The sequence below is a fragment of the Apus apus genome, chromosome 4, assembly GCF_020740795.1.
Source record: "Apus apus isolate bApuApu2 chromosome 4, bApuApu2.pri.cur, whole genome shotgun sequence".
In the NCBI taxonomy this organism is placed as follows: Eukaryota; Metazoa; Chordata; class Aves; order Apodiformes; family Apodidae; genus Apus; species Apus apus.
The window spans coordinates 90,541,152-90,748,582 of NC_067285.1; the positions used below are offsets into that span (position 1 = coordinate 90,541,152).

The 207,431-nt window shown below is 41.0% G+C and overlaps 2 protein-coding genes across 8 annotated transcripts in view; one reads left to right on the forward strand and one right to left on the reverse strand.

The window, feature by feature from the left end:
• The window catches only part of PHOX2B (paired like homeobox 2B), a 2,040-nt gene extending 1,902 nt beyond the window's left edge, over nucleotides 1-138 (forward strand). Inside the window, exon 3 of the mRNA XM_051617438.1 lies at nucleotides 1-138. This exon is cut by the window's left edge and continues 318 nt beyond it. Within this exon, the coding sequence (XP_051473398.1) occupies nucleotides 1-138 (138 nt within the window).
• Nucleotides 139-25,111: 24,973 nt separating this feature from the next.
• On the reverse strand, nucleotides 25,112-204,405 carry LIMCH1 (LIM and calponin homology domains 1). Of its 7 annotated transcripts, none has more exons than XM_051617424.1 (34): nucleotides 204,076-204,405; nucleotides 138,904-138,974; nucleotides 125,658-125,727; nucleotides 98,136-98,242; nucleotides 94,553-94,583; nucleotides 90,732-90,842; nucleotides 86,102-86,297; nucleotides 81,521-81,770; nucleotides 80,634-80,906; nucleotides 75,058-75,348; nucleotides 73,568-73,819; nucleotides 71,917-72,261; nucleotides 70,883-71,218; nucleotides 70,086-70,319; nucleotides 68,852-69,100; nucleotides 68,053-68,088; nucleotides 62,596-62,722; nucleotides 59,971-60,125; nucleotides 59,370-59,772; nucleotides 56,544-56,765; nucleotides 46,721-46,814; nucleotides 43,624-43,796; nucleotides 42,861-42,969; nucleotides 40,818-40,846; nucleotides 39,670-39,753; nucleotides 37,972-38,064; nucleotides 36,904-37,008; nucleotides 35,399-35,535; nucleotides 34,500-34,621; nucleotides 32,899-33,022; nucleotides 31,475-31,561; nucleotides 28,961-29,069; nucleotides 27,967-28,069; nucleotides 25,112-25,841 (listed from the first exon to the last, which is right to left on the reverse strand). In XM_051617424.1, the coding sequence occupies exons 1-34, from the start codon at nucleotides 204,169-204,171 to the stop codon at nucleotides 25,816-25,818; spliced, it is 5,250 nt and encodes a 1,749-aa protein (XP_051473384.1). In that variant the 5' UTR covers nucleotides 204,172-204,405; the 3' UTR covers nucleotides 25,112-25,815. The 7 variants fall into 7 exon arrangements, with proteins under 7 accessions (XP_051473384.1, XP_051473385.1, XP_051473383.1 ...); XM_051617425.1 differs by having other exon boundaries at nucleotides 31,484-31,561; nucleotides 73,568-73,822; XM_051617423.1 differs by having other exon boundaries at nucleotides 73,568-73,822.
• Nucleotides 204,406-207,431: the final 3,026 nt, after the last annotated feature.

Here is a 207,431-nt window from a genome sequence, read left to right on the forward strand (position 1 = left end):
GGGCAGGGCTGGGCGCCGGGGCCCGGGCCCATCACCTCCATCCCCGACTCGTTAGGCGGCCCCTTCGCTAGCGTCCTGTCCTCGCTGCAGCGGCCCGGCGGCACCAAAGGCAGCCTCGTCAAGAGCGGCATGTTCTGAGCGGCGGCGGCGGCGGCAGCGGCGGCCCCTCCCGCTCATTAGTACCCGCCGCCCGCCCATAGCAATGATCAGGGGCCCGGGCTGCGCCGGGCTCCGCGGGGCAGGGACCCCGCGCCCCCCGGGGGGCCGCGCCCGGCTCCCCTCGCCCCCGGCCCGGCGGTGGGGCCGGCTCCGCAGCGCCTCCGCGGGGGCGGGGACGGGGGCGCTGCGCGGGCGCGGAGGCGGTGGCGGGCCGCGGAGACTGTGCCCGCGGGCGGCCCGGCGGCGGGGTAGGGTGCCCCGCCAGCCCCTGGGGTTTTTTTTTTAAAGCTTCTTTTCACGGCCAGCCCGAGCGACAAAGTGTCTTCTCCATACCCCCGCTCCGCCAGCCCCCGCCGCCCCCCGGCCCCGCGCCCGTTTCTCACTCCGCCGTCCGGTGTCACTGTCCCTCGGTTGGGTCCTGGGTCTCTCCGTTGCCGCCGCCGCCGCCGAGCGAGGCCCTGGCCCTGGCCCGGCGGCCGCCGCCCCCGCACCGCGGATCCGGCCCCTGCAGGGCCCGCGCTCCTCCCGGTGGACGGCTTGTATTTATTATTAATTATTAATTATTATTAATTATTATCATTACACGGTTCACGCAGTTTTTAGGTATCTCCGTTAGGATTTTCTAATTTTATTTTTAAAGGCACAAACTATAGCTCTTAGTTGAATGTTGACAGGTATGCTTTCTCTTTTTCCGTGTCTTTCTACAACTGTGTTCTGTGACTCAACTGTATAGTGTTAATATCAGTACAGACTTGTCTAGTTGACCGTATAAATAATGTTTTCCCTTCTCGTAGTCTCTATGGCGTGTCTTTATGGAGAAATAAGGTTCTCACGGGTTCGGTTCCCTTTGCGTTTAGAGAGACCAGGTTCAGGCAATGATATATATTTTTGTTATCGGTTGCATGTCGTCTCATTTTTATATTTTTTTTCCTACCTGTTGGAATATGTTTGTGAGCATAATCGTCATAAATTATGTTCAGGGTTTTCAAATTTTATTTATATGTGGTTAAAATGAATGCTTCTATTTAAAGGGGGAAATATTTCTACATGTGCATATAGTTTTCCAAGAGTGTACCATTAATTGATTGTTGATAATAAAACCCAAAAGCAAATATAGCACCCTAGCTCTTCTGACTTCTTGTCAGGGCTTTGTTTGGAGGGGAAGGGAAGGGGCTTGTGATTTGGTTGTTTTTTTTTCTGACAAAGATTGAAGATCTTTGATCTTCATCATCGCAGAATCCGGACTGAATCATCAAAAGGAGATGGGCTTGGCAGCATTATTTTTAATCTGCGTTACCATCAGGAAGACCGTAACTGCGGAGCCCATCATTACTGCCTAATTGTGCCGTTATTAATTCTTTGCAAACAGGCTGTTGGGCGGGGGGGAAGATGCGTCAGATCTGACCTTTTGTCGCTACCTCGAAAATTGGAGATAGACGATATTAAGCGGTATCCAGTAAAAGAATAGAGGGAGAAAAAAAGAAAAAAAAAAGGCAAAAGAAAAAAACAAAAAACAACAACAAAAAAAAAAAAAAAAAAAAAAAACAAAACAAAAAAAACAAAAAACCGGGAGGGGGTGTGTGTGTGGGGGGGGGGGGGGGGGCGGGCATAAATCACAGGTCTGGTTTGCCAGCGGACAGAGCATCTGCAGGCCGGCTGAGAGCTTTCGCCAGCCGTTTCACCGACACAGGGAAGGTAACATTTGCTTCACCAGCCCGCAGCTTTTTGCAGAGGGATCTTCTCTTCACACCCTCTTCTTGTACCGCCGGGAGAGGGGTCGTCCGCGGGGCGTGCAGCGGCCGTGGCCTCTGTCCCACCAGGGCCAGCGGCCTCACACCTGGGGACCCGCTTTGCTTTTCCCGCCCGGCAGCAGGAGCCCCGACGGCTCCCGGGGGCAGTGGGCAGCGGGGCCGGCATTACCAGCCCCCTGCGGGGCACTGCCCGGCAGCAGGGACCCGGCCTCGCCAAGACCGGCTCCAGTTCTATCAAACCCCCCGGGCAGAGGCGGGCCCCCGGTGCTCCCCAGAAGAGGCGGGACGCCCCGGGGCTGCAGCCCACCCCGGTGCCACCTCCCCGGACTGCACCCGGGGCTCTTGCGGGACGGCGGGGAGATGAACTCTGTCTGACTCTGGCGGCGTCAGTGGAGAAAAAAAAAAAAAAAGGAAAAGAAAAAGACTGTTTCAGGGGTTTGGCTAAGAAGCAAGTATGGCAAAAGCATTCCTCTGATGGCCAGGGTGCCGGGTAAGGGGGTGCCTCTGCCGAGACTGCAATTAAAAGAGCCACGAAAAAATGGGACAGGTGCTGTTTCACTAATAAAAATACTCCAATAAGCAGTTTTTAGATGCCACAATAAACTATGCAGTTTGTTTTCTGGAGGAAAACCCCCCGTATGTATTATTTGAATATGTTTTCTTACAGTGTGGGCAGTTGTTGCCATTTTACTTTTTCTTCCAAAAGTAATTTAATGACCTAAGAATATTTTTGTTCAAAGTAAATCGACTGTCTCTAGGAATCAGCCAGCTGAGAACTGCACTACAGCTCTGCTAATAGTGATCTACATGGAAGAGTTTCCCACTAAATAAGCTGTACTGCTTATTCCATCTGCTTTACCATGGCTGAACTGATCCCAGTGCTCTCTGAGAAGGCAAGACTGTATTACCAGTAAACCAGCCAGCCAGCCCAGCGTGATTTAAAGGTACAACTCCTGGTCAGGCCTTGCTGTGTGAAGATGAGCAGCTTCCATTTTATGCCATGTAGTCATGATTTGAAAATGTTAAGAGATTACAATACACTACTTCTTTGGTTAGTTTTTTACCAACAGTTTTCTATTTTGTCTGTTAAAACTTTGGGTTTATTTCCAAAAGAAAGGCTTCAGCTTCCAAGCAATGGACCTAGCCAAATGCCTGCTAGTTCTTTTATCTCTCTTACTTTTACTACACTGTAAACTGATTTGTATTTTGATCTACCTTCTTTCTGATAAACTAAATAGGCTGTGTCCTTTATCTCTCCCACATTCTCTAAGACTCAAACTTTTAAAATCTTTTCCAGAGGTTCACTAATGGTTCACATAGAGCTGGGATCACCTCTCCATTTCTGATCACAATTTTTCTGCTTATGAATCCAAGCTCATCATTGGTCCTTTTTGTAAGCTTCTGTCCCTCTGATATAAACTTATTCCCTCTGATGCATAAATCCTTTCCCAAGCCACTGCTTTCCATGTTCTGCTCATTCCCACAGGGCTGGGAAGAGAGGCAGGCCTGAGGCACAGGGCACCCACCATTGGTAAGGACCAATGTGCCTGTGGCAGACTGGGTGGAATGGTTAATTCATCAATGTTTGTGATTGCTCAGTCAGGTGGGAACAGATGCTTTGAAAATACATGAAGTTTATTTTTTCTGCTGCTCTGCAAAGGCAGGAGTTTGAAAATGAATATTAATTAAATAAGTTATCTGCAATATAGCTGCTGACCTTTAAAAGTACAGAAGCTGGGAGGGTCATGGAGTACTCAGCAGGAGCCCAGGCAGGAAGAGGATGCCAGATGGCTGCTTACCAGTGAGAGCCAAATGGGCAAGCTGCTCTATAACATCAAGAAATGCTCTCAGGCTCACAAGGCAAAGAGATGTGGGCAGAAGGACCTAACAAGTCAAAAGATGCTCCAGTAAAGAAATGAGAGTAGGGTTTTTAATTTTTGTTGGTTTTACCCCTGCATGTTTTTCAAATAAAGAATAATTTGTTTTAGAATCCAACACAACTTCAGTATGAACAAATGTCATGTCTTGAAGAGTTCAAAGGTAAATTCACATTGTGTGTTTGAAGCAGCTCAAATCTTTAACTGTCTGCTCTTTTAAATGTCAAGGCTTGGAATTGAAGTCTAATGTTGAATTTGGCCCTGTGGTAGCTCTTGCACATACTCCCACTGTCTTCTCGCCAATGCATGAACAGCAAAAGTAATTTCTGATTGCAGTATGAATGTCTTGGATAGTGGATGTATGACAATACAAACACTAATTTTGCTACATGACTATGTGGCTAGCATACAGAAAAACCACAACTAGTAAAAACAATCCTTTTCACTGAGAAGTGTGTGTCTAAGTAGTTCAATCTTTATATATCTGCACCTACTTAATAAAGTTGTTAAACTACTATCAGTGGGAAAATCATAGAATCATGGATTCATAGAATGCTTAAGGTTGGAAGGGACCTTAATGATCATCAGATTCCAACCTCCCTGCTAGGAGCAGGGACACCTCACACTAGACCAGGCTGCACAAAGCCTCATCCAACCTGGCCTTAAACACTTCCAGGGAGGGGCTTCCACAACCTCCCTGGGAAACCTATTCCAATTCCTTACCACCCTCACGGTGAAGCATTTCTTCCTGATGTCTAACCTAAATCTCCCCTTTTTCAGTTTAAAACCATTACCCCATATCCTGCCACTACCCTCTCTGATGAAAAGTCCCTCCCCAACTTTCCTATAGACCCGTTTCAAGTACTGGAAGGCCACTATAATGTCTCCCCAGGGCCTTCACTTCTCCAGGCTGAACAGCCCCAACTGTCTCAGCCTGTCTTCATAGCAGAGGTGCTCCACCCCTTGGATCATCTTTGTGGCCCTTCTCTGGACCCTCTCCAACAGCTGCATGGCCTTCCTGGGCTGAGGGCTCTAGAGCTGTACACAGGGTGATCCATTAGTATTTTTTTTTAAGTTCACTTTTCCTCTCACCTTTTTATTTGCCACTGTTGAAAATGCCAATAGATGCACCTAGCAGGAGTCCCCTTAACAACCCTGAATCTAAGTCAGGGCCAGCGGCTTATTGTTGTGGTCTGAAGTTTGAGATCTTTCTGAAGGCAAAATCTGGGGTCTCTTCACATGGAAAGCATCCCCACTGCACAAGGGAGGAAGGGACATGAAGCTCACCGTTAGTTCTTAGACAGCAACTAAACTGGTACCTGCCTGTAACACTTGATGCGCTTTTAGTATGAATCATTAAGAGTCAAACATTAAACTACAGACTGCCCTCATCATCTGTAAAGCAGAGTGGTGCTATGAAGGCTGTATTACAATGGGAGATGAAGCTTTCTGAATCTGTCACCAGTTTCATGTGGTCCTTTACAAATGTTATGAAATAAACTACTGGCTTAATCCAGCGTGCTACAAAAATATGGCTCCGTCTTAGAAAAACAGCTTTGCACCTTCTAGTTCACCCAAGAAGTCATCAAGAAGGCCAACGAATGAGGAGAGGAGACCCATCTTTCTCAATTTGTGGGGAACTAATTCAGAAGCTTTAGTAGTGAAAATGAAGTAAATGCTGCCATTTCCTAGGTGGGAAGTTTCCTTTGGAGGGGGGAAATCACCTTTTGGGCTGATCCTTGCCATTATTATTGTTTTAAAAGGAAATTAAAATATTTGTACTTGAAAAAGAGTATTAGTTCATGCTATTGTTGCAGACTGCAGACCTGCTTCTTCCCTCTCCTTTCTGAAAGATAAGCTCTAAGGGAATGCTGATAACATCTCTTGCTGTTTCAAACTGCTCAGAAGAATAATGTGTAAGGTCTTCAACAGTATTAGATAACAGTTCAAAGTGGTCTTGGGAATAGCAAGTGAGAGAAGTTCTGCCTTTCAAGAAGCCTGAAATCTAACATCAGCATTAAGGCCTCTACCAATAGGTTTAACATACATATGGAGGTCTTCTGAAGCACGAACTTCAATACTGTTTCACAGGTAGAAGCTTATAGAAAATTAATCGATATATTCATTTCCACTAAGGAGAAAATCCATCCAGAGAACAAAGCACAAACTTCAAGAGTGGCTGTGGTTATTTGGTTAATTAAGAGAAATGACTGGAGATTGTGAAACCAGTGGCCAAGAGAACTGGTTTTCTTGTATGGATGTGGGATTTGGGAAAGCTTGGGTTGCTTATTTCAGAGGAATGGGGCATCCCAAGGCTCCCAGATGGAGCTGTTAAAACTCATCATCTTAAAAAGCCAATCCACTTCTTGAAACCATGTCCTAAGAGTGTCCACAGCAGACCTGTCCCAGGATATAGCCACAAACATCCATGCTCTCAGAGCTGCTAAAAACCCACCTATGCTTGGAAGAGCAAAGGGACACAGCTCACCTGTTCCGAGTCAGGCCAGGAACCAGGGTGTCCATGTAGCTCCAGCAGCTGCTAATGCTTTCCCAGCCCACTCCCTTCCTTCCAGAGTTAAGGGAGCTGAGCCACTGAGAGCCAGTGGCAACACCTAGCGGTGTTCTGGTGCTCATTTCCAAGCAGAGCCAGGAATAACCTCTGCCCAGCACTGCCTTCAGCTGCATTTTTGTGGGTAGCCATGAACATGCTGGATTGGGCTCAGCACTGGCCTGCTTTCCTGCTTTCCAACTGCGATGCTCTGTGCAGCTTTTTACCTTTATGGTCTCCTCAGGCTTGTAGGACTCTCCTCCAGAGAACCAAGGCAAACAGAAGACAATTAATCTTCAGCAAGTCCTTTGTTGCTTTGCTGCAGCTTTACAGACAGTTTGGGGGGAGGTTTGAGGCGGGTGGGTGGGGAAGGGGAGAGACAGCAGAGTGGCTACAAAGTGAAAGCCTCAGTTCTCACTGAAGTTTATCATCACGGTGTCAGCAGAGTTCAACATGATGTACAGCTACACAGATATATTCCGCAGGCTGTCACAAGCTGCAGGTAATTCTTAATTATTTATTTTTTTTTACCTGCAGAGTCTGACATCATAGTTCAAAATAATCTTCTCAAAGCAGTGCCGTCAGGACAACTTGAAAGCTCCTGGCCTTCACAGTAATGGATTTCATAATATCAAACTGTTTCTAGAAACAGCTACCAAAACACTCTTGCTGTATTATCTTTAAAAAGGTTGCTGAGAGGGAAATAAGCAAGCCAGGAATTTCCATAGGCAAATACCACAAACAAAATGCCACCACATCTAGAATGCAAAAATCCAAGGAAGCTCTTCTCAATTTAATTCCAAAGTCACACGCTTTCTTCACAGAGTGTCTCTTCATTTCTAATAACAAAGTCTTCTTACATCTGGAAGAAAAGGAGTGGTACTTAAAACCATATCTGCTGCTACTACATATGCTTGCAATGCATGATGCAACAGCCTATTTTAGAATGGTGATGCTTTAAACACAAAGATCTAATTAGCACTAGAAATATCTCTATGGAGACAAAAAGTTAGATAAACATGGTGTGGGTGGTTTTGTCCTGCTGCAGAAAAGGAGGATGCACTAGATGGACATTTAAGCCCTTCAGTCCCACCATATTCAATTCCCACTGGTAACGTAGCACTCCTGAAATATTTCTGGGCTGATCCACTGACTAGCAAATCTGTCTGCATTCACAGAAAGGTGGCAAGAATTGAGAGCATTCATCATTCAAGGTATTTATATTAACACGGGCGTGTGTTGCACTGTATATGATTATGTATAAATGAATACTGAAATGCTGATAGGACTGGAGAAGTTACATGACACACTTTTGAGTTTTACCCATTTAATCTCACCTTTCGGTGGCTGCATCACTCAAGTTCTATCCTAATGTTGGCTAGGGGGAAAACACCAAACAAACTAGGAGAACATGTAAGAGTGTGATCATATGATTCCTGCCTTAGCAAGTTTAGAACTTCCAATGTAGGTAATCAAACTGAGACTCATCACCACAACATTTTGTTGAGGTCAAGATTTTAACTGAATTCTGCATAAAAACAAGCTCTTAAGTAAGAATATTCAGCCAGTACAGTTTATGTTAATAAAAGATTTGGAAAGATTTCTGATATAAACCTACCCATTTCAGGGGGTAAGCCAATCTCTATTTATTGAAGATGAGACCTGTAACAAATATTTTCCCCTGAATAACTTATTTTGTGTTCTTCTAAATCACCTGCCTTCAATCAGTTCCAGACGTGTTCACAAACTGTATGTCACAAGTTTTAGGCTTTATATCACTCACTAAGTTTCTATATTCTTGTAGCAAATGAAAGCCTGGCCACTCCAATTTGCTCAATGTACATTTCTCCATTGTTGTCTTTGGTGTGTAACAGTCCTGGTTGTATTCAGAGGGTCAAGAATGAAGTCAAATATATCTGCAAAACTGTTTTTGTTTTTTTTTATATATATATTATTGCTGATTACTTTAATTGAGCCATACTTTCACTGGTGCATACCATACATACATTTAAATGTCAATGTGAGAATTAACTATATTTCATTCTTTTCTTTCAAGGAGCATTATTTGTTATTGTTGTTGAGATTTTGGGATCTATACATAAACATATGACCAGATTTGTCTTTAAAATTGTCCAGAATAATTTGTACAAAACCTGATAAGCATGAAATACTTTTAAAGTATTTTACTTTTAAATAATTAAAAAACATATTTAAAAGTTTTTTTTAAATGAAAATATTTAATAACTTTAAAAAATAGACATATTAAAACCCCTGCAATTTCTAAACCCAGTTACATGTGAGTTCTGAACAAAAAAGGGTTTCTCTAAACAATGAAAAATATTAATGGTACAAGAGAAGATTCAATTATATAACTGCGTATTGTAATTCTCAATGATTTATAAAAGGCAAAATTCAGATATGCTACACAATAAATTATCATTAAGACGAGACTACAGTTCGGTCTAATAGAATCCCATTATTTAGAAGTGGAAAAAGAAGCCCTATTAGATTATCAAGTTAATTCCCTGCCAGTGCTGAGGTCACTGCTCTTTCACTCTCAGGCTTGTCTACATAAAAATTGTTGGTACAGTTAAGAATCGTCTTGAGCAGAGCTACAGAAAGACAAGAGGAGCTCTGTGTTGACCTTGCCTCTCCCATACAGGAATGGAAACAGCTGTAGTGGCTAAATCACCACAATATATAATTTTAAAGAAGAAGAAAAATCTGTTCGAATCTGGGAGTAAATACCCCCAAATGGCAACACACTTCAGTATTGTCCGGATATAAGGATTGAAGACCAACTGAACCAAAGTCATGGGCTCAAAAAGCAACCCTGTGTATTTCTTTGGCATTTCCCTGAACAGTTTGGATTGTGTGGTCTCTTTTTCCTCCCAGTGATAAATTAGCCATGAGGGATTTTCTGAGAAGGATATCAAAGGGTCACACAGACCTTGGGCTCCCTCAGCGTAGCAGTTTCAGGCAGAGAAAAGTGTGGCTTTTAGGTGGGAGCATCCTGTTACCTGTGTGGGAGCCATCTTTTCCCACCTAATCCTGATATATCTCCCAAATTTTTCTGCACAGAGGCAGAAGCTGAGACATGTGCCCTTCGAAGCACACTGAACTTTGCTCAGGGACAGGTGCACTAGAAATGTGATTTATTCCCCTCCATAATAACTAATTCTTCTCTCACAGCATCCATAATTTCCATCCACCCAGAAATGGTCATGAGGCTTCAGGGGATGCACATCCTAGAGACAGACCATGCACCAAACCCACTTTTATATGTCACTTGTTTCCTCGCTGAGCCTATGAATTGTCCCCAGGCAATTTTTCCGCTGGAAAGCCACTCAGTGCTCTTTGTTGTGTGCACCTGGACCCTCCCTATCCAACCTGCCACCAAACTGCTGCACAGTTTAAAGTGCTGCCATGACAGGTCTCAAAATGCCCAGGTGTCCCCACCAATGCTGACAACCCTGCGATACTGACAGAGTCACCACCTTGTACTTCAAGGGGCTGTGAAAGAAAAACCTGCTTTTAGTTTAGGAGCTTCTATTTGTCTATTTTAGCATCTTTAAACTGGGATTTGTGAATTTAACAGACTCAGTATTAAGCACACTGATGGCTGTTGAACAAAGATACTAAAATGATTATCTGCAAGAGAGCCAAGAAATAAGTTTTCTGAGTTACTATGTCAGGAGGCACAAATCACTTACTCTCTTGTGTCACTGAGTTAAACAAACAATAGCTATAAAAAAGTATCAGCTACTGCTAATCTGTGCAGCTTCGTGAGGATGCAGTATTTAAAATTTATTGTTCTAAAGAAATATCTTTAAAAAATTCCTTTTTTGCTTGCCACAGTGTAATTTATATTTATGCATTTTTTGGTAACAGGAGTCCTGGGCTGGAGGGTTGTCTCACCAGCATAAAATTCAAACAAATGAGATGTCACTGATGGAAAACTGATGGAAAAGAAGATTTGAACAATTGTACAAAACAGATAGGCCATTAGCTTCTGTGAGCTAATGATACGCTCTGCACAATTATTCAGGCTACAACCAAAATTAAAGCTGGTCCTGAGATATTCTGTTGTAGCACAAAACATTAACAACAGGGAAAATAAAATCTTTGGTGGCCTCCATGCAAGGGAGGACTAGGAGGAGACTGGTGTCAGTCACAGGTTAGAGCTGAAATACATTTGAAACACAGGGCTACGAGAAAGAATTGGCATTTTGTTGCTATTTTATTTACTAGGCTACTATTTGGTAGCATAATCACAGCTGGATAAAGACCTGAACATGCTTTTCCCCACTCTGTCACCTGTGGGAAGGCCATTATTCAGTTATGCTGAATGTGTTGTACTGTGCTATTATTCCCATGTTTCAATTACTCAGCTCTCTCAGCCTGTCGCTTTTCTTAGCTGATAAACACCATCTCTGTAACCTCCTCTTGATGAAGACACTGGCTGAATTTGCACATTGGGGTTTTTTTTGGTGTTTGTTTGGGTTTTTTTTTCAGTGGAGAACCACAACTTTTTCATAAATTAAGTGCAACCCCCAATCCACATGGACAGTTTGTTCGATCCATCTGAAGAGCTCCTTGCAAGGTATGAAAGTGCTGCCAAAAGGAAACCATTAAGGCTGTTTATTGCTATCATGAGTCACTTTAAAATTACACACACAATAGCTTTTTAAATATTCCCATTTGGAAAGAATAAGCATATGTGCAAAGGCATTCCTAGCTGCAGGCTCACTTCTCTTCAAGCAATGCCATCCACCATCTTGGAAGAAGATGCCCTCCTTTTTGTCTAGCCCAATATTTTCAAGAATCAACCCAGATTCTACTGTTAGACAACTCTACATACAGGTAATAGAGCTGGTTCCTGGCTTTGCCCAAGTTGGTCAGAATTTTGCTTTCCAATATTCTATGTTCGGCCCAAAATTTCATTCTAAATTGTCTTCCCAATGGCTTTGGGAAGCATCTTCTTCACCTATAGTACTATGCAAATACTTCTGTGGCGGCCAGCCTTAAGAAAAACATTTACTTTTATGGCATTTTTTCAGTGTTTCACAAGAATGAATATTTAACTTACCAATGGTAGCTGTTAACATGCAAAAAGCTGGATAAATAAACATAATTCAGGCTAGAGATATTCTGTAGTCCAGTGTACTCCTGAGGGAATTTCTGTTTCTGTGAAATGACTGGAGGGAGTGTGTGGAAAAATAAATGCTAAATGTGTAGAATTAATTGAATGATCCCTGCTCCAAAATAGACCTTTTAAGTGTATTTTTAAGTGCTTCAGTGAAAATATACGATACGTTCAGTTTTATTCCATTTGAAATAATTCAGCTAGTAAGTCTTTTTCAGAAAGCAAATTATTGTTGTTGCCTCACAGCTCCAACTTATTATACAAAGTAATAACCTTGGCAAAAATGTCTATTACTTCAACTCTTGAAAAAGGACTCGGTTCACGTGTCTAATGCCCTGTGTAAGAGAATTAGCAGAAACTCATCTCAATGTGGTTTTAAAAGAGGAAACTAAGCAGACAGCCTTGTTAATTTAGCATATAGACTTGGAATAAAGTACAACATCCATCATCTCTCAAAATTAAATTAAAAATTGGTCTTGCGTCCAAGGAGAAGGAGCCAATTTTCTGCTGGAAGCGGAGTCTTGGAAGACCACTAAACCCCTTAATGGTTCTTTCATTGTCGGAGCCAATATGAAAGCAAAACCAGTTTGGGGGTTCAAACGACCCCTCACATTAAATGCTAGAACATGTTTAATCTTCAGGTCGGGCCCATTGCAGTTGATGCAATGATTTCTGTCACCACAGACACACGAGGGATTCCAGCTGTGCTTGCCTCCTGGTCCTTAAAATCCTACTGTGTGCTGCTGTGTGCTGCAGCAATGCTGAGCAGGCTTTTGCATTCAGGGTGAAATACCCTTCCTTAATGTATGTCGTGTATAGTTCTTATTCTCCCACAGTAGGTGTCTGTGTGTGATAAAAAGATGCTTGCAAACACACACAGAGATTTAATATCTGGGGAAAGGGAAGCCTGAAAATATGTTAACAAGATTTTCAGCATTAAACACAATTTTGTTTCAGAATTCAGCTGTTAAACATCTTAATTTGTTTTGCTTTTTACTCCAGTAACATAATGCTAATATACTCTGACAGCTTGTGACTCCATGCCGAGGAGGTTTCACAAACCAATCTCTTTACTCAAAATTTGATTTACAAAGTGCCTCAGTCCTTTAGCTGGGTGGAAGCAGCCACCATCACAACACTTGTCAGGACTTGAAGCAAGAGCACAATGTGGGCAGTTTTCCTTGTTTGTTTACTTTCTTTCAGTGGAGGATTCACTGAGATGAAAGAATCCTTTTAACCATTTAATGTCCTCACCTGTCAACAAGCTCAGTCCAGAAAATATTGTTATGGAACATCTGCCACACTCGAAAGGAAGCAGTGGATTTATTTTTGTAACTTACATGAAACTCTTGGTGCAGAATACAGGTAGCATCTATGTAGTTTATTTTTACAATATTTGTTTTGGATGAGCTGGTGTAACACTTAATGCAGAAAGCTTTTAGACATGACGTTCTGATTCTGACCCAACCTAGCTTTGGGCTTCTTCTCACTAGCAGTGAGGCCAGGCTGCTTTCTGGTCACTCAAGATCACTGCTGAGCCAGCAGGACCGTTTGTTTCAGCTACAGGCCAGCCCCAACATTGCATGTGCCATAATTTTCTTGGGGAATCAGGTTTTTGTCATGTGAGGTGTACATGAGGTGGCACTTAATATCACAGTCCAGAAGAATGGGTACAAAATGTAATAGATGACCTCAGACATCTGCTCTCAGAGGTAGCCCGCTAGGCTGCTCCCTGCTCTTGGCAGGGGAAGGTATCTGTCTGCATGCATGTGGCTTGTCTTGAATGAGCATACTTTGGCACATACCAGCATCCCAATAGGCATATTGCTTAGCATAACTACCTCCAAAGGATAAGAACCAGGCAGACCATTCATTTAAATAACTGTACAATTAACTGGAGAAGATGATTTGGCATCAAAGCTTAGTGAAAAATCTTTTCCTCACCTCTTCTCCCAGGAAATAGAATTTTAGATTTTTTAAAAACTTTATACTAAGAGAAAATGTCTGTTATTCTCCAGGGAGAGGATGAAACTGCTGCTGTGGGAACAGCACTGCAGGTGCTTCCAGCTCTTACTTTCCATTGGTGAGACATAGGAAGCCAAGCTAACATCATCTAGCTAGTAAGACCAGTCTGTAGAGAAGATCAGGGAAATAAACCATGCATACCTGCCTCACTGCAGCAGGAAACTCAGGGAACATTTTGCTGCCAGTTTTAAAATCTCCTTTCTTTCAGAAAGGGAATGGCTTTTGCCATGTTTTCCACTCAAGAGGGAGTTTAACCAGAAGGATTCAGCTTGCCTCACTTAGCTCCAAGCTTAGGAAATGATCTGCTAATGCAACAGGTCTGTATGCTGAATAACTGCGGTCTGCACGGAGATGCTGGGACTGGCTCCAGCCCAGCCGGCCGCTCCCGGCAGTCTGCCTGGGGCAGTGCAAGGCGTGCGGCTGCTGCCCCAGCCGCCTTGCTAGACAAGCTGACTCCGCTCCTGATGGCCTTTCTTGCTCTGGTGGCTTTTACTGCAGAACCCAGATAGCCAGGTCCTTTGCAACCCTGCAGTCACTATCCTATAGTTACTGTAACTATTAAATGCATGGGGGTTTGTTTAGGTTTTGTTTCTGTTTTGCTTGTTTTGTTTAGTTGTGTTTTGTTTTGTTGATTTTGTTCGGTTCTCTTCATCATCTATACTGAGCATCTAGCGTTTTTATTGCCAGGTTGTAGCCAAAATGAAATTCACAAACAAAGACATTCTTTCTCTGGACAAATTAATTTCTGTGTCCCATTGATCAATTTGGAAATAGATAAATAATATTTCTTTTCTGCCTCACTGAAGTTTTTAAATCTTATTCAACTAACAACTGCAAAGTGCTCTGCTGTTTTCAGGTGATGGTGGGCTCTGTAAGGACTAGTGATTAAGTGTGAAGTCCAAGAAGTACCCCACTGACTCCTATCCCCCTTTTCTGCTTGTGCTACTTGAAATACAGTTGAAAAAATGCCATTAGTTGAAAACCTGAAAAACCAAGTCCAGTTTCCTATGCTTTTGCACAAGAGCAGTGGCTCTGGGTACCTGACTTGAGGCCTACTAAAGATGTCTGATTATCTGGGAGTTGCAATCAAGTGTACTAAAAAATCCAGCAGTTTCCAAGTCCCTGTTGTTGGATACCAAGGTATTGTGGCATTCAAAATTAATTCAAATTCTTGTCCAAATTATTTTATATTACTGCAATACAAAGGAAGTAACTGGCATTTGTATTCAAGCTGCAGCCCAGCACTGTCAAAAGACAGCCATCTTGCCTTAAAACTGTAAACAAATAAAATGATATTGTAGAATTTATTTCCTTTCCATGATGAAAAGTACTACGGCAGCCTGTGGAGAAATCTGCCGCCTTACATTCACCTCACTAGCCACAAGGATTTAATAAGGACTCACAGTGCAGCTTGCACGCAGCTTTCCCACACCTGGGCTTATTATTACCTCCCTCTGCAAGAGCTCTCACTGCAGGCAGCGGCTGCCTTGTTTGCACACAGACTCCTAAAACTTATTGGGAAGCAACAATGTTTATTTACAGCCCTTTTTTCTCACCGCAAATGGACAGGGATCAGCTGGAAAAGGATACATTGATCAACTGAGAAAAATTTCTGGTGAAAAAGCAGAGTCCCTGGCATCTGAGGGGAAAAATGAAACCGTCTGCAGGACAGCAGGCTACAGCAGCAAGTGGGGTCCCGGAGCCAGGCTGGGCCACATGGTGCAGGCAGCAGGACCTGGCAGTGCAGAGAGGGTGCTAGCAAAAAATGGCTCCTGGCGAGCTGGGATATACCATGGGAACACAGCTGGATGTTAGTCTTCCTGTACAGGACGAAATAAAATGGCTATGTCCTAGGTCACGAACAAGAGGGGAGAAATGTTGTAGCTCTACCATTCAAGAGCTTGCTCCTTGCTGAAGTAGTATTTCCATCATAGGCACGCAGGTTCTGGATGCAATTTATCACAACTCCTTTGCATCTGATAATCTATTAGTGTTCTTTATTTCACCTTGCCTATAGCTGGCAGGAGCTAGAGTTGATTACTTTTTGTTATTTGTTGTTTTACATCAAAGCTTACTCAGTACCCTGAACACTTTAATCTCCTGGACTAGCAGTGTGAGGGTTGTTGTCAGCTGAAGGGTGTGAAAATAGCCACATGCTGCTTCAGGTGTAGAGGATGCTTGAAAAGCCTTGAAGCAGCGAAGAGAAATGTATTCATGTGTTTCATTGTATTCATGCTAGCCCTGAGCAATCAGTTCTAGTTGGAGATGTCCCTGCTTATTGTAGGGGGGTTGAACTAGATACCTTTAGAGGTCCCGTCCAACCCAAGACATTCTATGATTCTATGACTGAGAGAAAAACAAACAAAAAAACTTAAAATTGACTGTTTACTAAGCATAGGATGTAACAATACTACTACTAATCAACAATTTTAGGAAAAATAGAAGAATAAAGCTACCAGCAGAGGTTTGCAAGAAATAAAGACCTCTGTTCCTATAAAGAGATTTGAAAAATGCAGCTGCTTTTCTGCAAGGTGAATAGAGCAGATTCTGCAGCAAAACCTTCCCATGCTTTTTGACATCGCTGAGGGCAAAAGCACATTAGTCACTACCTTTAAAATAGATAATGGCTTTTCAACTGCTGTGTGTCCATGTGTATCCGTAACAAATGCTCTGAGAGATAACAGCTTTGGCTGAGGCAAATGGATGAGAGTTGGGACCGGCTGATCTGTCTCTGCCACTACCCCCCAGCTCTGCCATCAGCACACGTATGCATGCTGAACACACAGGCTGCATCCCAAGATAAATGTTTGAAAGTGGTTTTGTGAGGCTGCAAATTAATTTTGAAATTCAGCATTGGTCCATTGGGACAGACTTGTAATTATATCAGTTAGCAGCACACTTTCTCATAGTTGCCTTTTCAGTATCATCCTACTTTTTCCGAACTAAGAACAAGATACAAAATACATTTAGGGCTACTGGTGAGGTATGTGTCAACTGGCTTCTTTATGTATGTCCTTTTATCCCTGTATTTTAAACTCAGCCGAAGACCTGTGAATACTTAAAACTAGAGGGCTGAATGCATGTCACAGCCCTTTATCTAACAGTGCTCTCTTCACATTTAAACTATCTAAAGCCTAACTGGGACATGGCCAGGTGAAGAGGGGTTGCAGGAGTCATGTGTGGCTTCAGCACTAGGTTCTCCTCCAGCATCCCCCATAAGTAGTACCTCCCTTTCTCCAGGGGACAGGTACACCATGAGCATTGCCCTCTATCCAGAGTGGTTCCAGTATGAAGCCATGGAAGAGCACCAACAGTTACATCAAATACGAACAAATCTAAATATTTTTAAAAACAAGCCTCCAAGACGTCAGTTCATTAAACAGTTCAGAGAGCTCAGTTTCACCCTCAGGTTGGTGATGATCTGAGTGTTATAATCATATGACAGTCATGAAAAGCTTTAAATTCAGACTTGAATAGCAGCACAAAGTCCAACACAGAAAGCCCATGCTGAAATCTAGTCTACTTCAACACACTAGTACTTGTTAATAGACCAAATAGATGCTAAATCACTCACCAGAATGAATTCATATCACCAGAAGGGATCTCCATTGCAAGCTCCTGAGTCCTGGTCTCTGGAACAGCAGTTCTGGCACCACCATAATCACAGAAGTTATTTCAGAAGCAGCTCATTTGTTTGGTACATCCTATACTTTGTCTGAGCTGGAAAGGATTTGATGACTCAGAGATCTTACTGTAACCTTTTTATCCCCATTGGCACCTAAAAGGGGTCTTCAAGAATATGTATTCCATAAAGATTCATATCACAGAACAGAGTAATAGAATCACTAAGGTTGGAAAGGACCTTAAAGATCATCTAGTCCCAACCCCCCTGCCTTGAGGAGGGAACCCTACTGCTAGACCAGGTTGCACAAAACCTTGAACAACCTGGCCTTAAAAACCTTCAGGAATGGGGCATCAAAAATCTCCCTGGTCAGACAACCTCCCTGGGCAAAGTCAAAATATATAAATATCAATATAGATATTCTAAGTCACTGAGGATGCTTCAAGACAGCAATTGCAAGTGTCGTGCCACACTAGGGAATGGCATCCCATCCTCCGGTGCCAGGTACAGGCACATGATTCTGTTCTGTTGTGAAAGTCTTCTCTCAAGACATACTTTAGTATCTTACTTCTCATCTAGGATTGAATACAGGAAATCTTCTCTTTTGCAGAAAAGACTGATTTTCATAGTTGTGCTGTTGAACCTATACAGAAATTGCATTACTGGCTAGCATCTGTTACACTGGTGATTTTGTTTCCGCGAATACAGACTTAACGATCATCCTGTTACCCAGTAATGTTTATTTGTGAATGCCCTGTAAACACTGTTTGGTTATTTTTATGATTACCTTTTTTTTTTTTCCCCCAAGCTCTTTAAACTGCTGACAGTGTAATGGAACCAGTTCTTGCAGGAGGTATACGCAAGTAACTACATTTAGAATCATGTCAATTCTCTAGGAGAGTCTCTGAGTCCAAGTACAGTGTGGTGAGCTGCAGGGTTTCCCACAAGGTGTCACATGCTTGAGGTGTCATGTTGCCAGAGATTCTCTTTGCCCTTCCACAAAAAGTGTGTCAAGTGCCTGGTGCATTGTATGGCAAATACATTTTAGTGAGCTCCTAAAAACCAGAGGCCAGACAAATGAGCACTTTGAAGCACTATGCCATATGTTGCAGAATAAACATGATTTGTTATCTGATATTCGTGCTCACCTTTTTGGAAGAAAAGGCTTGACCCAACCATCTGAGACATTTTCTGTCCCACAGATCCTAATGCTCTGCTCTGACACTTAACACAGGAAACTACCAGGTAGTTTCCAGAGATGTAGATGACACATTTCTGTTACTGTGCTTGACACTGGAGTAGTTTGTTGTCTACAATCAGAGGTGATAGACAAACTAAATTCAAAAAATCTTGTTTTCTTCTCTCTATTTGATAAATTACGTAATTTTTAGGAAAAAAACACATTTCTGTTAATTTTGGTTTAGTTTCTAGACCCATGTATCTGGCTTCTGCATGTTACAGGCACCACGTCTCTTAGAAAAATATGACTCTGAATTATGATGTGGCATTAGCTAGGAGAATTTGCAGTTTATCACATGCAGTGAAGCAGATGGACTCTATGGATGAGTTAACAATAATTCATAAGATTGTCTTAAAAAACGGATATTTTTCCTAAATGACTTAAAAACCCAGGGGCTTTGGGGAAGACAGCTCCAATAGCAACATCTGCAGAGCATAGGGTATTCAGGAAGGTCTACAGAGAAGCAGCTAGAGACTTGCCCTCCGCCGTGTTTAACTCATGCTACATTTTATAATAAAAATGAACAAGAAAACAGAAATTCCCCATACTCTGCCCCAATTACCCGTCCCACATCATGCTGTGAGAAGAGTCACAGCCCACCCTGTACTTTTCTGTCTCTGTTTTGGGCTCTTACTGCTTGCAAAACTTGAGTGGCTTCCAGTTTAGTCATTTCCCCTTATCAGCAAATTCAGATGAAATTACATTCCTACCGGAGGCTTTTAGAAGTATATAGGAGTCCTATTTGCCTTTACAGGAGATGGATTTTTCTGGCTTTTTTTTTTTTTTCCATGTCAAGTAGTGGTCATCTTCTCAATTCCAGTGTCCACAGCCCTTCTCATTTTCACTTCAGGTATGACTCTGAAGATGAGCATTTTGTCTTGTCCTCCAGTTACCTGAACTTTGTTCAAGAGAGCAGAGACAAGGGGGGAGAAAAGCAGGGTGACACCCTTCTCCACAAAACCTTTTGAGTAAGTATTTAACCAGCTTCCCTTTATCAAGAAGGGGATCCATCTGAGACCAAATCTTTGCTAAATTGGGCAGCATGAATTGTACCAAAAGCTAATTTTCTAAACAAAGTGCTAGCTTCCTGCTTTTAACCACCCCCCAGAAGAGTTGTCTGGATAAGGATCAATATTCATGAGACGAGCAAGCTACTGCTGTTTATTCCTTGTGCCTAGAGCTCCAAGAGCAGCCACCAGGGCCTGGCTTGCTGCTGCTGTTCTCTGCACAGAAACACTTCAGCACTAAAGAGAGAAAACAAAGGGTGTTGGTGGAACCCGGGAGCAAGGGTGTGGAGGAGGGAGCGGACTCCTTGTCCCACCTGTCTGAGATGGGGGACGGGATGGAGGAATTGCACTCAGAGGGTGTTGGGAGGAGACAGAGAGCTTTCCTGGGGGGTGGACCTGGCTCACATCCACCTTTGCATGGGGCATTTTCTGCCCCGATATCTGAGCCTTAGCTGGCACAACCCTTTCCCCTCTCGCATCACCTCCTGCTTCTTACAGATGCCCCAGTTTCATCCTGCTGCTTGGCAAGCCAGCGTCCTCTCCTGGGGCACAATGAGGCCATGTTCACCTGGTGATCTCCCTTGTGGCCCTCCTGGCAGCCTTTGCTGCCTGGAGAGGAAGGTGCAGGTGAAGTGAACAGGTGACACAACTGCCCTTTCATAAGGTTTGCAGAATTATTTTGGCAGTAAATTGGAGCTGGGAGACTGCACCCCCATCGTGATAACAAACTCTCGGCAGGTCAGAGCTGCCAGGTCACATTCACCAGAAAAAAATAATAATAAAAAAAAACATACCAGGAGTTCCACCATTGTACTTGGATCATAAGGGTCTCAAACACCAAACCTGTTCTTGTCTGGGTGCCCAGCAACCTTGGTGCAGACCTGCTGAAATAGCTGCCTGACCGTCTCCAAATGCAGCCTCAGAGCAACCTCCAGCGGCAGCGGGCTGTTCTGCAGCCGTGGCAGCGATGCTCGCCTCTGGGAACCCCACTGTAGCTTTTCCACCACAGAGCACTGCTGGCTCTCTGTCCAGAGCCGTGCACGCAGAAATAATGTAAGATCACTACCATTTCCATTAAGGCGCCAGGATAAAAATCTGCTTTCAAAAAATTAAATTGTCAGTGATTCCCTGTGACTCATCTAACAGCCGAGATGCACTTCTGGCACAAAACCAAACCCCTCATCCATTGAAGACCCAATTAAAATGAAAAAAAAAAAAAAAGGGACGCTTGTTAGTTTAAAATTTTGTGTGAACTTTCTGCTGGTGAAGCCTCATACTCATGGAGATTCCAGAATCAGTGATACTGCAGCACATGCATAACTAAGCACAAACTCAAGGATCTTTGCTACGTAGAACTGGAATGAACCAAGTACGTATTTAGCTTTGCAACATATAAAGTGCTTTATTGAGTCCAAGTCTGAACCACAGTTCACTGACACCAATGAAAGATCTTCTGAGGACTTTGGGTTCGACTCAAAGAAAGCCATCTCTGTTCATCTTTGACCATGACAGCCACACATGCTCTTGGAGACACAGCTTGAAGCAGCAATCCACAGTATATTGCCCCTTCTCAAGTATGTCTTTTTTATTGTCTCATCTTTTTTACTAAGTTTTATGGAACACAGCTCAGGTGAGCCAACCCCAATCAAGCAGAAACTTTTACTGAAGGGATGTGCACACTCTGCAATCCAGTTTCACTGACACATCACATGCAATGGAAGTTAGTCATAGTAAGTAAAATCAAAGCCACAAAAGGTAATCAACATTTTATTTATAAACATACATTTACTATAAAAGCTGTTGTATTTTAGACAACTTCTCCTAATTTCCAGAGCATTTTAGAATAAATAAAGGAAAGCTTAGCATAATTGGTATTCAACATCAGCCCCAGCTAGGACATCAATCCTTGTCCTTAAATGGACATGCAGATAAGGATGGTCCTCTTCTGGTTCACCAACCTCTAGGACATTCACTGAAAACTACAGATGTACTGCACCAATAACACTACACAGCAAAAGTATGGAAAAAATACACCATGAAAAATGGGGTTGTAAAATACAGATGGGTTATGATACCTGTTCAGGTTCTCTGAAGTAGTAAGAGGCTAAATAAATTCTGAAACATCTAAAACCCATTGCATACATTGTACTTGCTTAGCAATAATAAATTGGATTTTTGCAACAAATACATTTACATTGTAGATCAATTCTAGTAAAGTGTTACTTTTTTTTTTTTTTTAATGTGCTTTAAGTTCCTGATAAGAAATGTATCATATTTATGTGTTTAAACTGAAAATAAAAATAAAAATAAAAAAATCTTAGCTGGAATGAATGTGCTATGTAGGCCTCCAAAGGAAACAAAAAATCAAACATAAACAAGTGGCAAGTACAATTTAGATAACTGTTGAAAATAATTCTGTGCAGGTGAACAGATGTTCATGAGGGGGGAAAAATCCTTGTCTGAAAACACTGCTTCATTTTGCTTGACATACAATCAACTTAGCTAAAACATGCATATAGGAAACTAATTGGTAGACAGTGGCATTAATTTCTAAGCAGCTTCAGAGATGCAGCGGCGTTTCTGCAGTGCAATGCTTGCCCCACCCCACCCCTTGCCCATGCACTTTAGTCCCAGCCATGTTCCTAAGCCCTTTGGGCACTTACCCCTACATGAATGAGAAGCAGATCTACCCGCTGTGACAACCAACCCTTCTATACACGGGGGACCGATTTGCACATCTAAACTATCACATGGGTGAAGCAGTGCTAGTGACTCATACCAAATAGATTAACAGGCATGCAAGGTCTTGTTTAAAAATGAGGCCTGGATATCATATATTCACATATCCCTAATGCAGCACAGGAAATGACACAGATGTACAAAATCGGTTACAAAATCTCTTTCTTGAATTTCCATGTTACACATTATTTGTGGGTAAATATTATGATGACCACATGCAAAGGGTAAACATCCTGGCTACCAAAACCCTTTAATGGTAAATCATGCAGATGATTAATCAAAATATTGGATGTCACTGATTCATTTCCAAAACATTTTTCTGATATTTAATTTGTTTATTAAAAAAAAAATAAAAATCCCCAGCTGAAGTCCATGAAGGACTTCAGCTTTTTGGATTTATTGCATCCAGAAGTCATCACTGACTGTGTGCAACAGCTTCGCATTTCTAAGGCACAATTTTAAGGAAGTAACATGTAACTTTCCAGCAGATAGTTACATCATCCTCCAATGACAACAGCATACATGGTTTTTCAATGACATGCAGTTTTGCATGGGTATGCAACTCACATGCAAGGAACTGTCTAGCATTTAAATAAATAGTTGCTAGCTCTAGAACAACTCAAAATTATTGCTTCCCTAATAACAACTTCATTTCCATTTACAAACACATCAAGAGACAACAGATGTGCACATACATAAAATACAACTCTATTACTTCAGTTTTATCATGGTTTTAAGGCAGAATAAGTAGATTTTTTTCCTCCATTTTAAGTTGCATTGTGAACTGCTAGATGGGCTGTTTCCAGTAACTGTTTACCAAAAAGTGCTGGGACATTCTACAATTGCAAACATCCTCTAAACCTTGTCTGTGTGTTGTAGATAAAGTGACACAGCTCTGCGGTTTGAATGAGCTGCTGCATCACTTGATTAAGGAACACATGCTTACTCAAAAAGCACAAAGGAAAACTGGCCCAAACACAGGCCAGTTAAAAGTGTTTCTGCCTGCTCCTGCCAGGGTCCTCCCTGTCTGCTTTCCACACTCCCAGGTTTTGCTGACTCTACCAGAGTGGTGTATGGAGGATTGGGTTAGGGATCAGTTGAGTAATCTGGACATCCATAAATCGATGGGTCCGGATGAAATGCATCCAAGGGTGCTGAGGGAGCTGGCGGAGGTCATTGCTAGTCCACTCTCCATCATCTTTGGTAAGTCATGGGTAACAGGAGAGGTGCCTGAGGACTGGAGGATAGCAAATGTCACTCCAGTCTACAAGAAGGGCAAGAAGGAGGACCCGGGTAACTACAGACCGGTCAGCCTCACCTCCATCCCTGGAAAGGTAATGGAACAACTTGTCCTTGGCACTATCTCTAGACATATCAAGGAGATGGGGGTCATCAAGAGCATTCAACATGGTTTTACCAAGGGTAAGTCATGTTTGACTAACCTCATAGCCTTCTATGAGGAAATTACTAGGTGGATAGATGATGGTAGAGTGGTAGATTTGGTCTATCTCGATTTCAGTAAAGCATTTGACACCGTCTCCCACAGCATCCTTGTAGATAAGTTGATCAAGTATGGGTTTGATGATCAGGCAGTGAGGTGGATCAAGAACTGGTTGAAAGGAAGAAGTCAGAGAGTTGTACTCAATGGGGCAGAATCTAGTTGGAGGCCTGTGACTAGTGGAGTCCCTCAGGGGTCAGTACTGGGACGGGTGTTGTTCAACATCTTCATCAACGACCTGGGTGAGGGTACAGAATGTACCCTCAGCAAGTTTGCTGATGACACCAAGCTGGGAGGAGTGGCTGACACACCAGAAGGCTGTGCTACCATTCAGAGAGACCTAGACAGGCTGGAGACTTGGGCGGGGAAAAACCTGATGAAGTTCAACAAGGGCAAGTGTAGAGTTTTGCATTTGGGGAAGAAAAATGCCATGTATCAGTACAGGTTGGGGGCTGACCTGCTGGAGAGCAGTGTAGGTGAAAGGGGCCTGGGGGTCCTGGTGGACAGGAGGATGATCATCAGCCAGCAGTGTGCCCCTGTGGCTAAGAAGGCCAACGGCATCCTGGGGTGCATTAGAAAGGGGGTGGTTAGTAGGTCAAGAGAGGTTCTCCTCCCCCTCTATTCTGCATTGGTGAGGCCTCATCTGGAATATTGTGTCCAGTTCTGGGCCCCTCAGTTCAAGAAGGACAGGGAACTGCTGGAAAGAGTCCAGCGCAGAGCCACAAAGATGATTAAGGGAGTAGAACATCTCCCTTATGAGGAAAGGCTGAGAGAGCTGGGTCTCTTTAGTTTGGAGAAAAGGAGACTGAGGGGTGACCTCATCAATGTTTACAAATACGTAAAGGGTGAGTGTCAAGAAGATGGAGTTAAGCTTTTTTCAGTGATGACCAGTGATAGGACAAGGAGTAATGGATACAAATTGGAGCACAGGAGGTTTAAGGTGAATATCAGAAAAAATTTTTTTACTGTGAGAGTGACAGAGCACTGGAACAGGCTGCCCAGAGAGGCTGTGGAGTCTTCTTCACTGGAGACATTCAAAACCCGTCTGGATGCCTTCCTGTGTGATGTACTCTAGGTGACCCTGCTCTGGCAGGGGGGTTGGACTAGATGATCTTTCGAGGTCCCTTCCAACCCCTAGGATTCTATGATTCTATGATTCTATGAACACAGGCTCAAGGCTGTCTATTCTGAGCTCTGAATGGCCCCCAAACCACACAGGTTTCTATGCATGAGTTTTCAACCAACTGTAATGTTTGCAAGTGAATGAGTGGATCCCAAACCAGCTCAGATGATCCACGGGCAAGTTGCACACACAAGAGCAAAGCTTCACCATAGCATCAAACCACAGCTCTGAGACTCACCACCCAACTGTGCCCACCCCCTCAGCCACCTCTCCCCCACAACACCTTTCATCAAGTGTAATAACACCATGGGCTGTTCCACTTAGTAAGAAGGATTGCTCCTAATGGGAATCTTGCCATTGTTAATGGTATACAGTCTTCAGGTTTAATGAAGAATTTTTTTATTTGAGAGAACATTAAGCTATAATAATGAACATTACTTGAGGTACACAAACAAAAAAATTCTATCACTAAAGGTGCAATAATTTATTTGTATAACTCCTACCCTCCACTGAAGGTAATATAAACACAAAATGCTTCAGAATTACAGGATGTATTATCAAACTAGTCTCTGTATAAAAAAAGTTATAGCATCAGTTATAACAGAGAAGTCGTGCTGGGATGTTTAGTTTTTCAAATGCACGGATTAGATAATATCTTAGAATTACTTCTCAGCTCAGGTTGGCATATTCTAGAAAGGTTCTGTAAACTTAAACTTTTAAATTCCTAGAAATATTAAAACAGAACAGCTTTATTGCATGTTTATTTTCTTATTACTTTCAAATGAATAAAGTAACAGACTGGAAATTGTAAGCATACCTGAAAGGTGGGATTTTTTTTTATAGTACTTAGGCTTTGCCTTTCCAAATATGGTCATACATATTTTGCAAATCTCTTAAGAATGGGAAAAAGCAACATATTGCATTTTAAAGGAGCAAGTGCAGCATTTTTATGAGTTTTTCAAAATGAGATGAGGGCCATGATGTCCATGGATTGAAGCTCTTACAAGTGATTGTCTGGAGGCAGCCGATACATATGAGAAGTGAGTTCCATCTTGAAAGTTATTAGGACTGAAAGTCATGTCACAATGTAGTTGGCTGTCCAGCAGCTGGGTAAAACAAAACCAAACCAAGTCATTAATTGACAATTTTAACAAGTATGCCTAGGCTTTTCTTTATGTGACCTCTACAATTCCAAAAACTGCATCGGGAAATATATATGTATACTTTTATATCTATCAATCTATATGCTGCTCTTTCTTACTGCAAAGCTGTGGTACTAACTGCAATGAAGGATCTGAGATAACTCCAATGGAACTGTATTTTCCATGTGACAGGGACAAATGCATTCTGCATGCACTTTTCTTTCATCTTGCTCACAAAGTACTTGTGGGTATATTTACTTTCAGGCTCCGCAGTGTCAAAATAGTAATGCAAAGAACCAATGAGTCACCTTTAGCTGTGCTTGTTTTTTGTTACGTGGTCATACTCGGTCCTCGTATTATTTGGCCATACAGGCAATCTCATTAATTTATTTCTCGCCTTTGTCTTCAGCACTCAGAGACCTGTACCTTCTCTCTGTGTGTGACACTGAATACCAAATTCCCTTCCTTGCGAGGTTTTGTTGTAGAGAAATAACTCAACAGTAAAACCCCATTCACTTTTATTTGAAAAAATGAAATATTTTGGACCCTGACTCACTACATAATCTTTAGTGGTTTTCTCTCTTAAGGTTTTTGACAATTCATTTTGAAACATTTTCAAATAAGCTTCTGGCAGTCGAAGTATTTAATCAAGATGTCCTTAAGCATCTCAAAACAATACTGATTAATTCTGTGTTGGTAAGAGACCATGAGTTGTGCTTGAGCATGAAACACTGTGCACAGCCCTGTCTGCACTGCATTTTCTAGCACTGTTTCTGTAGAAATGATGATGGAGCAGGTGATTTCTACAGCATATAAAGTGATAAATAATTTATTTGAGCCTTCATGTATCCTTAAGGGACCTCAATTTTTAGTAAAGCAAAATGGATTAAGAAGGAAAATATTACTTTTATCACCTTCCTCTCCTTCTTTTGTGTAATGATGGATGTGCAAATGTGCACCTTAAGGGTCAGGACCTCATCCATATGAGGAAGGTTTATAGTATCGAGCCTGAAGAGGAAAAGCTATTTCTAAATGTGTCAGGTTAAATAAATACTAAGAAGTTGCTAACATTTCTTAGAATTTAAAAAAAATATCACCAAACAAATTATTATACAATAGCACCCTCTAGCTCTGCTGGTGGGGACATATCTCTCTCCTGGAAAAAAAGAATCTGTCCTGCTAGCAAAAGGTAGAGCTTTCCTACTCCTGGATTTCTATAGACACTGCTTTTGAGTGAGACAAGGGAAACAGTACGTGAAAAGAGCTCTGTATCTCCACTTGTCAGTGAGGACTGCAGGCAGTGATTATACTGACCATTAATATCTATCAGGAAGGTAACGATTACTGTCGTGGGTTTCCTCTGTGTCTTTCTCTCTTCCACTAACTAGAAAGGCAGCATGAGCACTGCCCACCTCATACCACTGGTGACATCAGGGTGAAGCTGAAATGCTCTAGCAATTTGGTATTGGTTATAGAAATCCAGGACTAGGAAGGGCATTCCAGTTACCTGCTCTGAGGCAGAAAACTGCAAGTTTTTTCTGACATGCAATTGTTTGACTCACTCTTCAAAACTTGCAGAAAGTAGCACTTTAACACATCTGGGAATACCATCAAAAGGATTCACTATGAGCTACAGAATGTTCCTAATATTTTCCTTGACCATTTTGTCTGCAAATGGAGGCCTGGAGACATGAAAAACGAGAACTTCTTCAAACAAAGCCCAAAGTTCTAGACCTAGTAGAACTATCTACCTCATGTCATGTCGCAGATCCAAGCCTTCAGGACATCCAATATGTGTACACTGTGTAGGAGTTTGTATTTATGCACATAAACAACCTCTAAGTCTAACAGTGCTAAGCAGAGATCCTCTGGTCAAGGTTTATTTGGGTTGGAAATCTATTTTGATATAAGAGGATGACTAAAATAGCACGGGAAGGCTCCCGTTTCTGTGGCAAAGCTATGCCTGGGTGGCAAAACCATTTGGGCACAAGGGAGAACACATTCCTCCCAGGAGGAGAAACTTGTCAGTAAAAACATGGCAACAGTATTGTTAGAATTCACTGGGTTTTGGACAGGATTTGGTACTTACTCCTGGATCGGATATAACAATCGTTGCAGTTAAGAAGACCATTTCTAATCCTGACATCTGTCCCACTTGCTGCATCTCCCAGCTGTCCCTTGCAAATGCCACACTGTCAATTGAAGAACAGAGAAAGCAAGAGAGATCATCCCCTACTATCTGTCACAACTCTCCTCCAACTTTTTGTCAATAGCTCTTGAAACAATGAGAAAAAAATAACCCCCAGAACTCAGACAATACTCTTAGGCAACACTGCAAATCGATGAAAGGTTTATTTTAGAGCCAACAGTATTTAGGACTGGATTTCAGCAGTCTCCACTTACACAGAAGTGAATTCTAGTGATTTTAAGAGACATTTGATTTTGATGTTGCATTCTAGCGCCAGATGTCTTGATCCTGGACAAAACTTAGAGAGGCCAGAGGTTTAGTTTGGGTAAACATGTAAAACCAAAAAAGGCTTCATGAATGTTTAAACTAAACTTAGCCAGAGATAACGAAAGGGGACATTTTTTGAGTTCTCTGGAAAACACTGTCTTCAGACACTCAAGAACAGTCATGAAGTATGTCTGTTGAGAGCTCTGGTAAAAGGCAAAAGACATTGTCCATTCCATGGTTAAAGCTATCCAACCATGGGTCAGATCAAAGACGGCTTCAGGACTGACTAGCTTTTTGAAAAACATCACAAAGTAACACATTTTACATTTAAAACCAATGTGTACAACTGGGAATTTTATTACACTTCCCTCTGTAAGTGAGGAAGCTAAGTGTGCTTGCTAAATCACAGGTTTTAGTCAATTAACATGCCTGACAACAAAATAACACATTAGCTGCATTACTTCCTCTTCTCTATAAACAAACAAACGAACACAAAAACAAACATACACAGCAAACGTGTGAATACCTTGGACTTCTCATTTTCAATTTCCCACCTACAGCCCCCCCCATACTCTCTCCTCACATTGTGTATGACTTGAGATTTTTCTTAATAAAGCAAGAGACATACCCTGAAGCACTGAATATGGAAATAAAGACCAAGCGTTTCAATAATCATGGCAGCTCCTTTTCCAAGAGGAAGCCCACAGGTAGAACAAAGCTTCTTTCCACTGACAGACCTAGGAGACAAACACATCTTTAAGAAAACAGAACAGTAACTGATGCAAAAACATACCCAAATGTTTACACAGGTTTATGGAGAGGAACAGGATGGGAGGAAGGAGCTCTGCGGGGTGTCACATAAATACACATTGACCCTTCAATGCAGAGTCAATTGAACCAATCAAACCTGATCAGCCTGCATATCTGCCTTGCAGACAAGCAAGCAGAGGACTTAAAATGCCTGAATACACAGCAGCTCAGACTCATTTCCATGCTGGTCTGCTGTGCTATATCAAGGGTAACGCAAGCCTCTTAGCAGAGACCCAGATGACAGGGAACGATGCCTCTGGATTACCATGAGCCAAGTGCCACAGTAACCAAAGCATATATTCACACAAATTACCTGAGTCAGACCCTCAGCCTGGCAATTTCTTAATTTGTCTGCAAATGGATTTGCTTACTGCAAGTCAGAAGGCAGGGATGCTGCTCTTATACCCAGATAAGCTGGCAAAGTCAATAGTAGCAGCATAACTGCAGTAGCACAGACCAGGCATCAGGTACTTGCTAACTAATTTTAGTCTGTGCTGCTGCAGCTACATGCTTGTTAGTATTAGAACTAGCTAAGAGTAAAGCTGAAATCAGATCTCCATCTGCAACACAAAAATAATTCAGCTCTCTCTTTAAGCTTTGGTCCTGTCTAGACCCATCTAGTAAATCGGCTGTTTGGTGACAGCTGGGTGAGGAATCAGAGTCCCAGGAATTACTGGTACCCTTTTTTGTAATAGTTTTAATGGCAGTGCAGGTGCACACTTCTGTGTGTTTCATGGTCTTTGCCTTCTCATGTGTCTGCCTGCCCAATGTTTGTCTAGTGAGATGAACCTCAGACCAAAAGGTTGCCCTTGACATGTGTAACCCATGCTTTTTCAGCCAGGGCTGAAATTAGGAGAGAAAGGTTGGGATACTTAATGACTTTTGAAAAGATGGTTTGATGATATGTACACAGATAAGCAAGTTTACGATATCCTGCTTCATGGTTTTGGTGCAACATCATAATAAGCCACCAACAGAGACAGATCTGGACTGCATAATTATGAAAAAATGATAAACAAAAAACCTCAACGAACCAGAGACAGAAGCAGCACAAAGACTCATCACAACCAGAGAACTGTCCTTGTATCTATCTAATCTCTGTTACTCCTGAACTTACCATTCTTCATCCCACCATGTACACTGACAGCAGAGGCACAACACTGTATTGTTGCTTCATTCTCAATTTTCCTTTTAAAATAATTTCCCTGGTTTCTTCTCCTCCTTGACAACCTTAAGCCTTCTGCTACATCCCTCTCCATTATTCCTGAGTCCACCTTTGGTTTCACTTCTCCACTATCAGAGTTATTGCAAGGACAAGTTAAGGTGTTGAATCAAATAATAAAGTGCTTTGTGAACTTTTTAAGAGATGTTTTCTAATATCTTAGTGGAACAATGAATTTCATCCCTTCAATTGTTTCCAAAACTAAGATTTATTTCAGGAAAAGATCTGGGAAAAGGGTCTCAGATCAGGATATAGCTGCTAAAGAATACGAAGTAGCTATCAGGACGAGTTACATATAGCAAGAAATAATCTGCAATCCTACCAAAACTGAAGTTACAGTGAGAAAAAACAGAATAAGTGGTTCACATGAAAAATTCCTAACAGTTTCATGTCAATGCAAATACCATAGGAAGGAGAGCTTTGCTACCCAATATGAAGAAAGATTATTTAAATAGAACAAAAACTTCCTGTGTTTTCTGTGTTGTAATACTTTACCCGATTTAAAAAGCCAACTGATTTTAATTATCAGTGATTCTATCAGGTTACAGTTTGCTTTTATTTAGAATTAGTACACATCTCACTGAAAGCAGCAGAGCACATTGCTTGAGATAATCAAATTTCTAGGAGACTAGAATCAGTATAAGAAAGAAAAAGCAAAATGTTTCAAGTTTGGAAGTAAAGAAAGGGTTTTTTTTAAGTCAGCAAGTGTTGAAACGTTAGGCAGTGACAACATTTAGAGCACCCTTTGCTCCTGAGCATGAGGCTATGCACAGTGAAGACAACATCCTTTGGCTTAAGTGCTATGCACTCATGCTTTACTGCTCACTTTCACTGGGGTTTATATTGTCCCATCTCAATTTCATTGAAATTTCCATGATCAAGCAGAGTCCTACAGCTGCCTTCTGAACTGTGTTATTTGAAAGCATAACAATACTGCTGAAGTAGGCAAGAAACATGGGAGAGGGACCTAAGTGTCTATTCTGTGGGTGGTTATGAATTGCAACATTTAGAAGAATTAATAGTGCATCCACATAATACTAGTGAGATTTACACTGGAGCAGTTCACCAACGACTACAAGATGTATTTGGTCTGCAAAATTCCTTATTGACCTTTTGTACCTGTTGGGTGACTGACTCAGAGCAGCAGGAGAACACGGAGATGATGGCCCAGAACGGAAGTTCTCATGATAGCCTGCCCTAAAATGCAGGAGAGAAAATGCATTACTACAGCTGAAGAACAATTAAAACCAGAGGTTTTGTATGGAGAAATTTCAGCTGATGGATTTCAGGATATATATTTGCTGTCCACTGCTATTTTGATACAATGAAAACTAGCACATATTTTTTTGGTTCTGAGTCTTGGTATGTTTGCTATTGCTCCATCAGGTAACTCAAAAGGTAATAATCCATGTGCAGACTCCTACCCACCTATCAACCCCCATGATGGTAACTCTCACGATGAAGGATGGTCAAGACAACGGCAGACCACCTTGTACTGTCTGCTTCCCAAAGGACTTACACAGAACTACACTGGTAGAGCAGATGTGGGGTTGTTGATGGAGTTTGTGCCCTCTACTGAGTAAAAAGGAAGCTACCATCACTGAAAAGTGGTTTATTTTTATTTGTGTCCAAATTCTGCAAGAATTTGGTGAGAAAAAGCATAGATATTTTTGTTATGAGAAATCATAGGTTTAATTCAACCTCTCACTGCTTACTAGCTCTTTGAGGATTATAGCTTTAAAAAGATGATTCCTAGAGATTAGTATTTTCTTTCTGCTAGAAATTTGGTGAGGGTTTTTTTCTTCTTTGATGCTTTGTCTTCTGTTTTTGAGTGAGCATTACTAAAATGTAACACCATTTTTTTCAGTAAACATAGGATATGTTTACCTAATAATTGCAAAAAGTGTATTTCTGTAATGGAAAAAGAACATCTTTTTTCATTAGCATATATACGAACACAGTGTCCTGCCAGATACGTGTTACCTCTTGTATCCAGTCAAAACTAACGCAGACTGAGGTTTGATTACCTATTCCTCATATCAAATGGCACGTGTGTGTGTGTGCTCGAGAAAACAGATATTTAATCCACAAATCAACACTCTCAGCAGCAACCAACATGTTTAGAAGCTAGGGAATGAAGTCTTGAATACCAACTTCAAAGAAGCAGACTCCTCCTGACATTATCACCCTGACTTTTAGCCACTTACTAGCTATAAGCGTTTGTCTTAGGGACTTAAATTAAGCACATGAACAGTTAATCAGAGGAGTGTTTAAAGACCTAAGGAGAAAGAAGACAGAGAGTGGCAAGCAAGGGCTGTCCTCCTTCACGAAACTAGTTACTGGGGTGTCCATAACAAGAAAAAGGGGATAAGTATTAGCAGTGTCAGTGGGAAAGCCAGGAATCAAAGGTGCCTGCACACTGCTCAGCTACTCATGAACCTTAACCGACAAAGAATGCTGAGTAGGAATATAAGGGAAGACAGAGTAAGCAGGACTTCTCAGCCTCTGTAATAATCTTTATTTTATGTTCTCACCTCCTCATTTCTCCTGTGGAGCCTGGTTGTTGTCCCACACTCTGGCCCAGGAATGGTCTCTGTCGAATGTCCTCCGTGCGCTGTGGTGACTGCTTTGTCAACAACTGCTGATTCCAGGAAACATCTACAATGGGAGGTGAGTAAACCTCAATACTTGTGATAAAAGGCTTTTGTAGGTACTTACAGACCAGCACAGCTTGTGGGTGCACCATAAAAGAAAAACAAGATGTAGTGTTGCTTAAAAAGAAGTTAACAGAAACCCCCCACAAAGTCAGAGACAGGTTCTGCTATACCAGAAGACCTTTGTGGGACAACATCCCCTTGCATTATCTTCACGTACACATGAGCTACCCTGCTGCTGAATCTCAGTTTCTGAAGGGGGAAAGGGAGAAATCAAACAGTTGTTCATGACTAGCGCTTCAGAAAATGAAGTATTTCTGTCTTTAAGAAGGAAGCACCAGAGAGACAGAAACTTCCAGAGGTGCCTGGAGATCCAAACTTCTCAATATCAAGAGTTAAGAGGAAGACGCTGTAGTCACTGGTCTCCATAAGCCTACTGATAAACAGATTTCTTCCTTTGTAATTTCCTTCTATGTTTCAGATGGTTACACAAGGCTCAGTGACAGTAACAGCCTTCCAGCAATATGCAATGATCTGTGATGGACATTTTGTTTAATCACTACTACAAATCCACAAGGATAGACTGCTGGGCAATGTTTTCTTTACTTGAGAAATCTTTATCAAAGTACTAAGAATACAATAAAACTGTGGACTGGGAAAGCAAACCTGCTAAGCTTCACAAACTGAATTTGCATTTGGAGCAAGTAGTAACACTGAAACTTTTTCTATATATAGACTTTTCATTTTTTAGAATAATCAGTTTTGATGCTAGACTGAAACCAAAATTCTAAAACTCCATTTCAAAATCTTTAATCCTACCTATTTACTCTCCACTGTTTACTTGCATTAGGCAATGATGCTAAATCAGTGAATTTGCTCTTTTTTTAGGGTGACTCTATTGTCAGTAACGCTTTGGGAAAATCCTTTCATTCAAAAAACATCAATATTTATGGGAGCTTAAAAAAAAAATCTATTAGTTTTAAATGTCATCAGACATTTCTAATTACAAAATTGAGACAGGTGTCACTTTAGACTTGGCTTGAAATGGTTAGACATCACAGGCAGTGATTTTTACTGGACTGAAATGGACATAAAGAATCTAATCCGCTATCAAAACACAAAAGAAGCACTGGAAATATGATCTCTCTATCAAGATAAATCCTCTTTGTATGTAAGATCATGTAAAAGATGGAAGGTAACGTGTTTAATTACTACTGTGAACATGCAGCCCTGTAAACAAGATTACTACCTGCAACTGAAATGTTCATCTCTGAGGAAAACAAGAAGACTGAAATTCCAAACGTAACATCTGCAGCTTTGCTAACACGAAATTCCTTTTGAATCTGTGACATTCAAATTTTGAAGATATATATGTAATGTTAATTTCCAAAATTATTTTAAGTTAGATTCCAAGCCACTGTATATACCTGTGAGGTTTCTATTTGGAAAAGAATACACATGTATGAAGAGTCTTGACTTACCCTGAGTCAATGGCAGACTCAGCCTGGCGGGAGAGCTGCGCCCCTTCACTGGCACCTGGTGCTCCTCTTCACCTCCTTTCAGGATGCCAGTCTCTGAGTGTCCTGAGAGCACTTTATTTCCACTGCCAATAAAAATAAGTCATATTGTATAAATGATGCAAAAAAAATGCTACCTAGAACATAGTGGCAAAACCAGACTTTTGAATATCAGTCTACTTTTTGCAACAGATTTTTGTTACTGTGTCAGCAACGATAAAAAAAAAAAATGAGGATAAACTGTCATGAATTAATACATCTCCAAACATGCCAAGTCTTCCTACTTCCATCACACACTGCCACTTAGAAGCACTAAAGATAATTCTGGATTTGTGGAAAAAGGCTTATTTGCCAGAGAAATATCTTTCTCAGTGTTCTCTATCCAGTGCTCAGCACCATCAGATGCTTCTCATCTTTGTGAAAGCTGTTAGTAGCAGCTGAGCAATGACCAGGACTTTGAACACTGTCTGGCAAGACTGGGAACGGCACTTCCAAGAGAGCCAGACAGTCTACATAGACTCTGAGTGAAAATATCTACTGCTCCTTTATTTCTCCAAACAGCCTGTGAAACTTGTACAGAAGACAGAGTGCAGTGACCCACAGAGATGTCAGAGCTACCAAAGCCCTTGTCTGGTTAATGTGAAAGCCTTTCAGCAGAGTCAGCAAGCCTTCTGATATGCAAAACTAGCAGTGCACATTGTCATACACTTGTAAGCCTGTGGCTGTATTGGCATATATTATACCTAACACCAGGCCACCAGATCTGATGCTTCAGTAATAATCATGGGCAGATGTGACATTCTAGAGCTCTACAGAACCACCAAGCTCCACAGGGCTAAGAAACGATTAGGCTGGATCCATACCTTCTATTTTCTTGCCAGAGATCATTTTCCTTGTTTTTTGGAGGTGGTATATGGTCTTGCTCCCAGAACAGCTTTTTCTGCTTTGTAACTTCTTTTTGTTTTCCTTCCTCTGGAGAGCTGTTTGAATCAGTTGCATTCTAGAAGACAGCAGGGGGGGAAATAAGGAGCTTGTTCCTTGAATTCAGCATCAGCACACACATGAGAAAAGCACAGGCTGCCCCAAGATATACTGTGTTGACACATCTTGTCATCATAACGAACATCTCACATTATACAGTGCAATAATTTCATCCTGGTAAGGCTAACCCTGGATTTAACAAAGACTTCAGCTAAACAAACAACTAATTGTAATAAATTGAGTGCAAAACAAGAAAGTGCAGGAATGACCAATTATGAGATGGTGTTTAGGATGAGAAAATAAAACTTGCCACTACATACTTTTGGCAGAAATCCTGAAGTGACTTTGAGAGTCTAGACAGTCTCTCATTGGACTTGGGAGGACTTTGTAAGGGACCTCAGCTTCTTCTCTGCCAGGAGGTAGAGCACTGCTCACATGCTCTGGGCATTCTCAAATGGCAAGGTCAGTACTACTTCCAAAATGGTACTGAAGCAGGTCATACCTGACTGGTAGAGATCCTTCACTTCTGGGTGAAGACACTGCTCTGCATGTGGCACAAGCAACTCCAACCAGGAAGTTACTGCTACACAGCCATGTGGAAAAAGGGTCATGGCTGATGCCCCTGCACTTGGATGAGTGATAAGAGGGGGCAGGAGAGGTGAGAGGAGAATCAGATCATAAATTACTCCTAATCCTAGAGTTGAGTGGAAAAAGGTAGATGTCTTCTTTGGTGGGGGTGCCTTAGGCAGGAGGAAATTAAGTAGGAGTCTCACATTTATTCTACTGATCTCACTTGGGTTGTGAGTAACTGCTAATAACAGGTCTCTGATCTCCAGCAAACACTTATTTAATTAGATGCTAGATGCTTTGAATTAAACATTTTGTGCCACATAAGCCAAAAGAGAGTAGGGAGTGAATATTCCTCTCGTTGTTTTGCTGCTTTCTAGGAGGGATGGTGGAAGAGAAAAAGAGGAAAAGTGGGGAGGCAGGATGCAGCCTTATCTCAGATATGCTTACAGTACTGTCTTACTCTTCAGATTTTAGATGCAGGGAAATCACATCAGATTTTGTTGGCTTTGAGAAAGTAGTTAAAAAAAAACAACAGAAACAAGTGACTATTTTTTCACAGCATCAGTTAAAGAAGAGAAGCAGCTGCAAAGTAAGGAAGTATCAACTCTGCTCTATCCCAGAACTGCATGGCAGCAGTTTGCTTGGGCATATGGTGCTTTAGTTGTGAAAATATACAAGCTACCGCAGTGTGAAGTATCACCAGCTATGGAATGGGTCTCTGTCTCTGTTTCCAGACTTTTTAGCCTTAGTGAAGAATGAAAGTTTGTGTTGAAGAGAGCTTAGTCTTTATTGCCTTACTCATCCATGAGAAACTCACCACTGCCTTGTTTCCTTCAGTGGTACAGGAAGATGAGGAGAGGAGTTCAGCAGAGTTTGAAGAAACAATGAATGGAACAACAGTATCCTCAATTATCTTACGTTCCTAAAAAAACCCCAGAGGATCAGGAGAGAACAGGGTTTAAAAATACTGAATGTTTCCTATGAGCTTAAAAAGCAGAATCATAAAGTTTGGCTACAGGCTCACATTTAAATGGCTAGATAACCTGTGTACCAAGAACCATGGTAACACCTCAGTTTTTTATTTGCTTTAAGGTTTTGCACTCCCTTTCCCTTCATCATTACCATATTTGAGATGGGGTATCAAAAACTAGAAAGAATATTCTGTTTGGAATGGTACCATTGCTTCTTACACCACCAGTCTATTAAATTTCAAATAAAAATATAGTACACAAGAAACTTCTTCTGAAAGTTGAAAAAAAAATGTTTCTCATTCAGATCACAAGCATGGCCCTCAAGCACAGATGGTAAGACATCAATCAGCATGATGTACAACTAGGCAAACTGAAAACATGAATATTTTCCAATTTCCTGCAATAATGACCCACATGACAAATTAAAAACACTATATTCTGTATTGTTAATATTCTACGGCTTTGAACACTACCTGAGGTTTGTTTTGTTTTGTTTTTTTAACAAGGCTGGTTTACAAAACATCTACATGATCAAGCCCAAGGCAGACACAATTTAATCTGGAGTTCCACCAAGTCCAGACACCAAGCATATGCCAAAACACACCAGGCTCTGCCTCCGGAGGGAAGTCTGAGCGTGCCCAGACACAATCACACTGACTCACCCTGACCTGAACTGCAATTAGACACCTCCACCTACGTGGTGGTTCCAAGGATACCTGTCTAAATATTTAAATATTTTTCCTCAGTGCCTGTGGTAGTGTTTAAGAGAAACAATTCTGAGAATTCTGCCTTGAGAAGGCTTTTCATTAACGAATCTAGGTATGGGTTTGTTTTTTTTTTTGGTTAAGTAAGTGGGTGCTTTTAAATACAAAAAAAGTAAGTCAATAAACAGCCTCCTCCTTTGAGCCTTATACCTCCTCGTAGTATCTACGCTCCTCCTCTTCAACTTCTCTTTGGGCCTTTTCCCATTCCTCTTTCAGCTTGTCTTGCTCCTTCTGATACTTCTCCTATAAGAGGATACAAACACAGCTAAATTCAGAGCATTCTGTATTAGGAGTAAGTTCTTTGGTATCTCCACAGTGAAAATGAACCCACTATGATTGGTTTAATCAAAAACAGGCTGAAATAGGAAGATAGAAAATCAAAACATTGATGGGTGTAAAAAAAGGCTTTTCTCTCTCTCCCCACTTGTTTCTAGCACTCACATTTAACATCTTCAAACCTCGAGGAACTTCTAACGTACTAGAAGCTGTTTAATTTGTTCTAAGTTTTAAAACCTCTGCTCAGAAATGGTATTTATACTCAACAATTTCAGTAATTCCTTGCTCATTATACAGTATTAGGAGTTCCAAAAAGCTATCAGACACCTCAAAATTCTTAGGCATGGATTTTACATTAAAAAAATTCAGTAAAGGACGATGTAAACAAGCAGGTTTTGCAGATTCTGGTACTAATTTAAGAGAGGACAGTATAATTTAATGAACAGTGAATACCTCTGCAAGTTTAAAAGATAAAATAATGTGTAAAGGTTTGAAGAGGGTAAGCTTATAATTAGCTAAGAAGCTTATTTCCTTCTTGATGGAATTATTCCTTGAGAACTGTTTTCACACAGTTTTCCATGAAAAATTACCTCTAACAGATCTTTAAAACTGTTTGATGAACTGGTTTGAATATGGAGAAGAACTGTAACTTCCATATATCCATTTTACATCAGTTCCAACTTCCATTCAAATTAGAAACTACATAAAGCTAATCCAGAAAAGATTCATTCACTATTGAGAGAATACTCATATGCCAGAAATATTATTGTAAGAATTTTACACCATTTTAAGAGGAGTCAACCACAATGGCTAAAAAGAAATAATCCCAAAAAAGCAGTAGAGAGACACACAAGCCATTTGTAAAAGATTAAAAAACTCCATTTTATTCTCCATCCTTTGACAGTTGTTTGCTCTTCTGTTACATGGAGGAAAGACAGGATTTGTTTGGGACCAACCTAATCACAGTTTCAAAAGACACTACTGACCAATGGGGAAATTCAAGTTCTCAGGGCCACTGCACTTCTCCCAGATAGGACACAAACTCAGACCTTTTACAGCTTATTCTACCACTAGGCAAAACCGGTGGTCGTTTTGAAGAGGTTTCTCCCTCTCACAAAAAAAATGCCACACCCTTTGTGCCTGAATTTAGCTTGATGTGTTGCAAGAACCTGTGAACAAAAGCAAAATTCTACAACAATCTATTAAGAACTTAATTTTAAAGAAGAGTTGCAGAGGCATCAGAGTCTTGAGAAAGAGGCTCTAAATGATAGAGTCTTGCAGTCTATGTGCAACATACTTTAAATATCGCTGAGGAACAACATTTGGTTTAACTCTGAACTGGCATGCAGAACTAAGTCCTTTTGGTCTTTCATGGAGTGGGGAAGGGAAACATAAGAGTGCCCAACCCACAGAGAACATGTGTTATATTCATTTTATCACTTATTTGTCACAAAATTCGTTCAAACACCCACAAAGGATGTGGAAAACATGACACAAAACACTCAACTTTTGTCCAAAGGGACAATTCAACAGCCGAACCACATGGTGGAAGACATGTAGTTTCTCCCCTACCTGAAGCAAGCGTTCTTGCTCATGTTGCCACCTTTCCTGACGCTTTCGCTCTTCTTCTGGATCCCAGGACCAGAAATTGAAACGCTTGCAGGAATGAAAACCAAGCCATTAGACTTTGACACTGCACCTCACAAGGTTACCAGTGAAAGCTGTGCTTTGCCTGGCCTAGCCCTGGTGATGATGTTAAAATTGAAGATTGAGAGCTAAATAATGGTTCTCTCAGTTAGCAGACAATATCTTTAGCCTCACTGACACTTGGGATTGCCCACAGGTATCCAAATGAGAAAAGAATAATTTGGTTTGCAAAGAAAGGCTTGGGAAACTTCAGCTGGAGAGGAAAAAAAAGGAAAAAGATCTGAAAGAAAGCTCTAAGCAGCACTCAAAAGAGATACCTGTAAGTACTCAGATTTAAAGAAAACATCTATTTTGCTTCTCTATAATCTTCAGTGCAGCATACAAAGCAATTTCTGATTGTAAAAAAGATTCTCTCATTTCATAAGGCTGCCAGCACAACTGCCAATAGCCTTGTTTTAAATTTTTATCCATAATGAAATGAAATCTCAGGCTTCATTAAGGAGCCCATTACATGATACATGTACACATTTAAAAACCTTATAATCAAGAGCAACTTTAGACACTTGATGTCATATTCCTCTCCACTATGAGTTGTACTTGAATCTGATAGGAGGAGATTATGTCTATTTTTATGTGACAAACAGAATATGAAATACAGTGCAATTAAGAGTAGCATTTGTGGTGGTGTGGTGGTGGTTTTTTGTGTGTTTTTTTATTTGTTTCTTTTTTTTTTTTTTTTAAATTGAGGAGACAGTAGAATTGTGGTCTCCTCTGTTTTCTATGCATTTAAAATAGCATGGATAATTTAGACCTACATATTGTTTCAAGATTGTGAACTTCATTGGCTCCAGTAACCAAGTACTATATAGCTTCCTTTCCCTCAGCATAAAAGAAGGATGCATGAAGTCCAGATTCAGACCATGTCTTGATTTAGGTTGTATTTTTTTCTCTCTCATTTCCTGAGAAAAAAAATTCTCATTCTGATTTGGGGATGTTACAAGACAGTTTGCATTAAAAATTGACTTTTGCTAAACACATATCTCTAAACCAAGCAATGAAAAATAGGTACTCACATTTGATTTGTCACCACTATCAGAATCCGCTGTTAAAGAAAAAAAAAACAACAAAAGAACAGATAAAGAAAAAATTAAATTTAACACAGCAAAATGTGCATAACCTGCAATTACAGCTATACTGTAACTGTATAAAAGCTTCATGTTAGTTTTCTATGTGGTCCCACAACCAAATGCAAAGATGAATTGCAGGCAAGTAAACCAGAAAAACAGATTACACCCATCACCAACAAAACTACTTTTAATCTGGGTATAGAGGAGCACAATATTAACTACCATCAGGTTCTACTCTACCACTAGCTAATGCTATCTACATCTGGCCACAGACACTAGCAGTGCTTAGATACTGAGCGTTTCCTTCTTTGATCTACTTTTCCCTTCGCAATTCAGTGCAAGGAAGGAAAAAGCACAGCAAAGCTAGAAGGGTGGGACTACACTATTCAAGAGGCACAGTTGCGAAGAGTACCATTGCCATTTTCTACCCGAATGTCTTTGAAAATTAGGATGATTTCAAGAAAGGTATTTCGAGGCAAGTAATTTAATTTGGGTGCCTGAAGTCAGAGCTTCACAACAACGTGCAACCCAACAGCTCTTTGTCAACTGTGCAGCAGGAATAGACACTTTCTACGAAAGCGAGAGGTAGAACGAGTCCCCGTCATCATCAGCTTTCACCCCTGCCCCACGTCCGAAGACACCTGTGGCTGGAGGCAGCGGAAGGGCTGAAGCTGCTCTGAGGCCGCGATTACCTGGCTGCGAGAAAAACTGTGAGCGCCGCCAGCTGTTGCGCACCCTAAGGGGGACGGCGGCGCCGCGGGGCGGCTCTGCAGGCACCGGCACCGGGACTAGACAAGAAACACAGCGCGGTCAAGAGCCGACGACGGACCCTCCGACCCGAGCTGAGGAGGGGTTTTGACGACAGCGGGGTCGGGCCCGTTGCAGCTGGCTTACAGCGGAGCAGCAGATCCCGCGGAGTGCCCGTATTCGCATGGCACGTCCGTAAGATGGCACCTCAGCTCCCCCGAGAGCTCGACAGCGCCAGCCACGGGCAGCCAGCCCGGCAAGCCTGTGTGTGGTGCTCACGTCCACCCCACTGCAGGTACGGGTTTAAAGGGCCGTCTGATCCGTTCAGCGCTGTATGTGCTGTGACCACTAGAGAGCAGCCACGTGTTTCAGCATCTCTCAAAAAATAGGCGAGAGACCTACAGCTGGTTCCTTGATGTTTGGATTCACCCGTGCCGAACAGAAAACGTCATTGTTCTCAAAGCCTGTTTGGAACGCACCCCCTCACTTGCAACAAGTGAGACTTCTGTTCCTTTTCAAACAATACTGTTTTCCACGGCTACCTTCAGTAGCTTCAATCTTGAGAGCAAAAGGATAATCAATATGTTACCTACACATAAACTAACAACCTAGTACATTCTAAGGGGGAAGAAATCTTTGGGCTATTTTTCTCCCTCTCCTTCTTTCATAATACTTAAACATATCTATCTCTAAAATCAATATAAAACCAAACTACTAAACATTATCAATCTCAAGCAAAACTTCGTCATAAAGGCAAAAAGAAAAAGTTTTGCTTTGCAAGAGCCTCTGATGGGCATGTCCCTCAGTTTGACCTGCACAGAGCCGTTTACCTATGAAAAGGAGCTACACATGAGCAGCTAAGTGCAGAACTGAACTCATTAAGCTTTTATTGCAAGGTAAAATCAATTGTTATGCCATTTTCACCTGTGAGCAGCAGTACTAAGAAAATATAATACTTATTGACATAATACAGCTTTTACTGTACGGCAGGTACATGAAAGATAAGGCTCTTCCTGCCCCCCCTCCCTTGTGTCACAATTGTGCTGCTGTGTTTAAGGGGAACAGCCAGAAAAGCCCTTAGCACCAGAGAAGCCACACTACCAGTATCAGTCAGATGCAACTGGAAAATAACCATTTTAGCTCCAAAACCCTACAGGTCATTGATTAGGCACCTCTCCCTGAACACCACACCCACACATCCAGTTACTGTCCAGCTGAGTTGTTCAAACACTCTCTGCTCACCTTGTAGACCAGAATTCTGCAGAGTAACTTGGCTGGTCTCAGGTAGTTTCTTTAAAAATGGCAATACAACACTCCCCTCTTGTTCCAGGGCTTTTGGTTTTATCATCACCTGTTTAGACATTTGGGAGCAGAAAAACACATTAAAAGATCAGCAGGTACAATCAAAGGTTAACTTAAACCCTTTCTACTTGTTTTCTGAATCAAATTCAAAGATGATGCTTCTGTCTCCAGAATCACTGCATGGCCTTGGAATACTGAAGTCCTGGAAATAGCCAGTAGCTGTTTGTTCTTGATATTCACACTGTCTAAAGCTGATCCTAACCCAGGACCTACATCTAACTTACCTGACAGAGCAGTATGGTCATGGCCATTTGTTAGCTCTGCCACCACCTGCACTTGTTCAGCACTTCAAGAGGACTAAGAGGGTAAGCTCCACTGTTTACACCTTCTGAATACTCTGCCCTCCAAACATGTGGTGGGACTGGGGTCTGCAGGTTAAGTTTCAATTTCTGCTCCAGGCAGTTTACAGATTCAAATCCTACAAGCAGGCACTGGGAAGTTGCTCTGGAGAGGGAACTCTGTGATAACCATGGGATCTGGCTCAGTAAACATCCTCCAGGGTCATTCCCTGGCAGATTGTTCTGAATGAACTCCTGAAGAGACATTATACAGAGAAAAATACCAATTTGCACAATGAGTATTTCCATGTGAGATCTTTCTTCTTTGTTCATTTTCCACTCCTACTCTTTCTTGCTATGCATACCTCTGGAGTAGCAGGGAGCTCTACTTCTTTCTGCTGCTCCATTTCAGGTTTCTTCACATCTTTCTCACTTGAAACAGCTTCCTCTGAAGGGACAGGACTGGGAAGAAATTCTAATTGCTTCACAACAGGGCTGGCACAAGCTGCAGTTGACTTGAACTGCTTTTGATCTGAACCTAATCCACACATATAAGAGAGAATGTTGCAAGGTTAAGACATTTTTTCAATTAAAATGTAGACCTACTTCTCACAATCCAATTTCTTACTGGATACACTGTGAGTGCAAATACTGGATGTTTTTAAAAATAATCTTCTTTCTTCAGCACAGGCAAAACTTATACCTCAGAGAAGACAAGGCTTTAACAGTAAAATTCACCTGACAAAATGTAGTTGTTTACATAGAGACACAGTCAGCAAGGCAGTTTTAGAGGAAGAATCATGCAAACTTCTTCTGACACTCCTCTTCAGCAGAGATTAACTATAACCTACCATGTGCCTACTGAGGTACTTAAGTTGTGTGATTAACCCTATCCTATGATGCTACCCAGACAAGTAGCTATACCACAATGAACATGGTCTCGCTCTCAGCACTGGAGGATATTCCAGCTTGCCTGTCTCCACTAAACAATGTCAGTCAAACATCAGAGAGCAAACAATTGTGCTAACAGGAAGCTTTGGGCTGGGATAACCTAGTTGTCACAGAATCACAGAATCTCAGGGGTTGGAAGGGACCTCAAAATATCATCTAGTCCAAGGCCCTGCCAGAGCAGGATCAGCTAGAGCACATCACACAGGAACTTGTTGAGGCAGGTTTTAAATGTCTCCAGTGAAGGAGACTCCACAGCCTCTCTGAGCAGCCTGTTCCAGTGCTCTGTCACTCTCACAGTAAAGAAGTTTTCTGATGTTTACGTTTGCACACATTGCCCCTTGTCCTATCACTAGTCATCACTGTAAAAAGCCTGGCTCTGTCCTCCTGACACTCGCCCTTAACACATTTGTAAATATTGATGAAGTTGCCCCTCAGTCTCCTCTTCTTCAAGCTAAAGAGACCCAGCTCCCTCAGCCTTTCCTCATAAGGGAGATGTTCCACTCCATCATCTTTGTGGCTCTGTGCTGGAATCTTTCCAGCAGTTCCCTGTCCTTCTTGGACTGTGCAGCCCAGAACTGGACACAATATTCCAGATGCGGCCTCACCAAGGCAGAAGAGAGGGGGAGGAGAACCTCCCTTAACCTACTAACCACACCCTAATACACCCCAGGATGCCATTGGCCTTCTTGGCTACAAGGGCACATTGCTGGCTCATGGTCATCCTCCTGTCATTCAGCTCTTAAAAAAACCAAGTCGATGCTGGTCTACAGGAGTGCACAGGCCTACAGCTGATGTCTGTGACAGCTCAGCTCCTGTTGCCTGGCACCACTGTTGGAAGCAGAGCAGTTTCCAGCATCCCAGGCAGTGCACAAGCACCCAGACATCTCCCTATCCTCCTAAAGCAGAATCTCAGCTTCAGATCCTGTCCCCTCACCAACAATGGCAGCAGTGGCAGCTTCCAAATGTACCTCGTTGAAATGCTAGGAGAAAGAGCTAAGGAAGAGATGTACCCCAAGGCTCCACTAAGATCCTGCACACAGGACAAGAGCTACTCCTGCTGCCAGGCAGATACACACCACTTTGGAGCCTTTCCCACACTATTAGTGGCACAGGGGCCACTGCATGGAAGTATCTGGCTTGTACCTGAACAGCAGAGGAGACTGCTTATTCTACAACAAGGTCACACAGTTTGGACCACATCTACCTCTCCAAAGCCAACATAATGAAAACCTATGTTCCTTTACCATTTCAATTTTTGCAATCTTATCTCAGTTTTCCTTGCCAGGCAATATTAAACTTCACTATAAATATTTAAAGTTTAGCATTTCTCACATGTATGGAGCCTGACACAAGGCGGCTTTATGATTTGTAGACAAGTATCACCAGCTCATCACCACTGACTCCTGAGAGAATTTTGTTGGTTCACCACAAGATTGCAGCTTCTACGTTACCTGCCAGACGCAATTCAGAATTAACTTCTGTGCTTTGGCAACTATGAGCCAAAGTAACTGAGGCAGCTAATGAGCCCTCCTAATAGCCCATGTGCTTCACAGTCTTGCACCATTTCACGACGAGGCTGGAAACGCTTCTAATATTGGGGGACTGGTATCCCATTAATGTTTGAGGGCAAAGCTCAATTGATTAAGTCACATTTATCCTCAACAAATGGGAGCATTATGCTTAGGTACCTATTACAGCCAGATATTACATTTAAATACTTACTTCAAATAGTGCATTTTGCTTACCGATACCGAGCTGAACTTTGACAGACCCACTTTAATAAATGAACAGCAAAAAAAGACCATGAACTTATTATGATAGCAGGCAGTAGATAAAACATCTGTCTAAAGGTAATGTTCCAGAAACACCATTTTAAAGAAAACAGCTTCAAATTTTACCAGCAAATTCCTTTTCCCAGATTAGGAATCATGCATCAGGCCATTAAAGAAGGAAATCAGGAGTGTGCACAAAACTGTCCCTTTAAAGCCCCTATGAGAACTGAAGTGGCCCTTCTTATTCTCCTTCCCAGTTCTTAATGTTTTTCTTGGGTGGGGAAAAAGGTGTTTAGCAGAAGCTCTACTGACTGGTATTTTTTCCCCCGATTGCTCTCCAGTTACAGCACAGTGTAGCACCAGCTTTTCACACGACAGCTGGCATCCCAAGCACTGTGCAGTCAGGTGTGCCATTTCAACCACAGAATGACAGAACAGCCCAGCTGGAGGGACCTCGAAAGATCACCTGGTCCCAGCTTTTATGCAAAGGGGAGATTGACTCACACCCTGTTCAGTCACACCTTGAAAAGCTCCAGCCATGGAGACTCTACCATGTCCCTCAGGAGGTTGTTGCAGGTCATGACCGTTCTTACTGTAGAAAATTTTTCATGTTGAGATTACCGACATCCTCTGCATTTTCCAATAAACCCTCTTGGTGCCACTGCAGATGCACTGCTCAGATCCCTGCTGCAGGTGGGCCAGGGCAGGGGTGAGGGCAGCAGCAGCAGCAGGAACCCACCTGGGTCCGGGCAGGCCGGGCTGGCAGGTCCTGCGCTTCCCGGGCTGGTCTCAACCTGCTGGCTGGGGGCGGCGGCTGCTTCCAGCAGGGAGGCCTGCAGGGGGTGATACAGCAGAAACACAGTCAGTGCAGTGGAAATAAAAGTTATGTGTTAATTCCTCTAGGCAGTACTTGCTGCTGCTTTGAAATATGTTTGAATCAGGCTAGTTTAGAGCTCAGCAGGGAACTGGGGAGTATGTTTTGGAGCGGAATGTGCCACTCGGGTCTTGAATCTCTGGGCTTTAATCTCCTTTTCAAACCATTCATCAGCAACCATCATGCATTTCGTTTGGAATAGCTCCTAGAGGCTTTTAATATAGTAGGATATCTTGGATTGTGTTAGCTGGAGATAAGCACACATTGCACCCCGAGTTTCTTACTCTAGCATAACACAAAAATGCATGCATTAGTGAACACATAGTATGTACTAGGGCTTGAAAAGTGGCAAAGTAATTAAATACTTCCTTTATTTCACGGTTGTCTAAACAATCTGTTATCTGAAGGGAAAAGCCAGAGTCAGTATTAAAGGTAATGAAATACTTTAAACACTATTAAGAGAGAACTGAAAAAATATGATTAGCCCATATCCAGCCATAACCCAAATCCCTTTGAAAAGCCTGACGCATGGCAAGGCTGTTGCAGAGCTAAAACCACACAATCAAAAAAAGGGTAGCACTTCAGCTGATCTGTTTAGCAGCTTCCACTTTACATCTGCTTTCCCAGTAGGCAAACCAACCGGCCGCTGCACAGTGCTCCTAATGCATGAAAGATCTAGAAACTGGCACTCTCAAGAGAGGAAAAAAAAAACCCCAAACTGCCTACTTGTAGAAATAAAAAGTAACGTATTTCAGGAGTAGTCTATTATAGACTTGCTTTCCTGTCCTCCTCCCACCCCTCCATCTTACTAACAGATGCAAGGGAGGAAATCTGATGAAATTTCCTCTGTTCTAGGGGCAGGATTCAGACCTCCTTCTGCACGGATCCTGTTTCCCATCTCTGCAGACCCACATGAGCCTACAGCCCCTCATCTGTCTGTGTCCCATGCAGAGCAGGCCTGGGGTCTCACAGCTCGGTCACTGGAATCATCAGTTGGCAGTGCTGAAAGGACATCAACACCTGTGGACACACTTCGGCTCCAGAAACCTTTTGGAAGTGCTTGGGAATCCCTGCCCCTCTTCTCCTTTCTGGAGGAACACTTGCTCTGGAGAGGGGTAGGAAATGTGTCTTGGAAGATGCCCTGCAAGGAAATGGTGGGGATCAGCATGGGGCTGTGACCAGGGCCAGTGACCCGAGCAAGCCCAGCAGGCAGTGCCTGGAACAACAGAAGGAGCCCGTGGCTGCCAAGAGCTGTGCTGCCACCTCGCAGCAGGACAGGCGCCAGACCACGGCCGTGAGCCTCTGGAAGTGGCAGCACGTCTCCTCCAGCACCTGCTGGGGCTGGCTGCTCCTTGTCCTCCCTCCTGCCTGGCATTCCCACTGCACCCTCACATCACCTGCCTGAACCCTCTGCCCCAGGCAAGGCAGAATCATTTAAGTTGGAAACAACCTTTAAGATCATTGAGTCCCACCATAAACCTAACACTGCCAAGTCCACCAACCATGTCACTAAGTGCCACATCTACCAAATACCCCTAGGGATTGTGGTTCCACCACGTCCCTGGGCAGCCTGTTTCAATGCTTGACAACTCTTTCAGTGGATATTTTTTTCCTAGTATCCAAACTAAACCTCCTCTGGCACAACTTGAGACCATTTCCTCTCATTCTGTTGCTTGTTTCTTGGAAAAACAGACTGACACCCACTTCATTACAACCTCCTTTAAGGTAGTTGTAGAGAGTGATAACATCTCCCCTCAGCCTCCTTTTTTTCAGACTAAATAACCCCAGTTCCCTCAGCTAGTCCTCATAAGGCTTGTGTTCCAGAAGCTTCACCAGCTTCATTGCTGTTCTTTGGACATGTTCCCCTCCTGCCTAAATGCAGTTCTCAAACTGGATGAGGCAGGGTGTGAAATACTCCAAAAGGACAGCGTGAAAAGTATGAAGACCTCCTCTCTGACATGTCTACCTGTGAGCACACCCAGTTGGAGAGCAAACAAGGCATGGGCCTCCCCCTCCATGTATCACATGGTTCAGGGAGGGACAGTCACTGGAGATGAAGCAGGGGCTAAAAAACAGACTCCACAGAAATGCTCCAGAAACTGCAAGTCTTGTGCCCCAGCAGATCTGCCCCTTGCCATTCTGTTGCTGTTTTCTCCCGTACAATCCATCTCTCCCTTCTCCAGGCCATCTTGATGGCAGCCTGTTTCAGTGAGAGCTTTCTCACTGAAAGCCCCAGCAGAAGAACACTGCAAGAAAAGAAAATGTCTCCTTCCATCTCAGTTCTGGCTCCTGACCTGACAGTAGCCAGAAGAGAAGCTACTGGAAATCCCTCCCAACCCTGTACTTTTCTCCATGAGGACAGCCAACCAAATTAACAGGCTGCCCAGACAGTTTGTACCATCTCCGTACATAGAGACTCCCAAGATTCAAATGATCAAGACCTTAGCAACCTATTCTGATCTCATGCCTGATCCTGCTTTGAGCAGAAGACTCAGCTAGAGACCCAGAGCATGAATTATTTTGTCTGTCTATAATCTACAAATCTCCATTAAACCTAAACAAATGTCTACTATCAATAGGTCAGGGTTTGCTGTAAACAAGGTAGTTTTTATCTGGAAAAGCAAGAGGCACCTATCCTACAATCCTACTCACTGCTTCAAAGCATAAGTCCTTCCAAAGAAATTGTTGCAAATTTCAATTATTAATTATTATTATTATTCATAAGGCAATGGAACTCTCCACTCCCGAAAAGCAACTGTCCAAACTGAAAAATAAAAAATAAATAAACTGCAGGTTTAATTTCAACCTCAGAGGCTTTAAAGCTATAAAGTGTGGTAAATTAGGGCCAATACAAGAAGTTTTAACCAGCATTATTTACATTCAGGAAAGTCAAGTGCCAATGGCAGCTGGAGCTGGGGAAACAGCAGAGCCATACTGGCCTCTCAGAGGGTTTAGACAGCTCAGTGAATGCACTTTAATCACCTCTGGGTCTAGAGTTACCTCAGGAACCTAAACGTAATGTGGTGTCGTGTATCCTGCAGCTATCCTGCAGAAGTGCAGTAGCTACCTCTACCCATAACCTATATTCAGGGGGATGAACCAGGTACAGATGTTATTTATAGACAGTCTTTCAAAAAGAAAGAAAGAACTATTATTTGCTGCAGGAAAATTTAATTTTGCAATGGTATGCTGCAGAATTTCTGTTCTTGTTCATGAGACTTGACTCTTCCTCCAACCTCTGCTAAGCAATTAAATGCTAGTGACATAAAGCTAAAAATATAAAATTGATTAGTGAGTAATTTATAATAAAATTAAGTCAACTTCACTGGGGAACTCTCTCATTCCCAGTATGTCTAATTCTATTTATAATTCTATTTATAATTCTATTTATAATTCTATTTATAATACCAAGTAATGTAATATTACCTAGCATTTTATCCACAGGTATATGATACATTTAAGAAAATTATTGTACTGATACAGCTAATAAAATGTCTTTTCTACCACAGACTATCGTAATTCAAATCTCATAAATATTTTTTGATCAAATGATGATGTTATCACTGAATATGAAGAAGGCATACAAGCAATTCATTGTACCCAAGAGGATCATATTTTGTCATGGACACTGAAAAACTGAGCAACTTGGGCAAGTGACGTTTCTGAGGTGTTTCAGAGAAGCTCTCAAACTTTGGGATGAAGGACCCATGCAACCTCTCAGCAGCACCTGGCTGCAGCCACACACATTCCTGTGGGCCAGAGAGCCAGTCCATATGCTGGCTCTCTTGCAGGTGCCTACAAGGGAAGGCCAACAACACCTGATCATCACCACAGGCAAGGAAACCTTCAAGGGAAGTAGGAAAAGCCTTGCTGCATAAGAGCTTGCTGCCCCCAGATCCAAGCTGGTGCAAAGACTGAAACTGAAGAATGTTGTCTGCTTGGGTTGGTGCTTTTATTGCCTCATGCATTTTACCTACCCAGGAGCTAAAGTGAGCTTCCCCATTTAGAATTTAGAAGCCTTGGTCCATGACGGAAAGTTAAATACTGTGACTGCATTTGCAGTTATGAGCACATCAGTAATAACAAAGCAACATATTAGTTCTGCTAACCAAGGTATCCATTTAGCAGAAACACAAGCACATCTGACTATATAATGTTATCAAACACTTATTAGGCATGAAAATAAATTAGTTCAGCTTGTGGCAGGCAGGGTTTTAATCCCATAAACTAGGATATCTATCCAGGTATTTCTTAATTATGACTATACAAGTCAGAAAGAGCCATATTGCCTGTTGCTGTGGCAGAACCTCACACCCTTATAAAACCCTAAAAATACAGTAACTAGGAACATCTAGAACACCAAGCATCAGAACTACTACAAGAATTCAAACTCCAAAGGAAGTTACAGTAGAACTTTATTAACCCTTATTGTAAATGAAATAAAAACATAGGCCAGTTAACACTACTTTTACACAAAATATTGTTACTGTATTTTCTATGAAAACATGACAAAAGAAGCTGTCTGTAATCCATGAGAATGCAGAGATATCAGGAAGAATCAGGATATAAAAACATTTTCATTTTGATAAAATTATTCAGGAATGAAACTGGTTGCAGTATCAATAGCAACATATAGAAATTGCCTGACACATCTTTCAAACTCCTGTGATTTAAATTGTACACATAATTATTGACTTTGGAATTTTCATATAATGATTTCCTCATCAAAGCCAGTGTTTTCTGTTGTTGTGAGTGGTAATGGTGGCTTGATCTTGGGCTGCCACAGCCAAGTTCCTTGCATGCTATGCCAATATAGTACTGCAGCCAGAACACTGCTCTGACACGTTAAGTCATCTGCCTCATCTGGCAGCTACACTTGGGCCAGCTATTACGGCCAAAGGCCAGGGTGGATCAGTAATTGAGAGAGAAGTCTTCAAAGTGTTGCAAGAAATAGTGTTAAGTATTCTTGCTAGTAATTTTTCTAGTTACTACTGCTCAATTGGGATGTAAAATAAGCTCCTATCACTCCTACACTGAAAAGCACATGACAGTCTGGAGAGAGGAGACATGGACTCTAGATTCATAACCACATCCTGAGCAGAGTTCCATTCTAGCTGCTTTGAAGCTTTGCTGCTCTCACTTCCCAACCTAAACCTTTTCTCTTTTCAGGTAGTCCAGCCCTCATGCATCTTCCTATGTGTGGTTCAAGGTAAAGCTGTCAATCTGTAACAGATGTGCTTAGTCTACGAGTGTTTCTTGTAACAAATCAAAGAAAAAAGACTTGTCCTACCAGATATGTACAAATCAAGGTTTCAACCCTGCTCTCCTGTACCTTGGCCAACAATCCTCAACCACAAGAAAGCTTATACTTTAATCTCAGTTCAATCAGTGGATTTTTAAAGATGAAGGAAAGTGTTACTTAGATATTAAAAAAAAAGTTTATTTTGTGCCAAGCATGCAGTGAGTAGAAATGGACAAGTTTAAGCTAGCTAGCAAAAATTAAAGAAAGCCAAAATCTCCCCCACCATCACCTCTCTGCCCTGATCTTTTTAAAGTTGCTGTCTATATATATACTTTTTGGTTGATCAGAGCAAAGTTATAATTAAAGCTATAACAAGCAAATAACTTCTAAATGCTCACACGAAGATTGGTTATAAGAAAATGATGTTACTCACTAACAAATTAATCCCCCTACACTGAAATCTGCACAAATGTTATTTTAAAACAAAACATCTACTTTGCCAACTTCTGATTCAAAGAGCTAGAGGATACAACTTATCAGCATGTAATGTGCCTAGTTGTGGAAAAAAAACACAACCTCATGGCTGACTGGTAGGACAGGGTGAGGAGATGGTTTTCACATTATTGCTGGCATTGCCACTGATTGATCTGTCATTCTATGGGCCTTTGTCCCAGTTCTTCCAGCTGCAGTAAGAGAGGTGTGCTTTACCTACTGCCTCTTTTAGCAGGAAATCACACCACAAACACTGGTGTTATACTTTCATCCTGCTTATAGGCCAAATTTATCCTTCCCAGCCTTAAATCAAAGGCAAAATTTGATAAGCTACTTTGAGTAAAGGTTAAGTGTCTTGTAAAATACCCAGACCAAAATCTAAGTACTCTCCACCTATACACTGCAAATACAAGTATGATTTCTTGAAAATAATTTTTGCACATTCTTCCCACCTGCTACAGCTTTTTGCAATTAATTTCATAGTAGATTTAGGCAGCAGTTACATATGTTTCTGTATCAGTCTCGGATTGCCAATCATTATTCGATTCACATACAGATGGGGCTCTTCTCTGTCAAAAAGACAGCCAACACTGAGGTTGCACCAATATGAAATGATCCCTGTGCTTCTCTAGGTCCCCAAAAGCCTCAATCATATCAGTGTTTCAAGTGGTGCAGCTTGACTAAACCATTTTCCAAACTCCAGGCCAAAAGAGCCACTGAAGTGCAGCTGCACAGCATCTTCATGTATTGCAGACAACGCCTGAAGCCAGCCGGACAGATTTAGAGCAGGGCTACGAAGCTTCAAAGGGAAGCCTGCCAGGCAGAGAGAAGACAGGACTAGTCCATTTGACAACTGAACTGAAACAGGAGGGGAGCAGCCCTAAGAGGGATGGAGGAGGAGGAAAGGGCACGCAAAGAACAGGAAGAGAATCAGAAGGGGAGTACAGGAGGGCAAAAGTTAACATATATATTAAAAGGAATATATACCTGACAAAAGAGACTCAGTGCAGAAAATGAACGAATAAAGTACAAACCCAAGACAAATCTCAGAGCAACTAGAGGAAAAAAAAACCCAAACCCTAGAAACAGCATCTTTTAACAGGCAGAGGAATTAGTATCTGTGAATCTTATTCAAAGCCCAGGAAGAACACAGCTATCACAAACTATATCAATAAAGGAAAGTATACAAATAAAGGCAGTGAAAGTACATTTAGCAAAGGCTTTGAAAACATGCTCAATTTGTCAAAGTTTTCTTAAGGTAAAAGAAATGTTGTAGTTTCTTCCACTCCAGACAGCTCTGCTTCTTCATCTCAGCTGCTTTTCTATCTTCTCCTCCTCCTCTCCTAAAAATTCAGTAGAGTAAAGCATCAGACAAAAACTATAGCCCAGATTTCTCCTTGTGAGAGGCGATATAGTGGCAGCTTCAGAAGGCTTTCTTAATTCCAAGAACCTGTAGCTTAGAAGCCCCTTCCCACTGGGACAAAAAGCAAACCCTGCCTTCCCCTCTGGAGGGCTCAGAGTGACAGCTAGGCTACTCAGCATCCTACCAAGCAAGAGGCCAGGATTTATGAGGAGTGGGACAAGACCAGGAGGCTATTCTCTTTCCTAATTCTGGTTCCCAACCTTCCTAGCAGGGGGTTATACCTTCAAAGAGGACTTCAGTGTTTCAGACTCTGCAGATGAGGCCTGACATAATTGTGTTAGTTGTCCAGAAAATGAAGTAAAATAGGTACATGGAGAAGGCTGAGTAAAGTGAGACCAGCATAGCTGCTTGATTCTTGCATTTAATGCCCCAGACTGATTGCATCCATGTTGAACTGCCTATAGCAGTGCTGGTCTGTGCCCCAACACACATAGTGAAGAAGGCAACATTGGTACCGTGCCCCATCCCTGTAACCTGACATCTAAGCCCTTTCCATCCATGAACCAGGGCACTCCCATATGCTTAATAGCTAAATTACTGCCCATGCCTTAGTCTAACTGTGGGGACTTGGAAGTTAAATGCAGCAGATGGGTAAAAAGAAGCAAACATCTGGAAGGAGCAGAACCTGTTAACTTATCTTGGGCTGGAAAATTCCCTTCCTGCCACAGACAGGTCTCCTTCTCCTTCCCCCCTCCCCTCTTGCCAAACACCCACCCCCGATCATACTTATTGCATTCCACTTGTTTCTCCACATAAGATCCCCGCAAATCAGTCTCCTCTCCTTGCTCTGCCCTTGACTTGCTTGACAAACAAACCTTTGCTTGAAGCTGAAGCATCAGGAGTTATTATAATTATTTTCATTACCCAGCCACATTATTGATGAAAATGTGAAACCAGTGATATAAAATCCTTAGTTAGAGAAACTCTGTCAATAGCACTCATTGCTGCACACTCGTTTTCTCTAGAAGACTTCATAATTAAGTACACTCAAGCTTACTAACCAGGAGGTGTTCTGCAAATGTCAGTCACAAGGAATCTGAGAATTCAAATGCTTTTCCCTCCTTTGCCAATATCACCATGAGGGCTAAGACACTAGATGCAGAAACCAGAAAGAGACTCTGCTCAGCTGGCCACATCATCCTCAAAGCTGTAGAAAGTGCAGGATGAGAGGGCATCAAAAAGGTAAAAACATCCCTAAGCCCTAACAGTGGCTTATGTTGCTGAATTTCCTCTCAGCTCTTCTACAGCTATACTGGTTTGGAAAGCCTAAAAAAGGAGACAGTAAAACTCATTCAGTTGTTTTTCTGATCACCATTTTGCTTCTAATCTACAGCAAGCTGAGGCTCTTCTCTATCCTCTAAACATTCTCCCTACCAGCTCTCCCATACCAGATGCAATGCTTACTTCACTTCTCCCTTACAGTCAATTCATTCTGACAGGAGCAGCCTCTGCTTTGCCATCCCTGCCTGCTTTCCTGCAAATAATTCACTTTTGACTCTATACCTGTTCCCTCTGACAGGATCAAATGCATGCTCATGGCACATGCAAACTTTCATGCTTGCTGCAAGTTCCATGGCTTGGTTGTCCATGGCTAGAGACTGGCATGAAACAGGGAAGTAAGATAAGACACAAGCCCTTTGGCATGAATGAACCATGATCGCTCCCCAAGATGGATCCCGGCCCAGTCCCTGTTCTCCATCTGGCCAATGCTTGGATGAAGCCTGATATGAAAGCAAAAAATGATCATAGTCCAACTCTCATCACATCTCTGATTCTCTTTGTTGTTACACAGAAGAGAACAGTGAAAATTGTCTCTCCCGCCACTTGCTTACAACCCTTTTACATGCTTTATTTGCAGTCCAGTCCTTACTTCTTGTTTTCTTTTTACTCTCTACTTTTATTACAGTTTTGTAGCATCTGGATTCCTGCTGTGATATGCTCTAGTTTTATTCTTGCCTTTTTCTCTGGGGAAGGGGAGGAGAAAAAGATGAAAAGGTAAAATTAATTTGTTTCTTTGATAAGGCAGTTAAGAAGCACATTGGCCCCTCCGAGCATTTCAATAGCTTATCCCTTTTCTGCTATTTCTGAGAGAGGAATGAAAGCTGAATGCTCAAAACATCCTCTTCTTTGAAAATTCAAAACTGAGACTAATTATAATGGCTCACATAGTCCAATTATGCTGCTGATCTAATCAGCTAACATCAGGAGAGCTGTTGAATAAATCTGCACAATAGCTGGGATGCAGAGTAGATGTCTCCCTGGCCCAGCACATTAAAAACATGACATCTAAAAAAACCCAACATGGCTGCAGAAAGTTTTTTCAGTCTTCCCCTCCTATTTCTCTACCCACATCCCAAAGGAAGAAGACTTCAATTTACAAAGGATCTTGCGGGATTTTTTCCTGGTCCGGGCACACCCTCTTGAAATAAAGGAAACATAAGCACTCGGGTTTCATTAGTTAGTGATTAAATACGTTATGAGACAGAAAATTGGCAGAGAAAGTAAGGCTGGTTTGTTTGTGTTGGTCTTACTGTTGGCTCTTTGTGCACACTCTGAGTGGCAGGACTCTGTAAACTGAGCTCAACACCTGGGGGGTCCTTCTTCAACTCTACTGGGGGCCTGTCCCCTCTGGCTACTCCATCAGATTTCAGAGATCTGCTTGGCGAAGGAGTAAATATTACTGTTGTACACTCCTTATCCTTCTCTTCCACACCGTTGAAATTCTCTCCATTCATGCTGACTTTTCCATCCACCTGCAGAATACAGTTAAAGAAATTGCTGAGGCAATTAGCATTTGAGGCAATTAGCATTCAAAGGAATTTAGACAGTTAGGCCTTCAACATCATATTATGATTGTTAACACAGTCTGTGCCGTTAGTAAAGGAAAGAGCCAAGCACACATTTCACCCAATTGGCCAAGACAAAGGAAAACCCTATTCCAGGGGTGTAATAAACAAAATACAGAGAGAAGGTAATGCGGATTCCCTGGTTTTCCACATTTTGCTCTCCCAGTAACATACAGACATCCTTTTTGTGCATGACAGATCAATGGATTTTAAAAGAACAACAAAGCCTTATGTTAAACTTAGATCAGAACTGCTGGGTTTGCCTCATGCAAGAGGTGAGCAGGTTCTCCAGGACTAATTACAGTGATGAACTGCTATGTAACTTGACAACCTCACCGCTTTCTGGGGTGCTAGGCATCCTTGGCCCTCACAGACACACAAGGAGGTGAAGGCAGCTTAGCACCTCATGCAGTCAGCTCCCAGGCAGAGGAAAAACAGCTTGGCTCGGCAAGCGGTTCCCTTCCTGACTGCTCTTCAGATGAAAAGGTTCTCTCCTTTTCCTCACTGCTACCATCACAGTACCAGAGTTTATTTCCAAACACAAGTGTGAGCAGACACTGAGCCCCAAGTCTTCTGGGGCTGTGAGCTGGATTATCTATTAGAGAGGCAGGTCATGAAAGATTTCAAAAATAAAAAAGCCAGGAAAACACTGGCAGGTCACACCATCCATTTTAGTGTCTCTGTTTAGACTAAGACATTTCTCTATTTATATTAGAGAGGAAAACCAAATGTTTGAATGATCAGGACAGATGCCCTGGCTGCAAAATTAAACAAACATACTCCTTTCCTTCTGATCTGGAGCAAGTCAACGTGTTGTCACCAGAGCTGAGCATCATTGACAGAATGGTGTTTCAGGAGAAAATAATGCGACAGATACACGTGCTGGAGAATGACTCCTACTGAGACAAGTCACATTCTTCTACATCAAGCGAACAAGACCTAGACAGACTTTTAGTGGTGGTTTGCGGGGGGAAGGGGGGGGGGCGGGGGGGAGGGCAGGGAGAAACACCCGTGGGTTAGTTTCTACCCACATACGTGAGCTACATATGCATAAACGTGAAGGTGATCTTGGTCCTCTGAGGAAAAAATTACCATGAATCAGAAAAAAACCCAAAAGATCCACAATTCAAATATGTCTAAAATATAAACACTAGGGGAATACCAACTGAGGTGTAGGATAAACAGAATTACCAGTTTCACATTTCAACTAGGAAACATGGTGGGGAGGTTTCCTCAAGAGCTGGGACAGACTTTAGGAAATTATAGACATCATTTTTCACCATCTGTACAAACCTGACTTATTTTTAAAAAGTAATCAACCTGAATATACCAAGTAGTAATGCTCTGGGACACCAGCAGGGCTGCAAGGACCCCTGCATGCCACTACCACAGTAGCAGAGAGCAATGGCAGACCAGGGGTCCAGAATTCAACAGGCTGGGGCACTTATGCCTGTAGGCCTCACACCACCAACAGAGGCTACAGAGAGACTTGGGAAAGCTCCACTTTTGGTACAGGCTCAATTAAAAATTGATTTATTAAAACTTGACTTATTCTGACCTGTTCTCTCTTAACACATTGCAGTTCTTTGCTTTCTTCATAATTGGTTCAGTATCTTACTTCCATTCTTCACACCTAACTGGTCCAAAAATATATTTCTCAGGTTTAATCCCCCAGTTCCAGTCTTTTCTCCTATCACCTTCCCTCACAAATCTCTTGACTGGCTCCTTATTCCAGGCAGTCCTGCTTTAACTCAAGCTCTCTTACTTCTTTTATTACCACAATCTTTGTGCAGTTCTTGCAGTGCATCACAGTCACTCCCCGACTCTCTCCACCAATCCCGTTATACCTCTGCCCCAGTACCAATCTGTTTCTCTAAACCTGCATGAACAGCCTGTATCTCCTCTCCACACCAATGAAGCAGCTTTCCCCAGTCATTCCTGATGAGAGACATGTTTAGGACAGACAGGATCTTTGGTCAAGGTGGCTCTTGACTCTGAAGGAGGAGGAACACATGCACACTGCAGTGTTTCACAGGCTTATGACTTGGCTCAATAGGACAGACTTGTTTGAGTATGGCAAAAATCAAAACCCTGACACAAAAGCCAGTTCAGGTCTTGCTCCAAAAGTCAGGGCCTCAATGCCTCCTGCCTCCTCCCATTTGTTTAAAATCAGAAAACCATGACTACATACTCTTTCTTAATCTCTTTCTCAGAAAACAACTTGTTCTTTCTTAGAGGCCCCCATTTCCTTGTCTTTCTCCCCAGAAATTCAGCCTGATGAACAAGCAACCGGCACAAATATTCCAGTCTGAACAGGTCAGCTTTCTGAGAAGGTTAGTAACCCATAAGAGACCACCAGACAGGGCAGCACAGAGCATGAAGCTGAGCTTTGTAACATCAGAATGCTGCAACCATTTTCTACTTGATTGAATGAAAAATTCATATGTTCAGATGTTTTTGTCAGGACCTCTTTGTCTCCTGATTGACTTTGGGGTGTGCAATGTATCCTACCTTAAAGTTCTTTAAAACTTCCTGTGTACTTTTAGGTTGTGAGTAAGGCTTGGGTGTCAGCATAGGCACAGCCTTGGAGACAACACTTTTGTTGGGAGATGTGCGGCCCGTTGAACTGCTGGGCTCTAGTTCAGTGGTGGGAACAATGGTTGCTTCAATGGTGGCAGTGAATTTTGGAGCAGGTAGCGACTGTTGCCTTAAATATCTCAGGGGATTTGGGTCTTTCAGTGGTGAATTTGGCTCCACCGAATGGCTTCTTTCGAGAATTTTTGGCATCTGCAGACGCTCAAGGACAGCTTCACTGATAGTGAACCTTTCGATGTATTGCTGGAGGATGCTCTCAGCCTCCTCCTGTGACTTTGCATTCTTGTATGCCTCATGAAGCTCCCGCTCTCTTCTCTCTCTGCAAGGGAGACAACGTAAGAGAGACCATCGCATTAAAATTAAAGCTGGAAATCACTTCTATTGCCTCTGCTCCATCAACATCCTTCCCTCTTGCTCTTGCCAGACCCACAAGTATGGCTGCTACCACAGTTATCTATCACCTATGGAGCACCCAGCATTTTCAGACATGCCACTGCCCTTGAGTAAAACAACATACTTCTCTTCCACAATTTCTCGGTAGGTTTTGATGCTTTTTCTGCGCTCATTCGTTCCATCTCCAGCCAATAACCTTTCCATTTTCTTTCTCTCAGCTTCTTTCTTTATCAAATCCTGTGAAGCGCTCCTTCGACGACTCTTCCATCGAGCCAGGTCCTGTGAGGGAAGAAAGGCATGCAAATGCAGAGTTGCAAATAACTAAAAACTGGCCACAGAAACAGATGAACTCATCCAGACACTTTGCAATGCTTGTTCCTGGCTGTGGACCTGGCTCCCATCACCTGCAGGCAGCAATGTTTATTTTAAAGAGAAAAGGGGATTATACCATAAAATGAAGATGTTGCTTGACTGATTTTTCTCCTAACAGCAGGTTCCAGCAAGGATTTCATAGCTCCACTGGTGTATTTTCTTTTTGGCTTTGTAGTGTTGCAGAAGCATACTAGATATCAACACCAGGAAATTTGGTCTAAAAGGACCAGTCAGGGCACTCATTTTCACTCAAGCCAACATTAGTGACAAAACCTGATTCTCCAGGAAGATAAAGTACAAAAAGTATGCTTTTTTTTTTTTATTCAGAAAAATCCAGAGTGGCATCCAAACTTAAATTCTTCCTCATGAGCACCCTCCAGTATTTTGGATCCAGATCTGAGAAACAAAGACTAAGGACTAAAGTGGCTCACACCTGGCTGCTGTAAGACATGACAGAGCACAAAGCCTACAGTATGTATCCAGCTATACATATTTGTTCTTGTTCTTTTTGTAACCTGTCTGCCCAAAATTGTCCAGAAGATTCACTAATTGTGGTTCTTTACTTTTCTGGCAAAACTAGCCTGATGCTAAACCAGTGACTCACAGCAGATACCTGTTATGGACACCTGTGTCTTACATCTTGCTTGGGCTGGGAATTCGCAAGTCCTGGAGCATACAGAGGCAAGATCTTTTTCTCAGTAGAAGTATTACAGTAAAGAAATTTCCTAAGTTGAAACATTTCTTTGCAGTGAACTACTAAAGGAACACAATTTTACATGTAAAAAAAAACCTCTGCAAAACTTCTGCAAAGAAAAATAACTTCCTAGGAAACTGTAGGGGCACATTTATCAGTAACTTTACAACAGCAGGAGATTAGTATGCAGATAATATTTCATGCACTCTAAAAAATTCTGCTTTTAATAAAAAACAGAGATGCTGTATACATACACAATTATGAGGTTATTTCATTAATTACATGGTTTTCCAAATATGGTAATTGCATTTTTATTGGTAAACAGCAGAAGGTACTCCAAGCATAACTTGTTTTATCAAAACCAGGAACAAACCTTGTCACTTTTAATTGAGCTTAAACCCACAAATTATTGACGTTACACTCAAAGGAATGCTCATTAAAGCATTTCTTCACATGACCTACATATATCAGTCTATAATCCCCTTCTTGAAATATAGGCCTTTCATTTTCCTCAGTTACTAATTATTCTCAAAGTGCCAAATGAGTTTCTTTATTCAGCTACTCCCACTATTGCCTATTGTTTGGAAATTAGTTTTTCATTAGCAAATTTCATAACACAAGGCTTCCTCCTCTTTTTGTAATTAAAAACCAGACATGTTTATCTTTTCCAGCTCTGATGCTTTAGAATAACAACAATAAAGAGAAGCCATGAAACTGTTAATTGTTGGCAAATTTACAGCATGAGCGTATAAAAAAATATCAGACCATGAACGTGGTGTCTTCTCCAGAAAGCACTTTGAATGTCAAGGACATTCCAGTAAGGGCATTTTCAGTCCCCCTTCAGAACTTTTAGTTCAGTGTAAAAGGTGCAGAGGGCCTGGAAAACTTATGCACTTCAGCTCAAAGGATTTTCCATTCAGCAGTATAGAGTTCTCAAACCTCTTGAATATCTTTGTACTTGTTCTTACTTCTGCTAGCAAATTATGGCTTCCCACACATACAGACCTCCAAGCTGAAATCCTTCATTCTTTACTATGGATTTATTTCTTAGTTATATATACTATTCTTTTTTTGGACTTTTCATTTAATTTTCTACCAAATACCTCTCTGAAATGTTTCCTAGCAGCTGTCCTTATAGTGAGAAGTTACTGTACTAGCTGCTTGAAGAGATGGGGTATTCAGGGTTTTTTTTAATTTAAAAAATATGCCCCAAATTCCTCATTTAAAATCTGTCTTCAGGCATGCACAGGACTGATACTAAAACTCCTAATACTAACTTATCTGCAAATCACGCTTTTCTGTCCTTGCCAATTTGCTGAAAACAATGTCAAATGCCAGGGCGGCCTAAAAACACATTGAGGAAAGAGGGCTTTGAAAGGCTTTGTAACCCTAGCAGGGTGTAGCTAACTTGAAGGGTAATTTGTTTGCTTGGACCAGATGGAAAATGCTAGCATTTTCTGTATCTGTGCAAATTTGTTAAAGCCAAGTCCAACCTATCTGTTCGCTACCCTGCTTAGAACTGTATTTTATCACTTTGGGCATTTACTAAAAGTTAGAGAAATCAGCAGTTAGAAGCTGTCCTGCTTCCATTTTTACCTAATAACTGTAGCTTTAGCAGGTTGCACTTTTTTGCCTAGCTAGTTGGCCTCAATGCCAGCACTGCAGATGATGTGGCATACTCACATCTTGCCATCTGGTCTCATCCTCTTTCAGCTGGTTGTGCACGTTCTGCAGTTTCTCATGGCGAGCTTTGCTGTGAGGCTGAGTCACAGCTTCTTCTTCACATCTCATGTCAAACATGCTCATACTCCTAAACACAAGGGGAATAAGAAGTGGTGCAGCTTTATTTAGAGGCTTGTATTCCTTCAGCTTGTTAGTTAGAGCCACATGAGGGTGCTACAGCAGAATCAGATATCTGCACCGTTACAAAGCTCCCAAAAGCAGCAGTCTCCTAGAAGGACCAGTTAGCATCCATACAACTCCCATATAGTTCTCCAGGTATTATACTCCTCAACTTTATCTTGTTTTTGTTAGGTGACAACAAGTTTGTCTCTCACTAAGAAGCACAACTAACATTAAGTCTCCTTCAATAGCTCTTATTAAAATAATTCTCTTCAGAGCTGAGTTCAGAATATTTTACTTTCTCAAAATTTGTTTCCAGTGAGTTTTCAAGATCCCTCCAATTAACACCACAGATAGCAGTTTGCATTTCAGTGTAAAACAAGGGAGGCTTGAGAGGTATATTAAGTGCAGCACAGCTGGCTAAATGCTATTCCTCCAAAACCAGGAGAGCCGGCCCAGAGAAGTACATGCAGCACAAACAATACGGTACTTCCTCCTCTCCCTGCCCTGCCTCAAAGAAACTCAATGCTATCAGCACCAGCTTATTAATACAGATAAACTAACAAGGAAAAGCTGACATTCAGAGCGAAACAGTTTCTATTCTCTAACAGTTTCACATTCTATTTTTGTCCCTGACCTCTGGAGAATTTAAGGGGAAAAAGGTCATGGTTTGATGTTATACATTCATTCATATTATGAAAGAACTTTACATGAAAATGAAGTACTTACTGCTCCTCCCCTACTACCTATTATTAGTAAAGAATGACCTCAGTTGTGCCATTAAAAGCAAACAAACAAAAAAAAAAAACCACAACAAAAAGCCATGCAGTTCCACATGAAGTAATTTCACAGCAATCTTCAAAAGATAATCTGTAGCTTTAGGTGAGCCAACAAGCCAACTAGCAGGAGAAGCACCCAATGAAGATAAAATTGTAGGCAACTGTGTCCACAGTAATCAAAGTGAATAGACGGGGAAAGCTGTGCATGTATGTATTTAGCCAACATTTGTATTCAGGCGAGCAAAGACAGGAACAAACCAATCTCAAGGGAAAACTAAAAGGTCTGGACAGTGGATAGAAAAGGCCATGCACAGATTCCATCCTATTAGTAGGTATTTACTCAGAAATGAAAGACACAATACACATCCTATTGCCTTTAAGCATGAACAGTGAGGTTAGCATATTATTATGCTTCAACCCTTAAACAGAATGCTGAGGGACACATTCATTTGGATTTCTCTGTGAGTAGTTTAAGGGTTGCATTGCTCAGGATTGGACTGGAGCACTCCCAAATAGCAGAACCTAAAGAGATAGCAAGTTTTGTTGTTTTTAAGACTAAAGGTATATCAGCTACTAAGGAACATTTAAATATCAGCCATATATTTGCAGATTAGTGAGGCAGGTTGGGAGATGCACTTGTAATTAAGCCACATTTACAGGGTTTATTCCAGTTTATGAGCTTTTGAAACTCAGACTAAGAAAAGTCTTTAGTACTTGCCACCTTGTGCCCACTGGGTCAAACTGGTAGGGCAGCTCCCTTCTTATATTCTTTTCTCACACCAGATAATTTTTCATTCACACACACTAGAAGAAAAGACTTGAAATGGTAGTAACTGGCTCTAGCAGAGTGCATGAGTACTCACCCTCTGCCATTTGGCATGGGAAAATAAAAATACTTTCTACCAAGAGTCCCCTGATGTCCTGATGAAAGGCTAGTATTTATACTCCTGGCACTCAGGTCTCTAGGGGTGCACAGAGACAGCAAAACCAAAGGTTTTATGGCTATTAACAATGCAATAAAAAAAGGGAACTTTGGAAAAGGCTTCAACCTAGGCCAGGAATCAAACTATACACTACAAACCCACATGCACCTTCTACTCCAGTTGTCATCTGCTGCTGCTGGGCATTCGCTGCCACGGATAAGCAACCAGACAGGTTCAAACATTAACTCTGCAGCAACATGTTATTGCATAAATGTATCTTCCCAAAAGAGCAATGTGAAAGAGTCTCATCCCAAAGCACTGTGCTCTGCTCAGACCAACATGTACAAACTGTTAAGGAAAACCACCTACTATCTTGAATACATGGACAAGGCCAAGTGAAAGACCTACATTGACTTCTCCGCTGGACAAGTTCATCCTTAGAAAAGAATGAGGCCAAAACGCTGAGCTTCTGCCAAAAGACACTTTCACTATTAGTGAATAATTTTGTCCTATTTCTTTCTTATATAAACTACAGATGGCTACAGCCCATCCCTAACACCTGCATGAACATCAGTAGATTTACTACTTCTTTCAACCATGCACTGGACCAGCAGTCACACAGCATGCAAGTACTCAGGGGGAGATGAACCTGCATCAAATTAATGTTCATAAATTTTCTGCCTTTAGCAAAGCTCTGGGGGTTGTATCCAAATTCTGTCTGGAAGCAAAAAGCCTTTCCACTGACCAGTGTACCAGACCTGCTGTTCTACCAAAGATGTAGGAAACTGCACCATGTAAACCACCAGTGTATTTTGGAGGACTAGAGCTTTGGGATTTACTTTATTCTCACAAATTACAATTGTTCTTGTCGGTGATATCATGCGGAAAATATTTTTTTATAACAGGTCTAAACAAGTGATGGATTAAAAAAGTTCTCAAGGACTTGAGCATTCACGCTATTTAATATGAAGGGCAAATTAAGGTTAAAACCTTTTTGTTAATAGAGTATGTTAAAAATCCAAGGCATTTATTACATGGCTGCATTACCATTTTACAGACATACTAAGTCTTAAGAAACCTCAAGAAAACATAAAAAGTGACAAGTTGGCCAAAGAATCAGACTCTGGTAAACAAATAATCATAGAATGGTTAAGGCTGAAAGGGACCTTAATGATCATCAGGTTCCAACCTCCCTGTCATCAGGATGGACACCTCACACTAGACCAGGCTGGACAAGCCTCATCCAACCTGGCCTTAAACACCTCCAGGGAGGGGGCATCAACAACCTCCCTAAGCAACCTATTCCAGTGCCTTACTAGCCTCATGGTGAAGAATTTCTCCCTAAGGTCTAACCTAAATCTATCCTCTTTCAGTTTAAACCATTACCATTTGTCCTATCACTACAACCTCTGGTAAACAGTCCATCTTTCCTGAAGGCCTCCTTCAGGTACAGAAAAGCTGCTATAAGGTCTCCCCAGAGCCTTCTCTTTTCCAAGCTGAACAGCCCCAACTCTCAGCCTGTCTTCATAGCAGAGGTGCTCCAGCCTTTTGATCATCTCCGTGGCCCTTCTCTAGACCCCTTCTCCAACAGGTCCACATCTTTGCTGTACTGAGGGCTCCAGAGCATTAATCAGTGTTCCAGGTAGGGTCTCACAAGAGCAGAGGGGCAGAATCACCTCCCTCATGCTTCTGGCTATGCCTCTTTTGATGCTACCCAGTACACAATTGACTTTCCAGGCTGAGAATCACCAGCAGCTCACATTGAGCTTCTTATCTACTGCCACCCCAGGTTCTTCTTCAAAATTCTCAGCTTACTGTAATTCCCTTGTCAGGCTTAAAGTATAAAGCCTAAGTCTAAACTCACACTGGACTGTCACACTACCACCAGACTTCACACTAAGTATTGCTTCTTCTGAACCTTGAGACTGACCAGGGCTGATGGCAACACCTCGCATTCACTAACCAGCAAAAGTGAACTTTGTCAGTCTAAGAAGGGAGTTTCTAGTTTTGCCACTGTAATAAACAACAGCTAGTCTACATCTGAATTCAAGTCACAGTGTTTTAAAAGGAGACTTGACAAATGTTTTGGAAGCATTTTAAATGTCAGTTCAAGTTATTTTCCTACTTGAGTCATATTTTATTAGATTCTTCATAAGTACTTCATCTGCAGAAGAAAAAACACAGTCTTACGTTTATAAGAACTTTAAAGACAGTTTAGGGAAATAGTTGCTTTGTAAACCATAGCACATCTGGGAAGGATGTCAAAGAGGCTTGGAAATTTATTGTTTTGCCTTTAAAAACAAAATTAGAATAAATGTAGAATAAACAACAGGGTTTATTCATCTTTGCTATACTCAGGTTAAACAACCAAATGCCATGCTTCTCTGATGGCATCTCCATGTACCTCCTCTCATGTTTGCATTTAATACAGACATGCAAAAATGTGGGGAAAAAAATGAGCAAGTCAATCACATAGGTAGGCTTTCTGAAACAGCAGGGAAGTCTCCATTGTTAAGTATAACACTTGTGTTGTTATGCTCTTTTTATCGCATCTCTTAATTTGATTGAAAAGACTGAAAAGATTTCTGCTGCTTGAAAATTATCACATTCACTCTGTGGTCAGAGGACACGGGCTTTGCAAAGCATAAAGGTATTACAGATCCTGTGAAGAATATTCAGTCCATTATTCTAGCTTTTATCTTTAGAGGAACGGGTGAAAAATCAGTTAAGACTCTTTAAATATATTTGTTATTAAAAAACCCTCTATGCTATTTCTTTTTTGTTATTTAATCTGGGAGACAGAGGTCATGTGCACTTCTGTGAACAGAAGAAGGATATTAAGGACATTATTATGTGGGTAGTTTCCAGCTACTTCTTTGCTTCTAAATGCCTCAGCTTTGTCAGAATAGCTAATACTTTCACAGAGATTACTAAATGGCATTGCATACTATTCTGAACTACAGTTTACATGCATGCACACACAATTAAAATATGTTTGAGTGCAAGAAGCGTCAGTCCTACTCCTGTGAAAAGTAAAGCACTAAGGTGAAGGGCTTAAAAAAAGCGAAAGTACCTTATTAAATTAAACCAAATGTAGAAGAGATTCAAGAGAAAATTTTTTAAAGGTAATAAAGGAAAAACTGAAGGTATATTTTCCTGGTAGTTATTCACAATGTATTTTATTTTACTTTGGGGTTTCTTTTTTTCTTCCTGTATAGGTCATACTTCATTTTTTAACTCAACACCCAGCCCAGATTCAACCCAACTCTCTTTACCAGTAGCTGATTAGAGGCAATGAAACTCATAAGAAAAAAACAAAAAAGAAGAAAAAAAAAGGAGGAAACAATATTTTAAGCAGCAGCCAAACATTAGTGTTATGCTCAGTTTTTACAGGCTTTTATATAAAAACTCTTTTTAGCTGCAATGTAAGCCATATCGCATTCCATTTTTCAGTGTTTTTCTGAAAAATTTATTTGCTGGAATACTGCAAAATAATAATAATAAGGCATCAACTGCATTTTAAATTAGTAGGAAGATGGGAAAGCATGCAGTGTAAGTTGTTTAAAATAGAATCTTGTGAACACAAGACAACTTACTCTGCGTCATCAGACACAGCAGTTCTGGGGCCGTATCTACAAGACCAAATATAAAATTAGAGTGTTGATAAAAACATTTAGTACTAATTGTAACTGTCACGTGCCCATCCAACCTGTACTAGTAAAGCCGACCAAAAAAGAATCATTCTGCTCACGGATTATGCATTTAGCAAACAAGACTTACCTAATCATCCGTAGGTTGAACTACATAACACCACCCAACCCCCCCGACCTCAAACTAGTGTCCCCATTATAAAAATCTGCTGAACTATACCTAGCATGGGTATCGAGAATAGTTATTGAAAATAGACAATATATTAACATTTACATTAAGTACCACACATGCAACAAATGGAGACAAATCTTAAGTTACATTCCATAGCAGTGCTCAGAACCATCATTACTGAAGCAGGGAAGAGACAAAAGACAGGCATAAAGTGAGCCACCAGATTTCTTTTTTTTTTTACATCAAGTACAAAAGTCAACAGTGCAACATTTTCTGATCGTGGAGAAGCAAGATACACATCTCTGAGGATGACCAGAGTCCAGCTGAACCTCTGCTACTCAAAATATTTTTTTGGTAATTCACATATATACTGTAATAATACATTTCTTTTAATTATTTGTAGAAAAGAGAGCAATGCATTACACAGCTACTCTCCTTCTTTCTAAAAATTGTATGATTGACATACAGTATTTTAGAATAGACTGAAAACACCCCAGGCAAAGCAAAATCTGAATTCTGAAGTGTGCACATAGGGGTGTACAAGCCACGTGATTCACACCATACAGAGCTCACGTTTGCAGATGCTCATCCTTGGATGCCAATGTTTCCATTTTGTTCTCCTCAGGAACCTCCTGAAGCTTGGATGTTTGATCAAAGTGGACTTCATTACGGCTACCTTCACCCACTTGGGCAGTACAAATAGACTCATCTTGTCCTGCAGGAGGGAGACTGCATTTTTCCTGCCCTTGCTGCTGTTCTTGAGGCAGTTGTGTTACAGGTTTTCCAGAGCTATTATTGCACACTTGTGGACTTTTTTCAGGCCTGAGTGAGCCAAAGGCAGCAGTGCAAAGAGACGCATTAAGCAACATTTGGAAAATCATATATACATAATGAAAAGCATAAATATAAGTTAACAGAAAAAAACCCACAAACCCAAATAGCTGATAGTTGACAGGCTAAGTGAGGCAGGTGCATAAACAATAATTTTAATAGAGAGCTTGTACTTCTATTCCTTTATGTCAGAAACACAAACAGTCCTGGGCACCATCAAAGACTAAACTATTAAGTGCATATTTTAACAAAAATATGCAACATAAGATCTTCTCAACACCAAACCACTGTTTAATCTTACAGTAGATGACTGAGGTTTTTCTTCTGAGTTGCACACTAATTTTTCATCTAGGTATGCAGAGGTGCATGCTTATCCTTTCCTTCTCATGTAATTTGAAGAGGTTGATGAGTAAGAACCCTTCCACTCTTCCTCGCATGTAGCTGAACCAGCCAACACACAAACCATGTTCAAAGACTTAAACCGCCAACTTCCCCACATAGCCTTACTCATCTGAAGAAAGGTGCTTAGCAAGACACTGAACCTTATCAGGAAGGATCTTGGGATCTCTGGATTTCCTGTTTGGAAGTCACTGGTACCAGTTAAGCCACAGACAAGCATCTACTCTACCATATCCAGCGCCTCTATTTCCAGCTGGAATTATTTGGCATTATTAGCACATATTTAACCAGGAACCTCTGCAAATATAACACAATCTTGCTACACAAATCTACTTCCACATGCTGTTAGAATTTTGCATCTGGTAGAGAGCTCTGCTCCAAGTCTTTACAGGGTTCCACTGAAAGGGCCAGAAACCCTGCATTTGCCTTCTTTTGAGCAGAAAGGGTCAGCACAGAATTAGAGGACAACTACAGAAGAAACTGCTGCTGGGCCAACAGCTGCTCCTACAGATCAGGACATCTTGTCAAACAGCCCACAGGGCCAGCTACATGGGAAAGAGAATCACAGGTTTCTTACCTCGTAGTTTTCTTCTCAAGTTCTCTAGCTGTGCCCTGTTTACTCTGTTGCTTTGAAAATGGCATGGGAAGAAACTGCTTAACACTGGGCCCAGGCTGTTTTAGGAAAGCTCCAGTCCTTCTGGCCAACATGTCATCTCTTTGTGGGTCTGGAAATTTCACTTTGTTTTCTGTTCCACCACTCTGCTGCTGAGGGGTTTCAAGCTGTTCTTGGCTTTCTTCTCGTGTGACAGTACTGCTCAGAGAGACAAGTAACATTGTTCCATGATAATGCTCACTTGTACAGCCCAAGGCAAGCAGCTTCTCAGGCAAGGTGGGGTACTGTTACTCAAAACACAGTTGCAGAGTGATGGACAACTAGGCATCTTTAGCTACAGGGCAGGGAGTGAGAGCAAGAGGGAACTATGTTGAACACCACATGTAGGTGTTACGTTAGAAGTTGGGGATTGCATAAAAATCTATATGAGGAATTGTTCACTTGGAAGATGGCAAGTAAGCCTGAACAAAGCACCAACGATTGCAAAAGAAATCCCCCCAAAAGATAAAAGACTGTTTTAATGCTGAATAGCAATTAACAACTTAAGTACTTCAATATTATGAAAGAAAACAGACTGGTTTATGTTCATAGGATACATTCTTGTAAGTAATTTCATAAAACAGAACACATGCCATGATGAATGAGTAAAACATATCTTTAAAGGCCGTGTGAAGAATGGAACAACATTGCTGACTGATCCAAGCTAACACCACACACAAACCAGGCATGAGGCTCAGAGGGATCTGCTTCTGTTCTCTGACCTTTCTGCTTCCCATGGAGTCTTCAAGTCCCTCTCACAAGCCAATACTGCCTCCCCTTGCCACTGCTGCAGCCGATGAGCTGCTGACAGGGGAGGACAATATTTGGTAACAGGGCTAGTGGTATGTCTCTGAAAAGTTCCCATCCTTCTAACCAGCATATCATCTCTCTCAATGTCTGGTAAATGCCTTTCACATTCTTCTTCTGTGCTTTCTTGCTGTTTGTTCAAATTGGATGGGGTTTGTTTCTCAGAGATAATGCCAAGATCTGGGACAGGTGATGGCATCCTCCTGCAAGAGTCATCTGCACCTGACTTGGCTACCTCACTAGTGATGAAACTGAGAGGAGAGGTGAGATAAACAAAACATGTTAAGGTCAAATGAAAGGTAAGAAGAGGAGTCCTTCAACTCAGTTTGCAAATGCTTTACAAACACACAAACTTAACTGAAAGAGCTGTTTGCTAAAAGCATTCATTAATAAGTCTTACTTCAGCCACAGACCAAAGTACTAAAGAAAATTCAAATAAATGTAAGATTTGTTAATGTTAATTTCCCAGAGCTGCAGTTCTCTTCTAGATACAAGCTAGAAACACAGGGTATCAATACACCTTCGTTTCAACATTGTATCTTCAAAAGGAAAGTAAATCCAATAGGTTTGAAGAAAGCATTTCTTGAACATCAGTAAGGCCAGCAAGCTGAGTAATGAATTTCTAACGTGCTGCAAGCAGGCAGAGCAAAGCTGCTGGGATTCAAGAAGCAGAAAAAGCTTGAATGACAGCTCAGACTCTTGAGATTCCAGTGATTTCACTGTCCATCAGAAATTCTGAGGCAAGCTCTCAAAGACCTTTGCACAGCATTGTTTCGCATAACCCTAAACACATTAAGATACTGTGAAGGCACCAGATGACTTCTGAACAAGGCTGTGCATGTAAACAGCTCTTAGGTCTATGCTGCAGTTCACCCCCATGCAGATCAGCACCCTGCAAGAACAGATCTCATTCCCAGCTTGGCAGCGCTTCCTAAGCCACACCAAATACCTGGACTCATTCTGTGGCTTAGATACTCCATCTCTGTGTTCAGCACACCCAAGGCTGCCAACAGTGGTTGAAGGAGAGCTTTCAACACCAGAGAGACTCTCTACACCATCCTTCTTGCTTTCCTCTTCAGTATCACTCTTGGATGAAGCTCTGCCAACAACGAGCTTGTCCCATTTCTGTTGATCAATCTCAGTTACAGGCCCAAAATGCACAAACTTCTGTTTGGGGCTACCGGCCTTTTTGTTTGCTCTGGTCTTGCAGATAGCAAAATCATCATGGTCTGCTGCTTTCACTGTGATTTCAGCTAGTGGCAGAGTGTCACTGGGACATTTGAAATCTTCTTCACTAGTATGAATGAGGAATAAAAGAATTGCCCCCAGATAAGACCCCAGAATAAAGCAAATTAAATGCTCCTAAGGTTTTGTAGGGGTTTTATTTTAAAATTCAAGGACACAGGTACAAAGAACTGGGGTATACTGAGACCAAAATGACAGTTAAAATTTGAAGATATCACAGACCTCTTGGGGAAGCTCTTGCAGCACATCCATGGAAGCCCTTCCTTAGGGGAAGGAACATAGCACACAGCCCATTCCAGACTCAGCTCTTCACGCTGTAAAGTCATAGTTCCCTTATTTGCTCATGTAGACCTGAGCCATGTGTTACATGGGACTGCAGAAGCACCACAGAGACCCACCTTGTCATGGGGGGATTCCAGTGGCACCAGAGCATCAGGAAGGGCAATTTACTTATCCTAATCCAAAGGGACTGAGTATTTTAATAAATCACCTCAAAAGTAATACAGAGAATACTAATATATTTGAGAAAAGAGAATGACTGAGTTTCGATGGTTTGTATTAGAGCTAAAATTACACACAGTAACCACACTGTTAGAAGAATACCTGAACAGATAGCCACCTTTAACTGGAAAATGGCCTGTGCCTAAACAGGAAGGCAAAGAGTTGTTATCCTTTCCTCCTGGAGTCACAAATCACCTTCATATGTTATAGCCCACCTCCACAGGGAAATAGCTTAGAATAACTGCTTTATACCAGCTCTCTTTGTGGAGTCTTGGTTTACAATAAGGGCATGTCTACACCATATAACCAGCCTCCTGCAACTCCTGCTGCAGTGACAAACAGTGCTGGTGTATTTACTCAGCACTGGAGTACATTGCCATACAGATATATTAGCTCAGGTCTCAAAAGCAGTAGTCAAATTGATGCAAATAGAAGCTGATCCTCAGTTAATACCTCCACAGTATAACATCCTAGGTCCTGAAGATAGCTTGGCCAGCAGCAGCACAGTGCTACTGAGTTAGCGGTGCCACAGGGACCTTTGCACTATCCAAAGCAGTTTCAAAGCAGGTTGATCCATGAGACAAGAGGGACGTTTCTAGTATGACATTAAGAGTGCCCACCAGGGGAGTGACCATGAAACTACTATAGTAGTTCTAAATGGACACACTTTCATTTAATGTTGGATAGATAGCATTCCTGTACAGATTTTGGACTCCTGTAAATATATAAGTAGGTGAGGACTGGTTGTCATCAAGTCATTCTTCAAGCTTAAAAACACAAGCACGCACAGCTGATCAAGATATGCCAAACATGCTTCCTAGGGTGCCAATCTTGCCCACAGACAGAAACCGTACCTGGGCTCCCCTGAGGGTTTCAGTCTTTTCCAGGTCTGCAGATCTGCTTTTGTTACAGAAGCATTCACAAAAAGCACATCTTCTTGTAGCTGAGGAAGGGTACTTTGAGATTTCTGTTTAGCCAAATCGTCTCTCTCAGTAACAGGCACTTTCACCTGCTGTTCCTCCTCTGACTCAGTCTTCTCAGTCTGCAGAAGTGGGTTCTCTTTTCTTGTCACTATTTGCTTTGCTGATGCCATTTGCACCCTTCTTCTTCTAATTTAAAGCACATTCAGGTTCAGCAAGAGAAGATATTTTGAGGTAGCAATGATAAGTCAGTGTCAATAGAACAGGTTCACAGCAAAAAAAGATAAAACTGAATTTACAAGCAGATTAACTTTAGGAAGTAGACATGGAATAATTTGAAGTTGAAACCTCTCATCTATGCTACCCTGCTCATGCACTACTGAGACCACTTCATCACATGACTTCTACTCCTAGCTCAAGGAAGGAAAATATTTAAGTTAGTACTGTATTCAGCATGTCTGCAATAAGCTTTCTCATAAATAGTTACAAACGCTTCATTTTCGTATTATTAGCAAAGTGAATTCATGTTTTGCTTGCAAACTTACTACATGATTTCTTTGATCTTAGAGTCATGTCAATAGCATTAGAATAGTAAAGTTTGGTTATGTGCTCTTCAGATGCCCTGCCAAACTAGTAATTAGAAAATGTTTACATAATCAAATCACCAGCAGCTGAAAGGCACATTTTGCATTACTGAAAAGAGCTACTAGATATTAAGAGAAGTTTTTCAATGTATCAGTTTGTACAGTTAAGGTCCACTGCAAAGTGTATATAGTGGTTTTATCTAGGATTACTTCTCCTTGCACAAATAAAACAAATATACTTGTTTCCTGAAGAAAATGTGTGCCTAGCAGATGTGTATTCAGCAACTTCTTAAAGGTCTGTATCAATGAATTGAAGACAGGGGAGATATTCTAGGCTGAAACCTTGTAAATCATGCTCCATTTCCAAAACCAATGCTATGTAAGAAATATTAGGACTATGAGCAACACAATTCCGTGCAGTATAGCATGTATATATGTTCAATGCATTAATTAAAGACTAAATCTGTGTTTTCAGCAGAGCATTAAAAGAATGGCATTAGATTAAAAAAAAAGGCATCAAAAACGTGCACTGAAAATGCTCAGCAGAGGAGTTGAGGTGCACCTCAACTGCTCATGCTCATGAGATGTCTCATGAGCTTAGATAATCAAAGTGTCTAGTTCTTTGTTATTTACACTCAGTCAATTTAAGCTCCTGGTCTTAATACTCTAACAAAAAATCACAGTAAGTAACATACATCTCTTTTTTTGTTCACTTTATGATAAAGCAGTTGTATTTACCCAGTAATTTTTTTGTAGCCAAAACCAGCTTTAGTCCTATACAGCAGTAAGTCATGTGAAATAAAGCATTATAATAGAAGGAAAAAGACCATAAATGCACACCTTGCATGTTCCTGCTTTTCCATTTGCAATGGCTTTTTAATGTCTTCCAGTTTACCTTTATCTTTACTTGTATAGGGCCCAATTAAAAAGGAGTTAAACGGAACTACGTGTTTGGGTTGATTCATCCTGGCTCTTCGAGTGGCAAAGTCATCCTTTTCTAAATCAGGAACTCTGCTGGCTGCTTCATCTTCTGAACCAGAATCCTTCCCTTGGTAATGTGTCATGAAGGGGTTGTCTCTGCGAAGGATGATGTCTGGTGTGCTTCCGTTGTCTTCACATGCTTGCCTTTTACTGACACAGAGCAAAATTAAAGAAAGCTCTTGATGCACCCAGGGAGGAGAAGGGAGTGGCAGCAACTCATCTTCAGGCCATAAAAAAAGCACAGCTAATCAAATATGCTCCTGGCTGTTGTTAGATTGGGCAAAGCTTTGTTATAAATAAAACTTGTGATGTACAGATAACAAATCCACAAAGACTTCATACAGAAAATCAGTAGTGTTGGAACTTTACTTATTTTAGCTATAGCTTGAAGAACCAGTAAGAACTACTTTAACATACTAGATGCACTGAAAGTAGTACTGTAAATGGTAGTATTAAACTCCTTGAACAGTTCAGAGATTTGATGCAAATACCTGATCTTTAGCCAACACTGCTGAATCCTGAAATACTAGATACCCAGCAAATTTTCTTCATAATGGCTCTGGTTTTTTTAATAATGGCTATTTCAGAGTAATCACTGAGGGTGCTTGCTCTAATATTCTTAACTGCTTTTCTTCTCACACACATCTATGCTTGAGTCTTTCCCTAGCTAACTTTCCTTTTCCCCCAGAATAAGCCCTCTATGCCAATGCTGACATAGAGTAGCTACAACAACAGCCTCAGTATGTCAACGATATTGGCGTGCTGGAACACATTGCCATCTGCCCTAGTGAGAAACAAGACTGACACCAACACAGACTTGTTGTTACTGAAGATTACAATAAAGACCCTTGACAGCTGGGACCCAGCTTATTTTAACTTCTAACAGCCAGTACTCTTAAGCAAACTGAAAAGACAGATGGCAAGAGCTATGTGATTCTCCCATTTCAAAATCAAATTGTATTTAATGACAACTTAGAAAGCTGTATATCAAGTAGTAGACTACTCCATGGAGTACTTTTGTAGGCTACAAATATCTTCTATTTTCTCCTTCATACAGCACACCTTGGTACACAAAGAAAAAAAGAGGGCATCACAAAGGATTAAACAGAGTGACATTAAGAAAGCAAATCTAAACAGCTCAGGGGTTGCTTCGAGTTTCTCTTCTATTTAACAAAACAGCACTGCTATATTTAGCTGCTTTTCTAAAACATTTTAAAGCCCTGCAAGACCACTATACAAGCCACTTATTTTATGGCCCCAGTTGCCCTTTCAAAGTATTGCTCAACAAAGTGGCTGGAGAAAGTTACAGGGAAGCCATGAACCGTCCTTGAGAGGTCAGCCTGGCTCAGGCCTCAGAGGACAGAGGAGCAATATGGAACTGCCTGCCTTCACCTTCTGATGCTGCAACACAGAGGACTCCATGCCAGTGATGTGGAGAGCACACACCCAAATTAGCCAAAGGCAACTTTTCCTTACAACTCTCTGAAGGATCAAGATTTCATTTAAGGAAATAGACATCACTGGCAGACTGTGCTCCAAATGCAGCTGCTGTCCCTCTCACACTCTCCCTCTTCCCTTTCCCTTCAGAAACAGCTGGAACAGAGAGCTCTGAGCTGCTCTATGCTTTGCAGTGCTCCACATTTCTAACCCTCTATCAGAAAGTACTGTCCAATCCCTTAGCTTCCACTCACAACAATTTTTGCTCTTTCTTCCCTAAAATCACATGTTAAGAAGTTTACTAAGGATGCTGATTCCTATACATACCAAAATCAATAGGTCTACAAGGTCATCTTCAGGTTCAAATGTTGCTGCTGAACAGGGATATTACACCACTCAATTCTAAATCACAGGTTGTCAATACACTATTGTAATTTGCTCAGATGCTTTTTAAACCTGCAATATAGCAAGTTCAAGATGACCACCAGGGAGAGTCTGATTTTCCATTTATGGTTTCCTAAGACATCTTTTGTTCCTCCAGTACAAGAATATGAAAACTTAAGTGAAAATACACTGATCTAAAGTAGATAGATGGTGCCTAACATTATAGGCACAAAGGAAAACAGTAATCTAAAAGTCATATACACTAATCTGTTCATCCAAACATGCCAGGGTATGTACAATTAACTTCATTTTTTATCTGACTTCACAACTGGTACCATTACTATTTATATAAATCTAATAATTTGGAAATAATTTTCAGAACCAAGGACATAAAGGGCAAGTATAAAATAAAATAATACTCCACTAAAACTCATTTAAATTTATTTTATAAATTAAAATGAGTAAGATGAGTATTTGAAAAGCTACGTATAATGAAGTAATTATTCAGTAAGAACTGCTGGATTTTTCAGTCTCATGTGCACCAGTGCTACTGAAGCCTGAGAGCATCAAATGTAGCATTTCTAAGAAGGGTGTTTTTGGCAGCCAAGAAATATAGTTATAATATTCAAAAGAGCAACTATGACTCATTGTAATGAATAACTGAAGACTTACAACTTTTAGTATATAACTAGAATTTAACAATCAGTTTCTAGGTTAAGAATATTTTCCACTCACTTATATTTTGTTTTTAATGGAATCAGAGATTAGGTGAGACATTTTTAGGTCTTCTGAATCAGTTTGTGAAGATCTCAAGAGTGCCTTTTAAGGCCAGTTTACCACAGACATAGTAAGGTTGTAGATTTGAAGCTTGCAATGGAGCTGAATTCCCTGCAGAAGGGGAACGTGCAAATGGCTTTTGCGCATCCAGCCCCAGCCCTTGCAGAAGTAACGCCCAGGTCTGTGCTGGTACAGTAGATGCTTCCAAGTGTCAGACTGCAGGTGTCTGCACCCTGAAACAGGTCTCGTACAGACCTGTGGATCCTTATATTGCATTTCAGAACAATGAGAGGGTTTTGCATGCTTATACACTGTCAAGAGAAGAGTCCATGTCCCTTTTGCAGTGAACATGCCAAAAACATTTGCTCACACTTCTCTTTTACATCCTCCTCTGTCACCTACTACAACAGTCATAATTCTCCTCTTTTTAAGGACTATCCAGAAACCTGATCCTTACCTTTCAGATGCAACAATGTAATTAAGAGACAGATGCAGACAATAAGCAAGCAAGGATAATCACATATCAATAAACCAACATGCTATAAAGAGACAATATACTCCTTTGGGAAGGGGGAATGCTTTTCGGCATGCATTTGTATAGCATCTAGTTCTACAGAGACCTTTCCTAGAACATGCTACAGCAATTAGATTCCAAGCAAAAAAACATTTGCATACAAGTTCAAATCCTTCCTATGGCAGACCCAGAAAGGTCCCCTGCTGAGTTTCAGCCTTAGGAACAATTAGATGCCTTGTAGAACTCCCAAGTCACAGTGGGTGTCCTCGAGGTCAATATGTTGAGAGGAAACAACCTGTAAACAACTCAGAGGAACTGTAAGACAACTAACAATCTCAGGTTGTTAAGAGAGAAGCTGACATCACATAAAAAAGAGGGAATAAGAAGGGTGAAAGAAAAAAAAATATCAGAACAAAAAAGAGGGACTGAGAATTGCTCAGCACCGTTAGTGCAAGGCAATTCAAATTTGATGTCAAGAAGAAGAGAGAGAAAATGGAGAGGTTCAAAGAACTGGGAATGATAATAGGACATTAAGAAAGACGTTTAAATGCTCTCCTGTATCCTAAAGAGTTACAACTGAATTATTCCTTTTACACATACACATCATTTTCCTTACAGATCTCTGACCCCAGTGCCTTTTCTGCTGTGTCTTCCTACAGTCTCTGACTTCACTATGGTAAAGCTCAGGCTACAAAGCTCTGCTCTTTGACACTGCACTGGGGCAGAAAACAAGCAGCTCCTTCTCCCTCCAGCTGTCAAATTTCACAAGTTGCTTCCACTGAAAGCAAGGAAGGAAAACAGCTTGTTATTTCTCCTCCCTTCTCTTTTAGTCTTGTGAGGATAGCAGATTGCCCAAGGAAAAAGATGGCATTATTTCATGCCAAAGAACCACACATTTGATCACTTGTGCTGCTTTTGTGGAAATCAAACCAGTAAATCAAGCATAGGGCTGGAAAAGGGACTCTCACTGTGGTGAGCGTCCTCCAAATACAAATGGAAACAGTGCTATTTATTGTGCACAGCACTGCCAACCACAAGCTGTTACTTCATTTTACTACATAACTACCATTAATACTACAACCTTGGACTCCAAACTGGATTATGGTAGTGTCCTACCAGTTTATGGATTCCTGATTGATTAGCACACTAATTGAGCCTGAAGGACTAATCTATGACAATAATTCCTCTTCATTAGTACCTGGCTTTGTTAAAGTAGTACCCACAACCACATATCAACACTGGTTCATTAGAGCTTGGCAAAACTGAAACAAACCTGAGAAGACATGTGACAGCATATATACTGTTTTATCTGGATGTGGCACATCTGTATATGGCTGCAGACAAGCTTCACTGCAGCTGTAAAAAAGCTGTACCATGTAAGAGCTGCACTTTTTTCTACTACATTCAAAGCCCAGACTGTAGATCAGCATCTGCTAAACTACTTGCTGTCAGGATTTCATCCCACAGTACTAAATAAAATGTTTTGGATGGGAGGACATTTGGGACACTTACCGTATAGCCAAACCATTTTGTTCACTTATAAGAGCCTAGTATTCTGACAAGCTGGTTAAAACCTCACTTTGCGGGTCATGCCCATGAGAAAGAGAGATTTATTCATGCAGCTCTGATATCAGATCATGGAAAGGTGTGGGCAGTGAGCCCAGCCATCATTCAGCTCTCGAATTAAAGAACGGGAAACAACCAAATTGAACAACACCCAAAAAATAAATAACACAGGTAATAAGTTAATAACTACTGATAGTCCATGCCAAAGTCAGTCAAATTATGACTGCTGAACTCTGCCTCTGTGCTTTAACTGGTACATGTGTTAACAAGCACTGTACTTTTACAGTTCCTGCCATTAAAAATAAATGCTTCTTTTATTAACACAGCTAAAAATATTAACCACCTATAAAGCCTTTTTCAGTAAACTAAGCCATCCCATCAGTAGCAAGTACATTTCTGAAACTTTTGCCTGAATAAGGCATTTTAAATATATATTTATATGTGTTTTATTAAATGCAAGAAAGCATTAGGTGGAAGGTGACAAGTAGTCTGTGTAGTAGTTTTCTTGGAGTCTGTTTACATTATGCTGTAAGACAATACAATTTCCCAACATAAATGCAGTTAGCATCATACAACTCTGCAATCCACAGCTGCCACATCACAAGCCTTTTCAGACCAAGACCCTCACTAGCAAATGTGAGTGCTTAGCAGACTGGATTTTTGTTAGAAGTGAAACCACAGTGGATTGAGGGAACCCACACTTCAGCCAATCCTAAAAATGTGAAGCGTGCACCATTTCCCACACGGTTGGGCTAACCTGCCATAGCGCTGGGCTGCTGACATGACCTTAATGCCAGCTTGCTCGAGTCTTCTCAGCTTTCTGATCTCTTCTGCATCTTTCCCCTCCAGTGCTGATGTTTCTTTTGCACTACTTGAAGGAGACTGGTCTATGGAGTTTCCTTTGTTTTGATTCAAACCTACTTGATTTTTAAGGGAGCTTGCCTCAGGAGCCATGAAGCCCACTTTCTCCTTTTCACATAGTCCTGATGTTTCATTCTGTTCTTCTTCTATGGTTTCAGGGTGGGGTTTGCTATTGAATTATACAAGGTAGTTTAATGTATGCTGTGCCTGAAACATACACACTTATTTATGATAAGCACATTTTGTTGATATCAAGACGCCAAAGAATATTTTGATGAATGATCCAGGAAGATAATTATGCCCTTTAATGGAAGTTCGTTCTTAGGCCAAATCAAAAGTGAAATACCAGTTGACAAAACAAGCATCCAGAAAAACAAAGCCACAGCTATATAAACTGTACTGACACAAATAAAAAACAACACAGCAAAAATATAACCTATTTTGATTGAATACAACAAATATTACTTCTTAAGTATCATTTGTCAGTGAGTAACTGTCTTGAGAACTGAGACCAATCATTCAGAACATTTTTGTCCAACCTTGCATCTCTGGTACTTTTATTAACCAACACCTTGTCAAACACAAGCTACACACTGCATTGTATGGCAAATAATGACATCAAGACAATAATTTCCCACTGATTGTTTTTCTACCACAAATAATTTATCAGTGCCATCTCAGCAAGATGAAGGCGCTTCATACATCTCATAAAAAGAAGGAAAGCTAGGTAAGTGTTAAAGCATCACCACTGAGGAAGGGAGAAGTTAGACAGGCTGGTCCTACCTGAAAGGTCTGTCTCCTAGTGGTGAAGTTGCCATGCTCCAGCTCTTTCGGTACTCTTCTCGTTCAGCTTTCTTTTTTCGCAGTGGAGCGGGTACATAGAACGTCTGATTACTCTTGTTGGGGAGGTACTGGTTAAAAGGCACAGCTGATTTAGGTTCACCATGTGAGGTCCGCCTCGCCAACATATCATCTTTTTTCACATCTGGCATCTTTCTGTGTGGCAGGTCAGTTTCTGAGTCACTTCCTCTCCCTAGTAAGGAAGCAGCAAAAAAGGGAAAAAAAAAACCCTCTTTTTTTTTTTCTTCACATTCATCTCTCTTTTTTTTTTTTTTAACATTATAAATCAGGGAAGACACCACCAAAAAATTACATCTAGCATGTGATCACCAAAAAACGAGGCTACTTTTACCTGTATTTATATTTTAAAATCACTCACTGAAGGTTGCAGCCATATTATCTTCACAGTAAACATTTTTTCCCATCAACTTTTATTTTCTACCCTCGAAAAACGCATCTTCAGCCACATGTCACCTCAAAAAACTGAGAATCAGATTAAGCCAGACTTGTCAATCAGATGGGACAGCTACAGAAGCTTACCCGACCAATGACTGATGGTTGTATTATAGGTACGTTTGACCTGATTCACCCTCTTGGACCTTGACTTACATGCGCACAGCACAAGCTCACGCAAAAAAGGGCTGCATGCTGTACACTTATAGAATGACAGGAATCTGTGGATGTTTCTACGCACACATATTATCAGCAATTTGAAAGTACACACCAACAACTTCGATAATCTGAGAATAAACATCAGCTGCTACAAACCAAAAGACTCAGATGGTGTCTCTCCAGTCTCATTGGTTGCCTGGCCAACCAGTCTAGCACCCTGCAAAGTAGACAGAAAAACCTGATCCTCAGATGGGAAGGTACAAGGAGACAGGAAAGGGATCTCAGGATTTAGAAGTTAGATCAATACAGCAATGACTGAAGAATACTTGCTGGCAAAGAAAATCAGTAAGATGAGATAGAAAAACCAATAGTTACAAAGAATAAGATGGGAGATCAACAGGGCTGGATGACTTGTTCAAATGAACTAACCTTCCTGATATTTACACCCCTTTTTAAAACAAAGAAACTTAGGCATTACTTCTCCAACTTGAAAACAAAACTCCCAAATGGTAGGACAAATACCTTAAAAATCATTTGCAGTGGAACTGCCCTCATAGCCATTTTGGAAGCCACTTCATAGACCTTCACTAGATGCCCTGCATCACCATGAGCCCTTTTAAGTAGTTCACAAAGAAGCTATGTAAATAGTCCTCTCCCAGCAGTGCAACATCACCACAGGCCCTGGTTTGATGAGCGCATTGTCATTTTTCCCACCAGCATTCAAATCTTATCCCAGCTTTGGAGTGTTGAACATCTCTGGCCCTTGGCCCCTTTGCAACACTTCCATATGCAATAGCTGTTCCCTTCTTTGAGGGAAAGCCACCCAGGTTGTGTCCTCTTGCTAATTCACCATGCTAGTAAATTACTAACTAATTCACTGAGCTACCTAATGAACAACTGAAAACAATGAAGTAATAAAAATCACAAGTAGCTTGTGTATTATTCAAAGTGGGGGAAGGAAAGGAGGTCTAAATATGCTAGGAATGTTATTTGCAAAGAGCTTTTGCTGCAGATTGAGTTATTCAGTGTTTGCTTGGAGACAGATGAAGAAGTGAAAGGGAACAGTAAGAAAAGACAAGACACAATGGAAACGAGCTAGTTAGACAAAAATCACAATGCACTTTTTGCCAGTAACCTTTTGCTTGGACAATTTTGGTTAAGAGCATATGATAATGAGCACCATGATTGGTAACCTGAGTCTGTGTCTAAACAAAAAGTGGAGACAACCACAGAAACATGGGCATCTGATGACAGCTGAGGTTAGAAGGGAGGTATTATCACTAGACTGAGCAAGGCCAAAAAAATTAAAAGATCCTTTATTGCTATTTGTTTTTATGTTTGCTCTTGACTTTTTTCTGGTGCTCATTTTTGCATCACATGAACTGGAAAACAGAAATGTTGGAATAGATAACCACAGTAACAGAGGAATTAGAACAGATTCCTCTCCCTCATTACTGATGTGCCTACCAGCATCCCCAAGTGGAGTACTTCAAAGACAAACAGCTTCTTTAATTATACATCTTTTACTCATGAAATTGTTTTCAGCTCAAAGTTGCAGAAAAAGCACTTGAAGCTGAAGCACTGAATGGAAGATGCAGCCATGCTCTACGTTTATAACCCTGTGTTCTGCATTTCTAAATAGAAGCAGCAGCAGCCAGTTTCCACAATCCTTAACAAGTAGTTACATGCCACAGACATGCACAGATCCTTGATACAAGTATCCATGCTCAACTGCCGGCCAAGGAGAGGATTTTGTTCATTCCTGAGTACATTAGCAGCTCTATAAGCAGGTCAGTCTGCAATTCTACTGTTCTACTACTCGTTTTGTTTGCTTTTTGCCAGACAGGGTCTGCATAGGACACCAAAGCGGTTCAAAACAGTGGGGCTAATCACAGATGACATTTGTGAAGACAGTATTATTTGCTACTTCCACCTAAACTAATCATCACCTTAGGATCACTTAAACACTCCTTTTTTTTTTTTCCTAGGAGTGGAATGAATCACAGTTTCATTTCTCTATCATATTATTCAGTTTATAAAGCTCCTATCTGAACGGAGAGAGAAGTAATGCAAGCAGAATGTTTTTTGTCTCCATTCAGCTTCGCATATACATTTTTTCTGTCAAGAACTACATGCAGCTCAGTGAAGCACTAGCCTGCTGAGACCACAGGAAAGGGTCGGCAAAAAAGAGGTCAGCCAAGCTACACCTCACCTGCAATCCTTGGAGGAGACAGCTGTGAAGTTATGGCAGGAGCAAGCAGGGAAAATAGGACATATTACAGGCCAGCTGGAGAAGCCATATATGTGCACACGGCATCTGCATGCACCCTGGTCTGGATACTGTTAAACATTAATTTTTAAGAACGAGCTTTGTATGCTTGCACCTTATTTTGTGTTTGTTATGGACTCAAGAATGTGACAGGATAGTATGTCTCAGCCATGGAAAACAAACAACCACAAAACCTTACTAAAAACTGCTAATACAGCAGAAGTTGATGGGGAGCAGCTACAGAACATAAAACTACTGGCTGCCCACCAGCTCCAGTAGGCAGGGACACTGGACACTCTTTGAGCATCCAGGATGGAGCAATACTTCCTGATTAAGACAGGTGAGGTGTTCCTATTTGCCAACATCACACTTTTTTCTCATTTGGGAAGGCAGAAAGTGTTTTGTAATGTGGAGACTGTGCTCTGTTCAAGTGTCTGAAGGGGCATGAGGCTTTCAGGCAATCAGCCCCAGTGGCTGATTCTGGATGGTCAACCAGCAACAGCACCAGTATTAGAGCCAAACAGCAGAGCAGATCTTTTAGCTCTGCTTTACCCACAGCACTTTCATAATTCAGCAGTGACACCAGCTCTCCCTGCCAGCTTTTCAGTTTTAAGGAGTTCCTCATCACCTCAGGGAAATCTCTCTTGTGTCTGGTTATGATTAGCACCAGTCTCTTTCACACTGCCAAAAGCAGTACAAATATCTGGTTCCTACCAGAAAGTCTTTCTGCCTTTCTTTCTCTTTCATTTTTTTCTTTTTTTTTTTTTTCTTTTTCTTTTTTAATAAATAAATAAAATTACTAAGGAGAAGTGATTCATGTGTGGAACATAACTTAATCTGATGAAGTTCGATTCATCCATTCATTGGGAACGTAACTGCACAGAAGGAACCTCCATCAAGCATCCTAGAACTAGAATCCTGCTCATGACAGGTAACCTAAGTGCCTGCTCCACACCTACCCCTAGCAAAACCTTTCTCATCCAGTATGCTGTGTTTACAAGCCTCTGGAAGCCTCTGGGAATCAGATAAGGAAGGCAGAGGAGCAGCACCACTTCTGAAAGCCTAGAGATGTATGTCTTCACTCAAAGGTGTACAAAGATGGCTACAGCTGCGATGCTGGGAACTACGACTTTACCCAATTTTCTATATGACATTTTGTAAAATGTTGTACAACAGATTTCAAAACTTTGTCAAGTAGCAGACATTTCCAATATACTTCTATGTTGTTTATCTGCCCAGGGTTTACTTAGGCAATCATTTTGCCCACTTCAGTATTTCCCTGTGCTTTCATTTCTTGCTCTAGCCTATTTATAACTTAAAATCAGCCTGCATAACATCCTCTTACACTGTAGCCCAGAAAAGCACTCTTCCCATCATAAAATCACAGTGCAATGATGTAACTCATTTTCCAACACTACGTGATCCTAACTGAGACAGACTTCAAGTAAGTAGTTGGCAAAGCCATCCAAACCTCAGGGAGCACAAATCAGCATTCATAGAGAAGTTTTCCCACCGGACTAGTGTCACAGGACAACTAGCAGGATTCAGAGGCTGTGTCCAGCTTCCAAATGGCTCATTGGCTCCAGAAATATTACTCACATGTCATAACATTATGCATGTGTCACACTGTGACCAGCACTTACCATCGCTGCTCCCTCTGAGCACTACATCTGGAGACGGTGTCTGCTGCGAGCGGGAGCCAAAGGAGTCCAGACTGTCAAAGGAATCATCTCTGCCGTGGCGAGGCGGGGAGAGGGAATCGCTGCGTTCCGAGTCCCAGCAGTCGATGTAGCCGCTGTCACGAATGCTGCGCTTTGGGCTTTCAATATCCTCTGTTTCCTACATGAAGTACAGCAGGTACCGCTTCATCAAGAAGCTGCTGACATACCCGTGAGATCCACTACTCGTCAGATAAACAATCTTCCCAAATACTAAAAATCTCCTCCCCAAAAAAGGGTTTCCTTGTTTTCTATCCCTTCAAAACAAAAATGCAAGCTTGCAATAAGCCCCAATTTTATGCTGACTAAGAGGAATCCCCATTCATTAGAGTTAGTATGATGAACTGAGAAAAAGCTGCAATAGGCAAGTTAATAAACCTATCAAAACTGAAAGTAACCTGACACTTGACTTGTTGTCTATAATCCATAGCACAGGCAAAAGCACTACAATTTTAACATCATGCCTGCATCAGGCTTAAGTCTGCTACTTTCCAAAAGAGCTCTCCCTCCCCTTGCCCGTCTATTGTATCTGGCTGGGACGCCACCAGACAGCATTTGTTGTTGCTGCTTCAGCTCGGCAAAATAATGAAGCAGTGTGCTCCAGTCTCCCTCTACCTTGAAGAGAAATTCCTGTTATGAAAGAGGGATGTCTTTCTGAAGCAATCAGCAATGAAAAATATGCAAAATGCTTTTCCTGATGCCTCAGAAGAATTCAGTTGTGCTCTTTACTCTTTGCCAGCTCCTGGCTCTGGGGGATATGAAAGCACTTGTAGCTGACCCACATGTTCAGAGCAGGGAGAACAATGGTTGTCTTTGACAGCCCTGTGATTATAAATTCTTTCCAGTGCAAGCAGCACATACTAAAACACTGAAACTCCAGCAGAGGAAAAGGTCAATAGAAGCCATCCTCACCCTTGCATTATAATAAATCCCTTGATTTAGAGAGCATCTTAACATTAATTACAATCACACAGGCTGAAGAAAACCCCAAAAATAACTACTTTTATGCAAAGATAAATCTGTTTTTTGATCCCCTGACAGTAAGTAAAGTCAGAGATGTGGGTGCCATTATCAGACTGACATTTTGTGACCCAAGGAGGTTGGAATGCAGTTCCCCACCCCCCACCCCCCCCCCCAGCATTTGAATATTAATTCCTAATTAAGAAGCAACCCCTGCCTACCACTAGCTGGAGCACAATGGCTATGTTCAGCCCAGCTCCCGCTGTCCTTGACTGCTACATTTTTATCCATTACTATTACCAGCAATGAGAAGATCACTCAAGAACATCACAGCACGCTATGGCAGGCCACCTCCACAAGACAGCAGGTTTGCTGTAAAGTGACAGAGGGAGGAGAGTCCTGCAGTAACACACCAAAGCCTCTGTGCTGGGAAAGAGGCTCAAAGCAAGACGGAGAGATCAGACCCAAAGTCCTGCAGACTTTTCAGGAAGAAAGCTTAATTAGTACCACTCACTATTATGCTGCCAAAATACCACATTAAGGACAGTGGCAAAGGTCCCCTAAGGCCAAGTTAAACTGTGGTAATGTCAGTAAGTAACCTCACTGCAAATTGAAGTGAAAGCATTTTCTAAAACCAAATACAACTGATCTAACAAAGTAGTAATTGGATCCTATGTAATTTCCTTCCCAGTCCTGCTCTGTGAACTAAAATACCAACAGAAACACTAGACAAGAAAGATCTGTCTCCCTGAAATCTGCACGAGTTACACACAGCCAAGAACAAATCTAAAAATCCTATTAAAAATATTTTTAAAAATTTGAATTCCCTAAATGCCCTCATCTTTTCATACCAGTCAGCTATTCTCAATCCTCAGGCACACTTCCCTTTTCCTAAATTATTGTATTTGAATGACACAGAACTGCTCAGCAACTTAAGCTCAGGCAAAGAGCCCCATCCTGCATTCACTATCTCCCAGAGTCTGAAAACAGTCCAATTGTGAACTAATGAGCTCTGCAGACTCTACTTTCAAAGGCTTGTTGATGTTAATTTTGCATGCTGCTCACCAGGAATTAGGAGGAAGGGACCAGGATGGGATTCTAGACTTCTGTAAACATGTTCTTTACAGCCTTCCCCTTGGCAAAGCTAGTCTATCAGCCCAACTCGTCTCACAGACGGGTACTTGTCCTGCTCTGAGCAAACGTCATCTCCCAAATGTTATCAATGGGAAAAAGCAACTGGTTATCTGCAGGGCTGATAACACCATAACAAGACACACAACGGCACATTAGTCTTTCAAACTACTTAATTAAAAACAGTGTGTCACTGAGTGGCAGTAAAAGTGTGATTGCTAAATAAAGGATGCATTTCTCCAGGAAGTTCCACCCTCTAGATGTGATCAAAAAGCCATGGATGTTTTGTCACTGGGGATTTTCAGTTTAAAAGAAGAACACATATCCAAATAGTTAATCAAATTAAAACCAGAGGAGCACAAATAAAATTAGAAATGAATAGCCCTTTTAGTACGAGAACTAGAAAAAGATGAGTCCAAGACAGCTTACATCCAAGCTGTCTTTAGATTTGCTTATTAAAAAAGGAGGGCAGAAAGGATTTGTAACAGAAAAACAAAACCAGACTGCATTTATGGTCGATTTAATGATTAAATTCTGTGGAAAAAAATGCCAGTAGAGAATGTGATAAAGGGTCCTTTCATCACTTGAGTTCAGCTATAAAGAACATCAGACTGTTGCACAGCATGATTAACATGTCCTGTTTTACAACCAAATCCTCTTCAAATTCAGTAACAGACAAGCCCACAGCTGCCAATGGGAAATACTGCAGGGGTACACGAGTAGGGGGGTGACCCTAAAATAAGTCACTAGCAGTACCACCTAAACAAGACTTTTCAGGACAGCAAAATGCTCTGTTTTTATGTCAAAGGAATATTTAGCTTTCAGCTTTTATTAGATCTTTGCTCCCAGCTCTAACATCTGCAACATATGAAGCCCCAGCCTCTTGCTTTTGGGGACTTGCAAGCACTCTATGCTGCCCAGCCAGGTGCTCCATGATCATCAGCTCTCCAGAGAATGCTTCCTTTCAGCCCTAGCCTACTTCAGCCTACTTCACCCCACAAAAGGGCTCAAGGGCTCCAAAATTCTCTGATGACTACTTCTGTGAGTAAACATGACCTGGGAAAGAGAGGAGCCTTTTGCTCATTAAATAATACACCATGATATCATGCAGCACTAATGTTATAACAACCTGCACTTCGGCTGGGTTTCTGCATTAGCTCCTTTGCCCATCTTTGCTTCATCCTTCAGAGTCTTTGATGTGGGGACTGGTCTTTCCCTGCTGCTTCTCTTTTGAAACAACTCAAGTATTACTTCATTTCCTTATTGCTTATGTCTCAGTCGTATCTCTCATGAGTGGCAAAGTCCAGAGCAATTAATGCAGGTTATTTAAAATGAAGACCACAATAAAACTCTACAGAGGAGGAGGACAACCTGTTTGTTCACAGGAGCTGGGCTCACAAACAGGAATTTTCCAGTCTAATTAAGGCCCTCTGGTCACACTAGAGTATACAAACTGCTATCAGCCAGCCAAGTATTTCTTCCTCTCCAGTGACAATCTGCTACTGGCCCTCTGAGATCCCAGAATGAAGAGCCGCAGCTGGTGCAGATGCAGTAGCACAGAGCTCAAGGAGAGCAGACAGCAAAAATTCTCCCATGGTCCCCATACCCTACTGCCTGTGGTGACTTGGCCATTACATGCAATGGGGAGAGAGTAGCAGGCACGAAGCTCTCTGTGGGGTGGAGAACTTCTGCTTAGCCTTTCACAAGCCTGATGCTAGCCACTGGGTGCTGCCATCTTCTTACACGCCTGCTACCTTCCCCTTCCATCCCTGGTAAACACATGTTTGGATGTCAATGCTAACCATTACTAAGACTGAGTGTGTCATGTCAAGGCTCAGGGCATGCTGCAGCACTCAAACAGAAGACCCTAAACCAACCCTACAGCTAGCACAACCTTTCCTTTCCAACAGAGCTCAGCTCATCATAAACCACCAAGTATGATTCAGCCAAAATTTAGAACTAAGTAAAACACAGATTCATCACAACTATGCCCTTGGTGAAACATAATCTCCTCATCCTACCCTTCAGCTTTATTTAGATACTTTGGTTTGGTGTTTTATGTTGCAACTTTGAAATAAAAGAGCTGCCCATGAGACTAGATGTTATAAAGAAGAAAAGTCTCTGCACTGCGAGTCCCACCCCTGTACTTTTGAACGTCAGCTCTTCTAGCTGAAACTTTGTGTCAAAAATGAAAAAAAATCAACCCAAAACCTATGGAAATCAAGATGACAGAACCATGTGACAGTTCTAAAGCCCTGTTTGATGTAGCTAATATCACCACAAAGCTAGCTGTCAAATTTGTGTTCATGGCTTGGTAAAGACAAACATTTTTGAAGGAGGTAGGGTTTACTAAGTAATTTGTAATCCAACCCCCCATTTCTCTCATCTTTAGCAACAAACAGGTTATTTATGGGAGTCATAATTCAAACGAAAATTCCATTCCAAAAACATAACAAAAAGATACCTTTCTCATTTGTGCCAGCAAACCTTCAAATTCCTTCAGGTTCAGGGTTGATCCACTGTATGATGTGCAGCTGTTTGCTGCTTTCCCTAGCCAATAAATGGTAACTAATACCTGTAGAAGTGAATAAGAATTAATAGAAGTCATCTATACAGTCACTTAGTAAAATTTACTTCCCTTCAGCATCTCTCAATTATTCTAAACTGCACAGCAGCACACATTTTTGTCATAAGTCAGAATTTAAAGGGAAGTTTCTGTCAGTGGTTAAACATAAATACATTGGGCAACTATGAAAATTTAGAATAGTCACTTAACACATTATCTTCCTGGTAGTTTTATAAAAAAAAGAAACTGCCATGTCTGCCTGGAAAATAAAACAGCAAAAATAAATCCGAATAGAGAAACTAGGCAAGGTATTTGAAACTGTCTAGAAGCCCCACTTATAAAATCTTGTTTGTAAATCTAATGGGAAAAAAAAAAATCCCTCAAGAGTACTAATACTAGTTGTCATCGATTAAAATGGTTAAGACTAATGGAAAAAATAAAATATCTGAAATGTGTGCTTGTCTATCTCAAGGATACTGTAATTAACCAGATTATATGGGAACACATACATTCTTCTTCTGCTAGCTTGAGAAAAGCTTAGCCCAAGATTAATCTAAAGCCGTGAGCATCTGGTTGTTTCTATCAGACTAAAATGGAAAGAGTTAGTGGTTTCATTCAAGTTCTGACTTGATGTCTCTCCATAACTCAAAAGTCATTTCAAAGATAGCATGGAAAAAAAAAACAATAATTGCTCTTGCAAATGTTTATATACCCTCTCACTTCTTTATGTAGCAAAGAAAAAGAATTTTACACTGCTGGTGCTGGCACGTGTTTTAGGAAAGGAGAAATGCTCCAGAAATGCTGATATTTGTATCATGCAGGGCAAGAAAACCATCCTTTTTTGCACCACATATGACTCCACTTAAAGCAATGTCTATAATGGTACCTGTGCAGAACCAATTGGGACTGGAAAAGGAACATCAGAGGCAATTCAGTTCAGTTTTCTGCACTGGTTAAAAACACCAAACTCTCACCTCAGACCTTTGAGCTTTTTCTCATTTAGTGCTCATTATTTCTGCATATTCTGTGACATTGCAAAGTATGTCACTGCAGAACAAACACGAAATCTTTTGATGTGGAAAACATATGCAACCAGTAATAACTAATACATGCTATTAACTGTCTCAAAAATGTTAGGTAAACTGAACTATAGTATTTTATGTTTTGATGGGACGAGGCCATATAGTTCATACTATAGAGTGAAGAAAATGGGACTAGGAGAAATCCCAAGGAGGGGCTGTGAACAGGCATCTTTGTCAGACTCTTCCCTAAACATGCACCCACATTCCTTCAGTGCTTGCCCCTCAGTCACATATGGCAGACTTCCAATTAGCCTTTTCTCATCAACTTTCTCTATCATCCCTACTTTTCATTCAAGTGTGATGTCCAAAATCACACACAGCACTCCACCTGAGTTCCTGTCAGAAGAGGATACAGCATGTGTCCCCGGGATTCTCTGTTTAAAAACAACTGGGATGCATAATGTAAAATATATTATATTTTAGATATAAAGTATAGTCTATATTTCCCTTCAGTTTATAAATAGTATGCACGTCATAAAATAATTTTTTAAAAAATAAAGTTCCAAAATGTTCCTTGTTTTAAAAATTACATCCAAATTGATACTACTGTGCTGAGGGAAAGGGGATGGTTTCATCAATAATGCCATTTTTTCTTGAAGCAACCTTTATCTGAACTGTTTTCCTTCAACCAGCACTACTCAACAAATTTATGTAAAAAATTCTTACAGTACATGTTCTTGAGTTAAGTGAAAACACTTGCAAATACAGTATTCCTAGCAACTAGGAAACTGTCCAATTTATTTTGCCATTCAGTTCCCTATTAAGGTTGTGCTATTTTTATTTCTTTCTGCAGCATTTGATCACTTTCTCTCTTCTTCCTTTCTTCATTCACTTCCCTGCCCCCCCCCAATAATGTCACATTTGCAAGCAATTTTGGCCGCCAGCTGAGGTTGCAGGATCATGCAGCTGGAAAGCACAGATTGCCTACAAGCACATAGTGGAGGATAATTTTGAAACTTTACCTTTAAAACAATTCATTTGTACAAGGATATTTAGCCAGTGGCCACAAGGGTGTTAAAATGACAAAGCTGAACTCCTCCGTCACAACTTTGTGTGCCGGATGCAACAGACATTACTGTGATGACGATGGGAAAGACAGAATTAAATAATTTAGGGGAAGGGGTTGTATGGGGTTTGGGCATTTTATTTATTTTTCTTTACCTGCAGTCACGATTACTGGCTTGCAAAACTATTAGGAAAAAAATCTTGGTGTTTCCTTGCAGGTTACAGGGACACGAGCCAAATATCAAATTTACAGTGATTTACAGCTGACTAAGGACAGACAGCTTGCTAGGCATTAGGATAATAACTAACTCTGAGACCAGCGAAGTTTAGCCATTTTCTTTACTACTTAACAATTACAGGATCCATTATCACTGATATTGGTTTAAATCAACAAGAAATTAAAGTTAAATGGAATTACCTTTTCTGGGAAAACACGTGTTTACTTAGCAGGAGAACAAGAAAGCTAGCAAATCAGACAGCAAAGGCTTGCATCCAGATCTAATGATCCTTTTGATTAATTTTAAATCATAGAATCATAGAACTATTCAGGTTGGAAAAGACCCTTGAAATCACCGAGTCCAACCATCATCCCTACTCTACAAAGTTCTCCCCTAAATCATATCCACCAACACCAAATCCAAACAACCCTTAAACACATCCAGGGATGGTGACTCAACCACCTCCCTGGGCAGCCTATTCCAGGGTCTAAACACTCTTTCTGTGAATTTTTTTTTCCTAATGTCCAGTCTAAACCTCCCCTGTTGCAGCTTGAAGCCATTGCCTCTTGTTCTGTCACTAATTACCTGTGAAAAGAGACCAGCAGCAATCTCTCTACAATGACCTTTCAGGTAGTTGTAGAGACTGATGAGATCTCCCCTCAGCCTCCTCTTCCTCAAACTAAACATTCCCTGCTCCTTCAAGTGTTCTTCATAAGATTGATTCTCTAGGCCCTTCACCAGCTTCATTGCTCTCCTCTGTATTAGCTCCAGCACCTCGATATCTCTCTTGAATTGAGATGCCCAAAACTGGACTCAGTACTCCAGGTGTGGCCTCACCAGTGCTGAGTACAGGGGGACAATCACCTCTCTACTTCTGCTGGTCACACTATTTCTAATACAAGCCAGGATGCCATTGGCTTTCTTGGCCACCCGGGCACACTGCTGGCTTATGTTCAGCTGCTTGTCAATCAGAACTCCCAGGTCCTTTTCTGCCAGACACTTTCCAGCCACACTTCCCCAAGAAGCCTGTAGTGTTGCACAGGGTTGGTAAAAATACTTGTTACAAATTTACTTTATCCCTATATATTCGTGAAAGGCTACAAAAGCATAGCTTCACCAGCAAGTCAGACCATTCCCAGTAAAAACCACGATGGACAGCACAGAGATCACATTATTCATCCCTTAATTAAGCAGAGACAAACACATTCTCCATTGTATTTCTATCGTAAGGCTTCTTTGCCACAGCACCTCTACCAAAGTTTGCAGTAGAACCTGGTTAGGTCTGTGTTCAAAAGAACTTTTCAGTGATAATCATCTGTGCTAAGTTTAATGACATAATTCTTGCTCAGGCCAAATATAGGATTAACAAAGGAAAAAAAATAACCAACAACCAAACTCTGAGTCATGTACTTACATTTTTGAGCTTCCTACTATAGTCAATGTTCCTGGTTGCACACACAAACACAAAAAAGAGGAAAAAAAATAAATCAGAAAGTAGACACACTTTCAAGAGCTTGTATTCAGCAGATCACGTTTTTCCTAACAACTGCCTGGAAAATGTTTCTGCTGGCTGGGAACGCATGAAAGGAAAAAGATGTAGTTCACACACTCATTTATTCATAACGTGGCAGTATTTTGTCACCATTATTTCAATAATTAGATTAGAATTCTGGAAGTACAAAAGGAAAATGTGTTTATAATGGTCTCACAGTAAAGTAGGACAGTGCCAAAAATATTTCCTTTAAACAGTGTTGCTGATTTCTAAAAAAAAAAAAAAAAAAAAAAAAAAAAAAAAAGACCAAAGTCCTCATGGCTAAAATGTGTTCTCTGCTAATCCAACAGCCAGACTCTGTTCTGTGATAAATCGTACAACCCATATGGATTCTGAAGCAACTGAACATTCATAGGATACTGAGGAAATCATCACCAAACATTAAGGAAATGGAGCAGGTGCTTCTGTGGAAACAAGCATCACAAAGAACTAAGTAGATGGGTGAAGCAACAAAGATCTTGCTACTTGCAACAGAACCTACTGTGGAAAATAAAAATATATTTTTAATATATACTAGAGCACTCAGACAGAACATTGGCAGCCTTCTCAATTTAGTTTTTCACCAACATTCAAAGCGTTGAAGATTTCTGTGAGAAACAACAAAGCACAAAGTTTGCATAAACACACACAACATTCCAAAATTCAGCAAAGAAATCATTAGAGTGGTGGAAACATGTATCACATTTAGGTGCTGAAAAATAAGTAAGAGCACTTCAGATTTAGTACAGATTGTCTCCTGATTATTTATAATGGAATTGCCTTCTACTATGACAGTAATTCCACTCCAGTATTAAAGGTTGCCTGATAAAAACAAAAACAAATGTACCTGAAGCTGTGAGAACAATAAAAGCCCAAATACAGGCAATACTAAGCCAAAGTATTTTTTATAACATCTTTTTAAATGAAAATTTTACCCCACCATTATGCACATACTAAGAAAAATAAAACATTTCTATTTCTTTCTTAATAAAACAGCAGTGGAAAGAAGTCTTCTTTAACAAATCAAGAAGAAATTCTTTACAGCAGTAGCTCATAACCTTTATAAGCTGAATGTTCAAAAAAAAAAAAAATAGACTTAATGATTACTTCAGTTAACACCTATATGAAAAAATAATGGTTGAAAGTGTCATTATCTTAATTATTTGCAATAACATCATATTAATTCCTTACCAAACTTTTACCATGTTTAAAGAAAAAACCCAAATATCTTCAAAGAGGGGAAAAATAAATCACCTTCATGCTTTGGGAACTAGCTAGCAGACAACAGTCTTGAACATATTTCTCTACAAAAGTCATGGACTTGGCTTGTACAGCTCAACTTAGTTACTCAGCATGAACTTGGACAGTGCTAGGAAAACATTTGGCTCATTTCCACAGCTGCTTTCTCTGAAGAGTTGATGGGAGGAAAAAAATCATGCCAGTGAGACATTTCATATCTATCTGGCATCATAGTCAGCAGAGAGCCAAGCCAGCACCATGGAGTTTGACTCATGATCTAACTTGCTTACGTGCTGGACAGCTCTCCTTGGAGCTTCATGCCTAGTCCCAGTCTCCCCCACATGCCTCTTCCCAGGTACTCCACCATCTTCAACTCCGAAAGATCACATTTCTTATCAGAAACATAGAATCACAGACTGGTTTGGGTTGGAAGGGACCTTAAAGGTCATCTAGTTTCAACCCCCCTGCCATGGGCAGGGACACCTCTCACTAGACCAGGTTGCTCAAAGCTCCATCCACCCTGCTCTTGAACACCGCCAGGGACGGGGTAGCCTGTTCTAGTGCCTCACCACTCGCACAGTAAAGAATTTCAGAGACCCTTTCTCTATAGTTTAATATGGAGATTAGGGTTTGGTATGCAGATTATGGATTGTTTTGCAGCTTTCATCAGTCACTCATTGTCATGATTTTACAAGACATTGTGAAAAACCTCTTCATTGCAATACTACCAGATTTAGAAGAATTATAGCTTCCTCTCACTGGTATGTACAGACAAGAAGAACCTTGTATTAGAGCCTGAAACTTGGAAAGGAGCAAAAAGTGGGAGAATATTCCTTAAAACAAGGAAATAAGCCAATTCAATTTTTAGAACCTTTAAATTTTCCCAGACAGTGCTTGAACACCATGAAAACTTGACCAGCCTCCATTGCCAGAAGGGAAAAAAAAATAGTAAGAGAATGCCACTGAAATTTAGTAAATTGTTTCCATATACTTTTGTAAAATGGATATGCCTGACCAGGATTTCATCAGTGATCTTTTTGGACAAATCTTTTTAGCCAAAAGAAACAGGGCCATCCAATCAACTCAGCAGTATTTGGTTGTTTCTAGGGCAATAATGTTTTAATATTACATGATAGAAATTTCAGGAAAACTTCTAAATAACATGAATTACAAACATTGTTAATTTTATGAAATTATGGGGGACTCTCACTTTTGGGAGGTGGGGATCTTGATGGTTGTTAATTTAAATGAGAGAAAAATACAGTTTGACTGCTTCTCTTCCTCTAAGTCCACAATGACAAAGTCTTCCCTGAAAGGCACAACAGTTCCTATTTAAGGAATCTATCTCAATCTATGACTACATGGATTTTGATTCAAGCCTGCTACGTGTGACCTTAGGCAAGTCTGAAAATCTTTCTGTGTCAGGTTCACATCTATATTTTAAATCACTTTGTGTGGTGAAATCCTGAGAATACAAGCACTGGAGTTGAATCACTCTTTGTAGTGAGGGATGTGCATATACCATGGCTAAGAAGTTGTTGATTAAAAGGAGGGTTTAAAAAAAAAAAAAAAAAAAAAATCACTTGACCCCCCCCCCAAAAAAATGGATTCAATATTAGGAAGCAGTTTCTCTTAATGCATATGTGGTAATTTGTGTGGTAGCGGGTATGTCGCTGTGGTGAAAAAAGTATCTAAACTGTGGCATTTCCAGTGCACACCATTCACAAAGACATCCCCAGCCCAAATATTGTGTCTCAACCTATAGGCCTTGTTAGAAAATAAACAGATTGTGCTCATGAGTGCACCTTGTAGATTCTATACATGTCCTATAAGGCATCTTCAAAACAGTTTAATCTGAAATAACAAAGCTTAGAGGTTTTTTTTTCCCCAGCCTACATAATTCATTAGTTGCACAGACAAAAAAGAATGCCATCAATTTAGATTCAGGAAAGCCCGTAAGTCCCACAGAATCTCATCGCTTAACTAAAACAGTATTTTTAATAAGCTGTGTTTGATCTCTCTTTGAAAAATAACAACACTTAGAGAAAGCCTATCGATCAGAACAATGTATTCTTCCCAGCTCTAAAGATTTCCCAAATCTCAGCTTCCTGTTTGATTTATACAAATGACAAATCTATAGCCTTTTTGCTCATCCTTAAATATTTACAATTGCGTCACATGCACCTGAGGTTGTAACATGCTAATCCCAAACTGCTCTTGTACTTACTTGATGGTTACTCTGTTTGATGTGTCCTGCAGATCACCGGGATCAAAAAGCTGAGATTCTTTAAGTCCCAGCTCTTTGCAGCCTCTTAAGAATAAGATGATATTATCCTGAAATGAGGCAAAAAAAGAAAACAGTTTTAACTCTTCTTCATTGAAAAAAGTAATCCTACTGAACCAACCTCTCCCTGACTTAGTAACAGCTCACAAACAGTTGTATCATTAGTTAAACGAAGAATGAAAGATATTTCCTGTCATGAAATTTAAGAAGTCAGAATATGTTTTGTTTGAAAAGCAGACAAGTATGAAGCAAAACTTTTTATTATTATTATTATTAAAATATGTAACTGCAACAAGCTTATTTGACTTTTCTCTTTCCAAACCCAGATGTTGGCAACCTATTTAACTGAAAAAGCCCTGCTAATTTCCCCACCTACTGCTCTAAGCTGCCAAAACAGCTTCAGTGTGTTACAGGGCAGAAAAGAACAGGCTGGATTTCTGAAAGGAACAGGAAGGGTAGATATGAAACAGCCCACCACCACTTAAGCAAGCAGTTTGTTCAGAAAACATTTTGCATGTCAATACAAACAAACCAGTTACTTCTAGTTAATGCAACCAGTCTCTTGGCTCTCTGACCTCAACCAGACAGAAGCCACTGCAAATGAGGTAAGTAACTTCTCCTCAAAAAAAAAAAATGCTTGAAGCTATAATTTATGTGACCACTGTCTGTAACAAGAAGCACCACCAATTTTGTAACACTTTTAATGAAAGATTAATACTTTTCAGAGTGTAAAGAATAAAAAAATCAGTAACTAAGAGACATTAAGTACAAACTGATATAAACCTCTTTCAAACCAAACATGAGGGATGACATGGGTTTGCATCAAGGGGACTAAATCTGTATGTGTGCATATACGTTGAATATATGTTTTATACTTACTTACACATATACATCATCCCCCTTTTACAGGACCAACGAATTTTTGTTAAGCAGATAAATCTTGAATGTTAGAGGAGAACAACTCTTTATATATATGTTGCTGTATCAGCAACTGCAATGGTAGATGTGTAGACAAGTATACAACATACAGGTTGATATTCTGAGGCCTCTCATCTCAAACCTCAAACCAGAGGTACACTGCCATGTGAAGAGTTAGAGAGGAGCAGATCCACAGCGTGGGGCAGAGACATCCATTTGTGTAAAATCTGGGAAGTAGAGGAGCCTGGCGAGTGTTCAGCTCTTGCCCACCCTGTGTGACAGAGCAGGATTTTCATGAGCAGGTCCCTCCCCACATCTGCTCCAGGGCTTTTGTCTGGGTGGCACAGCCACAGCTCGATGAGAGCAGCTCTGTTTGTTCTGTCGGGGCACAGCGAGCAGCATGCTAATCACTGCAGCTCTCTGCATGCCAACGCTCTCACACACAAAGCTCACTGTCACCAACCACACTGCAAAAAAATACGGACTTGGAAATTTAGAGGAGTCCAAGTCTTCCTTTCTTCCCTGGCTGAAATTTAACAGCTCTGGAGGGGAGCCAGGGGGAGAGGAACAGCAGTCGAGAGAGCAGAGAGCCCATAACCCAGAGAGACAGCATCATTCATGACATGAAAAGATGCTTGTAAAATTCCCCATCTGGCTTACTGTTTGCATTATAAGTTTTCCAACTGCAATGTGAGTAACTCTTGTGTTAGCCTTTGATGGAGGACACTTCTGGTCACTTCCAAATGGTGGGTGGAGTCATGTGTAAATGTAATAAAAATGCAAAGGCATTTAAAAAAAGTTCCTAACAATATTCCCTAACAAAAATACACAGGACACAGTAACCTAATATGCTTAGAAAACAATCAAATAGGGGGAACTCCATGGATAACTAATCGCACCCATCTTTATGCCAAAAGTTCACAACCAAGTTACGATAAACAGTACCAAAAATGCAAGCCATTTGGCAGCCACGTAGTTTGGAAACTCACTTTTTCTGTTGAACAAATTCCCACTTCTCAAAAAAACCCCAGAGCAAGTGTCACAACCCTATGCCTGTTTTCCTACATGCTTTTATTTTGATAGTTATAATAATACTAATGTTTGGTAACTGTCACTAACACCATCATCCAAACAATTTCTCAGAAAGTGGGTATCTTATAAAGGCATAAACAACCATGCATGTCAGCAAGACACAATCAGTCAGCACTGAAAGTTTTTGCTTCTGTTAACAATCTCATACTTTCATTTCCCAATTGTCTTAAAAATGGCAATTTTTTTAAAAGGAATTAAAAAAAAAGCCAACAACATTGTTTAAAAGTGACAGATACTCAGGCAAACCTGCCCAGGCTGCATATACCCAAGCCAAAATGTATCTCATACTACTGCAAAACCAAACTTTTCCTTGTTTGTTTCAACACAGTTTGTGAAGATACTGGAGAACAACACACCTAAAGTCACTAAAAGGAGAAAGGAGTCTTACCATGAAGACCCAGCTCCAAAGAAAGCTTTCTCTCTGTATTATTGCACCTTGCATTGGCCAACTCCTGATTTCTTCAGTTGCCAGAAAATTTTGCTTACATTTTTTGAGAGAAATTATAGTTCTATATCCGTTAGCTGTAACTATACAACTTTTCTAGTCATCTGTTCTAAAGTGCACTTCTCTGTTGGTGTTGAAGAAACTAAAAGAGAAAAAAGCCAAACAAACCCAAAAAGGTTTACAAGCAGATACCTATACAAAATATCCTTACCTTAATTAAGGGACTGAGAACACACACCTAATGTGCACGTCCAGCTCCTTACAACTTGGCAGAGATAAACAGGTCACACAAATGGGTCAGGCTGCGATGGCAAGGATTGCAGCAGGGCCAGCTGCCCTGCCTCCTTTTACAGTGGTCTTAGAAGAGACACTACCATAATTCAGTCTCTCTGGCAGCCCCTACAAGGCACTAACACACAATTTCTTCAATACATTAAATAGAGATGATACTAGTAGCCTTTCTCTGAGCAGCTACTTGCTGAAGTCGCAGAATTGGAACAGACAGAGAATGGGTCACTTGGTCAGCACATCATGTTCTACAGCTCCAAGGACTTGCAACTGGCTCTTGCTGGCTCCTCTTGGTTTCAGTCCACACCACTATTCAATCAAAAATTTTCTTCTGGTTTGTGCCCTTGTACACCCAGAGAAAGGGCGATCTTACAGATTAGTCTAAACTTCTTTTGCAAATTTTATCTATTTTTGTCTATGAAATTTTGTATCTATAGATCTGTAATCTATAGATAACTACAAATTTCTATGTTCTCTCTATAAAATGACATGAACTCTAAACAGGCAGCTTACAGAAGACAAATGCTTCAGTGTGGTGACAGAGGACACGAGCACAGAATACACTGATAGGTTAAATCCCAACCCTTTCTGCTTGCCTAAGCAAAGTCCTGACAGTTACTATTAGGTCAGCACTATAAGCGATGTCATTTACTTCTAAGTATTAGAAATGCAAAAGTTATAAATATTTTGCCATGCTGAACTTTAGAACAGAAAAATTAACCAACACAAAACATTACAAACTCTCAGGCAAAGCCAGCCACAAACTGGCAAGAAGGGCCAGGGAGGAACAGGGGAGGAACAGAAAAGGATGGCCAGGAATATGGGGCACTGGATTCCCAAGTTCTGAGTCAGAGGGTTACATGGAAGTAAGGTGCTGTAAAGCTGCTCCTGCTCTTATAACTGCATTTCAACACCGTTACCTTTTAATCCCTTCTGGTGTGTAATCTGTATGACTCACCTCTATAAAGTCACTTTGCCAGGAGAACCACCTGCAGGTAATGCAGAGGGAATCGGAAGCAGAGAGGCTTACACCTCTGTGAAGGGGTGGGAAGAGAGGGATGAAGAACGAATACCCTGGTCATTTGTAATCTTTTTACTTTTTTCTTTTCTCTCTTTTCAAGAGACTGAAAACCCGTGTGCTATAAATAAGAAAAACTGTTCACTGTATAGCATTAGGTAATTTTCCTCACACATGAAGTGGAGCACAAGATCCTGAACTCTGTTTAAAAAAAAAAAAAGCCCAGAAATTGGCAGTTGTGCAGGACAGACACCCTGGAAAGCCACCACACATTCACACAGTAGCACTGCCAACACACAAGATAGTTCAAGCTAGAGAGAATCAAATATTCATAGCAGGCAAATTCTCTCCATAGGATCTGCTGATCAGATGCAAAGGCAAACAGCTTGAATTTGGCCCACTTCCATTCCTTTCATCTGCTACAATAGTATACAAAATATTCTCACTGTAACCACGCTGCAGATCAGACCTGCAGCCTATTGCTGTGGAACCATCATTTGTCAGATGTGCTAGTACATGGCCTGGACGAGATATACAGATAAACTCAGGGAAAACAAAAGCAAGCCAAGCTGTATGTCTGCACAGATCACTGAATAAAATGCCCAGTGCATGCCAGTTCTGCAAGTTGGAGATATTATTAGTTGCCAGTAGCACCATGCTGTTTTGCAGGACAGCTGCAGACAAACAGGCGGCCTTTTTCATTTCTGGAATGCTGAATTTTTTCCCTGATCCAGAATAAATTGGAAGATTTCTAAAAATTTTTCAAATTGGATTTCTGAGCAATTTCCAATACAGATTCTTAAAAGATTTTTGTTTACTCTCAACATTTCTTCTCCAGTCCTTCATTTTTCCATTTTATATAAATAATTAGGGGTGATAATTTAGTTCTATAAAAGCAATGGATCTCAACTGATTCACCAGCAGACGGAAAGAAAACACTGGAATATTCAGTTCAAGTTCACTAGGAAAGAACTTGCATGAGAGAGGCTTGGAACTTTTCTTATTTTTTTATATACAAGATACACACAGCTAAGTAACTATGTTGTACTATTTATCCAATGTGCTTTGCTGTGTACGTTTTACTCTATACAGGTTTATACTGTTTATACACCCCAAATGGATTAATGACACAAAATAGCCTCACCTAATGAAAATTAAACGCTATGTGGGGAAAAACAATGAGAACAACCCCGGGAGCAGGGAGGGAAAGGAGGACTTACCAGCCCGTCAGTCTGACCCGATCCTCGCCTCCCAAAGTGCAATAAACCTACAGAGGGAGCGGCAGGAATGAAGCGGGCAGCCAGCAGCCACAGAGCTGTGGCTGGCAGGGGCTGCAGCCCCCAAACCCCACTCCCAGCAGCACCCCGAACCCCTGAGACACGCCGGGGCTGATGTGCGGGCAGCACCCCGAACCCCTGAGACATGCCAGGGCTGATGTGCAGGCAGCACCCCGAACCCCTGAGACATGCCAGGGCTGATGTGCAGGCAGCACCCCGAACCCGAGACACGCCAGGGCTGCTGTGCGGGAAGCACCCCGAACCCCTGAGACACGCCGGGGCTGCTGTGCGGGCAGCACCCCGAACCCCCGCTGCCGTGTGGCAGGCAAAGGAGGAAAAGTATCATGTGAGCCCTGAAGGCAAAAAATAAATCCAGGGAATAAATACAGGAATTATTAGATTAAAAAGGCAGGAATAACACATGCTGGCAGGAGATGACACTGTACCACTTGTCCTGAGCACCAGTGGGCCAGAAAGCCTGACAGCCTGTAAGAGTTCAGCAGAGATGATGGTAAAGATCGTCTTTGCAAAGAAAGCCAAGCCTTTTTCTCCTTCTTCTTGAGCAATCAGCAGGAAAAGGATGTGTCTCCCCAAACAACGGTCCCACTCCCTTACCAAAAAGGCAGAAAACACGTTAAAAACTCTGAGAAGAAAATGGGTCTGTTGGGACCATACTGCATCTACACAAAACTAAACAGAAAGCCCCAACATGGCTCTAAGCAATCTTCAGATAGTACCTAAGACTGTGAGATGATGTTCAGTACCATCCCAAAGATCTAGCTGGACATGCGAAATTCCTACAAAGGTGCTTAGATCCTTGCTGCTTCCAACCAGCTTTACTAGGTCAATAAATTCCAAGTACCTAGAGAAAGAAGACAGTGCACAACTTTGATACCACTACTTTACTTTGGTAGTATAAAACTTACCCTCCTTTGATAGTGTGACGGGAAAGCTGGGCAAAAGAAAGAACACACTCCATTTATCCTTTCAAAGAACTGCTCTTACCATTTTTGGTTTTCAGCAAAAATTTTTGCTAATAGTTCCAACCATTCGCCTCATATAAAACACGAGCACATTCAATCTACATTAATAAATGTAGAAAAATGAAAATAAGCAACAAAGAAAATACCTCAAAGTCACACCAGGAGAATTGACAAAGGGGGCTCTAAAAAACAAGCCCAAAATAAATGTGTTAAGCAAATAAAATTGTGAGTACGCTTGTCCTCCAAATATCAAAAAAGCACAATGTTTAAAATTAAAAGCTTGCAATTCTTTGAGAAAATCAGAAGTGCAGCAGCAGTCCTCAAGAAATTGTTTTTGACATTTTCCTAATTCTGTCCTTCACCATCAGATTATTTACTTTTTAAGATATTTGCCCTGTAACAAATTTCAACCGCGTTTCAACTACATCAGCTTCTTATGCAACGTAATGTATTACTATCGTATGTATGATGGTTATAACTAAAATCCCCCAACAGGAAAGGCCATACTGTGTATAATGAAACACAAATGCAAGGAGCTCAGAATATAAAATGGCACTGCAGGTCCTGGGAAGGTAATGAAAATTTCATGTCCTGTACAGAATGAATCATGTAGCTTAATTCTCAATTTTTAAAAAAGATGAGCCTAAAATACCTGCAGCATGGTGTGATGTAGAAGGAGGGAAGAGACACTGTGGACAGGAGACAGATAATAGGAAAAGAGAAAATAATGGGAGGGGACCACAGGAAAGAATATGAGCAATTGCTGTCTTCAACTCCACAAGCAAAAGCAAACCACAGGGGGGTGGGAGGAGTGCACACAGTATTAGCACAAGGCTGACCCTATGACTTCACTAGTTAAGTAGGTCCTGATATTTCTCCTTGCTGCATCAGGTCATTATCCCTGAAGGTACAAATAAAACATTTAAACAAATGGAGGCTCAGTCAACATCTTTGTCTTGTGGGAGAGAGCAATCAGATAATGTGCAATCTCTTAGATTGGTCAAACCCAAGATACACCCCGAGTAAGATGGCTTTGTTTACAGTAATGAAGACAGAATAGGCAGGCAGTGAAAAAAAGCTCAGAGCATTTCCAGGCTATTCACTGGCTCCGATGCTGATGCCAAATGTCAGCCAGATGTCAGATTTCACCCAGTCTTGGTGAGGGAGTGCCTATCTCCATGGACCTTCCATGCATGGTCCTGGAGCTGTCACACTACACATATCAGGCCTGTCCAAGCCACCACATGGTGGAATAGCCCTTAGTTCCTTGGGTTTCTCTTGCCCCATTCCAGGCTGCTGATTCTAGTGGAAGGTGTCCCTGCCCGTGGCAGGCGGGCTGGAACTACATGATCTTTAACATCCCTTCCAACCCAAACCATTCTGTGATTCTATGGTAACAGCTATGCTATGGCCAAGGAAAAGGAGAACATCTCTATCACCTCTCTGCACCTTTTAGTACCAGATGATAGTACCTGGCTTGCGGTGATTTGGTCCTCAGTTTCATGACTTCTTCTATTACCCATTTTTCACATTTTTTTATGAATAAAGCTCACCAAAAGCAAGGTTAAAAACAAGCCAATGTACAGTGAAGTGCAGCTAAGCACTCTTAGAAGCTGCTGGGAATTAACCATGCAAATTCAGTCAGATGGGTGAAAACAGAAGGACAGGAGAGACACCACCAAAAAAGCAAAGTATGGTTCCTTCTGCTGTGATGAAAAGCACTGTTATTTAACCTCACTCTGCCTTGTCAGTTGGGCTACGAAATGGGTCAATACAAAACTTACTATGGAGCAGGCTGGGAAAAGATCTACCACAAAAAAAAAACAACAAACCAAAACAAAACCAAACCAACCAAACAAAAAATCAACAAGAAGGAAAGAAACATCAAAACAGCAATGTTCTCAGTGCAAGCAGAGCTCAGCATCTGTGACATCTATCCCTTCTTACCATCCTCCTGGCAATAGTTGTTCTGTCTATCTGAAGGAGGGAAAAAAACGTAATGAAGACAAATTTGACCTTTATTTGCACTCACAGTAAGAGTGCTGGGAGTATGGCTAACCTAAACACAGATTGCAAGGAACCGTGAAACCACAGCTAGTGCCATGCTTTCCTCAGGACATCACCCTCTTGGAGAACCTGGACACTCTCCATTCTCAGCACATCTATGTGGCTGCTGCCCCCACAACTGAGCTCTGCAACAAAATATCGAAACAGACAAGAAATTAACAACTAAGGAGAACATGCCGTTTTCTAAGTTTGGTTTCTTTGTGTGTGATTATCAGGACATGACATAAAGCGTTAAGGAAAGTACACAGTCTGACTACAGATTTTGGAGATCTCTAAGGCAGCCATCTCAAACTAACTGCTTCATGTAAACAAAAACATAGACTTTAAATCTAGACCTATTAATCTTAAGAACTACTACACCATATATTGTGAAAACAAAACCAGTTTGTAAGTTACAGGGGCCCAAGCAATGGGACTATCAAAGAAACTAACTAACTTGAAGATTAAATATATGAGAGTACAGGAATTACCTCCTGAGTGATACAACCAAAAAGCACACCCGTGGAGTAATCCAAAGGAACACCGAAAACAGCTTAAGATCCAACACAAACAAACATCTTACACACTAGGTACAGCCATCATCCACAACCAAACATTGCTGAACAAAGCTTTGCCCTTCCTGACTTCTGTAGAGGCAATTGTGTGTTAAGCCATGGCACAACAGATGCTTCTCAAAACCTATTTACGTATGTGTTCCTGCTGAGATATTGGACTATGGTGGTAATGAAGATTACCTATGTAAAGCAAATCTATGTGCTAAAATTTGTTACATGTTTTACTTAGTTATATTAGCAGGTCTAACAAAAAGACACTACCTTTTTTTCACATCCCCTACTTTCCTTTATCTGCCTACAGATTCCAAGCTTCGTGGGATCCCTTTGATCACATCTGATATCTTGGGGCACTGTTACTCAATGCTCACTTTCTATATTTTGACTTGACTCTTGTGAAAATAACTTCTTTTCCAGGAAGAGCAGTGTTGACTATTCCAGGGAACCAGCTGCAGTAAGCCATCAGATGTCACAGGACCTTTGGGGTGGACTGGGGCCAGTAGAGAAGGAAAATTAGGAAAATCCTGTGCATCATGAGCCTCTCCACCTGAAAAAGTGTGTCTGAGGGTCATTAGTTACCTGACCAGCATTATCTATTAGAAACCCATATAGGTAACTGAAAGTGTAATCAGCACACCTAAAAGTACATTCAGAGATAAACATCTGAAAAAATACTCTGTGATCTCTCTGATCAGGAACTTGATTTCATTCAAGGTGTACAAATCCAGAAAATACAGGAGTTTTATGAAAACATGTGTATGGTGAACCTCATTTGAAAAGTCTTGCTGCATGCAGCTCTATTGAACTACCTGAGTACAAAACTTGGAAAATCCAAGACCAGAAAACAGCTGAAATTTTGTATAACATATTTTCAAGGTTTAAAACTGTAAAGGCACAAAAGGAACTGGTACCTAAAATTAAAATCAATTTGACATGAAACCTCTGAAAGTGAATGTATGAGAACTGCCTGGCAGACTCATTACACTTCTTCTAATTGCCCCTTTCTTTTACGTTACACATTCTCTTTTGCCTGGTATATTAAGCAAAGCTACCTTCCATTTAAAGCCAACAAATAGTAACAGTTGGCCAATACTCAGACTTCTCTCAGCAAAGATCTGCTACACAATCTGCTACACAAGGATCAGGATACTACACAGCTGGAGCTCCTAGAGGGCCTCTGCATCCCAAAGTCCAAGTACAACTGCTGCAGGTGGGCCTTAAAAGATGCAAGAAAGCTGCCTGTAGAGGCCGGGGGCCTGGCAGTAGCTGTGAAAATCAGACCAAATTTCTGCTCCCCAAGGCAAACAGCAAAATAGAGAAACCGCCAAGGAGGACTCATTCCTGCTCAGTTCGTGACCTCTACAAAAAAAGCAACAAATTCAATTTCTCCTTTCAAATTAAACATCTACTCTTTATTGCCAATGAATATGTTTTAATAATATGTGGTGCTCAAGGTTTGATAAACATCAGAAATCTTTCTACTGCTGCTACATGATACCTGACATACATTTTTTTCCCTTGCTCATAGCTTTGCATTTTCATGCCAGCATCACATAAAACATACTGGACTTCTTTAATGTACAGGTTGGGGTTTCCTTGCACATACTTCTAAAAGAAGCTGTTCAAGTCCAAAAAACACTGAATGAAGTTCCAGCACATTCCATTTGGAAAACCTATATTATTGTTTTCACTTCCAGTAAAAAAAAAAAAAAAAAAAGAAAACTTTCACATTTAGAGATCTAGAATGATTTCCACGGGGAAAAGGAAGGGGAAAGAAAGCAGTAATTTTCAATTTGCTGGACGTGCACTTTACAGACAACCAAAATAAACGTGCAAAAAGAATCATAAAGAAATCCATGCCCATTCTTGAATTTAACCATGTATAGTGTAACTGCCTTAATTACACACTCAATCCATGTATCTGTTGTTTCTTACTGAGGTTCAAAAACATACATCTGGTGTTTAGGCAGCATGGCTATAACTGTCAGTCATTTTGTATATCTCCAGTTTGGGATTTTTTTAATGATAATTATTCAAGGCAAGATGAACTACCCCGTAGTTTGGCAGTGAATTCTTTTCCATCCCTTTTCAAACATCAGTAAAGTATACCCCAGATATAATTCAAGAACTGGTAGAATTATTAATGAAGCAGTGGTAGGAGAAAACTAAGATGGGTTATGCAAAATCACAGAATCACAGAATCTCAGGGGTTGGAAGGGACCTCGAAAGATCATCTAGTCCAACCTCCCTGCCACAGCAGGATCACCTAGAGCACATCACACAGGAATGTGTCCATGCAGGTTTTGAATGTCTCCAGTGAAGGAGACTCCACAACCTCTCTGGGCAGCCTGTTCCAGTGCTCTGTCAGTCTCATAGTAAGAAGTTTTTCTGATGTTTACATGGAACGTCCCATGTTCCAGTTTGCACAAATTGCCCCTTGTCCTATCATTGGACTTCAAGGAAAAAAGCTTGGCTCCATCCTCCAGACACTCACCCTTTAAATATTTATAAACATTGATGAGGTCACCCCTCAGTCTCCTCTTCTCCAAGCTAAAGAGACCCAGCTCCCTCAGCCTCTCCTCATAAGGGAGATGTTCCACTCCATCATCTTTGTGGCTCTGTGCTGGAATCTTTCCAGCAGTTCCCTGTCTTTCTTGAACTGAGGGGCCCAGAACTGGACACAATATTCCAGATGGGGCCTCACCAAGGCAGAATACAGGGGGAGGAGAACCTCTCTTGACCTACTAACCACACCCTTTCTAATGCACCCCAGGATGCCATTGGCCTTCTTGGCTACAAGGGCACATTGCTGGCCCATGGTCATCCTCCTGTCCACCAGGACCCCCAGGTCCCTTTCTCCTACACTGCTCTCCAGCAGGTCAGCCCCCAACTTGTACTGGTACACGGGGTTGTTCTTCCTCAGATGCAAGACTCTACACTTGCCCATGTTGAATTTGATCAAGTTTCTCCCCACCCAACTCTCCAGCCTGTCTAGGTCTTGCTGAACAGCAGCACAGCCTTCTGGTGTGTCAGCCACTTCTCCCAGTTTAATGTCATCAGCAAACTTGCTGATCCCTCATCCAGATCATTGATGAAAACTCTGAACAGCACCAGTTCCAGTACCGACTCCTGAGGGACTCCTCTAGTCACAGACCTCCAACTAGATTCTGTCCCATTGACCACAACTGTCTGACTTCTTCCTTTCAACCAGTTCACAATCCATCTCACTACCTCATCAAGACCACACTTCCTCAGTTTATCTACAAGGATGCTGTGGGAGACAGTGTCAAATGCTTTACTAAAACCAAGATAAACCACATCTACTGCCCTACCATCATCTATCCACCTAGTTACTTCCTCATAGAAGGCTATAAGGTTGGTCAAACATGACTTCCCCCTGTTAAAACCATGTTGACTGCTCTTAATGACCCCCTCATCCTTGATATGCCTAGAGATAGCCAGCTTAAATCACTACTGTTGATTAAGTCTATACATGTCATGCAAATATGCCTTTGAAGGACTATTTGGAAAGTACAAATAATGTATTGTACCTGGATACTGTAATAATTTACAGTTGTGAAGACTAAGCTTCTGGGGAATATAAAATAGTACCATAATATGCTGTATTTAAGAAGTAAAATTTCCTCAATTTTATGGACATCAGATCAATTATTAAAATAAGGGAAAAAAAGGAACTCTTCCTTAATACAGGGTGTTCCCATCATAAGGCTTTCTCCCAGCTCTTCACAGTGTCTTGATTCTAGTTCCTCTGAGCACATATGAGGCATACTTCTATTATATCTCCTCTCCCTAGGAATGAATAAAGCAACAAGGATAGGAAGGTGAATCCATGCCTCACATCAAGTCTTAGGAACTGGAACTAAGGGGTGGAGAGGACAGAAATAGCTTGTCACGTTTGTTGGTGGAGAGGAAAGAAAGAGGAAACAAATCAGCTATCACTGATAATTTATTCCTCAAATTTTATTTTATACCCTACCTTGTGTCCTAATCAGACTTGCAATCACCTTTTGATTGTAGAGAAGAGCCAAACCATGTTTATAATTCAGCTCGCCTGGGTATAATCAGTGACTTCTGCTCAGAACAGTCACAAATAAAACTAGCAGAGATGTTCATGCCCCCTCGAACAACAAGCTTCCAACTTCTCACCTGCTACTTCTGAAAAACTTTGCAGCCACATTATATAGATCAAGGTAAAACTCAGCTGATGAGAGTGTAGAAAGGAAAAGGGTAAATTTAAAGCAAATAGGATTCTTTTCCTTTCCTCAACAGAGGGACTCAGAGTTCAGTTGGTTGATCAGAGAGAGGTGTATCTAGACAGCAGAACCAGTAGAGTCCAGCAAGAATATTAGGCCAGGCTTCACAGGCCATGCAAGCAGCTGTACTAGCTCCAGAGCCAACAAGAAGCCGCCAGCATTTTAGCTGATTTAAAGCACTGCAGAGCCCCAGTTCCCAGCCAGCTCACATGTCTTCAAGCCACTCCTGCAGACGCAGATTTCTGGAGAATGCAAATGTTACACATGGCTACCCAAAAATTCAGCTCAAGGCCAGCAGACTATACTGGCTTTGGCAACCACCTCTACACTGCCCTTCATAGCGAGTGGGGAATATTCACCAGACACAGTTCTGCCTTGCCTGAATGCATGGACACAGCTGAGGCTCAGCACAGTGCTGAATGAAGCTCATCAGCCGTTAAATCTGGATACCCTACTCAGAGCCACCTTGGGTTTACAATGTCACATCCTGCGGGTACAGAGCCACACAACCACCTCAGGTGATGAGGGAGCCCAATAACCCAGGAGGTAGCAGACCCTGGGCACACATGCTCCTTGCACTTGCCTGTGTACACACCAGCCACCCCAGAGCTGCACAGGGCTTTGGCATGCCCTGGGCTCTGGGGATGTTAGGGGTTGTAGGGCAGACAGCTGGACTTGATGATCTTGAAGGTCTTTTCCAACCTTGATGATACTGTGATGACCACAGAGAGCCTGGAGAGTCCTCTAGCACATGAGCAGCACCGAATTTCTGGGGCTTTTTGGCTAACTGGAAATTCCTAAGTGCGCTCTGCTGCAGCACTAAGCTGAGATCACACCTTTGAGCCACTTGGCCCCCAACAAGCAGAAGTGAGATACAGAGAAGGGCTGGAGTTGAGCTCTTGCAAGAGCTGTCCTACAGCTGTGCTCAGCCAGGGTGAGAGATGCTGATGCCAAACCCAAGCAAGCTGTTGAATGAGTTGTCCACACCCACAACACAAAGGTTATCCAGGGTTTTCCATTCTCTGGCACACCCCAGACCCCACCTTCCATTATCCTAAATAAAGGAGTTGACTGTTTTTCCTCTTATTTACTTCCCATTTGCTTCCTAACCTCAGTCTGGCAGTTTTATTCCTCCAACTTGTAAAGTTATAAAGGACAAAGTTACTTGCAGTATATAAAAAACATTTGTACGTTGCTATACAAAGAGAATAAATCATCCTGGAAGGTGCAACGGAGAATACTGACCACTACCTTCTAAGCTCTTGGTCTGCAATCTGCTTATGTAATTGTATGCAAGCTTAAGTGCTAGATTTCTAGTATTGCTTGTCACATTTCAGCAAAAAAAACCAAACAAACAACCCAAAACTAACAACAACAACAACAAAACAACAAGGTGAACTACTCTCAGGAAGATAAACTGCAAGAATATTTGATGCAAGTACCAAGAGAACTCACAGTTCTTAAAAAAATATATATGAAAGTCTGGAATCCAAGGAGTTTCAGTTCTCTAAGATCATATTTTAGAAAGTAAATTTTAATCAGGATTGGGTGGCTCAAGAGATTGGGTAATAGTATTTAAAAAAGTAAGTGATTAATCTCTGATCAACCAGAGGATAAGGACTAAAGAGCATTTAAGGTCTCAAACACGCCTGGGAACTAGCCAACTTAGTATAATACTGTGGGCGCTGACTCTAGGCAGATTTTGGATTCTGGATTTTCTCACGCACAGTCCTCATGCTTATGAGCAGCCTCCTCTGAATTTCATTAGAACTACTCCATTATCCTCCCCAAAATTCTGCATTACAGTTACAAATACAAAGAGCCAACAGCAGTTAGATCCCAGGTTTGCTGATAACACTGTGCTGACAAACAACTTGTTTCTCTGTTTCTTTCCTAACTGCACCTCTATGTTGTTTCTTAATGACAAACTTCTGAAGGCAGGGGACTTCAGATGCCTTACAGCACCTAGCATAAAAGGGATGAGGGGATTCATAGCAGTAAGCTTGATACCCATTTTGCAGGAAAACAGATTTGGATCACTGCTGATTGCATCCTTCAAAGATCTGAAATGCTCAGAAATTGAGCCCAGGCATATCTGTAGATAAAGCTCCTAAAATCCCTTCAAAGTAGTCATATGGTGTTTCAGTTGTTTTAGATGGAATGTAAGAACAAGTAACAACTGGTGTGATATTGCTGAAGATAAAGTATCCCACATTATATTATAATTCTGCTAATATCTTCCTTACTCAAATTTTTGTTTGAATGCAACACTTCTCTGGCAGGATGAATTTATCTTGCTTCTTTTCCCTGGCTAAAATTCTAGCCCACTGACATACCAAATTCCATCCAGTCACTCTCCAGTACTGTAACAACGAAATACAGACGTGCACACTAAGAAAGAAGATTAAGCTATCTGGGCTCTGTTTCTCAAAACAAAACAAAAAAAAAAAAAAGGAGAAAAAACCAAAACCCAGCCTCCTATAACAACCTTTCTGTCATGTTTTATTTTTACATAAGTCTGTTACTAAACACTTACTTTAGTAATGGACTTTAGTCTGTTTAGTGCATGACAATTAGTTATTTAGGTTTTTTTCAGTGATGTCTAGTGATAGGACAAGGGGCAATGGGTGCAAACTGGAACACAGGAAGTTCCATGTAAACATCAGAAAAAACTTCTTACTGTGAGAGTGACAGAGCATTGGAACAGTCTGCCCAGAGAGGTTGTGGAGTCTCCTTTGCTGGAGACATTCAAAACCCACCTGGACGAGTTCCTGTGTGATGTGCTCTGCGTGATCCTGCTCTGGCAGGGGGGTTGGACTAGATGATCTTTCGAGGTCCCTTCCAACCCCTGAGATTCTGTGATTTACATCTCTTTGCCTCTTTATAGGCTGTTACAAAAGCTCAGACAGTACTCTCTAGGGGCTGTTCCATCCAATTTACAAGTTTGCAACTATTTTTGCCAATGACTGATGCAATTCCTCCATTTGTTTTATTATATATCAGAATATACAGTTTCCAAGACATACTATAAAGCCTGTAGGAGTTGTTTTGTTTTGGTCTGGTGTTTTTTTTTATTTGGTTGGAGGGGTTTTTTTGTTTGTTGTTTGTTTTTGTTTTTTCTTTGAGTTGCTTTACTTTCTTTGGAACACAGCACAGCAAAACAAGCATGTCTGTGTCAGATGTGAGTGGCATTCTCAGGACATTTCCAGTTATGCTTTCCATAGAGTTGTTATGGTTTAAGAAGCAACTACTGTCTGACCTCTTTAGGAGTAACAGGAGAAACTCAGTGAAAGAAAACATCCGAGAATTGTACAAAAAGGAAAGTATTTTTTCCTACTTCTGCATGTGTCAAGTAAAAACTGTACAAAATATTTTTCTAGATCAAAAGTCGAGAGATTTTATTAGCTTGTGCTACTGACCTGTGCAGACAGTTTTCTGGCCCAATTTTCACTACTTGTTTACACTATCACCTCATTTATCCAGAAGTTCTTGTTATCCCTACAAGGGTCAAATTCCTGACATATATTAATTACACTAAAAATTGCCCTGGATTACTTGAAATCTCAAAATAATGGAACTTATTCACCATCCTCCCTTTTAAATAACAGAGGACATACTGTAGAGTGGTGTTAATACTTTGCAGCTGATCCTTGTAACTCCAGAAATTAATAAATAAATGTCACACTTATCTAGCAGGCCTCTTGGCTTTGGCCTTAAAACCAGGCTCAGGAGGTGCTAGCATTTCTAGTATGGTCCTAGTCACTGCTGCAGGATGTGGGGCAGGAGAATACAGGAGGTATGAAGGACAGGAAGGTTAAAACCAAAACCCACCAATCAGCATCCCTGGTCCATGCACTGCTGGCCAAGGAAACAGAGTCACTTCACAGTTCAGCCCTCCCTAGTTGACAAAATGACCTTGGATCCCTGCATCCCCTGTGTAGTCAGCCAAGGAGTCACTGCTGCCTGCACAGCTAAATGTATATCCCGTTGTGACTTGACCTTTTCCAGTTGCAGCTACTGAGCTTCATCTCCTTGTGCCCATCACTGGGCAGTCAGGCCTGCAGCTTCTCCCTGAAGGTGCTCACCAAGCAGCTTCACAGGAACCTCTGTCATTGCATTACTGGACCTTGAACGCAAAGATGAGGATGTAAATACTGGCAACTCACGCATTCAGGCACCCACTCTAAGATCCCTAATGCTGTTGCTAGGCAGGAGTGGTAAAGTTAGGATTGGTTTTGGAAAAAGCAGTAAGGCTCCTTCCAACCAAACTAGAAATGGTATTCAAAGGACAACAGCTTTCATTAAGAGAAGGTATTAGAAACATCCAGGAATGCTTGGAAACACTCATAGGATTGGTTGGCTGTGTAGCCAAGCTACAGAGCACCCATCCAACCCAACAGTTATAAAAGGCAAGAAGCTAGCAAAGCACCAGCAGCCTGGGCTATCAGTTTTAGGCCTGAAGTTCATTGCCACATGACACGTGCAAGGGTGGATTCATACCTGGCACTCAGTCCAGCGTGCCTCCCAGCACACTGATATGGCTTTGCAACACACCAAGTCAAGTAACATCTCTCTAGCTGTTGCAGTGAAAGGAGACCATCTAATACCAACATTACAACTAAAAGGGAAAAGAAAGGGGAAGGGGGGGAAAGTATGTTTACCATCAGCCTTATGGGAAAACACAAGCTTAACTCTAAATTGTGCACAAGAACTAGTACAATTCCAAGAGAAAAGCTAAGGTGATGAAGGAGCATACAGAATGGACTGAAAAAAAAAAAAAAGGAGAGTTGGACTCAGTATGCACTTGGATGTGTCCACACATTTAGCAAGTTCAATACTCTCCCCTAACTGAAAAGCCTGAAAAGAAACTCCCTTTCACAAACAGCATGGTAATAAATCACCATGCACTATTGCCCCAAACAGACACAGACGTTTGCCATCTAAGTAACAGTGCTTCCCGCATGAAGATGAGGAGGCAGAAGCAAACAAAGATGTGGCAATAGTGAGGACTTCAACAGAAGGATGTGACTTCAAATAGTTGGGGATTAACTCTGTACTGCAATGTTAGTTTTCTAGACCGTTAGCTATATTGCTCGTTCAAAACTGAATGTGTAATTCTCCTACTAAACTGTAGGAGAGATTTTCACATAGTATCACAAGGTTATTCAGCTTTTAAGAGGTTAATAGTTAATGGTTTTGATGTCCCTTAGTCAGATAGTTCAGCCTACCACTGTACTTTTGCACAGGCAATTAACTAAGCTGCTTCCTCTGCAGCATTAATTTTAACAGGTTTACAATAGTATCATTAGACCTCTGGACATTTAAGAGGAAGCACATTACAATTGGAAAGCACTGTGCCAAGAAGGAAGCGAGTGGCTTTAATCCAGGAGCACTGAGGAATGCAGAAAGCAAGGAGACTTCAGTGTCAGGTATTTCAACCTCTGTGAACTCTTGACCACAGCACCAGACTGCAGAATTTTACTGGGCTCCTAAGCCAAAGAAATCACTGCACACAGATCTTTAGGGCACTAGTTTTCCACTCATCTATCTGCCTTTTTGCTTGTTTGCTTTAAGCCAGGGAAACAACTGCAATGTGGTCCTTGGAGTGAGACATGTTCCATCATCTGCATGCAGCACAGAGGCTCCAGCTAGTGACATGCACAACATCTGACAGAAATCCACTTAGAGTGCCCGGGAAAGTTTTAAGCATAGAAACAGTACGAACAGTTGCTAGCAGACATAAACTGCAACAGACTTCATCGACTTGGTCTGCAGCCAGGAAGGGGATTAGAGACAGCATTCTTCTGTCACCATCTTCAGCCTAAGGGCTGGGGTCATTACAAACTGTTGCTAGCTCACACTTGCGCCCTTTTCACAAGATGAGGAGGTAATACAAAGCTAGAGCATCCCTGGCCCATTCTGAAGTGGCAGATCTGTCAGTCTGGCCACACTGTGGAAACTTTTGTTCCTGCTTACTTCCTGGGGAAGTCACATTAAGAGCTCTTTGAAAGGTACCCTCCCCTTTCACATCTCCAATGCTACTGTTACCTGGTTATAAAGACTCTCCAGGCTGTATCACACGGATTTTACAGGCAGCAGCACCTGCCTCTCTGATGCTGTAAGAATGCAGGGTACAAGCAAATGCAGCAAATATTCTTAGTCCAGTCCACCCCATTTATGCTTATGCTAGCTCTCGCTGTGTCAAAGAAATACTGGCAGCTAGCTGTTCCCTGCAGCAGAGGCTACATGTCAATGAAAAAGACAGTTGAGGATCAGAGATGGTATTTATAGTGCAGACCTACAGACTCCAACCTGTGAGATGCTTTCCAGAATTAGGGAGTGAGAGTACTACTAAGTATAGTTAAACACAGACAACCTTTAAACCGGGGATTTTGGGATGTGACTTTCTCAGGTCCCTGTGTCCTTTGATTTTGGACAATAACTTCAGGATTGCATCTAAGTTTAAACTCCCTAGCTGCAGTTTCAGAACTACTTCAAACTGATCAAATGACACCTCCCCCCCCGCCGCCGCAGCTTCCTTCCCTCTTGCCCACACTCTGTTCATGCAGTTACATGCTGTGAGATGAAGAAGGGTATTTTTCAGCCAGATCAGTTGCTCACTCCAGCTAATAACCATACGAGAGTGCTAGAGCTGGCATGGGAGAAGGTGCAGGAAAGTCAAATTTAGAGCAGCTGAAAGCAACCATAGCCTCACCTGATACTTCTTTTGGCCTCAAGACATGGATATTCACAGTTCTGCTTATCTTACGTGTGCTGGCCTAAACATACACGGTACACCAGCTCAGTGCTTCTTTTTATATTCTCATTGGCAAACTGATTAATTTTGCAACAGAAGTTACCCAAAGACTGCAGGTGCCTGGATACAACTCCAACAGTGCTGAATTCATCACCATGTACGGGTGACACATTTGCACACGGGGGCATCCAGTACCTCCACTGAAAACTCCTGATGATTGAACATGCCTCCAGCACATGTGGTATTTGCCAATCTATTAAGAGAAGTCATAAGCTTCAACAGTGGGATATGACCCAAGAGTTTTAAGACATTCTGCTCAGGAGGATTTTGTTTCTAAGACAACAGCTTGAAGAGGGTACTGGATTCTTCATTTAGTGCAGCCCTAAGCGACACAGCGTAAACTATGATTTTTTTTCTGATACTTACAGATACTTACAGATAGCTCTTCAAAAGCTTGCTATTTACGAAATACTCCACCAGAGTCAGTAAACCAATGTTATGCAAGTCAGGGCTGAACTTGCAGAATGACACTTTAGGATCTGAAAGCAAATCCGAAAATTAATCCAATGGGCAACCTGCATTTTCCGTGGGTACAAAATGAGGTCCTCCTGAAATCCAGCTGCCCTCCCTCAACTCAAAGAAAGACTCTGTCATTTATAGTAAAGGTTAATGCCATGGTAAGGGCAATTTCACATTTTAGCTGCCTAGTATTAGGGCTCCATCAGCAGCAATGTGTTTCTTTTTTGCCATTTTCGAATGCTATCCCTAGAAACCTTCAATTTATTGAACCTCCTATGTAAAAAAACAAAGTTAAATTATCATTACACTAAGGCTTTGTTTATATAGTTTTATAAATAATATCTTTGTGAAGTCACTTGACAGCTCCAAAAGAGGTAGACTCTTTGCTTTTAATCAAGCACTTTTTTCTAAAGCATGGTAGTTGGCTTTCCCTTCTCAAGGCTGAGCAATAAAGCTGTCTCTGTGTAAAACAAAACAACAACAAAAATATCTAAAAGGAGATTCTCTACAGTGACCATGCTCTCTTGCTTTTAACATCTTTATCTTTGAATTTGCATAGTATTATTCAATGTGAGTAAAGCTAATTTTAAATATATTGATTAAAGCTGTGTTTGGAGACTCAAGTTGGGAGAGCAGTCTAAAAACAGACTGTGAATGACACAGGAATGCCTGTGATATTTTTGCAAGTGTTATTTATTATTTGTATTAACATACTGTCTAGGAGTCCTGGCCGTGGAGCAGGACTCATGGAGTGAGGTGTTAGACAAAAACAGACTAGCAGATGATCCTTGCCACAAAGAGCTTACACATAGTATTAACATTTGGCCAAACCAAGTTGTGACATTCTGAGCAGCAGAGCTCAGCACGCTCAGTTATATGAAACTGCTGCACCTTTGAATCCCAACGAGTCTACTTTGGGAACAGGCCTCAACAACATGACAAAGTTTGCATCTGTCCACAGCAGCTATGGGTCACAGCTGTCCTTCATGTGTGTCCTACAGATATTTACCATCTTGGCTGACACCTTCCTGACCCAACAATGAAACTGTTCAGGCTGCTCTGGGTGCTAAATGAAAGACTTCAGCTTATAACAAAGGACAAATTCCTGGACACTGGCAAAAAGTGACAGTATCCTTAGCATGACAAGTAGTGATCCCAGCCAACAAACAGCCAAACAAGCAGCCAAAGGGACTTCAAGGCCAGCAGCAATGAGGTTGGTCTGCAGAACCCCTGGCTGAGTGCTGGCTGGGGCCAATGCTGCAGGACACACAGAAACCTGGTGTCACTCCATTGTAAACACAACATTCCAGCTGGTAGCTGAGAACAGAAGGGACTGCTCAGGTATGGTAAGGACAGCTCAGGAGTTGGAGTGGGATGATGAACATGAAGACTACTAAGAGCTGGCTGAACTCACCTCTCTGATGGTGCACTTTATAACTAAACACAACTCAGATCATGAAAAGCAAATAAACAAGTGGGGTAATTTACCTCCCCTGAGGTTTTTTATGGTTCATATATTTTGTTAATTTCCTATTATTTCAGCCTCTCTTACATCAGGTTAAAGTTAAACTTGGAAGCCTGAGCAACACAGGCTGAACCCAACTGCAGCAGTGGAATACATCTCCAGCATGTATACTACTGGCAGATTGATTACTAGTTTCCAGCATCAAAAGTAGCAGAGTTTTGGAGCCAAACCTGACACCACAACAAGCACATTCATTTCACCCAATAAAATACTAAATGAGATGCCAATATTGTGTTTTGCCTTTGACTCACTAGTTCTTCTCTAAATTGGAGGAGAGCAATGCTTTCTGGACACCACTTGCATGGTTAACTGGAAGCGATAAAAACCTTCAATCCAGCCTAAAAAACAAACAACAAACCACTAAACCAGCTGAATTTCAATTTAAAGTTTTATTTTTTATTGGTTTGCATCTCATTTTTTCCCCCATCAAAGCAGATTCCTCTATGCTTCTTGCCAAATTTGAACTGATGGCTGTTTTCCTCTTCTGCAATGAATTAACTAAAGCATCACTCGAGATTGTTCCACACATACTCTGTTTACAAGCAACCCAATTAAGAAACACCTGCTAGCTTACTTTTGTATTCTTCATGAAACAGAAATATTTGTGAGTACTGCATACAGCTAAATCCATTAAACAGGAAATTTATAAGGCAGCTCTGCCTGGCTCAGATGAGACCAAAACAAAACACGCAGAACAATCTAAATGAAAAATGAATTTGAAAGCAGAGTCTAGAAAGCTTGGGGGGTGAAACAAACAAACAAACAACAAACACAAGCATACAAGGACACAATGATACAAACTCTTTTTTTTAGGTTACTCCTGTTTTATAGTGAAGGGATTCAATACATATTAAAGTATGTGATGAGCCAAAGCACACAGTGCTGCTCCAAACCACTGGCCAGACCCTAAGCCTTGTCTTAGTCAAATATTCAGGTATCAGAACTGAAGGCTGGCACAGGAGGTGCAGACAAGCCAGTTACCATTCAGCAAGGTAGATCCACAGAAACCATGACAGAATGTTTTGCACAGCACTTTGCTATGATGATCACACTTTGCTTTCCATAAACATTCACAAAATAGCTTTTGCAATGCAAGTACCAAGAGCTTACAGTTAAGACAGTTGGGAAATTTTGCTTCTGTTTACTTGACATGTACCACAACTTACACCGCAAGACTTTTTTTCAGGATACAACTGTGCTGGCAAATGCATTTGTCTAGCAGCAAGTAGCAGTACAAAATAAGGCAACAAAAATTACAACGTATTATGAATCTAGTAACACTGAAGTATGAGAGGAAAGAGTGATAAAAATAATGCACATCAGTTAAAATTCCATGTATTTTTCTATGTTATTTAACTAATTTTATTTCTATGAAACACACTACACTATACCTGGGTCTTGTAATTTTATTTTCAGGTTCATATCTGCATAAAGAAAAAAGATTTCATTTGCTGAACTTAATTAGAAACACAAACTCTTGAAAGCTAATATAATGCTGAAATTTCTATGGAACATCATATGACCAAAAACAAATACTGAAATTAATGCAACAGTAGAGCGTGAGAATCATAGAATCATAGAGCAAATTACCAGCACTAGCAGACAGGTAGCTATTCTTAATAAGGTTCATAGTAAGTTCCCAGAGAACACTTTGCCAAGAGAAACTTCCTAGGAAAAAAAAAAAATCACAAAAAAAACTTCAAACCTTGGTTTCAAAGGAACAAGCCTTTTTAAACAATATGTTACAATTCTTTTCATCTTGGTGCAGTAACCACGCAACCAGGTGACTTTTGCAGAGCTGCTTTTTCTATTGCTAAATCATACAAATGTCACAAAATTGAGGACTGTACACAAGCTGAAAACTGGATGCCACAGGAAACATTTTTATTCAGTAGTGCCAAAACACAAGCTCAAGTTCAGCCATGCAACTTTGTCTTCACTACTTCCTACTATTATATGTGAGACACTCTCACACAGTCTCCGAAATAAGTGTCTGAGCTCCCGTGGGGAGCAACCACAGGAACTGAAGTAATGCTATAAACTCTCCTAAACCCTGTCAAACAAAAGATAAGGCAGAAACATTTTCTTTTCTCAGAGTGACATTAGTCAGGGACAGGAAGCAAAAACCAGATTTAATTTTTTTTTAAGGGAAAAAGATAGTCAACATACAGTGCTTGGCATTATAGAACAAAGCTTATCTACCATGATGCTGGAAATTCTTACATTCTGTTGAAGAAAGCATAGTTGTACAAAACTGAAATTAGTAGAAACCTTAAAAATCAGTTGTGCCCAGTATGAATTTTATACAAAATTAAAGAAACCAACAGCAACTCACTGAAAAAAATGGCTGGTTTTGTAAAAATCACTTATGCATTAATTATATTAATTGCACCATAATAATACATCTTTGTAAAACTTCTGCATCTTCAGATGGTCTTTTAATTATTAACTCAGCCAAAACACTTTTCCAGCCTTTCATAATTAAATACATTAAATTCTTATTCTGGAAAGCTGACAGTCTTAAAAGAAAAATGTTCGGTATCAGTTTCTCACATGAGAAAACTTCTCTGGCAACACGGCACTTCCAGCAAAGCCACTTATTCCTACCTGGGCCTATTATGCTCTTTTGATGTTTTGTGAATTTGCTTTATGGCAGGAGCATTAGTTTGCTGGATTAATGAATACTGAAGAGGAATGAGAAAGCATTTCATCAAATTTTATACTCGCTGTAAGTCTGAATACCAAACTGTTGGTCCTACGCTTTATTTCATTAAAGCAATGTATCATTTCTGCTGTGATAACAGAAGCAATCGGCACTTCTGGAGATCAAAGCAAATTAAAAACAAGCCTGCCAAGCTGAACATATGTAATTCTATATGTAATACTGCATACAACGCACATCTTGACTTAGACTTGCAACCAGACAAAGATCATCTTTGTGTATTAGATAGCCTGTGCTTAGTGCAGTGGTGTGCAGATCCTTGAGTCCTCACTTTAGCACTACAACACTATAACCAATAAACTTTGCTTACATGATTGGTGTTTTGGTATACAAAAGATCTGCAAATAAGCCATTCCCTCTTAAACCACACTGGTAAGAATTTCAGAGTAATTGCAGTTCCATCTAGCTGTAAACACCGGAAAAAGTTTGAAGAATTCAGTCTATCATATATTATACATAATACTTCACAGCAGTGTTATGAGAAATCACTCCAACATGAAATACAGGCAAAAACTTTTACACCTGATGATACTCCCAGATGAATATCTCAGCATTTCTCTAATACAGACTTCAAGTTTACTCTTAACTTTCCTTCAATAAAGCATACATCATTTGTCCTTACAATAACAAAGGAGATAACAGAGTATCACCTGGAGAATTAGACTCAAGTAGACATTTTGTAGAGCTACAGAATATATGACTGTTTGTGCCTCTGGAGGTTAAAGACAAAACAAAAGGCACTTTGAGTACTTCGCAATTACTCATAAGTTTTAGCTCCAACTCTAAAAAAACCCAAACATACCTATTGCTTCTACTAGCAAACAAAATATTTGTTCTATCAGCTATTGGGAATAAATACATTAATTACGTTAGAATGATTAAGCTGCACTTTTTAGGCAGAAGCACGGAGTTCAAAAGCACAAATCTCACACCAGGCAGGAAAGGTACTGAAGTATTTCACAATATTTCTCTGTGGACTGGAGGAAATCACACTCATTTGGGTGAAATAACTGAAAAGGACTAACTATATACTAAGTCAAGCCATCCAAAGCTAAGATAATAAAGAAATATTTGCAATAAATAAAGAAATGTCCCTCATGCAGTCAACTAACTAGGAGGCCTATTTCTGGACTACAGCTTCAATATTTATTATTTTTTTTCATACACAGACATGGTACAGGTAAGAGAAAATTAAAAGATACACCTTGCATTCAAACATACTTCTGATGTCTGTACTTTAAAATAACATACCATAAAATTGCATAACAAACTTGAACACTTGATCATTTAAATACACATACAGTCCTTAAAACAGCCACTTACTACTGTAAGTAAAAATGGCAACAAAAGTCATCAGGTATGGAATTAGACACCTTTGAAAGAAAGTGGGCATCTGGATGGCCTGCTTTGTTTGGAGCAATTTATTCACTGAACAGTAGATAAAAACAACTGGTAATGTTCAAGAACCCAGAAGCACCAGTGAGCTTTTTTAATAGCCTAATTATTTGTTAGGAAAAATATTTAGAAAGTAATTACTAAAGGTCTGTAGAGGACACAGGTACAGAGGTAAAAAAAAGTCACTTTCCATGACAAAAAGGGTCTGCTGTATCACTAATTGCCTAGAAACTGATTTTTAGTAATGCTTTGGAGACATCTTGCAAGAGAGATTTATCACAAGGAATGAGAAAAATACACACAGTGTGACTTTTTCTGTGTCCCTCCTAATACAACCACCTTGCCTTTGGGATTTTACATATGGATAAGAAAGAAACCAATGTAATTCAATATCATCCTCTTAAAACAGTCATAACAAAAATTAAGTCTTTCCTGAAAGAGAGCCAAGGAAAAGAAAACTGCACTACTGGTATCTTTTGCAGCTGTTTATATCACATATTCCTTTCAAATAGGACTGTGTAGGAATAAAACTAGATGTGTTTTAGGAGCAAAAGAAAGGGACACAAGCAAATTTTAGAGAAAGGGTAGTGGGGGATCACAAATTAAATCCTAAAACTAGGCAGTATTAATGCAGAAATATGTCTGTAGATCTACAGATTGAAGGACACAGCCTCAAAGGCTATGTAATTACATTATAGAACCAAATTAAAACTGAATGTAACGTGGTTTCTAATCATAGAATGGTTTGGATTGGAAGGGACCTTAAAGATCATTTAGTTCCAATGGTCCTGCATGGGCAGGGACACCTCCCGCTACACCGAAAGCAACATTAACCTCAGCTATCAGCAAGTAATACATTCTGAATATTGTACAACTAAACTACGATGTGAGAACAGAAAGGAACCACGTATGTATCAGTAGTCTACATCAAGGATGGCCACCCTCCACATGCTGAGGGGTCCTTTCATTCCCAGCCACATCTCAAGGCAAAATCAATATAGTCGTATTTGTGTGCGGCCTAATCCTGTTAGACACAACGCCCATTCTACCCCCACCTTCTTCCCTAAACAGCAAGCACAGGACTGTGCCACCCCCTGAGGTGACCTCCTGAGCGCCCAGCATTCCTGAGAGCCCATGAGCTGTCAGCACGTCCTCCGTGGTCTTCCAGCTTTCACTCTGCCTTTAAAATCAACATGAAACAGTTCCCTAGATAGTCCCACAATGAATGTTATCTGCAGACTGTGGTATTTTGGGGAAGAGAAAATGAGACAAAATATACAAGTACATTTTTCTTTCTTTCCAAAAAGCTATCTTTTTGTGGCAACAACTTCCAACACGTATGTTCCAGTCTTTCAAAAGCTAGCACCAAAACTGGAAGATGACATATAACCAAGAAGATATTATTCCTCTAAAAATATACTTTGCTTCTTGAATATTGCTCACTTCCAAAATAAAAAGATTGGAAGGTCTTAAGGTGACTACACTGAGAGTTCAGATTTCAGAGGAAACGTCCGAGTTTAGTAGGTTAGAAGAGCTCAAATTACAAAAATAATTGCTATCTAAATCACACAGCCATAAAATCAAAGTGCAAAAAGCAGCACCAGAACATTTTGTTCTCCATTTGACATACTCACCAAACCTGCAATGGGGGTCGGTAGTCTATTGATCTTTTTTACCAATCCCGGCTTTATTGCATTCAGCAACCTGTTACAAGAAAGGAGTATTTATGAGTGGCAAGGCACAAAATCCAAATTAGCAAACACTTGTCCCCAGCACATAAGGATTTCAATATGGCTGGAAAGGAAGATACTCCCTTTTCTCCTCTCTTAAAAACCAATATGTGTACCCAAAGATCCATCACTGAAATGAAGAAAAATATCCAGAGCATAGTACCACCACAATATTTCTTTTATACCCTAAATCCATCTAGATCACGTAATTCTTCACACGTTGTGGGTGAATTTCGTCACATCAGTTTGCCTCCATTGCCTAGAGGCAGGTCATGCCTAGGAGGGCCTGAGAGAAGAAACCTAGAAGGCATGTGGGTACTGCCAAAGCTTGGCAAGAACAGTCCAGCAGTTCCTGCATTGCAGGAAAAGGAAAAAGGATGTACACTTCTTGGGTGGTCCATCTATTTTTCTGCATCTGTACTTGAAATTAAATGCCATCCTTGCACATGTTGTAGAGAATGGGTCCCTATAAAACAGAAATGTGAGAAGACAAGAACAGAGTCCAAAAAAACCACCTCATCATGAAATCATCATTAGGCCAGTGATGCCACAGTTGAATACTGCTCAGTGTCCAGATTAGCAAACCCCCTAAAAAAGCTCCCTCCCCACCACCCATGAACACACCGAGATGTGCTGACATGGCTCTTTGTTAGAACACTGAAAAAAATATAAAAATAACCAACCATCAAAAAGTGGCAAATTTAATTATAAAATTCTGTTGCAACAGTTTCTTTACCACCCTTCCCCCAAGAGAAACCTTATGCCTTTTATCCAAAGGAATAAAATTCAACCAGTTCTATCCATCAGGAAGAAAATAATCAGGTCAAGACACTCACTTCAAATTCAAGATTTTTAAAGAGAAACAATGGTATCTGTGATAATATGAAACTTGTTAAAAATTAGAATACCCACTGTGGAAGAGAGGAATCTCACTTTGTGCTGACACGTGCTCCATTCAAGAAATGACTCTTCCAGCAGCCAACAGTGGCTGTGAAAACATTAATATTTAAGATCTGAGAGGTCTGTCTAAGAAGTTAATCCTAACTAAAATAACATTCCCTTCAACTAAAAACTAAGAGTTGGTGAGTTGTTTCCAACTGTCCACTTCTGAGCTAAGATAATTCTGGATGTGCCACTCCTCCAAGAGGCATCTCTCCATATTGTCACTGTTTGTTCTTTCTTAGGACTGTGGCAGTTAGCAAACTCATTATGGAGTCCATCTCTATCAGGGGTGGATACCTGCCCCTGTTAACATTGAAATGATTGTTTTTCTCACTTTTTTGCTCTTTTTTCTCTGAAACAATATATAGGCTGGGTCTCTGCAACCACTTGGGGAGAACAGAGGAGTAGGCGGGGAGAAGTTATTCTAAATGTTCTCTATGATCACAATTTAATGAAGCTTCTTCAACCTATCCTAAATGGTATTTGCATTATTATACACTTGGAGTCCCCACATCTCCAACACCACCATAATCAGGAGTGGCAACAAACCCAATGAAACGACATTTTTGGAAGTTGGGGGTATTTTCTTCATCTTCCTTCAGTTAAAAACTCAGTAACCCAAACTCATACAAAGTGCTGTGCTATTCCTGCCTTCTGCTTAAGTTAGAATCTAACACCCCCCAGATGCACAGAATAGCAAGAAAAGAATCACACATCTCACCTCCTATAATAATATTTTTTTTTCACAGATCACAACAAGCATTATTTCTTTTTCCCCAAGACGGGACAAGCCTTTCAGACCCGCAGAGCAACAACCCTGTAAACGACTATTTTCCATTTAGCTGCCGCAACAGGCAATGTCAGATTTGTTTTTTCGTTAGAGCACTTATTTCCAAATACTCTAGCCCTGTTGTGATTGCCATCTTCAATCTTCCTATTCTCTCTCAGGAAAAAAAAAAAATAAAGAAAAAAAGGATATTATCTACAGCATCCAATTTTCTTTATTACTCCAACATTAGGCACCACAACGAATATTGCAGGTGCAGATCAAAAGCCACAGACAGTAATAGAAAGTAAAATAAGGAGGTCTTAATGAAAACAACAAATGCCAAAGCTCATTCTAAATAAATCTTTAAAATGGCTTGTACAGGCTTCCCTGTGAAATATGGGAGAAGGATAAAACAAGAGGAAGGAACGGAGCAGGGAATAAACAACATTTAGAAGACAGTTTGGAGTCTGAAGAGGGAGGAAGTGGGATGGGGCATGATGAAAAAGCCTGAGGAAGAAAGGTCTCTATTATTAAAATGTTTACCTCCTGTTGGAAACATCTCTGAGCAGTCTGGCACCAAAACCCCCAGGACTTGCTCACTGCAGATCGTGCCAAAGGGAGATTTCTTCCAGAGCAGACTGGCTGCTTCTAAATTATTGCCTCATTAAAGCAACAGTCCACATGCCAAAATATGGAGTAGCTTAAGATTTCTTGGCCACCAACCTGGCTGAAAAGCCATACGGTTTATGTAGAGTGTCTCAGCAGTCACCTTCAGTCACACAGTTAGTATCTCTTCCTGCTTCTTGAAAAAAGCCACTGAATACACCTCTACACACAAACTGAATTTTCAGTGCCTCATATAGAACTTGATATGTAAAGATGTCTTGATATGTAAAGATTTATCAGCTCCAGAAGGTTCTGTTGCAAAACAGGGCAAACAAAATCCCTGACCATTCTGCACTGGGGACCTGGCCAAGGACCCCTGTCATAGTCCAGGGGAAGCAACCTGCAGGGGAAAAAGCACTTTGTAACCCACACCTTCCCCTGGCAGCCCCCTGTGACTGCAGCCCCACGCTTTCTTGCCCTGTCAACCCTAACCCAAAGACTTTGCTACCCCGGGCCTCCTGTCCCCAGCCATGTCTCAGGTTAAAGAGTTTTCAGGAGACAAACTTGCAGCACACACATCCCTCTGGCAGCCCCAGCCAAACCCCTTCACACCTGCAGCTTTAGCTTCTACCTCCTAACCCTAATTCTAACCTTTTTGAGGTGAAGACTGTCAGACATGACCAAGGTCACAGAAGAGAAAATGAGCAGCCTAAACCTTCCTCTGGCCCTGCTACACTGGCCCCATTTCCAGCCCCAGTACAGATACACCTCTAGGCTTTGTCTCCCAGCCCTAGCCCTCACCATAATAGTGCATGTTGACCTGTTCAAAAAGATTTGCTGTCATTGCTGTCCCATAGTTTTAAAAAACCCCCAAAACTCACCAGAAACACTGGCAACCAGTACACGGCAGAGTACTGTCCTGACTACTGCACTGCAGACATCAGAAAAGACAGGCACCAGGCATCCATCAACACGACTGTAACCAGAAGCAGCTATTTATTTCTGCACTTAGCTGCATAGCAAGCCCAGATACTGGCACTGTAGGCATCTCTGGACAGGGGAACAATTCCAGCACCTGTTGTCCTGCCTCACGGTTATATCTGAAAATTTTCTGTGACATAACATACTCTTAACTCCCCACAAAAGGACAAAACAACTTCATGTTATTCTGCAATCACAAGATAATAATAAAATAATAAAAATTAATAATCATGGATACTGCTGAATGCATCATTCTAGTATGTTAAATTGAATAAAAATTTTTAATGGAATTTGTACTGCAGCAAAACCTGAGAAAGGTATGGAGAATATAGTGGCAGGACAAGTGCTACAGGAGCAATGTAGAACACTTCGGCTTCTACATCAACTGAAATGCATGCACACTGTTCAGCACTTTACTTTCACAACAATTACTTCTATCACAACAGTTAAGCATATCACCTTTCTACCACGTCACACAAGGCAAGAAATTAATGTAAGCCTTGCTACAACTTACATTTAAGGCCTTATCCCCAGAGCATGTTATACATGTTACTTCCATCACCCATTCTTCCAGCAGGAAGGCACTTACTCAAAAAATGTACCTAATTGATAGCACATTAACATTCTCTGTCTCAGACATCTGATCTCCCTGGCCAGTTTAACAATACTGATCTGTCTAAAGAAGGCACTAAGGTCCCTACTGGCAAGTTCAGACAAAGGTTTGAAGCCTAATAGATCCAGAGTTATACTGAGACTAGGAATGATCACTCCTTGGAGTACCTCTCAGCTCCTGCTGACCCTGTCTGACACTAACTCTTTCCTTCAAGGAAGCAGTCCTTTTTCTGGTGCAGTAAGAATCATTGGGTCTCAGGTATATTCATCCTCACAAGGGCATCGAGGGTAGCCACACTGCTCGCTCCTAACGTCAATCTGAGACTCGAATCGTGCCCCAAACTACCACTAATGGCAAGCCCAGGTTTTCCAAATTCAGCTCAGGTTTTTGTACAGCTGTGTACCTCAAACACAGAAATTCCTTAAGTGGATATGCATCTTAAAAAGAACAAAGCTAAAACCTTTACACCACTGTGTACCACATTCTGCTATGCCAAGGTGGGTTAACTGCTATACAAATGGTCAGTGAGTAGAAGTGTCAAAACTGGAATAGAAGTGTTGTTTTTATTGGGGCTTATTTGTTTGAAATTTTTGTGGGGTTTTTTTGTGTGTGGTTGTTTTTATTTTGTTTTTAAGGCATTGATACTATAAAAACTCCTGCATCTAGGAAAACAGAGGACAATGGAACAAGGCCCACTAAGCAGTTCTGGGAGACAAAAGAATAGGATGATTTAAAATCTTTTACTACTTTCTCCTTTGTTCACCTTTTTCCTTCCCCTCCAGTGAGATACTGTTAAATTAAGGACTGACACCACATGGTGAGGCAATAGTGGTTGAAACAAACCATAAAACAATTTTCTTCAGTACTGTTTTCAAAAGGAGATTGCAGGTACATTCCCCAAGCTTGACCTTTTTTGGTAGCTGGAGTTTGGTGACCAGCATTCATTTCTGAGATGACTGGCTAAACAAGTTTAGGGAGGACTCCTTAAAACTTGAGCTTTCAGTCAATTTGTTTCTCATGGAAATAATTCTGGAGTATTAACAGCTACTTATGCAAGAATTTAAATGATGTGGGAAAGAAAAAAGAAAGAACAGAAATATAAAGGCTATAATACTTCTCCTATTGAGGTTTTCTGATACCTGGTATGACCAGTGTTTCTCTGACATGACTAGAAGGAAAATACGATAATGAAATCTCAGGAACTTTAACAGTAAATAGAACAAAGCCATGACAAACAAAAAAAAAAACAGAGACAAAATAGGTTCTAAAATAATTAAAGCAAAATACAACAAAGGCCAAAATACCCAAACAATCCCACCAAATGCCCAATAACCTGAAACAGGATAAAAAAAATCAAACCTCTTCAGACTCCATCCAGAAAATCTGAGTCTCTATACACGTATCTGATATACTCTCCAGACCCTTCAGGCTCTCATCTGGGTTTTCTGCCCACCATCCCTGGCATTTATGCTCTTGTCCTGGGTGAGGACAATCCCCTGTTCTTCACTTCTCAAAGTCCCCCTTCCACTCTCAGTCCAACACCCACACTCATAGCCTCCCTTTCCCCTGTGCCAGGTGCTGGCTTGGCCTCCTCCGTAGCTAGCTGGCAGATGAAGCACCGTAAGATAGCGTATAGAAGCTAAAACCTTAGTGCTGCCTTACCTTACAGAAATGACAGTGAATGATGCAAGTGGAAAGCTGGTCCATCCCCACTCTTATAGGGGGAAGCTAAGTAATTTCCTTCCTCTAACAGAAGCCAGCTCTGATAAGTATGGGAAGAATCAATTGCTTGATTTGGTACTGTCCCCAAGGCTTGGCATTCCAGGAGATAAGGTATCTCCACAGCAGGACAGACAAGCTTAAATCAGTACTAGCCACTGCGTGACTAACTTATTAGACCTTCCTGGGGCTGTTTATCACATGTTAAGAATTTTAAAGACTTCTGCCAGGAAGAGAAGGCGTTTCAGGCAATGGCTGATAAAAGATCTAATGAAAGGCACCTAGGCAACTGCCCATTAAATTCTTGCAAGAAAGCATCAGTTAAGAAAATATTCAGAGGATGGCTGCCAAAATCCAGCCTCCAAAAAGATCTTGTTTCTAAGAGAAAACAGAAGAGAAGCACTTTCAGAGGATAAGCTTCAGAAATAGAAAAATGGAAAGGTTGAAGTGATGTGTATTAACAGATCAATCCAGACTGGAGGGACAGGTATCCAACAGAGCTCTTTGCTCACCTATTAGATCATATTTCTAAAAAGAAAAGCTGAGTAATGACCTGATCTTGAAGTAAAAGGGCACTTCATCCTGAAGAGTTCAGGAAATTCTATCCACAGTAAAACTTCATGGAGAGATTTCTCTTTTTTAAGCTGAGTTTTACAGATTTACATTCTGACAAGCAGCCTTTCAGCATTTGACAATTATTAGCCTAGACAGGTTCAATATTCACATATTTTAAACTCATACTCTACCGGCAGTTCCAAAATGCCCCCAAATAGTTGAAACAGAGAGAAAAATCCACTATTAGTCTTAAAGAGTAACAAGTCACACTGAAACAGAAGACCATGAAAAGTAAAAATGTTTTGTTGCAAAGGAAGTGGTAAAGGAGTTTCAAAATACAAAGATGCTCTGGAGGTCACAAAAATATTTTTGGGAAAACATTCTTGAGTGATTGCTAATGATACCCCTGACATTATTTATTTAGGATCAGATGAATAAGGTGTTTTTCTAACAAGCAGAACAGAACTGACTTTGTTCCATAAAGGGCTCACAGTCTCCTCTGATAAGTGAAAGGTGAATCAAGAACCACGCAAATGTGTAGGATTGAAAAAACAAGTATGCCAAACACAGGAGAGCATGGGTCTTGCTTTGCCAAAGACTAAAAATATGAACAAGATAGAGGCCACGCAAAACACCTCAAAAAAAGGCAACAGGGAAGACTGCATAAAAGTCTTCACAAGCTATTTATACAGAACCTACCACCACAAAGACTGTCATGAAGAGTGTCCCATGTACCCAGAGATTTACAATTCAAAGTTTTACACTGAGCAGTAATGGACACAGATAATTGCCCAAAGTACATATCCAATATAATTTCTCAAACATACACTCTTGGAAAGCTGAAACCTCTCACAGGATTACCTTGCTTTGCACTTGAGCAACACTCCATTTGAATGGGTTAGTGTTCCACAGTCTCTTGTCCTGTCAATTACTAAGCTCTACTGAAAAAACTCTACTATTTGGCCTGCTGAGATGCATTTTATTTTTTTAACATAAATACAAAGACAGGCCATTCTGGGTGTACTCATGCATGTCCCTCTCTGGCTATTCTCTTTTCATGCACATAGCTGAGCATTGCAGTTTATACTACCTTTGACCCCTCACCTGAACTGGGCTAATAAATAGCTCTTCACTGTAACAGAGCAATAAAACTTGAAGATTCAAAACTGTAGATTTATATAAAAAGGGTTCAAATGTCCTCACATGAACCTAAATCTTAACACTTAATGAGCCTTGGGGCCCATCTCTCTAAATTGGAGATATGCCAAATCCCCAACGCCAGTAATGTTTTGGCTTTACAACACAGAGCCTGAAAACCACAGGAGAACACCAACCCCTTCTCACCTCAAGGCATGGGTCACAGTCAAAACTTCAAGCATGCCTATGAAACTCAAATGCTTTTTTAGTTTCCAGGAATAGGAAATTCAAGCAAAAGTGTAATTAAGCGTAAGGGCTGGGCATCCACTAGCTTTTCCAGTGAGGTATCTGGCAAGACAAAAGTCTCTGCACTGTACACTACACAGCCAAGTGCTGAACTGATGCCTGGTCTATACCACCAACAGACAAGTAGAATAACATACCTGCAAAATTATAAAATCTACAAAGATGACTGTTTTCCTCTACCAGGTCTCCACAAGTGGCATGGCAATTCTACGTAAGTGACATTAACTTGCAAGAATGCCAAACTTTTTAAACAGCCAAACAACTGAAACTCCATACATATATAGTGAAGGCTGTTCTCCATATGTCGGAGTACCACTGACTTAGAAGACAAAGTTTCACTATTCCATAGCATTGGACTTACCCTGATCTGGCACATTTCCAGAACAGGATTCAAGTCAGCCCGAAGCTTGGTCAGATGTACTATAGCCATGATGCAAGCCCAAAGAAACATTGCCCTCTGAGAAAAAGCAATTCATTCATCACCAGTGGCATGAAGAACACAATCTAAGGAGTTTTCTTATTTATAGAAGAAAATTAGTCTTAGGGCAGAATAAGTTATAATTTCCATTAAGTAATTCTTGATTGCAATCACTTCCAGCTCGCTCAGATTTACAGCCACACTTCACTTTTTCTTTAAATATTATAAAAATAATCTATGTGTATGACTAACTTGTCATCTTTATTCAAAAGTAAAACATAAAAACTTTGTTGTACTTTTTAAGGGCATTTATTCCTAATATACGCAGCTGGAGGGAAGTGCCTTTCCTAGATCTTGTCTTACACAAGAAAAAGTGTAAAACTTTTCTTTAATTTGCTGTACATACCAAATTTTACCAAGATTACTTAAAAGAAATAAAATACCTTTACATCTACTCTTTCAAAAAAGTTACATGGTCAAAGAATCTTGGTTTTAAAGAGCAAGCATATTTTCTGCACATCTTACTAAGCTATGTAACAGCATGTGCTAATACACAAAATAAGTGTCTCTAAGAAACAAGGAAAATTTTGAGAAAATGCTCATAACTTAGTATCCAGAGTTGTATATGCAAGTAATGTCCAGCTTCAACCACATATGGTTATTCCTCTCTGACTTGTATATGTTTATGCCACGACTCCTCAAGCTACACAGTTAAATATTTATTAAAACTTTTCATCATGAGAAAAATCAAAATATTTATTGTGCCTGCATTTACTGCTATAAATTGATATATATGTATAGGTAAAAACCAGACAGGCACTTAAACTGTTCTACATATAGAACCCAAGGTATTACACACATTCATGATGCTGCTGGACACCACTGCAAATCCAAGTAATTTCTGCTGGTATCTAAATCTGAATTCAGTTTGAGTTCACTATTTAAAGTCCTCTGCCCAGAATCCATGTCCCAATTGTTGTTGTTACCCTTCTTTAGAGTCTGGTCCTATTTCTGATGTCAGAATCTAATACCACTAATACAAACTTTCAGGGTGGCTGGACTCCTAGTACTGGTTGATTCCAGAGAAACACAGAGATAAAAACATCCCAATTGCATGTCAGAAAAGATTACAGATATGTCAGATATATATCACTCTTGGATATTGATGTAAAAGCAAGTAACTTGGATTTTCAAAGTCTCACATTCCCACAAAGACCTCTCTAACTACTGAATGTGCAGTGTGAAAGAAGGAACTGTGCAGCAACAGAGCTGGGCAAAGGGAGGTAGACAGGAAGGAGAATGAAAAGGAACTACTCACCTTAAAAACACACTAGAATATTAGAGCAGTAAGAACTGTGCAAAGTTGCAGGAAGACGCAGCATTTTTGTTTTTGTGTAGTGATTTTTAAACTTATTAATAGCAATTTTTACATGGCTAGAAATATAGTTTCCTTATCTTCTGTTTCAGATAAACAACAGAAGCACCCAAGTCAGTGGGCCAGGCAAATGGAGACAGCACATACTCTTTCTTTTGCAATCAACCTTCATTCAAATGCCTGTATTAATAGAATAGGAAGACCTGAGCATTGCAACAACCAGATCTAGTTTATTCCTGATTAATCCCCTAGCTTCTTATGATATCTAGGTCAAACCTAGATGTTAAAGCTATCAAACAAGAAATTTTAAAAAATCAAGCAAACAAAAACCAACCAACTCCCAAACATGTGCTGGAGTGATAATTGAGGATTTCTAGTGGTATTTCCTGCTGCTGGTGTGTATTCCTGCCTCTTACAGCTTTCCACTATGCTCCCAGGAGGGCACATTTGCCCACACATGCAGAAGTATAATCAGGAAACTCCTCAGTTTTGCATATGAGAATTCAATACACAAAGCAAGAACTGAGCAGGAATTGCCTCCACCCAGCTATGATGTCCCTTGCTGAAATGACCAACTGCACTGATGTCAGATAGCTATGCTAAAAAGCCATGAACTCATTTCAGACAAACAGAAGTCACAGTCACTGGCTTCTCAGCACAGCTGGGTGAACAATTAGAGCCAGCACTGTCAGGGCAACAGCACAAATAGGCTTTCAAATATCCAGAAAGAAGGACAGACTTGTGTTGCTCTCATCTGTCAGCTTGCTGCTTTATGGCATCCTGCATTGTTTAAATACGCTCCCCAGCTCCCGAGTTGAATGTGGCAAGCTACAGAAGTGTAATGAGGCCAGATCAAGATGCCAGCCAGAGCACAGAGACTACCAGAGAGGCAGGCACCGGGCTTGTGGGTGCCTATGGCTTCCACACGAGTGCAGGGCTGCTGCCCTAGTCAGGCTAGGGGTCTATAAGATGTCCCAAGAGTCCAAGTTTTTGGTATCACACGGTTGTATTAGTTTTCATTTACTAAAATGTGAATAGCTGCTAGATGTGATGGAATAATTTATAACTGGTATGGCGATGTCTGCCTGAGTTCGCAGGATGGGACAAACTGGAGGAAGGCCTGACACTACTGTGCCTAAAGCTCCAACGATCCTGCTCTAGACACAGACATTTGCCATGTGCCATTTTGCACATGGCTTGTCTGACTGAGGAATGGACTCTGGCATGGTGGCTACCACCATCCCCTCCCTTCTGCAAAACACCTGCAAAGTCAGAGGGTAGCTTGAGACATGTTTGGGAGATTTGGGGCATACTGTCTGAGTCCCCATTTGTGACATCAGCTGTTGGGATCCCTCAGGACCCAAGTTTGCTATCAGTCCTTATCGCAAAATGCAACAGGCAAAGAAAACAGTGAGACAGCCACGTAGAAGTAAGCAACACTCTATACTTATGTGGACATCACCCACACAAGTGTTTGGCTACAAGTTGCCAAGCAATGACACTAGCAGAGAGTACTGTCCTGTGGAGCTAAACTGAGGTAAGGTTAGCTTCTCCCTAAAATTTCAACAAATCAGGTAAACCAGATCATAGGCAATGAATTCTTCCATCTTCAGAAACCTAAGACAGCTATAATATCTTTCTTGCCTTCAGTAGCTTATCAGAGACTTAGAGATCAGGCTGTCATCTCCTTGTTGAGGTCAGCTGTGATGAAAGCACAATAGACTGAAAAAAGTTTGAGAACAAGCTTAAATACCACCAGATTTTGTTCATGAGGCACTGAGGTAGGTCTCTGATAAACCAGAAAACTCCTGTCTATAAAGACAACATTCCCTGCGGCAGCTTTACTAGCACTAGAGATAATTAACTATCAGTACTTCACTTGCCAAAGCATTTGTTTTCTAAAGATACATTAGGAGCTCTCAGTGTCCACCCCAAATTTCTGTTGAGTTTTCTATTTTACAGTGGCATCAGAACCAGCAAGAAGCAAGCTTTTGTTGTTGTACTCAAAATTTGTTCACCATCAGAAAGCCGAACTTGAAGGCCAGATTGGTAGCTCTTTGATTAACGCTCTGTAGCCTATGGGGTTTTATCCACTAATCACAGCTACCAGGAATAGGATGTAATATGAGCATCATGGTTTCTCCAATTTGAAATTGAGAGGGATCCCTTCGGAGTGGCTTGCACTGATCCACAGGTGTTAAACAAGTATAAGCAATTTGCCCAGCATCTCAGAGTAATTTAGTACTATCACCATGTGTAGTCTCTTGACTGGCTGATTACTGGAGCTCACAGCCTCTTAAGAAATACATATTTATGTGTTTCATTAGCAAAACATTATTTAAGCTTTCCATCTTAAAGATTTACAGCAATTAAATCAGACTACCCCTGCTTACTTCCAGACAACGATCTAATTTCAAACTATACCTCCCTTTACTTTTCATGCAACACAATTCAACTTTAGCATTTAAGAGTACTGTGAAGTGATTCAGCACACGGCACTTCCCTTCAACACACAGAAGAGAGATCTTGTGCAAGAGGCAACCCTTAAATACAAAGGGTTACTGCAGGCTCCTTCTGAGTTACACAACTGTTGATCAACAATAACATCCACTTCCCTCCTCCCAAAGCCACTCCCCAGCAAAGACATGCAACTACAATCGAACCAGATCATATAACTTCTTTTGTATTTTTCCCCTTTAACAGCTAAAGTCGAAGTTGTTTGATTAATGACACCAGTGAGATATAAAAAAGTGTTTACAAGTAGGTTTCAATACTATTGTAAGCTATCTAGAGTGAGTTAAAGGACTTTCTCTATCGCTGAGAACAGTTTCCAAGTTCCAGTACCTTTCATAGCATAAAACTTATCCAATAGTTGCAATGGTCCAGGTAAACATCTCAGATCCCATTTATAAATTTCAATATGCATTCAGTTTTGCACAAGCTTCATCCTTCTGGTGTGCAAAGACAGCTTTTACTGACTTCAGTGACAAGCCTGCATGCCCAGGGAATGAAATTGGTCCATACAGGTGATTCAGGTCAGTGGATTTTCCCAAATTCCTGATAATCTGCATGGGAATTTTAAAGAACTATTGGCTTTAGGGCACAATTCCAAATTCCTCTTAAAAGTCACCAGCTTGCATCTAAGCCCACAAGGTTTTTTTGGAAGACTCTGCCTTAAAACTAGCTATTAAAACCACAGAGAAAAATGTGCAAAATTTAACTTGCAACTCTTGTCCAAAAATTACAGAACACATCATTCAAATACACCTTTAGGTAAAATTTAGAGGATGCCTAACCTTTCCAGTAACTATAAAAGCAGCTGAATGTTGACGGTATTCAGATGGCTAACTCCTGACAGTGCTTGGACCTGGAGCTGGTCCAAAACACCTCACTGTAGCACAGACAGGCAGGTGTGGAACACCATTTGCCAATCTGTGGTTAACATCTTTAAATAAAAGGAAACCAAAAACCAAACAATTTTTACATAACTCAACTAAGGAGCTGGGGTGGAGTGAGGGAAACACTTTGCAAAGGCTGTTTTATTTAAGCCACATTTCAATCCTCACCATAACAATAGCTTTGGCACTGAAATGAAGCTGCAGTGAAGTTATCAGTACGCACAACGTCAAAATTCACAAAAGGAAATCAACAATTGGACATACTAGCTGAAGTTAATTTCAGCTTTAGTCAAGATTGTATCCAAGGCACAAAACGATAAGTGCTACTTACTCACACAGAAGAATGCCGTTTTCTAATCCAGAACGAAAATCTTTCTCACCGAAACTTCTGCCTGTCACTTGCTGCAAAAGTAGAGGGAAACAGAAGAGTGACATCTATTAGAAGGTGTACTTTACAAGAGCAATTCACAACATTCAGTTAAAACACTTCCTGCATAGGAAACATCTGAGTTTTACAGGCCTTGCTGAAGGACTGAGTCCTGTCCATCAACCAGCTTTCCCCTTCCCATTAATTGAGCTATGTCACACATGGAACAAAGTATTTGCTCTGGTATGTGCAATTACAGAAGTTTAAAAAATAAACCCAAAAAAACCCAAAACAAACAAAAAAACACCACAAAAAACCCCCTACAATACAAAACCAACAATGTAATCTTAAAAATATTTTTAAAATTTATTCTATGGTGTTCTGAATTTTAAAACTAGTGTATTTAGACAAACTATATATTTTTCTTGCTTTTTTTCCACCATGTTGAAAATCTTGAACCTTTGCTCTTTAACCTATCACCTTCATAGAATAAGCAAAGGCATTTGGAAGAGCTCATGTGAGTTAACAGCCCTACAGACACATGCCACAATATTCCCAGACATATTAAATGATATTTCACATCATGAAGTCAATCGTGAGCATGAATACAAACTCAATGGAAGCTAAGGTTCAGGCACTTCCTCATGCAGCCTGTCAAGGGTGCTTGGACCAGGAGGTATGTTCCACATTACAAGCTCTTAAGCCAGTCTGTCCTGCTTAGGGATGGACCATCTAGGAATCCCAATTTTGCCAGAGGATGCTGGTTGCTTCAAGCATAACTAAACGCCCATTTATGACTTCACTAGCATGTTGACAATGTTGACAAGGCTTGCCATTCATCCTCAAATTATTTGCAACAGACTATGTGTTCAGTTAAAGAATACTTTTTATTACTATCAACAAACATAAAAACAGTTGCTGTGTTTAGAGAGTTTGGAACAGAAACAAAACAAAGGAAAAAAAAAAAGCCTGCTTAAGCTTTTAATTGTCCTCCATGAGGTTTTCTCTTCACCCAGCCAAAACATCTACCGGATGCTTCCACAGTTCTCATGGCTCACACCCAATCTTTCAGCAAGACCCTTGCTCTGAGTGTCGCTTCCACCACAGAGAACAGTGACTTGAGGACACATCTGTCCTTACGTCCCCATTTTCTCCTTGCTGTTCCATTCAGATACAAGACCCTTCCCCTCCCAGTTTCCTGTCACAAAGTAATTTATAAAAACTGACAAGTTTGGCATTTTCCCATGGGATTAGCGAATGCACCAGCTTCACAAATGCTGGTTATAGCTACACACACTCTTAGAGAACACTTTTTTTTTTTAATTGAATTGTAAATGCAAAGTCTAAAACCTAATCCCCTACTTAATTATAAATATATTGTTTTCTCCAATGTGAAGGAACTTCTTCCAGGAAACTGGTATGACAGTCTGCAAAATTTAACCCCCTGTATCCTGAAAAATGTATCATAAAGACATCAGTTGACAATCATGTTTTATGTAGATGAAGTAGAACAAGGCACTGTGTTGCACTCACACCTCAGAAGAAACCAGATGCAATTTGCAAGTAGTAAATTACCTGTAATCATTTAAATTATCTCTAGTTATAATAAATCATGTCTAATCTTGAACTCCTGGGACAGAGGGAAATTCTAAGACCACTAGCATTTGGGAAGAATGATGGAGCACATAAAAATGGACTTGTATTTCTCCCATAGAATAAAGTACAGTACAGGAAGGAGTAGGAAGAGCTATTTCACAGCAGCCTGATTCACAGTGTTTTTTCCATCTATGGGGGGAAGATAATGATAGTAATCTTATTTGACTCCTCAACATCAAATGTTCCATCTATGAAGGTCAATTTTTTTATATATTTGTTGAACACCCTTATTCAGCAGGGAGCAGTACTGAAACTGCGAACAAAATTCAGGTAAGAATCTACCTGCCAAAAGCTGTCACCTGAGTACTGCTGTCATTACTGCTGATGTAGAAAGGCTTCATATATAATTTTTGTCTGCACGAATAAAATCATGAAATGCCAATGCACATGCAGAACTGGAACAACAATTCATCCAGCGAGAGGTACAACGAAAACGGAGAGCAGGTGAGGAAAGACAGGAAGGGCCTGGAACTGTGCATTTCTGTTTGAAAAGGAACTGGAAGTAAATGAGGCATGGAAAGGTTTATGCCTATTCTAGATGATCCAGCATGCAAAGGGGAAACATTAATCAGCTACACATCTCCTGATTTAGCTGATTAAAATGTAACAACAGTTCAACAGAGAAAGGCTAGAAGTTAAAAATAGGAGTGAAAATGACAATATAAATTACAAAGATAACCCAAAAATGGACTAAAGCATCAAGAAGCTGGGTCCACCTTTTCCAGAGGAAATTAGAGCACTGTTTCTTAGCAGATGCACACACATACACACATCCTGGTGTCTGCAGGAGGCCACTTAGGGCCATACCCTCAGGAAGAGCTACAGCAGGCCCACAGGCCAGCCTCCTACATGGCTCCAAGATAACCTCTGCTCAGCACACTGACAGCAGGAGGAGTGAGGATTTCAAGTGACTTCAAGCAAAAGATTTGGCACTCTGCTATTAGCAAACTGAGTCCTGCGTAGCTAAGACCATATTGAAGTTTGCCCAAACCCATTTAAAAAGGAAAGCACACAGGTTAACCATGGTATCACAAAATAGTTGTACGTGTCCCAGGACTGAGTTTATGGTGTTAACCTATGCACTGGTCTGTTCCTAGCAGCTTACCTCCCTCCATCTCTGGAAAAAAGCTTTCTGTTTGACTGCTGGACAAATCCTCCAGGTCAAAGGTACAGACCAGCACACCTGGGCAGTACAGAAGGGACCAGGATACATGGAAGCCTTTCTTGTTCACTTCTGCAATGCCAATACACTGTAATTTTCTGCAGTGCATGGATACAAAAGTTAGAATGAAGCACCTTAAAGGCAAAACACATGCTGTTATCTTGCCAACGATTACTGGAAAAAAAAAAAAAAAGCCTGCCACTTCTTTAATAAGCTCTATAAAGCTAAGAGGAAAAGAGCTGCCCTTTCCATATCATACTGTAACTTAAGCATATGAGGAGGAGTTGTTTTTACTTATAATTTCTTTTCTGTAAATAGCTGCAAGCATCTTCAACCAGGGCAATTATTTGACTGCTGGACACGTTTCTTGGTTTCACCAACACTTATCAACCCAGAAAACAAACTTAAAATGGGTAACAGAAGTTTTTCTAAAAGGAATACCAGAAGACTAAACTACAACACACTGACTCTTATCATAAGCTTATGGTAAAAGCTTTGATATGTATTTACACACAGTAACACTTCTTATATACAGCATTGTTGCTGATTAACTTCTTTGTTCTTTGCAGTTACACATGCCACTAAATTTATGTCATCAAGGATGACTGTCATCCAGCCACTAAACAGTGCCATATTACACAGCTCTATTTTCACTAAGCTTCAGTTCACATTGTTTTCCTTGCATTTTGTATTGCTGCTGGTGCTTCTTAAGATGAAGTTTGAAAAGCCTCTGGTGTCAAAGCAGCTTAAGGGCATGAAAAAGAAAAGGTGACAAATCCCTGAGCAGATGCTGGCCTCAGGTGAAATTTATCTTGCCAACAAGATGCAAGTAGTTGAATGAACACTTAAGTCATCAAATAGTTAGCTTCATTTTCTATGTGCGCATCTGAAAATGCCATGTAAAGCAGTGAAAAAAAGATACAGTCACAGCAGGGAGAGGTCTTTGTTACTCATGACACATTTTGGAGAGTTTATGAAGCATGACATCCAGGAAAGAAAGTTTGGTAGACTGTTCATGTCTTTGTACATGGGTACACATTGCATTTCAATTTGTGCAGCCACTATTTTCCCCTATATAATTTTTACTCAAATTAGAAAAAACCCACTCTGGCACTTAAGAAGAAAACACACTGCTTTTTATTTCAGGGACATGTGACAGTAAGGCCTAAACTGTAATAATCACAGGTATGTAAACAGAAAGCATTTGCAGTATGGCACACAAACCACCAAAAGCAGCATGACAACTTTTACGGCATCAGGATTTGGTACCTCTAGAGTAATGAACTCCTGCTTCCCCATTTCTGACATGTCATTTGAGCTAATTACATTAATACACAAGTTGAATTCTTTTCTTCACACAGCATAGACAAAAGATTTCTCAACGAAACAATACCGACAAATTTAAAGCCAGCTTTGCATCTGTAGATGAGAACTGTACCACATTGCTATGGCACCACAATGAGACTTGGAGACCCTTCACCAGCTCCTGCTTATGCCATGTGCTGCATGGGCAATGCTTTGCAAAAAGTGGACAGAACACATCCATCTCATTTACTCCACAGCAGAGGGATTTAAACTCCTGAAATGACAGCAAAATAAGCCAGTTCTAATCAGCTTCATTACAAATACTAGGAAACTTGTTTAGCACAGTCAAACTTGAAGACTGCATGAATGGAGCTTCCCAAGAGAAACAAACATGGGTCACTGGTGTACCTGGCTTCCAGGAAAGCTGAATGATGACAAGGCACTGCACAAAACTCTCCAAGGGATTATAGTATTGAGGTAATTTACTACTAAAAATCAATAAAAGGGTGAAGAATTTAAGTACCTTTAGTGTGTATTTTTACTCTCAAGGACAAAACCTGCATGACCAGGATGACTAACATAGCCAGCAATGAACCACACTATTTGGTGATATGAAACTTGAAAATTTAAAGAATCTATGGGAGGAACTGGGGACATTTCACATGTGGGTAGCAAGATTAATCTGCAAAGAAAGTACTTAACATTATTTATTTTTAGTTCTTCCACTTTCTGATCCTTTCAGTTTAACTGCAGTTTGCAAAGTTAACCAGCCATGGTCAAGTCCCTCTTGTTCTGTTCCTCTGGCTATTCATCCTTTTCCTACTCTTTGAAGAGCCAGGAAGTTGACTTGCCTTTTTTACACTTCATAGGAACTCAATTTTTTCTAGCAACAACAGAATAAAATAGGGGACAGCATATTTTCCTCCATTTGCTTTAAATTTCCATCTGCCACACTGTCAGTTTGGTTAGCCGATAGTCTTGTGCCAACACATAGCACGGGAGAACCATAACCCCTGACACAAACATACTCCCAGCACTTTTTGTGGACTCAACTTCAAGTCCTCACCAAGCAAATTATTTTTTTTGCTACCAGATGCCAGTGGGTGCCTTTTATTTTCCAAGAAGGGAGACAACAGCAAATTCTTTCCAATTCTTTACATAGTTTAGTGAGGAAATGATCCTATGAACAGACACATGCATTTATATTTAACATGTAGACTAAAAGAACAGGTTCAGTCAGTATTCCATTTAGGAAACGTGACAAAAGAAACACAGAAAGAAGAGTACAATAAATGCGCCGGACACAAACTCCCACACCAGGCCTCAGCCATCCCCGTTCTTCCTATTAAATAAGAATTTACCAAGATGCAGACAACAGAGCTCCACTGACACTCGAAACCACAAGCCAACTATGAACTGTCACAGAGCAGCACTGCTCTGTTGACTCAGGCCTTGAGTTTACCAGGTCTTTGACAACACCCCCTCCATGCTTTCGTACACACCAACAGAGAGAAGAGACCAACCTCTGCGTGCTTGTACCACAATTCTGTCTGCTGAAAGGCCTAGGCATGATGGGAGAAGACAACTGGAAACAAAAAAGGGATATTGCTGCTGATAAAGCACAGGCATCAGTAAATTCCTCCTTCTCCCAGTAACACACCACCACCATCAGCAGCAATTACCTATCTAAGGCTTCAAAGATAAGTCTGGGAAGGTTTTGTCCTTACTAATCCTGCTCGTCACTAGAGCTTTGCACACTGAAATTCTGCATTGCTGACAGTATTCTTACACATGAAGGCTTGGCATACATTGTTTGGATTTATGATCAGGCAGAGCCACGCACATCTTTGCCAGGACATCTGGTAGTATAGTCCCGCTTGGCTGGCAAGCTGCTAAGGAGTGTTAAAATTTCATTACAGAGCAAAATCAGTCTCCTTTTTCATCTCATCTCTTCTCCCTAATGCTGTTTGTACACATTCCCAGGTGCAATGTCAAAATTTGCAGCCTTCCCTTTGGGGTGTGGGGAAACAATAAGGGTGTCATTCAAGGTTGAACATTTTGTGGACAAAGAGGAAAGAGCAGCAAGAGAGAACTTAGAAGACTTCTGTCAGACTTCTCCTGGCTGCAGTGTGAGCCCTGAAAGCTTCACCTAGCAGCAGCTCATTTGTTACATCTCATTTGTATTTGACAGTCAGTAAATCGGTATTGCATCATCATTTTATGGGTAACCAACCTCTTATATGTACTTCAAGTACAATTATGAAAATTAAATACCAGATAACAAACATAACAGAACACCCTAAGATACCTGGTTTTAATCAATGGTTCAATTTAGGGTTCTTTTTAAAGCTAAAATAGCAACAAAGAAAAAAGTAACATCTCAATGAGAAAAACTTATTTCCTACACTGTGGGAGCTATCATCTTTGTTAGTTTTAATGTGAATTAAAGAAGGGGGAGTTTGTCCAGGTTTAACTCCTATGCTCCTGCCATAGATTTACCAGTCAAGCGTTCATCTTCTTTCTTGACTGGTGACAAAGAGGAATGAAGCATCATTTCCAGAAAGTAACTTGTATTTGATGGAAGCTACATTTTACCAGAATGATACTTTATTTAGCTGCATACTCTTTTCCATAAAAACTAGATCCCCTGCAGGTGGTCAGAAGAGCCAAGCTCAGAATTAGCATGTACAGTGTGAAGCCAACAAGTACAACATACCAGAAGGCAAGAGCACAGAATGCACCTCCTCAGTCCAAGGCCCTTGGACTCCCCATCCTGCCATCTGGAGAGCCTGGCCTCACTCCTCTACGCTGTCTGGAGAAAGCTCCTTGTTCGACTTCCCCTTTTATTACAGCACAACTTAGTTCAGGGTGAACAGAAGCAGATGACTAACAAGGACTAGCTATCATGAACACCTTTTTCCAAGGTCTTATTTTCTTACCTAGCCAGGCTAAAGAAGCAGTCTACATATTGAAAAGAGAAAGGCCAATTAAAGTTACATGAATTTTCCAACCTCTTTAGTGTGACCCCCTGGGGCTTGCTATGGGCAGACAAGCCACCTGCCCTGCCTTCTATTGTCTCTCTTTATTTGCATGCAGAAAATGTGTTTATATAGGGAACTACTCTCAAAAGCAGCAACTGTTGATTTAGCCCTTATTATTTCCTTAAGGTGCTGCTTCTTGAAGCTGGAATCAGACCTGAAGGAGAGTAAGATAACTCAGTCTTTGGCTACTGAACTCTGAGTAGCTGTCAGACCAATAAATGTCAGCCTCGCATTTTATCACCAAGCCAAAGTTTTTTTTAGCAAAGGCCAGGATAATTTTTTTCCTTTGCCTCAGGTTGATTACACTAGCAACTATCCAGCAAAACAGGAAATTGGCTTTCTGGCTATCTATAAAAGACCAAAGAATTAGAATAGATACTGTTTCATTCTTTAACTACTTTTTCTAATTTCAGTTTCCCCCCGTCTTGAAAAACCGTTCCTCCAAAATACATGCAATATTGCATCATCTAGATGTTGAAACTGAAGCATCTGCTAATAAAACCCTCTATTTTCTCTCCTCCAGCTTTAGAAGGTTTAGACAGTCCTGAATCAGAAGTGTTTAAAGCTCTGTCAAATCATTACAGCTGCAGAGGCAAAGCACAGGCAGCAGACTCCTCATTGAGCCCAACATCTTGTCTCACTCTCACAGCAATGAGGAGATCAACAGCTCTGTTGGAGATGATGGGATCACTGCAGTATCTAGATTTGTTAATCCCCACTTCACACTGCTCTAACCTATTTTACATTATTGCTGCATTTGTGTTTTACAAGACCACTGCACTGCTACTTCTTGGACAAGTTTTGACACCAGTGAGTTGCGTTCTGCCAGGAATGTGCATATTGGCAGGCAACTTTAAAACTGCACACATTTAAAGCTGGACAGAGACAGGAATACAAGCATACAAGAAGTGCAAGTTAGAGGGGCCCAACACTAGAAGCACTTCAGCTTGTCGTTAACTGCTGTCAACAGAGACACTACCAAAGCTCAGTAATTACTGAGCTTTGCAATGAAAAATGTCTGCTAGGAGACACTAGCTTCCCTTTTTGAAGAAATTAGGTGTTCACTTGAGCAAACCAGTCAAAGATGACACCTAATGTCTTTAGGTCTGAGTGGAGCTTCTGAAATGCCGATGATAAGCATCATTTGGCACCAGTCTACCTTGAAGCTTTTACATTTAATGTCATCAAGTCATATTAAGACAAGTCCACATGTAAAGTGTCCCATTTACAGCCTGCACAATTTAAATATATATACACACACACATAAAAAAGCATAGCTCAGCAAGGCATTTTAAGACCTGGTTCCCCATACAATAAGGCTGAAAGCCCAAAGCAGACAAAGGAGGAAACTTTCTGTGAGGAATTAAGTCACTTCATACAGACACATCTACTGTCAACATTACTGCAAAACTCTACTCCTTTCAAATAAAAGGGAAAGGAGGAAAAAACCTAACACTACTGAGAGGAATATCCGAGCTCCTTGGATTTTCTCTCTGAACTCCGGATCGTCAGTTGGCACACTGTCCAGCAGGAACAGAGCTGCATGCCACAGCTTTTCAGTCACTGGCAAACAAACCACAGAACTGTCAGCTTCTAAACAGGAAAAAATGTGCATTTCACAAACCATGGAATGAAGAAAAATTACCCACTTTCCTGCAAAAAGCAGGCTAGCCTTAATTCAGTCTTATACTTCGGAGGCCTTCATTAGTAACTTTTTGGAAGTAGATCTATGTTCCTGTCTCTAGAGAGACAGAGCTAAGGAAAAGCATTCACAGTCTGAATGCTTTTCCAGCTACGCCAGTTTTTAAACACCATTTGGCCACCAAGGAGGGGTGGAGCTATATCCATAGTGCTGCCAGGGAGCAGCAAAGCCATCTGGTCCATAAGGGCAGGCAAGCCAGGAGGTGACGGATGGTCCCACCAGAGGCTGTGTCCTCACCAGTGAGACACAGTCTCAGAGGCATGAACTGACAGGTAAAACCAGGCATTGGAAACAAGGTCCACCCATGGTATCAGACATGGCAAAGTGATGAACTGGATTTGGGGTCTTTTCAGGGAGTTCAGTCAGGAGCAAATGGATACGGGACCAGAGACAGGCCTAGAAACAAAGCTAAAACATGGGTCCAAAGTTCACTCGGGAGCCCGGACCAAAGACAAGGAAGGGACACGACCTAAAATGTGTGTGCAAGGGGATGTGTATCCAGCAGACAAAGTATCTACAGCATTATGCTGCAAGCCAACAGCAACGGTTTCAGAAAACCAGCTCTGAAGCCATGGGAAACATGAACAATGAGGAAGAAACAGAACAAGCAAACAGAAGACTCTCACTGCAAATGCCACCTCTGCTGCCAAATATTCCAGACACTAACTGAAACGCTAATACCCCTGAAATCCACGACAATTACTGGTTCTTAATGACATTCTGATTCACTTTGCCCATCTTACGGCAATAGAAAAATTCCTTTTCCCCTCACATCTTGCATGAGAACTGGAAAGAATAACACATCCACAAAGAGAATGCTGCCATAAGGGAAGAAATAAAAACAGAAAAGAAATAGGAAGGTATATTGAAACAGAACACTATTTATCTCCAAATTACGATGACATTACAAGCAGAACAGAAAGTCTACTGCAGCCTCTACTGGAGTAAAAGGATTTTCTGTTCTCTCCCACTCTGCTCCATGCCTCCCATGTCCCAGATCCTAAAAGGAGAGGTAACAGCCATGAAAAAGGAAATAGTGGCTGACATTAATGCTTCAGATAAGAGAAACACCTAAGAATAGCTAGAATCATATGATGTTTGGGAGCAAGTGGACATGATATAGTGGTAGATTTGACCGCCTTTAAACAGAAAATAAAGTAGCTCTGTATGATTCAAAGCACTGTCTACTTTTGAAAAGGCACTTCCAAGAAGAGATGTCAGCTTAAACAAAACTACGAAAAAGAACATCTTACACTTTTTTCAGTCTTCTGCACTATTTACTTCTCTCCCCTCCGCCTCCCAAAATCACATTTTTCCAACTCCAGAATGTTTGGGCCTATTTTTCTGCAGATTGCTCCCACAGGAGCTAGTGATCTTCATCCTACTTAGCTGGAATAGGGCAGTTACACATAGGTACGGACAGAGTTTTCTGCTAAATGGAATTCATAAATCAGTATTGTTGTCCCCTGGAACGATAAACACGCCACCTACAGATCCAGAGCATCAAATCAAGACCTATTTACAAGGTCGCCCCTGAGACTGAAAGCAGCAGCATTACATAGGGTGGGTTGGTGCTATTTTCTCCCCTGCTGCGGCAGATACAGGGAGTCTTTGTTTGGAGGACATTGAGAACAGAGTGAAAAAGGGAGGAGGATTGATGATGCTTACAACAATAACAAACACTGCTCTTTTCTGTTGCTAGAACACCTGCTGCCTCCATCAGTTCAGGCTCATCCATTATGCAGCACACCAGCAGAGACAGCTCCAGAAGCACCAGCTCTGAGGCCATGACAGACCTGACCAAGGAGCAAGGCACAGAACCAGCAACTTCTCATTATCAAATCAGTGAGCTGCACTAGCACTCATTCTCTTCCCAAATACTGGGAACAACTAGATTAAGCATCTGGTTCAAATATAGACAAAAGAATAAAAGAAATTTGCCTTCAATAAAATTTCTCCGTCTAGCCTTGTAGTAAATAAATTCCTAAAGAAGTAAACCCAACAACTATTTTAATTGTTGTTACTTTTATTTTTACTGTTAGTGGAAACCATGTAAGGTCTAAAATGGATTGAAAGGAATGTAATTATTTCAGTGTAATGCTTTAATAGTGGAAAAGGAGCCTATTAAAACATGCTTAACATTTCCAATCTAAACAACAAGAACTGCAAGTTTCAAAACATTTGCTACATTTCTACAATTCCAAGAAACTTTTTTAGCTGACTGCTTTCCCTTGCAGAAATCAGACCTGTCTCATGAAGATTTTAATGTTTCACTCACACTACCAATCTTGAGTACCTCATTCATGCCAACAGGGCAACTCATATGTTACTTTCAACATGAAGCATCAACAGGACTCAACACTGAAAAATATATTTAAATATTATCAGCATTGCAATTTTCAGCATTAGTTGTTTAATCCACAACATTCAGCTGTCAAAATGAGAGGGAAAAGCATAATTCACTGAAGTTCTTTATCAACACATTGGTTTTCCATGTACTTCCTGACGTGCATGTACACTGAGCAACCTTTTACAAATCTTAAAGATTCCAGAGATACTGAAACTATCAATTAATTAATCACAACAACTATATAAAAAAGGGAGTAAAGTTTCTTTAGATTACTTTCCTAAATAAGTTGGCTTCAAATTTCACATTATTCAAATAGTAGACTAAAGGCAAATAAATATAATTAATAACTTCCTCCATTACTATTAAAAGCCACATTGGTAACGACAGTGTTATGTGGCACTCATCAATAATTTTGTACTTCCAACTGTGGAAAAGCACTACTGTCTTACAAACAGGAAAATTAACCATAACTGTCAGAACAGGAATAGCTGCCTAATCTACAAGCAAAATCACAGGTAACATGAAAAATACCCACAAAAGCCACAACAAACTCTGCCCTCCACCCCCCAAACCCTACAACATATTTAAATAATACAAATATTCTGTGTATCAACCAACATTTCTTTGACAACACCCCACAGCATTCTTTTGAGCAGGCATTCACTTATAAAAAATGTCTTTCTCTCCCCTTGTTTTTTAAAGTGAAAAGGTATATTCATGACAGCAGGAGCCTTATTGCCGAGCTCACATGCTCACACAGTTTTTCAGTCCTGACTGTCTGTAACTGCACTAAAGCCACATTAAAACCTAAGATAATAACCCCTGAGATTATTTTAAAAGTGAAAGCTCAGGAAGAACCCAAAGCTTCTTTTTCCCTGGCTGAAATTAGAAGTGTCTCTTGCAATCAGCTGACTCTAATAGGGACACATTCTAAACCTCTCATGCTAAATATTGCCCAGCTTAGACTGGAAGACGCAGTCACCTACAGCAAGCTACCAGCAACAGCTGTTTGATAACAACCTGTCGTCTGGAATTAAGGGCAAGTGTTTAAAATTTCCCATTAGAGGGGAAAAAGAAGTAGAAAAATAAAAAAAAGCAAACAAAACAAGGTTTATTTGCTACAAAAGCACCAGTTGACACCTCACTTGAACTTGGACAGTTTAATGTTAACCGTCAATCCATCTTCTGAATATGCTTCCTAATTTTCAGCTCCACGACTCAGGGCAACCTATTCAGCAGAATATGAAAATATTTATACCGAGTTGGAGAGGCTGCTGGAAAACCAGTGTTATTTTGCCAAGATTGATCTGCTGATACATTGGCAATCACCACCTGATTTAGCTATGCCAGTTAACTTTCCGTATAGCAAAGTTTTCTTTTGGTCTCACTCCTGCCATTGCTGGGTTTGTACATGATGTGAGGCACCAGGTATCTGAGTATGAGCTGGCTCTTTCTAGCCAAAGAGGAATACCAGGACACTCTCCTACCATCTGTTTTTACCATACACTGGAGAAGTTGCCCAAATAACTTTAAGTCCAGCACTTTTGTAGCATTTTGCATATTTTGCACTCTGACTCCACACTTTAAAGAACTGCTAGAAATTTTCTCCCAACTAGTTTGAAGTGATATTTTTTGCTTACAGTCAGCACTCAACCTTTCAAAATACCATTAATTTTCACCCCTTAGCAATAAAATATCTTTTCCCTCAATCACACAACACTAGCAGGTACAAATGTTTAGCAAGAAAAACACTTATGTGGGAACACTGGAATTTAATAACAGAATGTTAAAAGAGAGAAGTTAATCTTTCGGCTGCCTCAACACATGGTGAAGGGTTGAGGCAAGGGGGCAGGAGGAAGACAAGGGCAAGCAGTGCTAGACTTGGTTGCTTAGGATTGCATCCCATAAATTTCGTGCTTATCACTTTCAGATGAAGTCTGAATTAATTTTCTCTGCTTTCCCAAAGTTTAACTTGGATAAAAATAAAAAAAGACATGTGAAGATAAAAATAAAGTTACAGGCAGAAAGCACTTTGTCCATTAGAAGCTACATGTAAGACCTTTTGATGCAGGTTAACTCCTACAGAAAAGCACAGCTTCTGTCTCCAAAAATGAAAAGCCCCATGTTTGTCCAAACTCTAGGAACACAAGGAGAGGTCTCACAACACTCGTTCTACTTAGTTTTTTTATTTGTGAGCTGACACCACATAATGCAAAGGCATTTGCTTTAATACAAAATTATCAAGTTAAAGATACTGTGTCTCAGGAGCTAATTGTGTCTTCTCAATGCCTGTCTGAAGAACCATTATATAATGGAACAAAATTGGATGTCTACTCATACGAAAAAAACAGATTCAACATCAGAAAAAATAATACTATTTTTGTATGTTTTGCATCCAAGCCACAAGCCAGCAAGCACTAGAGTATTCTCCAAGACTAATAAAACTTAAAGTTACTTTGCGGTCTTCGGTTACTGGGTTAAAACCAAATACATTGCTTCAGAACTTTGTTTTTACATAGCAGGGTTTACAGTTTAAACCAGACAGCAAATGCAAATGAACATTTAGACAACTGAAGCTGGCCTTTGAATACTGTTTAACACCCCTCCACCTAGGTCTGAACTGCCTCTGGAGCTGCTTCACAAAACCACATCCTCTCCTTGATTCAGTCGTGCCACTTTCTTCCCTCCCTTCCCTCCAGCTCAGCTCCGAATAATAGGACTGATTTTAGCCACTTGTTAGAGGAACTGAAGCAGTATTCTGTAGGGACCAGCTTCCAATTACATGACCTTGTATTTTCACATTTTAGTGGCATTCTTTTTGGCTTCAGATAGCAAGATGTCTAAAAAAATATATTAAAAAGTTACATCAAACTAGCAGATTAAATAACAAATATGCTGTCCCTTGCTACATCATCAACAAATAGCAATGTCTTTTGCATCTCCTAAGCAGAAGCAGGCCACTACATTTAGATGCCCAAATCAGTCATTGTTTCTTCTATAACAATTTGCTAGATAACCCTTGCAAAGTTGAGCAAGCTGAGCAGGGGTGCTTACTAAGGTGAAAGGCAAGTTCTTTTTAAAGACTTGTCCAGGGAAAGTTAGTGACACATATGATCACATGGCACCTGTAACTCTTGTGACTTATTAAATAAACCACGTGGATAATGAGGACAAAACCCAACAAATAGAAACAACAAAAGTCCAAGCTGATGCTTTTAGATGAGCTGTCACAATATTGTGTGGAAAGATAAAAATAAAAATGAAAACACTAAGTCTATTTCAGTCTATTCCTAATGCCAGCTCATCATCTCCTTATCTTCACTGACATTGCTGTGACACTCTTCAGATCCCTCTGGTTTGCTATTGCCATCCATGTACCATCTATCTTCTCATTTTTGATTGTCTCACTCTTTCTATTATGGTCACAGTAGCACGTTTCCTCTGGTTTATCCAGTTTTCTATGATAAGAATAGAAAATAAGTATTCCCACTCAGGAGTGGAAACTAATGTCTAGTTAAATATCCCTTGAGCTTCCAGTTTGGTTTCTCATTCATTTTCAGTTAGACATGTGGTATTTGATCCCAAGGTAATGACAACCATCCTGACTTCTATTAAGATTAGAGAAAACTAAGCCATTCATTTCTCAACAGGGAACTGTGTCTTAACCAGTTCAGCTATTTACAGTCCATTTCTGCACAAGAATTAAAGAAGGTGCTACCATCTGCAGCTAGTAACTCCCATGCAGGGCAAGAAGGTTGAGATTTGCTGCTTCTTTCAAGTGCCCTAAAGCAAACAAACCCCTTTGTTCCTTCCCCTTGTAGTAACAGGAGTGACCAGATGGGAAAAATCAAACAAAGGCTTTCCTGATTACATCCATTTTATTATAAACAGCTGGTTTTCTCCAAGTCATTGCTAGATCTTACACAACTTTTTGATGGTTGTATGCACGGAAATAATTTTTTCACCTATCATTTTTATCTTTATCTACAAAAAAGGCTTTTAGATCTTCATGTTGTTGATTTGCATTCATTCAATAGCTAAATACAACCAACAATTTAATAGACAAGATGATCACTCCGGCTAACACATTTTACAGGTTTTATCAGTTTGCAAATTCACAGAGCAGCCTCCAAGTGATCAACACTTACATGTCTCACAACCAACACAATCTGCAGTCCTCAGAAGATATTTAATAAACAAAACAAGGTGTGTGCTGACTGCAGTATTAGCATAAACAAATACCACTAAGATAATTTTCCCCATACTTTAAAAGTCAGAACTATTTCCAAATTCTCAGGAATATAGCCCAACCTGCATCTCTACTTGTTCACCTTAATGCTGGGAGATCAGCACCTAAAAAAGGACTCTGAAACAGCACCTTTCCAAAGAAAAACATAACAATTTAACACAGTTGCTGAACAAGACACTAATAAGGCTGTTTGTAATTAGCATGGAAAAAAGAAACATCAGCAATAAAGCTGCCAGCTCTAGGGCTGACTACAGCCCCAGAGAGTAGGAGGGAGCTGAGAAATATTGGCAGAGACTCCCAATGTAAAGGCTGAGAGTGTGAGAGGAGAGGAAGTGGAAAGTGAAAGGACAACAGTTCCCCAGCCCCTTCCAAGACTAGGGTCTGCAAAGCATCTGTAGGCATCAGTGAAGCCATGAGATTACACTGCTAAGAAACTGTTTGCAGCTGTGGCCATATCTGCTGCATGTGTGTGACTGAATGGGTCCTGCTGCACCAGGGCCTGCAGCTGACTCCAGTCAGAAACTTCAGGCTCACCAGAACCAGAGGCTGCCACACCAAAGCTGTGTTAAATAATAGTATTCCAAAAACCCAGTACTATTTTTATATTCATTAAATCTTTAAAAATCAAGTAGTAAATAAAAAAGAACCTCAAGAACTTAACTGGTTTTGAACATTGAGCATAACCTGTACCAAAGACTTTCAATGGAAGCTGCAAAATTTAAAAAAAAAATAATCAATTTTCAAAATGATTGGAAACATTTCAGCTGCTCTTCTTTTTAGTATTTCACATGTAACTATTTGTGGTTTAGCTAGGAATTTTTTAATATTCATTTGACTCAATGAACAGATGCCAAAACTTCATCTCAAAATTCTGTTTAAGACTTTAATTTATTTTTGAAAGGGAGCTAAATAGGCTTTAAATATCTAACTGTTCTTCAGGAAGAAGCCCAGAAACAAAGCCCAGCCAAAGGTCAGACTTGTTGAACACATGTATCTACAAAATTCATATTAATACAGTACTTCCTGCTATTAAAACATTTTATCCATTTCCCACTGGGCTCAAAATTCAGCCTTTTTGCTATTGGGATAGAGGGCAAAGATGAACTCTCTTCTAAAACTAAAATTTTAGAAGCATTCAGTTGAGCAACTTCTGCATTACAGAGCCACACCAAATAGATGCATGCTTTGCAGAGGTTATACCCTGCCTCCCCTCCCCTATGACTGAGGCATGAGATAAAAGCAGCTATCTGATCCAAAAGTCAGGAAACAGGGAATTCCCCGTTATTACTCTAAGCACAAACCAGATGCCTGCACCTGCATCCCAGCAGCTCTCTTGGCCAACACTGGACCAGCATACCTCCACCCCAAGCCCTGCCAGAGACCTCCTGGGGCCCCTGTCACGCCACCTCCCACTATCAGCTGCGGCTGATGCTCTCCTTCCAAATGCCACTGCCAGATGCTGGAAAAAACTTCACAGCCACTCCCAGGCTGACTGTGAGGGTCATCAACGAAACCTAGAGAAATCTGGAACTCAACAGGAGGAGAAGGACAAACATTATTGCCAAAGCAAGTTCTGGAGTTACGATGCCTAAGACACAGGTATCTGTCTCAGTTTGCAGTTCAGTCACAAGCTGGTTGGCTTAGACAAAAATCTCGTAATAGAAAATGCATCATACAAACCCAGCCACTTCACCAGGATTTTCAGTCTCTCTTTGCATAGGGCCCTTGGGTTTTTTAATTTTATCTTTGAGGTTACCTATTGGATCAGTATATTGTTTTGCAAAACCCCATCAGCTTTTAAAATGTCATTATTTTTCTGGATCAGTCTCACATAATACAATTACTCTGCACAAATCAGGCCACCCACTTGCAGGTATATGCATTCATATAATAGAGATGAAGGCACTCTTTACAATAATAAAACTGTTCACAACTGTCGGATTAAGTAAGACAAAGAAAGGAATGCAATAATCTTGGACTAATAGTTCTGTAAAAACAGAAGCTAAAGCTCCTCAAATGTGTTCTTCATTAAAAATAAGTAATTTCTGAAAATTGAGTATTAATCTGTAAGTACCGTACAACTAGAGAAAAAAACAGTAACCTTTCTCCACAGTTAAGAGCTAAAATTTCTTTCCCTATATAGAATACAATGATCATTTTGTAGTAAGAAAATCATCTGCAATTCAAAACAAACTGCTCTCAGTTTCTGAGGCTCCCACTAGTCATGCAGCTTAAAAAAAAAGTCATGTAAACAGCATGAAGTAAGTTTCATGTACCAATTTACACCTGCCATCTCCATCACTCTCTCTGGAGATGAGCTTTTTCCAACTTCTCAAATCAGAGATGCCAACAATCAGCTTCATATTCTCATGTTTTTCTTCCTCCCCCTTCTCAGATCAGTTCTCACATTCTGCAGTAGCACTTTTCAGTCCCTCACAAAGCTGTATAGAATTCAATTCACTAGATACTTCAGCCAAGTCAGAGTTCACGTCAGCATTTTGCTCATCCTAGTGCATTTGAAGACAAAATATTCTGGTTAACCTGTCACTCAAAATGCCTTAAGTTTGAACCAAGGGATGTCATGGCATTCTGCACATTACCTTTTGAAGTAAATGCCCTCCTCAAGAGCAAGCAAGAACATAAATATAAACATTTCCTATTCCACTAATACTGCTTTGTCTTGCAGTATCCCCAGGTGGCCACTTGCTTCATTAGAACTCTGCTGGAAAAAAACCACCTGATGTTTGAGAAGGCCCGTAGAGGCCAAATCATCTCTGTCTCAAAGCTGAATAAAGAATTTCAGACTCAAAATATTTAGGGAGAAATTCTTCACTGTGAGGGTGGTTGAGACACTGGAACAGGTTTCCCAGGGAAGTTGTAGATTCCCCCTCTCTGGAAGTGTTCAAGGCCAGACTAGATGGGGCTTTGAGCAACCTCATCTAGTGGGAGGTATCTCTGCCAATGGCAGAAGGGTGGGAAGCAGATGATCTTTAAGATCCCCTCCAACCCAAACTACTCTATGACTTTATGATTAAGTCAAATTCAACAAAAAACCCAAATATTTTTATAATACCCATTAACAGGAAAACCCCTCCACAGCAGCAGTTATTTTTCTCTCAGTAAATCCAAAGGAAAATGTCTTTATTTTTAAAATTATTATCTTTAGTTATGCAAATTTTTCTGTAATTCCACTCTAAGCTCCATTACTCTCAGGGAACTAGCTCTGACATATATTGTCGCTTTGCTTTATCAATCTAAAAGCCCACATAAGCAGGTATACTGATGCAGAATAGCCTGAAGTTGGTTTTTACACTGTCTTTGAAGGAGATCACAGGGAGGATACATAAGAAGCACAGACCATTAAAAACCATGATTCCCTGCATGTCCAGCCAAATGGAAGCCAATAAACAGCCTCCTTCTGAAACACTAGATATGGGGTTATTACTGACTCTAAGAATTGGCTTCTATTCCTTCTGAAAATCTCCCTCTGAACTTACTGACCTTCTTTTACAAGAAGCTGAATATAGTCTACCAGCTTAATTGTAAAAGATACATCATAAAAGTAAAAAAAAAAAAAAAAAAAAAAAGAGTTGAGTTGCTCTTCTTTTATCTCCTGCAATTCTTATTTCTCCCTCCGTTCCTCCAATGACCAATGAACTCTACAAAAAGCTCTGGTGGCTACTTTAGCACTATATTCAAGGCCATAACCTGCAAGTTACTAATGCAATTATCAATTACCTTTGGGGGACATGAAGTGTTTACCATGTGTATTTGAATGACTCACTATTTTTCCCAAGGAAAGAATAGTAGTATATCAGGAATTGACTCATGCAATACAAATGAGAATGAAAGTGTATCTGCTTAACAGTCAAATGCATCAGAGACTCATGTTTTTCATATGACAACCTTGGTCCAAAATCGTTTATACAAAAAACAAACAAGCCTTTGCACTTCTCCCTCTTACTTAACCTTCAGAAAATTCTACCAATGCATCCTGTTTATTCTATCTCAGACAAAAGCCAACCAAACCTAAAGACAAATATCTACACTTTTATTTTATAAAATCTCATTATTTTGTTCATCCTGAAGAGAGAACTAATTCTGCCACCTTAAAGACAGAGTAATTCTTACCCACCACAGAAAACGTAGGGTATGCCAAGCCAAAAAGAAATATCATTGCACCCTCTTCTCAAATTATCAAACAATTTGTATGTCACCAGCATCCTTTTGTTCTGTTACCTGAGGGACAGTACAAAAGATTTCTTAATCCCAAATTGTCCTGTAAAGTCTGAGTCTGGCAGGCACACCCTGTCTTCTACAAAGTGTTTTATTTAGAAGGCAGCATTGCAAAATGTACTCTGGCACAATCAACCTGCTTTTCATGCTACAGAGGAACACTAAAAGGATTAGGGGATTTTACCAGGATGCCGAGATGTTTACCTTGGAATCATCACCAGCAGTATAAAAGGACTAAAGCTATGCCGGGGGGGGGGGGGGGGGGGGGGAGGGGTGCTTCCATCCTCCTGAGCCTCCTTTATTAATGAAATTAATCATAATTAACAGGACATTACTAGTGAATGCAAGGCAAATAGTAGGGTCATTATGTTAAAAATCTATGATCCTCCACACCAAGTAGTCAGTCATTATTAAATGGGTATCCAGCTCTTCCCTTCGCCACACAGACAGTGGGCGGAAGGGAACACGTTGCTCTTTTCTTCTGCATTAGAGGCTGTTCTGCTGGAGGAATGCTAAAGAAACACTCATCAGGAAGACAGTCACATCCTTCTCTCAGACAAAGTCAATTTTCTACACCTGCCCTAGCTTGCAAAACAGAACACTAACACATCTCCAGCAAGGATGCCTTCTACAACTTTTAAGTCTCTCTAAAATGGTAGAATTTATTCTGAGTAAGCAAGCTCGATTTTCTATTACACATTTACACTAGAATTCTGTTGATGCATATAAAGGACAAGGTATATTTCTTGTAAAAGATTTGTCATTTGGCATGTAGCACCAACTGGTTTGTTTGTTTTGGGGTTTTTTCACTTTTCTCCAATTAGTGGAGTTATTTTCCATCCAATTAAAAGAACAGGGTATGTTTAGTCTATGGACTATTCTAGCACACCAAACAAAAGTCTTTTGTGATCAGTGAGAAAATCCACAGAGAATGCATACAGCATAATAATTTTGCATTATGTGTGAAATTCCAGATTATTAACCCCTCAAGAAGCAAGTCTTCCACACAGCTCCCCTGGACATAGATTCAGACACAGGTCTTTCTTTTACACACAAAGACCAAATTGGCTCATCACCTAAAGAAGCTGCCTGCCCACCAGGGAAACAAAAGGAAGAAAGTTCTCTGTTGCCTACAACACAGACGAGCATCAGGCTCTTACCTGACACAGTTGCAAGGCAATGAATACAGGGGTTTTTACAATTTACATTGGTTAAAAGTAAACATAAAGCCAAAGATAACTCCACCCCTCAACGATTCAAAAAACTAGTTCACTGGCTGTTGAAGACTCAGGAAATGAAGGGGTTGTGATGCTGCTATCCACAAGCAAAATAAACTGTGAAGCAAACCTCCGTGAAATATAGTTTCACAAGAAGAGAAAATTACACTCTGATTTGGAATGGTATGTAATCAATTTTACATATACATGAAGTCTTTAATAGCAGTCTATTTTCATTTATATTTCAGAGATGACCTACTTCTGGTTTCCCACTACAACCTATGTTAATGCTCCAGTGAGCCTGGGGCTGAGACATCACCTCTTCCTACATGGAATATATTGCACAGTAATAACCTATGCATACACTCATGAGTTCTGTTTTGCACTCAATTATTTTTTTCATTCTTTATCAAATGATTCCAAAGGCAGGGTTAGCTTTCAAACTTCTAACTCATTCAGCCTCTTGCTGTTGCAACTGCTGAGCTATATGATACAAGAATGGGGTGCATTTGGAACCAGGAGTGTTCTTTTAAGTCAAAGGACAACACAGGCACAGGAATAAGCAGGTCTAGATGTAGTTGTGACTGATACATGTTGATAATTAGAGTGTTGCTAGCCATAGAAAGAATCAAGGGCTATTCCAGCTGAATTTCATAGGTGCACCTCTTCACTGTTATGTATAACTTTTTAATGTGAAGCTTGACCATCTTATGATTTTATGGAATTATATGCCTCAGTTGCCTGTAATACTTCCACCATCCTCTCTAGTCCTGAATTCGGAGATCTCTTTTTCCAAGATTATCCCAGTGCTGACAGCAGCCAAGATTTTGGCCACATCCACATATACCAAGTTTCCTCTCGCAACTACTATAGACCTGTGACCTTGTGCAGCACACTCTGCACCTATTTCAGCTGAATTAAGTGGGGTTTTTCATATCTTCCTAATCTTTCTGGTACAAACGTGTGCAAACTCTGAACTGCAATATGCGGATTTTTATAGGTGGTATTTCAAGGTTGAAATACTTGTGCTGGAATTAGGTTCTCCATAAGTGAATGAAGATACACTTGTGCTAGAATTGGGTTGTAAAGCACAGTCAACCCCATTGCAGTGGAAGGCCTAGCAGGTTAGATAAGCTAAGAATAGGACCAACAGGACAGGCAAGTAGTTATTTTTCTTCTCCTGTCTGTGAACTCACATAACTGCCCAGGGGCACCGAAAAATAATTTAAAAGACTAATATGAAAAGTCAAAACAATGAATTAACAAAGCTGCTTTTTTCAGCACCATGTTTTGATATTATGCATTAAGCTTGGAGTGGTGCCATGCACCAAATAAAGAAGATCAGTACTGAACAGGTGCCTCAGCTCTGTGCATCTTATATATTGGAGGAAACAAAGACTGCTGGAGAAAGAGAGCCTATGATCATGTCAGTAAAGATCACAACTTATGACGCATCATATAATTAAGACCAGGAAAGCAGCCTAAATACTAACACTCACTTTTGAGTACTTACTTTCAAATTCATTCTACATCATTCAATACTTTAACGCAATCCATGTACAAATACATAATGTAAATTTAAAGCCCTCTGAGGAATGTAATAGCTATGACATCTTATTAGAATGTCCACAAGTAAACATTGTTAGATCTTGTTTGAACTATGGCAGAACTTGCACACAGAAATCTGAAGTATTCAGTAAGCCCTAATAACTGCAAGAAATTTGATAAGCCGTAAAAACTTCAAGCTAAATTAGGAAAATTATTAATTCTTTGTACTGCCTTTGAGTGCAGCTCCTAGACACATAGCCACCCAAATTATTTCAGTATGAAGTACTCCTAATTCTAAGAAAAAGCTCCAAAGACAAGCAGACATTTCCAATGGTTGCTCTGAAATGCCAAGTGGACAGCCCTTGCCTAGATGTTACAGAGAGTTTGGATATTTAGACAAGTAAATATGAACTATCAGAAAAGTCATCAATGCTGTATTTGTTTTGCTTCATGAAGGAAAAAAGTGTTATTTGTAAGAGGATGTGAAAACACAGACTACATTGCCAGATCTTAGATACTTCAGTTTTATAAGACATGTTCAGAAAAACTCTGCTCCAGGCAACTCTAAGGAGTTCATCTCAAGCTTTAGGTAAAAGGACCAGAAATTATGCGCAGAGTGAACCTCAACACAGCTTTACTAGTCAGAAAAAAGAAAGCTGTGCTTTGGGCAGGTGGGAGTATAAAGTACAGCTGAGGAAGTATATATCTTCAATGTATTTTATGGCCCATTTTGTAAAAAATAAACCAATTTGTGGATCACTTAGCATATGAAATCACTCTTCTGCTTTACAGAATCAGATTACAGTAGGCATCACATTCCCTCTGCTTTCAAATGCTTTCGTCCTTATTTACAGGAGGGACACAGAGTGGACTATCAGAGCCTGCAGAATTTTTTTACATGAAGATGATTAGACAGACCAAAAGATCCTGACCAAAAAGGCTAATGCAGTTGGACAGTCCAAAGCCTGTGTTGCAAAGCTCCACAACCCAGGTCACACAAGGATTCTTGGCCTCATCTCTGGAGCTCAACACTGGAGCTGACAGACTGAATGCCCTGCTCTGGTGTTTGAAGACTGCTGAGAAGAGCTTGCCCCTCTCACAAGTTCGCTCTTGTGCACCCATCATCATCCAACATGTGCAGCAACTGGATAAACAGAGATTTGCACCTAACATAAAGATTCCTTTTGATTTGTAATGAAAACCATTACTGGCCATCACAGCTCACCTGTCATGGAACCAATAATACTTTTAAATGTCAGGCATCAAAGGAGTCTAAGCACAGAATCCAGCCTGAGCTCTGGCATTTATGCCTCTTAAGACACATATTGAACACAGAAATACTTCCCACTTTTCCACATGCAAGACTTCTCATACCTGTGTTGCAGGCCTGTCTAAAATGTGATCTAAAAATAGTATTAGCCCTAAACAGAGAGGTGGTTTGTTTTGGTTTGTTGTTTGTTTGTGGGTTGTCTTTTTTTTCACAAGGAAGCAATAAGACTCCTTAAAATGAAAGTGTTCTCTTCCTGTTTCCTTTGTCTGGGGTTCTATTAAATGCCTCACTGGCAATTATGGGCACTTGACATCTTCATCAGCCCACTTTCAGTTCCTCCTAAAGGCCACTTGTGGACAGAAACCAGAGAAACTATGTTCTGGTCTTTATGGTCCTCCTTATCGTCCTCTTCTCCCTCACAAAACAGATGTCCGTAACAGATCCAAGATGTGCAAAGTAGCTATGAAACTATACAAGCCCAGGTAATGATAAAAATACTCAGAGCATAAAGCCAACAACTAAGCAAGTCAGGATGCAATTCCCCTTAGCTCTCTGTATAGCACAGCACAAACTACTAGATGCACTAGTTCATCAACCACTGCATTAAACAAACAAACAAAAATCACCTAAAACCCAAACCAACCAAACAAAACCAACAGAAAACAACAAAAACTAATCACACCAGACAACCAAACTGAACTCAGCAAAACGCACTAGGTCCTCTCACTGTGTGTAAGGGCTAACATGCAGTGCAAGGACACTACTAAGCAAAGGGCTGCAGACACTTGCATGAAGAACAGTGGAGCAGAAAGCAAAATCCAAAGCAGTAGCATGGCTCATGTAGACAAAGTTGGATGACTGCCAACAGCAGTAAAGAAAGAACAAGAAGCGTGGGATCTCAGAAGAAACAGTGTAAGCATACTTGGATGTGGCTAGCTGGATGATTCATCAGCCTTGAAGTCCACAAGCTTCCTGACAGAAAGCTACATAACCAGGATTTTCTTAGGCAGATGCCTACAGAAAGATACAAAGTGTGAAAGGACTAGCCTTGAACACAATAGAGAACATGGGTAGTAAATGGCTACCAGCTGGACTTAACTACTGATTGCTGGTCCTTGCCTCCAGCCTGTATTCCACCTATCTGGAAGACTTCCCATTTAGTCAATTGCTTTCCAGTTTGTCTTGAAGAACACTATGATAGACAATGTAAACAAAACAAAAAAACCACACACAAAAAAAACCCCCAAACAAACAAAACAAACAAACCCAAAAACAATAACAACAACAACAATCAAGAGAAAGGACATCTGTTGCTAGTGAACTGGCTATCTCACCACAGAAGTCAATCAAGTTGGTCAGCCATAATTTGTCCTTAGAAAATTCAAGCTATTCCCAATCACCTTTTTCTTCTTATACCTGCAAACACCTTCCAGGAAGATCTATTTCTGTCATAATCGTCCCAGGGACTAAGATGAGGCTGACCCACCAGGGTATCTATTTGTCTTTTGTGAAGACAAGCCTGGTGTTTGCCCAATTTTCAGCCATGGTGGAACTCTCCCATTTGGCATGACCTTTCAGAGACAGAAAGAAGCACTGCAGTAACACCAGCCATTTCTCTCAGGACCCTGGATGCACCTCATCACATTCCCTGGACTTGTGCATTTAACAAGTCCCTTTCTCTTCTCCCACCCTGGACAGGGGGACACCTGGACACCTCTAAACACTCTCCTCTCATGATACACAGAAGAACTGGTTGTTTGGGATACAGAGGGGTCCAACACAGGGCACTTGCCAGGCACAGCTAGGTGTGACTTCCAGAAAGGTCCTTTAGCAGCCATCTAAATTCTTTGGAGGCTGAAGAGCTTAAGTTAAGTGCATCAGGAATATGCACTGATGTCAGTCTAGCTTTTCAGTATTCTTAAAATAATGGAAAAGGAAGAAATGAAAGAGGCAGTCATGGAATTTGACAACATACTCTTTGTTTATCATTTTGAGGATCTTGATCTCTGGCATACATGGCATTTTCAGAAGGATGTGGACTGTCACAAAAGGAAACAGAGTCCAGATGTCCAATACTCAAATAACAGAGCCTGTTTACAGTTGTTGGGGAGCCAGAGTGACAGAAGTCTGGTATATTTATGGTCTGTTTGAGTATTAAAATATTATTTGTCTGATGAGAAATCTGAATGACTGTTTTGATTTAGACAACAGAAAGAAGGTCTCTGAAAAATTGGAGACCACTAATGAACTGCACTAGGTGTAGACTACTGCTTTTTTCTTTAAGGTCAAAGCATGGATCAGGAAAAGGTAAAATACGGAGGTCCTCTTCCATGGTAATATTTTTAATCAGGAATCCTCTCCTCAGGCTTTCCAAGTGGCAGTTTTGAAGTTGCCTGGTAGGCCTCTGCTTGGATATTCTCACTGCTGTGGGTCACACAGGCATGGTTCAAGGAGCCTACAGCAGGCTGCAGCATTTTAGATCGCTAGCATATTTTTGGTTCAGTTTTGGCCTTTGTGAACACCACTTTCCAGATTCTTAGGCTCCTGATCCCTGCAAAGCCATCTTATTCATATCTCGCAGCAGAGTGTCAGAAGACATACATGCTACAGTATTTTCCCTTCATGTCTGCTCTTCTGCTAGTCTACAGTACAGACCATTCAGCTAGGGAGAGACATTTGCCTATTTTATTTTCCAGCAGTGACTTTCCCAAGTACATGCTGGCAGCCCAAGCCAAACTTAAGAGTTTACTCTCTAAGCAAGAGAGCTGCACTAGTCAAAATAAAGGTGAGACATTAAACTTCATACCCTACTCATGAAACACAGTGTGAAAACACTGAATCCTCCAGCTTGAAGAAGCAGCCCCAACACACACACATGCACACTTCTAAGAGGACTTCTGGAGCAGCTATGCACAGTAACAGTCTTTAGTAGTAAGCAATGTTTCACTACTTCCTCAGCTACTTTCCTGCTGCTGAAAGTCACTCCACCCTTAAGATCCAGCTGGAAGTTCAAAGCAGACTACACAGATAGCAGTGAAAAACACTGAGAATTTCAAGAATGCATAATCTTTTCTGACACCTGGCAAAATAGTTGTTAGTGCTAAGACCTACAAATCCTGGCCAAAGAGGCTTAAAAATAAATAAATAAGGAACTTAGTCATCTGATGGGCATTTGTAAAATTGCTCTGGGAATAATAAGGTTGTGCCTCTTTTCTATCCCACAATGCATACTACAGCATTGTTAAGGGTTGTATCAGGCCCACAGAATGACTACAGTTTGAGTGCAGTTCAGGAATAGAAGTGTAACAGGGAAAAAACAACACTGAGAATAGAAGAAAGGATTGGAAAGCTACTCATCAGTAAGATGTCCAATAATTCAGCTAGATTCCAGTAGAGTACTGCATCTATTTAACTATTCTGCAGAGCTAGCAACATTTTTAATACAGACACTTTTCACACCCTTCAGCCTGTTATAATTGTTCTACACACCCTTACTCTTTCCTGACTTATAAAGTAAGTTTGCAACTTACACTCCCCCTTCCAATACTGCACATCTATGAATATCTGGTCATTTCAGTAATAGATTATAAGTGATAAAGCTCTGTACATCTATGAAGATTCATCTATATTAATGAGGACATGATTATATTCAAAAGGTATGTAACACCCTGCACACACGTTTTTCCTCAATAGCATCTCTGCATAAGGAGGGATGGAAAGACATGGGCTTACTTTTCCCCAATGATAGTTCTTCATCCCTTATTTCACACAACTACCTCTAGCACACAGGATTAGCAAACCGTTTGCAAAACTTTTCAGACCCATTTACCAGCACAAATTGTCAGAACAAACACTCATAAAAGTGTTGTACCTTTGGACCAAAGTGAGAGTTTCACAACCCAGAGAAAGAGAACCAGTTCTACTTAAGCTACATGATATTGAAAACTCTTTCCACCACTGTTTAAACCTACTAGGACTTGAGACAAAATTAAAAAAAAAAAAAAAAAATCACCTTGCAGTTTCCCTTCCTAGGTGAAAGGATTGCTCCCTCCATCAGAGTAGAATTTTCTGAGAGTATCTTTCCAAATTAGTTATGTCTATAACATTTTCCTGGCTTATGTGAGCTTTCTGATGTCATTACATAGCCAGCTGCTTGTTTATTTTCATTTAGTTAAAACCAATAAAAAAGGAAGAGCCTTGGGTTGGTTACATTACCAAAATGCACACATGGCACAAGAGAAGGCTCCATGTGCATGCATTAAGATTGCAAGAAAATTAAAATAATTAATAGTGAAGAAAATAACACTCAGAAATGACAAATCTAAATCTGTCTCAGAAGAAAACATGTTAATAATATCCTAGTCACTAAGCCATCAATTTAAGGAACAAAAATAAGACATGAAAGCTCAAATACAATACATCACTGAATATAGTATCTTAGAACCACTGGTGCTCTATTTACTGTATTATGTACAACATCTAAAGAAAATATTGTTAAAATATTTTGATGGGTAGCTATAAATGCAAACAGCAAATCTCTCTTGTAGCCACAATGGCTTCTATAAAATGGCAGAAACAACCTATGCCAAAATCTGCCCAACTTCAAGTGAGCTAAGCTCAAATCAAAGGAAAGTAAAATAGAAAATACTAATTCAGATTCAATAGAACAACAGTAAAATATCTACTTTACAGTAAAACACAGTTCCTTAATTTTGCCCCCTGGGAAAATATAAGGTGCTTAAAAAGCAAAACAAAACAACCCAAACAAAACCAACCCAAAACCTAAACCAAGAGTGCTGTCAATGAGGCCTTTGCTCCCGTATCTTCTGTGCTCCCACTATGGCCAAGGCACAAACCTTTCCCAACAGCATACATGCAACCTGATGGATCCCAAAAATCTAATCTCTTAACAATTTTTTTTCCAGGAAAGACTTTGACATCTTAGTGATATTTGCCTTTTCTTTATGAGCTTTCCCAATGAAACAAAACCCACAACTCCAGAGAACACCTGCTCTTCTTGCTCCATGCAGTAGATCCAACACTACAATCAGTCTCACTGGCCCAGCAACCCAAGCTGCACCCAGATGAGAAGATGGCTGGTCCTTGCATTTCTTCCACTTCATTGCAAGTAAAATACACTCAAGAATCGGCAAATGTGCATTGTAGATAAAAAAAAGCTCAAGAGAAGGGTTCTAACAAACTTCCAAGATCCCCAGTGCCCCAAAAATGGGATATCCTACTTAATTCAAAAATAAGTACACAGCACGACTGGTATGTCAACCTTAAAATTGTATTTAGGAATAACAAACCATGCCTTTCAAAAAACATCTGAGACCAAAACACAGGATTCAAGTGTGGAGAAAGTTTTATCCTTATCACAATGCAAAAGTACTGAAGAAGTTTCTGAGAAAACAGGTTTCCATCAGCTGTATTTTAACCTTTACAAAAATAATTTGGGTAACAAAATGAAAATGTTCCCATTTGATCAAGACTTCCAGGTACCCATATAACCCATACAGTCTGAGTACATGCTAACTCAAAGTTCAGAGACTTGAAGACATGCTGCACACCAAGACATATGCAAACTGAGACTTTCATAAAGTTTTTCATTGTTTATACAGTTGGTAACCATTTACTGCTAAAGGCAATATGCAGTAAAGGGTTTTTTGTTGGTTTTGCCTTTTTTTTTATGACTTGATACCACATGTTTTCACAGACAAAAGAAAAAAATTCTTTAAAAGTTAAAGCAGCCAGATTCATTTTGGAAATAAGTCTGCAAAACCCCAATGAACCACATCTGCAGAGTAAATGCAGCAATGATATAAAGTGATTCCCACTAGTTCCTAGTTCCTGTGTACTAATATAAAAGCTTATCCCTTTGTTTTAAGACAGCGCTGTCTCTGAAAAAGGCTATTCTTGCCTTGGCTACCATCTAATTAGGTTAGCCCCCACACTATTAGAACTGGTTAAGCATTCCCACTCAATCCATCAATCTAGTGTCCTCATCCCATGAGATTCTCTGCTGACAGTTCTACAAAATTTAGTGACTCAGATGTGACTGGGGCAGCCAAATGAAGCAATAACCTGTAACTCTTGCAGTAAATTTCATTGGCTTGGAAAGTTAAATATCTTGGACTAAAGCAGTTCTGCAAAGACTTCAAGGAGTTGCACGAAAATATTGACTCCATCTCCCAGCTCTGAGCAGTTAAACTGTCTCATTTCAAAGCAATTCCACAAGTTGGCTTTAGCTGCAAGCATTCCATATTTTAAGAAGTGTTGGGGCTCCTTAATGCGAGCCTGCAATAGGAAGCCACACATATTCAGAAAGTCAACCCTGAAAGCAAGTCACAAACTTTACTTGACCACAGACTACTCTGAACTGAAACATGGGAGTCTGACAGGAAAGCACAGTCTATCCTTACAAAAGGAGAGCTTTAGCGTCTTACCAATGAAAACCCTCGGGAAATCCAAGAAGCCTGTCTTGTCTCTCACTTCATCAGTTCATTGTAGGGGGGAAAAAAATTCCATCTGTGCATAGAAAGTTCCCAAATCCAGCACTACAGACTGCATGCTGCTAAATTAGTGCATTCATTAGTACAGCGTTTTGGAAATGTGCCTACACATTGTGTGGGGAGGAAGAAGGATCTTTCATTAAAAAAAAAAAAAAAAAAAAAAAAAAGAGAAAGAGGGAGAGAGAAAAAAATTGTCCCGAGCTAGCCTATCCTAGCATCTCACCACCAGTAAAAGTTATCACAGAACTTCACTCATGAGCTTTGAGCTTTTATACAAAGCAGCCGATCTCAAGCACAGGTGGAGAAACTTGGGGCTGTTCAGCCTGAAGAGGACGAGGCTCCGAGGAGACCTTATAGCAGCCTTACAGTATCTGAAGGGGCCTACAGGAAAGCTGGAGAGGGGCTTTTCACAAGGGCATGTAGTGCTAGGATGAGGAGGAATGGTTTTAAGCTGGAAGTGGGTAGATTTAAGTTAGACATTAGGAAGAAATTCATTACTGTGAGGGTGGTGGACCAAGTTGCCCAGGGAGGTTATGGATGCCCACTCCCTGGATGTGTTCAAGGCCAGGTTGGGTGGGGCTTTGAGCAACCTGGTCTAGTGGAAGGTGTCCCTGCCCATGCAGGGTGGTGGGAACTAGATGATCTTTAGGGTTCCTTCCAACCCAAACCATTCTATGATTAGAATAACTACTAGCACAACTACAGCTTGCTCATATGCAATGTATCTCCTGGACAATGATTACTATATGCCCTCAACATACCACTGACTGGTTTTTCTTTGGGATCTGTATTTAGCCCAACACAAGTATGGACAGCTCTCCCTGCATGCAGTTATGCCTACATCACAAAGAAGAAAGGTACCTTTTCCAATTTCAAGATAAATAAAATAAAGCTCCTTTCTCAGCCCCACCACAGATCCGTCATCCTAACTGCCCTTTCCATTGCATTTCAGCTCCCATCAAAAATTTCTACTTTTTACACTTACTTAAGTACGATCATCTGGCTTAAGAAATCACTTTTCCACTTTTGCTCATTTTTATGGATAATTACTGGTTACTTCGTAGTACAGCCATTTAAATTAATGACTGAACTTGGGGTTTACCACCCCCAACAGTTTCATCTCCTTATTGTTGACTACACTGGCTGTGTTTAGTCACTTGGCAAGGAAGGCAATTCTGGCCAACCAACTTTGTCACCTAAATTTAAAAGTTTTTCCATCAGCTAAACTTAAGTGGCCTTACTCCATTGACTTACAGGCACCTAAGAAAACTAAATTCTGCCCCTTTCTTGATGCCCCATATAACTTAAGACATCTAACACTACTTAGTCATCATTCTTCCCTTCCCAGTTTTAAGATCTGGACACTACTGATACCCATATTTCTATATGCTTAAGTATGCTCAAGATCTAGTTTTACTTTTTTGTATTTCAGCCTCTGCCTTTCCCATGACTTCAGGACTCCTGCCTACATGTCTTCCATCTGTGGATTCAAGTTTCAAGAACACAAGGCTCATCAATACTAAATACTCAAGCCTAAACCTGCAAGCAGTCAAGTGCAGCAGCAGTTTTCCACATCGAGATGGAAGTCCTCTGGGTGCAGAACTACTCAGGTGTGTAAAGTTACTTATGTGCTTAAGCAGTTCAGGATCTGTCCTTGATTTTTAAAGCAAGTTTTCTGCCAAAATGGCAAGAACTTGCACAACAATCAGCAGTTCTTGGGAGATTTCCTCTTCTTGTTCTAAATCTTATAAGAACAGCTGTTCTGGGGAAAACTTGGCCATATCTGAATGTCCACACAGGCTCCAAAACCACAAGTGCAGGCTCCAAGCCAGGGATGTATATCTAAGTCTTCCTGAATTCAATGGGATTCAGGTTTTCTCCTTTCTCTAACTATGAAACCACTACAGAAGGCACAGTGATCAGTAATGAGGCTTCAGCAATGGACATGTATTTACTGCTCACATTACAGCCAATACTACTAATGAAATTTAAGGTTGAGATAGTTTAGCAAGACTTCTTGCACTGTTGCCACTGCTGACTAGCCCTGTTTTATTAATCTTGGAGCAGGTCAGCAGGGAAACCAGAAAAACTAGACCATGCACTATGTGGGTAAGGTTCTCAAGGGGCTGAGGGATACCTTACTGCATCACTGGAAAAGGCATTTATTCAAAACATTATTACAGTATTACACACATTATAATCAGCAAAGACTGGCTGTAAACAGCCTCAAGACTAATTCCTACTGAAGTCCTTGTTCTTTACTGGGTAGCTCTAGATGTGAAGCAAACACTGCACTGACTAACTTTATGAGAATTCATAAGACCTACTCGGTTTTCTCAGCTAAACTTAGCTTAAAAAGGGAAATATTCTCACCTACAGTCACAGCAATCCCTGTACCATTTTCCAGTATACTTGTGAAAACGTGCTATTAGTCAACCTTTCAAAAAGCCAGACTTTTTTTTTTCCTGCCATCTACCACTGAGAACAAATCTAGATGGAGTTTGGGAAATCTTTCTTATTATCTTATTATAATCTTATTATATAAGATTATATAATCTTATTATTATAAACCTTATCTTGTTATAAATCTTTGTTCATATTAATTTTACAAAAAGCACACAGTTAAGCTATTAACTATTAGTATTTGAATCTTGTGCCACAAACACTTTCTCCAGAAGTCATCACAAATGTAAGGCAATAGTCATGAACTAGGAAGCGGAGAAGCCTAAATTTTATGTTATGAAATTAATTGCTTTGTGGCTAAATCACTCATTTAACATGTTTTTGCTCAGTCAGCTCAAGACCAAATTTGCCCTGGGAGGTGATCTATATAGGCTTATTATATTGCTAAAGCCTCTCAGCCACATTCATTATACCAAACATCACCAAATGTGTTATTTTAGAGGCTAGAAAGACAGTCTATTTCATGCAGTATCACTCAAGTCCAGCAAACTAAATAACACAGTCTTAGTTTGAACTATTAAGCAAATCCACTGTGAAAAACCGTTTATTCAAAATTGACACAGAGTATTGGATGCTGGGTGTGGGAACAAAAAAACACCAGTTGATCAGTAAAACACATTAAAAATACTCTCTAACTCATATTCCAACAGTTACGTATTATTCACTCCTACATGCAAACAATTTTTAACTTCCAGGTAGCACCAAACTCTGGTATTCCATCAGGGCTGCCTTCACAGTAAGAGAAGCAATTCCTAGAATTTTTCAGTTTATAATGTGCAGGTGCAAAATTTAAAATGGTCTCAGATGCTCAAACGCCCACTTTAAATTCCTCAGCTCTTCTTTGAGTCTTACAGGACTTCAGTAATCTCTAAAGAGACAACTTTGGTAATGATCAGCAGAAATGCAAATAAAACCTATGACAGCTTTTCTTATTATTATGCCCTTAATTGCACTTTATCTCCCTCCAGGTGCAAGCTGACCTGTGTACTCAAAATGATTAAAAGTCAAGAGAAATCAAGTCCTAAAATCTCTAGAGCTAATGGGTTAAAACAAAAACTCAGGGTTCATGGGTTGCTATAGCAGCAGCATCAGTAAATGCATTTACTGACACATCTATCCCTTGATATCCCCCAGTCAGCCCTGGCTGGCAACAAACAGCAGCTTTGTGATAAATATTGCTGGATTTGTCATACATAATTGCAGTGGGTTTCTCCTGTCAGCTTGTGGGTGGGAGTCAGAGAGGGGACCCTACATGGTATAACTAATTTTAAAGATGTCCAAATAGCCAAACCATTCATCATGGCCATCACCTACAACAAAGTCCCACAACAATTTTCAATCATTATGATTTTGGCTTCAGTTTCCTTCCTTCACAGAGGCAGTGCTAGGGGTGAAGAAGAGTACAACCCACACAGTGTGAGAATAGCACAGGTACTATGTGACTTAAACATGGAAAGGGGCCTGGAACCGGAATGCTGGGCGAAACCAACTTGCTTTCTAAAGAATAAAGGTTTCTTGGGAGGTGTGGGTGTGTGTTTGTAATGAAGCCTTCACTATAAAACTGACCTGAACTTGAGAGCTCAGAAAGAACTGCAGAAGCAAGTCAGAAAGCAAATGCCTTAAAAGCAAAGAAAGAAGCTTGGTTTTCATCTTCTTTCTCAACAGGAGAACATAATTCACTCTCCCAACACAGCCACCAAAGACTTTGTCCATAGCAAAAGCATTACTTAAAGGATGAACCTGACAGAAATGAATGATACAGAAGATTATGTAATTTTTAAGCTTTACTGCTAGGTAGGTTGATTTTGTTTCTGTACAGAACTCTAATCACTCCACTCTTTCAGAGCATTAATTCTAAGAATTTCCCTCCTGAAATCCTCCACATCACAAAGAAAACAATGCCACCCACCAAAACTTATAGACTGGTCTCATTCTATACCCTAACAAAATGCTATAGGAAGGCAATGTCAATGGGAAGAAAGCCAGCCAGGCTTTTCCATAACTTTTGAGTTTTTTTGGTTTTTTTTTAATCCAAACAGAATGGCTGTAAGACTTTTAAAAAGTCACAAAATTAAAAAAATATGTTCATACTATCATTCCCAAGAGTCATTCTGATATGCCTTTTGTTTAGATACAAGTCATATTGAATAAGGAAGGAGCAGAAAGGAGAGTGGACATACCATACACATACATATACAAGTGGCAACACTCCCAAACCTGCCATATAGATTTATTGCATCATCTGTGGCTCAGTCAAAATTTATTAGCTCCGTATGCCTGTATGTGACTAGGGGAGAGTGGGTGTGTGTACGTATTCACACATCTGCTTTCAATCGTTACACAAAGGAAATCCTACACAGTAGACACATGAAATGTCTAACTACAACCTGTACCAAAGTGTGAAAGAGACAGAAAGAATTTTAGAGAGGGAGATTTTTTTTCCTCCCAAAAGGAAGACTGAGCTGCAAAAATGCATCATTACATACCAAGATTGTTTTGCACTTCAACTAAAGTGTCAGTAGAAGTTTGGTTTAGGGAATGAAACCAGTAAAGTAGTATGAAGTATACAAGTATACAAGATCCCTACAATTTAGTAGGAATTACCAACTGATATTATACCAGCTTCTTGTGAAACAATTCGGGAATCTTGGGTCTATTTTCAGTTTACAGTGAAGACAAGTGTGTTGCTATCTTTGATCTGATGAATTAGATGTAGAGCTGCAGTAAACAAAAATATTTTCTATAAACAGCTATGACTATAATAAGCAAAACAGAAGGTACGGGGAGCAAGGGAAGCCAACTATATTCCTTGAAATGCTAAGGTCTAGAAAAAGCCATAATGTAACTTCGGCATTCTTCAATCATGGTTTGGGTTGGAATGGACCTTAAAGATCACCTAGTTTCAACCCTGATGACAGGCACACCTAGTAAAAAGTCCCTCTCACTGAATCCTGTCTCATGTAACAAGCCAATTCAAGTTCAAGTGGTAAATACCCCAAGGACCTAATGAAGACAGTAGTTCCTGGGTCCAATCCACCTGGCAGGATTCTGCTCTACACAAAGCTTCACAAGAGGCACCAAGTCATGCTGAGTCAAGGAGCTGTTAAATAAAACAAGGCCAAAACAGTGCCTATAAATGTTGCCTTTTACACCAGACTGCAAAAGAAATAAACTATTCTGATCAGAAGCAAGAAGCAAGTTGAAGAAAAAGTGTCTTCAACTTCAGTCCCACAAGAACCTTGGTTGTTATGCATGGGTAGATTAAGTGAAGACACAGCCAGCTTCATTTCTTTATAAGTCCTATAAAAGGAAGGACACCTCCTTAACTATCAGTCTCTACACAATTTTATAAAGAGTAAGAGAGTCAGAGAGCTCTCCCAGCTCTAGGTACACTTAACAGACTTCTGCATTTCTGCCCCAGCTCTGGTTTTGAAGCAGCACCCACAACTCTGAAGGAAGGTTTTAAAAAAGGTATAGAAGTGATATTTTTACATAATTTTGTTGGGGGAAAAAAAAAAGTTTTAAAAGACAAATAATGGGATTCTACAAAACCAGTACCCCATATCAATCGATATCTATGTGTATCTTAGCTAGTTGTTACTTATATCAACTGTATATTTAGCATAACCGAATCTTTCCACATTTGCAGTTTTTCATAGAGAACACCTATGCCATGTCAAACCCCAGATCAATTTTAATGAGCACCATGAACGGCTTGGGAGGGAATTCACAGATGAAAGCAAGTAAGGAATAGTAGACATTTTCAAAGCTACTAGAATTCTACAGGCACAAAATAATCTTCATACAAACATTTTCTTAGTCATTTGTTCTTGTGAAATAGCTTTTAATTATTAAAATTTTCTTGGCAGAACAACACTTCTACTCTAGATCATTTCATGCCTCATCTAAGTCTTTTAGGATAGTAACTACAACAGCTATAAATCATCAGTGTATATGAAATTCTGAGAGTCAAGTGATTATTCTAGTTATTTGCCACTGTGTTTTCTTTTGAATTTTCCTTAACATTTTTCAATATCATGCACAGACAAAATCTCACATGGAACACTTAAAATACTTATGGTGAAACATTGTAAACCCATTGAAAATTAAATACTAATTCCTTATATTGACCTCTTTACACAATGTTAGGAGTTTATCTTCAGACAGAGATGATACCATCTAGGATACAAACATCTTGCTGATAAGCAGCTGTTACTTCTTTTTCCCCACATAATGGTGTTTTCTTTAGCACAGTAAAAATAAAAAATATTTTCTTTGACCTTTATTTCCGTTTATTGTTTGAAGATGTTAATCAGTATTATAAACAGGGAACAGGAACAAAGAATCTATACATTGTATGTACTTACTGTATTACAGATACTTTAAAATTGTGTAAATAAGGTTGATTCTGTAGTAAGGAAAAAGAACCAGGCAATTTTACCCTACCACATGAAAAGCTCTCTAACAAAATATTCAAGTTAGCTCTGCACAGAAGCCTAGTCTAAATGGGATATTCTTATCCAAGTCCTTTATTATAATATCATCTAATACAATCCAAAAAACTACCTTTCCAGTCCTGATGCTTGACAACCATGACCTACACTGACATGACACCTTTATCACTGGTGCAGTTTTTCCTGCCCCGTGTAACTTCCTGTCCCCTAAACCTGGGACCTTCCTGCCAATCTGTGCTCTGACCTCTAGGGCTGAGAAGAACTAATACACCAGCTTAAACTTGATGATGGCATTTCACAGCAGCTACTAATAAGAGCAGGGTCCAAGTACATAAGGCCTTCAAATTTTCTTTCAGAGGATTTAAACCATTGTGTTGCATCTGGCCAGAAATGCTGGCATAATAGTGATGAGATATGACTTATGGAAAATTAAACCTCAGCTCCACTCCAACAAAAAATAATTGTTCTAACTCACAGTCAGAGACCAAACATAAATCTAGTCTTTATTGTTTGGCTGCCCTTTCCCCAGTAAGAGACTGCACAGTGCACTGCAAGGGACCATTCATGGTAGGACAACACTGAAACATGAAGAGCATCTAAGCATATGAAAAAAAATTATCCAGAAGAACTCACAGGAACCATTTGCAGAACGATCATTCTCAAACCATGCTCTCTCTCCACACTTTCCAGAGCTAATGCCTCTGAAGAGCAATGGTTACTTTCCATTGAGTTCCCACAGTCTCCTTCCCTTGGAAACCAGTAAGATGCCTTTGCTCTGAGTCAAACCTTCCTCAGAGTAAACACACACACACCTACTTTTCAAATGCAGCCATGGTCTCTACCTGCTGCTGGCTTTCTGCTACACCTTTGCAGAACAGAAGGCACCGTGATCGGCATGAGGCAACAAGCAATGCCAGGGATGTGGCACCACCCACCGGTGCCACACATGAGCCCGATAATCTCACTGCCACGAATGCTGCAATGCTGACCTGTACACCAGGAGTCAATGCCAAGAGCAAGGCTGCCAGGCAGCATCTGTTTAATAAATCCAGCAACCTTCAGCTTAAAAAACAAACAAACAAAAAAACAAACCAACAACAAAAAAAACACACGAGAAAATGCAGCAGGGCTGTCCCAAAGCCCATCCAATATCCATTAATAATGCCAATGCATTATGGTTTGAAAAAATACAGTACAATTTGGTTGCTAGGAATACCCCTTTATTGATAAGTCATGTAAAGCTGAGTGGAAAAACAGTGAAGTAAGTCTACTACTAGTTTCTAAATTCATCAGTGACAACTCTTGTGTGAGACAGCTGTAAATACCTGTATTTACTATGGCCATAAGTTAGAAACAGTCTTCCAAACATTGTTAATACTGAACAGCCAGGAAAAGGGGGCAGGAAAAGAAACCACAACAAAAAACAGATAGACCTCTTGCTCAAATTAATTCTTTGGGACAGTCAATCTGTGAACACGGCCTTTAATTTCCCCCTTGCTTAAGTAACAAGAATTAGAAAGCAGGAAGCTCAGTAAAGAAGGGGAAAACTGAATAGCAATGAAGGCTTTCAACATCCTACAAGAAAGCAAGCCACCATAGTGCGAAAAGGTTTAAGTAATTGCAGTTTCATAGTGGTTTTTCCTATCACAGGCTCAACACACGTGTCCACTTTGCTCCAAAAGCCTGATTTATAACCAGACTTCTTTAATTTTTGAAGGAGCTGACTTTTTTGTAATAAAGGCTTTAGCATTATGTTCTACAAATAGAACACTTATTATCTCAGTCTTTTGGTACAACACGTGAATGATTTTGTTGTTCTTAAGAGCTGGAAGAATTTTAAACCACTAGGCAGCTCCATAGGAGTGAGTGGGTTGGAAGACAGAAAAAAAATAGGGGGTGGGGGTGGAATGTGGCATTCCATAGATCAAATGGTATCAAATATACCACTGTACAGACATTTGTTTCCAGTTCTACTGCATGCCAGAAAAGACAAGCAACATGATAGCAGTTCCTAAATTTGTCAAACAGGAAGAAGCCATTTGGACATGTTGCAGAAGCTTAAGGATATGGAACACAAAAAAACCAAACAACTCGACAGAGTCAGAAGCTCCAGACCTGAACTATTTTGAAGACTGCCCTTTGCTAGCAGATTAATTCCACAACTAATTGAGACAGTTCAGCCCACCAGCTGTAAGCAATGTCACAACAAGAGCATGCTGCTAAACTTGGCACAAGACAGGACTACCTCAGCTGCCCTGCCTTGGACTGCCGATAATTTTATGAATATATATATATACACACACATGCCAGTAAGCAACAGGCTTACTGAAGAAATCTGAGATACTTTTATTTTACCCATATAAATTCAAGGACAAACAAAACTGAGGGGTTTTTTTCTGCTGTATGTTTAAGCAAACCACTATAGGAGACTTAACCTATCCCTCTTCTCTGCCATACGGTGATTAAAGTGAACCACACACATCAACTGAAAATAAGAACACCCAGAAAAGCCAGAGTTTCATAACTGCCCCTTAAAGGGGGAAAAAGAAAGAAAAAGCCACACACAAACACAGCTTCTAGAAAGGGGGGAAAAAAAAAAAAAAAAAATCAATTTGGGAAGAAAAACAACTCAAGTCAAGAATTCCAAAATGCCCTTACCAGCAGAGCATCTGCCTGGCAAATGCCTGAACATTAAAGGAGCTCCCTTACTGAAAAATGTGATTGCTTGAACATATATTGCCCCTAAATGACTAAGGTACAGAAGAAAAGGATGGAACTATCTTTAACTTCTCTGAAGGAACATATTTGTGAAGACAAAGCTGTAGTTTACAAGCCATATTTTCCTTAAAGTCTGTCTTTACCAGTCATCATCCTGCAGTCCCTTTAGTTCTGGCGATTTTTTTTATTATTTTTTTTTTTCATCTGCCTAGTTTTTTCTCATCTTTGAACTACACAGAAAAGCCATGAGAGCCCACTTCTGGCCCTGGGAGCGGCCGGGAAGTCCCGCATGGGAGCCGAGTACCACAGCTGTGGTTTGAGGTTAACCTCAGGCACAGGGAGGCTGGGGTGCAGCATCGCCTGACAGCACATTTAAGAGCAGCCACCCTGCTTTTAACTACACAGCTACTGTAGCACAACAATCGCCCCCGTAGCTCTGAGGACAGCAAGGACATGCCATTTCTCAGGATTAACACAATGACACTTAGGAGATAAAAATTTATGTATTATTTATTCAATCCCATTGCCCCCTGAGAAAGCTAGCAGCTTAGTAATTTTATCCACCATATTCCCTTCTTATTGGATGGCGTTACGGTAGTGGTAACAATCTACCCATCTATTAGTTGCAATGAAGTCAAGAACTACAACCTGGCCTATTTTGTTCTATTAGGTTTCCAGTTTACACTGATAAAGCCCTGTCTAGAGGCCATTGCACTGCCTGCTCAGCATTTGAGTGGATCAGCCCATCACTGGAATGGGTCTCGGCTGGGCTAAAAAGGTACCCAAAACAGGAAGCCATCTCCACAAGCATCCCTCCTGGCAGGCAGAGTGGGAACTGTGTGGCGCTTTAAAACAAAGGGGAAACACTGCAAGTTTCATCGCCAGGAAGAGTGGCTGGCACCAGGTTAGGAGTAGTCTTTTTTGAGGCCAGCAAACCACTTGGGCATGACAGAAAAGGAGGGAGGGTATCAAGATCTGGGGGGATAAGGAGGAGGGAATTCCAGAGTAGTTGGACGTGTCAGAGATATTTGGTTTCAGTGTAGGCTTTAGAAAAGGAATGGCATGTTTAAAGAAGGCCACAGCCATCAGTACTCTTGATACAACCTTTCCCTTCTGGAGTATTCCCTGTTGAGTTGCATCAGTGACACAGCTGGATGAGTCCAGACTGGCACGTGGTCTTACATGAGGAATGGGCTGCAGAGCACCAAATGCCTTCAGTGAAGGCATCCAGGCATTGCCATTTTCTACATAACATTTTCTGGGCAGCAGAGGAGACTAACAATACTCTCATTTCAGACCTCCAAGTTCAAAAGCTCTTTCCTAAGTCCAGCTGGAGAAAATGCCCATTTACCTGCAGAGCCGCCCAACTAGAGCCAGATTTTGCACCTGAATGTTGGAGAACAGATGTTGCCATATATGATACTATTAGTACTGACTGGAGAATATCTATTAAGTACAGGTGTTTCATACTAATTAGTTTTTAAGATTCTGCATGTAAATACCATTGACTAACTGTTACCAAGTATTCAAATTACTACTTTGTTGTGCACTAAGTCTCGGTTTTCTTCTCTAACATGAGCTAAAAATCAACAAAGTAAGATACACGGAAAAGGAGCTTAAGATGAGTGACTCTCAAGCTAGGGAGAATTATCTTACAAGGGAATCTGCCCAATAACACTACAGGGGTCACAACTACAAGGCCAAGAAACCAACAGATGAAAGCAAAAAACATGAGAAAAATAAATGGGAAAATACTGCCATGGGGCATCAAGGGCTTGGGTAGAAGAGCTGTGAACAGCAGATCCTTAACTCTACTGAGACATCAAGATTCTTAAAAGTGCTGTGCAACAACAGCACCCACAAACCTTTTAAAAGTTAGTTCAGAAGCCTGGCAGACGCCCACATCAAAAGCTGAGCACGTTCCCAGGTTCATCAATGATGAGAAGATCTGTGCTACTGCAAGTTAAACCCTCACAATTAAAAAAGATCCACAAACAAGCTATTTCCCAGCATGCCAGTCAAGAACAACAAAAAAGATGCCGTGCTCAGACAGCCTCACCTCACAGCAAAGTCTGTCTCTGAAGTCAGCTCTTAGATAGTCTTTTGGCTGGAGCTAAGGGCCAATCTAGAGCAGCTGGCACGAGCTGCCTCCAGCTGCATGAAGCTGGTCACCATCTTCATTCCTCTAATCTCAGTCCCTTAACTGAATCTAAGAGGGAGGGATGAAAAGGTCAGGTGTCCTGTACCTACCTATATTCAACACTGTACATATAGCTAGATGCAAAAAAAGCCAGCTGAAGACTAACAATCAAAATCGTAGTTCCATGTCTGTGTGTCATCCTGCTTTGACTCATAAATGCACATGAATATTTGTAAAAGAAGCTTCAACAGTGTATGTCATAACATTGCTATGTTGAAACTCATTTTCTCCTGAAATCAAGACAGTGATGCTCCCCACGCTGACAATCACAAAAATCTCCACAGGAATTGAATTCGCAGAATAAATTTAAGCTTCAACACCTTCTTTCCTCAGTCAAAAATGTATATGCCAAGCAACTAGTTTACATACAGCTCAAATATTTATACATGATTAAGTCATGAATCAACTTTCTTCAAATTTGTGGCTAAGAGTTACTTTGCAAGTCTTTCTTTCATGTGTATTTGTCTGCTTGTTTATTTCCTCCCCAATTTGTATTTGTATTCAGAAACTGAGTCCTCAATAACATCTAATGAGTGAACTGAATGGCCATAAAGTAGAAGCTACTAATAAAGCACAGTCTTTTGCTCAAAATGCTTGATGTTGTTCTAATACCACATTAAATAAAACCACAACAGGACTTAATACTTTCAGGCAAATGCTGCGAGACCCAAGTCAGAGAAATCACAGCCGACAACCACTAACGAGCCTACAAAAAACCCATTCTACTGCCCACAACATCAACTCTCATTTTTTAGGGTAACCAGATAAAGACTGGTAAATTGTGCCTGTCTTCCATAATGCTTTTTGCAAAAGCACCCAGACAACACACATCTGTGTTCTTCCACCCTTTACAGGATAGAACATCTCATTTTCAGATGCGAAACTGCTGGTGCTCACATATATAAAGGAACAGAAAAAATAAACAAGTCTCAGATCCTGACAGCAGGACACAACTACCTTCTTTAGTGTATTTGGGGCTTTCTCTAGAGCCCACACAAGATAGTGTTTGGATACAGTTAGTGCAACAGGCATACTCCAGCTTCAGAAGTCTTCTTTCACATAGCTTCATTCTGCCAGCTCCTCCCCTTACTTCAAGGTCAGCTACTTCGGGGGAAAAGGTATATTCTCAGTTTTCCAAAAACCACCTGGACCTATAGGATTTAACATCAAAAGATATTTTTCTTGGTGCCTGATTATCAAGTGTCTGCCACGCAATCTTCCACATTCTCTTTGCCATCAGTAGAAGCCTGCACAAAGCTACCTTGTGCTAAAATCTCAGGTTTCTCCTCATTTCCACAAAAGACACTAGCTGCAAGCATTTTCCCAGGGTTCCAGCCAAAGCTTTTATTCTGCTTACCTGTGCCCCTGTTTGGGAGACTATCCTCTACTTCTGCCCACTGTCATAGTGCAACTATTGTTCTGCAAGGTGATTTCATGCCAACACACCAAAAGAGACTCGTATGATGTGGACACTGCTTCAAAGCCAGACAGATAAGGTTTCCTTTCTGATCAACACTTAATCTTACAAAAATGGTAACAGAAGCCTTACAATGGCATCCTAAAACTTAACTCAACTTAAATATATAGTTTTCCGATTCCCTGAGGCTTTTGAGATAAGCCAGCTCATGTTACAGTCACAGCACAAAAGCAGATATAACCCCCAATCTTCTAGATACCAACAAAGGCTAGGGGAAGACATGCTAGAGAGCAGCCCTGTGGAAAAAGACCTCGGGGTACTAGTGGATCAAAAGCTGGACATGAGCCACCAATGTGCAGTTGCAGCCCAGAAGGCCAACTGCATCTTGGGCTGCATCAAGAGAAGTGTGGCCAGCAGATCAAAAGAGGCGATTCTGCCCCTCTACTCTGCTTTAGTGAGACCTCACCTGGAGTACTGCATCCAGCTCTGGAGCCCCCCAACACAAGAAGGACAGGGCCCTGTTGGTGTGTGTACAGAGAAGAGCCACAAAGATGATCAGAGGCCTGGAGCACCTCTCTTCTGAGAACAGACTGAGGGAGTTGGGGTTGTTCCACCTGGAGAAGAGAAAGCTCCAGGAAGACCTCATAGTGACCTTCCAAGACCTGAAAGGAGCCTATTATAAGAAGGTTGGAGAAGACTTGTTCCCTAGGACGTGTCACAATAGGACAAGAGGTAATCCCCCTAGAGAAGGGGAGATTTAGGTTGGACCTTAGGAAAAAGTTCCTTAATATGGGAGTGGTAGATGACTGGAACAGGTTGTCTAGAAAAGTGGTGGGGGCTCCATCCCTAGAGACATTCAACGTCAGGCTTGACGGGGCTCTGAGCAACCTGTTCCAGTGTGAGAAGTCCCTGCTTATTGTAGGGGAGTCAGAGTAGATGACCTTTAGAGGTCCCTTCCAACTCAAGACATTCTTTGATTCTATCATATCATTTAAAGGGTCATAGAATCATAGAATCATAGAATCTTAGGGGTTGGAAGGGACCTCGAAAGATCATCTAGTCCAACCCCCCCTGCTAGAGCAGGGTCACCTAGAGCACATCACACAAGAACGCATCCAGGTGGGTTTTGAATGTCTCCAGTGAAGGAGACTCCACAACCTCCCTGGGCAGCCTGTTCCAGTGCTCTGTCACTCTCACAGTAAAAAAATTTTTTCGTATATTCACCTTGAACCTCCTATGCTCCAATTTCCACCCATTACCCCTTGTCCTATCACTGGTCATCACTGAGAAAAGCCTAACTCCATCTCCCTGACACTCACCCCTTACGTATTTGTAAACATGAATGAGGTCACCCCTCAGTCTCCTTTTCTCCAAGCTAAAGAGACCCAGCTCCCTCAGCCTCTCCTCATAAGGGAGATGTTCTACTCCCTTAATCATCTTTGTAGCTCTGCGCTGGACTCTCTCCAGCAGATCCCTGTCCTTCTTGAACTGAGGGGCCCAGAACTGGACACAATACTCCAGATGCGGCCTCACCAATGCAGAATAAAGAGGTAGGAGAACCTCTCTTGACCTACTAACCACACCCTTTCTAATGCACCCCAGGATGCCGTTGGCCTTCTTAGCCACAAGGGCACACTGCTGGCTCATGGTCATCCTCCTGTCTACCAGGATTCCCAGGTCCCTTTCTCCTACACTGCTCTCCAGCAGGTCAGCCCCCAACCTGTACTGGTGCATGGTGTTTTTCTTCCCCAAATGCAGAACTCTACACTTGCCCTTGTTGAACTTCATCATGTTTCTCCCCGCCCAACTCTCCAGCCTGTCTAAGTCCCTCTGAATGGCAGCACAGCCTTCTGGTGTGTCAGCCACTCCTCCCAGCTTAGTGTCATCAGCAAACTTGCTGAAGGTACATTCTATACCCTCATCCAGGTCATTGATGAAGATGTTGAACAACACCGGTCCCAGTACCGACCCCTGAGGGACTCCACTGGTCACACACCTCCAACCAGATTCTGCCCCATTGACTACAACTCTCTGACTCCTTCCTTTCAACCAGGTCCCTATGTACTCTGGAAATAGCCCTTTTTTTTAAAAACCTGAAGGGTCTCCAAGACAAGCGGGATTCTCTGAGATGGGCCATAAATTTACCTCCTAGTTGAATGTGACAGTGTCACTTTGCTTTCTCCACAGCCTTTCCCTTGCAGGGAAAGGTGACGTGACTTCAAATGCATGGTTGGTGTGCCTGTGTGCACACTTGACACGCATCTTCTCTTTAGACCTCCTGGTACCACAGAGAATCACCAGCTAGTAGGACCCCAGTTTATCAACAGCTTGCCTCAGAAATACTTGGCATATTTTACAACTGAAGGCTTGCATGCTGAGACAGTGCTGCCCCTACAACTGCGCTGACCAAAGAAAGACTACGGAGACAAAAAGTCATAGAAACAGAATAATAAAATCACACAATCATAGAATGCCAAGTAGGAAGGGACCGCAAGGATCATCTGGTCCAACCTTTCTAGGTAATACTATAGTTTATTTGAGATATTATAGTTTATATGGCTCATCACCTTGTCAAGCCAAAAGACTTTAAACTGTCCAATGTGGGGGAATCTACCACTTGCCTTGGGAGACTATTCCAAAGTTTGACTGTCCTCATGGTGAAAAATTTACCTCTCCCCAGGAGCAACTTGTGTCCTTTACCCCTTGTCTTTTCCAAGTGACTCCTTGTCAAAAGGGAGTCTCCAGCTTCTTGGTAGCCACCCTTTAAGTACTGGAACATGGTAATCAGGTCTCCCCTAAGCCTTCTTTTCTCAAGGCTGAACAAATCCAGTTTTCTCAGGCTCTCCCCATATGGTCGGTCCTCCAGTCCTCTGATCATCCTCGCGGCTCTTCTCTGGACCCTCTCCAGCCTGTCTGCATCCTTTCTGTAGAGTAGGGACCAAAACTGAATGCAATACTCCAGGTAAGTCAACTTTATGGTTTGGGTTGATGCCAGGTCCTGCACAATATCTCCTTAAAAATCCTTTATTTTGTTGAATACCCACTACCTGTGAATAGTTGGTACACTTTAAGTTCAAAACATGGTTGTATTGTGGGTCACACCAGAGCCACTGCTTGGACTCCAGGTCATCCTAACACTGAACTGATTTACTGACTACCAAGATCCAGCCAAATTTATTATGGTTCCTAATCAAATTTATTATGGATCCTTTATTACACAGAAAATATTTAACTTCTCCTTCCACCATTACAAAAAATTACATACATTCATTCTTGTTAAATGTACTTAGGAGCCTTAGGCAGTTTTTTACACCTTGTAGTTCGGTCAAAAGAGGAAAGTGAAATGTATAGATTTTTAAACTAAAAAAAACAAACAAAAAACAACCAAAAACAAATCTGTACCTCAAATCTGCCACAAGGCATTTTAGATTTTAGAGAGTTACAAATGAATACTATTGTATAGTATTAAAAAAATATTAATAAGCATAGTAGGTATTACATGAATCATTTCAGTCTGGCTTTCATTCTAATTACAGAAGTTAGTGAAGATGTTATTGAGACAAAGTGATAGCAAGCAGATCCACTACCAAGACAAACTGACTGAGTAAGCTTCTACAGCTTTTATGACAGGCAAATTTTGGTCTATTAGCCTTCACATGCTGAATTTCAGCCAAAGAATTCAGACAACCTGAACACCAAGGAAGAGATGACTCCAGACAACAGGATAGATGTTACTGCCCAGCCCTCTCTCCTGCCACAGGTCACTGCAAAATTCCTAATGTATGGACTTTTAACTTATGATGACATACTTCCAAAATGTGATCATTAGCATGCAAAAAGTTATATTCCAGTTAAAAATGTGTATAGTAAGCCAGAAAATTCATGCTGGATAAGGCCTTTGATCAGCCTTATCCACAGAGGTGAAGACAGAAAGTCTGCAATGCCAGTCAGAAGAGTACTAATAATTACAGCAGTTTATCATTTGTTAACAAAGGAAATAAATCACTAGGACTGTATCCTGGTAGGATAAAAAAAAAGTTTCCCAGCTAAAGGCACTTCAACCTTTTTTCTTTCCTGCTAGAACAGGTAAGGGTGTCACCTGGTCCCAAATCTTGTGACACAGCAGCACCCAAATTGCTCTCCCATTTAGGCTGGTGCCAACTTTAAAGCACACAGTCCCATGAGAAATGAGAGCAATGGAAGTGAGAAGACAGGAGAAAAGGAAACTGCCTGAGAATGGTAAAGAAAAAAAAACTGGTACTAAAACTAGAAAAAAAAAATCATCAGGTCACTCATATCGCGAGAGACTGAGATTGAAAGCCTCAGAGAGAAACAGTTCAGGCAAGGACAATGATATTCCCTTGTCTGTATAGTTTATATGTAGGCAACAAAAGTAGCAGAGAATTGCAGGGAGTTGAAGAGATTATCTTGTATTTCACCCAGCTACAAGGCTACATTGCTCTGAGATTTGAATACTCTCCTACCTTGTGCCACCCTACTCAGCTGAGTTACTAGTCACGTCATTTATACCGAAATTTTGATAGCTGATTAGTAGTCACACGTTGCTCTTTTGCTATGACTGCCTGGCATCCCAGGGCACGGAAAAGAGCCATAGCTGTGCCTCTACAATGCTACAGAATGCTAAGCACACAGCAAAGAATACAAGGTCTTAAGAGTCTCAAATTAGAATACAGTCTGGAATCTACTTCCTCTGTATCACAGTCCTGGTACTTACAGTGATAGCATGAAATAAGATTCATGCAAAGAACTTTTCTACAAAGATACTGTCATGATGACGACCACAGAAGTCTGAGAAAGTAATTCTGTCCTCGGGATTTGGTTTGAATAGCACGTAATAAACATGGCATAGGACTGCATTTTGAACAGTAAGCAGAAAGTGCAACACTGAATAGCTGTTCATTAAGAGCTGCTCTATTCATTCTACGCACCAAACAGATACTCAGAAGAAACACAGCAGTGACCATGTATTTAATATGCATGCCCATGAAGGAGAATTCAGCTTGCAGAGGCAACACTATTGTATTATTTTAGCAGGCCTGACCTTGCAAATTTCATCACGTTCTCCAAGACCGAAGACAAACTTACAAGCACAATTATTCAGGGAATTCTTACTTCACTTGTGCATAGCAGTCCTCAGTGAGATCAGGTTCTAAGATGCTGGCTACTGGATGAGTAAAAACCTATCCAATTCCTCAGACAGAATACAACACATCTCTTGCTAATTTAATGTTTTTAAGTTTGTACATACAAGTCACAAATGCTGAAAGCAAAAGACAGGAGATATTGTGCCAAACGAGTGAACAGTCAGACAAACTACATACTCAAATGAAAAACAGAAGAAAAAAAATTAAGAAGTCTGATCAAAGAACCTTTCTTGTGCTGTCCTGGCTGGGCTTTAGTGGGGGCTAACACTCCAGCAGTACACCACACTTAACAGAGATATCTATGCATACAGGAAATTATAATTTGCATTAGTATTCACGTGTCTTCTCACAAGCTCTGCTGCTCATGAGACCATGAAGATGGATTTTCTGGTGCTGTATACATGAAAGTTCTGTTGACATAGAAAGTCAGGTTTTCTCAGAGCCTTTGCTGAGCCTTCCTCAGCTCTCTGCAATATTATACCAACTGATCTGTATGGTATTAGAAGCCATCAGAAAAGATTTTTCAAATAATCAATGTGCTTGAACAATGCAAATAAATTATCTTCCCATTTGGCTTATGAGATTTGTTTCTGTTACCCAAACTTGAATCTACAACGCGAGAGCAAACTAAGGCCAAGTTACTATTAGCACGCTAAATTTTGAAGGCAAATTATAAGCCTCCCATAAAAATTTAATCTTACGGTAACAACAACCATCAAGAAACCAGAGAGAGTCACTCTGTCAAGTTACAAAACTTAACTTAAAATGAGACTGCTACACAACAAAGCTAGTGAGTGCCCTTACTCTGGCATAAGAAAATAAAAAGCCATCACCAGGGATGGAAATACACAAATTGTGACCTTTCAAGACACACACTTTAGAAATCACCCAATCAGGGACTAAATAATTAAAGAGATCATCTCTTGGTCAGGCTGGACCACTGTCAAGAGCTGTCAAACTCCAGGCAATATTGGTAATAGACATATTTTACAGGAATCCCTATAGTTTACTTTATAAAAATGAAAATGGAAGTAAGCTGGTGGGCTTTTGGCATAAATGGGCTTTGTGTTTGTAGGGTAGGGCTGGCAGTTTTTACCCTAATGGCAAAAACCAGAGCCCTAGAAAGTTATATTCCACTCTTACTTCCACCAAGCTTAGACAGATCATCTGCTTGGTCTGCAATGTGACCATCAACCTAGCCTTGGGATAGTCAAGTACAAGACAGTACAAACAGAAGCCACAGAATTTTAATTGTTTGAGGGAAAGCTGGACATGCAAATTGAGTCTCCCAGTCAAGAAAATAAAGTTATCAGTACTTACCTAAGTAAATCTTTCTGCTGATAAAAATTTAAGAAAACTAGTTGTTTTTTTATAGTCTTCAACTTCAATAAGATCAACTCGTTGATCACAGACACAGTAGCAGAAATGTCTATTTTTTAATAGGATTTGGCATTATTCTCTCACTCTGGAGACAGAATTCTGTTGTGTTATACTTAACTCCTTTTCCAAATATTTTCCAAATTAAAAAATGGGCTGTCATGTGACATCAATAATGTCTGAAAACTATATCAGTTAAGTCTAAAAATACAACACACATCAGCTGAACAGAGTATTGAAAATTTATCTCCTGTTGAAAGGGACATTAGTTCTTTTGCCCTTCTGTTCACGGCTTTGTTCTTTCTAATAAAGCAAGCTGCCTCGGTTTTTCTCCTTTCACATCCATGGCTCACCCACAAGAGAACTGCTCACCAGAAGCATATCAAATTAATTCCGTGCACTCTGGCAGCAGGATAAACGAGAAGAAATTGATGAGCCTTCAGAAGGGGGAGGGGCATGATAAAAATCAAGGGGTTATCACAATTCTTCCTAGAATTGCACAAAACATTATAGACATAATGTATGAATAGCTGTCACTGGAGCTGAAGTCAGACGCAGACCATGACAGACCAATAGATACACTTAACGTTCTCTTAATTGTGCATGAGACCCAAGGCCCACAAGAAGTGCATTCGGAAAGAAACAGATGTGGCGAGAGCGTGCACTCCAAAGTTCTTCCTTTATCTGCTTCTCAGCAGCAAAACAACCTGCATAATGAAACAAAACCTCTCCATCCGGCCTGGACCAGTGCCAGGACAAACTAAGCTACCAATCTACAATATAACTCATTCTTGGTTTTAATTATTGGAGGAATGCTGACACATAAGACACAAGTTACTTTCAGATGACTGTGGAGCAGCAAAGAAGCAAGGATGGCCATTCAAGCACCAAGAGTTCCCAAAAAACAAGGTGCTCTCCTCTAGCTACGCACAGCCCAGCTGTGCTGACAAGGACTGTTGTTGCCACCTCCACAAGAGAGCAGGATGCCAGGTTGGAGGGACACCACTTGCACCAGAAGGCACTGGCAGCAGTGCCACCATCACCACCATTACAACCCTCTTCTCAAAACTGTGCTCCCCACGTGACCAAACTGAGAAACTGCAGTAATCATCTTCAGGGAGGGAACAATACAAACACATGCCAAGAGAGACCTTTGTGTTGCTTACAGACCTCCCTAAATGTTCAGGGAACAGTTGTATACAGAGCCCCACGTGCACACATGGTATCTGTGGTGCCCCAAGAACAAGCAAATCTGAACAAAGCCTGACTTTTAAGGTTTTGACTTGAAAAATACTGCAGAGGAGGCGAAAATAGAGAAAAAGGAGTGTAATTATGTTATCTTTACTCTTTGCCCACGGGGCAATTAAGTTGGAACTCTAAATACGAAGGATGCAGGGCAAATGAAAATTTTGAAGCACTACAGAATTACTGGTTTAATGGGTCTGCCAAATGACGGCACACTCCCAGCAAAGAGTTCTGGCTGCAGAAAGCCCTTAATCCCAATGAATAACTAACTGGGAATAAAGTCAGCTAAACAGCTGTCAGGATGAAATGCTATTCAAGCTGACTAGAGGAACCACTGCCTAGAGCTGGAAAGTAGTATGTTCAGCCCAACCTCAAAGCAAAGAGTAGGACCTGACACCACAGTTTAACTAACATCTGCCACCACCACCTTCTACCTTAAAAATGGGAGTATGAAAGTCAGAAGCAGCAAGGAAAGAACCAACTATTCTCTTCAAAAAACACAGCAGGTTAACTCTGAAGTGAATTTGATAGTTATCCAAGTCTCTTCTAAAGAGAAGATGGGGCAAGTTAGTACCTATCTGTACTCAACGCTTCTCACTTTCCACTGAGTTGTAAGGGGATACTAAATGCTGGCATAGAGTTAACTGTTAAGAAAAGAAACAACTTCATAGAACCAATGTATCAGAGGAACTCTATTAAGTTCAGCTGAGCAGCTTACTGAAGGCGTAATTGCTATCCTGTTGTGCTTGACATGGCAATGCAGCCTTACCAGCCCTTCAAAATAGCACTAAAAACATGGGTCTATTCAGAAACCCAGGAACAAGTTTGGAAGATAAACCTTGAAGCTATATGCACCAGAAGATGTAAAGATACAAGGAGAACAGTAGACCAAGTACACACAAATTATTCAAGTGAGCTTGCAATAATCACTCTCCTACATAAGGATATTTTAAGCTTTTAGGGCACATAGAATGTATACAGCTGGCAGTATTCATGTGACAGCTGCATCAAGGGAATGCCTTTTACCACCAATACCACTCTGCATTAACAGATGGGTTACAGGGCAGTCATTCACAGACAACAAAATCCCTCAACATTGCCCACACAAACAGCAAATAAAAAGGCCCAGGGCCCTCTAGTTAATCAAAAGTCAGATTTGAAATCAGTTGGGTTGTTGATGAGCAAGAAGACAGCACTCTGATGTACTACCAAGAACAAAGCAATAATTTTCCTAGTGGTATTAGAATGATATACTAGAATCATAGCATGGTTTGGTTTGGAAGGAACCTTAAAGATCATCTAGATCAAATCCCCTTGCACTGGGCAGGGACACCTCCCACTAGATCAGCTTGCTCAAAGGCTCATCTAACCTGTCCTTGAATACTTGCAGGAAAGGCGATTCCACAACTTCCCTGGGCAATCTGGTCCAGTGTCTCATCACTCTCACAGTCAAGAATTTCCTCTTAATGTCTAATCTAAATCTCCCCTCTTCCAGATTTAATCCATTACACCTTGTCCTCTTGCTACAAGACCTTGCAAACTTCCTTCCCCAGCTTTCTTGTAGGCCCCTTTCAGGTACTGGAAGGCAGCTACAAGTCTCCCCAGAGCCTTCTCTTCTCCAGGCTGAACAACCCCAACTCTCTCAGCCTGTCTTCATAGCAGAGAAGCTGCAGCCCTTTGATCATCTTCATGGCCCTCCTCTGGACTTGCTCCAGGAGCTCCATGTCCTTCTCATGTTGGGGTCTCCAAAACTGGACCCAGAACTCCAGGTGGGGTCTCATGAGAGCAGAGTAGAGGGGGAGAATCACCTCTCTCGGCCTGCTGGCCACGCTTCTTTTGATGCAGCCCAAATCATTTGTCACTGCACTGAGAGTGAAAGAGCTATAGTCACCACACTCCAGAAATTCCCAAGTGTGATTTTTCCCCTCCAACAGCCTCATTAGACTTCTGGCAGGAAGAAATCACAGCTCTGGGGAGCAGAACAAGTGCACAGGCCACACACTGTTTTCAGCTCAGTCATTTTAGGACACTAGGACACTTTCATGACAATCCACAAATGCAACTGGAGTGGAGGAATTGTCAGACAGTAGTGTCTTTCATCTCATGCCACTGTCCTAAGGAAAACTGCTATGACACACCTCTGGACAACACAGAACACAAGTGTACACAGTTGGAATCACACTCTCCCTTTGCCATATGCTTTCTACATTGTAGAAGAGTCCTTTTTCTTGTTGTTGTTTGTTGTTTTTTTTTAAGAAATGAAAGTAAACAGGGTACCAGCAAGAGCTTTTTTATATGCACAGGCCATCTCAATTTTGTTGACTTTCCTATCTGTTTCACTAACCACTTTGCTTGTAATTGCAGGTATCATCTAAAGCACTCTCCCTCCACACCAACTACAAAAATAAAAGCTTAGGTTTTGCTTTCTCCATACTTTTTGGTGTATGAGATGTTTAGCTTTTCCCTCTCAATCCTAAAAGAAAAACCCAACCTGACTGAGTCTGTGAACAGGGTAAAACATTCACTGCTCAAAACTAATGCTGACAGGCCCGTCTCTGCCAGTACTTTTCCAACAGCACTTACTTCATGGGAGCAATGGAGCCCAGTTCAAGGTGCAGGAAAACTGGCAATTTGATGCTTCATATTGGAGCTCCCTACCCTGTACAAAGGCTGCCACCACTGCTACTTCTGGAACTCAGCTCCTCCTACTCACGTAGCCCTGTACCCAAAATATACAGTGACAGGATACTCCCCTTTCTTTACACAGAGATCCCCCTTACATGCTTTCTTCTCTGGGGAGACAGTAAAAGACAGGAAAAAGGCAGAAAACAAAAGCTTTCAACACAGTTTGAGATTGCCCCACTTCCAAGAAGCCTGCACTGGCTTTGATCTATTGATTTCAAGGCCCTTAATGTGGGAAGCTGAAATTCTTTTTTTTTTCCACACAATCCTAAAATGAAAAAGAAAACCCAGTATGGCACTGGAGAATTAAGGGTTGCACTGAAAAACTAACAAATATTGAGGGGAGTGGAAAAGCCACAAATACCAGATCTGCCTAAAACAGACATCAGAGACACCAGAAAACTACAATGAATGGAAATTCATGGATAAAAAATCACACAATCACTGGCAGACAAGTTTTCTATTAAATCTTACTGGAATGTCACCTCGGAGCTACCCCTGTGAATTTTCATTAGGTTATCCCACAGCTATCTACAACAGTTTTGCTTACTTTTTCCCCTGAAGCTACTCACAAGAAGCAAAATGAGGGAAAGGAATGAAGCAGCAAACCAATTATTATTCAGATGCATTTTTAAATTATAATATGGATCTTTTTGTTTAGGATTCTCTGAAAAAGCTCTAACACCAACTGCAGTGCATCCTTCATACATGAGGCTGGGATAAATCTAGTTCAATGTTTGCCTTTGGAGAGAGCCCTTACCAAGCAAGCCTCTCTAAATCTAACTGGGGCCTGTTTTCTGGGAGAATGTAATCATGGAAAGATAAGTGAGGGAGATGAAATTACTTTGTAGTGTCACTAGCTTTATTTTTAACACCCTGCTCTCTTTACATTCATCTCCTTGCGAGAATATCTTAACCCTCAGCTGTGCTGTGCCAATCTAAGAGGCTCTGGATGCCAGGAAATGCCACACAACAACCACCACCTCCACTTTCAGAACTGGCCATGTGCCTGGGCTATCTGGAGGGAATAATGCTGCCTACAGCCCACACCTCCAGCAGGCAGAAGTACCCACCTTGACAGAAAGCACCCATCAGCCCAGCACCCTCAACAGAGGAGCCATATGGGCAGAGTGGCACTGACCCTGAGGGAAGGAGAAACTAAGGCCCCTGCAAAATTAAAGATCTGTGTATTCAAAATTAAAATGTTTTGAGGGTATTTTTGCTTCTCTTTCTTTAGAAAAGGCAAGCTGTTTCTAATAAAGGAGCCCTTCAGTCACTTGAACTTCGTTGATTTATGAGTTTTTTCATGTTACTCCAAAACTGAAGGCCCCCTTGTTGAAATAAAAATTGGTTTTGGGAGGGGTAGGATGTTAGGCTAAGTTTTATATATTTTCTTTCAACTCAGGAAAGAGTCACCTTTATGACTCACTGATTCTGACACCTCCTTTTTCTTGCCAGCATATTTTTTTTCTGGAAAACAGCTGATTTTCTTGGCTATCTTTAATTGATCCAAACACTGGCAGGGGACAGACACCACACATGCATGCTCCCAAATCAGGACTTTCCTTTTTCCAAAACACAACTTTAAAAAATTTATTCATCAGAATCAGGAAAACAATAAAAACACCTGTATAGTTGCTGCATTTTTTTCTGTTTAGATTACATATTTACAGTTATGCTTCTGCACTGAAAGAAAATTTCCAGAGTTGGTTTTGCGGCAACAATACATGCAAGTTAGCCTACTGAAATGAATCACAACAATCACACAGAAACAGCGCCAAGGGATTCAGCACTGAAAGCCTGGCACACTGGGCATCCCTGCCCATGCCAGTCTGACAGGGATGAGGCTGCCACTTCTGCCTCTCCTCACTTCTCCCTCCCCTTCTCCAAGTCCAGTCTGAAAACGCTCACTGCCAAATAGCAAACTTTGGTTAACACAACACAGCTTCTTTTTAAATTGGGAAAAAAATAAGAAAAAACAATAAAAATAATTAACAAAGGCAAGCAGTTAATAATACTTAAAACAAAGGATTATGAAAAAAAATGGGGGGTGAGACTTCAGTGCTTCTCCTCAGACACTGAAGCTTCCTTTCTCTGACAGCAGGGTGAAGAAAAATCTACTGAAGAATTTTCTAGATTACAAAAGTAGGTATTTGGATGAAGGGTTTTCAGAGTTTCCTTGGGGGGAGATGGAGGAGAGTACCCAATACACCCATGTAAGGTATAAAATACGCATCACAGATATTCAAGAAATTAAATAATTACAAGTTATCATTACGAGTTCCACAATTTCCTATTTGAGGGTTACAGTCATTTTAAGATGATAGGAGATGACCACTGAATTCCACCGCAATCTTCTGCCGTGATACAACAGCATAACGTAGCCCTGTGCATTTCATGGCAAACAATGCTTGCAAAGCAAAGCACCAAAGAGATTCTAACCTCAGCCCCCTGTCCTCTGTAGCCACCCAACCATTCTGCTCCCTCTTGAAATTACTTATTTATGGGCATCAGCCTGTGCTTATGCAAAAGCAAGAATGTGCTTCTTAAGTCAGAGCAAAGGTTACAACTATTTGTGCCAGTTTGTGGCTTGCTGCTGAAGTACAAATTCATTCAAGATTCCTGGCATGCTGGTTTTAGTGGAAAGGTCATTTGGGGCTTTTTTCCTGCCATTCTGGAAATCAAAAGTTCCAATACTGAAAGATACTTTCCTTAATCTTTGGTTCACAGCTGCTCCTTCCAAGAGTCCCATCTTGTGCAAAGGATTTCATGATGCCATGTTACCAAGCGTTATCAATACTGTATGCCAAAGTCCTTGACTTGCACTTTTGCTGGATTTACCAGATCTAAAGGAAATTTTGGGAACTCTTGTGTATTAAACTTTCTTCAGATTTTAGCTCCTCACTGTTGGTGAGAAAAATCTGAAACACAGCAATGTATGTTCTGAGGAACAGAAGGCAGATAACAGCCTAATTTATCATTTAAATGATACTGTAATCCACCCAGAGACATGATTGCTCATGATTGCAATACTGTACTGAGATCTACCAACCCCTACAGGAAAGAAAACAATATGGAATGTATTTACAGTCTCAGGATGAGGACTCCTGTTTTTTTGCACTACACAGAGCCACTTTTCCTATAGCTTGTACATAACTGAAGGATTCTTCTGAAGCCTAGGGAAAGGTCAGATAGAGGTAGGGAGTTCTGGAATTTGGAACAGTATAGGGAAACAACATCAAAGAATTTTCCCCTTCATGCCATTCCTGACACTCAACTCTGGAATCATATAGTGCAAAAATCCATCTTACTTCCAGCACTAATCAGGATCATGGAAAAACTCTGTGAAGGAGATTAATGGTGAGCATTTCCCTCTTACCTTATTCATTCAGCCATACGAAGCAGAATTAAAGAACTGCTTCTCTTGCCTCCACCATACTGCTCCTTTAGCCTGTGAACTGCTCTGTGAATCACTGACAATGATGGCAGAGCCAACAAGCCACAGAAATATTATTTTTCAAAATCTTACCTTGTCAAAGTTGATTTCAAAGTCAAGCTGTCTTTGATTATTAGGCATGAGACTTCAAAACAGCAGAAACAGGCAAAACAGGGTTTCTGTTCAAATAGGCAAATGAAGTGGACTTCCTCCTTTACTCACCAATTAAGAAATCACTAGACTATTTAAAGTCAAAATTAACATCAGATGCAGTTCTATTATTAACTCCACTGTTATGCTGGTCATTCTGCTAAGGTAAGGCTTACTACCAATCATCTTTACATATACAATAAAAAAAACAGTCGATTCTGCCCTTCTGCTCTGGTGAGGCTGCACCTGGAGTACTGTGTACAGCTCTAGAGCCCTCAGCACAGGCACTGTAGGGTCCAAAGAAGGGCCATGAAGATGACTGAAGGGCTGGAGCACCTCTGCTATGAAGACAGACTGAGAGAGTTGGAGCTGTTCAGCCTGGAGAAGAGGAGGCTCCAGGGAGACCTCATAGCAGCCTCCCAGTACCTGAAGGGGCTACGGGAAAGCTGGGGAGGGACTTTTCCCCAGAGAGGGCAGTGATAGGATAAGGGGTAACTGTTTTAAAATGAGAGAGGGGAGATTTAGGTTAGATATCAGGAAGAAATGCTAAACCATGAGGGTGGTAAGGCATTGGAATAGGTTGCCCAGGGAGGTTGTGGAAGCCCCCTCCCTGGAGGTGTTTCAGGCCAAGTTGGATGAGGCCTTATGCAACCTGGTCTAGTGTGAAGTGTCCCTGCTCCTAGCAGGGAGGTTGGAACCTGATGATCATTAAAGTCCCTTCCAACCTTAACCATTCTATGATTCTACAATTCTAAGTAATGCTAGAACTGAGCAGAGTGACTATCAAGGTAGAGGATTCTTACAACCAACAAATACCACAAAAAAAGCTGCACATCATCTTCTCAAGATCTAAAAAGCAAGGGAATCAACTTCAGTTCTTTACCCATTAATTATAGGAGTGCACAATTAAATAACAAAAAAAATAATTTCACCAAGCCAATGATATCTGTCACGTTCAGAGTTTTACATAATAAAACAGGTTTAGCAAAAAGAGTTAAGATTGGAAGCCAAACACATTTTACACGGCCTTGAAGAGTTTCTACAAAGTAACACAGTAGCATTCCCTGAAAATGTCTGCCATAAGCAGACATCTGCATAAGAGTTTTGCTTTTGTATACTGAAGGATTGTGCTCGTGTAAACAGGTTCTTAAGCACTACAACAATATAAGCAACCAATAAAGCAGCATTAAAAATAAAATTGATACTCATTGACCCTGTCAATAAATCACAGGTGCACAGAATAATTCCAGTTGGTAGGCCCTCAGGGGGCCTCTAGTCCAACCTCCTGCTCCATGCAAGGGCAGCTCTCGCATCCAACCAGGCTGTTTCAAACTCTGTCCAGTCAGGCACTAAACCTTCCAAAGCTGGAGATCTCCCAGCCTCTCCAGAGTGACTGCATGAATGCCCAGCTGGCCTTGTGGTGAGGAAGCATTTTCTTATGACAAGTCATAGCCTTCCCTATTTTAGTGTATGACAAGTATCTCGCTCTCCTGCAACATACCTCTTTGAAGTACCTGGTTCTGTCTTAACAAAAACCTGCCCTGTTGCCCTGCAGGTCTTCCTTTTCAGCAGAGCTGCTGCCCCAGCAGTCACACCCCACCCTGTCCCACATGCAGGGAATATATTTATTCTGTTTAAAAAAGAAAAGGCAGCAACAGGCAAGTTTTTTTTTCATTTTAAGCTGAGGCACATTAGAGTTCTACGTGTTCCTGAAGGCTGTCTGGAGGACATGCGCTGCAGCCCTTTCACTTGAGACAGCAACATAGCTGGGAGAAGTTTCAGCTACCAATTTTCATGTTATGTTATTGGTGCCATAGTAGCTGTTGTAGTAACTGTGATCTAAGAGACTGCATGGGGCAAGGAAAGACAGTACTTTCTTCTTTAAATGATATATTGGAAGGAGAATGAGGAAAAGCTTAGATCTTCAGCATCTGCATGCCAAAATGTTCATACCACCTCCCCATGAAGCTGCCCTTTTAAATGACACTTTCACCGCTATAAATCTTGCTTCTTCTGTAACATTGTTCCAAAAGTGCTCTTTTTGGGATGTTTGCAAAGATCCAAAGTATTCATCCATGGATTAAAAGCTTATAGACTGGTAGGCTTTTCAAACAAATATAATATAGCTTTTATAACCTGTTGTGAACTTAGACTTCCCCAATCATCAAACATTTTAAAAGCTAGAAAACAATCTGCTGTATCCATCTGCTATTTATTCTCCATATTTGGGAAGTATTTCACCTTCCTTTCTAGAGGACTAATATTTTCCTTTAAAAAATATTTTAAAATGCAGTTTACCTAGCAGAACAAGTGGAATGAGGTTACATAGTTGCGTTAAGTGATCTTCACCACCAATTGCATAATGGCATTCCAGACTCTGGTGTTAAGGTCAGATTTTACACCTATTTAAGAATTTTAGTATTGAAAAGAGAAATCAATGCTGTTTTAAGACAATTAACAGCTCAGTCCTGCATTTCCTGACATTATCCCTTTATCAATAGTATAATTGTTCTGATTATTCTCACTCCCATGCCAAGAGCTACTTATAAAATGGCTTAAGGGGTTCTCAAGACAAGGGAATTGGGTCCATGTATGCAGGACAGGAGGCCAGTTGCCAGGCAACTGGGAGAATAAAACATTTCTAGAAGGTGGTAGTCTGATAGGGTCAAAGATTTTGGGCAGGTTCTTCTACCCCCTTTAAATCAATTTAGTGTCCATTCCACTAAACGACTAATTTAGTCAGAATGAGGGACATCCTATCTGCAGTCCCTAAATGCTGCCCAGAAGCAGATGTGGAGACAGCAGCAAAGAATTTCTCGCCAAGTCCAGTCACTATAACCATAGTAACTTCTACTTTCACATCCATCTAGGACCAGCAGCCAGCCACACACTTTTTGCCTCTTCATAGTTGCCTCAAAGATACTGTTGGAAGGATTAATCTGGCCAAACTTTAGTTTGTCCACAAATAGGCAACCTGTCTAATTTACTTGCACAGGTTTCTAGTCTAAGAATCCATTTGCTCATTTAATAAATTAATTCCTTGAAGTAGCACCCAAAGGTCCAGGTCTGGCTAGAGGCACCACCATTCTAGGAACAGTACCAATGTTCAGAGGAACTAGAGTCCCTGTTCAAGGATCTTGAAATTAGCTTCACAGAAGAGTAGATTTCTACACACATTTGAAAACAGAAACACTCCTACAGGACAGAGGTTACTCAAATAGTGAAGCAGGTGGCTTAATCAATACTTTTCATTAAAAGAGCTTTATCTCTGATGTTCCTCAAGTTCCAGGCCCTTACAGCAGATATTCCAATCAAGTCCCTTCACCAATTAGAAAAGATTTTGCAAATTAACTACCTTAATCACTTTTGAAGTTATGTTTTTGCAATGGGAGCCACAAGCCTCAGCTCTCTTGTACTTCATCCACAAGAAAGAGAGATACCCTATAAAACCCTTGTTTCCAGACTCCTGGCACGAGACAGTCACGTGAAGTTTACTTGCCTGAGTTACTTCCCTGGTTTTATGCCCCTCACATTCTTCCACAGAGATGGTGGTGCAGAAGCGGCGTGACTATTCGGCTGTGTAATGTGACACATCCAGAAGCACTAAGGCATACCCTTGGCCCCACCACTTCTCCTAGAAGCAACAGTACTGTTAGCAAGTTAAAAAGGCCACCTTCGATACAGAAATCTAACACAGGTAAGTGTTTTGCTAGAAGGAAAATATAAAATAACACATACATACCCCAAACCCCTCTGGCTGGCAAATTTCTCCTTAACAAGAGAATTCTCAAGGGAAATATAAGTAGCAAACTGACCAGAAGTTTATGGGTTTTAGCCTATACATACGTAGAGGGAGCAGCAAAGTCAAGCTCTGACCACAGGGGACAGAAAAACATAACTTGTTTATTATTACCATAAAACTATAAAGGAAGTATTCTTATCAGCCGGCAAAGTTTCTAAGGAATGTAAGTCTACAGAAATGCCATCCCTAATTGAACCAAACCTCAAAAATAAGGAGAGAGCATATTAATGAGGCAAGGGTAGGAGATGTGATGAGGAGATAACAATACCCTTAGGAGTTACACTAGTATTAAATGTATACTGTATTACTCTCTTATGAATCTTTATGGCAAGAATAACTCTGTTTATATAGATGTCCTTTCAACCATCAGTTATTCTAGTTTAAACAAACATGCTGGGCACCTTGACATTTTAAAATTACAAGCCATTAGATCAAATTGGAGTTGCTATTTTGCTGTAGTAACCCACTAGACTTTACACAGCTCATATATTCTTTCAGTGAAACTGAGATGCATTAATTGAAATGAGATATCACCTCTTTAATAATGCAGATTGCTGTAGCTCTCTCAGAGGCTTTTTCATCCAGCACCTTTACTTTAATTCCTTTGAGTGCTACTAATATGGTTTATCATTGAGAGGGCATTCTTCACTTCAGCAGCACATGCTAAACTAAATCAAAATAATACCAGCAGTATACTGCTACACAGAGGGATGCACGGTTCATATTTATGCAAAATTAAGCAAAGCTGAACTCTGGTTTCCTACCCAAAGTGTCCTGTGATCAAAGCTAAAAGTCCACAGAAGTCCAAAATCCCACCTTCTGCAACATACAGATGACAGCAAGTCTATCATTGCTCAATTTACTAAACACGAAGTGTTAAATATATAAGCAGCCTTAGCAATAAGAGTCTGGCCCTTTTTGCCACTCAGTGGAACACCTTATGGCTACTTGTTCAGAGCTCCAGGGAGAGACAAGAGAATTATGAGGAGCCACCCAAAACTTCAGTGCAACTTAGACTCTCCTATCCTGCAGCATCCAGATGACAGTTAACACTGGCAGAGGAAAAGACAACTTCAGACACCTCAAAAACCTGCTTGTGTGAAAGGTCACAGACCCAACAAACAAAACCAAGACTCCTAAGACCTCTGAACCAGAGAAACAAAGTACCTCGATCCTTGCAGATCTAGATATTCATCACTTCATGTCTTGGCTCCCTATCTGTAAAAAAGAGGACAGTCTCCCTTTCCAGCCTCACCAGAGGAGAAATGCACTGCAGACCACAGGGTGTATTCCTGTCAGTGCTACACAATTGTGACAGTGCTCACACAAAGATTTAAACCAGATGAGAATTCAACTAACAAGTCACACAACTTAATTGTTAGAAACAAAAATGCACAGCAAACTCAGCATTTTCAATCTGCCCATTTCTGCTTTAATTTCCTTGTGTCACACTATTTTACAGTCTGAGAGAGGTTTCAAGCTGTCTCACATTGCTAACACCCTCACTAGACTGTTCTCTCCATATTAGGGAGATCCACCACCCCTGCTTGCAACCATAATGGTTACTTTTATTTTTGTTTGAGAGAGATATCATTTTAAATGGTCAGAAGCAGGCTGGAAGACACAACACACTGGACATTTGCTAATGTTTTTTAGGCCAAAGATTAAATTGATGAGACAATCAGAGCCAGCTGAAGCAGATGGGTCTAGTAGCCAGACACAACATGACCCCTATTTTTGGTTTTCACCCAAATCAACAGGGCTTAGCACACTGAATATTGATACCTGCCTTTCAATAACTTTGGACTAGGTGTCAAGTTCTGCATAATTCACTCAGTCCAAATCTTCCAGATTTAGAACAGTGAATGCTGACCAGATTGGAAAAGATAACAACCCTCATGCTTGAGTGCTTAAGCCAAACTGGGATTAAAAGGAAATACAATGTGTTAGGCAAATTAAGCCACATTTGCTTCACTGGCAGCTTGTTCCTCCTTTCTCTTGGTAGGAGCATCCAACCTGGGCACTGCTGGAAAGGCTGATGCTTTGTCTCTCACACCACAGCCATGGCAATTCTCCAGGCTCCTGACACACTCACCAAGCAAGAGGACAGTGGCAACAGTAACAGCACATTGAAGCTTTGCCGTTCACGCATCAAGCAGATTTTAAAAAGTGCAGGAGGAAGCTCAAGAAGTTACAGATAGCTTCTGTAGTGCGCTTGGACCTCTTGGGCCTGTATGGGGGTAAGAAGGAGTTAAGAGCCCTACTGCTCTGCACACCAGGCTCTGGGTCACACAAGAACAGGCACAAAGACTTCCAGCTAGTGAACTGCAGAATATAACGCCCAAGAGGGAAATTTCTGCCTGACCCACAAATTTCTGCTCTTACACAGGAAGCCTTACAGTCCCTTCATTATTATCATGCCTGGAGTGATTGCTGGCAGCTTCATTACCTACAGAGAATTACTTCACCATTGAGTTCTTGGCTTCCTTAGCAGTCAGCAAACTCATGGTCACAAGTTATTTTATGTACCATATGTATGATGGGATCATATGCCTCTCTCTTGGTCCTATACTACAAAGAAGGCTATACAGAAACCACCAAATTCATCTTCCCAAGACAACCAGTGTTTATATGCACTTCACCTTTCCTCTTCCAGGCTGCATACTCACCTTTCCTTGGCACAAAAGCCCTTCTTTTCACATTCCTCATTGTTCTTCTGCCTTTGGTCCTCCACCAGCCACCTGACTGTGTCAGTGCCAATTCCCTGAAGTCTGACACAGCATTACCTTTCTGGCTGATACTAGAGTGAACCATTACAGGCTGAAATCCACGGAGATTCAGGGAATCTTAAAGTCACAATGATTTCAATAACAATTTGCCTAACCAGTGTCAGAAAACAGAATCCACAGAGGCTTACTAAAAGCTGCAGATTAAACTCAAAACCTGCTGCTGAAGGGAGCTGTTACCCTGGCATATGGGTTTATACCACCTTCACACGTTCCATACCAGCAATCAGACGAAGAGCTTTTTAAAGTGTCTCTATTGTTACATGCCAAAATATTTAACTATTGAATTTCACCCACCACCTGCCAGTCTTTGCATTTTATGGCACCAGCCAACAGCAAGCAGATCTATTTTTCTGCCCTGCCTGAAGAGCGAGGCTGAATGTCTCTCCTCGGCTCAGCTGAGCAATGGAGGGGAGAAGGGGCTGCAGGGGGGCTCCTCCGAGGGACACCGCTGCTCCAGACCCCCCTATGCGGACACCCCCCCACCCCCGCAGCGGTACTGACCCGCCTCCGCGCAGTGCGGAGCGTTACCTGCGCGGCCGCGGCCACCAGCGCGGGCAAGGGCAGCTGGCGGGGCGCAGGGCCGGCGGCTTCCCCGGCAGAGCTGGGGCGGCTTGGCCGCCGCCGGGAGCCGCGCTGGAGAACGCGGCCACTCCGCGGCTCCGCGCACCTGCGTGGCTCCTGTTTACAGCCGCCCCGTTTATCCCAACTCCGGGGGCGGGGAGGGGAAATACGATTAAGAGATTAAGTTTGGACGAGATGCACGGGGGGGAAGGGGAGTAGGGGTCCATCCAAAGGTGCGCAGGCTACGCGAGGGCTGCGCAGCGGCTCGGCGGGCCGCGGCTGCTTGCACCGCAGAGAGCAAGGGGGGCGGCGGGACGGACCTCGGCGTGGAATGAAACGCCTACCGACCCCGCGATGAGGAGGGGGAAGGACACCGGGCCGCCCCGATGGGGATGGGGCTCCCGCACCCCTGCCATCCCGCGGTCTTACCTCTATCCACTTCTGAGCCTCGGTGAAGGCCAACTCAGGCTGGGGGGTCTCGGGGGGAGGGTGAACCTCTCCCAGCTCCAGCCCGGGACTGGCCATCTGCAGGGCCCCGGCGCGCCGCGGCTGCGGCGGGGCAGCAGCCAAGCACCGATCCGCCCGCCCGCGGGGAGCCGCCGCCGCAGCGGGGACGCCGGAGGCCGCTGCCGGCCTCTCCTCCCTGCCCGGCAGCTGCGGGGGCGGGGGCCGGCGGCACTTCGCAGCCCGCCTGGCTGCAGCCCGCCTGCGGCAACCTCTCCGCCGGTGCCCCGCTCGCCCGCCCCGCCGGCTCGGTCCTCCCGCGCCTGCCGCCCCGCCCGCCCGCCCGCCCGGCCGGCGGAGAGGAGCTGCGCTGCGCTGAGCTACCAGCTAAAAATAAACAGACGGGCGAAGCCGCTTTGCCTTCAGCCCATGCAAATACCCGCGCCACCACCCCGCCGCCAGCATCGCGTCGCAGGCGGTGCTGCCACCGGGGGGGCGGGCACCTTTCGGGGAGGGGGCAAACGCTGGCAAGGCCCCCGGCTTTGGGGAGGGGCGGGAAGGCAGCGGATCTCCTCAGCTCCCGGGGTCTGCAGGGCCGCCCGTGCAGGCGGCGAACTGGTTGTTGTGGCTGCTGCATTAAACACCTTAACATTAATCAATGTTGTTACATGAAGCACCTGAGAGCCTCCAGTCCCCCGCCGTGCGAAGAGGCTTTGGTTTCCCGCCCGGATCGTGGCCCACCTGCCCGAGGGCTGTGGGGCTCCTGCCCCAGAAGCGGAGCTGCAGCAGGTGCCTCCGACGCCTCTGCAGGCATCTCCTGGCGTCCTTCAGGGGTGAGGGCGGCCGTGCAAAACTGTGTGTGGGTCAGCACGGTACCGAACAGTGTTTCTCTTCTTTCAAAATTGAAGTCGGCATCCAGGTGTGCTTAAAAAACACCGTGCATGAATGCTCTTTTCTTTTTTTTCTCTTCACCCAGGGAAAGAAAAAGTCTGTCCTGCAGAGACTTGCACACCTAACTTGTGTTGTGTGAGTAGTCCTAGCTCAAGCAGATGTTCTTTAGTCTAAGGTTAAGCATAGAACTTTCTAGAAACGGAACGGGGGGTGTTTCTCACAAGGCCTTTTTAAAGCCCAATCCTAAAAATTTCCACTCACAAGTTTTTGAAAGATGAGCCAAAGTTACTTGTTTATATTTATTCAAGTATAGAAAGATATCTGCATGCTGGAAACACAGGTGTGCCAACATTGACCTAAAAATCGACTAAGGGTTTTTTGGAGAGGGATCATGACTGGTTGCATTTTCAGCTTGTGATAGTTGTCAACATTTTTTTATGAGAAACAAACTAGGATCTACTTTTCAACATGAGCTTGTTTCAGGCATGGATTTGCCTCATTTTAGAACTTGGGATTTTGAGCCTTGTTTATTGTTATAAACTAGTCAAAGAAAAAAACACTAACTCTTCTAATATAAATATATCATGTAATGCTCTATTTAGCTCTATATTTAACTCTATTTCCATTCTGTGATTTTGCCTTTATTGTTCTCTACCTTTTGTTTTTGTCTTTGTTTATTGTTTGAAATGTGCTGGAATAATAAAAGGCCTAAAAACAGGAGATGAGATTATAGGAATTTTTCTGAGAACTGCAGCTAGATGAAAATGAGATGAATCGTAATCTAATCTCAAACATTCAAAGGTAAACAAGAAGTGTAACACAAACTCTTTTCTGATTCTTGTAATATTTAAATAACATTGATGTGTATCAGACATCAATTAGATTTTTTTCCCCAGGGCAGTGGAAGGCTAACAATTTCAAATAATTATCTTACCTCTTTTTTTATTACATGCAATATCAAATGTATGATTTTCCTGTCTGGTGATCTCAACATCACCTCTCAGAGAACTAGAAGAGCTGGAAGGGTCTGAGGTTAGCATCATACCACATAGAGCAGCCATTTCATACAGAGACCACCACCACATACCTTGGCTTAAATTGAGAGATGGACATTCATTTCTCATTTATACACTTGGTTTTCATGGATTACACTTACATTCAAGCATACGTATCTTTTAAAATGTGTTAAATGCACATAAAGACGTGGATATAGAGCTAGTACAGTCCTTTGAAGACTCTTGTATTTAGGAGTGTAAAATAAACCCTGAATGGCAGTAGAAATCTGGCCACTTCTTTCCTAATCCTAATCCTAATCCTGAACTTGCTTCTCATTTGGTCAAGTACAAGGCAGCATCCCTGCCTTCCTGTTCCCATGGAAACGCACTTCTAGCATCAGCCCAGCTTGTTGTTTTGTTGGGTTTTTTTAAACCACCATCTGCCTGGAGAGTTACAGGGCTTGGTCTAAGCCCCTTGAATACCAGTCATAGGTTTTTCAAAGAGTTTCCTTTCCCTATTACAACTGCCCTAGCAACTGGTACAAGAGGCAAAAGATGAAAATGAGCACCTTGGAAACTCCAGCAGGGTTTTCCTGAAGTCACTCTGTTGCTCTGGACCAGAAATATGACCAGAAATATAGCACTGGTATTTGTAAGAGCAACAAAATAAGAGAATTTTTCTTGTAGCTGTTTGCAAAACAATCTTCTTTTAAAAAAAAAAAAAAAAAAAAAAAGCTACAGTTTCGTTTTTCTGTTTTTCTTTCCAGTCAAACTCAAGCTAGCATCCCACTTGTCCTTATCCCCTGCAATAAACTTGCATCTGTGCTTATTAGACACGGGAAAACCTATGATGGAGCAGACATCAGAGCTGAGTTGCATATATTTGTCCAGGTGCATTCACCCTTCCTGAAAGGAGACTATGCCTACATGCAAGTAAAGTAATTGTGGGAAAATATGTATTATGGGGTTATAGGAGAAGCTCTAAGCAGAGGAAGAGGGTCTTTTCTGATCATCAGGGATCTCTCTGCTATTGTGCACGGGAGGAGAAATAGAGACTTTTAGGAAGATACAGTTTCAGGTGGAGTGAAGGTTCATCTGCATTGTATTAGCCATTTGGTCTTCTACCCAATTTAGTTTTCTCCACCGGGAAGAGGAACATAAGCCTCTTGAATAGCAGAAGCAGGGAATTGGTAAAGTCTGGCTGGTGTTGTGGCAAGCCTGATCTTATCCCACAGTACCAACAGACAGCTTGCACAGAGGGGGAAGCTGAGACCTGGACAACTTTTGCAGCTCTACTGTGTTTCCTTGAAGGAAAAGGTCTGGTGTTCAAGACCAATCTCCATGCAAAACTATCCCTAGGTGGCATCTTTGTGCTCTTACTCCATTTTCTGGTTGTATTAACCTGGCAATAGACTTTTTTCTTCAAAGCAGATCTGACACAACATGCTTCCAGTA

Excerpts from the sequence above, each read along its gene's own strand:
- LIMCH1 (XM_051617423.1), bottom strand. The coding sequence starts at position 204,171 with ATGGCCAGTCCCGGGCTGGAGCTGGGAGAGGTTCACCCTCCCCCCGAG. Across the intron at positions 46,815-56,543 it reads GTGTGCACAAAGAGCCAACA|GCCTCCCTGCTGGAAGCAGC; the intron begins GTAAGACCAACA and ends CACCCCCTGCAG. Across the intron at positions 34,622-35,398 it reads CTCTGGCAAGAAAATAGAAG|TGGAAATAAAGTGCTCTCAG; the intron begins GTATGGATCCAG and ends TTTTATTGGCAG.